Source organism: Drosophila erecta, unplaced genomic scaffold (genome assembly GCF_003286155.1).
Source record: "Drosophila erecta strain 14021-0224.00,06,07 unplaced genomic scaffold, DereRS2 tig00000092-arrow-pilon, whole genome shotgun sequence".
Taxonomy (NCBI): domain Eukaryota; kingdom Metazoa; phylum Arthropoda; class Insecta; order Diptera; family Drosophilidae; genus Drosophila; species Drosophila erecta.
In genome coordinates, this window is record NW_020825207.1 from 8043710 (window position 1) to 8295046 (window position 251337).

The following is a 251337-nucleotide window of genomic DNA, read 5'->3' on the forward strand; positions in this document are numbered from 1 at the left end:
ACTTTTCTACGTGGGTAAAATTTAATAATACTGCAAAGAATCCTAAAAACAGCTTGGTACCACAGCTTTTTCCCCTACCGATAAGATATTTCGGATATATACTGGAAATATAAAGATAGATTTAAATATTTTAAAATGGCATAGAATATCAAATAATGTTATATCCCCAGAATTATTTTGTACACTAAAGCATATTGCAATAAAGACGTATATAAATACAACGAAAGGTGGCATGGACTTTAAACCTAATTATGTAAAAACCATAAAGGAGTAAATCTTTGCTGGGAGTTTGAAATATGTGCGGTGGCTTTGCATTCATAAATCCTAACAAAAACCCAGGCAGCAGCTGCAACCGCAGCTAATCACGTTCCAGAGACGCGGATCGTAGCCGGTCATGACTCGAATTTTGATTAGGTTGGAACTCGGTGTTCTGGGCAGGCGACGACAGCCACTCGTTGTTTTTATGTGATGTGTAAGGAGCATTTAACAGATAGTCTGATTATTTTATGACGACAACGTGCCGGGCGCAGCGAGCGACTGCCAATGGCGACACTAAAGATGACAATTACAACTGCCGATCTTGCGGATCGGAATGGCTCATTTGGAGTGACATTGTGGGATTCGAAATACGAGATTGCTTTTCGGTTAGCCCTGAGCCAAAAACAAAGGAAAGCCATCAAAGCGGTTCAATTAGATGCCATAGGGTAACTCCCAGTTGGTGAAGTGCCTCCAAAAATCTCACATTACACACTTGACATACATTCGGTTGGGCATTCGAGAAGAAATGGAGATAGAGCCCGAGATACAAGTACATTACCAACCGGAAGGAAAGCAGAATGATATTGCTTTATGACTCGATCGAAAGCGAAAGTGTTCACTGGTTTTACTGCTGTCTTTTTTCGCATGAAAGCCTGAATTATGTGGGCGTCGTTTGCCACTCCATCGGCCTCCGATATTTAGGCCAGCAGATCAATTACGGACTGGCATTTTTATGACACCTATTCAACCTGTCGCCGGCGCTCGACATTTTCGAAAGGGTTGGCTGCTCATTAGTTTTACGACTGTCTCTTTGGCGTGCAATAATTTCCGCGCTTCCCTCGAAGGATCTATTTCCATAGCCACTAATGTGCAGTAAGTTCATACCCTGTGCTGCCTGGAAATATTGTTTTCCTGAGCACAAACAAACCCCTCCACCATTTTAAATGTATGTACATTGGTGACGTCATAGGAAGGTGAACACCTGCATTGATTCACGGACGTGTTCAGTTTTTTTACACTTCCTTTTGACATTTATGCCTGCCCAGAAAGTCCAAATAAGGCGCCGCAAGCTCACGTCGCCGATTCGGTAAATATCCCCGGCCACTGGGAAAAACTCGGGGAAAAACTGGGAAAAACTCCAATTATAAGTAATACCTAATGGACAGGAATTTCTAGCATTACAACTAAAATTACACAGTAGTGCTTTACTTTATTTTACGATTATATATATTTTGAGTATTAACCAGCTCTTTTTCTGAGTGCAGTTAGCACCGGCACCGCTGTTGTTGCCGACTTTGTGACTCCGCTGCAACTCTATAATCACAACCCGCTGATAAATGCCTGCCGCTCACAATAGTCACAAACTTCCGCCAAGTGTAACGATAGCTTGGAACTGGTAGTTCTGGCACACGGCTCCATTTCAAGGGCAGCTCCCCCATTTGATGCACATTATAGACCCGGAACAGTTCAATTTGCACCCTGTATCGTGCTGTTGCTGCCGCCACTGGCTGCATCTGGTGACTGGGATGTGCGCCATAAATAGCTGCCCCCGATAGCGGAGGATGGGGGGTCATGAACTTCAATTATGTGCCTGGCCGTGGGGCGTGGCTCCTCCCCCATCTGCAGTTGCTGCCGTTTTGCCGCTGCTGTTGCAGCAATCGCTGTTGCTGCCTTTGCTGCCTTTGCTGCTGGCGTGCAGTAACACATAATTGCTGTCAAATCGCCTGGCGGGCGCTTAATTGCGCATTTCAATAGCTGGCAGGTCGGAAAAACACTTGCTATACGGCGTTGGAAAACCGAATTAGCCGCCCTTTTGAACTTCTTGTGTTTACTCAAGTTTCTGGCAAACACACGATTTTGGATCTTTTAAAGAGAATTTTATTTATGATCGAATTGGGCGCATTCGACGACTTGTGAATTGAGTTTTATGGCGCGTAATCGGCTCTGGTAGTTCCGCTTATCGGGCGAAACGACTTGGCAGACCTCAGACCCCACTTTTGCTTTATTAGTTTTTATTGTTTTACATTGACTTGATAAAAGCCGGGCTGTGCCTGCGTTGAAAATGAAAATCAATTACTGGCCGCACAAGCAGGCAGCGATCTAAGCGCTGCTTTCCCACTTATCAGCTTGAGACGACAGATAGCTGGAGGCACAGTCAACTGCAGTACTCCCCCTGCCGATCTAATTGAACCCCTGAACCATGGAACCACTGAACCACCGAACCACTCAATTTCATGTCACCGGATCGTAAAGTTAATCAATTGTGGTCACCACCACCCAACCTACCCCAACGCGGTGCATATACTTCACTTATTCGAGTGTCCATATTTGCCCTGGGGACCGCTGATAAGCGAGTTGATCGCCGTGCAAACATTCCTCGGCAGCCAAGTTCAATGACAGCACTGCGCTGCTCGATTCGGGTGGCCATTTGCCTGGGAATCGTGATCCGCATCCTTTATGTCCGCCATATGCTCTCCGTTTCCACTGCCACTCATCCACATCCCAAAAGGGATCACTCGCAGAAAAAATGTTAAAATCAATATGTTGATTTTTCAAAATTCATCTTGCAAGTGAGATGACACATCATGAGAAGTATAAGTAGAAATATATGAAATAAAGCAGAGATAATTCCCACACTATGAAGTGCATAAATGCTTGAATCATTTGATTCTCTCAGTGCGCAGATCTCGATAAGCCTTAAACATTGTAAATATTAATTAAAACAAAATCTACGAGATGATGAGGAACAAATAGGCTGGCCTGTTTCCATATGAAGTCGGGGCTTCCTTCAATACGTATTAATAAGAAAATACGGCTCCCAGTTGGAACGCCATGGTGACAGGCGTTCGGTATTTACCGACTTATTTGTACCCTCGCACTTGGGCGTGCACTTGTGTGTGTGCGCGCTTGTGTGTGCGTGTGTGTGCGTGTCTGTGCAGCAGTCGCGTAGGGGAGTGAAATGCAAGAAGCGTTGCGAACAAGGAGAGCCACCACCACAAATGGTCGCAGGCGAGTTGAAGATGCACTGAAAAAACCGTGTGCTAGCTATCCCCAAATTCAAATATAACGTACTAATAAACTAATTCCGGTATTTACATAGTTCTTATAGCAGTATTTCAGATACTTTGATAATTTGCATATATTATTTAAAGTTTTTGCTGCTAGCTTTGTAAAAAACAAATTATAAGGAACTTAACATTTTTTTGAACCCCAATATCGATGAGCACCGAAATCGCAGCTCAACATGTGCACACACAGATACACACCCAACAGCAGGTCGCAACCTCTCTTTCGACAATCATGTGAGGTGGCTACAACGGGCAGCGGATTCGCGGTCGTCCAAGTTGTTGCAGCACTCGAATTCATTTCATTTCGGTTCGGGTCGTCGAAGAGTGTAAACGTCCAGCCCTGATCTGTTGCCCCGTTTATGGACTAGCGTCGCGGAAATAAAACACCACATATTCCATAGGCTGTTGGCTATATGCTATATGCTATACAGTATATGCTGTATGCTATATGCTGTACGCTATATGCTGTATGCTATATGCTATTTGCTAGACAGCAGTGCAGAGATACGGCGATCCAGTAGTGCGATTAGCAACGACTTGTCGCCGGCAAAAGCGAGAAGAGGCAAACAAGTTTGCCTCGATTTCGAACACCTAGATCTCGCGAGAGCAATCCGAAAGCCGGCCGGGCTTAATAAAATTAATATAATTTCGAGTGAGCGTCGCCATGCAACGGCGTTCTCGAGTGTGAGTGCTTCAATTAAATTCAATAAATCATAAATAAGTGAGTGCCAACGGATCCTGTTTTAGTGGTGTGGCTCTCCGGCGCAATTGTGATTTATTGCCCTTCGAGGAGCCGGGTTCCATTCAAGTGAAATTACCAAATTAAGAAATTACCAAATTACGAAATTTCGAAATTGCGACTGCGAATGCGAAAACTTCATGTTGATGACTTCCAATGAATGTTGAATCGACAATGTTCCGCCTCATATTCCTCGCCCTCTTGGCTCTGATCCCTCACACCGAAGCATTCAATTTTATGCCGCGACCCAGTAGGGTGATAAACTCCCCGAAGCATCTGAAGTTCCACATAAACCAGACGCGCAGCTCGTACTTTGGATACACGCTCGTCATCCGCTCGACCAGGTGAGTTATCCATTTCCCAGCTGCAGATCTCTGTAAATATTTGCATACACGTACATATGTACATGTAGCGTGCGTCTGGATGGTAATCCATACCGCTGCCGATAAGCGACATACATGTTTCTTATGGTTGACGCAAAGTTCGAGGCTAACACACCTCTGTCAATATTTTGAAACTTCTGGCACACGGAAATGGAAACTGAAGCTAGCGAAGGGGGATCGACAGAAGTCGCGGCCTGACAAAATTAGTATTGCCTTTGGGTGGTTTATTGGCACTTAACACTCCGTCGCCCTATTTGCCAAGAAATTAAAAAGTCATTTTCGCCCAGTCGTAAATGGGTGCTCAGCATATGAGGATTGCTTGAGATTCGGGACAGAACTCTCACGGCACGTTGAAAAGCCCAGCTTGAAAACCTCTCGAAAACAATACCATTTCAGACCGAATTTTCTAAAAATAACAAGTAAGAAGAAAAACTGGCCACTTCAACTCCAATTGCCACAGATACGAGAGATCGCAACTCCGTCTCGAACAATTGACAAACCCGAACACTTTTCAGTGAGCCGGGCGACCTACATATCATATGATATGTAGACCCGATGGCGGCTACTTTTGCCGGAGTGCGGGCCCCAAAAATGACATCACACACCTCAGTCGGCGCCACAAATCACAGTTAATTGAATAAGAAGAAAGTGCTCAGATCGAAGCGCAGATACGCTTCCCGAGATATGTACTCTTTCAAGGGGAGATGGCAGCTCATGCTTTGTAATTTATGTTAGCGTACTTGAAGTGAAGTATTTGCCAAAATCCAGGCCGCAGCTTAGATACAAGTACTACTTGGCCAGCACAACCTTATCTGGTTTTAATTGAGGCGATCAGTAAACCTGGTTAGAATGCAGTACTCGTACGCGATCATAACGAGCTAGCTCTTGACCATATTTTATTTCCATAAACCTGGATGGGTAATTTGGAACTTCCTCTACAGTTCCCGCCCCTGCCAACCCTGCCGTCCGTTCTTTTTTATTACCAGCACTTTGGAGGCCAAAATACCCATGACTCTTGGCTATTACGAAGTGCGCCTAATTATGTACGGAAATTGCGCGTAAAATCACGACAAGCCGTAATTTATATCGCATCAATTGAAGTTGGCTGAAACAAACAAAAAGTGCAGATCCTATTTACGGTCTCCTTGTGAAATGAGGGCTGCATTCGAAGTGCATCCACTCACTGTTTCCCAACACCACTTGCATTCTGGCGAAATGAGTCACAAATGTTTCCAATCCGATTTGGAGGCGATGGCGTCTGCAGAGCTGCCCCCATCCGCATCCGCATCCCCATCCCCATCCGCGCCCCCGAAGAGTTCGCCTGTTCAGCTGACACCACACACAAATATTTTTAGCCGTCTTACGCTGGGTCATTAAACCGAATTCCTTATAACAAAAACAAAAGACTGAAGACTGAAGACTCCACAACGGAAAACGGTGCAGTATGGTGGCTTTTGTTCTTAACATTTGATGACCGCACGCTGCAGCGTTTCTTTGTTTTTGTTTGGCTGATGGAGATGGCGCTGGAGATTTGTGTGGTCCGCAACTTGGCTTATTGTCCGCACACAAAAATAGATAAACGTTCCTTGTTCGGCATTTAAACAAAGCGCCATCGCCCTATACTGCACTTCGCCAGTCCAAAAGGCACTCTTACAATCGAAACTATAGCTGTTTTGCATATTAAGAAATGTAATTGACTCTAGTTAAGATACGCTGTGTTTAAAAGATATTTATAAAGATAGATAAAAACTCTATATATTTCTAGATTTTTACATTTTGAAAATCTGTCTAGGATCCTTTGATTAAGCTATAATATAAAGGTGACTTTTATTCTGATAAATTGGAGGCGGAGGAGGATATAATATTATATTCAAGATAAAAGTATAATACAATATCTCAATTCAATCAAGTTTCCTACGCTTTTCGTGGCTAACCTCTGCTTCCACCGAAATGAACACCACTGTACTGATTCACAAAGGCCATGGCAAGAAGTTGGGGCTTGGGGGCAGATGCGTGTGCAGACATGGTTTACTCGGTCATGACTCATGTTTTGGGGAAATACGTAAGCGACAACCCGTACTTTGTGTTGCAGCTGAGATACGCCGAACTTTCAGTCCAAAACAAATGTTGGCTGACTGTTTTTTGGGACCCACTCCCCTCCGTTTAACTTTCAGCATAAACAATTTCTGGATCTGGTGGTCAATCGCCTATTCAAATATGTTGACTCTTTTCTTGAGACTGTGGATTTTTTATGCATTCAATTAAACTCAAACTGTTGGAATGGGGATGCAGTGCGGATCGAGTTACGCCAGAAATCAGGCCGGATAAAACCATCCCGGTGACTCATCCGACTGACTAAGCCACTGATTCAGACCGTGGAAAACTTGCATGGATAACACAAGAACCAAGAAGTCAGTCGAGATGAAAATGGGGCTGGAGAATTATGAAATTGAAATGTAGTAGTTGGGATTTATTTACATTAGATGCTTGGTTTTGCCACGCTCTTCTTTATCTTGCCGATAACAGAGGTGTTGATTTAACCAGAAAATCGAATCTAAATAGTAACCTCATATCCTGCGAATGGCGTTTGAAATCTCGTTGGCGTTGAAAAATTAAAAACATCTATGGTCGAAGATTAGATAAAAATGCAACTCCCACAGAACTAATTAAAACAGCTGAATAGAATCAAATAAGTCCATCCATATTCGAACGCACTGCTATAGATTGCAGACTTTTGATAGTGAGATAGCCGCATGCTCGGACTTGAAAAATAAACTCTTTTATGGTGCAGACATACCACCTTATATTTTTGTGACCATATTTTCTCTATGAGTCAGCTGCTCAAGAAAACAAACAGCTCCTTATAATGCAGGGTAGCATATATGTATGAAAAGCCAAAATATGATATTGAAGATGTTACTCAGACACTCCCACGAGAGCGGAGCGCCAACGGTATCGCGAGTACGGCGAGTAAGCCTGGCCAAAAAAGCAGCGCTCTCTCACCTTTGGAAAACAAAAATTCGAGTAACACGAGCGTAACCGTAACCCGTTTTCCCCACCGCGCCCGCTATCAACGCCGAGTGTTGAGGTCTCTGGAAGAGTGGAACTCAGTTAGTAGCCAATAGACCGTCGATCGGAACGGCAGCAATTCAATCCGGCGGCGGATTTCTGCATCGCGGGCGCTAAAGCGAAAGTGATAAAACATCGAAGTGCAGATAGCGGAGGTGACAAGCGCGTGGCGTAGCATTAATCTGTTGAGTAATCGTGGTCTGCAAAGCTGCCGCAATGGTGGGGCAAGGTCGCGACATCTGTGTGCTGCTGGTGATGGGGCTGTGTTGCCTGTCCAGCTATTGCAATGCATTTAACCTATCGCCACTGCCCAACCGGCAGATATTGGATCCCCAGTTCGCCACCAGTCTGCCCAAAGTGCGTGCGTCATACTTCGGATTCACGATGAGCCTGCGACCCAATGGGTAAGACTCCCATATACCAGCTCCCGCATCTTCGTCTTACCCACTCCCTGCGTGGAGTAAACAGGTTGTGCGATGATGATTCACCGGCGGGTGCCAATCGAATGTAGCTGTAAAACTGAATGAACTTTTTTGAAAACGCTCAGTGGAAGAAAACAAAATAAGTGTCATGAAAAGAAATTCCGTACATTAATGCCTTGTGCAAACGATGAAGTCATATTCTTAATATCAATTATCTGCCATGCCGGGGAGGTGTAGTTGAGCATATACGTACATATGTAGCATATGTATGCACACAAAGCACAGAGTATGTGGCTTTACGGAGATATCAAGTTATTCTGTAGTTACTCCGGGCGAAACGTTGTGCAAATATCTGCAACGCTGCACGTCCGAACCTTTGTTGACTCAATAAGTCAGCTTTTCAGGGCGGAGTTCGGCTATATGTCTAAAGCGCTTAGATTCGTCAATGCCAATTTGTTATCAGCCAACGCTGACACCTTCGCATTTACCGATTTTCGATAAGATTGCCGAACTCACAGTGAAATTCCGCTAAGGCTGCCACAACGCTGATGAGCGAACGTCCAATATTAGTTGTATAGAAAATATGCTGCAGAGATTACGACTTCGGTTTGATTCGTTTGTTCACATCTTATCGAACTTACGTCGGCAGTCAACTATATATATGTATATGCAGGTTCTGGGGAAAAGTCGACTAATAACCGACAAAACCAATTGTATTCCATGTCTGACTAATACGATGCAAAGAGAGAAAAACAGTTTTCTTTACAATGTATATATGCTATATATATGTGTAATATCTGGGCTAAAAGTGATTAATGCCAGCGATTGATGACTATGTCCAGCTGACACCTCATATATTGGCCCGAAAATATTAAGTATCAATACATATATAAGACAATATATAAGAAATAGAACGAATCTTTATATAAGCGAGATAAAATCCATTGCTAGTTGATAGAAACGAAAGCAAAATACGACAATTAATTTATTTCTTGCCCTTATTGCAGCATCATTGTGGGAGCCCCTAGAGCTCAGTCCACCTTGGAGTCGCAACGAACCATTAACGAAACGGGGGCGATCTACAGATGCTCCCTGACCAGCGGTGTCTGCAATCCGTATGTCCTGGATCCGCTCGGCAATGTTGATGCGCCCTACAATGAGTACACATTGGATTCAACACGCAAGGACTTTCAGTGGCTGGGCGGATCGATGGACGGCGGCACTAAGGACACGGACAAGCTCCTCGTGTGTGCACCTCGGTTATACGCGCCCAGCCCCCAGGACAACCATCTGCATGGAGTCTGCTACTGGGTGAACAATACGCTGGCCAGCACTCCGCAGCACGTTACCCGCATCTCGCCACTCCGCCTGAAAACAGATCAGGTGAGGACAGACAACAACGACAACACGCAAAGCTTCTTCTACGTGATGGGTGAACTGGGACTGAGCGCCCATGTGGCGGACGATAATTCCAAGTTCCTAATTGGAGCCCCAGGCATCGATACGTGGATGGGATCGGTGATTCTGTACCGGCAAGTGGATCCAGTAGGCCTTCCCCCCGCCAGCAGACGTGACACGAGCAAGGCGCTCCGACGAACCATCCGCGATGTGGACTCCATCGAGTATACGCCGGAACACTATTCACCGGAGGTACCCAACCCTGCGCTTTGGAACCAGGAGGAAGGCTCTTACTTCGGCTATGCCGTGAGCTCTGGCTTCTTCGACAGCTCCAATCCGACCACGCTCCTCTATGTGGCCACCGCTCCCCAAGCCAACAAACAGTCCGGTGAGGCGTACATCTTCGATGTCCGGGGCAAGAGGATACATAAGTACCACGTGTTTCGAGGGGAGCAGTTTGGCGAATACTTCGGGTACTCCGTTCTGGCGGAAGATCTCAATGGAGACGGAAAACCTGACGTCATTGTATCAGCGCCACAGCACACCCTGGAGAATTCCCACGACAACGGCGCGATCTACGTGTTCATCAACAAAGGCTTTGTGAGTCAGGAGGTTTCGGGAACCAAGAAAACATCAGTCATCAATAATGTTTTCTTATCACTACAGTTCAACTTTGAGCGGCAGATTTTGCGTTCGCCAGTGGAGACCAAGGCGCGTTTCGGCACTACTCTATCTCGTCTTGGAGATATTAATCACGATGGCTATAATGGTCAGTATCATTGATGATATGATGATATGATGATAGATTCATTGATGTATTATGAATATCAAATATTACTTTCCCATTTTACAGATGTTGCAGTTGGAGCTCCCTTTGCTGGAAATGGATCGGTGTTCATCTACCTGGGCAGCGAAAATGGATTGCGGGATCAGCCGAGTCAGCGGCTGAACGCTCCCTCCCAGCAAGCCTCCAAGTACGGATCGCACATGTTCGGCCACGGGCTGTCCCGCGGCTCCGACATAGATGGCAACGGATTCAACGACTTCGCCATTGGAGCTCCAAATGCGGAGGCGGTGTACCTGTATCGCGCCTATCCAGTCGTAAAGGTGCACGCCACAGTAAAATCTGAGTCCCGAGAAATCAAACCCGAGCAGGAGAAGGTGAAGATCACCGCCTGCTACATGCTGAGTACAGCTTCCAACGCCAAGGAGGTACAGCAACAGGAACTGGCCATCCGCATCGTCGTAGACAAGCAGCTGAAGCGGGTTAAGTTCACCCAGACGCAGACCAATGAGATGAGCTTCAAGGTGAATGCGGGTCTGGGCGAGCAGTGCCGCGTCTTCGAGACTCAGGTGGGCTACAGCGAGAAGGACATATTCACTCCCATCGATCTGGAGATGCACTACGAGCTGACCAAGAAGGTTCCCGATTCGGAGGGTAAGTGCGATCTACTTCATCTGTTTGATCTATTAGGTCTGTAATGCATTTATTTTGGACAGAATTCTGCGAAACGTGTGCGGTCGTCGATCCAATGGAACCAAAGGTTTCCACACAGAAGATAATCTTTAGCACGGGCTGTGCCACCAATATTTGCACTGCAGATCTGCAGTTGAGGAGCAAGAATGTGAGGTATGTCAATGACCATTTGATAGAGATCTTTAGCACATCTCTGCACGTATTGCATCACAATTATACTCGTAAGCACCCCAATTTACATCATACCTTTGACTTATAAAGCGTTCCATTTTCGTTTCCACAGCCCCACTTACATTTTGGGCAGTGCCGATACACTGCGCCTGAACTACGAGATCACAAACGTCGGCGAGACCGCCTACCTGCCCCAATTCAACGTGACCTGCACTTCACGCCTGGCTTTCGCCCAGGTGCCTGGAAACTGCAAGGTGGCCGATGCGGTCATGGTGTGCGACTTAAACCACGGACGACCCCTGGCCAAAGGTGACACCGACTCCCTGACCATCAGCTTCGACGTGAGCCAACTCAGCGGACAGTCGCTGATCATCCATGCGGAGGTATTTAGTACGGGATACGAGAAGAATCCCACGGACAATAAGCAGACCAACGTGATCGGTCTGAAGGAGTTCACACAAATCGATGCCACCGGGTGAGCAGCAATAAAGCATTGGAAACTAATTTATAACTGACTAAGATCCGCTTGCACTTTTCAGTGGCCAAATGAACAGTCAAATCGATTTGGAGCACTACAGTAATTCCGCGGAAATTGTCAACAACTACGAAATCAAGAGCAATGGGCCCAGTATAATCGAGCAGTTGACGGTGTCCTTTTACATACCCCTTGCCTATAAGGTGGCTGGCTCAACTGCCATTATACCGATCATCAATATGACCAGCCTGAAGATGCAGGCCTCCTACGACTCCCAGCTGTTGGGCATCGATCTGTACGACCAGAACAATACGCTGATCGTTGTGGACCCCGTTGAGGTGGTCACCATGCTGAGTGAAGGCTTGGAGCGGACCGTGGTCACCCAGAACAGACAGAGCTACGACATCCACAGCAGTGGGCATGTGCACCAGACCATGGAGGTACTCGATACCAATATGGTGGCCACAGCTTCCATGTCCCGAAAGCGACGGGATCTCAAGGCTTTGACCGCCAACCGGGAGCAATATGCTCGCATCTCGAATGTCAAGGCACACGATCTGCTGAGCGAAGACTTTAAGGGTAAGCTGCCCGTGAATCGCACCATTGTGTTTAACTGTCGGGATCCCGAAATGACCATCTGTGTCCGAGCCGAGATGCGAGTGCACTTCAGGCCAGAAAAATCCATTTACCTGAACATGCGCTTCAGAGTGGATCTGAATGAAGTGAACGCCATATTAATGGATCCCTGGGAGTACTTTGTTATCCTGACCGACCTGAATATGCAGAAGAAGGGCGATCCCAGCTCTACTTCATTTTCGATCAATCGAAAAATCGAACCGAATATTATATCCAAGCATCTGGAGGCGGGACTACCCATCTGGATCATTATTGTGTCCGTAATCGGTGGCCTGCTGCTGCTCTCTGCGATAAGTTATTTGCTTTACAAGGTTCGTATTTGGCTAATAATACACCCAAGCCATTATGTCTAACCTAAAAATATCTCTCCACTAGATGGGCTTCTTCAATCGAGCCAAGAAGGACGAGCTGGACAGGCTGGTGCAACAGAATCCCGCCGAGCCGGAGGCGGAGAACCTCAACAGCGGCGGAAACAACTAAATTTTGCCCCGCGATTTCCTAGCCGCACACATCACATTCAACATGGATGGATCCAGTTACCAAATCCTATTTCCACAAAGCGAAGACTATCCACTAAATGTGTTCTCATTTAAGAAAGGAACGAAAGCAGCAGGAGATCATTTCGAACTGCAGGACATTCAATGTTCCTCTTGGTTTGAACTATAGTGGCAGCAGAAAAGTGCTTTTAGTTTTTAGATTACCTCTAATTTATATGAGAGTTCCATGTGTGCTGTACCAGCCACATTGCCATTTGTTGTATATATTTATTAAACATTTTTATACCCGTTACTAGGATGTTATGCAATATGTTACTAGAATATTATGCAGCAGATAATAGCAGGCGCTTCCGCTGTTCTTGATCAGGATTACTTCCAGAGTCCAGTCTGTTGGTCCGCAGGAGCAGCGAATTCACGCCCACACTTTTTAATATGTAGAATTTTAAAATGACATCATAGGTATGACGAAGCTAGATAAGGTATCGCTTAACCTGTCGCCATTTATAAATAAATGCACACTTATTTAAAGCATTTTTAGATGAGTAACGGGTATCTGAAAGTCGAGACACTCGATTTTAACAGTCCCCTTGTTAATAAATGATAATTGTAATAAATTTGTAAAGGTAGTTTTACAGGGCGACGTGAAAGACTTTATTAATGTATAAATTGTAAAGTATTCCTGTATTATATTAGAGTATTAAAACGAGGAAGAATAAATAAATAAATAAATAAAAAACTTTCTGAGATTATTTCTGCATGTGTCATTTATGTCTAAACTTAAAACATTTTAAAATAAAATTTTAAAACATTAAAAAATGTTTTCTATTTATTTTCTTAATCTTCTTTTTAAAATTTATTATGACTATTGCATTGTCTTTGTTGCATAAGTAGTGAACTCCAGATTTTGTTTTCAAAAACATTTCGGAATGACAAAAAAATAATCACATCAGCGACTGTTTTTATAAGTTGGAGTCATTTGACTCCATTTCGTTTCATTTAAATTCGAATGCTCAAAGAGCTCGGGCGCAGGACTTTAAATATTTTGTTGCTTTAAATAAATTAATTTATATTGTTCTATATGTCTGTTTACTGAAAAACTTTCCTTCATTTTATTTGAAATGTATTGGCTCCTTGTTATTGTGTTGTTGGCCCTTCATTCCCAAATCAATGCATATAATATTGCGCCGCATCCCAATTTAAGAATTAAACGTGAACTTAAATATGAAGAACAGGAGCGCAGCTCCTATTTCGGATTTTCCTTAGTCATCCGAGGGAAAAGGTGAGTTAAAGATCAAAAGGCGGCCATTGTAATGAATACCTCAAAATTAATACGGGCTATAGAAGCAAAGTTGATCAAAGCTGTTGATTGCATTAAAAGAAGTTACACTTGAATTCAGTTGGAGAAGATTTCAGTGCCACCTCTTATTGATTTTGACCAATATTTTTGATATTATTGATCAAGAAATTCAAAGTATTTCTTTATTCATTATAAATATTCTGTATAAATTGAATTCGGTTTCGAGTTCATTTGATGATTAGTTAAAAACTATATTATTCATATGTTGTATTCATATAATATATATTATTTGACGCAAAGAGATTACAGATTCCCGAATAATGATGTATAATTAATTAGTAATGATGTATAAATTTCACAAACAAATATCTCCGTTTTCACAAAATCACAGTATTATGGTCGCAGCTCCGCGTGCCAATTCCAGTTTAGAGGCTCAGCGAGGCATCTTGGAGCCTGGAGTGATCTTCAGATGCAGCCTTGAAACCAGTAACTGTTCGTCTTATGACATAGATCCCAATGGCAACAAGGACGCCGAGCCCAATGATGGTCTGCTTGAGGCGAAAGGCAAGGATTTCCAGTGGATGGGCGGCGCGATGGACGGTGGCACCAAGGACTCGGATAAGTTTGTCGTGTGCGCCCCGCGTTTTTACAGTCCGAATAAGGGGATGCTCTATATGAATGGGATGTGCTATTTGATGATCCACACACCTGAGACTATCAATTCTACAAACCGTGATAGATTAGTGACAGAAAAATGGCCACTTAGAAATGAAAATAAGCAGATTATAAATGAAGATTCCTATTACTACGGTATGGCTGGACTGGGTCTGAGTGCTCATCTGTCGGATGATAACTCGAAGATGTTGATAGGAGCACCGGGAATCGATAAGTGGAAGGGATCAGTGCATTTAAAGCAGGAAGGGCGCCATTTTAAAATTCCAAATGGAAGACAAAGGCGTGAGATAAACACTAAACTGAAATGTAGCGAGTGTAACCCGGAGCCAAAAATGTGGGGGCAGGAGGAAGACTCATACTTTGGATACGCCGTGAGCTCCGGCTTCTTTGATAGCTCCAACCTGAGCACCCTCCTCTATGTGGCCACCGCTCCTCAAGGAAATAACCATTCTGGCGGCGCCTATATCTTTGATATCGCTCAGGACAGCATTATTAAGCACAAGGAATTCCGAGGGAAACATTTTGGCGAATACTTCGGCTACTCTGTTCTGGCGGAGGATCTTAATGGAGACGGGAAAACGGATCTTATCATATCAGCACCCTTATATGCTCTGCGTAATTCCTACGATGATGGGGCCATTTATGTGTTCATCAACCAGGGCGATGTGCGTAATGAGTAATGTGACTTACTCTTATCCAGCAGTTGACTAATGTCTCCTTATTATTGCAGTTCAATTTTAAGGAAACGATCATTTATTCGCCAGCAGAATGTGGTGGCCGTTTTGGAACTACTCTATCGCGACTAGGCGATATCAATGAAGACGGTTTCAACGGTGGGTTATAAGACATATAATATATGTACATATCTATGCTATATACAAATATAAAAATAATATGCATTTTCCTATACAGATGTGGCCGTGGGGGCTCCCTTTGCTGGAAATGGATCGGTGTTCATCTACCTGGGCAGCGAAAATGGATTGCGGGATCAGCCGAGTCAGCGGCTGAACGCTCCCTCCCAGCAAGCCTCCAAGTACGGATCGCACATGTTCGGCCACGGGCTGTCCCGCGGCTCCGACATAGATGGCAACGGATTCAACGACTTCGCCATTGGAGCCCCAAATGCGGAGGAGGTGTATCTGTATCGCGCCTATCCCGTTGTGAAGATTATTGCGACAATTAAACCCGAATACATTAATCCAGAGCAGGAGAAGGTGAACATCACCGTCTGCTATAGACTGAGTACCAAGTCAAATTCCACAGCAAAAGCGCTACTGGCACAAGAGCTGGACATTTGGATTGACATCGATACCAAATCCAAGATTAGGCGGGCTGTATTTGAAAAAAATAACGGCAGCCAGTTGTTTTTTCAAGCAATGGCATATCCCCAAGAGCAATGCATGGAATGGCAAATTGAAATGGACAAAAGAGCTAAATTTCAAAACATCACCCTGGAGATGCGGTATAAGCTGTCGAAAAATATTCCTAACAATGCAGGTACGTCCTGAGAATTCAGCTGTGAAGAAAATGAACTAACTGAGAGTTCCTTCAATAGATTTCTGCATGGAATGCGCGGTGGTGGATCCGGCGGAACCGAATTTTTTCACGGGGTTCATTACATTCAACTCAGGTTGTGCCACCAAGTTTTGTGCCGCTGACTTGAAGCTAAGCAGCATTAACGAGAGGTGCGAACATTTCCGGGTAACAAGGTCTTGGAATGAATTAATACAAATTTTAAACTCTACAGTCGCTCCACGATGGTCTTGGGTACTGTAGATGTCCTGCGTCTGACCTACAACATCACCAACAATGGAGAGTTCGCCTACCACCCTCAATTCAACGTGACGAGTTCTGCCAACCTGAGTTTTGCCCAGGTGCCTGGCAACTGCAAGGTCACTGACGCCGTCCTGGTCTGCGACCTTAACCATGGACAACGTATGGCCACAGGAGACACCGACTCCCTGACCATCAGCTTCGATGTGAGACAACTCAGCGGACAGTTGCTGGAAATCCAAGCAGAAGTATTCAGTGCTCGAAACGATTCTGGTCCCGAGAACAACATGCTGAAAAACGTGATAGTTCTGAGGGAAAGAGCCGAAATCTATGTCAGCGGGTATGATCATGCTAACTATTAAAACCTTCTTTCATTAACTCCTACGCCACTTTGCAGTGTTCAGATGAACGATCAAATTGCTCTTAAAGGCGCTCCTTACACAGCTGAGGTTCTCAACAACTACGAGATCAAGAGCCACGGTCCCAGTACTTTAGAGAACTTGACTGTGTCCCTCAATATTCCCGTAGCATACTTGCAGTCTGGTTCTTCAAATGTCATACCTATCGTTACATCCAGCCCAAAGATACAGACCAAGTACGAGTATAAGCTTCTGCCTATCGAACTCTACGATCAAAATGGTGCACTGACCACGAACTTTGCCAATTACCTTGAGCAACGTAAGCTGCTCCTTTCCACTGCCCCACAAAATGATAGTGCCGAGTATCTCAGTGGAAACGCGGATCAGAATTCGAGCATATCGCTGTTGAACGAGGATCTGCCAGTCACTAACACCCTTGTGCTAAACTGCAGGGATACCAACGTGACGATATGCGTCCAGGTGGAAATGCGACTGGAAAAAGGGGTACAGCTTAAGCCGGAAGAGCTAATGAACCTGAATGTAAGCTTTACCGTGGATCTCAAGGACGCAGAGGATATCTGGGAGTACTTCGTCATTCAGACCGACATAAAAGTGCTCAAGATAGGCGATCCCACTCTGAGTTCTTTTACAATACAGAAGAAGATCGAGTCGAACGTTATATGCAAATATGCTGAACTGGCCATTTGGAAAATCATTGTGTCCGTGATCGTTGGCATTTTGGTGCTTTTGGCCACCACATATGCCCTTTATAAGGTACGTATCAATTCGGCTCACATTTATTTTAGACCCGTACTGATTTCATTTATTTATTTCATAGCGCGGATTCTTTAAGCGAACCATTAAATACGAACTATCGCAGATAATCCGAGATAGTTTTGAGGACGGTATTATAAGGCCAAGCGCAGACGAGAGTCATAGGGAGGATTGGAATAGGGAATTTGATGAAAATTCAGATACGTATACGAATGCGTCCGGTTATTGAACTGATAGTTTTGAATATGTGCAAGTAGAAAGGCAAGAAAATTATGATTAAATAAAATTGGTAATCCTATCAAATATTTTCGTTAGTATTTTTCTAATTTGTAAGTGTTAATAATTTATTTCAATAAAAATAACTTACAATTCTTAACATAAATAAGTACAATCATAATTATTTTATTAAAATGCATTGTTATTCTTAATCCTTGAAAATATTTAAAAATCTAATTTAAATTACTAGCACACACTGGCCAAACGTGAACAATTTTAGCGATCTTTTAACATACCTATAACATTTAGTCTATTTATGTACAATAATATCTATGCCGCCGAAAAAGGCAGTTGCACACAAAACACACGAATTTCCCCCCTATAAGCAAGTAAAATGTACTATCTAAGACGTTATACACATATGATAACACACATTGCCAAAGAGCCCATATCGTAGTGAACCTCGTAGACTACAAAATGGAACTTCGACAGGGACAGGTATAAGTACATTGGGCTGCGATAGGTTCTAATTGAGCTGAGGTAAGTGCTCATGATAGGCTTGGATAAAGTAGAGTGGTTGCTTTTAGATATGTCTGTGTGAAAGTTGCTTGCAACGTTGCAATATGTATGGCTGACTACACCTAAGAGTTTGTAAAAGTACCGAGTATGTGAATATGTGCATCGCATAACTCAGGCGTTCTAATATGCATATTTTTGGTGGTACCTATTATATTGACATCAAACGAAAACAGATATTCTATGCGTCTGCCTTAATAGTGTACAACAACAATGAGGCCTCTAAATAAATACTTGTACAAAAATACAGAGAATTTGTGAACTATGTATTGTCAAAATCATTAACACGTACTTAACCAGCGACCCCTCGAATAAATATGCATAATCTTTAATATCTGTTTCGTAGATCCCAACGATAGTTCATCGACTTATTTATCACCCCACTCCTATGACTAGTCTCCCCATTGAGCACAGTTTCATTGGCCTAGACCTTCCACATTGCTAACACATGGTCTCGTTGAACGGCGGATCCTTTTCCGATTCGGTGCTGCTCTTGATGTTCGATGATAGTTTGGCGATCTCGTCCTGCACCAGGTGGGTGCTGATCTGGGGTATGGATAGCGCCGGGTTGCTGCTCTTGGCTGACGAACCGACGGACTCATCCGTGCTGGAGCTGCTCTCCTTCAGCACATTCATGCCAAGCTTGCTCGCAAAGGGCTGCGGCTTGAGCGTGGAAATCAGTTTGGCCTGACCAGCCTGGGCCTGGGCCGCCTCCGGTGTCTGAGGCACTGCCTCGGCGGCCGGCTGAGACGGCTTGCCCTGGTCCACGCTAAACTGTTTCTTTAGCAGCATCGGACGCACTGGCGGTGCCGGCGCTGCCTGCATCGTCACTGGCCCCGAGGAGCTGAGATCCAGCGAACTGGAGCTCTCCTCTCGCAAACGCCTGCCATCGGCAGCGCCTACCGAGGCGGTACGGATGGGCTGGTAACGCGCCGTGGCAGTGCCGCCCACAGCGCCAACGCTAATGCTAATTCCTGTCGCCGAGTGCGAGTCGCCGGCGTCCAACGAGGGCTCCGCCGTCAGCGAGGGTGTGTCCACATTATATGAGCCCGTCAGCGAAGTGTTTGTCTCGTTGGAGCTTTGCTTGATGAAGCGATACGGATGTGCCGAGTAGTCAGTTTCCGTGCTGGAGTTTTTCTGCAGGCTCTCACTGGACTTCTTGAACAGCCGGCCCTCGTACGGTGGATTAAGGAAGTCACTGGTGGCCCGCGTGGGCACCAACGGTGAGGGATACGTTTGCTGCTCCATCGAGGAGTTGCGCTGCCAGGGGCGCTCGTTCTTCAGTTGAAAGCCGCTCGAGATGCCGGCCATGGCACCGCAGCTACCGGCCCCGCTGGTATCGCTACTGTCGCCTCCGCCGGCAGCGCCACCTCCGCCACCGCCCATCAAGTCACCATCTACCGAAGGCTTCGAAGGTGACAGCTCTACGGCAGTCTCCCGGCGCAGCGGGTAGCGATGGCTGTAGTCTATGGATCCGCCAATCTGTGGAGTTTAAGTTTTTGAATATTTGATACCATGATATAGATGCCCTTCATTGTTGACAGTACCTCGAATCCCTGGGCGCTGGCATCGATTGAGCCACGGGACTCGATCAGTCCCTCCAGAATCATGTAGTCGTTCTCTTCGCACTCCTTTAGATGCTTCTTCTCCAGCAAAGCCGCAGCCTCAGCCCGCGACATTTCTGTTTTGGGGCGGTCCAAGGAAGCTGTCATTTAAATGGGGTGAAATGGGCGTGAGTAGGGTTGCAAATTCAATAAAAAATCATGTGATGGGATTCATTTCGCTTTGGTGGCGGCGGAAGCAAGGCAATGATACGGGTGTTGCGCATTCACCCGGTTAGTTACACACTTTGCTCACGTATGTTGAAACGCCTCGATGGTAAGCAAAAACGGGTGACTGGGGCTCGTTTGTATTTGTAACCATGTGCTCCTCGCGGCCTCGGGCCTGGCTTACCTTTGTTGCTTGGCAGGGATACCGTGGGCGATGCTATCATGTGGCAGACGTTCTCCAGCTCGTCCGTGATCGAGGTGTACTCGCTGTGCAGTTTCAGCAAGATATTTCTGGAGGGTTTCGCATGCAATACTGATTTACCTAGAGTTCGGAGTTCGTGGTTAGGTTCAAAGAAAAGATGTGTGCGAGAGAACGAACAAAAATAAAAACTTCATTCGGTTATGATCAATGGTTAGGGTTTCAGTGCTAATTTGTTTGGCCAAATCGGTTTGCTGGATTGGTTGGTTTGGATTGGTTTTCTTATTTTTTTTGGATTAGGTGAAATGGAGTGACGGGATTAGTAGCCTGAATTTTGAGCGCAGTTCTGAGGCCGGCACGGTTTTCATCCTTCGATGGTCTCTTACCCGGATGTCCGGAACCCTGGGCCACGGGCGCATCCTTGTCGCTGTCCGGTTCCGATTGCGTGAGGCTCATCTGGCGGCGGGACAACGAGGCCAGCTGGTTGAGGCTGATGTGCGATCGGTTTATGTCCACCCCGGTTAAAGAGTACGTCTCCGAGTTGCGGCGACACAGGGACACTGTGCGCTGCCGCAGTGCTCGATGTCTGGCAGCTGTTTGCGATAAGAAAGATACTTTTATGCCGATTTTATACTTCTTAGACAGTTTGAGAGAACTGCGAACGGAGCACGTTACAGTGAAAGCTGTTCGATTCGAAAATTACCCTCAAAGTTGATGTCTGGCGTCGCATCATCAGAGTTGTCGCCGCCCACGAGCGTCTGGTCGTCATCGTTGTTGCCCATGGGCGTAAGAGTGTCCTTGCTCTCCGTGCTGGCACCCGTATCCTGGCGCACCGTCACGTACGGAGTCCGTTTAACCGTCTCGCAGGTCGATGGACGCTGCGACACCGGAATGTAGATGTCCGAGTCTGCCTCCGACTGCATCGACGCCTTGCGGACCACCTGCTCGTTGAGGGCCTCGCGGGACTTGACCACTTCGTCCGGTTCCTCCGGCAGAGGCACCACCTCAAAGTGCGTGCCCTCGTCGAAGATGTACGCATCAGGACGCACCTCGGTAAGCGAACGGTTAAAGCGGCGCCGGGTTGTGACCTGGATGCATTCAGCACAAGTGTGTAGACAGAAAAAAAAAGGATGTCATCGGTTCAATAATTTATTTCACATAAAACATTTTCTAACATATAATTTGAAAGTATAAATAACGAATAAATAGGGTAAAACAAAATTGAATCATACTAATAATGGCTAGCGGTCACAAAAATTCTTCTAGATTATAAGTTATTTAGAAGAGAGTCAATAAAATATATAATAAATGTGATGTCAAAGAGCCTAGAGGCTAAAGCATATTGGTAGGTATTCGAAGCAAACTATTTATTAGATCGAAGAATATCAAGTTCAGAATGACATTTTCTGTCCCAGTGTGCTTGGTATTGCAGCGATATGTAATTCAAACGCACCTGGAGCGAATTCAAATTCAGACCGGCACCGAGACCAAGTGGAACGATGGCTCCTCCACCACCACCACCACCAGAGCCACCAGCACCGCCACCACCATTTCCGCCGCTGCCGCCGCCGCCCTCCGTGTCCGAAATTGAGATGGTGCGCATGCGCTGCATCTCAGCCGGAATGTTAATCGTCGAGCCGCGGAAGTCATCCGCACCAGCCGTGTGTGTGGACATGAAACGATGTATGACGGCCAAATGCGAAAGTATCTGCTCCGAGGATTCCTCCATCTTTCGCAATCGGAACTCGATGTTCTGCAAAAGTCACGTGAAAAGTGATAAGAAATCGAATTTAATTTCCACAGCATGTATATGCATGCTAGTTGTAGGAAAAGCTGCAACGGCTGCACTAAATGGTCATTCGGACGTGTCCAATATTCAATTCAAATGCAAAGTCGTGCTGTCAGAACCCATGTTACTTCGGATAACACGAATCGCACAGGAAATTTGCATAAAAATGCAAACACAGCATTCAGATGGATGTCACAGTAGTTGGGATGAGGGTACGTAATGTCTACACACCTGAACGGTGGCCGTTTGTATGTTTTCCTTCTGATTGATGTCCTCGATTTTCTGAGACATGGTCTCCACCCGCTCCGTGGTGTTCTTCACCCGCTCGTCCGTCGACTGATTGAGGATGATTTCCTGTTCGTGGAAGAAGCCCTCGACGCACTCCTCCTCGAAGTCGTACAGCCGCTCCAGGTCGTCCTTCTCCAGGAACAGTTTGAGACCATTGTCCCGCTGCACCTCCAATCCTGCGGATTGCCGATCAAGTGGACACATGTTACAAGCGAGTCAGGCAGGGCACAAACGCGAAAACCAAGATTGAACAATAACAACAGCGCCCGGGGCCATGGCAGTGCACAATGGGATCACAAGTGAGGCAAATCGTTTGGCCATAACCCAATTAGGAGGTGTTGTTATTGTTGGCGCCAAGTGGCAAGGTTGATTTGAAATTTCAATACAAAGAGCAGGTGGCGTATACGTAATGCAGTTAGTTACAGAAGCACACACAGTCGAGGCACACAGTTGGGGCAAGCACGCAGGGAGAAAAGTTAGATATTTGTACATTATTGCTGCTCGGCTCACAAAGCCTCAGACACGATTCACTCACAGGGAACAAAGCTAAACTTGCTCATCCCGGGCTCACCTTTCGCCTTCCGCACGCAGTACTTGAGCAGCGAGTAGAAGTGGCACAGGGCGATGAAGGGCGGCGGCAGGACGGGCTTCTGCTGGTACTCCATCACCACGGTGAACCGCTGGAACATCCACACCTGAAGGGCAGAAATTGTACAAAATTATGACTAAATAGGACCTCAAAGATTCGATCACACCCACCTGGTGCGAAACCGAGTTGACCTCGTTGAAGATATTGTTGAACACAGCGATGAGCAGATTTATCAGCAGAATATTGGCAATCAGGAGGTACATGGACATGGTTATCGGCGTTACCCAGTGGCCTGTAATCCAATTAGTTGGTGTGCGTTAAAGGTGCGGCATCAATATGTTTCGAAGCCCGCCATCTGGACTGGGCTCTCCATACTCACCAGTGACGCAGCCCGGCTGGCTGGGATCCTCGCCGCAGGGAGGGTCGATATCGCCGGCGAACACCTCTCCGTACAGCATGAAGTAGGGCTGGAAGGTGACCTGGCGAATGATAAATTAAAATGGCCATTAAGTGCCAACTGATGGAACCGGGGGCTTCGCCATTGAGACATGGAATGGCTGGCCGGGCGTAATTCAATTTGCGCCCGTCGCCCAACATAAATGCAAGTTATACACATTGAAACACAGTTTGGTTATTTTTAGCCATCACCTGACGATATTTGTGTTGGGGTTGGGGTTGGAGTTGGGTTTTCGGGGGTGGGTGTCCGTGTGTTTGGGATGCAACTTATTTGATTTCTAATTTTCCGGCACTTTTCATTCGAATTCGGAAACAGCATGCTAAATATTTACACATCGATGTCTCCCCATCTCATTTGCATGAAACAGCTGGATTAATGGCAAATGCTCCGTAATTAAAACTCTAATATTTGCCTTATAACTATCATCTCTTACTCACTGCTGACCTAGGGCTAATATTTGCATTACACTGCTGCAGGCTGCTTAAATTATTTCGCATGCATAACTGAAAACTGCAATTAAATCAACAAATCAACGTTGAAGATGTCGAGCAGAAAAACACGAAAAGTAAAAAAAAATAGTGAAAATAGTGGGAGGGCTCGTTTTAAATATTCATAAGCGAAAACAGAGTACACACATTTACCTTAAAGAGGCTGGGCTAAATACTAGTTTATACAACATGCAGAACATAGGGATTGAAAATAATGCATTGGACCGAAAACAAAGAGTGGACCTGGCCAAACCATTGCAAATTCAACACGGATTAGGCTTGGCAGTCGTAGGTGGGAGATTCCAAAGGGACTTAACAGTTTCCTTTGCAAGAGTCGAAAAGGGAAAGTTGGGGATGCGAGATTTCGGAGCAGAAGTAGGCTTTAAGGATCAAGAGACAGAGGAGAGAGCAAAAGATATACAGGTATAAATACTTTGGGGACACAGTCGAACTTCCAACGGAGTTAAAAGTAGGAAAAGTGGGGGTCCATATAAAACTCAGGTTGAAATAGAATACTGGGCACACACTGATCTCCATCAAGACACAACATCAACTATAGACCACACCAATATGCAGCAGATATATCTGAGTAATATTATTTCTTTTAATTTATTATTATTATTTTTTTTTTTTTTTTTTTTTTTGGCAGACGCATCTAGGGCATTCTACAGTCGGCTCTCTATATAGCAAACCAAGTTCATCAATCACAAATGGCGTTACATTTGTCAAGTTGCCGCTCGTCAAATTCGAATGCTCATTGGGAGGAGTTGCAGATGTGGCCGCCGGAACTGTGGAGCTGGAACCGGTGGTGATGCTGGCTGCAGTGGTGGTCGCCGGCGGAGCACCCATTGTATGGTAGCCACGATGATAGCTGGAACGGGTATTGTGCCCCAGGGCACCTAGAAATCCGGGCGCCGTTATGGAGCCGGCAATAACCTGGCATTTTGGCAATTTTCAAGAACATTTAACGGGCGATTTATGCGTTTAATATGACAAAGGTGGTTGGTTGGTTAGTGAAGGCGATACAGTGATAGATTTGAGTTCGAAATGTAGGGCACAAATGACAGAATGACAGAATGACAGAAAGAAAGAAAGAAGAGTATATACGAGACAGTCAATTTGAGCGGCATTTGTTCGGTGATTTTGATTAAATTCTAGTTAGTCAGCTACTTAATATAAAGTGGGTTGAATGGAGCACCAATCGACAAAACTACTCGTACGTAAAAATGATTTGCTTGCACCACTACTTGAGGAACGCAGGCCAAAAACTTGCTTTGCTTGCTATTAAGTAAATGTATGTACTCCGCATCGTTAGGTATTATGTATATTTAAAGTTAAAGCTGCAATTGAAATCGACGACAAATCGAGGACACACTCGCTTTCTCTGTGTGTGAGTGTGTCGGTGTGTGTGATGAGGCTGACAAACGCACATACACTCAGATCGGGAGATTAGTTTATTTACAGAAAGTCGACAGGACAGGATCGACAGGACAGCGGTATATATATAGCTTACCTCCTTGATGAGACTCCAGGTGGGCTGTTTGTTGGGGTAGAGAATCGCTTGTCTGCTGACACCGAAGCTCATCAAAACGACCGCCAACAGGACCACAAAGTATATCATGTTTTTCACCATTTTGCCCATCATGGTGACCAGGGGTCCTGAAATATTTCATAATATGAAAGCTTATTTTCCGCGTTATTTATTGCATTGCCTTCTATACAAGGAATATAAATATTCAAACTAAGTACTAAGTAGAGATTTATATACCGCACATGCAAGCTTTATTTATTGTCTTAATTTGGCTCAATTCATTTGGTTTGCGGAAGTAAAGACTTACCCAGATATTTATTCACGCCAAGGATGTTCAGTATGCGCAGGTACCAGTAAATGCTGTCCACACAGTAGATGACTCGTCCAATGTCCATCGTATTCTCCCGGAATCGAAATGCCAAACCGATGACAAAGAGTATAATGGCGGCACCATCGCACGGATTCCACATATTCCACGCCCACACCGAGAACTTATGTCTGCTTGCCGAGTTCGAATTAATGGCGCCCAACGAAGGATTGGTAATTCAAGCGTAAGAGGCACATATTGAAGACATAAAGTAATGGAAATTCGCACAACTGTGAAATTCGCCCAGCTTCATTTGCACTCATCGCCAGATGCAATTAAACACAAATGATTGAGGTGTGCGGGTGTAGGGGTCTACTTACGTAATGGCCACCGGTTCTGAGGATATTATTTCGCGCACCTTTTCGAAGCCCAGCGTTGTGATATATGCTATTGAGTACCACTCCTGCCACCGCGGCATCTGCTCCATCTTCACCAGCACAGTGAAGGAGAACATTATGAGAAAGAACATATAGGCAATCTGCAATGGGAGGAGGAAGGGCTTAGAAACTGAGAAATAGGTCATCAAAATTGGTTGCCATTGAGTCGAATATGAAAATTATAGGCAATAATCTGGGCAAAATCAATTTCAATACATTCACTATTTTTCGCCCAGTGTACTCGCAGCGGAAATGAACCTCAGCAAGCTAGATAGTAATTTCCGCCACTTACCGAATCCGCCCAGAACTTGGTGATGGGTGCCGTGTAGAACTCGTAGAACTTCTTTTTCAGGCGCAGCGGCTGGTGCTGCTTCACCTCATTGTACTCGGAAAGATTGAAGAACTCTCTAAACTGGGCGGGATCCGAGTCGGTGAGGGAGACCTGTGGAGGAATACCGACGGTATTAGTGGGCCAGTAGGGGCGAGAGTGAAGGCTTGATAGTTTTCGGACTTAATTAAATCATCAATGTGCAGTGAGCATTCAAAGAGAGCCACGTGGGGATATATTACATTGGGGCATTGCGTATACGCCCCGTTGAACCGGCGTGTCAAATGTGATTTAGTTTGCTGTCTAATTAATTTGCTGGTGTTTTAGGCCCGATTTGCTATTGCTATTTATACGCGTGTTAGGTTTCCAGACACAACATGCAGAACAAATTAATTAAGTTAAGCAATATGCAAATCAAAATGTTTTAGCCGCGGGGAGTTCGAAATGTGCTGACAAAAAGTAGCATAGCGCAACTGTACTACTGAGGAAAATCGAGGAGGATTTAATAAAAGGTGTATGGTTGAATTCACACATTTTCTACGCATACATTTTCGCAAATGAAGCTACGAAATGCGCATTCCAAAGGGAATAATATGAGGCAAAACTACGAAAGCCAGTTACAGAAATGCCATTGAAATGAAAATATCTTGTGGGAGTAAACTATATCCGGGTTCAACTAACTTTGGAGGGCTGTTCATCCGCTCCAGCAGTGAGATTAACCTGTAAAATTGATACGATACAAGTACTAGGACATTAGAATGGCGTGTGCGGTTTTCAATTGCAAAATATCCATCCCTATGTAGATGGGTGTCTGAGTATAACTGATGTGCTGACTGGGTGATACCATTTTGTATATGTTGGAGTTTTCTGGTGTCTTTGCCTAGGGATCGAACTACAACAACCAAATGGGAAATAAAAATAAACAAGGGGAAACGGCATTTCTTTTTCTGTTCTGTGCTGTCACTTCAAGTTTACAAAATGTTATGGTCGAGCAAAATGGCAGTCTTATCGCATTCTGAGTCGAACATTTCGATGAGAAAATACGAGTAGGTGGTGTATGAAGGGCTGGTTTGTGTTGCTTGGTTTTTGTTTGGTTTGGTTTGGTTTGTTTTGTTTTGTTTTGTGGAGCTACTCACTTTGCCATTTTCGTGTACTTTTGTATCGCGCACTGAGTAAGTATCCGCCAATAGAGCCTGCAACGGTTCACGCACATTTTTCGCATTTATCAGATATGAAATCACTCTTTAGTTTTACTTTCTAATGTGTTTGAGCGGTGATCTTTGGACATAGTACTTTAGGTCAGATGAAGAAGTGTAGAGGTGTGTGTTTTAGGTACAGGTTTCCTAGATGATTTGTAGTGCAGGTAAGTTTTTAAGTTGAAAGTACTGGAAATACTTTATGACACATACGTAGGCATTCCACAGATATGTACAAGGGGCGAACGAACTACTATGAAATACATTTCCTCTTGCACTCAATGGACTTTAATTTGATTTCGTGATTAAGGGATTAACCCCTTCCAATGGAAAAGTGGGTGGCGATGGAGCCAGAGCTTGTGCTGTGAAAACTGAACCGACTAACTGAAAAACAATATTTGCACAAGTGCCTTGCCTCCTCTCCAGTCATTCAGTTAGTAGTTTGACATAGACCTGGTGGCATTTGATGTGGTTTTGTTGGCAACGAGTGCTTGGGGATAATGCTTGGAGTGGGTTTGTGCCGAGATTATTACTTAATTTAACTCTAAGCCAGCTCTCGGCTGTTGCCAATGATTTTCATTACGCTGCTAATGGATATTCGCACTTAATTCGAACCAAAGGGGACTTTAAAATTTTATGGGAAGCATTAGAGGCAAAAGCTACTCGAATGTAACGAGGGCGGGCAATATTCGGTAACTTACATCTGTTGAATTCGAGACACTCTTAAAGGAGGGCGAGCTGTTTTCAGCTGGTATTAGCTTGCACTTTGGGAAAAACACATTCAAATGATGGTTAGTGGTGAAGAAAATTACATTAAGAACTGGGCGAAATGTAATGAATTTTAAATGAGTTCCCAATTTTTAGTAGCTACCTTCAACCTTTGAGTTGAACTAAACTATCGAAGGAGATAAAAAGAGTACGTGTTTGTGCTCCCGATTGCTGATTAGGCTGTTCTATAAATAATATACTAAACCAACATAATCAATAATCAATTATTCGTAAGCCCTTAGAAGGAAATTTGTTTATTTTCAAAATAACTGGAGCAGAAAAAGTGTAGCAACTCTTGTACCGAAACCAAATATTGATTTTTGTTATTTTTTGTTTCCTCAGAGCCATAGAAATTTTTTTCGTATTAAAAGCCCTTTCAATCCCTTTTAGCATAGAGTACGATATAGTGGATATCTTCTTGGCAAAAATTCAAAAGTGATGTACACTTTTAAAACATGGTATTGTGCAAGGCAATTTTATTGTTTATGTGTTCTTCCTGCACTTCGTTTTAAAATTTAAATTGATAAATACATGTATACCAAATTACGATACAGACCAAAGAACAAGTATGTAAAAAGCAATTAGTGTAGACAGACAGTTCGGGTTCGAAAGCAAAGTAAATGAAATATAGTTTTGTGATCTGGCAACCAGAACAGATACAAAGATACAGATATAGAGATAGAGTCAGAAACAGAAACAGAGCAGAGACAGCAAAGAGAACATATACATGTGTGTATGCATATAGATATAGACGACTTGAACACCAAAGAAACGGAAGTCATGTATTTGGCATAGATCTGATTGATTGTTACTACCTTTTCGCGATTATTAGTGCCCGCGCCCATCCTATATCTCAAGGAAATGGATCTTTTGGCTTTTAAAAGGGCGCTCTATAAACAGACAGATTTGGATTTAGGATTGATGAACAGCAGAACGATAATTTGGTCAGTGGTTAATGGTAAACGTTAGACGTAAGGTTAGTAGAAAAAATTGAATAACTAAACGCTGAAAACGTATAAGGCACACATTTAGGAATGGCACATATAGACAACGAAACCAAATTAAATTGAATGTTAGTAAGAAATGAACAAAATAACTTTAGGTTACTGAAAACACAAAGCCAAATACCTCGGCATCCGGCTGCGAACGATCCGAGTCGTCATTGTCCAGATTCTGGTTTTCCAGATGCTCTTCCTCAGTCTGCGGCATCTGCTGCAGCTCCTCCTTCGACTTGAAGTCCAGCTGCCTGATGTAGAATGGCATCGCCAAGCCCAAGATGACCTGGATGCAAAACGCAACACACATTTGTAAGGCAACCACAACATCACTGCATCTCTCTCTTTAAGTCATACCTTGAAGTTTGTATTCTTGCGGGTTCGCAGTCCACCCATCCACAGATCCGCCAGGATCACCTGACTACAGGGATGCGCGAGGAGGGCACGATGGTTGGCCGCCACAGCCAGCGAAAGGCAACTCTGATTTGACCAGGAGTGCAGCTCACAGGTCAGCAGTCTTTGCGCCTTCTCCGCATCCTGTCGGTAACTGAAGTCCAGCAGCTTGTTGCCTAACATGGAAAGCAATAGTTTTCCATTTCAATCAAATCATTTGTCTTGCATTGTCTTACCCTTGCTCTCGAACTCTTTGGCGTAGGAGCGCAGCTCCTCGTAGATTTCCGTGTCCAAGTCATCCTCGGCAGCTTCGTGGGCCATGGCCTTGTACAGTTTGCAGGATACGAGTGACTTGGCCAATGCCTCCTCGCCATGTGTCCACATCAGCAGGGCCATCTGCTGTCGCTTGGTCAGCACGGCCCAAATCTGAAAGGAGCAATCTGTATGTGCAACAGGGCGGATGAGTGATGAGCCGAAAACCGCTTACCAGCAACTCATTGAATGGGAACTCGAAGAGGGCCATTTCCGAGGTGAAGGGCAGCAGGCCAGTGACCAGGCTCAGCGAATTGGCTCCGGCATATCGCTGGTACTGGTAGGTGGACGACTTGCGGCACGCATTTGCATAGCTGTTCATAACCTTGGCGTAGATGGGCCGGAATTTGCGGCGCGTGTAATAGGATCTGTGGGGAGGCAGAGTGCGGAAATCGAGTTGGGATTGGGTTGATGCTCTTGACCGGCGGCGGTAATCTAATGCTTCTTGACGATTTGCCTCAGTAATTTTGCATTGTGTCTACTTTTCTGCAAAAGATACCCACGGACTGATGGACATCCGCTGCTGGAGGAATGCTTGAATAACAATGAAAACGGCTCCATTTCGATGCTATTTTTTCAGCTGTTCGCCATTTGTTTGCGAACAGCTTAAGAGATTTCCATCGCGAAATGTAAATGTAATTTGGTTTGGTCAGGACACTCGAGAAAGAATTTATTTGGCCTGCACAATTCGGAAGCACCTGGCGGCGTTTTACGAGCGCACAATTAAATTCAGCACATCAACACAAAAAGCCTATAAAATATTTATGACAAAATAAAAGGCAAATCAATTGACTTGCCCCCGTGAACCCAAGGCAACCAGCAGCAGACCAGCCGATTCGAATTTTATGTTAATCAAATCCCAAAACTTTAACACATTTAATTACGCCCAAGTTGGCAAATTTCTGAGCCTGCTCTCGACATTGACGACACATTTAAATGTCCGCAGTCTAGACATTGAAAACGTGGAGCAACAGTCACCCGAACCAGGCAAAACCCAGACCAGAGGTAAGCCAGTCGACCGAGAAAAGGCCAAGGACCGAATCTGAAAACCCTAATTTAATATAAACACATCAGTTGCGAGGCCGGCTCATTGCCTAGATAGCCTTTGCCATTTAGATGGGCATTTGTCAGATAACTTTCGGCCAGGCAGATCCTTTGATTAAAGCACAAAGGCCAAAAATCAGGGAAGCCTGGAAGGCTGGCATGTCCGAGAAAAACAAACAGAATGGGGAACTACAAAGACAAGTAGTGCCAAATTTCTTTGTTTATGATTCAAATAAGTGAAGGGTTCCATACGCATGGTAAATAAGGGCGTAGTGCATTTCAAAATGGCTTTATTGAAAATAACAAGCAAACTCACAATGGCAAGGACACGAGCAATTTGAACTGATTGAATATCAAGGAAAATTGACTTTAAATCAGAAACTTTACCTTTTGATAGACTGTTCGATGTGCATAGTTGTATTAAATTCGGATTTTCAGAAATGCTTAGCCTTTGTCCTTCAGTTAAAAATTGTAATCAAATTTTCTCATTCTTAACCAAAGAAAGGCTTGAATGTTTGGCTAGTCTAATCAGCACAAGTCAAGTTGTTAGGGCCACAATTGCTGCACGATTTTTAATTAAATTGAGTGATTCCAGAGGACGGTCAGTTGCCTAACCAACGTGTTTTTTATTGAAGCCACAAACCGCTTCCTGGCCCAAACAGCCGCAACTTGTAAGCGATATTAAACAGCATTGTGGTCGGCGGAGCAGCGGCGTTAACTGAATTTAAGCAGCCACCGCGTTTTCGCCTTGCTGGCAAATATTAATGCTGCATAATTAAGGGGCGCTTTGCCCTGCCCGGCATTCTGTTCCCTTTGACCTGGCGCCCTGCTCCTTTCTGATCCTTTCAGCTCCTTTCTGCAGCACCACCAACATCACCAGCAGCATCAGCATGACAAAGCGGAGCAAAAGTCGCCTGCCAGGCAACGAGGCTCTTGGCAACTTGATGTGCAAACTTATTACACTTTCATGAACAAATTTCTCAAACATTCAGTTTAATCCGCAACACGTTCAGGTTTGACTTTACCCACCGTTCGGTCAGGCAAATTGCGGTAAATGCTTTCCTTTTTTTGGGAAAATGGAAACACAACAGCTTTGTGGCTAACTGGCGAGGTGTTTTTCGTGGTTTATTAATTGCAAATATTTTTTTAACTTAATTAAATGATCCAAAGATGAATGGGCATGGGAAAATAAGCTCGACATACGCTCGAAGTTTTTTACCAATCAATTATTTGAAAATGTATCTTCGCTTATATGGCACTTTTTCATTTTCCTTTAAAAACACAAATTATTATGAATATAGAGAGATCAATTTCCATAAATTTTAAATTATTACAGGAACTCAGCATACGCAGCTTAGCCAAAATAGAAGTAATTACAAATATTTTAAGCTGCTCCCTGAGCCATTTACTTTTGTGGATTAATAAATCCACAGCGCAAATAAAGAGGCTTATCAATACCTCCTCCAACGCAACTTTCCCCCATTTCAGTCAGCTCGTGGAAAAAGAAACAGCTGAAAATGCTATAGCTCTGCACTCACCGATATGCGCCGCCCATTAGTTTATTGATCACCAGGCCGATGTCGTGGAGCGTGTAAATGTAGCCCTTGGGTATGTGCGGTCGGACATCGCGCAGGATGTAGCTGCGGGCGGAGTGGGAGAAGGACACGAGGACAATGTTGAAATTTACATAGGCCGAAAGGAAAATATTTGGGGCAACGGCGGCACAGGGGATGTGGTCAGCACGATGGGCCGTCCACTCACTCAACTCACCCCAGCGTGTTGGCCGGACCGTGTTTGGTATTGTAGAGCTCCTCGAGGCGCGGTATTGTCAAAAATTTCTTCATCGAAACGCCATTCTCCAGGAGTAATTTGACAAAATCGATTCTATCGTGCTCCAGCGCCTGCATCATGGCCTCGTCCAGTGCGCCTGCAAAGACATTGTAAGTTTTGAACTAGCGCCAATGGTGGGAGGCATCCGCCGCCGGATGCCAGCAAGTCAAGACCCACCATTTGGCCATTCCTGCCCGTAGACGAATATCTCGCTGCGCGCTATGTCCACCCGATTCCACGTCAGGGCGAGGCTCAATTGCTCCGGCGGACTCAGATGCTGTGACTTGAAGAGGGCTGTTAGGATGGTCTGATCCAGTTCCTGCGCCTCGCCCTCGGGCTTTTCCTGTATGCGAAAGACGGTAATCTAGCGCAGAAATTGAAAGGAAATATATATACATTATATACGTAAAAACGCCAAGTATCTATTAATGTAGCTACTGTCGAACATAATTTGTTTGGTTAGGCCTGGCCCCCGGGGCAAGGACATACTAGAGCCACTGCCACTGCTGCCGTCAAAAACTCAAGCTCGTTCAAAAACCAATTAAATTCGTAATAACATCTGCGGCGGAATTGACGAAATGCCGGCTTTTTTGGCACACAAAAATACGGGCACTCGCAGGAAGCTGACTGCTCCTGCTGGCGGTGATTTAAAATTCATTGCACGTTCTATTGAATTTTTGTAGCCTAATTATTTCAACGGGTCTACGGGCATTAATTAAAAATTTAAATCGCTGCGCGTAAAAGTCTCAAGAGATTGAAAAGTTAGCCTCACACCAAGGTTCATTAGAAGCTTCAATCATCTCTGGGCAACTTAATTGGGCAAAGCCCCTTTGGGTTATGCGATTTTAATTGATGGGCTCATACCTATAAATAATACCATGGAAAAATCAACTGGGGCGACTTTCTTCACCTGCTGCAGGTGCAGCTACACTGGGACTGGGATATGTTTAAATATTTACTAAATTATTATTCCACTTCGCGGGAAAGTTAAACAGTTTAATAATTCTCGTATATGTTCCACCTGTAGCATACTTTAAATAAACTTTTCAGGGGTCTATTAAACTCATTAAAACAACTCATTTAATTCCTCTTCACCGGAACTTTAATGCAATTAAAACGTTGCAAAAAAGGCAGACAAAGAAAAGCCATTAGCTTATTGTTAATTACCTAATCATTTAATGACATCGCTTTCCCATACAACTTTTCAACTCTGAGGGGACGTGGTATGACTTTACTAACATACTCCCGAAGTAATAGGTGCTCACCAGATTCTTGTTCCGCGTGCACTGCAGCAGCTCCTGGTAGAGTTTCTCGGATTGGTCCAGGCCCACCTCGAAGGTCTTCTGTATGGTCCCGATGAGATAGTCCCGCATGGACTCCAGTACCGTCTGCTCCTCGCCATCCGAAGCATATCTGCATATAAATGTTGTCAGATACGGCATTGTCGCAGCACGAGAGTGTGCCCAATTATTCAGACTAATTAAACAACAAAATTAAATGTGGCAGACGAAAAGGTTCGCCGGAGGATTGGGTGGCCCCCAGTTCCTTTTTGTGCGTGTGTGTGTGTGTGTGGTGAAGGTGGTGGCGTTGGGTAAATTTAAATAATTTGCCAAATGTCGCGTGCCAACAGGCGTTCGTTGGGTGAGAGGACACGGCGACATGTTCTTAATTAAGTTTACACAAACTGCGGTTTCTCATTAAGTTGCCCGGCACTGGCTTTAACTCCAGAGCCTCCAGTGCCGCACATGCATGTACATACTAGTATCTTAAAGCTGAGCACCTCGAATATCTGCATTCACATCTACTCACTTGTGGACGAAGGCCAGCAGGTCGGCGGCACGCCCGGATCCGTCACATACGACCACCGGAACCGGCGGCGAATCCGTCACGTACTCGAGCACCGCACGTATCGTGTTGGTGCCGCCCTCGATCACCAGGCAGACGACGGGCGTACTGGAATGTGTGACTACGGGAAAATGGCACAAGAGGTTAAGATTTGAGTCGGGCTATCCATGGGGGCATGCAACGGGGATTAGTCTGATTCACAGGGTGCAGCCGCTACTGAGGATTCAACAGGTCGATTGAGACTCGTCACCACCTGGTGTCAGTACACTCAACGGAAATGTATGTTTAAACAAAATTGAAATATTGTATGTCCAAATACGAATACGTATCAAATGATATCTGTTTACTTGTAGAGAGGAAAATTACAAATTATCCTTCGACTAAACGAAAAATATATAGTATAACTGTATAGTTGAAAATAATTGAATCAAATTAGGATGACTAGTTTTCCTTGAAGTAAATTCGTTCGAAAGATGATGGAAATCTTTAGGCGAGCAAAATAAGCAAAAGGAAACAAATTTCTGTATACCGTTTGTCTTTAGCCAGTGATTCTTTGCTAGAAGTATAAGTAAATTTTAAAAAAGTCTTAGGAAACTGGTTTCATCATGGTTTATGCCAATATAATAGACAAGCATTTTGTTTCTTGTATTTAATAAATAACATCTATTCAACTTGCAGGACAAGCAACCAAACTATTGGCCCATCGAACTGAAAACATTGACTCAACTGTCTATTTTAATGTACTTGTATAGTTAAAAAATCGATATATTCAAAATACGCAGAAAAGCAAATCTTTTGTATTTTCCCGAGTGCAATAGTAACTGCCAACAACAGCTCGCCACATCAGATTGAAATCCCGGCCATTCGGAGCTTAGCCCGCGGCATTGGCCATGAAAAGAAATGGCTCTCAATAGCCACCGATGACAAGGAGCTTCAATCTGCGGCCTGATTGGCCTTTTGTGCTGTCGAGCTGTCATATTGTGGCTTTTGTCCTCGACTTACATGGGTGAAGCTTCAGGTTGGATATGAACTTCTCCAGTTTGCGCCGCAGGATCAGTTCGGCCCCATACTTGGCCTGGGTGCCATTGTCCACCAGCAGGAAGTACGCATGCCGATTGTTTAGCACGGCCAACTTGGATCTGAAAGGAACGAACAGGTGATTGCAGTGATTTCAGTGATTGCAACAGGTCACTCGACTTAATTGCAGTGGGAATGGCAACAGCTAATACTCATGCATTTGTAAGCCACGGACCAGGCCCATTTAACTTGTTGCCCTGATTGGGCCCATAAAATATGCATTAGCGCCATCGTACCATACACTCACCTGGGCGAACTAATGCTGTGGCAGGGCACTTCGCGATTGTGGCCGAGCAGCTCGTGATTGCGCTCCACGATGCCCCAGGGAGCGATGCCGATGCTGACCACTCGTCCTGTCCGCTGCTGACCTTCCAGGAGCAGGGCATCGCCCACTTGCTTGGTGACGCCTGTTTGCCGAGAAGCAGAGGAAGTACAACAATGGCCACGTTGAGCAAGTGCGTAAACAAGTTTGTCTCCATGGAGGATTGCGATAGTGTCCCGCCCGCCCACGCGACCTTCCCAGTTTCAGTATATCTTAGTTGAGGGGCGTGTATAAAATTTAATAACAGCTCGAGCACAAAATCCGGACGACAAAAAAAAAGGACGAAGAGCATTCGAATGAAAAATGTAATAAAGTATACAGCATCTCGAGGCGACTATAGCACGCGCTTCAATCCAAACAAAGTAATAAGCATCGCCTTTCATTTTTTGTATTGTTGTATCAAAAAAGAACACTTTTTTGCATGCCAAATGAAGCAAATAAAACAAAAAATTCTTTCAATGAAACCTGGGCAGATGGTTAACTTTGTAAAAGTGTCACCGTTTTTCTCAAACGTCATGCAACTCAACGTGATGACTTGCACTGACTTAATTACATTTTTATCGAACAATTTCATTACTTTTCATAGGGCACTTTTTCAGGAATCGAATCAAGGCCAAATCCATAAAAAGCAAGCCAGCGCACTACATATTAGGGCAATTTTCTGGCTACCCCAATGTACTTATGTCCACCCTTGCTGACTTGATAATCCAATTTATTTGGGCCACCAGATGCACCCACACGCACACCCACTTTTCGCAGCAATCCCAATATACCCCGAGCATAGGGCCACTGGGTAGCGCAATATGTTGACTGGCAAGCAGTTGAAGTGTGTACAATCACTGGCTGCGTGATTTCCGTTTGGGATTTTATTTATTTAATTTTCGACTGGGGTCGCTCATCCGCACTCGGCTCGCCTCATTTTCCTCTTTAAGTTTTTCCGGCCGCCGTTCGGTTGGTTGTTTGTTTGTTTGTTTGTTTTGTTTCCTTGCTCATTTTTCTTTGTGCTTATTTAAGTTGGCCCGCCCGTAATCGTTGGCCATAAAACCGGGTAGTGTCCTTTCATAAAACTTAAATGAAACGGAATGCTCACCGGTGTTTGTGCCGCCGGTGAATATCCAGGCTCCAGTGGTCTTGGCCGCCTTCAGCAGTCCTTTGCGTATCTCCTGCGAATCGAATAGAAATCAGTTTCCAGTTTCGTTTTCAGGAGGCCACGGCCATTCAATTAGCGTGTGACACACGACCCTTCTTTCACTTTTGGCGATGGGTTCTTTTTGGGACCAAAAGTTTTCACCAACACCCGCCATTCGCCAGTCGCCAGTCGCAATTTTCCTCACCTTCTTCAGCTTGGCCTGCAAATCAAAGTTGGCCTTGCCGCCCTGCACGGTGATCAAAAGTTTTGGCAATTCCAGATTCCATTCCTTGGTGAATAGCTGCACCAGTAGTTCCGGCCGCGTGTCGAACGACAGGCGAACGTACTGGAAAAAGCGGCCAAAAGTTATTAAGGTGCGCACTAAAACAGATTGCCTCGAATGGGATGGTCCTACCTGAGCCTTTGTGGGATGGGCGCCGCCCTGGAACTCGATGGTTCCATAGGCATCTGTGGGCTGCGGGCGGGTGTGCTTCGTGGGCAGCCAGAGGTCTCCGGGCGACCCACTCTCGATGCCAGGTATCGTCTGGTGCGTGATCTGGGCCTGGCCACAGCAGCACCTGCGAATAGAGAATTCACCCCAATGAATATCGCTTTATTAATAAATAGCACCTAAGCTTCGAAGGTTGAATGGAACATACACGTACATCTTGCAACTCTACTTCGCCAAAATTGCCAATTTAACAAAAATGTTTGCCACCACTTCCCATGACCTTAAGTAAGGAACTTTGATTTTTGCTTAATATACTGAAGTTAATACTTAAGGAGATACGTAAGTTCAAATTTTTAGGATAATTATACCCGTTACTCGTATAGTAAAAGGGTAAACTAAATCGGATTTTAAAGTGGCATACCTCTAAATGTTTCCGGCGCAATTCTCTACAAATCTGCATTCAAATTAAGAAATATATATTTTTTTAAATTTTTTTGTCATTTTTCTGATGTATGATGTTGTAGAAATTCAAAAAGTTACAAAATGTCCCAAGGCTGAGGTTCTATACTCCATAACTCAACTTATCTTAATCGGATTTTGAAGTGGCATACCTTTAAATGTTTCTGGCGCAATTCTCTAAAAATCTGCATTCAAATTTAGAAATTTATTTTTTTTTAATTTTTTTGTCATTTTTCTGATGTATGATGTTGTACAAATTCAAAAATTCTAAGAAGTGTCACAAGGCTGAAGTTCTAAACTCCATAACTCAACTTATCTTGATCGGATTTTGAAGTGGCATACCTTTAAATGTTTCTGGCGCAATTCTCTAAAAAACTGCATTTAAATTTAGAAATTTATTTTTTTTTAATTTTTTTGTCATTTTTCTGATGTATGATGTTGTACAAAATCAAAAAAACTAAGAAATGTCACAAGGCAGAAGTTCTAAACTCCATAACTCAACTTATCTTAATCGGATTTTGAAGTGGCATACCTCTAAATGTTTCTGGCGCAAAAAAACTGCATTTAAATTTAGAAATTAATTTTTTTTAAATTTTTTTGTCATTTTTCTGATGTATGATGTTGTACAAATTCAAAAAACTAAGAAGTGTCACAAGGCTGAAGTTCTAAACTCCATAACTCAACTTATCTTGATCGGATTTTGAAGTGGCATACCTTTAAATGTTTCTGGCGCAATTCTCTTAAAAACTGCATTTAAATTTAGAAATTTATTTTTTTTAAATTTTTTTGTCATTTTTCTGATGTATGATGTTGTACAAATTCAAAAAACTAAGAAGTGTCACAAGGCTGAAGTTCTAAACTCCATAACTCAACTTATCTTGATCGGATTTTGAAGTGGCATACCTTTAAATGTTTCTGGCGCAATTCTCTAAAAAACTGCATTTAAATTTAGAAATTTTTTTTTTTTAATTTTTTTGTCATTTTTCTGATGTTGTACAAATTAAAAAAAAACTAAGAAGTGTCACAAGGCTGAAGTTCTAAACTCCATAACTCAACTTATCTTGATCGGATTTTGAAGTGGCATACCTTTAAACGTTTCTGGCGCAATTCTCTAAAAAACTGCATTTAAATTTAGACATTTCTTTTTTTTAAATTTTTTTGTCATTTTTCTGATGTATGATGTTGTACAAATTCAAAAAAACTAAGAAGTGTCACAAGGCTGAAGTTCTAAACTCCATAACTCAACTTATCTTGATCGGATTTTGAAGTGGCATACCTTTAAATGTTTCTGGCGCAATTCTCTAAAAAACTGCACTTAAATTTAAAATTTTTTTTTTTTTTAATTTTTTTTGTCATTTTTCTGATGTTAAGATGTTGTAGAAATTCAAGAATTCAAGAATTTTACTGGTGTATGATGTAGAAATTCAAGAAAATTAAGAATTGTCCCAAGGCTGAAGTATTAAACTCCACTTAAAACTCCGCTTAAAAATGATATGTATCGCAGATATCATATAGTTCATTTTAATATATGCGGCATACACTGCGTTCCTGGTTCCGCCTTAAGTTGCAAGAAATCCATCTGCAGGTGACTCCTGGCCCAGATATTCCTGGCCATCGAGGGTGTTGACTGACCGTCAGGATATGTGGGTGTAAACGATATTCGGCAAACAACAGCCAGAGTGCCACGCCCCCAGAGAATAATACACGCATCTGCCTTAACCTGTCACTTTGTTTGCGATGCCCACGTGGGGCACAAAGCGTTATTTACGCCCCCGTGTGCGTGAGTGTTGACTTCGTAGCCCCAAAAAATATATGTGTGGCAGCCACAACCGGAGAGGCAATAACCTGTCTGACCCGATCCGATCCGACCCACCTACTGACTGTCTGTCTGTTTGCTGTTTGCCAGCCGATGTTCTTGTCAGGTGCTTAAAGTTGTTTGCTAAATAATGCATTTCAATTAGATCCCCGCGCACAGCCTGCCGCAGTTTGAGTAGGTTTGAATGGAATTAAATAACCAAATTAATCGACACGTGTCTGTGGCTCATTCCACATGATATGTGGTAGACATGCCAGACAAGGATATCTTTTTTCAACAGAGAAACAGTGTAATGCCTACGCAATTTTGAATTAAAAGTCTTGCGACTTTGCTAATGTACTCGAATGCCAAAGGAACGTTTTATTTATTGCTGGTTTTTAAATACAGTTCGCCGAATATAAATATGAGTTTTTAATTACTTGTAAAGTCGTACCTTTCCTGCTTAAGTTTCAGCGCCAGTTCCTATTCATAAATACAATTTCACCTTGTGAAAGTTCAAAGCCTGATAAACAATAATCTTGACAATTCGTTTTAATTAGCCAAGTTTGAGTTACAAACTACGTCAGGAATTCTACTGGCCGGCTATAACTACTAGTGGAAATACTTTCGGCACTGGCAGCTACCGGTTGCCGTGAAAACGCGGGGGGAAAAGTGTAGAACGGCGAGCAAATATTTGGCAAGCCAGGTGCTGATAACAGGGCTCCAGTCATGTAAAGTCACGGGGGCCATAAACCCATCGCTTGTCCCGCCGGTGCAGTGTTGTCCGTGCGGAAAACTTTCACCAGAACGTCTATCCGAATCCGAACCAGAATCAGCCACTGGGTCTGTAGCTGTATCTGTATCTGTATCTGTATCTGTATCTGAATCGGTTGGGCCGCGGCCGGGTTTATGGCACATTTATCTCAATTGCTGGTTCTTGGGACAGCCGCTGTCATAATAAACAATAAATGCTAACGCCCAAAACGAAACTAAATACACAGCGATCTAGGAACTGGGCCAGTAGCGATTCACTGCATCTCGGCGAGCATTTTGATATGCGAAACTGGGTCAACAGCTTTCGTCTTGGACTTGGACCCCGACTCCCTTCGTTTTCACCCCCCCTTTTCCGAACCCACTGCTGCCAGTCAGAGGATGAATTTAAATGCAAATAAATTAAATTAGGTGCCACTTACTTTGCATCGTCCTTTGGGCATGGTATGAATTTGATGCACTCGCGCTTCTGGAAATTTGTCTCGATCCAACTACGCGGCTGGTGCTAGATTGAACAAAAGCGAAATCAGTTAAAATATTATTTTTACAGTTTGAAAATCGCCGCATTTAATGCTCATAGTTACACTTTATACATTGATCATACGGCTAGAGGAGCAAATGGAAAATAACTTGAAGGGAACAAAAGGTTCGATAAGTATACAGATCAGCGAAAGAGTCACAAAGAATGACTGATATCGAGGACTTATAGTGCAAAATATATGCAATATACATTTAAAGATTAATAGTATCCAAAGTTCGGTTTACTTCTGGTTGAAATTAAAGAAGGTTTCAATAGTTACAGTTAAATCAATTAAAGTAAATAATTAAAATCAATAGAATTAGAAATTTGTTTGATAGATATCTATTATTATTCGGGATAAACGACGTCGACACAATACAATCACTATTTAAACAGTACAAATTTGAAAACAAATATAGGTAAATAAATTGGTTAATTGGCAACAAACAAATGTAACAAATTAAGATACGCATTTACAGAATTAAATATTTACAATGTGAATGGGGCGGTTGTCGTAGGTTTTTGCATTGGTAATTCATATATTTACATTTGCAACTGTTGAATTAGCCCACTTTTACTATTTAATTAGGCAACCAAACAAATTCCCCTAAATATAGTTGGTACTTTAACGTAACTTTTACGTATTTGTTCAGTACCTAAAAAAAATAATGATGTTTACGACTGATCCGTTAGTTTTACACAAATTTTGTTGCATTATTTACCTAATAGTGTAATAATACTGGAATAATACTTATTCCGATAACGCTATCTTTTACTAACAGTGTCGTGCCAGGTCTAAATATTTTTCTTTTATTTGACTATCAAAACCTATTTTCAACCATAAAGCCCTATAAATATGATTGGCAGTGCTCATGCACTTTGATCGGCTTATGTTATGTGAGCCAAATCCAGTCACGTTTTCATGCCGGCTTGAATCCTCTGGCATTCGCACAATTGATTCCGATTCCGATTCCGATTCGGAATCAAAACTTTGGCCAACTGCAACTTTGCTGTTATCGTAGCAAACAAAGCCAAAGTGGCAAACTTTCAGGCAACACCCAGAGTCGACCCAGAGCCATGAATCCACAGAGGGAGCAAACAGCTCCTGGGATTCCCGGTGGTTAGCGGGTATGGATGGTATGGTTACCTCCATTTAGCAGAGGTTACCACTTAATGCGGCGAGTGGCCTACCTCCTTGAGGGGTTCACTGCCGGCGTGCGCCTTCAGCAAATCGCGCACATTGAGTATGAGGACCTTCGATAGCGTCGAGGAGACGGAGGAGCGCTTCCGCATCCGCTGGTGCCGACGAATGCCCCGCGGCGTGGAAATCGGAGTCCTGAAAGTCGGGGAGCTACAAGTGGGCAAGTGGGCTGCGGATTCGGCCGCAATGAAGGCGGATGTGGAGGCACGAACCGAACCGACGACGACAGCCGGCGTATTGCTGTATCTGCGAACTGTGGAAAAGTCCTTGGAAATTCGACGCACATATTTGTGGGGGGCGAGCGGGGAGTCGGTAACCACCATGCTATTGCCGGTTTATACGCTATTTTCCGCTAATGTGCTCTAATTAATTGAATTCGCTGCGTTTCGCGAGCGGCAGCAGCTGCAAAACTATTTGCATCCCCAACCGAATCCGGCGACAGGTGAATCTCGACTGACACGCACCTGCAGCTCGCGATTTGGTTCAACCGAGCTGGGTATGAAAGGCCAATCTGCGAAAGGCATCTCCGTTCGGAGTGGATGTGGGCAGTAAGTGGCAGTGGGCGGCAGTGGCTGGCAGATCGCTCTTAAATAAGATAAGCCCATCTAGAGGTAATCCACCTAGTTTCATTTGCAGGTCTAAAAGCTTTTTCATTGCATTTCGCCCTGGCACCCAAAAGTATGGAGCGAATACGAGTTTACTAACTAAAAACGTTAAGTTGATTTCCCTTAGAAACCAGCATACCACTGCCAAAAGCCCTTTTGCGGCCTGCCAAATTGTCATTTGGCCAAGACCTGATTGGTGTCACTGGCACTTTCGCCCGACTGAAATTTTAGTGCTTTAGCTAATCGATTTCCTAAATAAATGATGGTCCAAATCAAATGCCATTTAATTAGCAAAATTGCCAGTGCAATGCATCGACCATCGAGTGTCTATTCTGTAAGCTGAATCTAGTAAGTGGATTTCCTGAAATACGAGTGGTACACTTAATTAATTACCTTTGACAGCTGAATGAAACGAAGCGGCTAATTAAAGCTCAGGATCTAGCTAATTTCAAATTCATTTTCTTAGATTATGGGTTAGGTGCACATTAGTAGGCTATTACGAATGCAACAAATACGTCTATACATTTTCAAAACATAATCAACAACAGCAATTGTGGGCGAACGTACAACGTAAACGATTAAATGATATAGAAATTAAAGTGGATTGTAGATTGCTTACCCTGGGCACGGTTATATTTATCAGACCCCAACAGATTTTTTTCAGTCCCCATGGTATCTTTAAGGGTTTCGTATAGTTTGGTTTCAGTATTGTTTCGGTTTCAATTTGGTTTTGTGAGTGCACGTGGGCATTGACATTTACATTTTACAATAGTCATGTTGTTTTAGCGTTTACATGTCACAAGCACATTGCAGATTTGTTTATTGTCGTCGTTTGAAGGTCGTGGTAATCGTTGTTTTCGATGATTCAATATTCGCATTTGAATTTTTGTTTTATTTGTGCAATTTCAACCATAAATTTGAGCACGCACGCACACACACAGGGACACAAAATGGTGTATTGAATATTTCAACAACAATTCGTGGTTTTCGAGTTATTCATTGTTGTATTTAAAATGGATTTGTTTTTGTTTTGGGTGTTGTTTTTTGTGTGGTGTGGTGGGTGGGAGAATAGAGTGTGAAAACACAAAAAAAGATTAATTAACAGATCGCAGCACAATAATTAAAATGTATAACAAGGATTGTTCATTGTGTCGCAGAACGAAATCAAATCCAAATCAAGGTAGGAAACACATTTGGAAAAGGGTCACGTTTTCGTTGGTGTTTTGAGTTACGAAAAGATTGGCGTGTCAGTGTGTGGGGTTTGTGTTGTGCAAAGCAAAGTTGAAAGTAGAAGAAAAATATTATGTTTAAAAATTAGTTATGACTTAAAACGAATCGCTCTTCGCCGTTGCAATGGGCATTTCAATTTTGTGGGGGCGCACTACGTTGACTTACTACCAGACCGCTTTGATTAAAACTATGGCTTTAATGTTAGAACTGCAATTTAATGTTAATAACTAGCATAAATCTAGCATAAATATTAAGTATTAATGTGGAGGGTTACAGCTACTCATCCTGAAAGTATGCACGCTGCTGGCTGACTGTAGTGAACTGCCCTATAAGCAACTATTCAAAAGCACCTGACTATTCTTGCCAGCATTTAACATGTCAAAACCGCAGCTTAAGGTGAAACACAGACTCTGTCTGGGAACTTTGTCTAGTGCCACGGCCATAGTGCGGCAGTTGCAACTGCCTGCTGCACCGAACAGGCAGTTGAACCACCATCCAGATCTGCATTCGCAAGTGGCAACTGCAGGTGGTGGCCACAGGTGGCACTATAAGCTCAGACACCCACACTCACCGCAATCACCGCCGCACGGAATTCATGATATTTGCCACAAAACCGAAATGGAGGAGACCGGACTAAGCCCCAAAATGGCCACAAAGCACGTTCGCAATTTCAACACAAACTTGTTGAATAGTTAATCACAAAAATTCAGGGTTAATGAATTAGTTTATGCATTTAAAATTGGTCAGCACTAGATTTTTCTCGTAAAATGACCCAAGTGCAATGTCATAAATCGTGATTACTCACTGATTCATTTTAAAGAAATTGAATAAAAAAGATCAGCAGGATATTACTTTTATTTGTAATTTGATTTAAGCTTTGGTGGCAACCGACCATTATGCATTTAAATAGTTGAATAAGTTGAATTATATTCCGTAATAAATGGTTTAAAATGTGTGCTGCTGACTGCCTTTTGACACTTTGGCACAAGCGGAATAAAAATGGAAGGGAAAACTTTAACAACTCATAACTACGAGTTACCACGGATGCGCCCGAACATTTTCTCTGGGCGAGAGGAAAACCAATTAAACTTTTAGCCCCCAATAGGGCCGAGGGACGTAAAGCCGCAAAAAGTGGGGCGAAACATTAAGAATGTTATGCTTATCTACAGCCGAACGAAGCCTTTGGGCATATAACGCATAACCATATAGTATGATAGTACATACATACATGTGGGTTCGTATTTTATATGCGAATGCATGTTGGAATCTCTTTGGGACCGTTTCATGCAGCGTCTATTAAAATAAAAGCTTTTCCTCCAGCGCAGGCGAGGAGCCACAAAACTTTTGTGTGGGCATAAAACACAGTTCGGTTGATGTGGAGCGAAATGTGGCATATTTCAAATTAATTAAACGGTCAGGGTAGAACAAAACGACTGAGCCATGGCTAATAGCCGTGCACGACCGAAAGAATGGAATATAAAAAATAAATATCAGTCCTGCAGCGGCAGCTTAATTAATTAAATTTGTTTAACACTTCAGTGTGGTGCAGTAATGATTTTCCATAACCCCATAACCCCTTCCAGTGGGCGAAGGGGAATAGATTTTAACCACTTTGGTTAACGTGGTTAACTGAACGGAAATTGCTAAACTAATTTGCCAATATGCAGTTCGAAACTCCCAGTGGAAATCGCAGAAACAATGCAGTTGTGGAACTGAAAGCCTGAACATGCGGTTATCCAATTAAGTTCGCCATCCGGAATCGAGCATAAAAATTGATGCACCCGCAGTTAGGGGATTAAACCACAGCTCGATAATGTTCAGCCGCAGGATGCAATTTGACGGGCCACCTGTCTTATCGCAACCGATAAAAGTTGTGCAACATAAACAGCACTTAATACCCACATCAAGCGTCGTCATCCCATCCGCTCGTGCATAATGCAAGCTGGCGAATAACAAAAAGGGGTGATGGGTGTTGGGTGTTGGGTGATGGGTGGTAGTCCTTCAGTGTTTCACCTGCTCTTGACTTGCGGGTTTCCAAAGTGGAAAATTGATGGTGAAGCTGCCGCTGAGACGCCGGCAGCTTATGCTGATGCTGCAGCTGCTGTTGGTGTTGCTGTTGCACCGGCTGTTGCCACGGTTGATGAAGTGCCACATTCGTTCTCGACAAAAAGGGCCACAAGACGTCGCCGTGACGATGAATCTGAGGCGTGAAGTGAAGGAGGAGTGCCATCGGGGGCATTCAGCGAATTTCCCAAAGCCCGCTTTTGCATGGCTGGGTCTCAAAAGAAGTGCGAAATTGACTTTTTTGGATTTCCACTCAAAAGTTTGCGCACTGGCTCAGCACCAGATATGCCCGCAATCCATTCAAGGGTTCAAACATAAAACAAGCTACCAATTGTTGCTTGTATATTAAATAATTGCTAGTGCTTACTCCCCTGACATGGATACGCTTTTAGTTCTGACAATGTACGTATGTTTTTTGTCCGCACAAAACCATTGTTGATTATTGTGGCAACTGCATTGTGAAGCATTTCTGTGGCATAAAAAACTGCGAAAAGGAGTGACAACAGTTTTTTTTTTTTTTTTTTTTTTTTATTGTAGTTTATTAAGATATACAGGATAGCTATGAACCCTTTTATTACCTTATTTTCTATTGTTTCTGCCAATTGGCGCTCCGGCTATAGGGAATATTTAATATAGCTTTTTCTAGTTTGGTCTAATACTCTCATGTTGTTTTATAATTAATGTTTAGCTATTAAGCTATTGTTATCTTAGCACTAAGTCTCTTGGTTGACGTCTTTTGATCCTCTGCCTCGGTCGAGTAATGGTGAGATCATTAGCGAGACGATTCCTGTGGTTCATCAGTCTTGAGTTGTACCGACTGGAGTGGAAGTTGATTTGTTGTAGTACCGTAACTAGTTTTAGGTCCCTATGTAGCACGCTATTTCGAATGTACCACTCACAGCCTGTAATTTGTCTCGCTATTTTGTTCTGGGCCACCTGAATTTTTTTGATTTGGCTATCTCTTGCTATCCCCCAGATTTGGCAACCATATTGCCAGATGGGAGCAATGACCTGCTTGTATAGGGTGAGCTTATTTCGGGTGGAGAGTTTACTGTTGCTTCTTAGGAGCCACCAGTGCTTTGTCACAGCTGCTCTCACCCTTGTTTTGATGGCTGCTATGTGGGGAGCAAATGTGAGCCGGCGATCTAATGTTATGCCAAGATATTTGGCCGTACTACACTGCTGTACCATCTCCTCACCTAGTTGAACAGCAGGTGGTGTTTTCCTCCTTAGTGAGAAGCACACGTTAGCTGACTTTTGACCATTTATGCCAATATTCCATCTTCTTGCCCATTTCTCGTACCTGTCAGCGTACTCTTGTAGGCCGTCTGCTGCTTCATATTCGCAGGATGATCTGTAAGTAACACAGACGTCATCGGCGAAAGTGGCTAGAGTCATCCTGTCAGGGTTGGCGTCCATACTAGCATTTGGCTGCGGCATATCGTTGGTATACAGACAGTACAATAATGGACCCAGTACACTTCCTTGAGGCACTCCTGCACTGACCTCATGTATCCCTGAGGTTGCGGAGTGGAAACGTACTGCGAACTGCCTATTCGCCAAGTAGGACCGCATTAGCAAGTAATACGGTGCTGGTAGTGTCATTTTTATTTTGGCCAATAGGCCAATATGCCAGACTCGGTCGAATGCTTCCTTAATGTCCAAAAAGAGCGCATTGCAGTATTCTTTCTCATCGTAGGCTTGCAATATTTGGTCAACGATGCGGTGCAGTTGTTCTATTGAACTGTGACCTGCACGAAATCCAAATTGGTGATCAGGGATGGCTCTTCTGGATGACATTATCCCAGCAATTCGGGCAGAGATAAGTCTCTCAAAGATCTTCGAGATTGATGGGAGGAGACTGATTGGCCGGTAGGATGCTGGGTCACTCTCTGGCTTTCCGGGCTTGTGGATCATACTCACTAAGCCAAATTTCCACTGGGCAGGGAAGTAATGCAACCTCAACATAGCGTTGAAGATCAACGTTATGTAAGAGATCGCGTGAGTAGGCAGCGCCTTCAGAGTAGCGTTGCAGATGATGTCGTGGCCTGGTGCTCTTTTAGAGGATTGGCGGTTTATGATCGCTGATATCTCACATTGGTCGAACGGGAGAATCGGTGCATCCATTTGCAGCGCTTGCTCGAGGACTTCCTGCGTTTCTTGTTTTTCCTGTTGGCTGGCAAGGTTAAAGGGCTTGAACCGTTCAGCTAAGTGCCTAGCAAACACTTCCGCTTGTTCCTTGTCAGAACGACACCATGTTCCGTTCTCATTAGCTAGTGGTGCCTTCCTGGGGCACCTCCTTTTTATACTACGCGTCGCTTTCCATAGAGAATGCCTCGCTTCGCTTCCAGTACCAGTGTTGGTAAGCCTCTCGTCGAACCATGCAGCTTTATGGTCCACCAGTTTCTTACGGAGAATATGTTGAGCTCTGTTCCACTCTAATTTGTCTAGAGGGTGGCGGGACCTCATCCATCTTGTCCGAAGTCGTCTCTTTTCAGCAATTAAAATAAGAATTTCCCGTGTGAGGGGTATACCTGCTGCTACGGGTCTCTGTGTCAACGTTCGTGTAGCTGTTATGGCTGCCGATTTCACCTTTACAGCAAATAGGTTGATTGCGTCCTCAATATCTTCTTCTGAGTTGATTTCTATATCAAGATACAGAGATTGCTCTAGAAGACCGCAGAACATTTCTAAGTTGGTGTGTCTGGTTATCAATCGATCTGCTGTAGGATATGTCAATGCTGTGACATCCAGCGTTATGATAAGAGGCAGGTGATCAGAGCTGAGATCAGGAGCCGATGTTATGGAAGCATGAATATCGAGAACGCCTTTCGTTACTGCAAAATCAATGCAGCTTGGAGTTCCTCTCCTACCGTACGGATACCGAGTAGGACTGCCTGTAGCCAGCGTGTTGACTTCCGTACTAAGAATAAGATCCGCGAGAGCGCGACCTCTTTGATTGCATCTTCCTGAGCCCCAGAGCCAGTGAGATGCATTCCAGTCTCCTGCAATTATAAATTTTCGATGATTTAGCGGTAGTATGTCAGCAAATTCATTTGTTGTCCATGTGAAACGAGGAGGACAGTAAATCGCACCAAAGTCGATCACACCAAGCGCTGTGTTTATTCCTGCAGACGCTATTTGTACTTTTTCGCTGGTAACAGGGCTCAGAGGATAATGCACCAAGCTAGATTTTATAAAGATCGCAGCTCCTCCTCTAGCATTGCCAACACTTGGATCATTAGCTGGATATGCATCAAAACCATATATTTTTGGCACAAAGTTTCCTCGGCAGTGAGTCTCACTAATTAGTATGACATCGATCTTATTTTGTCGCGCAAAGCACTCAAGCTCTGGCAGCTTCGTGGAAACGCCATCGGCGTTCCACATTAGAATGCGCAGCGGCATCATATTGTTGATCGTTGCGCTTGGAGGGCAGCAAGCAAATTAAGAATTTGCCCCTGCTGCTGTGTCTGCTGTTGCTGCTGTTTGAGCATCATCATCATCATCTCCGTCTGTTTATCCTGTAACGAGCGGAGTGAATCGATATTTCCATTGAGGGTTCGCATCATGTTTTCAATGTTATTTTCAAGAGATGAGTGATATGCCGTATTTCGGGATCTCGATGCTGAACGGTTGCGGTTGTTGTCTCGTTGAGCTGCAACTCGAGATCTCGATGTCGAGCGGTTGCGGCTGTTGGTTCGTTGGTTTATGTTTGGGTTGTTCTGCTGTTCATGTTGAGAGACATGCACGCCTCCCCTAGCTGCATCTGCATAGGAGACACCTTGACGAGTGGCTACTCTTGGTCTGCTCCTAGTTTGATCATTTGTCTCGGTTTGGCTATTCACAGTAGGCCGAGCTCCAACTCCACGCTTGGGCCGAGATCGTTGCAGTGACAACAGTGTTGAAAATAACTTTATAAATACCCTGTTAGCGAAACGTGGTTAAGGTTTTTTCTTTCGATTGAATATACTCGCAGTAATAACGATAATTCGCTTTTTTTTTCCAGCCAAGCCAGCGCTATATTGCCATCACTGAAGCGAGTGTATTTCGATTGAGAACTCGCTCTCCGCTTGACAGTCAACAGCTGCTGATTAATACAAAACGACAACAAAACGGCGGAGACATAACAACAGCAACAGAAACAGCAAACACAGATATGTCAAGCGAATCACCAGACCGGTTAGACCCCGAAAACCCAAAAAAATGAAGTTCTCCGCCCTACTAGAGCCAATTAACTACAATTACCCGTGCAGGGCTGGTCTACTCACAAACACCCATTTGGTCTCGAAGTACATGGTCAGCTCCAGATGCACTTGCTCTGCAGTTTGGGGGTATCCACATGCTCCGCTACTTACTCACGCGACTATCTAATCTCTCGACGAACTACGCTTACTGTGCGTACACGGTGGGAAACGTTTTCGAATCGGTATTTAGCACTCGCAAAAAGAATGTCTATATTTTTTAAGCGCACTCACAAAATTTATTTCATAAGCTGAACTTGAAAATATTTAAGGATCGGGAATTAAATTAAAATTTTATTTCCCATCCCTAAGCTGCATTTCATGCTTACGAATTAAAACCAATAAAATATTTGTCATATATTAAATAAATATATAAATATCAAATATATATATGTCAAATTCAGCTTTTTCACACATTAAATTTTTGTTTAAACTCCACATTTAGCTTTTGTCTGCGAAGCTTACAGCTTTCAAAACATTTGAATTACGAACTCTTAAATAATGTTTGTTCAACACATACGCCGTATGAGGTCAACAGTTCCCTTCGAGCTTGTATGTGGCTTTTCTCGCAGTGTAGGCGATTTCGGAGCGAGCGAATCCCGCTTGGCTCGCATGGAGCTGCGTCGAGCACTGAGCCATCGCCGCGGAGAGCTCCGCCACTCGGCCAAGGCGAGTGGTGTCAATTAGCGGCGCAAATATAGCGGCAATATTATCGACAATGGCAAAATAGAATCGAGAGCGATAAGCCCCGGTGGAGAGTGTATGAATGCATAGAATTCTCAGCGATCTCGGCGGCGGGTTGCGTTTCAGTATACAAACTCCGGGAAACTTGAAGGAAAACTTTTGCAGTTGAAAAGCCTTTAATGCCCATCGTAAACGGAAAAAATTTCAAATCATAATTATGTTGATTTTCCAAGTTTTTCGCATTTTTTCTCATTGAAGTGATGGTCACAACTCAAACAATTAAAGTTTCGCCCGCGAGTAAGTCAAACAGCTGGCCCCCAACTCTGGCCCACCGATAAGCAGCTGGTAGTCAAACGGTAGTTAGTTGATAACAAGACCATGAATCCACGCGAACCGAAGCTCAAACAGATACTTCTGAAACTAGAGTCAATCATCCAAAGTTGTTGCATACTTTCAGGCGGTTACTGAAACTTTTCTACACTTATAAGGCCTGTTTCTGATCTTCACTTTAGGCTTTCCAATTAGTTATGAAGTTATTTCTCTAGAGTTTTCCATAATTACCACCAAAACTTTGTATACCATCAAAACGTAAAAGTTAAAGATTTTAAGCTAAAGAGATACTCAGTTAAATGGTTAGTTTTGTATTATAGCTTTCAAGTATTGCCAAGCCAGAATAACCTGTTAGATATTTGCAACTGTTTGAAATAAATAAATATATGCCTCACTTTGAATTAAGCAATTTTCTAAATAAAAACGTAACACAAGCAACTTATGAAGAACATAGCTACGTACAAACTTTAACAATAGTTTATATATACTCTAGCAGTTCACTACATAATATTAAATAAAATGTACTTATAATCAGCATTCCGATAACTTTTGTCATAGTTACTTAATAGCCGAAACTATAGTACCTCTAATAGACAATCGAAAGCAAAGTAGTGAATCCTAATACAGTTCACTTTTGCAAAATGTTGGCAAAAGTGAAAACAGGAACAGACCTAATTAAGTAAGCCAATGTCTAGATCTAGGTGAAAAAGCAATCTATTTAAAATACATTTCCAATATGCTTAAAATGGCCAAAAAGTTGGGCCAACTAATGACTACAAAAAAGTTCAATAAGAAAACTACGAACAAGAATTCGAAATAGTTTGGCTACAAACTACACTAGACAGTTTCCAACAAGGCCATTTGAAAGGTGGGGGGAAAACTGAAGAGATAATTATAGAGCGAGATAGTTCAGTTTTCCACAACAAAGCAGTTTGGCAGTCAGTCAAATAGCAATTATAGAGCAAAGAGCAGAGGAACGTATCGTATTGGATGGGTGAAATATATATAGAACAAATTAAAAGCACCTGAAGAGATAGGCGTTTAGGAGGGAGAAGATATATATTCTCGATCTGGGCCAACTCGACGCTTTTGCTTACCGGTTTCGCTTTGGGTTTCTGCTTCGCCAAACGCTTCTGTTTCAACATCGTCCACAGTGGACGCACGCACACGCACACATAAACAACTGAAAAGGGGAGTGGGTGGTTGGTGGGTGGTGGGTGGTGGGTGGTTTGTGGTGGACGGCGGACTATGGACGACGGTGGGTGGTATCCGCTTCAATTGATTTCCGCCTGCGAGTGAGGCTTCTTGGCCTGCAGGGGTTAAGAAAAACAATTATGAAATATCAATTATTTATGGTTTCGCTAGTCTCGCTTTGTCTTTGGCGTGCAGGCATGCAGAAGGATATTTGTGCTGTGCGTCGGTTCTGCGGGGGATTTGTCACGTGTCATGCTGAATGTATCCAGAGTGAGGCGCTCACACTCGGAAAAAAACGAAAAATTGCAATAAAAATAAGCCCGCTTTTGTGCGCAGGCAATGGGTAAACAAAACGGCGCAAACAAATGAAAAACGCAAGCCAGGACACACAAAATTCAAAAACAAAATAAATACAAGGGAATTTTGCCCATTCACCATTCAACATTCACCTTGCACCCAATTATGAACCTCTTCAAGGAATGCCAATGAAAGGGTTTTCAGTTAATGCATGCTAATTGTGTTTGCTTACGGCAACAGGACGAAAAAACGAAAAAAATAACGAAGATCCGTGTTCCGAGTTCCTCGGCTGTTTCACTCACCTTGACGGGCTTCTTTACGGGCACAGGTCGCGAGTACTGGTGGTAGACCTGGACATGGTTCGATGTGAATTTACCCAACATGTGTGGCTCGAGGTGACGAAGGCGGCGGAGCGGGGCGGAATAGTTGATGTAGATGATGGTCTGGAAAGAGTTGAATTCATTATTACTGAATCAAGTTCCAACTTCATATGCAACTTTTAAAAGCATGGGGCTCTTCTGCCACGGAGCTAAAGTGTTGGCAACTTTTAATTATAAGTGGTGGCTTTTTTAATTACACCTTTGACATGTAATTACTCTACGACACAGTGGTTACAATGCTCAGAAGACAAACGCGTTACTTTCGTGAGTCACACAACCAAAGTCTATGCCAGGAAAATAAAATTAGAAATGGAAAACGAGACATTTTTATAAAAATAAAATAATAATTGTAACTTTGCACAGTATTCTTTTCCTTTCAGCTGGAAGGGTTGGCCTTTTTGTTTGAATGAGATAATCCACATGACCTTTCTATGCGTGGGTGGCGACACATGGCTCACCAGACTCCGACTGCGAATCCGTCTGCGTATCCGTATGCCGTCTCAAGTGACAGGACGACAAGCTTTGAGCCCTGCTTCATTACAGTAATGCGAGCTGGCCAGAACGGCAGCCAAAGTTCTGGACAGGACGTGAGTGGGCCGGCCGGAAAGTGAAATAAAATAAGCGCTGGAAACAGCAAAAGTTATGCCAAGTATTCCCGGCTAAGCATGAATCAAGTGGCATAACACGAGCACCCCGACAGACCGAGAAAAGCGGGAAATGCGAGAAAAGCGAGAAAGGCGGCGAAAGCTGAAGCGAAAGTAAAGCCGAAGAAAAAGTCCTGGGCCGCGTGCTCTTAATTTGCGGAATTCAAGACATTCGCTTTCATTCGAGATTATACTGGAGCATTATAATCCGCTCCAGCGTTGGTTGGGCGGAATTCAGAGTGCCGTATGCGGTGAGCAATCCGCAGAAAAAAAACGTTAGTTGACGACAAAATCAATATCTAAATACGATTTCCGCCCACATGTGATTAACTTTTGTGCAGTCAGTTAGGCACACAGTTCAGATAACGCGCCATTAAATTTATGCACGAACAGAAGACATTTTAGCCAAGTACCAAGGACACGTTGGTCCTGCAGTCTTTCCCCCAAATGATTGCTCAAACTTATAATTGGACTTTAATAAGCAATTGCCTGGCAGGCAATGTGTGCGTGTTTGTTTCGAATTATTCGGGATGCTTTAACTTTTCGCGCGCAGAGTGGCAGCAAACTCTATGGCAATGTGATTAACCAGCGGGACTGAGTCCATATCAATCGCGTAGTAAGGACCGCAACTACTTGCAACAAACTTGAGCGAACTGGCAAGTTTCCAGCGGTTTTCATTCGTAATGTGGTGCGAGGGCCCACCACTTGAGGACTCTACTTGAGTGCCACAATCAGTCTGCCAAGTCCGACGAGGAGGTGCTGGGTGTGAAATTTATACGCCAGCCCGCATTTGCGTCACTGTTTAAAGATTTTCCCCCACTGACGCGCAAATGATTGCGACGGAATGGAGACAAGGATGAAAGGACCTGCCTCCGGGTGAACCAGAACAGGAACCGGAGTCATGTGTTGAGCCATGTGCCGAGCCATGTGCACGGTGCCCCCACCCCGGATCCACATCACATTCTGTTGTTCTCGTCAGTTCTTTTATAATCTAAGCCTCTTAACTTGCTTTCCCATTTTTATTTTAGAAGGGAAAACGCATATGAATTTCCGCCAAAATGACTTTTAGGCGGACCAACTGAAAGGCATTGTAATTAAAAAGGTTTTTTCCTGAATCACGTTTGATACTACCTAGGCAAATTGATGGCTTTAATGCTATTACGATTATTACAATTTTTCATACGTGGGTTATTTGACAAATTTTGTTTAATACCAAACTCCTAATTACACTGATGTATAATAATAGCATATGGTAACATTGTTTGTTTTGTTTATTTAGTCTTGGCATACTCTCGTCAAAGTGTAACCCTATACTGGTCGTAAGTGTTAATTTTAGGGCTATCAGTCATGGCCAACTGGGGTTTGAGGCACCTCTGCGGACATTGTCGACAAGTGGCAGGAGTGCCTGAATGAATGGCTCCCTAATTGAGATAAGAGTGACGCAGGCTGCTGCCTCCGGCGATGAGAAATGAACCCAGGATGTGCCAGCTCAAACAGAAAGAAATAACACTTTCGCTGCTCGGCAAGTGTGGCACTTATTCGAGCGATGTCCGAGCCAAACAAATTAGCGGGGCCAAGAGCAGCTAGCCAGCAGTTTAAGTGTGGGTGTGTATGTGTGTGTGTATATGGCAAGCCCTGATTATTGGAGAAAGGATAATGGCAAGGGTAAGCTGACCCACAAACACGATTAAGAAGACCAAGGACAGAGCCCCGTGTTGGGTTAAATCTTTGTGTGTTTGCTGCTGTTGTCTCTGCAATCATTCAAGCGCAGACAAATGCCCTGGTGTTTGTTTATGTCAACATTGTGTCCTCTGCCACTTTGACCCACCAGCACCAACACACGCTCTCACATGCCTTTCATGTTCCACGCTTTTTCCCCATTTCCCAGAGATTTTCTTTTTTTTTTTCATTGCCAGGACATCACCTACATAATGGATCTCATCAGCCGCAAACTGAAATCCGAGAGCAAACAGCTAACTAACGAGTAGTTCCGACTGCGACAACCCGGAGGATTGAATAGTCGTTTAAACTGTCATCGTTCGCCGTGTGCCATCAATGATTTGCGAGGTCCCAACCAAAACATTTTCCAAATGCTGGCCACTGCAAAAGGCCAGAGATTTATTTCTTTTTGACCGCATTAGCCAGAGCTTCTTTGGGACCATTCATCTTAATTAAATCTCTATCTGTCGGTGGACAAAAGGACTTTGATGCCCTTTGCATTCGCAACAGCTGCTTAAGTGCATATATTTAAACTGGTTTTCAGAACTAATGCCATTTATCGTTTCAATTTTACAACTGGCTAATATCATTACGTAAAAATTAATATGTGAACACAAGTCTTTTAGGCCTTAAGCTGTGGTTAAGTGGCACAATTTTTTAATACATTTTACTAAGACCCAAAAGGACCAAATTATGAGCTATTATTATTTTCCTATTATTATTTAGTTTCGGTTAGCTAAGCCATTCCAAGATATTAAGAATTTATTTCAATTAACCTAAAATCGACAAATAAATACAAATTTCCAGAGTTAAGACATCTTCAAGATCCCTTGGCATACTTCAATAGGCGTTCCTCGATCTGCCGACTAAACATTCGCACCAAACTCTCGGCCACGGCGACTTGGCTATAAGCCAGTGCGCAAATGGGCTTGCTGTTCCTCATCTTGTCCGCAATGACCAGCGTCCAATCGATCTCGTGAGGATGGGTCTGACCCTTAACGAAGCGGGCGAACATCTCCGGCAGCCATATGGCACCATCCCGACAATAGGTGCACTGTTTGCAAGTGTGCTTCTCGAAGAACTGAATTGACCGCAACATTACTGCCAGCGGATCACAGTCCTTGGATATCACAATGACCGCTCCACACCCGAAACCACTGCCTGCATCCGCCAAACTATCGAAATCCATGAGAACCTTTCCGGCTGTGGATGGATCCAGCAGTGGTGTGGACAAACCACCTGGGAATACTGCCGCGAGTTTGTCCCAGCCACCTTTTACTCCACCAGCATGTCTTTCTATCAGATCCTTCAGGGGAATAGACATTTCTTCCTCCACAGTGCAGGGGTTATTCACCTGGCCGCTGATACAATAGAGTTTGGTTCCCGTGTTGTAACTGCGACCTAATCCTGCCCACCACTGGGAACCCCTACGCAGAATGGTGGGCACCACGGCAATGGACTCAGCATTGACCACCAAACACGGATGCTCGAAGTAGCCCTTTTCTGTAAGAAAGGGCGGACGCCGTCGTGGTCTTCCCAGTTTACCCATAAGGCAGTTGATCAAAGCGGTTTCCTCGCCACATAAATACCGATCTCCGCGCTGGACCATCACATCGAACTTGATGTCCGTGCCACAGGCACTGTCGCCCAACAAACCATGATGATAGGCCTCCGCCAAGGCAAAGTGCAGGTTGCAGGCCTCGTTGTAGAAGCGATTCCGAATGTAGACAATGGCTCTACCGCATCCCATGGCCACACCCACCAGGAGGATGCCCTCAATCAGTTTGTGCGGTTCATGCCGCAGGATATCGCGGTCCTTGCAGGTTCCCGGTTCTCCTTCTGCACAGTTCACGATGAGCATTTTGGGCACCTTCTCGGACTTGGTCTGCCGAAGGAATTCCCACTTCAGTCCGGCATAGAAGCCGGCTCCTCCACGTCCGCGCAGCCCACACTTGCTTATCTCCTTCATCATCCATTCCGGTCCCTGCTCCAGCAGATCAGCGGTGCGATGCCAATCCCCACGTTGACAGGCTCCCTGCAACCGCCAGTCGTGGCGTCCATAGAGATTCTGGAACACGCGATCGCAATCATTGAGTGGACCAAATTTGGTCTTACAATTGGGCTCATATCCCTTGGGCGCTTTGGAAACAGGAGGCCTATCGGGACCCAGCTTTTTGCTACCGCCCGCTTTCTTGGCAGTTTGGACAAGACGCAATTGCTGTTCCCAAACAGACGGCAAATAGTTTTTAAGCATCTGGCGCAACATTTTGGGCGTCTTGAAAAAAAGACTTTCTGTGTATTCCTGCTTTTTGAAAACCACTATCTGGCAGTGTTGTCAAGGAATGTTAAATAATTGAAGTTGTAAAATCTTTGAACTCCGTTCTATTAGATGCCCAATCGATTTATTATCAATATGTGTGGGTCTGCTGTCCAATATGTCAGTCAGTCTGTGTGAAAAATGTAGGCTGCGGGTTCATTTTATTGAAATTTGGGCTCAACTTAGAAATTGAAGGCCAGAGCTAAACAGCATTTAGGCCAAAATCCCTTTTAAACGAGTTTCCTGTCCCAAAAATCATAGGCAAAGGCGGGCAGTAACGTAAACATGTATGTATATCGGGTCAAAGTTGTTCGACGACAAATTGGAAGACTGAGAGTAGCGCAACAAATGCTGCCATAACGACAATGGGAGCACCAACAGCAGCAATAAATTTAGGAGTATACCGGCAGCATACACCCACATCTACAGTCGCCTCCACATCCACACGCCAGATGTGAGGCAGTTTTCCCAGTGCGAGGATGTGTGCGAATGCGTATACGTAATTTTCTATGAATCGAGCATCAGCGGCAGCAGCAGCAGCAGCAGCAGAAGCTGTGGCATAGACAGCCCCTTTCAATTTATGCAACCATCCGACAGCGATTCGCTTTTAATGGCAGCCAACAATGGGCATCCCGAAACCAGATGAACTGAAGATGAGATTCTGGTACCCTAGCAACCTGAGAGGGATTCAATTAGCGGGCTTTGTGTGCCGGAATAAAATGGTACTCGCATCCAAATGAGTTGCCTGCGACATTAGCGACAAAGTGGAGTTTGCCTCGCGGCGAACTCATTAGCATACACTAATCGGCGCCTTGTGGCATCCTGTGGGGCATCCCAAGATGCAACCCAGCTGCATTAAGATGTTTCGAGCACGGTGCCCAACAATCCACAAATCACGTACTTAATTAAGGGGACTGTTGACTTAGGACTGCGAAAGGAATGCCAAACGGGTTGGCTGAGCCAAGAGACAAATTTGGCCAAGAGTTTGTGTCTTGTTCAAGGGACATTACACTCGCCAAGAATATATTTCGAGTCATTCGCACTTTACGTTTTTATTTGGTCTCTATTTCAGTAGCAGCAAAGATTGTTTTAAGTGTTTGCCCTCTCGACACTGATGCCAAAAGGTAAACTGCAATCCCCAACGAATAGTCGAGTTGTCACTCTTCTCGTGGGAGGTGTTTGTGTTTGTTTTATGAGCTGAGTTTGCTCAGCTTTGGTTGATTTCGTTATTATTATTGCTTGGTAATGTTTTACTGTTTTACGGCCATTTTGTGGCTGTTTTCACACCAGTCAGCCAAACACCGCAGAACCACCGACCAAAAACAATCAGAACAGCCGTCGTTCACTTCTCTGTGCACGAAAAGTAAACATGCGGCGTACACCGGAGATTAGCTCTAATGGAGTAGCCATTCCAGTTTAAGTTTCAGGCCACAAATAACTGAACAGATCCTATCGCGGAATTCATTCCCTTGTTTGCATTAGCAAATGCATTGTGTACTGTATTTGGGGACTTTTGTATAACGCATTAATGATAGAATATATCAGGTACATTACGTATACGTCATGTGTATTGATATTCGTTTAACGAAAATTCAACTATGAACACGGTTTTGAATATCAGTCGACAATACATAGGGCTATGCAAAATTATGGTTACATTACAGTTCATGATTGCTTTAGTAAGTTTAATAGTACTATCAGTAATCTAGCTTTTTATACCTTTCTTTACACTTAAGCAGAAGCAAAGTAAGCCTTTAATAATGAACACAAGCCAATCCATTTCAATGGTCGTTATTCAGTCCTTGGACTATTTCAGGTTCCATATAGAGTATTTAATGGTTGCAGCAGACCACATTCCTTTCGAGAATTTATAGTCGCACATGACTCTGTGCTTTTTTGTCCTTGCCCATTATTCAACCATTTAACGACTTGTACAATGAACATGAACAAACCCCAGGACAATTAAATCGGAAATAATAAACCTATACAACTTATCAAAGATCAAACTGATTGACTAATGGTGTTCCATTTTTTGTATGTTAATTACCATTGGATGGAGATGTACAATCCCCTTCTTTGATGGCACTAGCGAACTCCTAACTAACTGAATTTAGCACACATTTGACACTTGCCACATGTGCCAACGAGTCGATATTGGCACACTAAACTAAACAGCAATCAATAGACCCCCCAAGGACACTGCCGCTGCCATCGACTTTAAATAAGCTAATTTACATGCACACATGGAGCTCCTGGTGGCAATTTGTAAGCGTCGTCGACAATGCCAGCAAATTTACAGCCCACGGTGTGGCAGTTGCAAGTGGCGCAGCTGCACATTAATGGCCTGGTTGGCCCCCAGTTCCAGACCAAAGAATCTCTTCGTCCTCAGACAATTGTGGTTTGTCTTTAGCCAGCTTTGCAGATGCCTGGCTGCTTGTTTTTGCTATCAAACGTCAACTCATTATCGAGCACGGAATTGCACAGTTCATCCAACTGTTGAATTGGTATTGGTATTTCGGTTTTAGACAGACTGATGAATTAATTATACGAGGCTCGCACTGGGACACAGATTTTGGGGCTTTAGGATACGAAATTAGCAATTCAAATATTTATATTAAGAATGCTATTCCAGCTTAAATGAGGAGCGTATCTTATGTTAATCAAGAGATCAAATTACATAAATATATTATAAAAATATCGCGATCAAACGATACAGCGTAACAGTTTTGGTTGTTAAATTGCCGAGTATTTCTTTATCTAAATTTAATTTAATTTAATTTAATAAACTAACAATTTGCAGCAAATATTGTTGTAAGCTATGTAAAACAAAGCCCATAAAAGTCAAATTAAAACTTTTCCACTCGCTTCACAATTGCTTAGAGGCATTGCACTTTTCGTAGCATACTTTTTTGAGCAGCATACTGAACTTTAGGAGTCAGAATGTGTAAGCAATCTCAGTTATGGGCAACAACAGGTACCTGGTAGCCGAATGAAAAGACGCAGGTGAAAACCGTAAAATTCACATTTAAAGGCGCCACACACACATTGGGGGGGCAATGTGTCCGAGAGCCGGAACGCCATAAACAAAACTGAAAGTATTTATAACATGCAAACACGCGGTGGACCATGGTCATTTGCATGCTGACCCCACACAAAAACACACATACAAACATTTATGTATGTGTGGCGTGGAGTGAAATAAGGGGTGAAGGGTCAGCGTGTGCAAGTTAATCACGTGCCATGAAAAGTCACGCATACGGCGCAACTGGCGACCCCAGCTGAAAGCTTTGAACATGGGCAGACAATTTCAAAAGTCGTGGAATCAGGGCAACTGAAAACATGCAAGTAAATGTGTAATAATGCACAGAAAAACGCCAAAAAAAGAATTGAGGTTGCACAACTTTTCGAGGTCAGAAACCAAAACTTCGAGAACAACAAAGGCAAAAACCAACCAACTTTGAAAATGCTATCCGAAAAAAAACACAAAGTGTATGTCCTGTTTTGAATTTATCGCGAATTTAAAGCGGTTAGCTGGTCAGTCATGGGAGTCCAGTACGCTCCAATAGTTCATTTCATTCGACCATGTTATTGTTATAGCTTCAGCTATAAAAATTTCCAACTCCGACAATGCGTGTATACTACCGAATTCTACTTGCGACCAGTTTACGACCGGTTCCTTTCATCGCAAGACCATGAAAAAGCGAACTTTCGAACTACCAACAGTGACTCGGAAAGTGGGCTTTAATGAGCGGTGTTTGAATATTGAAGGCGGTGGAAAACAATTTTCAGAATAATAACTTTATTATTATGCACTATAAGGTGTACATTTGCTGTCATTTATCGCTGACCATTCGGACCCTACTTAAATGGCCTTTAAAACTACCTGCGAGTTTGGTATTATGTATTGTACAAGCAAAAATCAATGAAGTCACTTGGGCTTATAGGAACTATTTTAGTGTTGAAGATAGTAGGAAAGAAAATAAACTTTCGTTGGATTGGTATTATTGTGGCCAAATGAGTTTTAAGTTCTTTTTTGTAAAGTCCTCTTAGGCTACTTGCAAGTTTGTTATTATGCACTAGACCAACCCAATGAAAATGTACAAAAACGTCCACTTTTTACCACTTTTTCCGAAGGTCAGGCCGGTTGCCTTGCCATTATGTTTTAGCCTCGTTTGAATATCGCCATTCAGTTTTCGGATCGTCCTTTTCACTGGGTCACGTGCATAAATAAATTTAAAAAGCTGTCCCATTCGTTGCAATGGCACGTCAACACTTTTCGCCGGCCAGCCCAGACGTGTGGTGGAAATAAGTTTTCCCCTTTCTTATGCACGTAACTCTGGGTGAAAGTTCCGGGTTTTCACTGCATGCCATCCGTGTGACATGACCAGTGTCTAATGGGTAAGTACTCCTCCTTTGGATAACTTTGAAATCGTGGCCAAAGATGGGTAGCCATGCTCCGGATTTCAGTCCATTAAGAAGGCTTATGTCCGCATCGAAGGTGTGTTTGTCGACTTAATTCGAAAAGCATGTTCCAACTTTAAACCGATTTTCATATTTGCAGAATCGGCCAAACGTAACCGGAACAATGGCACCCAAAGCGACCAACTGATCCCAAAACCCAAATCGCCAATATGCCGCCAGTGAATGTGAATGTGAATGTGAATAAACGGTGGGCCGCGGGTGGCCTATGGGTGGGTGCAGGGCAGCAATTCACGGGATTTGCATTTAAGAGGGTCCACAAATGCCGACTGCCAGAAGGAGCTCCATGTTTGCTAATACTCGTACATATTCACCGCCAGCCCGGGCACTCAAAACGCTTTCTGAACACAATGAATTGCGAATTGTGTGCGGGCGAGTGGAGCCGAAGGTGCAGGAAACAGTAAAGGGAGCGGAATATAAAACCTATTACAAAATATGTTTGTGTTTCATTAAAAATTTAAGACCATCCGCCAACGAAAGAGGAATAAAGGAAGAAAATCGCCCTGTTTATGACATGCGACAAATTCATTTTGCCCAGGGCATTTGTATTAAAAATTCTTCACCGATAAAGTTATAAAAATGAACATGTTATGCCGCCGTGTGACAAAGTGCGATAAAGCGACTATTTTAAATTATGCAGCAGCATTAAAAATAAAATCAAAAAATCTGTCTGATCCAAAATCAATATATAATACATGCAGCGCGTTAATGGTGTTGTTAGCTTTATACAAACGCGCATCTCAAATTGATAATAAAAATATAAAAGTCCTATTGATTTACACATCTGACTTTCAATAAATACGAAGATATGCACACATTTTTGGCAATATTTCGGAGAATTTCGAAAACTCGGTTAACCAATTTGACCGACAATTCCAGGACATTTATTAATCTGCAGTATGACAGAGCGTGCGATGTTGACCGTGCGTCATTGACATTAGTTTTATAGGGTTGGTCATCAATATTTGGATTACGCTTGCATATTTCACATTTTTGGTCGTTTGGCAAAAAGCAATCTATATTCTATATTGCAATAGTCAGCTGGGGCAGCTACTTGTTAGGCCAAAAATAAGCCCCGACCCATCTGTTGAATATTTCAAGATGTTAAAGGCACGTGCGCTCAACTGATATGCTTTATTTTATCATCCGCAATAAACTTTTACTATTGCATAATACTTTCAGCAATACTCTCTGCAATGAAGTGCATTTTGTTTGGCCATTCTGGCGAAAATATTTTTGTTTTGCTTTTCCAGATCGTATATCAGTCTGGACATTTTTATACGATTCTCTTGGTTAGTGAAGAAAACTTTCGCTCCTGTTTTACTGCTCAATTGAATTAAGCAAACTGATAAACAGATTATTCGGGTTTTTATCGCATACGTAAGGTCTTATCTACGGCGGTGACGGCCTCAGATTACGAATAATGATAAAATACATTTTAATTGCCAACGCGAGTCAAAAACCTTTTGGATAAAAACAGTTTCAAGTGGAGGCAGCCCGCTGTCAATAAAGCAGATTATTGCAAATAAACTGATTTACTCTTAAGCCATAATAAATGATATGTTTCAATTAAAGTTGCAAGTATGAAGCACTTTATTTTATTAAACGAATTTAATGGTAAACAGCAAGAGGCATATTTGTTTACTCTTAGTGTATTATTTTATTTTTATTCACGTGCCTGCGCTATAAATATTCGAAGAGCGGTAGTTAAATAAGAGAAGATCCTACAGCTCTATGACGCAATTCACTAAAAGAGAAGTGTGTGCGCTCAGTTTTCAGTGTATTTATCGTAATCAGAAAACTCATCTGAGGAACCTTGACTTTTCTGTTTGCCCCGTCGCTCCAGACGTCCCTTCTAAGTCTATCTCCGTACATCTGCACAAACGTGTGGAAACGTATCTTGTATCTGTAGCTTTGTATCTTTGTATGCCTTGCCTTCTCTGTCTGGCAATGAGTTTTGTTTGCTTGTCTTTTATTGCGACTTGTTGACGTTCTTATTGCCGCTCTGGCCGTTGTTGTCGGACTCTCAAGTTTACCAACTTGCATAGCAATGAAGCGGTATGAATATGCGAGTCTGGATTGCTCGAGATCCACTTTCCAGCGAGGAGATGATTTTGCCACTTGTTGTCTTGCCACTTTTTGCGGCGCATGCATTTTGCGCCTCGCTCACGAGGACATTGTTGCCAGCCGTCTGTCATAATTTTCAATTTTATACCTCCTGAGCTTTATGCTCACCTACCCGGGAGTCCGGACTATGGACTCCGGAGTTTATGCCGCACACACGCACACAACACACACACACAAATCTTTGTACATACGCGCACTCGTAAGCCGCAAATGTTTGCTCGACGTGTCTTTCTGACGTTCACCAAACCCGGAGACTAATGCATTAAGTCGATTTCGCGCTCCAATGGATTTAGTTGCCAATGCCACAAGTTTTGGCATCCTTCCTACTACGTACATATATACAAGGCAGTATATGTATCGCCTTGGATCAGCCACTTTTACACGCTCAATCGAATGGCTCCTCCACTTTCGACTGACTGGCTGACTGACTGACATTTTTGCCACATTTAGTCTCGAGAGTCAATGGCACGTTAATAAAATGTCGCCAAACGAGCAGGGATTTTCGCATTTTCCGATAGTTACCCATATAGATGCGTAGGTAGCTGACTCAGCCCGTAATCAGGATTCAATTAAGCATTTTAAAGAAATTTAATCAAACTTCGCTGACCTTTTCCGCCCCCGGAAAAGCCAATTAACAGTGGCAACAATGACTGCTGGGTTGAAAAGGGGGTAGTTCTGGCAGGAGTTTTCATAGCCCGGGCTTAATTAATATATCAATCTTTTTGTTGTATCCTCTCTACGGAATGTCAAGCCCTTCATGGGGCAATTAAGGGGCTATTGAATTGTTGACACTGGCCGCAACAGGACACTTTTCGGGGTTAAAGTTTGAACGGGAAAAGTTCAAGCGTGCCTTTGTGTTTTGCTAAAGAAGTTTCCATCATCAGTCGTGTTAACAAGTCGCACGCTCATTATTTCTAATTTATGTGCATAATTCAAAATGCGTGTCCTTGAGGAGAAAAAAAAAGAAAACAGAAACGAAACGGTTGTCTAGAAAGTTGGTCTGTCCCAGTAAATCACATTCATACGACTTGCGAATGAGTAATGTGGGGCCCGTCATTCAGTCGTCAGTTTCTTGCCCACCGAAAAGCTCCCCAGAAAGCCCCCCAAAAACACCCAGAAACCCCACGAATTGTACTTTACCACTAGCCTGCTTCTTATTAATGTTAATTACTGCCGCTGCTCTACGCAAAGCTCTTTATCCCTTTAAGCCACAACACATTTGCGAGCTTGCCAACGAACTTCAGGCCTAATTTTTGTTAATTTTTTTTGCCTTTCGCCCTGCCACTGACACACTCACAGCCAGAGGCGTCGCTCGAAGGGATGGGGTTTTTGGGCAACAATTTATGCCGAAAGTTTTCGCAAATTGCTCATTTCAAGCACCGTTTGGTATGCAACACCTTCGCGATATTAGAAAATTCCTGCAGGTGAGAGATTTATGCCAACCATCGTCCTGCCAATTACACACACTCGTACAGCCCAACAATATTTGCACTCCTCTTGGAAATCTTAAAGATAAAAATTTTGCTCCTATTGAGGAACTTAAAGCGTTTACATATAACTTAAGAATGAATATTTCAAACTTAAGATACATGCAACGCTGTTTACCTATTAAATAAAGGCCTATTCTTGTAGTTAAATATTAAACAAATTTTTCCTTTAATCTGTACATTATTAGATCTAATTCAACATTAGGTATTATATTTCATTAAAATTGAACTTGCTCTAATTAATGCATCGTAAAACTCATTTATTTATGTAATGTCCAACTTCCTATCAATTTTATTACACATATTAACATTTTCTGCAAATTAATTCGGTGTGAATGGGATCTCCGATTGCACAAACGCTCACTAAAGTCCTGCAAAGTAATTTGCATTTATCTGGGCGGTCTTACCTGGGAAAACACTTAGAAGAGTCGGAAAACGCGGCCAGATGGAAAACGCTGGCGCAGAATTACAGAAATACTTGTCTCTGCGTATAGTTGATGCTGAATGAGGGAAAATGCGGATGCTGCTGTTGTTGGTGCTGTTGCTTTTGGGGCTTTTCTCGTAGACACTATTAAGACTTGGATGCCTGAATATTGGATCAAGCATGCTTAAATTTGTTGTTCAAGTTCATCCGTTTTGTATTGCTCATTTCAATATTGTTGTTTATAATTGTTGTAATTGCTTTAATGGTTATTATGTCGGTCTCCGCAAACTGTTGTTGGCTGGATATTGCGTAAACAATCTAAGGGTATACGCGATGAATTTCAGGTGTTTAGCAATTAAAAATTTTCACATAATATAATATCCGAGTGCTTGTTTAGTTTCATTTGATTGCAATTTGGTTTAACTACTGCCAGATATTCGGTTCTTATTTGGGGGCACAAAGCCAAATGGAAATTGAAGAGCCCTCAAAAAGCCGAGGTACTCTTCCCCAGAATGGAAAATGGACTTTTGCCATTGGCATTGCGCTCAGGCAATGACCCGGAAGTTTTGGCATTTCACTTATCTCATTTCTGTGCTTTTCGGGCCGCCTCTCTTGGTTTATTTTACAATAATAAACATTTAGCATTTTCATTTGGGCTCTTATGCATTTGTTTGGTTTACGATTTTAAAGATTTACGACATTTGTTTCCACCCAAGCACTGAAGTAAATGGGATCTGCTTGGCCTTGGGCTCATACAGTTGAACTTCTACATAGGGGTTATTAAAGCATTTCTACTGGCTGGATTGTTGTGATAAAAACTAACGAAAACAAAATCAAATGGGTCAAATTTAAAATTTGCATATTTAATATGTAAACAAATCTGTATGAATCCGGCTTAAGACTTCACCAAAATTCGGCAGTTCTACGGAAAACATAATTGCAACTAGTATTTATTTGCCATGACTACGGGGTCGTTTGACTTTGGAATAGTGTACATTCGCAGCATTCCAGGGAATCGTTGAGATAATAAAAATATTCTATTCCGCCTTTTCTGGTTTCTTTCGTCCCACCCCCGCCTCACTTGACTGGTTATAGCATTGTGTTGTCTAAATAATAGAATAAAATCGAATGGGGTTAGTGGGAGAGAAATGCCGTGTAAGGTCCAGTGGCGGTACGATATTGGGGAAGGGACCTTTTTTAAAATGAACTACTCATATATGAACATAACTAACTTTGGATTTTCTTTGTTACTGAAATTGTTCATATAAAATCAAGTACACGATGTAATATCCAAAAAGCAAAAGAAAGAATCTACTGTGCAATTTTATTTTCAATAAGTATTTCTTTGATAATACATTCTTAAGTAATCAAGAAAATGGAAAATCACTATGGAAAATCACTGTCTCATTCACTAATCGCACTACAATAAGTCACACTATCCCCCAAGATTCACAATTTTGATCCGCCGCTGGTAGACCCCCAACAACAACGCAAGTTCATGAGGGGGCCCTGATCGAAGGGGAGCGAGGTGGGGGTTGGAAAAATCGTGGAGGGGGAGGCTGGCAATGTCGATCAATGAGCGAGAGGGCACTACATAAAAAGAGAGACAAAGAGAGACAGCGGAGCAGAGAGAACCGAATTATATGTACATTGTTCAATGCAAAACTAAACAAATCACCAAAATAAATGCTACGAAAATAAACCATAAAGCCCACTGAACATCTGAGCGCATATTAAACAATATTGTCTTGTATTGTCTGGTCTTGCAGAGTTCGTGGGAGTAAATGTATTACGGCGATGACTTTGTAAGCGTTATGTTATCAAACACGGTGTAATCACATGCTCGCCTTAGTTAGTTTAATTATTCAAAAATAATTGCAATTCTTGCCAGCTCTGCGTAATTTGCAACTGCGCGTTTTTTGGGTTTCACCGGGTAACGGGACACGGCACACACGAATCACAAAAAAACACTGGCACACACACGATAACGGTTAAGCATCAAGACGTCGGCACAATTGTTAATTATTTTAAAAATTATTTAAATGCGCCCAGCGAACCGCACACGTTGGAGAACCAACAACAAATTGGAGCGACGCTCCGCCGCAAAAACGCTCTCACACACACTACACATACGCACGCAGCCCAATCAGCTGTTCGTGTTGATCGGCCGCCAGGGATGCCACCGTCCCGAAATTCGGAATTCAATCATTTGAATCTAAAAATTACTTTGCCGTCGAGCAACGGTTTTCCAGACGCTTTGTTGCTTCACTGTTTTAGCTGTTTACCTAAGTGAATCGCCCGCTGCCGGTGACCTTGTGGGCGCACTCCCACTTTTTCACTTTTAATTGCCGAGCGTGCGAGTAGAACTTTAAAACACGCACTGCTTACTTAGTTTTATTGCACTCCGCGGCCGCTGTTTGCTAACGGTACAAAACGGTGAGAAACGACCTAACCGTACAGCAGTCCGAACACGACTGAGCGCAGGAATTCGGAGATGTTCCTTATATACTGTTGTGATGCGAGGGCCAACGAACCGCAGCACGCAGGCGCAAAGCGGAAACCGTGTCAACTGGCGGCCTCAGGGTCAGGATGTCAGGGAGAGAGCCGCGGAGCTGGAGAGAGAGCACATGCAACAGCATTAGCCGAACTCCAAACTCCCACTCCTCCTATCCAACTATCCGCATCCTAAGTCCCATAGACAACTAGGTTGGCGCTAGGTGGCGCTGAATTAGATTGGGCCACCTGAAGGTCGCCGCATCGAGATCGACGGAGTGTTAAGTCATATTTACAAACCATTTAAAAAAAACCGACTTTGAATCAAAGTTTTTCTAAAGATTTGCTTTCTTCTTTAAAACTTAAAATGAGTTTTATCAATATTTAGTAATTTACTATGTAATTTTAAAAGCCTTATTACCGTTGAACATTTTTGAAGCCTTTTTTTTTTGGGTAACTTTTAAATAGCTAATGTTTCCATTTCAATAAGAAATTTATAAAACTATACTTGTTTAAAAAAAATTATATAATTTTCTTTATATAAATTTAATATAATAGTTAATTCAATTTACTGTTTTGCTTTTAAAAATAACATCTTAGGCTAACTCTCTCAATAATTTACAATCAAATTCTTTATAGCTTTCTCAGTAAGCCATCTCTAACTTAGTGCCCTGCGGAGGTACCGCTCTCGCTTCCATTCGCGCACCTTTTCCCTCTGCATATCGCTTCGCGTTCTTCTCGGCTGATATATGGGATCCCTTCTCCTAACAGCGTTTAAATCAAAGGCTCCAAAGTGGGAGACCCTGGCTGGCTGCTGCTCGATTCCCAGTCCAGTACGTTGCTTGCGAAGAACAGTTTTGACAGGGTACAATCGTCCACTTTGACTGGGTCCCAATCCGTGCTCCTGGTCCCAGCCCTGTTTCACCATCAACTGGAGTCCCCGATTCTTGGCAGATATATTAAACTTGTGTAGCTTATGAGCGGGCAGAGCCTTTAGATTAAACTGATGCACTGTGGAGGTTTGATGAATTGTCCAGGGGGTTTCCTTGTAGTCCCTCTTGCAGATTTCACAGTAAAAGGGGTTGTTGCTCTCAATTGGCTCATCCTCATCGCTAGTTACTTCTAGTATAGGCAGGGTTTCCAAAAGATGAACTACCTCAGAGTGGCCTTTACGTTGGGCCAGTTTCAGAGCTGTATTTCCGGATTTGTCTGAGGTCTCTATTTGGACCCCTTTCTGCAGGAGCCAACTCACTACCTCCGTGGCTCCTTCACAGGCAGCCATCATCAAGGCAGTCCAGCCAAAGGAATCGCAAGAATTCAGATTCTCTTCCGAGACCTCCATTTGGGACAGCTCCTCCACTTTGTTGCAGGTGGCCAAAAGGAAGAACTTGCTTTTGTCAAAAGGAACTAGGGTCCTTTCGAGCACTCTTCTTATTTCTCCAGTTTTATGGAAGGATGGAAGCTTAACTTGGCAGGTTGTAGGCGCATCCAACACCTCCTTGTAGAACTCACGAGCCTCTGCTCCGTTTAACCCATCGATTTGGTGTTTTACTGCTTTCGAGGATTCGGGGATAAGATCCGGGTCTCCAGCACGGACAAATCGCTTCAGTTGCAATGGCAATGTTGTTAGAGCCAGCCAATTTGGATGCAATTCATTTTGAGAATTCATTTTTGCCAATAATAATGTTAACTTGTTTTGTAAATAAACATTTTGCAGATATGACCCAGGGCTGCCGAGGGCCCAAAAATATCGTACGGAGACTAATCGATAGTACAAATAATAATCGAATATAGAAATGGTGGTTGGAGTAAGCTTAAAAAAATAATGAGCACTGTAGGACTACTTAGGTTCAAAAATAGTCTGTGTACCGTAGGAGATGAATTTAATTTGATTTTTACGTGTAAATATAAATAATTGTTTTATAATACAACCAGTTCTTCAAAATAGCATTTCGTTTGGGAGTCACTCAAAACGAAGTACTTAAATAATAAAATAAAAAATATGGCTACGTTTAAATGTATCGATACGTCGATAGTATCGATACCATCGTGGGTGATCAGCGCATCTCTACTCTTCTCGGCCTCTGCTTTTTGTCTGTTTTCTACCAAGCGCGAAAATGTGAATTTCGCAATTCATTTAAATTGCTCAAAACCGAGATCAGGCAGGATCAATCTTGCCCTCAACATCCATAATCAAATATTTTCAGCAAGAGAACAAACTAAGAATACTCTTGTATAACGCGTGCCCTGAATAACTGCGCAGTAAAAATCAATAACTAAGTAGCACGCATCGATACATAAATGTAAAACGCCCCAGATAAAAAGGAAGATGTCTGACGAGGAGGAGGATTCCGTGTCCGAGGGCTTCTCAGCCAGCGAGGATGAGTGGAAGCCGAGCAAGGACGCCAAGGGAGGCGAGTCTTCCGACGACGATGACAGTGAATTCGACGAGCTGCAAGCGGAGGGAGGAGCAGCGGGCTCCAGTGGACGATCATCCGCTGTAGCGGGAAAAAGAGGGTGAGACCGGATATGGGCACCATTGGTCGGATAGATTTTTGAATTGTGATTCCATCTCTTCCCCAGCAGCGATCACAAGCCGCCAAGTGGCATCAAGGGCTCTTCAGTGAAGAAACGCAAGCCCACTGGCCAATCACTTCGCTCCAAGCTGTACAACAAGTACCGACCGCCTCCAAAGACCTTTCCCACTTCTCCTTCTCAACAGCAGGAGAACACTCCCCGGGCTTCGGGTTCAAAAAACGCCAAAACGCCCAATGAAAGCGGTGCACGGAATCAGCACGATCCTGCTGATTCCAGCAGCGAATCCAGCGTGGAAGACTACCTAGTAAATCCAGCCGATCTTGATCTGCACTCAACCTTCTTTGCCGGCGGCCAAAAGGAGAAGTCACCGGCGCCCCAATTCGACTGCAATGCGGGCATCACGAATCTTTCAGACTCCGGATCAGAGGATAACAACGAGAGCAGCTTCGAGGATAAAGCAGGCAATGCCTTCGACTTTCGCGGTCTCCTGGAGAACGCAAATAGTTTGGAGCGCACTAGGGATGCTTTAAGCAAACGAAATGTCACGGCCACTCCACCAAGGAGCCAGGCTGCCACAATGGATGTCAATGCGCTGCTTGCATTGGGCGAGAACCAAAACTACCAGAGTGTGGAGGTGGAGGAACGTGAAGGAAATCAACGTAAGAAGGCGGCAAGAGGAGCATCAGCAGCGCCGCCGACCATGGATGAACCGTCGCGCCTCAGCAAGACAAAGTCGACGCGGATAAAGCGACACACCAAGACCCGGCCCGTCTCTACTGTGGTCGCCAATGCTGGTGATACTGATGACTCCGATTTTGAGGAAGTGGCAGGTAGGCGAAAATGCAAGTAGTTTGACAGCCAGACTCCCGGAAGAGATGGCGTTGGCAGAAGGCAGTCGAGCATGCTTATCCAAGTTGGTTGTGGCGCTGGCATTTCTGGTATCTGATGAACAAAAATAGCTTCCAAATTGCTCTGTATGAGACTGTGTAGTTTTGTTGGTACTAAGTTTATTTGTCGATGTGAAAAGGTAGAAATTACTAACTTACCTGTGCAGCTGCGGTTCAAATAAGAGCATGATTTTATATAGTGTTGGGATGTATACAACTTCATTAAAGTGTTTACCATGTATTATTTTGTAAATTAATTTGTATTGCATATTCCGTTTAGATTTATCATATTCGAATGTTTTATCATATGTTCACACTAACAATTTCTCCATTTTTTATCAAACAATTATACAAATCATAGAAGTTAAAAGAAAATGCTTTTATTTTTGCCGCAACTGTATGCTAGAATGTACATTTGGAACAGCCGCGTCAAAATAATGGCCATGAATCTACAATATACCTATTTACTGTAACATATTGTTAGTCGATTAGACTGAGAAACTAGCGTATGAGATGCTGCAGACGCTTATCTAGAAACTTGGCTTAATAACCTATTTATACCCAATAACCAGGCCATGAGTCTCTTGTATTTGGCAAACGTTTCAATGCAAAATTTGTATGTTTAGCCCGAATTCGGGAGATGCCAAGCCAAAATCAAGATTCCTGCGGCATTTGCTACTCAGTTCTTCGCGAAAAGAATAATTAAAGTCTATACAAAGATTAAATGGAAAATCTATCATAAAAGCTTGTTAAAATCTTTTTTAATGTCAAAGAAATCAAATCAAATGAACATTTTTGCACTAGCTTAAGCTCAATCTGCGTGTTAAACGAATGAAAAATCAAAAGCATAAACTCAATGTCTACCGAATTGTGAACGTGGTTTAAATGTTTGCACACACAACGGATACTAATATGTTAAACAGCGACGATATTTTACTCAGAAAATGCATTTACTTTTATTTATGTGAGTTTTTTATATTTTGTTTGCCACACAAAAAACACGTTTAAGTCCAAGAGAATCCAGTTAACCGAATTAAAATGAGATACAAAAGGATTTTAATCGCAACCCAGTAAAAGAAAAAATAATTTGTAAGTGCTAGTCAAATGTCCTAGTCAACTATTTGTGTAATTACTTTATGGCAATGGCAAGTGTTTCAAAGAAATCAACAAGTAGCTAACGAATTAGAACTGATGTTTAACGAATTTACTTTAGCGAAATTGTATTCACTTAATATAAACATCTGCATGCAGAGTTTTAAATCTAATTTATTAAAGATATAATCCAATAATGGATGCAATAAATCAAATGAAACTCGTAATTTTAGCGCAATTTAGTGAATGTTGATTGTAATTAACTTGATAATTGAAACTTCAAATGCACTTTAAATGATATAAATAAATAAATGCAAATGTTGAAAGGAATCCATGCTCTCTGTCTGGGTATTTTATGACTGCCTTCCCTGCTCAATCCTCCCACATAATCATTGATGCTACACTTGCTAGTGTTAACATTTTTACTACCGTTTTTTTAAGTCATTAGAGGAAACGTATTTTAATTTGATAATGTGGATATGTGGATATATCCAAAGATCATGTTGTGAATCGTAATTCTAAAAACAATTTGAATTCTATACATTTTAGTTAAATAACCTCATGTGATAAATTTCGAGTATCAGATATTTCACCTATGTTTTGTTGCTTATATTTATATAAATCCCTCCACTTAAAAAAAACGGTGTCCAACACAGTTAATCATTCAGTTCAGTGTCACATCATCACCCCGATTTAAATTTGCAGATGCAGATCTATCCAGTGATCAGGACGATGACGGGACGCCAAACATTTCAGGGGATCTGGAGATCCACGTGGGACTGGAAGGGCTCCGTCCTACGAAGGAGCAAAAGACTCAACACGAACTGGAGATGGCCCTAAAGCGACGCCTCAACAGGGACATCAAGGACCGTCAGCTTTTGCTGCACAAAGTCAGCCTGATGTGCCAAATAGCTCGCAGCTTAAAGTACAATCGCCTGCTGGGCGAGTCAGATGCCCTGATGCAGGCTGCCCTTAAACTCCTGCCAAGCCGAAACGCCTATCCTACGGAACGAGGCACCGAACTTAACTATCTGCAGTCGTTTGTCACCTGGTTTAAAACGTCAATCAAGCTGCTGAGTCCTAATTTATATTCCGCGCAGTCGACTGCTACCAAGAAGGCCATATTAGAGGCTTTACTGGAGCAAATCAAGCGCAAGGAAGCCCGCTGCAAGCAGGATATGATCTTCATATTCGTTGCCCTTGCACGGGGAATGGGCATGCACTGTCGGCTAATCGTGAACCTCCAGCCAATGCCACTGCGTCCGGCAGCCAGTGATCTGATTCCCATTAAACTTAGGCCAGATGAAAAAAACAAAAGCCAGACCGTGGAAACCGAAGGGGAAAGTGAGGATGAGAAGCCTAAAAAAGATAAAAAGACAGGGAAGACCGCAGACTTAAAGCAGGAAAAAGTAAACAGTAAGTCAACTATTTCAAAAGAGGCTGAAAAAGAAATCAATAAGCACACTGCCAAAAAGAATGAGACTAAACCAGTCAGTAAGTCAACAACAAAGGGTTCAGAAAACACGAAATCCAGTACAGTTCAGAAGGATAAAAAAGAGCCAAGTCTCTCCTCGAAATTGGTTAAAAAATCTAAACAGCAAAAAACCCATACTGCCAGCAAATCCGACACTTCTTTTGAGGATAAACCAAGTACTTCATCCAACTCTACGCGTCTTAAAGAAAAACATTCAGAATTAAAACCGAGTCTGTCCTCAAAACTGGTTGCAAAATCAAAACCTCAAAGTTCAGTTAGTTCCAGTAAGTCTGATACTTCTTTTGAGGAGAAACCAAGTACCTCATCTAGCTCCAAAACTATAAAAGAAGAGGCAGCTATAATAAGTTCATCCAAAATCAATGACAAAAAGGGGTCAAACCCGATTGTGTCATCCCAGTTAGCTGGCACATCCAAGCATAAAATACCCTTATGTTCGATCAAAACGGATACCTCTTTCGAGGAAAAGCCGAAGAAAACTACAGAAACCAAAACTAAAGCACAATCGTCCCTCCTAAAAAGGGTAACCACTCAAAGCATTTCTGAAGCTAGCAAGAAATCGAAAACGGCTCCTGTGGAAACTTTCTCCCCAGTGGCAGGTCGCACACGTAGAGTCACGGGGAAACCCAATACTGAAGAGAAACCGCAGTTGGTTGGATCACCAGTGATACCTAAACTAATGCTGTCCAAAGTGAAACAGCTAAATGCCAAGCATAGTGATACGGAAAACGCTAATCCTGCGGAGAAACATTTGCAGCAGCAGCACAGCACACGGGAAACTCGATCGAGAAGCAAGTCTCCGAAAGTTCTTATATCTCCTAGTTTCCTTAGAAAGAAATCCGACGGAGCCGATTCAATTTCAGCACCACAAAAGCTTCCGAAGGGCCCAGAAACTAAGGCGCGAATTTCCCCAAACTTTCTCTCCGAAGCTTTGCCAAGTCGACAGCTACGAAGCCGAGGTCAAAAAGCCAGTACTCTAGCCATTCCGCAACTTGATGGCGGTGACGATGTGCCGCTACCGAAAAAGCGCCCAAGGCTGGATAAGTTGAAAAATTCGCAAGATTCAGATGAGGTGTTTGAACCTGCCAAGCCGGTGAAAAAGGCCCCTGTACTGCCCAAGTCAGTACAAAATCTGCGAAAAGATCGACGAGTGATGTCCACAGATGATGAGGGCGGTTCCAGGCTCAAGCGGCGAGCGGACGCCTCTGACATGTGGGTGGAAGTGTGGTCAGAGGTGGAGGAGCAGTGGATCTGTATAGATTTGTTCAAAGGAAAGCTACATTGCGTGGACACAATAAGGGTGCGTATTTATTTTGTTAGATTTATTGTCTTCCATACAGTAATTGTTTTTAATCTATGTAGAAAAATGCGACACCGGGATTAGCCTACGTCTTCGCCTTTCAGGACGATCAGAGTCTGAAGGACGTGACCGCCAGGTACTGCGCCAATTGGAGCACCACGGTGCGCAAGGCGCGTGTGGAAAAAGTGTGGCTAGATGAAACTATTACCCCATATCTCGGACGTCGCACGAAGCGTGATATAACAGAGGATGATCAGCTGCGTCGCATTCACGCCGATAAACCCTTGCCAAAGTCCATTTCCGAGTTCAAGGACCATCCGCTGTACGTGCTAAAGCGGCACTTGCTAAAATTTCAGGGTCTCTATCCGCCAGATGCGCCCACCCTGGGCTTCATTCGTGGTGAAGCGGTGTACTCCAGAGATTGTGTGCACCTCTTGCACTCTCGGGATATCTGGCTCAAAAGTGCCCGTGTGGTGAAGCTTGGCGAACAACCTTACAAGGTCGTTAAGGCACGTCCAAAGTGGGATAAGGTATGTTGTGCCCTACTTTGAAATACATACGTGTTTTACTTTACTGTGTTGTACCTTTCAGCTCACGCGCACTGTTATTAAGGACCAGCCCCTGGAAATCTTCGGCTATTGGCAGACTCAGGACTACGAGCCGCCTACTGCAGAGAACGGAATTGTGCCGCGAAATGCCTACGGCAATGTTGAGCTCTTTAAGGCCTGCATGCTGCCAAAGAAGACAGTGCACTTGAGATGTAAGAATTTCGTTTTAGCGATTCATTACGGGTGTAACAACCTCTACATTCAATTATAGTGCCTGGTTTGCTACGCATCTGTAAGAAGCTGAACATTGATTGTGCCAATGCAGTGATAGGCTTCGATTTCCATCAAGGCGCTTGTCATCCCATGTACGATGGCTTCATTGTTTGCGAGGAATTCCGTGAAGTGGTTACTGCTGCCTGGGAAGAGGATCAACAGGAGCAAGCACGCAAAGAGCAGGAGAAGTACGAAACACGCGTATATGGAAACTGGAAGAAATTGATTAAGGGTGTCCTCATTCGCGAGCGACTTAAAAAAAAATATAACTTTTGAATTTTTCGTGCTTTGATTTATATTTGTATAATTGTTCCGTTTAAAAAAATTGATATTTTTGTATTTAAAACTTAATTTGATTCCAATAAAGTGTACACGTGCAGTTGTTTAGAATTCGTTTATTAATCAATTGTTTAAAAGTTGTTTTTCGTAAATTTACATAGCATATTCGTTAACTTTACTTCGAATTTTTGGATTCAATTTTAATTTACAAAATTATTTTGTTTTCAGAGTACGTTGAGAGATTTTTAAGATACAGAACGTTTGAGATAATAATATTATGTTTATTTGTGTTATAGATCCTTGAATTTATTTGCATAAATTAGTATTTAGGCGCGATTTAAAATCTAAAATATAATTTTTACAACAGCATGGAATGCAAGCAGACTAGAGAAATAAAGCAATAAAGCCAAACAGCTCGCATTTGATCGTTTGGCATAGGTGCAGATAAATAAATAAATAAATCCTTAATACAAAATAAGAAAGTACAAAATCCGTATAAGTACAAAAAGAAAGACTTTGGTTATACATTCTGCCGTCCATCTTTAGCAAGATAAATCTGAGCAATCGACTTTGAGTTTTTGGTTACATCAAGTGCTGCACTTTCTTTAAATGTTGAAATTTAAAGGATGAAGTGGGTGCATCGAGGGCAAAGGGTTACATTGGAGCCAACGTTTCTTTTAATGACAAGATGATAAAATTGGTTTGGTTGAAATGGAAAAGAAATTCTGCATAAAATATTAGTGACATTTCAGTAACGAAATAGTAATCAAAAGGTTTGCATACTTAAACAGTGAGAACACTATGGCTTCATGGAAGCGGGGCAGGATTACATGCCCCCTAAGCCGGCATTGATGCAGTCAGGCCAGCACCCGTGGAACCAGTGGCAACAGGACCGCTGGGCGATCTCTGGCGCTGTGGGCTGCTTTGTGCCTTGAGGTAATCCACGAACATTCGCCTGGCCTGATTGAGGACCCGAGTGACGTCGTGTTTCCTCACCATTTTATCAAAGTGCATGGCAATCTCGTTGTAGTCCATGCCTGCCTTCATGATCGTGTTTCGGTGCTGTAGTAGAAGTGTGAGACAGAGAAACATGAGGAATGCATTACCTCCGCCGAATTCTGTAGGTGGAGGCAATGCAGCCGCTGTGGTGTTCAGTCCAGTGACTCCATTAAGATGGGTTGAACGCTGGGGGGATCGCGCATAGGCGCTCTCGTCATCTGCATTCGTAGCGATCTCCACCAAAGGCGAAACCTCCACTAGACTAGGCTCAGTGGAAATAGGCAGAATGACCTCGGGCAAACTGTTGCTGTTGCGCATTCCCAGTGGACTGTGCCCATCCAAAAGTTGGTTTTCGTCGATGAATGGATTAAAGGTATGTGACTCGTTTTGCTGAACGCTGTTACTCTTAGCGGCCAGTCGCTGTCGACGTCGCATATGTAGCTCACTGACATCGGGACAGGTAATGATCTCGTTCTCCTTGAGATCCTCCACTAAATCCAAGGCGTCCTTGTCAAGCTTCTCGTACTCTATGTCATCCCGTTTCTCGCTCTCCGTAAAAGGCAGACCAAAAACTTGTCGATCTAGATTCTCGGCCTCTAGGCGCAGCTCACGCGTAATGGCCGTCGTCATGGGGTAGTACTCCTGGTCGGGGTCCTGATCTTGATCCGGTGTGTTTGAATCGTCCGGTTCGCATGGGTGATTGCTTTCCAAATCTAGCTGTAGGTTGTAGCTGCTCAGTTCCTGTGCCTGCTGAATGGCCGTCGCCGCCGTGGATGCACTCCAACTGGTTTCCGGAAGTGAGGAAGAATCAGACTCATCCAGGGAACTGCCCATCCCACTCTTAGTTAGCTGTACCAAGGGCTTAGTAACCGATGTTGGACCTGATGTCTGTTGCGGCTGAGTGGCAAACCGATCGGATATACGATTCTTATTAATAGTTGCAAAGTTTAGGAATTCATTGAAGTTTTTTACAAGCTTTGGCGGCATCTTCCGGTCTCCATCATCTTCCCCTTCACCATCAAAAGAGATACCGATACGACTGCTTGCCGCCAGTTTTTCCTTGAGATCCTTAAAATGGCCACCGCTAGAGGTGCTTACTCGCTTCATACTTTCACTCACTTGACTAGCGTTAGTAGCAAGTTGTTTGGCGATGATATTGCTCACGGTCAAAATGTTTTTGTGCTGCAGCTTAGCCTTCCTGTCACTGGGGAACTCGTCCAGATTCGAGGAAGACGAACTACATAGAAAGGCTCGTCCTGGTGAAACAGGAGGTGTGGTTTCTCTCTCTGGTGCTCTCTGAGCATCATCCTTAAACGGATTTGTCTCCAAAAAGCTTGGTGACTCCTTTCTATCAAATACATCATCATCTTCGGTTTCCTCGCCGGCGGACAAGTCCTGCTCCAACTGGACATTCTTATTATCCAAGGCGCCCTCGATCAGCGCCAGCATTTTTGACTCGTCCAGACTTTGATGAACCTTGGCCGAAGCGCGTCTGTGTCGGCGAGCAGCCGCTGTCGCATGACGCGACATATTGTCGTCCAGGCTGTGATTCAGCCGTTTAGTATTGTCCAATGCGTGACTGGTTCCCACCGAAGAACTCAGTGAGCTCAAAGAGGCTGAAGAGCTCTGACGGCGCAAAGCGCATACCTTTGTGTAGGGACTCTCACGCGGTTTGGTCAGCAGATAGGAAGGACTGGTCGGCGTAGCGCTGTAAGAGCTGGAAAACGTGCTGGCGCTATTAGGCACGGAAGCATCAGGAATGGGTACGAATTCCTGTGGGAAAACATTGCGATTAGAAATTAATCAAATCCCTTTGCGTTTCGCACTAACCTTTTCAAAGAGCGGCAACTCCTTCTCCCCATCACATCGATAGCGAAGTGAACTCCACTGCACCTCTAGCATGCGAAGTGCATCCTCAAAGGGAAACTCCCGCTTTAACTCCAGCAGCAGCCAACGGTAACAGAAAAGTAGGTCGTCCGCCTGCTGCGACTTGAGGTACTCCCAGAACTCCGGATCGTAAAAACTTAGCGCCTCCGTTAGGTGAGCAAATTTCTGAGTCATTGCAATTCCATCCAGCATGAAGTTTCCACGCATTCTTGCCATTATGGCACAAAAGCAGATGTAGGCCTGTGCTTCGTCGTTCATGGTAACCAGTAGCGGGGAAGCAATGTCCGACATGCCTTGACAATACGAGACCGACGGATGGTTCAGTGCATATGTGGTGAGGATATTGAAAAGCGCAGCGATGTTCTGATTGTCGTCGCTGCCTGCATAAAATGGATGCAGGCGGTCGGTGCGCAGAACATCCTTCTTCACCATGCTGGTTACATAAGCCAGTTCGCCAGCCACACTGCCTCGCTTCACGGCGGCTTTCCATGTGTCTCTCAGTCGACAGTACTGCTCAGACTTGCGACGCATGAACTCCATGCGCTGGTGTCCATCAAGGGCCAGTCCGTTAGCACCACCAGGATAAACGTTGAGCAGATGTTTCCACACAACGCGCCGCAGACTTGGGTCAATGCCTCCTAGGAAGATGACCCTATGCAACTCGTCCTTGCGTTGAATCTGACCCAGTGCGTCCAGAAAGAGTCGGAACTCGCTGTCGCACATGGGCGGACGAGGCGGTAGGTTGGCCATATGCTCCTCGGACAAGTTAAACGCTTTCTGCACTATGGAGAAGGTTTTCTCCATCTGATTCAGAATGGAGCTGCCCAATTTGGTCTGCATGTGCTGCACATATTTCTGGGAGACTCCTAAGGACTGCAATGGGGACATCAGCTCGCGGGCGGGTACAAAAGGAGCAGGTGTTGCGGGAGTAGGCGCTCCCGAGTTGGACCTTCCCGGGGAGGCCTCAGTCTCACACTCCCTGACCACCGTAAACGGCTTCACATCGATTTGCAGGGTGAGGCAAGGCTCTGAGGCCGTCTGAATAGAAATGTTGTGAATCCGCAGGAAGGCGGCATCCAGGTCCCAGTCGGAGCGCACGGCCAAGTAGATTTCGTTGCCCGCCGGATCAAAGGCCTTGTACTTAATGGAGAAGTCCGACTTCACGTCGAAGGCCTTGGCCAGCAGGGAGTACAGAACCTCCAGCGTGGTGATCTGCGGGTCCACTGAAAACTTCCGCCACTCCGGTCTTGCAGTGGGCTCGCATTTCTATGGGCGATTTGAAAACTTTAGATTGAGGAACACAAACTAAGCAGCCCCTTTGTTGTCTCGCCTTCTGGACACCTTTCACTTGCCTTCACTTTCACCCGAACCGCCTCCCGGGGACAAATGCCAGCCATGTTTTCCGAGTCTGATCTGGGCGACGACTAACTCAGTTCCATCATACCTCTGGGCGACGTCAGTATCGTAAGTATTGCCCAAAAATAAAACAATACAAAAGAAGCAAACTGAAATCAATCGACTTGATTTCAATCATCGGTTTCAGTGTGACCGTCCTGGGGCATTATAAATTTACCAGGGCTACATTAATATACCAAATTATGAAATACACAAAACAAAAATATTTACAATTATTAGGATTAGATTAGTATTATTATTATTAGTATTAGTATTAGTATTATTACAATTATTCATTAGAAGTATTAGTTGTAAAAGAACTATTTTCATATTTTTTAAATCCACGCCTGCTGCTAAATATATTACCATCTAAAAATCACTTCACTCCACTTTGAAAAATGAAAAATTAGTATTCAGTATTTTTGGTATTTATCCTACGCGTTATGTGCATTTTTTAGCGTATGTTCTGGAATTCCCGAAGATCTTGTTCCGCTCTGCGCCAACGGGCACATTGCTTCGTGTATGTGTATATAAATACAAGAAGATTAGTGCAAAATTGTTGTTGTTAGTTATAGGTTTTTGGCCGCCGTGTGCAAGCAAATGCATTTTATGCCCCGGCCCGCACACTTTGGCACTACATGTTAACGGATTTCAGGCCGGCGTGGAACGAATTGGGCTGGAAAGCGGTGCGTAACGGCGGTCGTCAGGAGACTTGGGTGTGTATACATGTGTATGTGTGTTACGGGCGTGTTTGTGACGTAGGCAAGCAGTAGCGAGAGAGCGAGCGAGATTCCGTAAATTTCGAAAACCATCCGATATCGTTGCTCCCAAGCCGGCTTTGCTGGGTCGGCGGGGGAGGGGCTGGCGGATCTACCCGCCCATTCAGTGGAGCCAGCGATAAGCCTGCAATTGAGATAACTCTGCCCCAATTTGCGAGACACTATAGTGTGTTTATCTGTCCAATTGTACTTCCTATCTGTAAGCATGTGTGTGTCTGTGTGTGTGCGACTGTGTGCTGCAAGCTCTTCACTGATAAATTCTGCCTCTCCACTTTTTTTCTCGCTTTTTAGCAACGAACTGATGACAATGTAAGTGAAATTATTATGCAAAATAATGCTCTTAGCTTCCGCCGTCGCTCGAGCTCTATATGGCCACCAAATTGCCTGTGCCCGTGCCATCCGTATACATATGTACATATGTTGCTACATATGTATTTTCGTATATTAATGTATCACTTACGCGCCTTAGCGCGACGGCGTTCTTATATCATAAATTGATATGTTAACTGCAAACTGTATTACAATGGCCCTATTATCTGGAAATTCACTGACCCTGTCCTGAATCTCGCCCAGCTATTCTTACCGATATGCTTATTTGAAAGAAGTCGTCAACTCTACTTGAACTGTTTTTCAGATTGGCTAAGGTTTAATGGATGACACATCAGCACCATGGGAAAGTTACTATCGAAAATTTTCGGAAACAAGGAAATGCGAATTCTCATGCTCGGACTGGACGCGGCTGGAAAAACAAGTGAGCATATCAGAAGGACTCTTGAATTCGATTTTGGACCTGATTAGTGCGCATAACATAGACATAGCTTCAGACATAGTACATACAATTATTCCCTAAGCGGAAACCAAACTTTTTATATCAGTTCAGTGACATTGAATAATGTAAACGAGTTTTTCCGAGGCGGGGCATTTAGTATTTTGTTTTTTATTCTTATTTTACTTCAACAAAATGTAAACAAAATCCTAACTTCACTTCAATTTCGAAAATACCTTTTGCTAGTTTAGTTGAGGCAGTACTATCAGTAATCGAATTTGAGCGAATAATTTTGTTTATAAATCCTAGGCGTTTCTAAACTTATCTTGTTTTTGCCAACCCACAGCGATTCTGTACAAACTGAAACTCGGCCAATCTGTTACAACGATACCCACTGTGGGCTTTAACGTGGAAACCGTCACTTATAAGAATGTCAAGTTCAATGTGTGGGACGTCGGTGGGCAGGATAAGATTCGACCGCTATGGCGACACTATTACACGGGTACACAGGGTCTGATCTTCGTCGTGGATTGTGCGGATCGGGATCGGATAGACGAGGCACGCACGGAGCTGCATAGGATAATTAACGATAGGGAGATGCGCGACGCCATCATACTGATATTTGCTAACAAGCAGGATCTGCCTGATGGTTAGTATAGTGCTTATCCAATTGTTTCTATTTGCTTAATATTATGTTCTTATTTTAGCAATGAAACCCCATGAAATCCAGGAAAAACTAGGTTTAACTAGAATAAGAGATCGCAATTGGTATGTACAACCATCATGTGCCACATCCGGCGATGGCCTGTCCGAGGGCCTCATTTGGTTAACGTCGAACCATAAGTTATGAGAATCGTAATCGAGCATTTTCTTCTATGTATGTATATGGCATGTATTATTCGAAGCGAAGCAAAAGCGAAAAATATTCTATTTTATTTATACAAAGAAAACCAACCGCAAGCGCATAGTAAAAGCCCAATTCGTAAAAACGAACGTACATAAATTACAAATGTTAAAAATGGTATATAGAAGTCAGATATATATAGTAATTATATATACTCTCAATTAACCAACCAATATTCTCACTAGTAAAAATACACAACCTACAACATAAAAGAAGCATCAACATAAGCAGCCGGTAAATATCCGTAAAGTAAATTATGCGTGAAGCACAGAGACATAAAGTAAAACTTCAACGGAGATTAGCCTTAAGTAAGTTTTTCTTGTAAATTATATTGATGAGACACGTAAGCAATAAGTTGAAAGCTTGTTTATTGCAACTGTTACTATATTTGACTTGAGCAAGGGTGTAACGAGTCTTAAATAAATTGTAAATAAATATTCAAAATAAAGCCCATATACAACATCAAACGAAATAAATGAAAACACCGAACAAACAATTGAACAAACCTATAGATTGCTATTTAGATTAAAACTGAGTCTTCAAAATATAATGAAATAGTAACTGTGCCTTCCTCAATGTGTGTCTATGATCCCTTATTATTTTCCCATTCCAACAGCTAATTTTCTCAATGTGATATTCTGCGAGACGATGAAAGGTCCCTGGATTTGCGAGCATGCCAATCTGACTTTAGTGTCAAACGCATTTGGTTTGTATTGTGCGCTCAATTTGAAAAGTAAACATGCCACATTCAGTGCCATAATTTGGAGGGTACATGAACCTGGCTATACCTGAGTCTGAGATTGATTTGTTCAACAGAGCGTTCAAAAATTAACCTTTGTTCGCAATCATCCCCGAGTTGGCGAAGATATTTTTTGATATTGTCCCAAAAACTTCTCGTTACATGATTATATAAATAAAAAAATAAGTGAAATTACAATAATTATTTTTAAAACAATTTTACGGCTTAAAGGTGTTTGTGTATTCCTTTTTGAATATAATTATAATATTTATTTTTTTCGCTCAATAACTTATAGAAATACGAAATAAAGTCTGTTTAATGGAAACAAGAGAGAACGGTGCAGTAGAGTTCATCGACTATCGGATACCCGTTCTTCAGCTAAAGAGGGTGTGATGGAGATGCCGAGTTCGCAAACGAGCGCCATCTAGCGGCAGTGTCTTCTACACTAGAGCGGCTAAAAATTTGAAATTATTAATACCTTTTTATATAATGGAGTGGTTCGGGCTGTTTTTGTGTTTCGTCTTCCCCCGATGCAGGGTATATCCTGGAGATCTCATCAACGAAAACAACAGGTATTCAAATAAATGGCAAAAAATAATTATTTTATTATTTCACTCATGAATAATTTAAGACGGGTAATTTATTGGGGAATTAGTAGCGCACACGATGTCCTCCAACGTGTCCGTGAAGTTCGCCATGTCCTCCGAACCCTCCGTGTCCTCCGAACCCTCCGTGTCCTCCGAACCCTCCGTGTCCTCCGAACCCTCCGTGTCCGCCGCCATGTCCTCCCGGTCCACCAAAACCAGCTTCTCCACCAAATCTAGGACCTCCACCGTATCCTGCCTGTCCACCAATGCCGCCGTTTGGGCCAACAAATCCTTCATGGCCACCGCCGCCATGTCCTGCCTGAACGCCAAAGCCGCCGTTATATTGAGGTCTGGCCAAAACAGCGGCCACCAAGGCAAGAAAAACAATCTAAAGGATAGACAAATGTAAGATCCTGCTATTCTTTCTTTTACACAGCTATCTTACCAGTAATTTCATGTTGATTTCAATTTTGAACTAAATCCCGCTCTGAAAACGGCCTCTTTTTATACCCAATCGGTAAGCGTGTTCCTAACCAAGTTTCGACATTCAGATACCTAGGAAGCGTACTCATTAATGGATTGACAATTATAAAATATCATTTACTGATACAGCTTGTTACGATTATAAGTATTTCACTTTTATATATGGGGCTATAGCTTTTTAAACAGTTTTTCATTTTAAGTATAAAGAATTTAAATAAAAAAATATGCCAAATCTAAAGCTGTAAAATTATACTCTTTTTAATATAAGATTACCCTGTAAAAAATCGAAGTATTGATAACATAACCAAGAGGTCAATGCTTAAATGAAAACAAAACAAACGAATTGTTAATCACAGACAGCGGAAGCACCAATTAGGCAGAAATATTTGTTTTTTTTTCGGAAATATTGTCTATTTGATTTATTTTTTGTGCTCGTGTGCGAACTTTTTATTTAAAAGGCTATAATCATCATAAATAATATGAAAAAAGAGTAATTTAATAGTCAAATTAACGGTTTAATACACTAATAGAAGAATCCTATAAAAATGTTTATTTTATTATTTACTTTAATATGTATAATTCGGTATATCTTATCTAACACGATTTGACTTTTTGATACCCAGTTAAAATTCTCAAAGAAAAATTCATCACATCCAATCTATTACAAACTGTATTGACGTATAAAAAATGGACGAAAGCATCGTTTTCAACTTTAAAAGCTTATAAAGCAGTTTCCTTACCATATTCCAAATTTGTTTACAAAATTAACTCAGTGTTTTAGGTTTCCATAGATGTAGTATTTTGGTGATAAAGTTTATAGATAGGAGTGCGCTATGAAAAAAATATACGAAAAAAATCGTCTACTTCGTTAATACGTAAAACAAAATGTTAATCTCAGACAAGAAATATACTCATATACACAAATATAAATATATAACAATATATAAATATTTCGATTTGGGAAGGAGTGTATATGTATGTAAGTAGTATAATTTAAGTATTGGTCAAATATGACCAAGCATTGAATCCTTAAGTATCCTTAAGTATTGTCATTTTTAAAAACACAGTCTTAGGAACTCGATAAGGTTGGATAAACTATTTAAAGTAATTTTAGGGACTGAGATTTGGGAAATTGAAGATAGATAATTATTACGTTAGTTCAAAAATGCTTAGGTATTTGAGCATAATAGTGCGAACCAATCAAAATATATAATAAACAATGTGGTAGAATACAACAGCTAATAATTTAATTCATAATTGAGTGTGAATAAATAACAGCAATAAATGAAAACATTTTTCAGTTCAAAAGATTTATTAATTTTAGTATTCTTAATTTATTTTGTTCATAGATAAGGCTACTGTTTTAGTAACGTCCACTATGTCCGTGGTGATTGTGATGCTCGTGCTTACAGTTTCCATGACCAAATCCTCCCTGGCCAAATTGGGGTCCAGTTTCGAGCTCTTCTGCGGCATATCCCTGGCCCAATTGGGGAGCTGGTCGTCCGTAGCCTCCCTGACCGCCGCCATATACTAACTTTCCACTCTGGGGAGCGGGTTCGCCGTATCCTCCCAAACGGCCTTGGGCTGCGTATTCACCTGCGAATTCATTTTGGGGAACGGATGCACCATATCCCTTCTGTGCGCTGCCGTAACCACCCAGACTGCCGCCGTATCCCACCTGTCCACTCAGTGGAACAGATTGACCATATCCACCCTGCCCGCCACCGTATCCTCCCCTCAGGGAAGCCGATCCGCCGTATCCGTTTTGCGGACTGCCGTACCCTCCTTGGCCGATCTGTGGAACGGATCCTGGACCAAACTGGGCGGTTGCTGCCCCATCGTATCCCGGTCTGGCCAAGGCAGTGCCCATCAGGGCAAACAGAACAACCTAGAAGAGTAAAAAAAATTTAGGATTACGTCAACTTTACTGACCATTAGCTTAATCACCATTAATTTCATTTTGATATTTATTTTCGAACTGTAGTCAATGCCAAAAAGTGCCTTCTTTTATACCTCAGCTAGTCGGCATTGCGTTTCGACATTGAGTTACCTATTATAGGATATTATTTGATTTAAATTTAAATCTGGCTTTCGAAAGGAAATATTGTAAGGGCTAACTTTTCGGGACCTAATCGTTTACCTATTTCAGAATTTAAATTTAAGGTTCAATGAATAATACATCTACTTTGGCACAGATTCCCCATTCAAGTAAGATTACCCTGTGGAAAATCCCAAGTTTTGATGGCGCAAAAGGTCAATGATTAGCTGGCAAAAAAAACAAAATTTTAGACATGGACAGAGAATGCTGCGATTAAGCAAGTGTATTGGCCTTAAAAATAAGTTGATCAACTAGGTCAAACAAGGTCAAATTTTTGAACAACCTATCAATTTCTTGAATCCCTGTTACTGGTCTCGATTTAAAACTCATAAAAATAGTGATACATTTTCAAATACGTTTTACTACTAGACGTACATATATTTAGTTTAAAACTGTTTATAGATAATCAGAAACAATTTAGTCGGCAATTTGTAATCTCAAAACGTTTGGGTTGATGAAACAAATTTAAAACACTTCAGATTATATTTTGGCCGATAAGCGGCACATGCACCTCACACTTTACACATTTTATTTAATGTGTCATTAAGTTGACGAAGAATGTTATATAAACGTGTGGCCTTTAAATTACAATAGTAAACTGCATAACTGGGCTTACAGTTCCTTGTAATCCCACTTTACCGGAACGTAAATCAAAGATACAAAGTGTCTGAATGTTGAATAAAGGAGGCAGTCCATGAATTTTGATTGATTAAATAAAGTGCACTGCACTTGATAGGGCTGCCCACCCCCCGCCCACTCCAGTGGGTGGCATTCGCCTCGGTGTGGGTGTGGGAGTGGGTGTACGAGTATTCGTGTATGTATCCTGGCGATGCGAAATGTCGCCGTTCAAATGTCAAGAACCAACCCCGTCGACTCTGCTCGTCCTGCTCGCACGAGGTCGTTGCTCTCGCTCGCACCGACGGGCAACCTAGGTGCACGGCTGTTACAGGATAACGCCGTTCTCTCTCTCTCCCTGTCGCTGTCTTTCTATCTCGCTTTCGCTCGCTCCTCCCCTGGCGTGGTGGGCGTGGCCAGGCTGGCAAAGCGCTTTGACTTTTGCATTTGTTCACTTTTGTCCCGAGCATAAACTTCTGCCAGCCGCAGCTGCTCTCTGGCTTTCTCCCCCGCAAAGAGAGCCAGATTGCAGAAAGGAGCGGCGAAAGGAGCGATGGAGGGAGCGCGGCGAGGGGCTGTGGCTTGCCAGGATCCTGACTGTTGTATTCCGACATCTCATTTGTTACAAAGTTAATGTCGGCGCATTAAGCATGGCAAAAGCCCCACAACAAAATCGGGGAGCACAACGGAGCCAACTCCCCTCCCCCATGCCCCCCCTTTTGGTCCTGCGAGCATTTTATCGATTATTGGATTAGTGGACCTGGGACCACTTTTAGCTCTCTCTCTCTTTTCACACAGAAAGCCTTGATTTGCTTGAAATAAAATGAGTAATGAGTAATGAGTAAATAAAAATGTGTATGCATAAATAAGACTGCGCACGCCATCAGATACAACATCTCAAATATTTTATGATTATTTTTTTCGAAGTTCTATAAACCTTTGCAGGAGCTTTACCTTACACCTTTCACAGGAGCAATTGGTAATAATATGAAACATGCCATTTTATTTCACTGTTTTGTCTAAATAAATTAGACTTCATATAAACTTTGGCTTGTCCATTCGCCATTTTCACTATAAAAAGTAGAATAAAAACGGTGAGCAAATATTAGTGAAATCTTTTAACACAAGAAGCATATTACCATTTGTTTAAACTGCCTTTGTTTTCACTTCATTTTCCATGTAAAAATTATAATGCGAATCTTCAGATATACATATTAAATGGTTGTGATATTACAGTTAAATCTAGTCTCGCATTTAATTGAAAAAGTATTAACATAGAATGTAAAAACTATGTTATAAGCATTTAATTTTTAAAACTCCTTCGGTTATACACGAATGTATGTACGCTTACATATACTTGATGTAGACCCAAGTACACCCACAGGACAGCAGCAAAAACATTTTCTCCTTCAATTCAATTACAGTTTACTGGGTGGCGGCAATTTCTGGGTGGCAGTTGGGGCTTTTGGGGGCGGTTAGAATGGGAGGCCAAGAGTGACGTCGTTGGCAGAGGGTTAAGAAGGGGGGCAGAATCGTTGGCGAGAGGATCGAGGGACAGGACGAGGCAAGCTCGAAAGCGCCGACATCACAAAGGGTATTATAAAACAAAAACAAAATGTCAAAACCCAAGACGATTATACGAGCGCCAGCCGCGCAGCTGCGTCATCCGTTACATGGCTGTATTGGTGGGGCGCCACCATTGCTCTGCTCCACTTCCTCTCGCCCGCCCACTTCCGTTTCCGCTCGCCGGCGCTCAGCTTTTTTGAGTCATGATGGCTACCGAACGTTCTCTGCTCTTTCGAGTGCCTGTGTGTGTGTGCGCTTGTGTGTGTGCGCAGAGAGCGCAGAGCCGGGTGTTTATTGGAGATTGCGATTGTGGCTTGGCTTACCCACACTCGCAGGCCCGCACACCGACACACTAACAGCGAGGACGAGCTCCTGCCGCAGCATCAAGAAGGAACGAATCAAAGCAAGCCAACAAGCAAATGCGCCACCAGAGTTGCCACTAAAAGTCTCCGTTGGTGGGTGGGTGGTGTGCGGTTATCCTTCGCTCGCTGCTCCTTGCTCGCTGCTCGATGCTCGATGCTCTCTGCTCTTGCTGCTCGTCTGTGTGTATGCAGTGTGTGTGTGTATGCAGTGTGTGTGTGCTGGGTGCTGGGTGCCGTGCTTTTTGTCCTCACACACACATACGCGGACAAGGACTTCTCTGCCCACTCAGCGACCGCGGATTATATCCTGCGATATGGTTTTTTTTACCCTAGTCCGGGGTTGGCCCGTTGGCTGGTTGGCCGACTGCTGGAGTGGACACGTCGGTGTTTAGCTCCTGTCACGCTTTTATGATAAATCTGAAATCCGGAATCTGAAATCGTACATCGAGACGTTAACATCATCAACGCGGCACACTCGCAGCGCCGTCGGATCGGATTGGTTCGGTTTCATCAGCGGGCATCACAGGACTCTCCACTTGCCGTCGCCACTCTACGGTCGCAATTTAATATGGAGCCTAATGCGATGCCCCCAAAAAGTGCGATTTAAAGTGGACTTTCATAAATACTCAGAAATAGAATAGTGCTGATTGGCAACGAACCTTTCAGCCAGGTGTGATCTACCATCGCAGTTCGCTTGAGCCCAGCAAAATGAATAAAGAAGAAAATTCCTCCGAAACGCGACCATCTTCTCAAGGTAAATTGATGTGTTAATAAAAACAAAAGCATGGTGATGAAATATATTTATTAAGCTGTGAAATGTCTGGATCACAAAGAAATTGATTCCTTACTAAAAAGTGAGATATATTTTGAAAAAGCGGATGTGCTAAGGCCGGTTAAAAATCCCTTTAGCAACAAATTTAAAAAAGGACAATATCACGTTGGTGGGGAAATTGTGTGTGAAATATAATTACGCTTATTACACCCACGATTAATTAGGACGCATAAGATAGAAAAAATTAAAAAGGGTTCCTTTTAAGGGAAAAAAAGGAGCGGTTGCAAAGCCAAAGATTCAAATACCAAAAAACGACTGACTTGACATACTAATAACCCGACGGCAACCTATTCTTTATTATGTATTATTAATTATTTAGCGGTTTCTAAAAACGTGAGCCGCAGAACAAAATATAAAAAAAAACTTAAACTAAAATTCGCTGGGCCTTTGCATATTACATAAATAATAAAGAATATATTTTAATATAAATAATACAAGGAATATGTCTAATAAAGAAAATATCATTCCGAGAATAGTCAGTGCCGAATTATTAATGTTATATCGTCAACGAATCAACTTCTAAATATTTATGTATTTGCAGAAAAAGTTATGCATCTTATTATTCTCTTTTTAAGGGCAAGAAATTCATACATTTGAATAGAAAATATGTTTTGGAGCTGGACCGGATCAAGTGTAAAATGTCTTGATTAAAACATGAAAAGAAACAATCAGATTCTGATCGCAGATTGGCAATTTAATTACCAATTTGCAGCAACGAGTTGTCTGCGGAGACACTCAAATTAAATCGATGCCCAACTTCATGATGGCATGCACGAATGGCCAGGCAAATTCAATTTGCGATAATCAGCAAATTGAATTAGACTCCGAGTCAGGCCGCCAAAAATGTCAGAAATTCATAACACAGCCATCCGGCGCCCTTAACACTTTTGTGTGTGCCAAAGTGAATTTCAACGAGCCCATAAAATTAACAAAGACGGTGCCCGGAAAATGCAAGCATATGACGCTAATCCTCCGGCTTTGGACCGCACTCCTGCCAGTTGGTCCCGGCTGAAAGGCCTCCTGACTATGTCTTTCCATTCCAAACCAATCCCAAGCAAAACCCAAACCCAAAACCAGAACCAGAACCACGAACCCAAATGGTCGAGCGCACAGCCAAGTGGCGAGTGTAACAAATGTGTCCTCGTCCTTGGAACGTCGAGGGTTAAGTGCATCAAAAAATCAGTGAGGGAAGTACAATCAAATTAGGGTGTGATGGCAAAACAATCGTCCCCCGAGGCAAATTTTGAGCACAGATTGCTCGGCACGCTCTGGTCGAGAGCCGTTTGGCTTAATGGCACCCTAATTGAATGTGTAAATATATTTGCGGATTACAGGGCGTCAATGTCGCCACGCAGGGATAAGATCGGCAGGTCCTTGGCTTCCGCAATCCGGTACAACTGACAAATTGGGATTTAATTTATATGAACTACATAAGTGATTTTTTATTGCACCACCCATTACGCCGCTGTAACTGGTCTAAAATCTGGTCGCAAATTTCAAAAGCCTCTGATTCAACGAGATCAATCATTTAATTCCTATTATATCTCCCAATTCTCTCTGGTAAGCCCAATGGAAATGTCGATTAAAGGGAATTATACTTTTAATATGCACAGGAAGATACAATTTATTTTATGTGTACAATACAATGAATTAGCAAAGGTCAATCTTTACTTGTTAGGTGTAGTGTGGAAATTGTATTCAATTATACATTACATATTTACATTCTTATATAAGCTATTAGCCTATTTAGACATGATAATTATTTATTTATTTAGATAAAAATTAATTTGCAATATTTAAGCTTTCAAAACTCGGGATCTATATAAGAGCTACGATTTATAACCCATATAGTCCTCTGTCCTATGACCTTAAAAGGCCGTAGTTACTTCCCAGATAAAAATAAGATACAATTCCGATACCATTTACTAATCGCTTTCAAAACTTCAGAGCTCCACAGTCCGCAGCGGCATTGCTACACTCCGCCGCCGGTGCCGATGCACGGACAGGCGCCTCCACCGACATCGGGGGGCGTGGCACCGCCCACACAGCAAGCGCCCTCGCATCCCGCCGCCCCAAACGTGCCCGCCGGTCGGCTGCTGAGCTGGAACCACGGTGCCGCTGCAGCGGCTGCGGCGGCAGCGGCCCAAGCGGCAGCCAACTCCATGAACCACTCGTCGGCGGCGGAGGGTTCATCGATGACCCGGATTAAGGGTCAGAACCTGGGCCTCATCTGCGTGGTGTGCGGCGACACCAGCTCGGGAAAGCACTACGGAATCCTGGCCTGCAATGGCTGCTCCGGATTCTTCAAGCGCAGCGTGCGGCGCAAGCTCATTTATCGGTGAGTGCACACAGAGAGAAATTTGGGTATTGCAAATTGGAAAATACTCGTATACTTCATATAGAGGGTGAAGTAATAATGTCCTATAGGCTGGAAGTGGTAATCTCAGCCTTGTAAGTATTACTATACTTTAGGTATGAAGCTAGCAACCAAGTAATGAGAAATAAAACAGTTTAGACGCGTGCCAAAAGGATGATGCCAGTTTTGTTTCAGTGTAGCCCTAACTATGCTCCCAAATCCAGTCATTACCATTTCATTTCCATTAAATGCTGCAACATTTGCCCAAAAGTGGGTGGCGCCGGAATGGGTGTGGGCCACTGTGCCCGGAGGCCCGTCTGGCGGATTACGGAGCTCTGGCAAATTCATTACAATTATTCAAATCTTTGGGATTTGAGCGTCAACTTTTGAATGCGCATATTTGCCCTCGCGTTGACTTTGTGCCCAGAATGGCATCATGTGCGAATGCCACTTTACTTTCGCTCCCCTCGCCGGATTGCAGCTTAAAATGTAATTGAATTTAAAGTGAATTCGTTTAAAACTTTTCTTCTGACGTGGGAATTTTCCAAATGTAAAAATGTAAGACGAGAGAGGAGAGGCAAACACACGAATCAAAGTTTTCAATTATCATTAAATCTGGTAAAAATGTACCATAATCCCAGCGACGGAATCAATGCCAGCAAAAACATAAAGTTATGATACAGTAATGCATGTTTTGCTCTGCGGCTTTCCAGCGGGCGCGGTAAATCACAAACGTCGAAATCTCTATATCCGTGTCCTGGTCCCAGGAGATTGATATGGAGGGCTTAGGCGCAAAACACTTGGCCAAATGTGACCCAGCACCCGCCTCCGTCCGCCCGCCCGACATCTTCGTCCATCGACTAAGCCGAATCGCAACAAAGTCAAAAAATGGGGGCGGTTCTGTGCGGCTCTGCGGGATGAAATAGAGCAGCATCCTCCCCTGCACGGGAATGACTGGGCGAGGGATAGACTGCAGACATGGAGAAGGGATAACAGGTCTAGTGTATATTTTCACCGACGTGACTTGCTTCCCGATGGACGACAGAGTCTATCTGGCCCTTGGTCCTTTTTATATCCTTGTCTCCGGTGGCCCCATTAAGCCGTTTTCAATTATAATCAATTGCTTCCAATCAGAACTTTCGAATGTGGCCAGAGGAATGTTCCAAGGACGGGCTAGAAATATATTCGATTTTTTATGGCTGGTGGAATAGGCTATGTAATTTATGGATTTTATTTATTTATTGTTCACCGGCTGAGGAAGAATGCGCTTAATACTTGTTTAACTTAAAGTATATCGTTTCTCAATTTTCCCTTTACTTAAAAAATAAATTCTATTCTATGTGCATATGATCGGATGACGCCGCCAGTTTTGTTCAATTTAAAAGTACACATCATTTGTAGAGCATATGAAGCCGAAATCTGTCCTTTATTTCCCAGTTTTAGTATACACAAATGCGTTCATAGTCTATTCCTGGATGTTTGATGGTTGGGGCAATGGCAGTATTATGCGATTACTTTATAGACACACAAAACTTTGAATGCCAAAGGAATGAGCTGCCCATTCACACATATCCAATCTACTTGATTTGTTTACGAAAATCTAGCATTTGCATACACAAAATACCTCAATTATATACGTACCTAGACAAGGGCTGTATCTCAAGGATACAATTCGCTAAGTGATTTCCAGCAGAGGCGCCACGAAGAACATAAAATGGGAAAAACAAGGCTGGCTGGAGATTTCTAGGAGCGTTGGCCATCTTTGAATTTTGGCGCAGGCTTAGTGTGCAAAAGGGCAGGCGATGGCTGGGCTAAAAATGGTTGCATGGATTTCGATGGATGTCGAGTGGGAGGAATGCCACTCAGCCCTGATTTGATTAAAGTTCCACTAGGGCAGAACAAAGGACGAGAGGTCGGTGAGACGGAAGAGAGGAGCAGGTTCTGTATCTAGCAGATACAGAAGTGCTTTTGTGGCTGGATTCTGGATTTCCGCTCGGTTGGCCTGAGTGAGGATTTGCGGCTTTGTGGCCTTGTGTTCGCCATCGAAATCGACAAATGTTGCAATTTTTGACACTAGAAATCTCGTTAGCTGCGCAGGATAACCTGATTATGTCCTGGCACTATTTTAATCGATTCTGCTTACCATTTCAGCTGCCAGGCGGGAACGGGTCGCTGTGTGGTGGACAAGGCCCATCGGAATCAATGCCAGGCCTGCAGGCTCAAGAAGTGCCTTCAAATGGGAATGAACAAGGACGGTGGGTATTAACCATTTTGCCAACTGCATTATCATATCGCATCACATCACAACTCCAGCGCGCTCTAATGAACTGAAGCACGTTTAATTGGTCTTTAACAGGACCTCAAAAGCCCGGGGAACACGTGACCCCGATCAGTGCGCCCTTTCACCCTTTCCCACGTCGAAAACCCATCGCAGGAGCGTCCTCATTTTAGGGTGGCTCACTTCGGGTTGCGGGTGCTCCTTATTTACATATTGCTCACCCAATTGATTTGCTACCTGCTGCTCCTGTTGTCTTTGACAGATTTTATGCAGCTTTGCCGCTGCCACTCCACTGAACCCCAATTGTTCATTTTGACTGAAAGTTGTCTTCATTGTTTCGATGTCTGCACACACTCTGCGAACAGTGGTTCGATTCCTTGAATAGCAAATAGACAAACAGCAGCCGTCAGTCAGATTCAGGCTTATAAAATCAATATAAACCAATTGTACTTACCTGTTTGTACTTAACGAGTCAGGGGGCAAAATAAGTTATACTCGTCGAAAAGCTGAGTTGTACTTTTAATTTTATTCTGCTCGAACTATTAGCTGCTACTTAACTGCCACCATTTTTATTTATAGGTCATTAATGTACAAATTAGGTTTAAGTAAACCAAATCGGCCGGCATCTTCACACCTTTCGCTTTGCATTCTGGTCTCGTGGCCATCAAATAAATACACAATATACTCTTGCTCCCAAGGCACGGTTCACACACTTTCCCGACTCTATTGTGGATCCTTTAATTTAGCCGTAAATTATGCGAGCCGTATGGAAAATAGCCACAGTTTGCGGATACGCCATTAGCGGCGAAGTAGCTTTTGTGGCCCGGCCTCATTGTGCGGTGAAATTGCATAAACAAATGGCGAAACAATTTGTGGGCGTGAGCGGCACGTGACCACAAAACCAATTTGCCATCAATGGATGGATGGCCCTGTTTCCCAGCTCCTCCCACTCAGCCGGAGCTTCCATTCCATTCCGTATGCTGATGAGCAGAGGCCAGGCACACGCGGCTGGTTTTTAGGTCCTGTCATCCTGCGATACCTGTGCTAACACCAGTGCTCGGAGCGATTTTGCCAGTGTGACATTTCCTCATTACGGACACGTCCCAGTCCCAGTCCCACTCCCAGTCCCCTCTAAACAACTAGATTCCGAGTGCTCATGGTAGTTGCATTTGTTTTCCAATTACAGCCGTGCAAAATGAGCGACAGCCCCGCAACACGGCCACTATACGGCCGGAGACTCTGCGGGAGATGGAACACGGACGGGCGCTGCGAGAGGCCGCCGTGGCCGTTGGGGTTTTCGGGTAAGTGTATCTCTGCCGCTGCACTCGAAGAAAATATACAAAGAACCAAAACCGGAAGGGAATTACTGCTAACGCTAGATTCCTTAATCCTTGCTACATAGCAGCTTATGCTGTGTTCTTTAAGACTCCTAAATGTAGTCCGACTTTTTTCCGAGTGCAGTTGCTGTGCTTGGCCTGTCATTTGCATAAGTCTAACTAACCGCCCGAAATCTGCGGGCAACTCCAATTTGCAGACCACCCGTGCTACTGTCTCCGCCCTGCTACGGCTCCGGACTCCTGCCCCCGCCCTGTGAGTAGAAGTAGTTGCTGGGGGGGTTGCCCCCCAGCTGATAGTTTGGAACGTATGTCACTTATGGCCTACCTTGATTTCTGTTTGATCCCTAAACAGCATTGGGCAGTTTGCCGACGGGGCGCCTGCTGCATCACAACCACCTCACCTCCTCCATGCAACTGGCTGCGAACCACATGGGCGCCGGCAGCTTTCCCATGTTCAATGCCGCCGGAGTGCACCACTCGCCCAAGGAGAAGGCCTACGGCATGGAGATGGCCAGCAGTGGCAATGTCTCCCACTCGACCAACTCGAGCAGCAACCACTCCATCGACCCGAGCTCTCCGGCGCCGGAAAACGCCAAGGAGAAGAACAACGCTGGCGGCAGCGTCTCCTCCATCAGCTCATCCAGTCCCACAATGGAAAATGACAATGATGGTGGGTACTGGTGCAATGAAATAAATATGAACATAAATATGTTCATATATTTATATATATTAATATATGAATATATATGTTCATTTAATATATGAACATAAATATTCATATAAATATGAATAAATATGAACAAGATAGAATGCTATAGTCGAGTTCCCCGACTATCAGATACCAGTTACTTAGCTGGTGGAAGTGCAAACGAGAAATTTCAACATTTTCTGGAATATCGGTAGAAATTGGGGAAAAAATAATAAAGTCTGTTCGTGAAAAAAGTTTTTTGCAAATCTATAGAAATTTACAAGATATATTCAAATATATCACATTTTTTAAAAGTGATTTTTAAGGAATGGGACGTTTTATAATTTTTTTGAATTTCTTCAACATCATAACATCAAAAAATTACAAAAAATTGAAAAAAAAATAAATTTATAAATTTGAATGCAGTTTTTTAGAGAATTGCACCACAAACATTTAGAGGTATGTCACTTCAAAATCCGATTAAGATAACTTGAGTTATGGGGTTTAGAACTTCAGACTTGGGACATTTCTTCATTTTTTTGAATTTCTTCAACATCATAACATCAAAAAATTAAAAAAAATTGAAAAAAAAATAAATTTCTATATTTGAATGCAGTTGTTTAGAGAATTGCACCACAAATATTTAGAGGTATGCCACTTCAAAATCCGATTAAGATAACTTGAGTTATGGGGTTTAGAACTTCAGACTTGGGACATTTCTTCATTTTTTTGAATTTCTTCAACATCATAACATCAAAAAATGACAAAAAATTAAAAAAAAAATAAATTTCTATATTTGAATGCAGTTGTTTAGAGAATTGCACCACAAATATTTAGAGGTATGCCACTTCAAAATCCGATTAAGATAACTTGAGTTATGGGGTTTAGAACTTCAGACTTGGGACATTTCTTCATTTTTTTGAATTTCTTCAACATCATAACATCAAAAAATTACAAAAAATTGAAAAAAAAATAAATTTATAAATTTGAATGCAGTTGTTTAGAGAATTGCACCACAAATATTTAGAGGTATGCCACTTCAAAATCCGATTAAGATAACTTGAGTTATGGGGTTTAGAACTTCAGACTTGGGACATTTCTTCATTTTTTTGAATTTCTTCAACATCATAACATCAAAAAATTACAAAAAATTGAAAAAAAAATAAATTTATAAATTTGAATGCAGTTTTTTAGAGAATTGCGGCAGAAACATTTAGAGGTGTGTCACTTCAAAATCCGATTAAAATAAGCTGAGTTATGGAGTTTAGAACTTCAAAATATGGCAGTGGCATTTACTCTACGAGTAATGATTATAAAAATATCATATAATTTATAAACTCTTAGTAAATTGCTTACTGTAGTTATCATATTTTAACATCATATTTATCCCACTTTTGACAGACGACTCCATAGATGTAACCAATGACAACGAGGAGCCGCATGCGGTGAGCAGATCGGACTCCAGCTTCATCATGCCGCAGTTCATGTCGCCCAATCTGTACACCCATCAACATGAAACAGTTTACGAGACGAGTGCCCGGCTGCTCTTCATGGCCGTCAAGTGGGCCAAGAACCTGCCCAGCTTTGCGAGGCTCTCCTTTCGGGATCAGGTGGGTTAACACTAAATACCGATTAACAGCAGAAAGAGTCAGTTAATGGGATACGAATTCACTCAACTCATAACGAAATATCCTCTGTTTGCAGGTAATTTTGCTGGAGGAGTCCTGGTCGGAGCTTTTCCTGCTAAACGCCATCCAATGGTGCATCCCCCTGGATCCCACCGGCTGCGCCCTCTTCTCGGTGGCGGAGCACTGCAACAATCTGGAGAACAACGCCAATGGCGACACTTGCATAACTAGGGAGGAGGTAAGTCTTTACCGGACTACATCTTACATTGAATGACCAACAATTTGTGCTGCCAGCTGGCGGCGGATGTGCGAACGCTCCACGAGATCTTTTGCAAATACAAGGCGGTGCTGGTTGATCCTGCTGAGTTCGCATGCCTCAAGGCGATAGTTCTGTTCCGGCCGGAAACGCGCGGACTTAAAGATCCGGCGCAGATTGAGAATCTTCAGGATCAGGCGCACGTAAGTATGCTATAGTTTTCAAAACTGATGAAAGCTTCATTGGGATTATACTAAACAAACAGGTGATGTTGTCGCAGCACACAAAGACGCAGTTCACCGCCCAGATAGCCAGATTCGGACGACTCCTGCTCATGCTGCCGCTGCTGCGCATGATCAGCTCCCACAAGATCGAGTCCATCTATTTTCAGCGCACAATTGGGAACACGCCCATGGAAAAGGTGCTATGCGACATGTATAAGAACTAGTTAACTCGAGCTTTAAGTTACAACAAATTTAAATAAATATGTTTTTGTGTCTTGAATGTTAAATGGCGTGACTTTTGATTGTTCCTATTTTGCGCCAGGAACACAAGTATTTCCTGCATTCATGATTATGTAATATTAAAGTATTATAAAAAGGTATGCAAAAACTATAAGTCTAGGGATTTCTTGATATAGATAACCTTTCTGATACCCAGCTGGTTTCGCTATTATGAAAAAAGAAATCGGAAAAGTTTTCCCAACACAAAGCAAACACAAACTTCTATCTGTACAAAAAATATGACGTCATAAACATAAAATCCACATGAAATTATTAAATGGTTTCGAAATAGGAACATTTCACGTTTTTTGGGGCTTAGCGCTCAAATTTTGAATTTTAGTGTTCAATTACGAAGAAGTTGCTGTGTTGCAAAATGTATGCTTCCTAACGTAGCTGGTTTCTACTACCTCCCGATAGAAGTCGCTAGTTATGTGATTACTTTTGGATACTTAACGCTAGGTGTCGCGCCAAACTTTTATTTGGATCTGGCAGCACGTTTAGAGTTCCTCTTTTTGACGCTAGGCTATGTAAAATAAAAGAACGGTGTAGAAATTAGAAAAAATCTGAGATGTAAAATTAAGATGTAAGTTATTGGCCACACTGGCCGCATTCAAAAATTGGCGCCATTAATAAGCGTGTATTGCTTTTTTTAAGTTTTCAAACTAATGTAATGGAGGAATTGTAATTTCTTTCGCAAATTCTGTTAAATTTGTACACACATTACGTTTGGTACATTTAACTACAACTATATAGGAGAAATTTGATGAAAACATTAAAGCGAAATATTTTTCAAAATGAAGTTTAAAGTTTCAAGATGGGAAAAAGAGAACAGAGGAGAACATGGCTGTTCAGAGGCAGAGTAAAGTTCATCAGAATAAAAATGTAAAATCCTATTTTTCTTACAAAATTCTGATTGTTTTGATTCTGATTCTGATTGAATTGTTGTTAAAAGCTCTAGCGCATAAACTAATAATATTGGTTGTAATATAAAAATGTTCATAAACACTCCCACATATTCGAGTAATTGCATGTGCAATAATACAGGATGTGCTTTCTTATCTGCGCGTGATGCCGCCAAAGGATTCAAAGTAGCTCCCGGAAAACCTTCAACCCTGATTGGAGCCCTTGGGGCCAGCTGGTCACACTGGGCAACGGGAGTAATCTGCGGGAGCACAGGCTCCAATTTTGATGCCAAAGGAATGTGCTCGGCGAAAAACAAAAAGGCAAACAAAAATCGCAGATTCGTCGGGAAAACTGCAGTCAATGTCTGGGCCATAAAATGTGCAATTAAACCGCAATAGATGGTAAAGTTCAAGTGAAATAAAGAAGGAATTACGTGGAAAAAACGGCAATCAAAGCCAACAAAAATCTTCTGGCTTAAATGGCATGTGTGTGTGTGCGTGTGTGTGTGTGTGTGAGTGCGTAGTGAAATTGGTGGTGTTGTGGGTGTGCGCGCACAACAAAATATAAATAAAACGCCAATGTCACCGAGTCGAGTTGATAAAAAGCAGCGCTAAAGGCCTTTTAATTGCCGCTGCAGTCGATAAATCATCAAACGGGAATATGAAAGCATCTCAGGAATCCAGTGCGTAAAATTAGAATGCAACAACAACAGTAGCAGCAACAACAACAACACGCGGGCGGAGGCAGGAAAGATACAAAATAGCCAAGGAGCCAATATACATACACATACATGTACATATCCCTCCACGTCGTAAAGTGCGTTTCTCTCTCTCGCACTCTCTCTCTCTCTCTCTCTCTTTTGGAGCTCCATCCCCCCTCCACCACTCCCCCCAGCCACATACTTCCTGCACATATGCTGCGAGCAACAACAACTCAACGTGCTCCTCTTGGGGATGCTGTGTGCGAGTGAGAAGGAGAGCGGCCGAGAGAGAGCCGCAGAGTAACTTCGAATCAAAGAGCGCAACTACACTGTGACAAATTACAGCAGCCCCTTCAGATGCTATTACTTCGTAATAGAGTTACATTGGGAATTATTTAAAAACAAATTGAAGCTCTTTCAAATTTCCTTACATTTTAGTTGCAAGCAACTATAAAGTGATATAAGAAGGCTTGGGGTTATTATTTTTACAATAATCTTGTTTATTTATATTGTTTTTATTGAACTTAAATGTGTTCACAATAACCTTTTTTATTTATATTGGAATAATTATTATTATTACTTTAACCAACATTTTAACTGAATTTCCACCCAAAATCATTTACCTCTTTAGGGCGGCTTTTTCTCTGAGTGCAGGGCTCACTCATCGCAGCCTTTTCGCCATGGCCACGAACACACGTCTCATTTGAACGCGAACCGCCGAGGCAAACGGACGCAGTCGTCCGTCGCAGTGGTTGTTGAATTCGATTGTTGAGTTTCGTACATTCGAGCGCGCGTACTGACAACCAAGTGCGCGATCGTGCGAACAGCGATATATTGTGCACAGTGCATGCGGGATAGAGATACCTAACCTAGTGCCACACGATTGTTGAAATAATAATACCAGCAGGATATCTACTAAGTTGGCAGTGAAAAGCGTGGCGAAGTGGCGTCCAAAATGAGTGTGTGAGCGGCGAGAAGCAAACTGAAAGCGATAAGGTTACAGATGTCCTAAGCACACAGGCGCAGGCACAGGCAGAGGCCCAACACACACAAGGACTCCCGGGGTCCTGGTGACATGTAACTGGATCCGGATCTGGATACATGTTGGCTCCTAAGACAACAGCCCGTTCCCTTGCCTTTCGTCAGGCCGCACTGCAGAAACGGGAGCAACAAAAGCGAGACACCGGGTAAGTAGCGATGCTTAACTATAATAAGAAACCTGTCCCCTCGGACAGGATAAAAACAAGCCGCACACACACTAGCACACACACACACACTAGCACACGCGGACAAAGGGGCGCACTGCAGTGGTCGTCCGTTGCTTCCTGCGCCGCTAAGTATGCCACTGCAATGCTATTTTAAGGTGCAAAGTGCATTGAGTAGGAGGCGAAGTGCCAACCAGCTAGCCCTAACCCACACACACACTTGGGCAGCGGACTACGGCGACAACACACAAAACGTATTCAAGTGTAACTAAAGACGACCAATTCACAAACAAACAAGCGCGCCAGGAGCAGATGCGGATGTGGGGGAGGAGGAGGAGGAGTGGGGGAAACGGAACCGACTGGAGCGGAGCGGAGCGGACGACCCTCGAACCGTGTGACCGCGGAACAGGCGGGGGGCGGGGGCGGGGCAGGGCGACAGGGGCCGTTCGCTAATGTTTATTATGAAAAGCGTGCCCTTTTGAACGCCATCGTGTATTTTTATTTTTATTTGTATTTTATGATTGCGCTTAGCCATGTGTATTTGCTGTGAGTGGAACTGTGTGCGCTAGTGCACAGCAAGAAAATATATAGATTTGGCTTTAATTGAGGTTTAAGCACAGAGATATCCTATTTCAAAGCCAAGCAATGTAATTTCTTCGTAGGTTTTGGTTGCGAGAAGTCTCGTTTTCTGAAATCTGAACTCTGCACTACGGAGTAATGAAGTTCTAATGGGGCTTGGCTAACGATCAATTAAAATGGCATAGATTATACGTCACAGTGTTTCGTCACGTGATAAGACAGTTTTTGTAACGATGAGTAGTGATTCCACTTTAATTTCCCTTCGAATGAGCATCTTTTCGATGGGAATACGACTATCAAAGCCATCTGAGGGCCTGAGAATAATCAGCCTCGAGCACTTTCGAACCATTCTCGATCGATTTGAGTACTACATTTTCTCTCAGTATGTTTATTTATGTTTTTCTTGTCACGGAGCAGGATGAGCGGGGTGAAGGGCGGCTGTCGAGAGGCCCTCATGTGAGTGCAGCACTCAATTCATTGATAAAAGATGCAGCTACAATTATAATAATAATAATAAGAACTCCGGCCAGCGGGATGCCGCGATCAACATGCCGCAATTACAGTTATAATTTGGGCCCGTAAGCGTTGTTCAAATGTAAATTCAAATGTGGATTGCAATTACCAACCCTCCGCGGCGACAAACGTTGGCTGCATCGCCGGGTGGGGGTAACAAACAATCGCCAATTGGCATATAATGATCCCCTTTGGACGTCGAAACGTCCTAACTGACTGACTGACGTCCCAACTGACTGACTGACAGTACATACATACATACGTACGTATGTATGTATGCATATGAGGTGGGCATGGTAAAAAGTGGCTGGCACTCAGACAACCAGCAGCGACATTCGGAACAATTCTCAGGCCTTGACAAATGCACGTAATGATTGGACTCACACTTTGGTTTCTGCTTTTTAACAATTTACGCGCGGCTCTTACTCTTACCCCTTCACCATTGAGTTCTCACACTCGGCCTCTCGGCCTAGTCATAATTTTAGGGGTTGTGCAACCCGGCACATCGCACAGTAATCGAAACTCAAACCCAAAAACTCGTAGATACAGATACAGCTGTTCCCCTTGATGGGCAAACAAGGGCTTGGAGGTAGCCCTGTGCCCTGTGCCCTGCGACTTTCGATTTTCGGGACATGGGAACGGAGTGGAACGTTGCATGAACATCTTTGACTCCTGCGGTGATTAATTGTCATTCCAGGGCCTCTACAGCATATGCAGAGGCCATTCGGGCTGCTATGTAGGATCCAGGGTTCAGGGACTCAACACTGGATTAGATGTCGATCGAAGTGAAAGAATAGGCTCTTTTCAGTTTCTTTCGGCAACTGGCTTTGTTCCAAAGGTAGGTAGCTGATGGCGGTAAGGGCTTAGCGTCGTAAATCGTTGGATTGAACCATGCCGATCGATGGAGGCATTAACATGACTAGGTAGTAGAACTTTCTATACGCCAGGGTCTTATCACTGCATCTTCGACATGCGTAGGCAACTGGTCTGTTTCCAATACCAATACCAATACCATTTCCATTCCCATTCCCATTCCCATTTCCTCCGGCTATCATCAGCTGGCATCATGTGGCAGCAGTTTTGGCAACATAAATTAGGCCACGGGCATCATTTGTTACAAGCGGACACATTAGAACTTTGCTAATACGATACAGATGATAAGGGCCTCTCATCAGCGGTTCAGTTTGTGCTACTTATGCCGCTGATGGAATCATAAATAATTTGTTTATTGCATGCAGAGGGGGTCACAAGTATGCTGGCTACGATTGTATCTGGTGTATGTTGTGTATCTTGTAGTAACATGAGCCTGTGCAGCTCTGTAGCCCATAACTCATGCTTGAAACTTTTGTTTCTACTTCTAATTCCTCGACAATTACGCTTAATTAATTTAAAGATGTTTGTTGTCGTTGTCGTGCGACGCATCCCCCGTCGAGTTGTTCGATCAATTTTGAGCAGTTATGACGGCGGCTCGGCCATGGGGGAGGATTTTTTAAATAGATTAATTAAAATCATCTTTAATTGTTTGATTACAAGGCAAGCGTGGCCCGCAAAAAGAAATAAATAAAAACCAAACCAAACCAAAAATGCGAAGCGAACCCAGATAGCTCACAATAGCTGCTTTCATACGTTCTCAAGTTGCGGAGTGTGTGGGCAAAATGCGCAACATGTGAAATACAGATGCCTCAGAGTTACCAGCACGGTCCCTTGGGCATTAAAGATTTCATTTGTGCTACAGATGTTCCGGCGATTGTACAACATAACTACAAGGAGGAGTCTCACGCAATTGAGGCAGTGGCAGCGGCAGCGGCATCTGCCACAACCGCACCAACACTCATAGCACATCCACATCCACGTCCACATCCATGGCTCCATGGTTCCACTTCAGGGCAGTCACCAAGCGACTGGCGCAGCGTTTCGAGTGGCATTTGATTTTAGTGCTCGAGAGTGTGTGTGCGAGTGCTTCAGAAGTATAAAAATTATTGCTGCCAAGCAACTGAGTCAGTCAGTCATCAATTATTTTATAGAATGCTCACTTGTTTTGTGTGTTCTGGCATTGTTCCCCAACCAACCCAATCTCCATCTCCCCGCCCCATTCGGCGGCATCCTCCTGCCCCGAAATGCCAACCGAATCTGTGCTCTTGGAGTTCACTTGGAAGTTCTCATTCGGCACAGGAAGGGCTTCTCCGCCCTCCGCACTTCACTCGCTGGGACTCCGGCAATAGTTGTGAAATTAAATTGAATACGACGCCGATTATCCCACGCAGTCTTCCATTCGCATTTCCCATTCATTCGGGCTTCCACGGGCTGCCTAGGAAGCAAGTGCTGGCGACACAACCTCATCCCCCTCCTCCTCCACGTCCACGTCCACGTCCTCATCCTCATACTCCTCCGCGGATTCCGAGAGCTTGGGAAATCATCAAAGTTCAGCGGGACTTCGGTGGCGTCTCCTGCTCACAATATAAGATGATTACATGCACACGCAACTCGCCGTATCTTGCCATAAATCTCATAGAGTGCACTGCGAATAAAGGATCTTAATATCTAACAACGCTAAAATGGTTCACGATGAAGAGAGCTTTAATATTTTGATTTCCAGGTATATTCTGTATTTAAATTTCAGAAGTATCTTTATCCATACATAGCTCCTTTTCAAGCCTTTTTCGCTCAGTGCATGTGCGTGTGTGTCCCACAGTTTGTCATCCAGTCATTCATTCAGAGGATGAGGAAGTGGAAGTGGATGGGGTTTTCGCCGGATGCTTGCGTGCCAAAATCAATGCAGGTTTTTTATTTGCCAACGACAAGTTTGCATTCAATAAATAAAACCCATTCGATTATAAAGTGCTGCCGCAGACAATGAAATGTCGCTGATAAGCGCCTCTTACAATCCATTTGGCCTACTTCAGTTCATTAAAAATCTATTAAAATGTAATGTACAATACCCCCCACCACCCCGATGCATAAAGCTCTCGGTCCGATAAGGCAGGCATCCCATACATCCCATCCATCCAATCGATCGAATCGGGGCTATTTAATGTGCGAGACTTTGATTAATCTCGCCATCAGTTCGGTTGTTCCCTTGTCATGTGGAATACGACGAGTATATGCACATGTACGAGCATGTCTGCAATTCAGCATTATTCTTGAGAGGGGCTGCAGTAATAAATAAGTCATGTGTATAGGAGCCGAATCAGTTCGATTTTCGCTGATGGCGATATCGATTTGCTTAGCCGAAATGTAATTTGGCTAAGCAGCCCGGCAAACAATGTGGCCCAATCTCGGCCTCGTCAAACAAAGGTCTAGACAAATCGAAAACAAAACGAGCTTCAATATCCCATCTATAATTGAATGCACACACAAAACAAAGCGGATACAGTTGGAAGACTATTATAATCTGGTCAGTTACATGAGCACCGCCCTCCTGCCCACACACTCCATATCCACAAACACAGCAGATAGTAGATAGCATATAGCATATACCATATAGCATATATATGGCATTTACCATTACTATTACCCCAACCCATCCACACACGAAGGAGAATATTGACAGACACTCAAGTGTCCACAAGCACCCTGTAAATCCAATTGAATTACGCATAAAGGCGCTTAAGCCGAACGAAACGAGTCTCTCGATGGTGACGACCCATCAAATGTATTATTTCCCTTTAACTTCTGATTACCCGATATTTTATTACGTTTCGTGGTCACGCCGGCTACTGGGCAACTCCGATTTGGTGGAGCTGCGGCGCATGGATCCCCCAATAATAATCACTTATCGCATATCAGCGTTTCCGCAAAATTTACATATCGACTTTTACTTGATGCGCCTTTTAATAGCCCACGTCGACGGCCATAAAACACTGAGTCTCAGCGGGCGGGGGGCCTTTGAGTTTAAACTTATGCATGATTAATACATAATTACAAAGACAAACGCATAAACTCCAGCTCCGACTCCAACTCAAACTCCAAGTGAGGCCCGAGACGGGGGCCGGACTTATCGCGGTATTCGTGCAGGCATGCCTCCTCCATGTACCCATTGCCACTCCAGCGGCCACCACTTAATAACTCTGAAAGACAAAAGGCGCTTTCCCACAGCCCGTGGAGGAGACCACGTCCTGAACAGCACCGAGCCGAACCGAACCCAGCTGCCTAGGTGCCCGGAGAACTGCAGTGTGGCGGAGCATACTTATACCTGTTATTAATATTTCGATTAGGTACCAACGATTCGTAGAACCTGACGCATGACTTGCATGGCTAATGGGAAATTTTGTAACTTGTGGCCACGCTGCCCTACACTTTGTGGGTCGTCGGTCGGGGCGTATTGGTGCCCTGATTGATGGAGACAACTCATCGATAGTGCGGCGAGGACAGGAAGTGTCCCTAAGTGCCAGCCGATACATCCTCATTTTGCCATTGATCCTGACAGTAGATTGGAATCTGGGCCTACCTGCGGCAGGAAATGATATCTAAACTCAAGTCTACAGTTCGAGATAGTTTCATTTGCGAAAGGAGCACATCTTTTGACCTTTTGGAAGGGGTTGTTGCGTGATCATTTCGTTTTCTCTTCCCAGCCGCCACACCCTTAAAACATTGGTGATTCTGGGAAATGTGATTGTAAGCAGACACCTTTTCTTCTTTGCTTGTAAAGGGGACTTGCGTCATAAAAGAGCAGGTGTCCATCTGAGGGTTCCATTAAATGTTTGGATAACACTGTAATAAGATATGCAGCCAAAACAAACTTAACCTTCGATTCGGATACAACGAAATAGCAAAAGTTGCCTACTTCAGATTCAATAATGAATGAATGTTCCAAGCTCCCCAGATTTCCTAGGCAGTAGAGGGTGTGCAAGTCGACTCACATGGTAAAATCCAAATGCAAGACCATAAGTTTGCTAATGCTTAGCGTGTGCGTCAAAGATATGAACAGTTTAGTCAAACCGTGGACACTTTCGTGGCTTGACAGACCGCTTTGTAAATAATCGCCTTATGGCCAAGTGCGCAAATTGCCTGGTCGAAGGAGTAGAAGTAAAGGTAGCTAACTGGCGTTTCTTATCTGCCTTTCCAGATCGTATTCACCACGTGAACAAAGCGAGTGTGCGGCTAATTCTAATGCCAGCTCCTTCAGCTAGCTCGCCACATCGCCAGCAGCAGCAACAACAACAGGTGCATCAGTTGCATCAGTTGCACAGGAAGCGCCGGACAAAGGGACACCTCCACCACGACACGACAGCTCACCCGACAGCGAAGCATGGCGGTGATTAATAAAGCCGGAAATGTGATTGCCCTCCTGCTGGCTGAGCTCCAGCTAATCCTGCTGTTCGCGCTGTCAGTTTCCGGAGAGTTGCCGCAGCTGGACTACGGCAGTTTGTCCGCCTCCCTGGAGGAGGATGCAATTGACCCACTCACGGCGATGGCTCCCTTCGCCAACTCCCTGGTCACCGAAGACACGGCGCCGCACAAGAACAACGCGGAGCTGCTCGGCACCAGCGGTGAGGATGAGAGTGCGAGATCGCCGCAAGGTTCCTCATCCACGGGACTGGGATCATCGGGAGCGGCAGGTGGATCGGGCATACTGCTCGAGGAGTTCAACAGCGGCAAACTGAGTCCCGGAGAGGCCAGTAATACGCTGCCCATATTCCTCATCGAGCCGGAGAGCGTGTTCGTGGTCAAGAACCGGCCGGCGGTGCTCAAGTGCAAGGCCTCCCACTCGCTGCAGGTGATCTTCAAGTGCAGCGGCAGCTCGCAACCACCACCGTCCACACACGAAACCCACGTGGATCCGCACACAGGGGTCAACATGGAGGAGGTCACCGCCACCATCCACCGCGACCTGGTCGACGAGTTCTTCGGGGACGGACCCTTCAAGTGCGAGTGCCATGCGTGGTCGTCGCGTGGCGTGGTCAAGAGTCAGGCGGCCACCGTGCACATTGCTTGTGAGTACACTGCTCAAAAAGTTCTAGGTTACAAATGAAAAGCTAAGTGGAACAATTGTTTTGCTTAAATTTACTTTAAAAACTGAAATTCTCAAAGGCATCATTTTAAAGTAACTAATGTTGTATTTTGTATTACATTATTACCATTTTGATATTTTTTAACATTTCCCTTTCTTTTTTATTACGAGTGTAGGCTTTCTGTGGCTGAAAAAACACTAAATTAAATATGTGGCCGTCCACTTAAATATTTACTCCACAATTGTTATTTACCCTTACGAATTTTTGTTTCAGCACATTGCCGTGCAGCTTAAATTGTAATTTTGTAGTTAGCTTTGCACCTTTGTCCAGGGGTGGCTTCCTGTCAACAACTGACCCTCGCTTAGCTTACCCCTAGCTGTATCTGTATCTGAATCTACATCTGCATCTGTCCGTTTAACCCCCACAGATATTCGCAAGTCCTTCAACCAGTCGCCCACCTCGCTGCGCCTGGAGCTGGGCAGTCGGGCGGAACTGCGCTGCGACCCACCCGGCGGTTTCCCCGAACCGAAGCTCACCTGGCACAAGAACAACGCGCTCATCACGGCGGACAACGAGCCGGGGATCACCGTTTCGGCCGGCACACTCATCTTCCGCCAGGTGGCCCTGCAGCACATGGCCAACTATAGCTGCAGTGCGGAGAATATCGCCGGCAGACGCGTCTCCGATTCCGCGGTGCTCATCGTTTATGGTCAGTATACTGAAGGGCTCTGGGGCTAATTAAGCATTTATAAGTTCCGTGCTGTACTCCGCGAAAGCCCACCATTTTCCATGAATTACAACTTTAGGAAGTGGTATTTTTAAAGACGTTTAATTCAATTTTTTGAGAATGGAACTGTATTTTTCTCTACTATGCTCGTACTCCTAAATTACAGGACCGAAAATCGCACAGCCCCTTAAATTGAGTAGCGGGCAATCTTTTGGTCGTTTCGCAGATCGATAAAGCTCTTAATTGGTTTATTTTCCGATTTCATTTTCCGACAGTCAACGGAGGCTGGAGCACCTGGAGTCCATGGCGCGAGTGCAAGTGTGCGGGCAAGCCCAGCCAGGGAAGGAAGCGTTCGCGCACCTGCAACAATCCGATGCCGTTGAATGGGGGCGCCCAGTGTCCGGGCCCCCAGATGCAGAAGTCCGCCGACTGCGCCGCATGTCCAGGTACGTTCCTGCGGTCAGCCGCAAAATTGTGGCCGCATCGAATTGCGGCCAACACGCCCATTATACGGGCCCTATGTGTTGGGTTTGGGGTTCTGGAGACAGGGGACAGGGGAAACTGGGTGGGAATGCTTAAAGGCAGCTGTTAAGCAGAAGCCAAAATTGTCAATTTAAATGGTATTTTGCGGCCGGGATTCCAGCTTGGGCGCCACCTGCACATCCCCATCTGGTCGCCCCTTCGCTGCTCCTGTCGATACATCTCCCGGAGCGTCGAGAACAACGCGTATTTTTCACACCAGGGCGTACAGGAGGCTACCGGGATGGGGTGGAGTGGCAAGGACTGCCCAAAATACAAAGCACTGCACAACGCAAAAGTTCGGGGGGCGTTTCACAAAAAAAAAAACACAAAATGAATAAAAGACAAGATAAGCTTAAGGGTCAATGCGCACTAGGCATACTCTAAGGACCTCAGTGATTATCATAATCCGAAAGAAGGGGATTTACATGAATGACGCGAGTGGCATTGGGTTCCATTTTGAAAGTACAACGGGTGAGCGAAATATTTTAATATTCAATTAATTTAAGACTAATCCACATGGTTGCCAGCCAAGGCGCAGATTCTTATAGCCAAGTAAAGTTAGATCTTCCCTAGCTAGAATATTTCCATAGTCAGTAGTTATGGTCAAAGGTTACTACTATTTATTTTTCCTTAATCTAATATGAATGTTTCAACACACCTTAATTCCAACAATTAAGGATTACTATTACTTACTATAATGAGTGCATCGAAAATCCCCATTTGAAGATTAATAACTTAATACCCACGGGAACTAAATATAGACCAACCCCAGTACATAGTCACCATGCCCAGAGCGAACAATGGTATAATACACTTTTGAGTGAGTGCTGAGTATTTCATTTTAAACACGCATTCGGTTCCTCGGACCGACGACAGATATCTCCACATGCGAGATGCGTATATAGATGGATAGATTGGGCCGTCGCCTTTGGCAGTGGGGAACGCCTGCCGCCGGCGTGCCACCGACTAAATGGTGACAAAGGAATGAGTCCGGGGGAAGGGAGTCCAGAGACTTGGGACTCGGCACTGAGGTTGAAATCTGGAGTGGAGTGGAGTGGAATGGGGCGAACGGTGGTAGCTGGGGCGCTCTTTTTGACAGACGCACGGGCGGCATGTGTTTGAGACTCTTCACTTTTATTCATGTAAATTTATTGTATTGCATTGTATTGTATTGTAGTGCTCGCACAGATACTCACCCACACAGAGATCTCGTAGGATACTTGGCCAGGCGCACAGCGGGCACAGCAATGAGCAATTGTTGACAGACAAGCGGGGCAAATGGGAGATGGTAGATGGGAATTGGGTGGGTGGAGTGTATACCATACTCCAGAATGGGGCATTTTGGTCGTCAAGAGGGGGACGCCATTGTGGGCTCGGGTATTTCTTTTCTATGAAAAGTGTGTCATAAAATTAATTTTAAATTTCGCTTGGCTTTCGTTTTTTCTTCTTTTGCCGGACGACTTTTCATCCCCATGGAACCGTGTCAACCTTATGCTCCTGCCGCTGCCACGCCCACCGACGCCCCGTGATTACGCTGTCGCTCCGACGTCCCGTCGTCCTGACTTCCTGACGTCCTGACGTCCCGTCGCCAACATCGCCATCGTCGCCATCGCCGCCTGCCAACAACAGAGGACACTCAAATCGTGAGCCCTGATGGATTTGACATTTCGTCGAGTAAGCGCAGTAAGTTGAACCGAAAGCCCGACAATATGCATTTCCCTCAAAGGCTTCCCCAGCCATTCCAGGATCCATTGGGGGCTGGGGCTACGCGGATGGTTGGGCGTTCCAAAGGATTCAATACGACATTGTGTTCGAGCAGTTAAACTTGAATGTTTAACGAGCCGGCGACAGTTAAATTTTTTAGTTGGGGTCGCCTCGCCTATCCACTGGGGCCTTAACAATCCAATAAACAATCGTGTTAACCCGAACCGGAGGCATCAGCATCCAACCAACCGTGGCGTCATTCGTTTCGGGACTTCCCCCAAAAAAAATCCCTCGCACTTTAACTGACTTTAACTGAAGTGACTTACTTTGCGACGGGGTTGTAGGTGACGTCACTGCGGCAGATAGCAACTTAAAAATCACTTACCACGACTCACGCTCTCTGATTCATGCAACAGTCTGGGTCTGGTTCTGGTTCTGGGTCTCGGTTTTGGCCGGGGTCGAAAAGGATACGTCCTGGGGATGGGTATTGACAGGCGGTTGGGGATCAGGATGCGCACGGCGCGGCGAGGAAGCGGCGGGGAAAACTAAATGCCTGGCAATGTGATGATGGCTGGCGACAAGTCCGGAATTCTGTGCGCCCTTTCTGGGGGTGGTTTTATGTTTCCAAAACAGGAAGTGCCGAATGCCGATGTATTTATACCAGGATGTGTGCACACTTAGCGAAAAACCAGTCCAGGAACTGGCAATGGAATATTCACCTAAATACCTGACTAAAGGTAACCTTCAAATGCTGGTTTCAAATAACAATTTCAGTTGGAATTGAAAGCTTCAATAATATAGCAAAAGAAGTAACTTGTTACGAATTTGATTAACTCAAACTATAAAGTAAATTAATAAATTTACTCATTTAAAAAAAAACTTTGAATAGATTCGAGCTACTTCCTTTCTCTCAGTGCATAGCTGTCGAACATATATTTCAGCTGCCATTGGCATGCATCACACCATGGACATTTTAGGCTTTTTGTTTAGCTTTCGGACTTTCCGCTTTCTCCCCCTCATTTAGTGGAAATTGAAATAGCAAAGAAAATGCGAAAATAGAAAAGCATTAAAATGACAATCACTTTTACTCACCCACCCACGCAGAAAGCAAACCAAACCCCAAAAATCAACAGAGGCGTCGTCAACGGAGTTTTGGGGGTAAAGAAAAAGAAACTGGGAATCAGGACAGGAGTGGAGGAAGACCCACTAATTTTATGGTGGGAACAAACTTTCGATTTCTCCCCATGGACCATCTATTAGAGTGTAATTGTGCAGCAGGAGAGGCAGACAAGAGGGGGTTGGAATGCCACGTCCATGATTGTGGCCCCGATGGTCTTGATATATGACCCGGGGAGTGCCGCTGTCGGGAATGTGTGCTAAATCATGTTAATATGACTTTTGATTTCTAAACTGCCTGTGCTTTTCGCTTCTGCTCTTCCATTTACAGTGGCCCGCTGGTCCGCGTGGAGTGACTGGAGCATCTGCTCCGCGGAGTGCATTCAAGTGCGTCGCCGGAAGTGCCTGACTCAGGGCCAGACTCAGATTTCCTCCGAGGCGGAGGAAGCCGGTGATCTGCTCCTAGGAGCACCCGGGGTGGGCATGGCCGCCCTCATCGCCGCAGCAGGAGCGGGAGCAGTGGGAAGCCCCAGCGAGGCGACTGGCTCCAGTTCCGACATTATCCCGGGATATGGCAAATCATTGTGCGCCGGAAAAGACATACAAACGGCCGAATGCCGCGGCGAACAGTGCCAGATTGGCAAGGATGGTGAGTCCGTGCTTATGACTAGGATGAATGGCTGGGCAGGAGCAACAAAGTAGACAGTTAGACAACAATAACAGCAGAGCCGGAGTGCAGCATCCACAAAACGAGAAACCCTGAATCCCTCGCACAAAAGATGAGCACTCAACACTGATTGTCACAATGGGAAATTAACCAAGTGCATTTGTTTGTGCACGACCACGGGCTTATTTATATATAGAAGTATGGAAGGTATAGAAAGCATGGAAAGCATGGCCAGGACATTTCACTTTTCACCCCAAAGGACCCCCAGCTCTAAGCTCTCAAGTTGCGACTTCCAATCGCCCCCAAATGAAACCCGGACCCAATCGAAGAAGGGTCGCAAATCAATCGCAGCAGCAGCACTTGGAATTGAGATTTAAGTGGGGGTCCCACACAAGTCTTCTGCGGGTTTATGTGCTTTGCCAGATAATTAGGCGTGCGGCAAAGACAGCAGCATCAGCATCCGCATCCACATCCAATCCCACACAACCATTTGCCACCCCAATCAGGGGCTTTTCCCGTGTCATTGTTGCTGTTTGCGATTCGATTTTCATCGGCGGGCGGCTGGTGGGGAAAATTGTGCGATTGACCCAACTCAAACATAGTTTTGTGCGGTCCATGGGGATCAATTAGATGGCTGTCACAGTGTGTAATTGAAAGGATCAGGATACACAAGGAGTACCAAGAGTTGCTGGGGTTTTTTCCTTTTTTTTTTTGGCGGGTTTGTCCTTTATTTGATTGCCTGTTGAAAAGTTTGCGAAGAGCTGTGACACTCGGCAGCTTATTTTCGATTTTATTACGATTCGCTAAAGCTCGAGCAATCCGGGCAAATCCCTGGGGCCACCGATACCTGCGGCTTCATCATGTCCCATTGTCAGCATCTCGTACTCAGCCATCTGATATTAAAAGCGTATTTGTCAGACCAAGGAGACGAATCCCCTTTTGATGTCCCTTGCAGGAGGCAAAAAAAATAAAGAAACACAATATATATATGGGTGTGGATGTGGATGTAAAAAAGCCAGCATGCAAAATGCACAAAAGCAAAGGGAAAACGAAAGCTGCAAGATCCTTGGAGTATCCCAGTTGGGGATGCTGCTAGGGTCTTCAACTTCTACTTCCACTTCTATCGCTGTTTCCGATGCTGCCGCTGATTTACAGCGAATATAATTGCTCATTTCATACATTGTATAATGCGTCCGTCCGCCCACCCACTTCTAGCCCTGTACTATATACGGCATAATAATCATAATATATACAGAGTAATTCCTTGCGCTGCAGCGATTCCTTTTTGGCCAACAACCAGTCACCGCCAGCGCCGGCAACAATGACGACAACAATCACAGCAACGGAAACAGGCAGCGCAACAATGGGCGTCCAATGGATGGGTGGTAGTGGGTGTGGGCATGGAGATGGGCATGGAGATGGGCACCATAGATGGGGTTTGGGTGGCGGAATCTGGGATGTCGGGCAACTGACTGCTGGCGACGGGGGGCCGCCGGCGAATTATAATGCGAAATAGACGAAGCTGGACTGGGGATGAGCATACAAACATAAAACATTAAATACAGACATACACTGCTCCGCTCCGCCAGATACGGATACGCATGGCTGCTCGGGATTGATGACAATGGGTGAGAGGATGCCTGTTTGGTTATGGAAAAGTTCAGTTCAGTTCGGTTCAGTTCGGTTTGGTTTCGGTTTCGGTTTCGGGTTGACTCAACGTCCATGAATGTGTGGATTTTGCTTGGCAGGCATCCTGAAAAGCATGAGGGTGGCGGATTTACGCAGAAATCTCTTGGTTTCCTACATTTTTTTTAATGCCCAAGCACACAAAGATTGGCAATTGGATGGGGACGGGGTGGTGGCATCTTGGTTCGCATGCTGGCTTTATTGCCAGTTCAGTTCTCTAGAAGGTGAACTGATTTGTAAGACTCTACGTTCGAGATTACGTTTGGAGTATTCTCTGTACTCTCTGTTCATTGGAAGGAAAGATCAATTGGTATTTTCTATAATTTATGAAGTTTTTAAATACATTATAAAAGTAATTTCGTTACTTCAAATTTATACAAGTATTCTGTGACACCATAAAGCAGTTAACGAAGTGGGTGCCAATAAACTTTCCCTGAATAAAATTACGGGGTACAATCAGCCGATTCAGCAGTTTAATATGAGTGCGCATCGCTTCACCATTGCAGATTTCGATTGGACCCTCTATCTGGGATTGGCCTTCATAACGGCGGTGTGCTTCGCCTTTGGGACCGCACTGATCTGCTGCGCTCGCCGTGGCATCCGCACCAATCCCCATTACAACATGGCCCGTTCAGGTGAGTTCAAAGGACTCCAGTATCCTGCGTCAGGCGTCCTGCGTCCGTGTAGCGTCGGATTTGGCCGCCAGCAATTGACCGTGTGTATTTCAACTCCGTTTGCAGTAATGGACGCGGATTATATGCCCGGCGTTGTGGAGAAGAAGGAGATGCGCATGCACATCGAGGCCAGCAACATGGGATACGATTACGTCAATCCCGGACATCGTTATTTGCCCGGCGAGCACATCATGGGCATGGGCATCGGTTGTGGAGGCGTCACCGAGCACCACTACGACGTGCCCAATCTGTCCGCCAAGTAAGTGTACAAATACGCCATCAATGTTATTAGTTTGCCCTTTTATATGTCCCTTTATCCTTTGGGATATTGGTACTCTTGAGTCTTGATTTGGTTACAATATGGTATAAATACTATAGCCATAAACTTTACAGCTTGCAAATAAGCCATGGAACATTTTAATATCGAGGGATTATCTTGGATGCCTTCGGAGTTCTTTGGAGTTCAGAAATACCAAGCAAATGCATTCCAAGGATTTCGACTTCATTCTTTAATATATTTTCGTTGACGTTCACAATTTAATTACAAATATTAATCTTTGAATTATTTAAGAAACACTGTGACAAAGCGAACATATTAAATTTAATGGATTTTCTAACAAGCGCTCATATGTTATACAACTTTATGTTGTGACTCTACACAGTTTATATTTTGAGTGTGTCTGGATTCATAAATTCTAAGACTTGTTCATGACAGGGGCTTACATTTTAAAATGACTCATAAGACATTAAAATTCGCTAAAGAACGAGAATACTTATGCGTTTTTTATTATTCTTGGCACGAAAATGCGCTGCTCACAGAGAACTACTTCCTCCATAACTTCCCTTCCAGTGTTTTAACAATGTGTAGACATAAACATTTTAATATTCCCTCAACTTGAAGTACTTATTTTTAAAGTCCTTTTCCCAATAGTAGATGATTCTAATCACAGAAATTGCTCTTACTTTCAGCTACACCAATCCAATAGATCATCTGAGCGTGGACTATCTGTCCGAGACCGGGGAATCCTCCACTGCTGATACCTGTAAGAAACCAAGTTAAGCTTCATTTGAATCGATTTAAATATGCCCACCACCCAACAGCCAACTCAACCTTCGATATGAACGGCAAGCTGTCCATACTCAACGCCTCGAAGAGCAGCACATACGAGCTGCTGGGCAGCGCAGGAGGACAGCTCCGCCTCTATGGCGGCGAGCTGCTGCTCTTTGTCCCGGAGCACGCCATCGGAAAGCATCTCAAGAAGCACGTGTCCCTGCTCCTGCTGAGCGACGAGTGCAGTCGCGTGTCCTGCGCCACCGAGAGCTCCATTCTGTGCAGCAGTGTGGTACATAGTGCGCCGCGGAACTACAGCTTCGTGAAACCGGTGATCCTGAAGATACCCCACTGCCTGGTGGCTCCGGAGCAGTGGCATGTGCACATCTACCACGCGGACAGCGAACACGACGAGCTGAGTGTCAACTGGCGGCGGGCAGTTTCCGTCGGCGAGGAAACCATCAACACACCCATGTTCGTACAGCTGGAGGCGACGCATGTGTTCATTATGACGGAGCAACTGGGTCACTTCACCGTGGTGGCGGAGCCGAGGATTCAACAACCCTCGATCAAGATGAAGCTGCTGGCCTTCAGTCAACATACGCCACCCAGCAACGCAAACTGCAGTTTGCGGATTTACGTGGTCAAGGACTTCCCCAATAGCCGGGATATCTGCGCCAATGTGGAGGCCAAACTGGGTGGCAGTTTTCTTGGCGAGAGCCAGGTCTTCGCGTTCACACTGAATAGCCGAAACCTGAACATTCGGGTGAGAAGCGCGGATGTCGAGGCAGCAGCTCCCTACGAACATGCCATTCCCTACCAGCACATCCTCAGCAACAACTCCATACTGCACTGTGAGTTTAGCTTGCGGAGGCAGGACCAGAACACCTTGTGCGTGGACTTTGGCCAGGGCAGCGAGGACGACTTCTACACCTTCAACATTCCAGCGCACTCTATGAGCGGATCGGCAGAGGAACTGGCCTCCACCACGAACACCACCATCTCTATAGACCGCCAGGGCAACTATGTAAACGAGAGCTGTGTGATGGACTTTGTTCAGCTGCCCCATGCCACAAAGCGTTTGATCTGCGGCGCCCTGGATCCTCCACGGGCCGACGAGCGGGACTGGCGATTGCTGGCCAAGAAGCTGAATACCGACCGGTATATTGCCTACTTTGCCACCAAAGCCTCGCCCACCGAACAGATCCTGAATCTGTGGGAGTGCCGAGCGAATAGCAGTCCTGGTAGTAGTTCCAGCTCAGTTTCACATACGATAATGGCACTCCTGCTGACGCTCAAGGAGATGGGACGTCAGGATGTGCTGGACATCATAGTCGAAACCATAGGCCCTTTGTGGATTTAAGGCACGTTCCCTTTCATACGCTATATTACAATGAAATTTAACGGAAGTAAAACATGACTTTAATATTTCTGAAACTAACAGAAACAGCTTTAAGGGTCAACATTAAGAAATTCCATTCCGCAAAATCGGAAACGAAAAAGGTGTGTTGAAATCCTATCAGACTAAGCGTTGAATGTATCCGTTGAACGTATTCGTTTTGTAAGTTTTCCCAGTTTCACCTATCTTCACCCTGTTTCCAGTGACAAATCACTATTTGTTTCCAAAGATAACTTATCCAACAAACAAGTAACACCTAAGAACTGAACCACCTGCAAAGTTTGTTAAAGTGAGATGGGGAAATCAGCGTGAGGCTCATGGTCCCTTGTTGTTAAAAACAAAAAATGTTCATGAGTTGCCTTTTATTTACAAAATGTATGAACGACGCGAACGAAAAACGAAACGAAATGTGGAAAACTGGAATCGAAATGAAAAGAATATTGAATCAAAGTCTAGCTGTAGTCATAGTCACTAAGTTACTGTAGTGTTGTGTTCTAAGGTAACTTGCTCAACGAACTTTGTTCCCTATGGGTGCCATGCATTTTATACACTAAACAGGATGAATGTAGCGTTTAATTATACTTGTGGCTTAGCAAACTTATAGTTTTAAACACATAACTCTAGCATTACGATGGAAAAACTGTTTGTGTACGATACGACAGCTGTAAGATACGAGTTCACATGGGGCAGTAGGCCAAAATACGTAGTGTAAGTGATGGCCAACTATGAAAAACAACCGTCAAACATTTAAATTCAAATGCGGGAGTTGAAAACTGTTTGCCAAATCGTTGAATTTCTCAGCCGACTCTAGGTACGAATAGTCACTAAAGAAGGGGAGCATTGAGTAATCAAAACTAAGCCATAGCACACATATACCCTAAAGTATGTAGCCTCTCGAATTATATATAAAGCGTACCCATATATGTATATTTAGTGTAACATCTAGTAATAGTTATAAAACAAAACAACAAAACGAGTAGTTTGTTAGACATACTCAAGTGATAACCTTTGTATTTGTCTTTAGTTGTAAGTCTGATCCTGTCGTTTAATCGTTAATCAAGTAAGCATTTACAGAACAATGACGTATACTTAGTGGCTCAAACAAAAAGTTAAATAAAATAAAAACTGCAACAATAATTAACCATCCGATATCTTACATATATGCATAAAACCGGAACCTATTCTGCCTTCTGTTAAGCAGGAGGCTCTTTCTCCTCGTTTTCGTCATTGTCCATTAGCATTGTGATGTTTATGAGGTGTCGCATGGTGGGACGTCCATGCGGACAGTTCTGGAAAACTTAGGATATACAGTTTTAACTCCAAATTTAAATTTTACATTTACTTACCCATGGCTGTTCTATTTCCCCCATCTGTGTGATTAGTCTTCTCATCGTTGTGTTCCTGTTAAGAGCTGTGCCAATCATTACTGATTTTCGGCAGGCACGTGAGGCAAACATGGCTCGCACCCTAGACGGGCGACAGATGGTGCCTTCGGGCGCATCTTGCAGCATAAAGATGAGTTCATCAATGTCTTCCTTGCCGAATTCCCATCGCTTGCTGTGCGGCTTGCCCAACAGACGCACCTTTTTCGTGGCAGGAGCTGAAATAGCAATAGCTTATAAGTAAAGAAACAAAACGTCAGTTTAGATCCAACCTTCGTGGTCTACTTCAAACTTGAAGCCATTCTTCTCAAACACATCAATGTGGTTCAATAGAACCATCTCGTTAACCGCAGTTAGTTCGAGACTTTGCGGCACTGTCAAGCGCTGATACTCCAATTGAGTTGTGCGCTGCAGCGTCTCAAAATTGTACTTTTCATCAGTGGCATGCTGATCTACAATGAATAGATCATCCTCTAGCTTGACTATGATAAAGCCCAGATTAAACTGTCCTATTATTTCCATGCGGGCGAAGTCTTCCTTATCGATCTCACGCTGCAGTTCTGCTTCTGCACTGTTGTTCTGGTTTGGATTAATTTCTGTCTTGAAGCGCAGACGCTGAAGCTTGGCTCGAGCTCTTCGATCGCGCTGATGTTGCTCGTGGGCCTTTAAAGAAGATGCGATCTCCTCCAGAGAAGAAATTATTTCCCCGCTTGAAAAGTTTGATGGCAGCCCCTCCTCCACCTCTTCATCAAACTCAATCTTTGCGGGCAGCGCAATGTGGTCATCTTCGTCGCTAGCAATATCAGTTTCTTCCGACAGCTGAGTGGAATTCTGTTTGTCCAATGACTTAGCATCGGTTATAAGCTCGGCAATACTACGACGACTTTTAATTGGAGTCAGGACCTTGCAATCAATGCGAGGTACTTTATGTGGTTTCGTCAAAAGATCATAAGCTGCAACCAATTCGCATCAATTATTCTTTAGTAACGATGATGTAATAGTTAAGCATACTTACCTTCGGACTCCTTAGCCAGCTCTTTCAGGTTCAGGAAACTATTATCGAGGGAGACCTGCGTCTTGTCCTCTTTTGCCATGTCAACATCACTCGCTGCGTCAGATTCTGCCTCGCATTTGGTACTCTGCTCCTTGGGTGACTCTTGGCTGAGAAAAGTATGAATCTTTTGCATTTTCAACGTTCGAGTAGTCAATTCTTCGGTTTCACTGCATCGGCGCTTAACAGGAACTGATGGTGCCGTACCTTTTGTATCGCCAGTGCGTCGCCACTGGGTGAGCACGTCCATGAACCTCTGCGTTGAGGTAGTGGGTACATCTTCTTCGGATGCTTCTTCGTTTTTGTTCTCCTTACTTAATTCTTCTTGGAATTTCGTTTTATCCGGATTTGTCTTCGGTTCTAGCATGCTCACAATGGTGGTGTTCTGCATTTGAAATGTAGCTGGAGTTTGGCCAAAGGTGTCCAGCAGGGATTTTTTCAGTGCCAGCAGAAGAATTCGCTCGTTGTTAATCAGCAATTGGCGTTTGTCGGGCGTGAGATTCACATCCACATCAGAACGGGCCGTGACAATATTGAGATAAATAAAGGGCTGCTGTTGGACGTTATAGCGATGGTAAACCTCGTTCATAACCTTGGCTATCTGCAATATAAGTCATATAATTGACTTAAGCTTTTTAAAAGGTATTGACTCACATTCTTGGGATCACAGGGCCTTGAGTTGACAAAAAAGAACTGACGATCTCTGCTAGAACGTCCAGCGCCATGACGGCAACTGGAAATGAATCCCTCGAGTTTGATGTCCGCTTGATTAAGACGCTCTACATCCTCGGCGCTGAATTGTGGACAATTGGTATCGGCTACATCAGCACAAGATTCGAGATCGGACCGCAATTCTGCCTCGCTCAGCTGGCGGTCCCCGAAAGGCGACTTTAAAGGTACCAGATCCGCGGCCTGGCGTGTTCCAAATATCGCTGATATATTGGCCATGACCTCATGGTCGCCATGCGTTTGTAGCACCACAGTTTTTGCCCCTTTGGGAGTGTGATTGCTGCATAGGATGCGGACACCTTTGGTCACTAAACAATAGGCCTGTAGAATCTGGCACATCTTGGTGAATTCCTTTTTGATGTTGCGGGTGAAGTCACGTCGACGAACTGGCAGAGTGGTAAAAAGATTTGCCAGGACGACGGTGGTGCCAACTCCACGGGCACAAGGAGAACGCTTCTTGATTCTGCCCTCGTGGTCTAGTTCCACCTTAACGCCTACAAATCGGAGGTGGTTTTAAGAAGATAAAGGTAGAGAGAACTCTATGTCCATAACTCACCCACATCGCTAGACTTGTGCCGGGTTTGGATGACCATATCCGACAAGGCACACAGTGAACTCAGAGCTTCTCCACGGAATCCAAAGGTTTCCACGCCCAGCAGGTCCACGAATTCCCGGATCTTTGAGGTATGGTACTTGGCAGCTGTGGGCAGCGGGATTAGCTATTGTTCCGAACCATTGTAGATCTAGCGGTACTCACTCATCCCCTCCAGATTCATTTCCTCCACGCCACTGCCATTATCGCTGACCTCCACGCCCTGCAGTCCCTGATCCTTGAGCTTGATCTCCACCAGCGTGGCGCCCGCATCTATGGAGTTCTCCACCAGCTCCTTGACAGCCACGGCCAAACTGAGAACCACCTGAAATTAATTGAGTCCAGGTCTAACCGAGTTTAAGCGAAATTATAATAGCTTTGTATCTCACTTGTCCCGAGCATATTTTGTGCACTGTATCCTTGGCAATCGCCTTTATCTGACCCGATAACGCAGTGGTTGGTGGTGGAATATCCGGTTCTTCCTCCGTGCTAGCATTGTGATCGGTTTCCAACATTTTTTATTAAGTTATTTATAATTGTGACTTAAGTAAAACGAGTGCGTTAATTCACAAAATTGTGGCGCTCTTTCGGCCGGCCGCAGTGTGACCAGATTATATGGTCAAGTAATCGATATGGAATGCAACAAGTTTTTACTTCGCCAGTCGAAATACATGTCGAAAAGCGCTAGGGGGCGCTATCGCGCGTATAAGTAAGTAATTTCGCGAAATCAAATCCAAATGTTATGTGTTATTGTGTTATGTGTTATGACTATTAACATTTTCCTACAATGGGACTGCAGACTCGACTGCGTTGATTTTAATAAATAAAAGAAAATTCACAGGTAAAAGGTATTTCACTTTTTAATTAGACATCAAGAATATCTTCATTTTAACTTTATAAGCTAAATAGTAGCTCCCCGATTCATCGGATTACCATGGTCTACAGGACGACAAGCTGCATTTAACCGTGTTGCCATATGCACTTGAGTAGTACGGACTGCTATAAACAACAGCGAATAGTACCAAAAGGACAACCTAAGGGATATGGATTTCAGCGTAAGATACTTTGTCACTGACTAGCTTACTCACCAGCAATTTCACGAAGAGCTGCATTTTGGAACTGAAAATGATTTGCATTTATATAGCAGTTAGCTTTATATAGCAGTTAGATTAGAGCCGCACTTGGTAGATAAGAGATGGCCTTAAACCCGAGACAATAAATTTGAATTCGTGAGTAAGCTACTCACCAGCATCTTCACGAAGAGCTGCATTTTGGAACTGAAAATGAATTGCAATCATATAGCAGGTTGATGAGGGCCGCTCTTGGTAGATAAGAGATGGCATTAAACCCGAGACAATTTGAGTTCCCCTGAATATACAATTGAACGTGTATGTTTATTACTTCCAGGAAAAATATTTATTTATTCAACATGGTACAACATGAAATGGTCTTATAACTAATAAATATGAATGTATAAACGTTTGGTCCAAAAATTACACTTATAATCATTGCTTGGTAAATGTGATGAATCAAATCCTGGTTGTCAAGGTGCTTGTTCAGTGTGGAAATGTCAGAAAGGTTAGAACACAGAGAGCTTAGCCTAATCCGGTTGTTGAATCAAGTAATGGCTAGCTAGTTAGACAAGTACTTAAAGATATATCTGGATATAGCCACAGGGTCATTGCTCGACGGAGTCCCGCGTCCTGGTTGCGTTCCGTGTTTCCGGTTTAATTGCTCTTGGCGTTAGCCACGCTCTCCAGCTTCTCGATGATCTTGTTCATGTCCATGTCCTTGGCCACCTTGAGGTACATGGTCTTGCGCACTTCATGAAAGGATGCCCAGCTGGGCAGTTCCTTGGCAAGCAGCTTCAGATGCGCCTCGATTTCCTGCGGCGTGAGGTTAGCCCGGAAGCTGTTCTGGATCTTCTTGATGATTACTTCCAGGGTGAGCACTCCTTTACGCTCGGTAACGAAGACATTGCGCAGGTGTCTGGCCAATTCAGGCAAACGTGAGTACTTTGTGGCCTCCTGGTCCTGCGAAGGACGTCGAGTCATCGCCTCCAAAGCCTTTGCTGCCTGTTTGGCTCGAATTTTCTCGATCAGTGATTTTGGCAGACCCTTCAAAAGACTCGAGCTGGCATCTGGAGCTGGGCACTCCTTCACCGTAGGCTTGGCGGTTTCCGTTAGGTTGGTTGGTTCAGGGACAGTTGGCTTTCCCGGAGATCCTGATGTTCCAGGCACCTCGTGACTTGTCTGAATCGCCGTTCTAGTCTTGGTGTCTACTTCTGCCTGCTGTTCCTTCGGCTTTCTATTGCTTTCAGCTGCTTTCTGTTTGTCCGCCTCCAACTTGGCCTCATAGCGATCCATAGCTCTCTCCATGGGCGTGGCGCAATTGAAGAGATTTCGAGCGGTAGACAGAATATCCTTGGCTGACGAGTATTTTTCGACATTGGGCGGCTGGGGCAAAGGGGCCAGCTCCACCTCCGGACAGTTCTCCAAATCAAACTGCGGATGCCAGCGAGTCAGCGCCTTTTCAATAATGATCGGCGGATCCTGGGAGCGAAGGAACTGGTCGTGTGCCCGCATTACCCGATCGAGCAAAAGGCTCTGAAAACGCTGCATGCGCGCCGTCATAACGTGTGGATTCATGGACGTCGACTGGGCCGACGCGAGCACATCGTCTTCGTTGATCTTGCCCAACTGTTGTGCCTTCTCCGTATGCTGCTGCTCAGGCAGTGGCTCCACATTGGGAGCGATGATCAGCTGGAAGTAGTCCGCCTTGGAGACAGATCCGAAATTGCGGGTCTTCATCTGGCTGAAGATAAAGGCTTCTGGATATATGTGCTTAATCTGGGCCAAATGGGTTTCAGTAAAGTTCTTTCGGAGCATGCGCTGCACTGCCGGCTTAAGCTTCTTGAATGTGATGGTCTCCTTGCGGTTGTGAAACATGGCCACCACGGAATCAAGACCCTTGAACACGTCCAACAGGTGTCGGTACTTATACGGCAATGGAAGTTGGCCGGCGCGGCTGCTCTCCACCAAACTGGCGTAGCGCTTATAGGCCGGCACCTCCACCAACTTGACAGGAGATCCATTCTTGGCCGGACTGAAGAGCAGGCGCTTGGAGACGTCCGTGTGCCGCGGCGACATAAGCTCATGTTTGTCCGGGGTGGGTGGCGGTAGTTTTGTGGGAGTCTTAAAGGTCTTCAAAGGGCTGATAGTGGGAAAAAACGAATATTTAACATTTTAAAATTCGGTGTCTAAATATTTATAATACTAGCTAATTTTGTGCAAAACAATTATTCCATGCCGGTTTTTATTTGCCCAAAAACAAATTGCTTTTTATGATATGAGCACGAAAACGCATTTCCCATTGAAAAAGGCATTTCCCATTCGAAAATGTATCCTATTTGCTGCTTGGGACCTTCCCTCAAGACGGCCGTTACAAAAAAAAAAGGTTGCTACCTGAGCGTCAGACCCAAAATACAGACATACACATTCCCATGCAGCACAGCAGTTAAGATCCTTGTTTTCAGAGAGCCGTAGGGAAAGCAACCCCCGAATGCGGGCGGAGAATAAGCATTTTCAAAGGGAAGGTCGGGCCGGGCTAGATTGTAACGTCTGCGAAGGGTAAACATGCAGCGCATAGCGATACACACACAGCGTCGCGCGGGGAGGGTCAGTCAGTCAGCCAGTTGGGTACTTATGCATGTTGTACAGACGTCACGAATCAGCAGCAATTGCTCGCACAAAAATAGCCATACAGCCGAACCAAAGCCAAGCCATCGGTGACTACTACCACCGCTGGTGGCCGGAAAATATGCAACTTCAGCGCAACGTCGAGCGCTTGAATAACCCGGAGACCCGGAGAGCGACCTCGATTGCAGCAGAACTGCATGGCAGCAACTGCTGGCCTTTCGCTAAATGATGTTACCCGGTTTTTTCATAGACCACACTCCACAGTCCGTGGTTTGTTTATGCCGATTCTAGGCCACCAGCCAGCTAAATCAAAATTGTTGCGGCAGGCACATATCTTGCGCTTCTCACATTGCTGATTTTGTTGGACAGTTATGATTACTCGCTTTGAGCAGGATGCGTTAAAAGACACGAAAGTCGTTTTCTTTATGAGAGGATAATGGAATTGTTTTCAATTTTAGGAGCTAGGATACTGAATTTATATCGGACATCTTGTCGTCGTATAATACCCCTAGGATGCATCTTTCGAATAATAACAGCTTGAATGATTTCAGAGGACTTGGAACATCTTGTCCTATTCCCCCTTCATTAAGAATATGAAGCAGAATTCAGTTCATACCCCATGTAACCTCTAAATAAACAATCAGCTCACCTTGTAAGCACCTCCAGTTCGATTGTGTCGAATTCCTTGAGCTGCACGCTCATCTTGGACTTCGAGGGGGAGGGGCCAGCCTCGCGGAGTTTCCTGTTGCGCTCCTCCTGCTCCTTGCGCTTCTGCTCGAGGGCCGCCTTCCTGGCCAGCACTGCCTTCAGTTCCTGCAGCTTGGCACTCCGGGATACCTTCGTTTTCACCTCGTCGAAGGTGAGCTGGCGGCGGAGATCCGCCTTGATCGGCGAGGCATCCTTGAGGATCTGCTTGGTGGGCGTGCGCAGGCCACGCTGCACATTGTCGGCATTCTGCTGGCTTGTGATGGTGAAGTTAATCTTGGGCGTGAGCTCGCTAATGGCCGACGACTGCTGCAGCTCCTCCTCGTCCAGCTTACTGGACTGGGCCTGTTTCCTGGGCGACAGAGTGCCCTTTTTGATAAATTGCACCAGCTTGGGCTGCTTGATGTGTGGTTCCATCTTGGCGGCAGCCAGTGTCTTCTTTTTGCTCTCTTGGGCGGCGGTGACAATCAGACGGGCAGTGCGTCCGGATCGGGTTCGCATGCCGGTGGCCGCCGCCTTCAGGGTGTCCAGATCCGCATCATGGTCGCCGGCAGGCAACTGGGAGGGGGCGGCGGCGGTGGCGGTTTCAGCGGGTTCCGCCAAACGCTGCAAAACAAAGTCATTTTTAAGATGCCATTTTTAAGATGTACTGGCAGAACGCACTTGCAGATACTTTTGTATCTGGAGTCACGTTTCTGGGACAAATGTCTTACCCTGTTCTTGATACTGATAGCATCATCCAAGGCGGCGCGTTTGCGGTTTGTGAAAAATGCTGCTACCGATGGCTGGGCCATAGTAAGTATGTAAAATATTTATTTCTAAGAGTAATTGCTGTTTGATAAACGATTGTAGAGATACCACTTGGCTAAATTCACAGATGGTCACGTCCGGTTAATTATCACTAGTCTGTATATGTAATTCTCTTAGTTTTTCTTTTTTACCACCACGTCGTGCCAGCGCACTGCTCGAATTACAACTGGCCACGATTTTTCTCTAGATGCAGTTTCCCTCCAAAACCTAAAATTGCGCCAAAACGCCTATAGTGTTGCAAGTTACCGTATTTGATTGTCTGTCAACACTAAGCGCTCAGCTGTTCAACACCGACGATTTGCAACACTATTTGATGGCAGAGTTGATTTTTCCGTAGCAGTTTTTTCCACTTGCGGATTTTCCGTTGTGCGCGTGTTTTTTGCTCGTTTCAGCTGCATTTGCGGCTGCTGCGCAACGCCAGCGAATCGAGATGATATTGGCCTAGTCCGCGCTCACTTGCGAAGCCAGGTAAGTCAGTGGTGTCTGCATTTTCGGGAGCCTTTGGCAAAGCAAACGCTGAGCAAAATGTCCAAGCGGGTCGAGTACTAGTGGGTGCAAGTGAGGCCGCACTAGGGGAAGAGCGTGCGAGGGAGATAGGGAAACCTAAAGTGGTGCGTTTTACGTTAAGCAGTTGTTGGTGCTCTGGACGGTTTGAGTCCATGCTATCGCAAGTGCTGCTGCTTTTGGCTACTTTTCAGCTATTTGTAGCTTCTAATAAAAGTTGAAGTGACTAAAAAACTTGTAATGTTTTCTGATAGTATGTGTTGATGTTTTGTTTATATTTCATTTAAAAATAAATTACAATTTTTTTTGGAAGAATATCTGTATCTGTACAGCCTTACCTCATTAAGGTAGGCTGTTCTCTACAAACCACATTAAGATAGGCAAGTACAAATAGGCGAGCTTAAATAAACGTGTTATACACCTGGTGTTATTATATTCCCATCTGTGGCTTAAATAATTTATTGATATTAACATGATATTGCAATCACTAATTTCATCTTTCCGCGAAGTCTTTTCCAGAGCTCGATGGTATTTTGTGACGTTAGCGCTGCGGTCCCACTGAAATCGAGTTTTTCGGATTTGGCGTTTGGCGAAGATTTTTTGTGCTAATTTTGTGCAGAAATCGACACAGTAGCCGTTATAATTGGGAACAAGTGGGAGCCCCAGGCAAGTGGACCTGATTACCTGATGTTTGTAGATGTTTCAGCCGCTCAGTAGCACTACAACAGTGCTAATAACAGACCAGAAAAGTGAACATCAAAAAACAGGGCAGAGAAGACAACAAAAGCAAGAAAAACAGCGAGAGAAGCGTGAACCGAACCTCGAACATTGCCTTATTGAGATTTGTGCACGTTGTCAGTTCTCTACTTCTCCGCCGCGTTACTTCGTTTTTTATCAACCCTTCCCTAACCACTCGTCTTCTCTCCTCTTCTCTTCTCTTCCGATTCGCCACATACAACAGCTGTTACACCTGGCGGAAATAAAGGGTAACATAGTAAAATAGAAGCGACCAGCAGCACCGAAATGAACAAGGCTGACGTCAACCGTCGCGTTTTGGCAATTCAGGCGAAGAAGAAGCGCCATAAGAACAGGAAGCGGGGCAAGCAGAACGGCACTAACCCACAGGAGCAGTCGAATTCCAGCCAGAACCAGAATCCCAACCCAAGTTCCAATCCGGAACCGAATCGGAGCAGCGCTAACTTGCAAGCACCGGATAATGCTAATAATAGCCATTTGAATGCGCCCGTTTCGGCCGCATTTAGCAAGGTTACTGCAACTGCTACGGCCTCCACATCCAGCGGAGGATCAGCAAGCACTCCCGATCAATATCATCCATCCAAAACGCAGGCCAAGTCGAAGTCCGACACCAAGAAGGAGCAGCAGCCGCCGCGGAGCAGCTCCAATGAGTCCTATGAATCCGAGGTGTACAGCGATAACGATGACCAGGAGCTTAAGGAGGACTACTGCAAGGGTGGCTATCACCCCGTGAACATCGGTGACCTGTTTCAGGGTAAGGCACCTGTTAGCACCCCCATATATTGGCATTTTCCGACCCAAAAAACCACCAGACCCTCCGCAGAAGCAGCAACAACAACAGGTTGCCAAAGGCAAGCACAGCACAGATAAATCGAACGCACAGCGGGTGGTTTTTCAGACCTCTATCCTTGTTTGGGCAAGGGTTGTTTTTTCGGCGAGAAAGGGGGCACCTCGTGTTGTGGCGACGACAACAATAGCAACAGTAACCCGTTTGGGGGCGGCTGTCTCCTCCTAACGTTGTCGCCAACATAAGCCCGTAACTCTACCCCCTGCATGCATGTCGTCTCCACCCATTTTACAACGCCAGCTGTCAGATTGCCACTTCCCCAATCCATTCGCAGGCTCTGCAGCTTTTGGCGAAAGAAATCTGAGCAATCGCTTCGCAGCGATAAGAGAATGAGGACCTGATAACGGCCAACCAGGCTCTTCTAAGTTAGCAGATTGTGCTATGACATCTGTCATCTTTGCAATTGGATTGCGGATTTATAACAAAGAAGATTATTAACATATTCTTACTAGGCTTATAAATTTGCAAGGAAGTAAAGAGTATATTTGATAGGAGCTGCTAGAGCTAACAAAATATAATTAGGGTTCATATATATAATATTTTGTAACCAAAATATGACTTAGTATTGATTAGTATACATTTTGAGCTTCCTAAGATGAAACATAATATATAATCGCTTCCCTTCAACGAACTCTTAGGAAGCACAAGTATGTAAGTCAGCTACGGATACTTGGCCGAGTAGCATAAGAACTCTAGCACTAGATCCGTCATTCCATCCCTTTCAGGCCTTTTGGCTGTAATATTGAAGTAACCTCGCGAAAACGCACTCAACTGCATTCGCTGCCGGATTTTAATTGAATTTAAGCGGCGGAGAGCAGCTCTCGCGTTCGGCTAGTTGCTGGGTCAGTCGTGATGTGACAGTGATGCGATTAAAATGGATTTATTGCCATCCGAAGCGAACATTTGTGATTTCATTTTCCTAAGTGGTTCTGTGTCGCTCTCCCCAAACCGTTGAACTTTGTCCCTTGTCGAGAAGAGCACCAGATTAATGCAATTTTTGTTCTGCAGCTCGCTACCACGTCATCCGAAAATTGGGCTGGGGACACTTCTCTACTGTTTGGCTGTGCTGGGATCTGCAGGAAAAGAGCTATGTGGCAATTAAAATTGTCAAGTCGGCACCGCACTTTGCAGAAACGGCAAAGGACGAGATACAGATACTCAGGACGGTGCGCGAGACCGATCCGTCGAATCCACGCCGACACAAGACCGTCCAGATGCTGGACGACTTTAAGATCAGCGGCGTTAATGGCACCCATATTTGCATGGTGTTCGAGGTGCTCGGTGACAATCTACTAAAACTCATCCGCAAGTCCAACTACCGCGGAATCCCACTGGCCAACGTCAAAACGATTACCCGCCAGGTGCTGGAGGGTCTTGACTATCTTCACACGTGCTGCCAGATCATCCACACGGACATTAAGCCCGAGAATGTCCTCCTGTGCGTGGACGAGCCTCATGTGCGCTCACTGGCTACTGAAGCCACCCAGTTGTATTGCATGAACTCAAATATGTATCCATCATTGGTGAGCCAGGCGCCCAAGGAGTATCGCGAGCCACCTATCACTGGCAAAATGAGCAAGAACCGAAAGAAGAAGCTTAAGAAGAAGGCCAAGAAACGCATGGAGCTATTCAAAAAGCAGAGAGACTACTTGGAGCAGGCTGGTAGTCAAGGGACCATCAATCCTAAAGAGGTGCAAAACGGCGACTTTGCAATCTCCGATGTTGATGAGTACTTCGATGCGAACTCTACGGAGGACAACGTGCACATGGCCGCTGGGCAGCCACCACGTAAGCAGAGGGAGGAGCGTAAGGCGCCTCTGGAGCAAAGTGAAAAGCCACAGGAGCAGACACCGCTGACTGAGGGCGCTGATAAAGCCAAAAAGAAGAAGAAAAGGAAGAACAAAAGTAAGTAAAGACTAAACGAGACTGGTCCAATCGACAAATTTTTTAAGGTGAAAGTATTGCCTATATTTATTAATTGATATGTTTAGTTCTTGCTGCACTTTTTCTATAATTTGTCCGTTTCCTCTCTAAAAGATTGCTTATATGACTTTCATAATGCAAATTAAAACATTTCTTTGTTAGACAAATCTAACCAATCACAAGCGCAACAGCCGCCACAACTGGAAAACTCTACGAGCAGTGGCGAGAGCAGCAGTGCCCTTAAGAGTCACCAGACAAATGGCAGTAGTAACGTTACCAACAGTAACTCCCTCACCAATTCAAGCGGCACTTTGAAAGGACAATCAAACGGCAAAAAAATGCCATTGCGACCCAAGCAGGAGAAACAGTTGGAAAAGCAGCAGCAGTCAACAAATCAGCAGCTAAACAACAACAACTCTAACTCTAAGCCTAACTCGAACAGCGATTCGAAAGTCTCAAGCGGCTCCGTGGATAACTCATCCTCGGCTACGAATGGACCGTACTCGAAGCCCACGCTGCCAACACCTCCTCCGCCACCGCAAGCAAAGCACAAGGCTAAACGGGACCCGGCGTTGGAGGAGTGCAGTGTCTCCGTAAAGATCGCCGATCTGGGCAACGCTTGTTGGGTGGATCGCCACTTCACCGAAGACATTCAAACGCGCCAATATCGGTCACTAGAAGTGATTCTCGGTGCGGGCTACGGCACCTCGGCGGATATCTGGAGCACTGCATGCATGGTGTTCGAACTGGCCACCGGTGACTATCTGTTCGAGCCACACTCCGGCGAAACTTACTCCCGCGACGAGGACCATCTGGCCCACATCATCGAGCTGCTGGGTCCCATACCGCGCCAGATTGTGTTCAGCGGCACTTATGCGCCGAAGTCGTTTACCCGTGGAGGCGATCTACGAAATATCTCGGGCCTCAAGCCCTGGGACCTAATGGACGTTCTTCTGGAGAAGTACGAGTGGTCGCAAAGTGAGGCGGCGTCATTCGCTTCGTTCCTTAAGCCCATGCTCGAGTTCGATCCGAAGAAGCGAGCCACCGCCGCGGAGTGTCTGCAGCACCCTTGGCTTAGATAAGATACGATGCAACCTGGTTGTTGGCTGCGTGCCACCCAGCCAGCAATAGCAGATGGAGGGGGAGCAGGAGCAGGAGCAGGAACCGCAGCAGGAAAAGAAACAAGAGCAAGAGCAACAGCACTAAAAGGTGGATCACCAGCAGTAACAGCAGATGGAGAAGTTGGCAGGGGCTATATAGAATCTTCGGCGTCGGTGGCTACTTTGGCTTCCATCTCATCAATAGCTTCCACATCGGCGGCAGCAATGGCGGCACTGAAAGCCCGTCCTTATTTGGTTGCACCCTTTGTAACCACATCCTCAGCACCACCCACTCCTCAGCCCCACGCATCCAATTCGACGAGCACGGCCCGCACAGCGCCAGCCACACCTACACGTCATCGCATTGCTCCCGAAAAGGACTTGCACTTGGTTGAGGACTTTGATGTGGCGCTTGCTCAAATAGAGGAGCCGCAGACACACACCAAGAACAAATCGCAGCGCTTTTTCTGGCGCAAGGCACTCCGGCGTGTCTTCCAACGCCGCAAGTGACGGCGTCGCCGGCAGGACTTGCCCCGCTGGCATCGTCCCGCCCGTCGCTGTCGTCGTCGCAACCTGGCCGAGCGGGTAAGGCGCATCTGCGCCTGCTGTGCCTACGGCCAGATCCTGCTTCGTGCAGCCCGCGTGGCCCTGCTCAGCTGCATCCGCTGGCGAACCCGTGGCAACATACGCAACAACAACTTTTACTTCAGCAACCACTAAAGCATCAGCAGCCAGCCAACCAACCAGCAGTCGCTAATCTCCGTTCTCCAGCTAACTCGAATTACGTTTAAAGTTTATGAATTACCATTTGATTTAGTTTTACACACGCCAGAGCTTAATTTATTTCCTGTGTTTTAAATCGACAATTAGTCTATTTTTGTTGCTACATATGAAATTATAATATTGTATTACCGCCTACGCGAACACGTCCCCACGAATCCTGTACATAGGGTCGATAGTGCTCGATCCCATTAATCATTTTAATTCAAGCGACGCATACGAGAGCGATAGTAAAGCATGAGCATGTTAATGTACATTTACCTAAGAGGCGAATCGGCAAATACACATTTATAGCGTACATAGTTAAATGAAGTGGAGTCGATGCATCGATGGGTGTCTCACGCGCGCCATCGTCGATTCGATAGACTTGTGAGGCAGCGCATCTGGTTTTTTATAAGCATATGTATATGTACATGGATGCAGAAACTTGAGCTGAACATAACAATAATGAGAACGTAGTTAATTAGTTTATCCTCGGCTTAGTGATTGACATGAACAATTTGAAATGGCATTAGTAACTATTAAAAACGTAACCTGAAATAGGACTGCGAATGCACTACTAAGAACCACAAGTGAAACCAATCCTTACCCTTAATCGGAACTAATAAGCGTATAAATACAATTAAAGTAGCCGCCACAAACAAATCGTATTGTTCAACATTAAATAGTAGCGCAAGCGCAAAATAATTGCTGCTTTATCAAATAGATAAATGTTCAAGACACAGACACACCAAATTTGGCACTTTATCAATACTAGAGCCACACAAAATTTATGGAATTCTTCTTGACCACTCTTAACACAAGCATAAACACCCAGAGGCCACTTTAGTTAGGGCTAGAAGTTAGAGTTTGAATAGAAAAGATTCGACCCGGAGAGTTAGCTCAGCAAGAGCAAAAGTGAGGGATTATCAGAAACGCGATAAGTGGTGGGCCGGGCAGGGGATGTGTGCATAACTGACTAATGACTATTACGAGTACGTACACACACACATATATGGATAAGTGGCCTTATTAATTCGGTTCTCCGCACCACACAACGCACCACAGCGCACCACAATCACCACACGCACCCAACAAGCTAACTACAAACCACAAAATGATTCGAAACCCAGTACCCCGGCCGATCTGAGAAAGCTATTGCAAACACAATTTACGCTGCGCGGACTAAGAAGTTAAAGAATTAGGTATGAATATTATGGTAACTCGAGCTGACATTGTAACTAGACAGCCTAGACAGCTAGCATGCATATATCAATCTTAAAGTAAAATAATGTGTCCAGGATCAAGGAGAATTGAAGAATGAGGCGGTTCTAAGTAGTAGCCCAAAAGCGATCTTCGACGTTGTCATCATCAAGTTAATCATAGCATTAAAGAAAATTCAATCATCTTCGGCTGGCCGATGTTTCGAAAATACTTACGCATATACTCTTTGAAAATCGCCCAGACTTCCGAACGAAGCTATGTACTAAACTTGGTATCACAGATCCTGGTGGAAAATCCAGGTAAATCCAGTACAGCGTGGATGACCACTTTTGAATGAATCATAACCAGAATCAGGAACCCAGCTGCCGAATTGCAATTCCAGTATGTTCTCACGCTTTCAAAGAGTATAATTATGAATTATACGATACGATACATAATTTATTGATGTAGTTATAAACAAAATAAACAACAAATTACACAAATTGGAAAACAATCGACACTTTTTGTTTTTTATGGTCTTGGTCCGTGTGTGTCCAACCAGCAGGAGTATCTATGTATCTATTATCTTGGCCATTAATTTCCGCCAGGACGAGCAAAGGATTGGGACAGAGAACACGACTATCCTGGCGATTTATGACCACATAAAATACACAAAAGCTTTGAAGTCCTCAATGAATGGTTTCAGAGGAAGGCTGACCTTCGATGGGCTCGCATTAATTCCATGTTATATCCCCAGTCCCCAGGTACGAGTATTCATCACGTTTGTTTGTCAATGGCTCGAAATTGAATTTTACCCACACGTGCACCCGAATGAATGTCCGATGGCCACTTGGTAAATGCTATGCACATATTTGGGTCTCTGGGACTCAGTTGCCTCGTGTGACTATTTCACCTGCCTCATTTCATCTTCAGTCCGTGAAGTCTCAATGGCATCCGGCGAAAGTTAAATCCGCGCTGTTTGCATTGCCTTTGCCAACTCTCGTCCAAGAATACTCGAGCTCCCGGGAATTGATCTAAGACAAATTCGAAGAGCCCAGAGCCCAGAGCACATAGTCTCTGGTATTTGGTTTATTGTTTGTTGGCCAAAGTTTTGGCTAAGTGAAAAGAGCTTTGCGTTTAAGCTGGGGATCAAAGTTGAAAGCGCAGGGAGTTGCGATGCAACTTGGCCCGCTGTGCGAATAAAAATGGGGTTTATATGCAGGCCAAGCATTAAAATAAGCTACATAAATGCACAACATCATCAGTATTTGACATTTGTCATTAAACTTAGGAGAAATATAGTGATTCCATTGGGCTGGACTTAATCAGCAATTTAATGGCATTCAAAGTTGTCGAATTTCGTTGGCTATTTATTCTAGGTAATCATTAATAGTTATTAGTTTAACTATGGCGGTATATCTAGTGCTTTGTGTAAAGCCTTAGACAATCAAGTCCATGAATTCCAACCATCCTTGAGTGGAGTCCAATAACGCTCGAGCAATTCCCAAATGAATTAAATGCTCTACTGCTACTGCTCAGCTGACAAATAAAGCAAATTTTTAAAGCTCTCACAGTTGAGTTGAACTCCTTGGGATGGCATTCAATTTCATTTGGTCGAGAGCCCAGCAAGGAAACCCAACCCGCCTTCAATGTACATACGTATGCTAACGAGACCCGCAGTCCATGGTCCAGGAGCAGGTCCTTTTCCACACCCAAACATTTAAGCCCGCACCCGTACCCGAATCTGGATTTGCTTATAAATGTCCAACAAATGACAAACTTGACAAAAGAGGGACGGCAAAAGTTTTTGCCATGGAAAAGGAAACTCGCCGAAGGAAAACTCTTCAGACAACTTGGTCAGAAGTTTTGCGGAGCATTAGAATAAACCCAAACAATTGTGTGTCCTAGTCGTCCATCAGCTGGCCTTGATGATCGATATTTGTCACAACCAAGCACAATGAGGGGCAAAATGGAACTTTTAAGAGGTCCTTTTTGTAGATGCGGCGAGGCGCAAACGATTATTCAATTTGCACTCGGCGAATCTGAGCTCAATGGAAAGCGTTTAGCGTCGTCGACCTCTGATTCCCTCCTGCCCATGATATCCCATCTCCCATCCTCCACCGCCATTCCCCTCCAGAATCGTTGTGCACTTCCAAATGTCCTTGTTGAAAATGCCAGCGAGTGGCAAACTGATGACATTAAGTAGCTGTCGGGTTGGTCAGGATTAGATGGCAAAAGTGCCTGATGTTAGTTTAAAGTAGATAAACAAAAGCGGATTCACCCCGCACCGGCTTAACCCCTCCACACCCCTCACTCAGCTCCACGTTTCTGTCTGTCAGGCTGCCCATTGTTGTAGTTGCGGTGTCTACGGTGCTGTGTGGGCACACAGAGCAAAATTATCATTGACAAGTCTGCTAATTTATATAAAAGCGAAATCTCCTATTTGACCGACTTGTAGAATCTTTTTGAATTACGGAACGTAAATGGTAATACAATATTGCTACGTAATCCTGTGAAAAAATTACATGCTTATTACTAATGCAATTTAAAAAAAATCATATAACGTTTTTATAATTTCGCAACCTTAGTACAATATCGTATGGCACACCTATAATCGATGTAATGGGGTGGTGGCTATGGGTTCACATCTATATGTTCAAATTACAGATAATCAATTTAAGGTTTTTTAACTATGCATTTCATATTACTCTGAAACCACCATTTATTTAATTAAAGTAATTTTAATCTTTTTTCCCAGTGTACTCCTTGAGGCAATGGTTTCATGTGGGTTAGTTTGTCAACCGCGTACCCTTCTATTCAGAGAGATTAACCTTTTGGTTTTCCTTAAATTCGCCTTTTATCTAAAACTGATTATAAAATGGAAAATACAATTTTTTAAAATCCATCGTAGTTTCTGTATCTTATTTTATTTAATTGAACTTCAGTCTTTTTAAAATGTGTTTTTGTTGTTTTGGGGCCCACACTAAAATATCCCTGAGTTTCCGTGTTTTAAGTAGGCAACCACTTGTGGGCACGCGAATAATTTCTATTTGTTTCGGACTGACTCCGAAACTTTTCATGCAAAGAGATTGCACACTTTCTCTTTGATGTGGACTCTCTTAACTTGGGAAAACACTTTTCATTTCGACCTTAATCTTTTGTGTGGTACTTTATTTTTCATTCTTTAAACGTGAAGTAACTGGCCCCTTTTCCGCCAGAAAGGAAATGCTTTGCGCTACTTGCCACTTGAACTTTCATTTTTGGGGGGCGGGAGTTTAGTTTTTGGGCAAGAACTCCCAGCTTAGAGCAAAGTTTTAATGCTTAACACCATCTCTGTAAATATTAAATTGGGGAAAGTGGACTTAATTAAAATCTATGTGCAAGGCGGTAAACAGCGTACCCACAAACACTGGGAGACCCCAAAGGTTCCTGAGCCAACAGAAAATACCACAGAAATTCCAGGCTGAAATGGCAAAATGAGATATAAAATGAGATACCCGTGCTATGGGGAGAAACGATGATATATGAAATATTTGCCATACAACAAACAACAAACGGTCGGAATCGTATTTATTTCACATGCCCGTCAATCCCTTGAGGAAATGGTCATCTGTTGGCATCATAAATTTATGAAATGCATTTACAAAGCGTGTAGTAATTGTGCGGCATTGGGTCTGGGGAGCGGAGATAATAAAATCGAATGTCAATTGAATTTGTCGAAATCAAAAGGGAAATAAACGATGGCCACTTGATTAAATTTATATTTCTGCTGTCCGGAAAAATACACACACATGACCCTGAGCTTGGAGTGCTGAAAAGGAAACCCATCACAATCAGATGCCACTTCGATGCTGCACAGTCCAGTGTTCTACTGCCCCATCACGAGCCATTCGAAGCTCAATATTTACTTTGCCCCACAAAGAGGCGGAAAAGCCAAATACGTCTTCGTGGTCCTAAACTAACAGACTGTCAACAGTTTTAAGTTCTCGTTGGGGCGAACCATCATCGTTATCTCCACGAAATTGACTTTAATTTGCGGAGCAAAGCAGATCTAATTCTGCTCACATAATTGCTTGGATAAATTATGCTAATCGCTGCGTTTAATTATCCCAGTCTTCAGTCCTTGATTTCTTCGTATAATACTGTAGTAATCTATATTTTAAGTATGCACATTTAATAATAATAACATGTTTTTAGAAATTTGTATATTTTACATTTTTGGCAGAATGTTTGAAATAGGTTTTTTATATTTTTATATAACAGAAACAGCTTTATCATTCATTAATCTGTACCCAATTTACCACTTGGGTGATATGAAATTTGATGGGTTATTTCTTAATTTAGATAAAAGAACTTTGCCTGGGGAAGTTTGGTACGAGTTGGCTACGTTTTGACATAATTAACTTTTATTTTCTGTTTTTGTTACATACCTGTGTGCTTGGTAATCGGCAGCAGTGTGTGGGCCAACGGCAAAATTGCCTTTTAATTGCATAATGTTTTTCCTTTTTCAAATACAATATTTGCACTTGAAATTGCCGAGCAGCCACCAGCACACATGACCGTGTGTTAGTTAACTCCATCACCCCCCATACACACACACACACACTCACATTTGAACCATGGCCACTGTCCAATGTCACGAACCCCGCCCCCAAATGCCGGAGTGTGACCTTGAAACTGTTATATCAGCACACACACACACACAGGCACACTCGTGACGACTTGGATCTGTGCGTCTAGGGGTGGCTCCAAGTAGTCAACCCATTTTTGGTGGGTGGCTGGTTGCTTGCCTGGGTGTTGTGTGTGCGGTCTGACAGTTAAACTGTCTGACCGCTTCAGTTCCACTGTTTGCATTTGACATTTTCAATTTGCATGACAGCTGCCCAGCATCCTCGCATCCTCGCAGCCTGGCATCCCGGCATCGTAGCGTCACGGCATCCTGGCACTTTGGCAGCTGCCCAGCCTCGACCGTTCAATTTGTCACGTAAAAGTCCCAGCGGCATGAGCGGTTTTTGGCACGGGGGCTTTGGCTCCACGGATTTGGCTAACACTTCACGTACGACGGCTATATTTACCCAAGATCTGTTATACGCAGGCAACAAGCTGCCAGCCTAATTACCCTATTCACTCCCCCCGCTTTTGTGCCCAAGATTTTCGACTGATAAAGTGAAATGTCTTTATAAACATCTGAGGAACCCGTGCGGCACGCCAAAAGCGCCAAATTTCCTGTCCTTTGAGGGGGTGCCTAACCAACTTTCTGCCAGCTAATTGATGAGTTTGAGACCTTCAACAAATTCCTTTCGATTTCATTTACTCTCGTCTTGTTTTGTGTCCGAAAATTAATTTAATCACCTCCACGGGCTTGTGTGCCCTCCAAGTGGGTATGACAAATATTCCAGGGTTTAAGTAATATATTACATGGATACACCTGCATTTGTTCGCGGTCTTATACTTCTTATATATATTGCTTTCCTAGTAAATACATACAGGTTATCATAGGAATAATCAAATATTGTGCTTGCTGCACATCTATTAGCGTATTTAATGATGCGGTGCTGAAATGCATAACATTTTAATCTCTTGAAAGGTCAAGGAAATCGAATTCTTTCATCTCTTTAAAGGCCAACAAGTTTTGGAGCAGGCTTCATGTACCGAAGTTTAAGCTTTTAATGGAAGAAGCTTGTTCACTTTGGTTTTGGCTTTGGTTTGGTTTTTTGGTAAAATGATGCTTCTGGTTTAATGGTATTTATAAGCCGGCCACTGCATTCCCATCATCATTTGCTTTCAGTTCTCCGCATTTTATGGCCGAAAGTATGCCGCATTTGTCGGCTATTTTTTTGCGCAACCGGAAATTGCCGGAACTTGGCGCTGGCACCTGACAATTATACGTATAACGGTGAGCGTCTACGTACATGTGCACGTGGCCTTTGTGTCTGTGTGGGTGGGCAATTATTTACCGCCGCCATTATGACACACATGCCCCTGACTTTTATAAGGACCGCTAATGGCTATGGCAGATATAAATCAATTTAAGCCGTTCCAAATACGAATACACTCAAATCGAATGAAAAGGGCTGTTTTCCTGAAGCGGATAAATGCCAATTGAAAAACATGGTCCCAATTCGATGTAAAAACTAAAAACGGTTGTACACACACAATCACACAATATTAAAAGAAAACGTAATATTTCAGGAATGGTATTGCATAGGAGTTATTTGACTTTTCCGCAAGCCGATTGATATCTTTTCATCTGGAAAGTCAGCCAACATTCTTCTGCGGACATGAACTTATGGATTGTACGTACTTATTTCTGACCATGGACTCAGTGGGGCTTAAAATTCGAAAGGGCTGCCAGCTCAGCACGAATGTGTCAAAGTTTGACAAATTTGCGAGAATTTCTCCTTTGATTCTTGGGCTTTTGTTTGCCTTCGCCATTCATGTTATTTTTTCCTTCAGTTTTTCCCTTTTCCCTTTTCCGTTTCCCGTGTGCGCATACATTTTTTATTTGTGTGTGACATTTATTTGTGTGTGGGTCGTTGCTGCAGTTGGCCGTATGTCAATGCACCATTAAGAATTCCCTTTTGGCCCCGATGGCAATCGATTTCCATTGTGACTCCTTTCCGAGGCCTTTGTTGTGTGTGTTGATTTACATATTTTGCAGGCTTAAGTGGATTTATGGAATTCTTGGCTCTTGCTTTTCTGGCCTGCATTTCCATTGAAAAGCCCTTATAAACAATTCCTGCTACGATTGCAATTCGTTTACCTTATACATATTCCGCTCTACCCACTTGTTGCAGCCCGTTTCTAGTATTTTGTATTTACTGTGGAAATGGCAAGCAATTTCCGTTCGCTGTAGCTTGTCTGTGGCCAAAACTAATTGAGATGGCGAAAAACGCTGGCGGAAATGTCACTCTAGTTTTGGGGCCTCTAAAAGTGGGAAAAGCATGGTGGAAGGAACGCAAACACGCCGCCGCCGAAGAAGCCATCAAAAATGTAAATATATAATGGCCAGAGAGCAGGACTTAAGCAAGTTCGTGTGGTTCCCTCCCAGAATAGACAACGATATGGACGAGACAAGGAGTCGGTTAGCCGGGGCCTAAGGAAAAAGGTTCTCGGGTTGTTGAAGTGGAGCGCCAAATGAATTAAATATAACCCAGCCAAGTCACTCTAAAGTGTATGCGCTACAAGCTCTTCGGTTGATTGCCATTCCTTCAGCCCCGATTCCCGAAGTCCCGGTGTCCTGGTGTGCTGGTGTCCTCCCACTCGTCCTGTCCCTGTGTCCTTGCCGAATGAAACTTCGATTTACATTTCAACTGCAGCCACTGGCGGTCTGACGTGAGAGTCTGACGTAACTGGCTTACGTACAGAAGTTCGACTTATAAAGTGGCTCCTCGATATGTGGAACTACTAATTTGGATGTTTTTAAATTTAACAAGCAGGTTTGTAGTTAAAGTATTTCTAGATTTTCAATTACTTTTTAAACATAGAATGGAGTATTTATTGTAGAAAGTCATATGATAAATACCTAAAAGCATAATACAAATTAGCTGGCACATCTTTTCCATATGCTTAACGTTAGATTTGATACAGAAATATTTTTCGGGGATAGAATCTAAGTTCCTTACTTACTTCCCGTCTGTCATCATTAAGGTTTGTCTCAGAACGTTGAACTGACAATTAGCCATGTTAGTTAAAAATGTATCCGCTATACAGCGCGAGAAACCTATTTAGATGTGTTCTTGCTAGCCAAGTTTTTCTGTATCGAACACAAGGGAGGTAAGTAGGAAATCCGAGTTTTTTGGGGGCGGCCTTAATATTTCACACCTACGTAACATGGCAAATTCCAGTTTGACTTGCATTTATTTCCTTGTTGCTTTACACCCTTTACGCCTTGATCGAACTTCAAGATTGAAAAAATGCTTGTATTTGACACAATTGTGACTATGAAATATGACTTCAAGTGGCAGTTTAATACCTTTTATGTGGCACTTTTTGGGAACCTGAAAACTAAAATGTGGTTCGATCCGATTTAGCGTAATTTTCAGTTTCGATTTGAATTCGAAAATTTGGATTTAGCAGAACTGTGTTCATTAATTTATGATTTATGCCTGACCCGCAGCTATTGATTTTGGCTGCACATGGAAATGACCCTCCGCTTGGACTGCCCATGAATACAGATGGCAGGTTATAGATTGTGGCCCGATTACATCACAAATGCCACTTAATACCTGCTGGGGCAGTGGGGCCATTTGTTAATTGTCAAAATGTTTAGACGTGAGCGACAAGTGTGCGCTAAACATTACCTATTTCGATATGCATAGTGCTTATATGGGGGCGGGTTGGCATGGTTGGACTTAACCGCCTAGTTTTATCCATCCCCAAGCTATTCCCTATTCAATTCCATTGCCCAGTATGTCCTGCATATTAAAAGAGTCGCGTAAATAAATAAGCATATTCAATTTTGTGTGGAACGTGAATGGTATCGAAATGTTTAACAAAATACGTAATACGTGACCGTGCAGAAATAGCCAGTGGAACAGAAACAGAGGCACAAACAGCGAATGCCACATTGATACTGGACTCGCAAGTTTGCGTTGCGGTTACACGGCGAGAAAACTGGAGTAAGAACATGCAGTGATTGCTTAGTGTAAGTTCTTATAGAATTCTTTGTTTTTATTCCCAATAAAAATAATTTAAGTTTTCTTATGTAAGTCTCTTTTTTATATATTTACACTTTTATTGACTTATTTCAAGTGCATCTTAGAAGTGTTCATACTTAGGCACAAAGAGCTTGACTCGCAAGGAGCTGCAATGCAGCACCGACAATTGCCAGGACATTATGATTTACTAGGCCGTCCTGCAGGGATACCCAGTCTGAATTATTTACTTAATTGGCCCCGAAAGATGTACGAGGGCATATCAAATGTCAGAGTGGAAGTAAACATCGTCCTTAGCCGCGTTACACAACTGTCACAACCGCAGGGATGCGGTTGGCTGTTTGACTGGTTGGCTGGTTGGCTGGTTGGCACACAGATTTCGGGGAATTGCAGCGGGATGGCATTGAAATGCGACACAAGTTGATGCGAAACTTCATTTGAATTGCAATTCACTTTCGTATTTGTAAGCTGTGCATTGTTGATTGCAATGTATAAGTATCCAATGAGCCAGCGGATGTTTTGATTTGATTTGATTTGATTTGAGGTTGGGATTATGCGGCAGCCATTGCTTTTGACAGCAATTTGCATGATTCTAATTAAAATGCGAATTTCGGGGCTTCTCATTCCCGTGCCCCTGTGGACAATATTTTTTTGTGGAACTTCTCTAATGTAGCTAACTTTTACCTAACAGCACCTTACTTATTCGAAATCCCTATTATTGGTGGTTGTGTAATTTTAAACTTTTCCATTTAACTCCTGCAGCATTTGAATTCAATTTAAAGTTGAGCTCTTTGAGGATTAAACTTGAATTTGCAGTTGCCGCACATGCTACCATTTCTAATTCTATTTTCAGTTCATTAAGCGGGATTTTCAGCACGTTATTTACGCTGCACAGTTCCAAGTAACTCGGGAAAAGCAGTTGGCACAATTCCCGACTATAAGTGCTTCACGACGTGCTGACATCACAATTTCCCATTTCCCCATTTCCGCGGCTCCCATCTTCCTGCCCTTTTCCCCGCTTCCCCCTTTCCAGAGATTCATCTCATTTAACTTTGCCAAGTGGCATTTGCCGGGGAAACGACTCTGTGTTGCTCCATGTGTTGCAATTAGTTTGTCTTCTTGCAGCTCAGTGGCAAGTTTTAAAGTCTTAAGTTTATTAAGTTCTTGCCCGGCACCACCTACACACTCGTGAGTCATTCGATTGCAAGCAAAGTGTACTCCCACATCTTGCAAGGACTTTCTAATATACCAGCCAGTCGAAGTTGCTGAGCCAATTGAAATCAGCTAGAATAATACGACTTAGATTTACTTAAACCCCTTAAACTTTATTAAGTCATTAAGTGCAGATAAGCCACAACGCTCGGTTTTGAGTGGTTTGTCTCCAAATTTTATTTAGTTTGTATAAATTTGCTTTTATCATAATATGCTTATTAAATACAATCTAATTAGTTACTTTGTTGTCGGTATCGAACCCGCTACTATAGGTACGGTAAATATACCTTAGCCAAACCCAAACTGTCGAAGCAAAACACAATATGTAAATTAGTGCGTCGAACAGCAACAACATTGTAATTGCCTTTGTGCTGGCCTGGCAACTTAATGAAATTTTAACAAAGGCAAATGTATCTGAAAGCTTATCTTTTGGTTAATCGAAAACTCCTGAGCCCCGGGCAGCGGGCAAACTACACGGCGACACGCAGGGCGGTGGGTGTGGCAGGCGGACATGGCCCAAACACATTTGTCAAACAACAAACAGTAAGCCAACAAACACACACACCATGGCATTCGTTTCGTGCTCAATTGTTTGTGCTGACAGCCAAATGGAGGAGGCTCTGCCAAATTGATGCCCTGTGTCGTGTGCACGGGGAAAAACTCAGCTCTTACTCCTTCAGCCATTATTGGGTCAAAAGCTGATCAGAACAAAGAGTCATGTAATATATAATTTCTATAGATTACGTGGATAAACACGAATGAATGAAGGTATTATTGCATATTTTGGTCAGAGGAAGGGTTTTTAAAAGCTGTTTCTTAAAGTTAACATTCTCAAATGGAAGTCAAATACTTAGTGCCAGTAAAACTATAAGCTGATTATTTAGTGGCTGTTGAAATGTTTTTCCCAGCGTACACCTTCGTGCTTTTTTGAAATTTCTGGCTTCTGCCCACCGCACAACATTAGCATGGAAATTGTTAAATTGAAATTGTCATCCACATTTCCGATGCTTGAGTTGGCTTTTTGCGCTTGGCTTTCTGATCGGACAAATCACGGATCGATGATGGTTGGCACGTCAACGGTCCTGATTTACCTTCGTCACTTAACGTGCTTCTGATTTGGCTTAAATCCGGGTATACCACCACCATGAATGACCATAATTAGTGTGTGGGCTAGCTGGGCGGGCAACTAAAATCGATATGATTTGAGCAAAATGGTAGACCAAAAATAAACACTAATTACTGAGACTTTGATTGAAGGCTAACTGGACGATGGGGATTGCCACGTGATAGATGGGCAGATAGATAGACAGACAGGAAAACCACTGGGATTATAATTGCTTCAGCAAAATAAGCATTTAATTGAGCTGCTTAATAATTCTAATTATTGCACCGGTGGCGGTGGCAACGCTAATTGGATTTCCAATCAAGCATACCGCCGAAAATCGCGCGGCGTCAGGGAAACTAAAGTTTCCAGGCCTGCAACTCGACCAATTACCGTTAACGTGTCGCTAATGGAGCTGCATTCCCCGGGCTCCAATACGTGCCACTTGAGAGGTGCATCGCAGTGGCATAACAATGACAGCGCCCACTGACCGTGGGCCCGTAATTAAAACTCAATTATGTGGCTACGAAGTTGACAAAGTGGCCACATCAAAGTAGATAAATTTCATTTACCGCCTGAAAGTGCAATCATTACACTTCGTAAAACTTCGCACTGCCGTTCCGTTCCGTTACGTTCACACTTGATGGGTCAAAGGGCAGATTGCAAGGACTGCGGTGGCAATCTACCAAAGTTTCCAATCACAAGTTGTCGCAATAATTGAGGACATCGAGCAGTTACGGCACCAAGGACCAAGGTGTTGCACGTATGCACGTGTGAGGGAATCCTGCGGCAAATGATATCCGCATTCTCAATGAGGCATCCTTAAAACGTGTCCTGCCAGCAACAAGTTCGCCATTACTGCGTAACGCATCGATAAAAATCTAATAGCGGATATCTACTGCTCACATTAGGTTACGCTTTCACCACAGGTAAAAAGAGTCTTTATAAGTTTCAGGTACCTGAAATGAAACTGGCTCAGCAATAAAATGGACTTTAAGTGATCTTTCCTCATATTTAAATTGTGCCTTCTATTTATTATATAACTAAAATATTATTAATTTATTTAACTATTTATGAAAAATAAGTTTGAGAAGAATATTCGAAAGCATTCCAGCTGATCAGCCTTTTGTCTTATCAGCCATGACTTTTCCCTTTCCTGAGAGTATCGAAGGACCGCAATTTACTGATGGAATTTTCAGCCAAGTTATTTATTTTGTTGCTGTTGCTGGCCGCTTGTGGACGACTTCATTTACTTGACGAATGTGTCCGTGCAGGACGAAGGTCCCACGCTTCTGGCTTCATTAATATTTATAAGTTGGACTCTCTAGCAGGAGCTTAGCTAAAGCCGCAATAATTCCCCCAACCACGCAATCAAGAGCAACCCACTTGGAAATTCCGTTGGCTGGAGACAGCCACTTGGTCTGCTTAACATTTTCAATTTCAATCTAATCTAAATTACATGATATGCGCACAATTTGAACGCTAATGAGCAAGGAATTTGCGGTAAGATGGTGGCGGCGCAACGCTGCGTATGCGCAACATATTGCGTGTGAATTTTAATTAAAAACTTTTCTCACTTTCCAACCGAGATAATCTCTGTCCCACCGCCTTTTCCTCTAAATATCCCACTCCGAATCGGATGTCCTTGCTGTTCTTGCTTCGATTGCATCGATTTTCTGCTTACTTTGAACGGTATTTGAAAGGAGCTTAAGCTTGTTTCTTTTATTTGCGCTACCTTCGCGCCAAGCCCGATTCCATGGCCAACAAACAGGACCAGGTTGGCTAACAAATTCTGGATGCTATTCGGCGGTTAGCGGTTGGGGTAAACAACTTCTTATAATCACTATAATGCGATCAGGGATGAAGAAGGCTCCGGCTGACCGTTTACATGGGTAGACGGGTAATCCTATATTTAACCATGTTTATTGAAGGAAAACAGCTGCTTTTATTTATGAAATTCAATGCAAGCCTAATATTTGGGATAACTGTACGAAATTAGTTGGTTTGTTATTATGTCATTGATGGTATGTTTGCTTTCCCAATATTTTTATCCCCTTTGCACTTCCCTTAGCTCAGTAATGCGTATCTGATAGTCGAGGAACTCGCTTTTAGCGCTCGCCCTGATTTTTGTAAAGCTGTAGTAAGCTGATGCGCTTAATTTAATCAAATATGTTGGTATAGGATTTCACTGCGGAATTTCGTTTCAATAAAATTCCTTTTAGAACATTCACCATTCGTTGCACGCCATTCGCCCTCTGACCTGCTAAGTTGGTTTTAATTTACACTTAATTACGTGCATTGCCGTGGCAAAAGTGCAACAGATTGCTTCGTGGGTGTTCCATTAATTCTTATCTGTTGTGGCACCTACCATCCTGCCGCATAGCCGCATATCCCTCTAATAACATAAGCTGCTGGTCGTGCTATTTGATGGTTCCACATGTGTGGGGAGAACGGTACTGAAATTAACCTTTGACCCGTGAGGGTAATGTAGCGCGTCACTTGGCTGTTCAAACAAATGGCTTCACGTCAAAAAGTTTCCCTAATCGATTATGAGTCGGTCGAATAATACATTAGTAATGCAATTAATTAGTACATAAAGAATTCCGAATTCACACCGCCATCGGCGCCAAATGATTAACTTCCATGGCAATTGTTTTGCTTTGGACCCAACCACTTGCTTGATTCCCTTCCCTTGGCTGCTCATTTCTGGCCAAGAGAACGTGGCTGCTCTTTGGAATCCGCATTTGCTTTCTCTTTTCTGGCCCACGCAGCCGCATCACGTTATTCCGAAAATAAAGCAGCCGACTTGTGGACGTTGCGTATACGCAGTGTTGTCGCCGCCGTTCGTTTAGAACCACTGTTCAGTCGCTAGCTGGACGTGGTGTTGGCCGGAAGAGCAGCACGGCAAACAAGTGAAGACTTAGCCAAAACAGCTGAACAGGAGCTGAGCTGAACTGAACTCCAGGCCGTAACAAGTGTGGCAGTAGTGAGGTGTTCGTGCCGCTGAAACAAACAACAAGTATCCAGCACAGTACTTTCTCTTTCGGTTAGTCGGTCGGTCGGTTGGTCGGTTGGTCGCTTGGTCGCTTGGTCGGTTTGGCCGAGTGTGTGCGTGTTGGCCAACTAAATCCGGGTGCGTGCGTGTGTGTGTGTGCGCGCGCTCGCTGTGTTTTTGGATGCAAATCAAAGCGCAGCTCACCTGAAAAGTATGCTTTAAATTTTTACTATCGCCGCTCCGCCTGTACTCCTGTGTACTTGTAACTCTGGAAAGTTTCTGTTTCTGTGTTTATTTGACTGCCGCGGCGCATTTACATAAGTGAACTTTGGCATGCGCGCGGCCTGCTGGCGCTGATGTAGCTGTAACGTAGTCGACGTTGGCACTGAATAATTAATGCAATCAAGCAATTTGAACCCGTTACGCCGTGGAGTGTGCCTGGGCCAGTGCCACAACGGTTTCAACGTGACCATAATGAGAGCTCCCCGAGCCATAAGTCACTGAGTGTGCCCGAGAAGCCCGAAAAGCCCAAAATACAAAGAGATAACCTGACCAAAATTCGCTTAAAAATACAACACACGAAGCCTGAGGAACAAGGAGGGAATACACTATATTTTTCGACCGAACTATAGCTATACTATACCATATTTAACAAGAGAGAGTCTACTATATGTATATGTACTTACTTAGTGCTAACTGACCACGCATATTCCAATCATAAATTATCGTGATAAAAATTCTTAGGCGCTGAAAGCCCATTTCAATTTTCACCCAAAAACGATAGAAGAAGAAAAGCCCCTGAAAGAGAAGAGAAAGAGAGGGATATACGCTGTCTGCAGACCAACAAATTACTAATAATAATTTTCAGATTTAAACGACAACAAAAGCGAGACTAACAAACATCTGCTGGCCACGCAAGAAACATATACAAATAAATGCGGGTATATAGCAAAATGTAGACAGCTTGGCAAATATATTTCGATTAAAATATAAACCAAATTGAACTGGACAGAGCTTTGACACGAAAACCAAATCGTTTGCCAAGTGAATTTTATGAAATTTGCCTGATTATTGTGGCAACAATAGAGATAAGATTGGCAATCAGGGGAAAAGCGTTTAAGTGCATGGGGAAAAGCAGCCAACAGGTTGTCGACGGCAGATAAGGCCAACATTTTCTCGAAACTGGTAAGTGGAAATCTGAGCCAAGTGTGGAACGAATGAAAAATAATGAATCTGGCACATCATTTCTACCAATTGGAAGGAAAGTCTGTTTCAGAAGTTTATTAAATGCTTTACCAAGTTTTGACAATGATTTTATTTTGCTAAAAGCTTTGGCCTCAACTAGTAATGGAGATTAGGTTTTGAAGACTTGATTGACACTGAATTTGTATTTCTGTTGACGCTTAAGTTTTAATAAACTGAAAGACTTCCTAAAGAAACTACATCAAGTTTAAAATTGCTGAATATATTAATAAATATTTTCTAAAGCAAAGTAAAGTTTGACAGAAACGAATTATAGCATAGTGAAATGAAATTTAAAGCAATTTCCTAATTGTATATATTTGACAGACTGCATTTAAAATTCTCTTTAGATTTACTCGCCTCACAATTCCGAAACCTTTAGCCATTAATTAAGTGCAGCTACTTGCAGCTGATAAATGTGATTAAACAGAGCTCTGCAGTTAAGAAATTAAAGTGACCCAGGTGACTTTTTTCACTCCTTCAACTTCGTCGCATTTTGCGAAGGTTCTGCGCACTGCTGCCCAAATCCTCCATCCATTATCCACGTAATCCCACTCGTCACGAGATCCCATCCGTCAAATCCCATTCCCGCCCAGCAGCAACATGTAAATGCTCCTGTAGTTCCGGAACATATGTGTGCGAAATGAAAAGATCCCAAGGAGTAAACTGTAAACTGTAAAAATACTGACCATGTCGCAAAGTGCCATAAACAATTTTACAACATTTTTGCTGTCATAAGATTAAATGTGCATACGTTGGAGGGGGGCAAGGACAAGAAGGGCGCAGTGCTCTGCAGCAGGATGAAACAAAAAAAAAAAGAAATGGAAAGTGATATAAAAAGGGGGAGAAAGCTGTAGGAAAAGCTGGGCAATAGAGCACTACGATGGGCGAAAGCGAAACAAAAGCAATAACTATAAAACAAACACGACAATTCGCTTCAACTTTGGGGCTACAAAAAATGGCTGAACAGCCACAGACAGGACAAACCGACTTTATGTGAAGAAAGAAAACAACACTGAAGAACAACTGAGACTCACAGATACGAATGCACTGGGGGAAAACTCAATGATTTAAATTACGCAATAAATGTATTGATTTAAGAGTGCTCTGCTCTGCTACACTGCAAGATGTGCTCGGAAAATGTCCAATTCAAGATTTGGATTTGGACTGGCTTAAGGGTACAAGGAGAAAATTGCTGAACAAATGTTATGCTTTTCCTCTGCAGCCTGTCTTGCCTCACCAGCACAATTCAGATTTTCTGACTTTAAGGATCCCATAACTTTTGTGCGCTGTGCACACACACACATGCCCATATGCATTCATTGTGAGCTCCTTTTTTATGGCCCCAGGCGGTGGGTGTTCGTTGGTATGGTTTTGTTGAGGGTCGACTGGGCTATAAAGGTATGCAGCAGGCAGTCGGCAGCAGACGACAGCATCCAATTACAAAGTGAATATTTCGAGACTTGTTGGTTTGACTCCCGCTTATACGCTCGTGCAGCATATCTCGCTTTCCTCCCATGTTGACCTTAACATTTATTTCATCCGCTTTCTTCACGGCTTTGTGTGGCAGCCTTAAAGTGACTTTCAAGTTTTTGGTACTGCCATTGCTGTCGCAGTGGCTGTCGCTGACCTGATTCAGATTTCCTCTTTAGTTGCACGAAAACGAGACCACCGAAAACACGGCGACCATTCCAAAATGAAAACATTTCCCGGGGAAGCCCCCACGGGGAGTGGGGCTACTCGGGGCTCCTTGGGGGAATAATGAGGCACGCGACCGTGCCCACTTGAGCACGTTCTACATGAACTGCCGCCCCAGCCGGCGAGGGCGATGATGGCATGCTAATAACGTCCAACGACCACCTTGCTGAATGGCCAAAAAACAAAAACTGAAAACAAAAAATGAAAACTGAAAACAAGAACACTAAAAAGCTGGGAGAACGACCAACATGTTTCGCCACGCTTTAGCATTTATGCATGGCCTGTCATTTTAACATTATTCGCGCGAAAATCCCTCGATGGCTATCGATGTGGTCCTGCTGTTATTTGACTTCGGGACTTTCCCCGAAAATTCGGTGGGCCAACAAGTGTCCGCCTCAATGTTTGGGCAGCTGTGTGAAATTTAATTAGATTTACGACGCCTTTGTCCATCAAACACTGCCCGCTCACCCGTGGCGTATACGCAATGCCGCCGTGCTGAAAGGTGGAGCACACACAGGAAGCAATCACCTGCTGACCAACAAAGAGCACATTGTTCCCGCCTTTTGTGCCATGATTTTTGTGTCCACTTTGTATGCCACCCGACATGTGTCAGGTGGGTTTAGTTGCAGCTTGGCTTTCGGGAAGGAGAATGGAGAATGGAAAAAGGAAAAAGGAAGCTCTGAAATGGCAGCACGTCCTTTGAGTCGTGTGACGTGTGGCAATCACAAGGCAGCTCAATAAAGGACGAATCGAATTTGTAGGCTGAGGCTGCCGTCGAGCTTCGACTATCAAAAGCACCATTTTTGAGTGGTATGCTTGGCGGAGCCTTCAGTTTTATTGTCTACTCAATGTTCGCCTGTTTCCCATCCACTTTTGATTAACTGCCAGGATTGCTAAGGAAAAATTATGAGTTTCGCTCATGCCGAGAAAATAAACAAAAATATTTTCACAGTTGAGTATCTATTGACTAAGAAGGCGGCATACGAGTATGTGTTCCCCCACAGCATGAAAATCCTTGTTACATTTGGGCATTGGATCTAAAACTTGATTCGATTATCAGCTAATATGAAACTCGTGAGATTTTATTTAAATGGAATAGATTGTACTCATAGCTTGTTATATCCAAAGTCTGAGAAAATATTACAAATATTTTAGGTGCATGCCTAACCAGCAGAAGACATACACCCGAAATGTTATGATTATGGAACTCATGGAGAAACAAAAGCACTTGGCCAAGTGGCGGACAGAAAAAGGCCGTTAAGGAAATTGCATAGTTAATAAAAGAGTAGTCGTTGTGGCTTTGCGGTTGGCATTTAGCTTTAAACGCGTCATTAACTGCTTAAATATCAACATGTGCGCCGCTGAGTGAGGCGGTGAGTGTATTCATTATCACCTGTCCGTCCGGGACGCACACAGACAAAGCGAATGTGATACCCGGGAGGGATGTGCAGGAGCTCCTCCTTCCCCTTCCCCTTCCCCTCCCACTCCCCGCAGGATGCTGACATCGCACAACGTTGTTCTAAGTGCTTCATCTTGTCTGAATAACATTTGGGGCAGGACCGAAGTAGGGACAGAAGCATTTACCTCATTTCCATTCCTCCAGCCCTCAGTTCCCAGCCACCAGCTTTCGGCTCCCAGCTCCCAGCTCCATTTCCCATTTCCCATTTTCCCCCTCCCAAGAAATGAGCTGGCGCATTTATGGCAGCCATTTTCGGGACGAACAACTGGCATTTAGTGCCCCGCCAGAATTCCTGCCTTCATGTGTATTTAATGAACTTTGTATTCTCGTTTCAAGCTCACCTAAATAGCTCCTGCTCGCTTCGGCTTCGGCTTCGGTTACCTGGCCCATCTGCCATCCCCCGAGCTTATTTATGATTGCCTCTGCAAGGGGAAAATGCATATTTACGAGGCTGCCTATTTCGGGCGGGTTGCCTTTGCATTTCAGAGCGTTTTCTGGCACTTTATTGATCCAAGTCCCTGAGTTATGGATGTAAGCCAGACTCTGTGAACCTGCCAACAATAAACTTAATAAGTCATTTTGCATGCTAAAGGTATATATTACTTATTCTCCTGCCCTTTGTTTTTGTCTGTCTAATATTTTATATACTCCGTTTCAAAACACAAAAATGTTGCACAAATTCGTTGCCAAGGTGAAGTAAAAAGTTATGCTGTTAACTGGTTGCCAAATGGTCGGAAAATATATGTATTTGCTAGTCTGTGAATATTCACTACCAAATGGAATAAGAACAAACGGTATTGCATGCTTAAACAACCAGCTACTTCCAAAATCCATTAAGCTGTCTATGCACAATTAGAATAAATCCCCATTATACTTCCTAGAACGGGCTTGTACACACAAAATACACAGATTCATACCCAACCCAAAAGTGGCTTATTGAAATTTATTGCGAAACAATTATTCAAAGCACACACGCTTGAGTAGTGCGAAAATAACCAGGGTATATTGACTGATAAAAGTTTGTCCATCAACTGTCGGCACAATCGTATCGCCGCTAGAGACTCATTTGAAATTTGAAATAATGAAACCAAGCTGATTCCTGATGAATTTGCAAAACATTTGCGTTCGCGAGCTGCCACTCATAATTAGAATATATTTTTTAATGATTTCTCAGCTGTCATTTGGGGCGTCAAGGTCGTATCGATTTGGCAGTCCCCAGAAGTCGTCGGGTGTTTTACCTTCGAGCTAGTATCCGTTTCCTAGGAACGGTGCGAAAACATTTTTCGCCACTCTGCAGGTTGACAACTTTTCATGTTTTCAATTGAATTGCCTCCATAACGCGGCTCTTATCGGCTCGAATTCAAGTTTTCGTAGTCGTGAGATTTTTCCAAAAATTTTAACTTTGCCTTTTGCGGGTGTGCTAGGTTTATGTACATACTCGTATATGGTACGTATATATTATTTTTTTCATAGCTGTCAGCCGTTACTCTTGTTACGGTCGTTAGCCCCGGGGGCGGGCCTCTGGGCTGGGGGCGTGGCACTTGAGCTTAGCCTACTCAACAACGATTTGCAAGAAACATTTCAAAATGTCAGCCGCACAGCTACGAAATGAATGCCAGGCAAGATGGCAAAATGGCAAAAGCAAACGTTAAACTTTTTGCACCAGTTAAGCTCAAATTTCTTAGCCCAGTTCTGGGCCAAAAAGTCGACTTTTCTGCCATTAGCCATTGGCTGTGATTGATTGACTAATGCCGCAATTTGCCTGTCTCCCACCGATGTTTACATTCAGAATCTATTCTGCTGTTTACTCGCCAGCCAAACATTTATTTTTTACTGCGCCAACCATGGAAATGGATTAATTTTATTTGGAATTCCGTTTGATTTATTTGATTTATTGCTGCCGAAGAGAACATAAAAGCCATTTTCGTAAACCGATTTTGAAGGCTGAGGTCAATTCAAATCGATTTGATAAACAATAACACTTTTTATGTTTGTCTTGCTGTGTCTGTGCGTAGTTTGCTGTAGCGGAAACTGCGTCAATCTATGCACCTTACCCCGTTTCCTTCACAACAACCAGCGCAAATGAAGCGTTTTCAACGCCTAATGAGCCGTGACTATAAACTCTTTTTTGCCCCTAAAAAGTAAGCACACAAACAATAAAATGCAAGTGCAAAATTACTCAAAATGTCAAAATGTCGAGTCATTTAAAGGGCAGCAGCACATTCAACCCCTTCTGCAGCCCCATTCTGCTGCGAGAAAACTAACAAAGTGCTCTAATCGAGCCAAGGGGCAATTGCTGTTGCTGCAGCTGCAACGTGCCCCCAAAAACACTGAAAATAATTGCCATCTTTTACCTGAAATTGTTTAAAATTTGAAATGTGCAAGGAAACATATTACAAATTTCATCTATTACGAATTATCTGTTCTGTCACTCGCTGCTCAGATACTAAAAACACTTGCAGTTGCTGACGTTTCCGTACAAAATATTATTTCATTTTTATGGAAAGGGGTTTTCCGCATTAATTGCTTAATTCTTGTTGCTTTATTGCGTGTATATGGCCCCATATAAAACAGATATAAATCATTTGTGACTTGTGTGCATATCGTAAATGTTAGTAGCAAATGACAAAAATGGGGAAAAACGCTTAATCAGCTTCGAGAAAGGCGATTTTGAACTGCTTAATACTGAACTTTGCAGTATGAATATTCTAGTATTAGTTTTCTTTCTGTGTACGGCCTAGAAGGCAGATGCTGGGAGGGGCGTAGGGCAGTGGGCGTGGCTCCGTGTTGACGCATGTTGACTATGCCTTTGAATGGCAGCCGTGGCTGTCGGTGGGTAATTTGCAATGCAGAAAAACCAACAGGGCGCTAAAACAGAAGAGTGTTTTCGGGGGACGCGGAGCGATGGCAAGCTCACTGGGGGCAACATAAATATTCAGCGAGAAACGTCATATTTACATTTAGTCTAGGCTGATAATCCGGTACCGTGGGATGCCCCTTTTGGGTGTAGATGGCCGGATTCCCCTGGCCACAATCGGTTATCTGCCCCCGACTGACATTTGGCCGTCATTCATTCGACTGCTTATCGCAGCAGCTCAAATAAAAAGTCCCCAATCTGCGACTCGTTTGTCTGGGACTGGGCTATAAAAGCCTCGCCATCTCAACGCTCCAAGCATCAATCATTTCCCTTCACCGAGCGAAGATGCAACTTAATCTTGGAGCGATTTTTCTGGCACTGCTGTGTGTGATGGCCATGGCTACATCGGTCCTGCCACAACCTCATCGTCAGCGGGGACCCATTTTCGATACGAGGCCGTCGCCCTTCAATCCAAACCAACCAAGACCGGGTCGCATTTATTGAGTTGTCCGTGGGAAATTCACACTGCTGATGTCGTTAACACATTGAGAAAATTAATACAATTAAACCAAAACTGAACATCAAAGCTTGTCATTGGGTAATTAAATTAAGGGCACAGGTGACTGGTGGATGGTGGATGGTAACTGGTGAACGGTGACTGGAGGCCAATCAGGAATGCCCCCTTCACTGAACCAGAACTATGAGGAAGCTGCAGTTTAAATTATACCTCGCTTCCTCGCTGGTATTCAATCCATAATGGCAACTGTGATTGAGCCAACATTGGAATGCAGAGCACTCGAATGCCATTTAATTTGCATTTTGCATCTGCTTGGCTCGCGGGGCGTATGAGTAATCACGGTTGCCATCGATTGCCATTCTCTGTAGTATACTACACTTGCGCGTGTATATTTAGATGCGAATAAAAATTGAGTACGCGCAAACATTTCAATGAGCTTCACACACAACAACGACAATTTCTTCCTCACACTCTCCGCTGTTTCTGTCTATTTTCAGCTGCGATCCAAGAAAAGCGCTAAGAAAAACACTTGCAAAAATTAGCAGCAGCAGCAGCAGCTGATGGACGAATGGGCGGTTGGCGGCGTTCGGTGCGGGAGGCCGTTTCATCTATAAATAGTGTTTGAACACTTTTCGCGCGTGACAGCTGTGACAGCGGCCATGACGTCATTGGCTGGATGAGCCACGTCACGGATGCGGTATAAACTGGTCTGGCTGAGTCCGCTGAAAGCATATCGCGCATACGCCCCATTGACCCGCGGCAAACAAAAGCGCTCGACTGTTTCCCCATTGAAGCGCTCGACAAACGGCAGCGCCATGGCAGCGATATGATATTGTTATCAACGGCGCCAATATGCGTACAGCCAGCAGCGGCAGCAATTCAAGAAGCAATTCAAACAGCAACAGGAGCAACATCCGCAGCAGCGGCAACAGCAGCAACAGCAACAGCAACAGCAACAGCAGCAACATCAGTAGAGCAGCCATGAGAATCGCGAGAAAGCACAGCAAAAAGAAAGAGCGGCGGAACACAAACAAGAATTGTCAAAATATTTAAATGCTTACAGCTGCTCGAGTCTCAGTCTAAATTCGTCGTCGATCGGTCGTAGTTCCTGTTGTTGTTATTATTATTTATGTTGTGTGTGTTGTTGTGTGCCAGCGACACATGAATAAAAATTGCAAAAATAATGGAAGTGCAACTGAAACGACTCGAAACGAGCCGCAAAGTCTAGTAGCGTACCGAATCGAAACTTAACCAAAAACCAAACAGAAAACCGAAAACCGAAAGTCAACCCAACGCACCACATTCATGTGCCACATATGTATGTAAACCCAGTGAATCGAACAAACAACAGTGCGTGTGTTGTGTAAACAAACAAATATTTGTGTTACATTCAAATTTAAAGGGAATGTAGAAATGTCAACCCAACGAACCGATTCCGATACGAACACAACTTAGCTGCAGATTCTCCGAACGGTGAGTTGGATTCCCTGTCAATGGGGCACATTTAATACCAATTCATGTTGAGCTCTTTGTTTCTGCGAAGCCTTGCAGCAAATGGGATTTGGTTTTGATTTCAGTAATTTCGAGCTATTTTCTGCACATTGAATGTACAGATAGTTGGTGCATCGAGTTTGATTTTTGCAAAACACTAAGTGTATTGCATTTCTATCTTATGTTTTGAGTGTTCGTAGTTTTGAGATTGAATATTGAAATTGATATTTGAATTTGTGGTTGTTAATTAGTAGTTGACCATAAGTGGACCACATTGATACCACATTGATAAGATTTAAGAGCTAGTTTTAATAGCGCCAACATAGCTGTAGGTACTTATTACACCTGCGGCATGAACAGAACCAATTTAATTACCCTAATGTAGACTCCATCCCCGAAACTTGTTCATGTCCCGAAAATGACGGCCTGCTCTGCCGTCAGACAGTGCATGTCAGTCTGAATTTCAATTCGTGTGGGGCCGGGAACATGGGTATGGATCCATGGGAGCCCCAACCTTCTGCGCCTGATTTTGCTGCCTGGGTGACTCCGCATGGGCCCACGTTGCGAATACGCAATTTGCGTTGAAGCTGCTCTGAATTTCGCAGGCTCTTCCAACGCTTTTCTCATAAATTGAGTTTACTCTTTTCGACAGCTTTGTTTGCCTTGCTTTCGCTGCGCAGCCCCTCCTTTTCATCTAATTTCCTTTTGCGTAAGTATCACATGTCTATGCAACCTGTATCATTGTATCTTTGTATATTTTTTGCGCCTGCCTTTGATGGTTATGCCCATTTGGATTTGTACGGAATTATGGCGAATTATGGCCCACACAAATCAGCACAAAACTTTATTGTACGTCATGTTTTCTCAGCTGGAGTGCAAAATTCCTGGGCGCAATGAGATTGATTGAGCCATTACATGAATGACCTTCCTTTTGATTGGCAGTGAAGTTAAGGGCAGCTTGCTAATTGGCCAAATGGCGAATACCAAATATGTGTCTATCCGAATTATTGTTGCTACCTCGCTTAAGAAACACAAGGCATGCTGTGTAGTTATCATCTTAAAGCAAACTGAATAACTTTTGGGATTTGCTAAGCCATTTAAATGTGTATGCATGTGAACTTTGTTTTATTCATTTTGAAAATCATATTAGCATGCCAAAATTTTCTTCAGCATCAAATTATTCAGTAGATTTTCCTTGACCTTTGAATTAGATTTCTTGTATTCTGCTTCTGTGGAACGTCTTTAGTAATTTTTGTTAAGTGCATTCTGCTAAGTTTTTGTGTGTTTCTTTCGAAAAATTACCATTTATTATTTTTTTTACTAGAAATTAAAAAGAAAAGGGAATGCAAGCTCAGAAAGCATTAAAGTGATGATAAAATTATTATTTTTCGGAATTCAAAAGGAGAACAGAGATTATTATTGTTAAAATGGTTCGTTCTCAAGAATTATGGATATTTCTACTGATTGATAATATAGACTGTATATAAAGACTTCCTGTTACATACTTTTCATCAAATGCAGAATACCCTCTAATCTCCTCGATGATGTAAAACGATGTAAATTTCCAAGCTCAAAAGCCCTCTACCGAGCTCCTCACTCATCCCAGTAACCTTTTCAGAGAATATATTCTTGGCGAGCCAAATATTTATTTATATGCGTTTGGATTTAATTAAGAAAAATAAAATAAAAGCGAAGAGCGTTTTTCAAGCCCCACAACTTGAGGTGGAATTCAAAAGCAGGGTCAAAGGCACCCAAGCAAGCTGCCTTGATCTTAGCATGTTCTCGTATTTTCATAGCAAGTTGCAAGGAATTCGGTTAATTTGTATTCTCATAGCAGACGGCGAATACCTCGGCGTGCAGACCGACAATAATACATTTGTTTGTATGTTTATACGCTTTGCAATATATAAATACATACGGGTATGTGCCCGTCTTCTGGGCTCACTGCCATGTAATTATGTATGTCGCTGGCCGAGAGCAAGTGCATCGCATGGGCGCCTTCACATTGCTCCTCCTCGATTCCTCGATGCTTTCCTTTTTTCTCTTGGCCGTTTCGGTTTCTGTTTCTGTTTTCGTGTAGCGCCTTGACAATGCACTTGAGTCAAGTTTGCTTCCTCTAGTTGGCCGGCTTTTCCTGGGCATTCTCAGCATATTAGCATCTCGGCATCTTGCATCTTGCATCTTGGCACTTCTTGCCAATGTGCAGCTGCTAGCCAAAACGAGGGGTTTGTCTGCTAGATTATTTATAACAATTCTTCGCTGCTGGCTTCCTCGTTGTGATAAGCGAACTGCCATCGCTCTTCAGGCTTCATTGTTTTCTGTAGTTAATTAATTTCAATTGAAGTAGTTGCCATTCGTCCTTTAGCATTTTTGCAAAATTACTTTCGGTTGGCTTTTGCTGCTCGTCGTTGGAAAGGCTTTTAAAATGCCAGTAGTTGCCGGAGGGGAAAAAGAGGAAATTCCCGGTTCCCTTGGCTTTTATAACTTTCAGCTGGGGATGGGGCAACTTTCTCTTGCCCGCCCACTTTCACTTACTCCCCCCCTCTTACCCGGTTTGATTGATCAATGTTGACAGATTTAACGAGCTGGTAAAGTGCAGCAAAACAATTCAATTATGTGTGTGTGTGGGTGTGTGTGCTCTGTGGGGGTGGGGGTGGGGGTGAGTGCTGGGGATGGAAAGGAAATATTTGCGTACCCCGCCGGATAGTGTCATCAGCAGTGACTGCTCCTCCTTTTTGTGCCAGCCGCCTCCTGCTCCGCCCAGTGCTCCACCGCCTTGGCAACCTTCGTGGCCCCACCGTCACGGCATTAAATATGGGGAATTATTCATGCGACCGCCCCTATCTGGCAGCTAATAAATAATTCACATTGAATTAAATTGCGTGATTTCTTTTCGGCTCGCCTTGCCACAAGCTGTGTAGCCCCCCATTTATGAAATGCAATTTCTGTCTTGACTTTGGCTTTTCCTCATACTTGTTCGTGCCTCCCCCCCTTTCCGCCTCGCTGCCCCTCCCTGCCGGCCATCGCATCGCATTCTTGTTGTAAGTTTTCTTTTCGGGTTTTCCTCATTTTCACATACGCACACGCAAGGCCGCCGTGCGCGATATATGAATTTAATCTCCCCCGATTTCCCGTGCCGTTGTGCGCGTAATGCGATTTTAATGCCGGCCAAGGATCCGCCCTCTCTGATTTCGTGGGTGAATATTATTGGGTCAGTATCCATTATATATCAATTATGCAAATCGTTCATTTTAAAACATGAGCTTTAGTCAGACGAGTTGCCTAAGACAGGAATTAAAATTAAAATGGTATCACTCTTGCAAAAGCTACTTAAGCCACATAGCGTTGCAAAATGTGTTTCAACTGTTTACTTAACTTACCAAAAAGATATCCAATTAGAAATATAGGTATGATTAACTTCAATTTTGAATAACCATTATTTATTGTTGGTACTTCTGCAACCATAAAGATGCTTTTCACATAAATAAATTTTAGTTTGTTGTGTTGTATACCCATGTGGAGATAATTTTACTTTGTACTTAAAGTCTTGAAAAGCACTTCTATAGTTTCCCATATTGTCAGAAATCCGTGACATATTCCACACTTGGAATACCCATAAACTTTGCCCGGGAGGACAAGACAATGGCACGCTATAATCACTCATCCAGTTAATTCTGATCCGATAATTAAAGCGGCGTGTAACCATCGGTTATCATGAATATTTAATGCAAATTTAATTGATATGGGCCCATCGATTGGCCAATAAAATGGCATAATAATAAGCCTTGCATGTGGCGAGCCAGTAATTCGCCCACCAACCCCACACCCATCCACACCCCCATCCACACCCACAAGTGGCTTAGACACGCACAAACTAAGAGGGTGGTGGTTGGTGGTTCGACCAACTAACTTTCAGCTGTCATTGCCAATTCCTGTTAATTTGTGTTTGAGCAGCCATCCTGTGAACAGTGAGCGATTGTTTACTTCAACTAAAGTAAAATGATTATATCGAAAAGAATTACGGCTTTTAGTTCTATTGCTTCTAATTCAAGACTTAAAGAAATAGATATAATATAATCTGTGTAGTTCTTATAATTTAACAAAGAAAGGTGGTTAATCAGAGCATATACATATTTAGCTATAAATTTGTCCTATATTATTGGTCAAAAGCATGGGTGCGACTTTTTTTTGCAGTTTTCTTATAGCTATTGTACAGTTGGCACCCTGACAAGTTGCCACCTGGCCCCGAGTTCTTTTGGCACTTGGCCTTGGCCGTGTAAACCTGGCCAGAAATTTGCCCCCGGTCAAACTTTGTTTACCAACTTAGAGAGCAGGAGAGCCCCAAGTTTGACCCAAATCCTGGCCCTCGAGTGGTAACTTCTGCTCTTCCAGGGAAACGGAACAATTTAATGAGCAAAAAGACTCGCATGAATGGGCGACCAGCAGAAACGAATATTTTTAATGAGGCACAAGCTGAGCTCTGTTTGGTCTTGCGGCCAAAGTTTTCGTTTTGTGTTCTAAAATGTGGTATTCAGTGATTACGACTAATTAATCATTGATTTGTTTTCTTTTTTATTCTCGTTTTAGCATCGTCTTTAAGTATCGACAACATGCAGCGATCCAAATGACAGCACGTCCCCGAGAAATTAGCTAAACTTGAACTCACTTTGTGATATACCCGACTAGCAGAAAGTACGTTAAGCCCTAGTTGTAAACGAACCTAGATACTCTTTCTATATTGTTTCGGTAACTTAAAGCACTTTAGTTAGACAACCCACAAAAGACAGACAGCTGACAGCACTGCTAACTGAGAACCCTAAAAAGACAGGAACTCGAATAAGACCCAACTAGACCGAACCCACCGAACCCACCGAATCCACCGAACCTGATTAGAGTAACCCCAAAAGAGTACCCCAGAAACCAAGAGACAATCAAGCCAACAGCTGAGATCCACTTAGCGCTGTGCCACCATGCCACATGGGGACCGTGAGGAATGTACGTAATATATCCCGCCGATGAGCTCATCTTGATGACCTATGGTTTCTTTGCGCCACGTGTGAAACCGCGACCCTCACTCGACTGCCTGCCCGAGCCGCTCGTGCCCATCGAGTATCCAGCCAGAGCCACCAACACCACCACCCCCAGTAGCCTCGCCGGCCACAGCACCACCAAAGTCCCAACCAACGCCGCCGTCCACTTCGAGGCCAACACTCCGCCCATTGCCATCCAGCCAGCAACCGCTCCGGCAGCACTAGCCTCGTTCTACCCAGGATCTCCGCCCGCCTCACCGCCGTACACCTACCCGGGATCACCTGTTGCCTCGAACTTCTTTAACTTCGAGGAGGCAGCGGCGACACCGGCTTTTCAGTGCCAGTCGCAGAGCCTGCCGCCCACGCCCACCCGCCGCACATCGCGCGCCTCGCTGACCCACTCCAATAACTCGAATCTTTCGCACCAGGGCTCCACGAAGAGGAGCAGCCTACGGAGGAACCCCCAGCGGCCGCCTGCTGCGTCCATGTATAATGATTATAATGATGCCAGCCAGATGCAGGGGAGCAGTGCTACTGGACAGGGACGAGCACCATTCCAGCGCAGCAGCGCAGCCATCGATCAGGATTCGGCAGCAGGAGGAGCACTAGAGCACTATGGGGATCTCCGCTCACGCAGCCCCAGTATCTTTCTGGAGCCACCCACGCCGGATCCCACGCACGCCCACTTCGGACCAGGATGGGGTCGACCCATGTCGCCCATGGATTTGCCGCCGGAAAGATCGTCGGCCAGCGCATCCGGCAGCAAATCGCCCACCGGAAAGTCACGTCTGCGGCCCAAGCTCCACCTTCCGCTGGGGCGATTGGGCCGCTCCAGCTCCTCGGACACGAGGGAGAGCAACAGACTGCGCGAGGATGTGCATGTGCACGTCGAGAATCCCGTCTTCAGCAGCGAGAATCTGCGCCAGAACAACTTCGATGCATTCTTCGAGGCCCGCGAGCCGGTCATCAAGCTTCAGCCGAGAACCCCTCACACGGCGCCAGCGGATGGCAGTGGGAGGGGCTACTCGCCGCCTCTGGAGAACTATGCGGGTGTCTACGATTCACCAAGGACGAGGAGTCCGGCGGGCAAGGGCGGCGGCAGCGGTGGCGGCCTATTTGCGCGATCGCCGCGCGAGGACCGGGAGAGGATGGCCGGCGCCAGGTCACGGAGTGCGGATCAGTGCGACGGAGCGGTGGGCGGACAAGCCAGTGGAGCGGCGGCCAGGGGTTCTAACTCGACGGGCGGCGGCGGTGGCGGGGGCGGGGCCAGTTCGGGCGGAACGCCTTCCAAAGGTGACAGGTGCCTTCCAAGTCTTCTTTGCACCTGCTAATCGAATCGTTTACAGTTGTTTGCCGCGCGTCTCGTAGAAACAACCTCGAGTTGACCGCCATAACATGCAGCATACTGGGGGTTCTGGAATTCACTTTTAAGGAATCTGATGGGATTCAATTTGAGTTGGGAACCTCTGCACAATATCATCTCTCAACTTTCCAAGCAAATGGAATTCCATCAAGATTTGTGAATGTGAAAATTCTGGCACTCCTTTTTAGTTTAAAGCAACTATTCATTCGCTGCAAGTTGGAGTTCTGAGTTCTGTTTAGTTTGAGAATGCCTTGAAGCACTTCATTTGTACAGAGTATCCTTGGATTGTCAGCGAAATAGATATGCATATCTATATTTTGGATTATTAGTGAAACATAATCATGTGTCCGATTATATTTAATACAGCGTGCCTTTTCTATTAGAAACCTAGAAGGTTGTGTAACTATTAACATACGTGTATATTCAGAATTCCAGTAAGCGAAATACTCAAAGGGGGAGGTGTTCATAAGCCCGTGTCTGCCCTTGAACCTTTCAATTAGCCGCATTACGAACTCGTTCAATTTCTGCACAATAAGACCAGAATCCTCACAATGGACTCTCAGATTTCTAGCTCGCAGTTTTTCCAAGGATACTCAGCCTTTGGCGCTGCCAATGCTCGCAAACCCATCCCTGTGCCGTCCTCGCTTAGTTAAGCTCGGTTAACTTTTGGTACTAAACACACACAAAGGCGAAAGGCGAACTTAAAGTGCTTAGGATGCTTGACTTTCCGCCCGCCCATTTCCCATTTCCCATCTGCATATCCATCGTGCCTCCTTATCGCTTGAGTGGGGTCCACAGCTGCTCCTCGCATGCATAATTGGATTACCTGGGCCCGTGGATGCAACTGCGGGTGCAACTGCGGGTGCAACTGCAGCTACAACTGAGTCTGAGTTGCGTGCCTGGAGCGCATTCTCCGAATGCAAGCACGCACATAATTCCTTCGGAAAACTGAAGGAGCTGGAGGAGCAGGAGGAGCAGGAGCAGGGGCAGCACATCCAGCTGAGACTGGCGTTCCAAAATGAATGTCAGCTTAGCAGCGCGTGAAGTGTAATCAACAACAGCGATAACGACATCCTTGCAGCTGGCACGTGAGCTCGAACCGCCCGAGATCCTGCCACACCACCAGCACTAGCACCAGCACTAGCACCACCACTAGCACCACCAGCAGTACAACCACCCACTGGAATTCATTTCAAAGTTCACAGCGCGGCAAATTTGATGACCAGCGGCAAAGTAAATCAAGTGCTACGTGATCGCTGCAAATCTCGGACACGCCCTGTTTATTCCGGCAATGTAACTTCAAATTGGACGGGGCCAAAAGGATGCGACAGCCGAGTCCTTTAATAATTTCTAAAGCACACTTTCGTGGGCGATCCGCTGCAGCTCCTACATATTTCATTGGGCCAGCCAGTCGGACAGTAATTGAGCCTCGTGTGAGCGTGTCCAAACAAACACGACAGACACTTTGGACAGTGGGCCTGGACTTGGTTAGGAGGGTCGAGTGGTGGAGCGCTGAGTCCGGGTGAAACAATCACCAGACATACCAAACAAACGGACCCCCGAGTCTTTTTAGCTGCGAATGTGTTCTAACGAAATCTCGACTCTCGCCGCGGCAATGAAATTACGCTTCATTTATTGATTGAATTTTAAATGAGGGGCTCCCATCTGCCCCGACTTTGACTTGGGCGCCCAACATCAGACCAAAGGAGCCAAAGAGCAGCAAGACGGAGGAACCTACATACAGTGGAGCTTAAATGTGTAGGACTGAGCATTTCATCGCTTTCACATCTCAATTTTATTGGGTTGAAATCGGGGTGGAACAATTGTTTTCTATTCCCCCGCCTGTTTCATTGTCTTTAAAACCATCAAACCATGAACTAAGAATAATTCTTTCATTTAAAATTATTCGTGTTAAACCTTTCAACATTTTGGCAAACATTTAAACGTGGCCACTCAAGAAGCATAGCTATTGATCGTTAAATACAAGTTAGAAGTTTTATGATTAAATAAGCGAAAAACTTGAATTACAGACGCTCATAAGTTATTAGTGGTCAGTATTTAGGGTTGAACCACCAATTTGACCGCTGTTGTTTAGGACCTTTTGTTGACTTTGGTAATGGGGCTCGGGTTTAAGGAGCTGTCCTGGACTGGAATACTCGAATTTCCGACTTGGCGCAAAGCGAGAATAGGAGCGATAGAAAAAGTGAAAGACCGTGGGGGGCAAATGGGGAGCTGCCTCCGCCTCCACTCATTATTTATGCATAAATACAAAAGGCAGCGATCTGTTTGATTGGCCAGGGGGTGGCGGGAATGGAGCACTGACTTGTGTATTTGCCATGGCGTGGCCAAAATAATTCCTGACATTGCCTGACGGATACTTTACTCCAACCACCCGAAATCAAATCACATTTCGTTTGGAAATACTCATTTGTTTGCTTTCAATTCGGTTCGTTTTGTTTGGAATTTACGCTGCGTTCTGTTTGTTCTCTTTATTTAATTGTTTGGTTTTACGAGTTGATTAATTTTTGGTTTTGATTAAAAAATGGCTTACTTTTGCTGTAAGTCCAGTGAGTGATAACGCTGTTGTCGTCGGCAGGTTCTTCGGTAAAATCTTCAAGTGGTCGAAGAAGTCGTAGGAGGAGGATCTTCGGGTGGAGGGGACCACGAGGTGGTTCCCTTAGCCCCCAGGGCGGCAGCATGGCGTCCTACAACGGCGTGCTCAAGGATTACAGTCACAGCAGTTTGAACGAGGCTTTCAAATCCCAGAACAATGTCAACTTTAAGTTAATTAAAACAGGTGAGTTTAACCAGAAGCCAATATATTTCCAGCTCCTATCCCATCCGCCACATGGGATTACACGTGTCGTGTGCCAGACTTTCACACCTGACACGCTCGCCAGGTGGCACACAAAGTGACAAACAGCGGGCTCGGGTTTCGCCCAGAAACGGGACAACAAAAAGCAATTTATGTGGCAGCATTTGATTTGATAAGTTTCTGTACTCGCTTTTATGGCTTATTGATTTCGATTGCCGATTGTCTTTGTCGGGTCGTCAGATTGAGGCATAAATCAGTTAGGCCAGCAAAGCCTCGTAAATTCCCTATCCCAACTATGAGTATGTTTACCCAACGAACAACATCCTCTGACACAGCTGCAACTTTTCGACATAACTTTGACTTTGAATTACGGCGCTGTCAGAGAAAGTTGTCCCAGCGGATGGCACCTTTGGCACTGGCGAACAGCAGAGTTTCCAGTAGTTTTGTGTAGCCTGTAAAGTTTTTAATAACATTTTTGCTGTGAACTGCATGTGAAATCAGAGAAGTTGAAGTACAAAATTATTGATTAAATTAAAGTTGCCTAGCACAGCAACAGAAACTTTTCAGTTTCAACACGTTTGACAACCTGTTGCACAGACGCTATAATCGCGTATCTGGCGGCTCATAAAACGATTGGACCATAAAATGGCAGCTTAAGTGGCCAGAAGCCAAACATCCATATTCATATATGCCTGAGTAATCGTAAATGTGATGGATTATCCAACAGGCAGTCATTTTTTTTTTAAAGAGGCTGACTTTTTGTGCTTAACAGCACATAAACTGGCACTTTTGTGCCAGGGAAAACAAAGTAAGGGAAATATGAAAGGTTCACACTCGGAAAAAAGTTGTTAAATACATTATTTAAACGTAAATAAATAAGTTTTATTGTCTAAGGTATTTCTTGGTCACTTTTGAGCGCAGCCTTGGGATTTTGAGATGTGGAGAGAAACACAAAGACTTCAGCCGGAAGTGCCCGCCTCTCCCCTGTGGGCATATCCGTTTCCGGTGCTTTCATTGTGTCTAATGCACTTTGTGGCCCGTCATAAAGCGTGACTGCCTCTTAGTTTTATTTGACCTTAACGCTCACTCAACTTAATTCAATTACAGTATCCGATTTCTCCGAAACACTATCCCGTCTGTACGAGGAACACGCAACTGCCCTCCAAGTTGCGGTTTCCAATTATCGCAAGAAGAATGCCGAATTACGCAAAGAAAGGTAAGTGGCCCAAACGATTTTTCCAGCCAAATTCAGTTGCCAAAACCCCAACCGAGTGGCGTGCAGACCCGCCTGCCACTTGGCCATCTTTCAGGCATGGGAAACATTCCTGCAGGAGGTCGAAACCGATTCACAGGCCTGCAACGATGTGGCCAGCGTCCTTTCCCGCCAGGTGAGAATCCCTTAAATTACGGTTTTCGTCGGAAAAGTTGCCGAAACCGAAATGGGTTAATGGCAATATCGTGTCGCGTTAAATATTCAGTTGCCTTCACTGAAAATAGAACTATACGCCACTTGTCGTGCACTTGCCCTAAAGGATTTTTAATTAACTTAATGCAGGCATGCAGGGATTTATTTTCGCTTTTGAAACAATACCCAGATTTATACTAATAATAATGTATGATACGTTTATTTGTACCAGTTACCACATCGATCGGATGGGCAGCCACATGTGTGTTTGTGGCCTTGAGGCAGCACAAAAAAAAAATAAATTCCCAATTTGCATTATAAAAGGCAGACTCTAATTACGGTTAATTAGTGGGGGCGTGGCGCTGCGGGCCCTGGGAAATGACATGTGTTTTTCGAGTGCCGAATAATGTTGTTTTGCCGCGGCGTTCGCTTTGTTTTATTTGGCTTGTACATTTAAATTTCGTTTTTCACGATGATTTGCCCTTTTTTCATTCCGCACAACTGGTAGGGGACTAAAATATATGCCATACATAATTTATTTACGCACTTCTTTAGGTGTCGCGACCAATGCTGGATAAATCCTTTCATCGCAAAGTTCAAAGCCGTAAAATATTTACACACAGGGAGTCTTTTGAGACTATTATCGCAAAGACTGAAGAGAAGCTGTCGAAGGTGAGTTTAATTAACTAAAAGCGTTGATTAACACATGCCCTGAAGGTCTTAAAGTCACAAAAGCAAACTTACCGAACAGCACTTTAAGATGCCTTAAAATTCTGTTCGAGCAGAAAATATCGCATACGCAGTGTGGGCCGGTCCAATTGCCCATCAAATGCTCTGTCCATTGTGCGTGTGCCAATTTAACCTTTTCTGTGATTACCCATAAATTGACCACCCAACCCTTGTGACCCTTTACCCTCTCCCTTTGTTGGTTACCATTGCCATTGCCATTGGCATTGCCCATCCCTCCTTCCACAGTGCCGTGTGGACTACAAGCAGTGCCACCTGGCCCACCGACAGAATCCCAGCCAGCACTCGCTCACCGAATACATCGACGCCCATAATGCGTACGTGCAGCAGCTGCATGCCACAAATGGAATGCTGGAGGCCTACCACACGGACACCCTGCCCCAGCAGATGCAGGAGCTGGAGGAGATCCACAACGACCTGGTCGCCATTGTGTCCGACTCGCTGATGCAGGGCGCAGAAGTAATTGCCGGCAAGGTGAGTGCCCCGCCGACCAGTGATTTATCACTGCAGCAGGTGGTTGTCGCACCCCATAAACACAGCATAGTGTAGTATAGTGTGGCAATGGGCCACTGGCACCTCGAATGCGAGTTAATTTCTGCAGCACCTTTTGTTTCCTGGACAGTAATTTGTACACGATTATTATAATTGCGCGGGGTAGCAATTTGCTCTGGTAATTTGCCTAATGCGTGGGCGGCTCTTGCGTGATGATTGCGACAGTTCTTAGCGGGATTGGGTATGGGGAAAAGGGAAAATATATATATTGGTAAATTGGTAGCTCGAGCAAAAATGGTTATAATGAAAAAGAAAGGAGAAAGAATTAAGTACTAGATAAAGATAGCATTATCAGAATACCTCCTGTAAAATGAGTCCAAGTCATAATTATTTGTATACCTCCACAGGGCAATGACCAAGCCAAGCGGTACAACAGCCTGACCAACCAGTGCGCTGCTGTCTCACCTCAACAGGATCTGGTGAACTTCGTCCGTCTTCTGGCCCAACCATCGCAGGCCCAGAAGATTCCCAGACGACTCTTTGCATCGCCGCAGGCGGAGGGCGGCGAGGAGGCGGGCGACCACAACGTGAGTAGTAGTGCACATAACACCTGTCCGGCGGACTAAAGTGATTGTTTTTGTGGCACGTGTCCGCCGCAGGAGATGACGCCCTGCCTGCGGAACGAGTTGGTCTTCGACCGGCACTCCACACTGTCACAACGCTCCGCGTTGGAGTCGCTGAAGCGGGAGGCCATCGAATTGGAATTGCAAATACGTCAGCTGCAGGTGAGCTGAATAATCCAAAATAATCCATAAAATAATAAAAGCTCACAGTACGATATCGCAGCCATGTCGGTACTTCAAAAAAATGGTTTGTTATGTTTCCAAAGATTTTATTTGAATGGGTGTCCAACAAAATAATAGTTATACCCGTTAATCGTAGCGTAAAAGGGTATACTGGATTCGTTGAAAAGTATGTAGCCGACAGAATGAAACGTTTCCGTCTGTCCGTCCGTCTAATGTGATGATGTTGTAGTAATTCACAAAAATTCAAAAATGACCTAGGGCCGATGTTCTAAAATCCATAACTCAACTTATCCTAATCGGATTTTGAAGTGGCATATCTCTAAATGTTTCTGGCGCAATTCTCTAACAATCTGAATTCAAATTTAGAAATATATATTTTTTTAATTTTTTTGTCATTTTTTTGATGTTATGATGTTGTAGAAATTCAAAATATAAAAAATGCCCCAAACCTGAAGTTCTAACCTCCATAACTCAACTTATCTTAATCGGATTTTGAAGTGGCATATCTCAAAATGTTTCTGGCGCAATTCTCTAAAAAACTGCATTTAAATTTAAAAATTTATTTTTTTAAATTTTTTTTGTCATTTTTCTGATGTTATGATGTAGAAATTCAAAAAATTAAAAAATGCCCCAAAGCTGAAGTTCTAACCTCCATAACTCAACTTATCTTAATCGGATTTTGAAGTGGCATACCTCTAAATGTTTCTGGCGCAATTCTCTAAGAATCTGCATTCAAATTTAGAAATTTATTTTTTTTTAATTTTTTTGTCATTTTTTTGATGTTAAGATGTTGTAGAAATTCAAAAAATTAAAAAATGCCCCAAAGCTGAAGTTCTAACCTCCATAACTCAACTTATCTTAATCGGATTTTGAAGTGGCATACCTCTAAATGTTTCTGGCGCAATTCTCTAATAATCTGCATTCAAATTTAGAAATGTATTTTTTTTTATTTTTTTTTGTAATTTTTTTTGATGTGGTGTTGTTGTAGAAATTCAAAAACTTAAGAAATGTCCTAAGCCGAAGTTCTAAACTCCATAACTCAACTTATCTTAATCGGATTTTGAAGTGGCATACCTCTAAATGTTTCTGGCGCAATTCTCTAAGAATCTGCATTCAAATTTAGAAATTTATTTTTTTTTAATTTTTTTGTCATTTTTTTGATGTTAAGATGTTGTAGAAATTCAAAAAATTAAAAAATGCCCCAAAGCTGAAGTTCTAACCTCCATAACTCAACTTATCTTAATCGGATTTTGAAGTGGCATACCTCTAAATGTTTCTGGCGCAATTCTCTAAGAATCTGCATTCAAATTTAGAAATTTATTTTTTTTTTAATTTTTTTGTCATTTTTTTGATGTTAAGATGTTGTAGAAATTCAAAAAATTAAAAAATGCCCCAAAGCTGAAGTTCTAACCTCCATAACTCAACTTATCTTAATCGGATTTTGAAGTGGCATACCTCTAAATGTTTCTGGCGCAATTCTCTAATAATCTGCATTCAAATTTAGAAATGTATTTTTTTTAATTTTTTTTGTAATTTTTTTGATGTGATGTTGTAGAAATTCAAAAAATTAAGAAATGTCCTAAGGCCGAAGTTCTAAACTCCATAACTCAACTATTTTAATCAACTTAATCTATATTGTTTTTTCTATAACCATTTAAATTTCATAAAATATGATGTGAAGTCGTATAAAGAAATAGCAAAAATCTGCTTATATTTGTTCGGTATTCTCAAAAGAAGAATGCAGCTTTTTGCTGTCTGAGGAGTTCATTTCGGTGCATGAGCTACAATCATCTCGTTTCTCGTGTAGTTTACAAATCAAAGATGCAACTACCAATGCAAAATAGCCCTCCAGAGCTGTAAGAGGTTATATTGTACATACTTTTGCCAAGAATTTATAAATGTTTTGCCACTTACTCAATGAGGGAAATGTTATGAAAGCTTGCGTAAAATGAAAGTTCCGTAGGGTATTGTTAATATTCGATATGAGAGTAGTGAATAGCGTGATGTAAATCCAAAGAAAGAGGCAAACCTGGTGACCCTTCGTGGAAAAAAAGATTATTAGCCTTTATATTTGAATACCATTTCTTGACTCTCACCCATTTACTTCCAATTAGCAGCAGTAGCGAATTGAGTAGAGTAACCAATCCGAGTCCCATGCAAAAGTACTGACTAGTATGATAAAGTAACTTCCTCTTGATTATTCCTTCCCTATCAATTTTTGTGATCCAAAAGGGATCAGGTAGCATTTGACTTGGCCCTGATTGATTGGCTAAATAATATATACCCAATATCTGTATCAAGCTCACCAAAGCCTCGAAACCTGCTATTATCCTGCATCCTTTTTCCAAATCGAAAAAGTAAAAGAAGCTCTTGAATCTGGGAATGGCTTTGAATCTGCCCTCAATGGTCTTCCGACGTGAATTTTCCAAAAAGCCCTGACCTTCTTGACAAATCTCATTAGATGACATTTCCGGTAAATTTCTCTATGATTGTTGAAGATTTGGTATCTGGGGTGTTGCCTATGAAAGTTTTTGAACAGCCTACTTTTAAAACTTATAGATTTTCGTAGAACTATTTACTATTTGAAATATATTTGACTTTTAAAAACTAAAATAGTTTACAGGATCTATTATTTTCACAAAAAAAGTGGTTTTACGACCTCTAAAACTATTTTATATTACAGTATCATCACCCATGGTGATTTTTATTTTAATAATCTGGTTACTTTTCCTCCCGCAGGACTCCATTGAGGCCCTGAATCGAACGCAGACCCGTGGAATCGAGGGTCAGCTGTACAACAAGGTCAACGAGCTGCAGGAGGATTTGTCCATGAAGAAGTTCGACCTGCGGGCCAAGCAGATCCATTTGGCGGCCATAAGGGCTCAGGTGAGTTTCGATTTGGTCGGGGTGAAAAGCTCCAAAGCTTAGCGGGAAAATGAACCCTGGAAAAGCGGGAAAACTTGGAAAAGCTGACAAAGCGACGAAAATAACCAATCGAACTTAAGAAAAGCACTCCCTTAGCTTTTCACAGACCTGTTGCTGGCAGCTTTTTGGGGGAACTTTTCATGGCCGAGATCTAATGAGTTCCATTAGGCGGGGTCGGAACCCCACACGCCCCCATTTGCACGCTTGAAAGTACAGATGAACTGGCGCTCGTATGTAGGTCAAACAGCTGATTGCCGACTGCGCATGTGACCCAAGCGTTTCGCCATCCCTCTCGCTCATTGGACCATTGAAAGCCGCCAGCAGGAGCCAACTGTGGGTTAGGTTCGTCCTTCGCCTTTCGCTTAGTCCTGCGGTAGATTAGCTTGTGCGTGGTCAGTGCGGCAGTATGGCTTGATTTTGTCCTGCACTTTCCAGTTTCCTGTTTTTTTGCGGTTCCCAAAAGAGGGTTACTCAGCCAAAACTACTCCGTGTGCTGTGCGACTTTCTGTGTTTTCTGTTGTGGCGAACTATTACGGTGTGGGAGTTTGGGAAAACCAGCAGCCTTTTGAGTGTAACCTCAACCTCTGGGCCTGCAAGTGAATCAGCTGTTGCCGAACAGGGCTCGGAAAAGTTAGTTGAGAGAGCGAGAGAGTGAGCGAGTGAGAGAGCGCGGAAAATTGCATGCGAAGCGTTGCCAGACATTCGAGCATTTTCCCGATGTCGCTGTTTATAAAAGCAGCGTGCAACGTTCGCTCCGAGTCAGTCACGTGCTTGCACTTCGACGTATACGTAACGCGGCTCGCCAGCTCCGCTCTTGGGTGATCCGTTCGACAAATTAGCCGTAGCCGTAGTGCCGTAGCCGTAGCCGTAGCCGTACTTCCGCAGCCGTATCCGTATCCGTAAGCGCGCCGTCGTCGTCGTCGTTCTTCGTCGCGACTGAGGTGCGATTGGCTGCCAATCGCGCAACTGGAGGGGCTAGCTAAGAAACCAAAAGCAAACGAAACACAAACCTTAGATCCAAATAAAGTCGAAAAAATAAAAAAATTTATATATATATATATATATAAATATATCCCGAAAACAGACACCATTCATATATATATCCACCTAATATATATGCATAATTTTAGAGCGCAGTTCAGGGCAGGCTTTTCTAGGCGAGTTGTTCTCTATTTTGATAGCCACACACAAGATAAATTGAATTGAGTGCAGCGCGTAAGTAACTAAACGATGATCAAAATAGTAATGCAACCAACTAGTCGACAGTCCATGTAAAATAACTTAGCTTTATAAACCAATCACGCATACGCACCGTGCGCCCAACGAATTCGAATCATAAAACAAATAGAAAAGAATATAAATATAAATAAACAAAAAACGAATCTATGTAGCACTGCCAGAATTACTTCAAATCTTTTGCCTGCCTTCTACAATAAATTTCTAGCCAAGTAGTCGAAATTCGTGGCCAAGTGCTTAACTTCACCAATCAGAAGCTAGTGCAAAACTAATGCCAATAAAACACAACTCAATCAATCTAGCTAGCTCGTATGTACTGTAAATAACCAATACTCTTTGCTAATCTAGATGTAGTTTACTCTATTCTTACTCAGTAATTGCAACATCAACTATGTAAAAATCTATCTAGAGCTAGAGGCTCGGCTCGCTTTGCATTTTGTAATTTCGTGACCTTTGTGCCTGCACCGCACCACCCGACTGTGGGTGCAGTCGCAATAGCACCCGTACACGTACTTGTAACCACCAAATACTACCAACCACCCACAACACACTTCGCATCCGTATCCGCATCTGAATTCGCATCCGAATCTGAATCCGAATCCGAAAGCTATATCTGAATCCGCCTCCGATGTCGCGAGGAGTGAAAACCCGTTTGTGAACGGCCATCACTTGAGAAAATCTATAGAGAGACTAGCGACCCCGGCGACACCTCGAAATTGTTGTTTGTTAAAAACACATTGCGTAAATAAAAGTACCAGTAGCCGAGAGCCACACGCACACGTACACCCCCTCCTCACATAATATATACATAAATATATATACGAGTATATATCTGCCCCATCATGCGCGTTATCGTTCTCAAAAAGAATCGGCCCAACAAACGCGGCACGCCCACGGCAGCAGCGGCCACCTCCTCGCGAGAACCGGCCAAAAAATCGCCGTACGCAAAAGTAAGAATTTGAATTTAAACTCGATACTCTCAATATTTGGTTTCAATTTTCGACGATGAAATTCTCGTTATCGCGATAACGAGCATTTCAGCCTTTTGTTTCCTGTCCAATTTGCCAGTGCAATCAATTTTTGAGTGTCCTACACCCCGATATGTTATATTTTCAGTGTGCACATTTCCCGGATTTTCCGATGCAAATGTGCAAGTTTTCGCGCCGCTCGTGTATGTTTCATGATTTTGAATGCAAATGCAATTACTTAGCCACAATAAGCGCATGTTTAAGTAGCAATCTGTGCATATGTAGCTCAAAAATTGGTTGTAGTGGCCAGGCATGCTCTAAACTTAACTACCAATGAAATATTTGTTTTGTGTTTGAATTACCATATGCTTTACCATTTAACTGAGCTAAAAACGCTTTGAGTCTTGTTTTAGACACCAAAATGATCAAATATTTCAGTGTATTGTGTATTTTCTCTGAATTTATATGAGTACATGCTTTTTCTATTTAGTAATGCAACAACCCAAGTTAAAATTAAATAATTGTAAGTAGGAGCTTGCAAATTTTAAAGTATAATTAATTTATCTTGCACTAATTAAACTTCCTCGTTGCGCGTGTAAAGGACTTCCGATTCTTCCACGTTACGACGAAGTTTTTTCTGCAATTTCAAAACCAAGGAGGCAACCACTGCGCAGAAATAGATTTCAAGAACTGAAATTTGAGCAAGTTAAAATAAAAAGTATATACATACACTTCTTTACTCACAAATTGAAATAGTGGAAATGAAGAGAGTCGGCAGGTCGCCGTATTGCATGATATCAATACAAGTGCTAATTAACAAGGTTATAACCGCAATGCAAATCCAAAGGACGAGACAGGATAGGTGACTCTGGGAAAAGTAGGGTACTAGGTATTATTCGAACTTATACGAAAGGTGCGAGTACTTACACATTCAGCACCTATAATAAGCAGCAAGGATCTGAAGACAGTCAACGAGCACAGTGCTCTTTGGAAGTAGAGGTTGCTTTCAAACATCGGCATCATGGTATTGGGTCCTAGCATATCTCCGTCCGGTTCCCTGGTGACCAGCAGGGAATCCGGTGACTCCGTAGTTGTGGTCTTGATCTCCAGCTCCGTCATGTGAAGGGTGAACATTTGCAACACACTTACCACGGCTTCGAAGACGGCTATCATTTTGCAGCCCGTTTTCAAGCTGAAGAAATAAAAGCAGCTAGTCAGTCCCTTTATTTCATTGATATTCTCATTAAGTCGCGTCCAGCCAATTGGGGAATTCAGAAAATTTCGAATATACGCCATTCTCGAGCGATTTCAGTAGATTACTGGAATAAATGCCGCTAAACAATTCGTTGCCAGCCTACTAATGAACTTTTCATCGATAGCCTCTGATTGAGTTTTGGGTTTACTTCCGATTCGGCCACTCGGAGTTAAGTGCACAAGAAAATCCAATTTGATTTATACGCTGCGGCAAGCGGAGCCCCAAAATGGACGAAAATCTAAAACAATTCAATTTTCCAAGTGTGGCAGCCAGAAACAGAAAAACAAAAAGCAAAAAAAAGACAACAAAAAATCGTTTCCTTCCTGTTCCGCCAAACCCTCCGGTACTTGTTCAACTTGTTCCGCCCGATTCGATGGCACAATCAGTTGCCCATAAGCGAAATTCCCTTACTGATTTCCTTTTAAAAGCATTTTTCGAATTGTCTTGACTGCGAGGCAGCCACTTGAGTCTGTCCGCCCGACCTTCGCCCCCTGTTACCTCATTTCAGTTTCATTTTGGCCCTGTTTCCAAAAAGCCCGGGGCCAAGTCGTGTTTCCCATTTATTTATTATTGTACGGCGTGCTGCTGCTGCTGCTGCTGCTGCTTCTACTGCAATGACAATTTGCTGCGAATATGCCTTATCGGTTGCCATCCAAGCCAATATGCTTGAATTATTTCATTTGGCTCGAGAGCTGAGACTCATTCAATTAATTAATCGCATTGTGACTGGCATTATTTCTACCGATTTAAAATGCACAAGTGGACCACCTGCAAAAGGGGATTAATTTCGCAGAGCTCGAGAAGAGGCGCTCGGTCCCTAGGATTTATGGTTAAGCATGTCGCCGCGCGTCGACTGAAGGTCAAAAGCTGTGCTCCTTTATAAAGGGTTAATTTTAAATTTATGGCCTTCCCCACACTAACTTATTCGAGTCGAATCCTTGTCCAGGGACCTACGACAAATCCGTAGGCCAATCGTGGGGGAGCCCACAAATTTGCACGTTAACCGCAACCAAAGCAACAATGGCTTCCTCAATTTGTTTAAGTGTGTGCGTGGGAGTGTCTTTTTCTGCGTGTGTGTGTGTGTGATGTGTGTGTGTGCGATGTGTGCGTGTGGGGGTGAAGGCTAATGTGTGTGGGTGACACGGTGATATTTCTCTGGGTCCTGACACGTTATCTGGGCGACGCCCGTGTTGGTTCCTACTTTATTTTATTGCTTTAATAAATATGAAATGGGCTTACTTTTTTCCGGACATTCGGCATAGTTTTGCTTTTTTCGCGCCACTCACCATTCACCCCATTCACCATTCACCACTCGCCCCTCGAGTGCCACCAATTATGTTGCCCAAATTGGGTTCTTCTTTATGACAATCCTCTTAATCTTAATCACGCGACTTGATGGCCACAAGGAATTGATGCCCGCGCGCTGAATAGGAATATTTATACGCATGCGGGTCTATACGTCCATAGGTCCACGGGTCTTTGTGTTTGGAAGCATAATTTGCTCGGGCATAAATTTTAATTAATCATAAAAACGCTGGCATAAAAATGCCAACAGGTCCTGGCAGCGCTTTCTTTCTTGTGCCTGGGCCAGTTCTCGCGTCCCAATCCGCTGCAGCCTTCGCCTAGCGCATTCCATCCAGGAATTCATATTCATGTTTAATAATAAATCACAAGATGCCGCCGCTGTTCGCCAGGAGCTGGGGCTGCCCGGGGGCAGCTGCGGTTGCATCCTTGGAATCCGCACAGAAAAACACTGGGAAAGCGTCAGCCGAAGGCGAAGTCAAATGCCAAAGGAAGCCCCAGTAGAATGGCGGCGGCATAAAAGGATTTGCGGCTAAAGGCAAATTTAATTAAAGACATCAGCACCGCCTCACACACAATGGCGCTGAATCAGGAGCAAATCCCTTGGCCTCAGCCGTTTTAATTGCCCACTACCTGTTCCTGTTCAGCAGCCAAGCGGCCAAAAAGGACGAACCGAACAATGAACAATGGGTATTCATTTGCGAATTTTGGTATCAATTAACCGACCGCCCATTCATCATCAGAGTCGTATCTAACGGATGTATGCTTCAACTAATTCAGTGAATGAACACGAGGCGAAAATGTTTTGCAGTTCTGCATTTCACACTGAAGGCTTTCGCTGTTGCCTGATAAATAATTAAGTGGCAGGGTCGCAGCCACCAATGCAAATTAAAAAGCGTGGTGCACTCGATAGAGTCGACTAGGAGGCACCCTGTATAAGTTCATGTGACAAGTAGTCAAGTATCTCAATTAGGCGAAATACAAATATTTAGAAAAAACAAAAATAAATAGATACAGAGGTAATATGATCCTTGCAAGTCCTTGAATACATTTCACATTTCTTATTCAACAAATAGTAAAATAGGAAAAGTTTAAGGTTTTTTTTAAATTGCCAAGTACCTTACATTATGCCCCAAATGCTCGGGTCTCAAAAATTGAAGATGTACATTGCTACTTCTACTGGGGGCCAAGTGGGAGTACCGCATTGGGGTCGTTCGGCTGAATCTGATGGACACTTGAACAGACAGATTTTTGGCCGCTTGGCGCTCTGGAGATTTCACATTTCGTTGACGCACGAATGGCACGAAAAACAGTTTCAGCTTTCAGTTTCAGCTTCAGTTTCTGTTTCGATTCCTGGCACTCGTCATGGGTATCTGGCTGGTATCTGGTATCTGGTATCTAGTATGTGGCATATCTGCATGTGGGTGTGTTTGCATTCATTAAAATTTCATTCGAAAATCAGCAGATATGCTGCTCTAGCCTCTCCTAGTCATTTGTTTTGCCAGCCACGAGAACTTGCCATTGTATTCCCGTATTCCCCTCGGATCGCTGCTCCTTGGAAGGGAAATATTCGCCTGTCAGCAGGAGCCAAGTTGATGGAAATCTGTGAAATTGGTAGAAAAAGTGCAAGGACAGGCAAATCGTAAGTTGATATGCTTGTGTCTTGAATATTTTATTGCTGGATGGATAAATGGGGTCCACAACTGAATACATGTGCGAATGTTTAGCACTAAGCACAAACTAAGTTTCACTCGCCTTACGTGTAAATGAAATATCAGGATGCATGTGAAATAGAGTCATAACAAGGAGCATCATTGTAGCACCAGGAATATTGGAAATCTTAAGTGTTTCTTTATATTCAATGTGATTAAAATGTGGACAAATCAAAGGAAAACTTCACAGTTAGTAAAGCTTGGATTTCACCTCGTTTAGTACACTTTACTTACTTTAAAGCGAACTTTATTGATACTGAACTAGACAACCGTTTGGGTTGCCATTATTAATTTTACTAGAAAATGGTTTGTTTCCCGCGCTGTCGTTGCAAATCGAATAACATTTTTATTCTTCCCCTGGCGATTTCAGTGGAATTTACGATTGCGTCAAAAAGTATGCCATGCTGGCCAAGCCAATAAAGTTCGCTCTTTATGGAAGGGAAGGATTTGGTTGAAAAGCAGAAAGGACCTAATGGTTTTAAAATTCGCTCACCCACTAATGCGAACCCTTCAGATCCTTCAGCTTTTGCTGGTCCTGCGAAGCTGGCGGCTGTTTATCTGACATTCATAGTTTATGCTCCGTGTTCTGTTCACCTTACTCAACAAGATAAACGCAGTCGAATTTCCCTGGGTAAAATGGGATAAAGGAAGATGGGCAAAAATATGGCCGAGATATAGGGAAAACCACGATGGCGGAGATGGAGCTGGGGCGATGAGCCAGAGGAGCAATGATAAAACTAGTAAAGCATACAACATTGTTTGACTTTGTGGATTTGGCGAGGCATGGAGCAATTCCACTCAGTTTTGCTCGTACTGCTACCCACTTTCTACTTTCCACCCAAAGGTGGCCTTTTCCAAAGGGCGCCTCAAAGCATTTTTGGCAGTTAACCCGTAAAGATGATAAATGCGAATGTCTTTGCCGTTTGAGTGTGAGTTGTTGCAGTGCCTACTCAAGGAATTTATGGCCACCCGAAAAGCGACCATTGCAAACAAAGCGACAAGGAAAACAATCAGAGAAAATGGAAAAACGCGAGGCCGAGCTGCTTGAGTTTTCTTCTCCTTTCGGTGAGATTGACAGGGCAGCTGGCCGAGAGCCATCTCCACTGCATCCTCCTTCTCGCTTCTGCTTCTCGTGGCACTGCTGATCCTGGCCAAACAGAAAGTCACATTAATCAACACTTAAACGTTTAATTGCCGTACATTAATCTTGAGGTTAAGCCGCCTCCATTTGGCCCCCAACTGTCAATTTCGGCCGGCTTGTGTGGGTGTGTTCTTGTGGCCTCTTTCCGACTGCCGCTGTTCCGGCATTAATTGTGTCATTTGGCAATTAACTTTCCGCCCCCCCGGAAAACGTTGGTGTGACAAATTCGGGGCTCGCCGCTTGTAAATATTGATGAGCCGCGGCTGCCACGAGGTGGCGTTGTGGCAAGGAGGTGAATCTGGTCCAAGCCGAGCGGGCCAAAACCGTTGATGGACCGTTGCCAAAATTATGTTCGAGCTTATGCCGCTGGCTTGCAGCTGTCGCAGTTTTGATTGAAATATGAGCCTGGAACTGCCAGCGATGTGACCTCAACTGCGCTGGAATGGTGGAGATGCGAGTGGCGAGTTGAGAGTGGAAAGTGGTGGCGGGTCATTGGGTAGTCCTGGCTTTTGCGAAGAGTTAATTAATTTCCACGTTGACATTTCACTCCGCTGTATATTTAATGAGCGGGCTTTGGTTACGGCTGCGGTTTCACTCACTCTCGGCCTTTCCTCAATTTATCTGAATTAGCGAATATTTTCCAGGCTGGCAAATAAATAAGCATTATGGCTAAAGTTGATACTAGGATCATGTGTATTTATTTTATTTTTTTAAGTGTGTGTATTTATTTTATTTATGAATTTAAGCGAATAAATTTACTGATTTTTTTCATTAATTTTCGATGTTTCCGAAGTTGTGAATCACAAATGAAGTCAAGCCAAAAATTGTTAAGCAAAGCTCATTAAACACAGATTTTGTTTTCGCCTTAGTAAGTTAATCTTTATATGCAAATAAATTTTCACCGAGGCACATTTACCAAAAACTATTTAACACCCAATTTATTATCTGAAATGCTTTAAAGTTAGCTTCCTGGTTCAAGCACCTCACAAAATGAGTGAGTAATTTATGCTTATAGTTTTGCAGCCCTGCTTCATCAACATATATTTTCTGATCTGGCAAAAAGGGCTACAGAAATAGTTGCGGCAAAAGTTGGGCCCAAGAGCCAAATAGATGTCTAAATAAATTCCATAATTTCATTTGGCCGGTGCATATTCAATAAGCGAAACTTTGGCCGTCAGGGAAATAGAATAATAACGTTTACCAGCCGCATAATCTATATCCATCTCTCTTTCCGCTCCCGATTACGACTCTGTCCGTCTCTTTCTGCGGTGCAAGTGCAAGTACATGAGTGTATTTGCCTTTGCGAGCTGCATTTCGCCTTCAAAAGGAAAAGTTTGCACTATTTGCTTGGCACTTGTCTTTTATTTTGCCCCACACTCACACCCACTCTTACCCCCTTACCCCCACTGGCTGCCATTTTGCAGCACTTTCTTCGCTTTTTATTTTCCGCTTTTTCAATTTTTATTTATGCAAATAAGTTTCGCCTGCCATTGTTGCCCGCCGCTGCTTGTTATCGCATAAGGATGTTGTTACAAGTTTACTACTCACTCCGCCTTCATCTGGGCCGCCTTTGTCGTTGTCTATATAGTATGTGCTCATCTTGGTCTATTTTTGTACTTTTCCTTTTTTTTTTTGGTTTTTCTCTGTATTTTCTTTTTGGCCAGGCCAGCATGTAGATGTTGGCCACGGCTGGCCGCCCACGACAAGTGTTACGAGTGTCAGTAAAATAGTTGAATAATGGCAAATGGCAATGGCTGAGGCAATGGCAAAGGCAGAAGTGATACTGTCTGCTCTTCGTTGTCCAAAGTTTAATTATCACTGTGTTTTCCCCCTGTGCGCCATGTGAGCTTTAGTTTGCTGTTTGAATTTTAAACTTTTCCCTGCCAATATTTTTTCCGACTGGCATTTCTGTGGTCTCAACTGCGAACTTTGTGCATTTGACCTTTTTTTACCCTGCCGTCTGGCATTTTTTGTTGTTGGTTTTATTGCTTTGATAGCAGCAGTAGCTCTTGCAGGCGGGTGGGCGTTTCATTTCTGTGGTCAATGGCCATTGCATACTTTTAGGCAAATTCGAAGAAATCACGCATACGCCATGTGCTCGGCAATTAACTCGAGCGCCTGAGCATTTTGTAATGCCCCAGTGTCAGCCAAGCAGTCATGCCAAAAAAATTTCCATATTCATGGGCCGCACACACACTCACGCATTTTATCGCAGTTGCAATTTTTTGCCTGCCCACAGCCTCATGCATTTTTATTACTGCTGTCGTTAGTGCTTTGCATATATTATTAGGAGGCGCCTGTGCAGCTGCAAAATGTGTCCTGTGCCCGTGATGGTGCCTCTGATTGTGCCGCCCACACATTCGCCACTTCCCATTCCCCCACCCCTTCACCGACCCCTTTCCCCGCCAGGAGCAGCGTGTGCCGCACTCATTTGCAGCGTTTGAAATATGCCAAGGAGCTGCCACAAATTTGTGTGCCGAGAAATCAATGAAATAGCTGCACAAGAAGAAAAGGTTCGGAGTTTGGGAAATTAAGCTGGTTCTCAAGTATTCCTTAACATAAGTAGCACATATATGTATTATAGAAATGTGTTTGTTTTAATTCTTTTGACTAGACAATAGCGCAAAGCTTTGTCACATTTAAAGTTACCATTTCCATTGCAACAAGAGCCTCAGGCTTACAGCGCTTTTCTTCGAGTGGAGGGAATTCATTTTCCCCTAACGAAGTACTTTCATCACTGCTGGTACTACCATTTCACTTCCTTTCGGTTCGAAGTACCTTATGGAGCAGGCACTTCATTACACAATCCCTAGCATTTCTCAGTACGGAGCCACTTCGTCTCCTTCAGGTGAATGGTGGATGGTAAACGATGCCACGTGATGTGCATAGACAAACGGATTTGCATTGATCGCGCGGGCAAATGAAAAACGCGAGGGCCAATTGAGTGACACCATCAATTTGCGATAAATCAATGGGCCACGGCACGGCCAAAATGGCTGAGCTGCAAGTATGCATGCCATTTAATCTCTGCTTTCGCTGACGTCGTGACAACTTGATTGCAAATCTCACTCGGATCGTTCGCTGCAATTTGATTCGGTTGGGTTCGCAGTGGCAGTATTCCGCTCCACTCCGCTCCACTCTGCTCCACTCAGCTCCATTCCTAGCTGCTCCAATCGCTAGCCAAAAACTCGCTGCACGTTTCGGGGCTGCAATTAAAGGCTCGTTTGGGGGAAACTTTACGGTGGCCAAGTGCACGGCACTAGTCTCATTTGAAATCCCATTTCGCAGCTCCTATCGCACATGAAAATATGCTGGAAATACAATAAATGAGGCGGAGGTACGAGTAAGTGCAACTGGTACAAGGCCGAATGTTTTTCCACAAAGCGCAGAACGTGGCGCTTTCTTTTATACATTTGGTTTCAGGTACATACATACAAGTATATATGGAATCGTTTGGTCTAGTACCATACTACCACTTTCAATGGCCGTTCGGAAATGTGCGAGTGCTACTAGCACACTCATGTAGCTCTGTGTGTGCGTGCGTGTATGTGTGAGCTGCTTTTTGTGTGGGCGTGTCGCATTTAAGCCGCAGAAATCGCCCTGAGGTCTACCATCTTATGTGGCTTTAATAGAAAACGAGCGGAAAATCGCTTATTATGCCGAAAGGAAATAGTGGCGCTTCCCATTCTCCATGCTTAGCTTTCTTTTACTTTCTTTCACTTTTCCCTGAAATGTGCCAGCGACAGCGGCCGTAATTTGACTTTATATATTTCTTGGTCTTAGCCATGAACCTATTTTATGCAAGATTTGGCTTTTCAGCAAATGTAGGCCAAAGCAAGTGGGGTTTTCCCAAAGCGAAACTGCTTAATTGCATGGGGAATCGCAGATCTCCGAGTGGCTCAAACTTATAGTTTCCAGTGGCTTTAATTGGATTCAAATCGTCATCGATGTATATAGATCAGCAGAGGAAAAGTTTACGTGTCTAGCATAGTTATCGTTTCATTTTCCTTTCATTTCGCTGCTCATTTGCCTGTGAACGCAAACAGCACACTGGAAAAAAGTCCATGACGCTTGCTGATGTTGTACACTACATTATTGTGTAGTTTCGTCGTCGTAGGTAAACCATTTATTTCGTGCTATACAATGGAACCTCGATAAAATGATTAAAAATCAATTTGATTATCATAAATATCAATTTATCTGGATATACGCACTTTGGCGTAGCAATTGGGTGGCAATTGTGGGTGGAAAATGCAGCTGGCTGGTGTTAGCGAAAATATTTTCAAAGAAAACATTGTTCGTGCTTTCCCCTCCCTCAGCACTGCTCAATTTATAAACGATTCGTGCGGCAAATGCATTGGCTTGGAATTTTAATTGGATGATTTCTGGCCGGGGCCACGTGTTGGCAAAAGGAAACCTATGTGCCATAAACATATGTAGTCGCAAATGAGAGAGACGACGGACTGCTAGTGAGTTTAAGCAGCTTTGCCTGCCGACAAATATTTCAATGTTGTTCCAGACGCTGTGCTGCCAAAGATAATCCCCTGGCTCAACACATATTTTATGGGGCGTGGTCGTGGGCGTTTTGGGTCCAAGCACGAACAACTTCCATTTCCACATTGGCAGGCCATAAACGAGCTTTGGACGTGGAGAGTGTCCGCCACACACTCTTACGAATGTGTGTATAATGATGTGGTCCTGCCAAGCGTGAAATGTATGACAAAAGGAGCAAAACAAAGCTGGCGAGTGTTAAGCTAAAAATACATGCACATATCGCACACGCAGCCGAACAATGGCCAAAGCCAGCAAAATCAACACCCAAGAAGAGAACCCAGGACCCGGGAGCCAGGAGCCAGTAACCAGTAACCAGGACCCGAGGAGCAGCTGCTCAAATCCAATAACAAATTACATGCACTAGACAATTGGTCCTTTATTGCGACAGCGGCAAAGGCAAACCAAAGGCAACGGCAATGGCAGCGACAACGAGGACGAGGACGACAACGGCGACTCTTATGCGAAAAGTGCAAAATGATTTACGATTATGTTGATAAAATGGCTTAAATAGTATTTTCATTTCTTGATGCTCGAGTGCACTTTGTGGCATCATCTCTGCTACACTAACACACGCCCGGACACACACACAGACGCACAAGCCGTATCCCACACACCCACACACCCACACACCCACACACTTTCAATTGTCTGCTGCGGCAAAAGTGCCGTATGATTTGTTTGCGCTTAAGCAGCGACGACAGCGAGGCAGCTTTTTCTGCTGCATACTTTTCAGCGCCAAGATTACACACATGTGTGGGTGGGTGTGGGTGAGCGCGCTCCACTCATGTGTGCGAGTGTGTATGCCTATATGTGTGTGTGTGCTTTGTACAGCTTGAAATATTCATGGACTTGACGCTCCTTGGCCTGTCCTTTTCCTATTTATTCTGCTTTTTACTCGGCCAAGCTTCACTTTAAGTTCGCCTGCCAAATGTCTTGACTTTAAAAAGTTTTCCCCTTTTGCATATGAAATCTTTTCTGGGATGCGAGCCCGGATCACTAGCCATATGCAGCCAGCATTGGGTTCGTTTATGCCAGCTCGGGCTGAATAATGAATGCCCAGGACGGAGGAAAACTCGATTTTTCGTGTTGGCTTTTATCCGCAACTTTTCACTGCACTGCCCAAATTGTAAGATAATAAATATAATTCGTTTCGGAAAAAAGCACTAGAAAGCTGGTAGCAAGAGTATGAAGGATTACGTGTGTTAAGACTATCAGACTACTTGAGATTTTAAAATTATATGGTTTTCTATTTCCATTATTTGTTATTTTATAGTTGACCTAGATATTTGTTTTAAGGTATAGAAGCTTACCATAAGACTATTTTTCCCGTGTACACCATTGATAGCCTCATGCGTGTGCAGCTGCATCAGTTCTTATTGATTAAGCCACTCCAAAGGAGGAGGAGAGCAAAATGCTCGGGAATCTGGATGCAGAAGCGATGAATAAAATATAAATGCAGTCGCTTGGCATAATTGAATGAAACCGCAAACATGTCGCCGAAGAGTTCATTTCATTTGGCTGCTGTGCGTTGAGGCTAAGACGCGTGGAAATCAACTGATATATTTGACACAATTCTTGAGCTAATCTAAGTGCGGTCTTAGGTCTCTGGCTGAAGGCAAAACCCGTATATAAGTTAATCCAATTACTTTACACACACCCTAAGCCTAACGCGCAATTGAGTTTATATGGCTGGCTAAAAGGCAAATTGCCCGTGAAATTATGGCAAACACTCCAACTTTCAAGGTCGAGAAGGCGCCTGCCCAACGCATAAATCACATGTGCCCAAGGCCTCGCAATCAAATTGTTGCTTATTTACTATTATTTATTATTACGATTACATCTGTGTGCTGCCTAGGTGGGGGCTAATATTGGAAAGCAGGGACGATAAATTGTACATAAACCCTTAGACCACTTCGCATGTGAATTGCTGATGAGCTTATGAGGTGCAATCGGACTTGAAATCGGTCTATAGCCCCAACAACTGACCTGTCAACTGGCTGAGTGAATGAGTGAATGACTAAATAACGAAATGACTGACTGACTGACTGACTGACTGATGGACTGGCTATAATTGGATTTTCGATTTTCTACTTGTTTCACGCACGCGAGCCGCCCTGTTGACGTTGTTTTTGCTCTTGCCGTCGCTGATGGCGATTAACTTAATTAATGTCACACACTAATGACAACTCAATGCGATTATGCTGACATCTGCATTGGCCGTTGTAGCGCCCAAGTGGCGGACTAAATTAAATTGAGAAATTAACAATGAAGCGGCGAACGACGCGAATAAATTCCAATTTCAATCGAGCAATCGAGCTCGAGTGGCGAATGCGATTAATAAATGAATAGCAAATGAGTGTTTCGCCCGCATTCCGCCCCACTCCGCCCCCACTCCACCCCCACTCCGCCCCATAATCGCACCAATGTTGTCGAAAGGATTGACTTTTAAAGCCCCTAATTAGTCCGTTATGAACTGCTGTGCCAATAGTCGAGCAGCCACACAGAACGCCCATCGAACGCTAAAACAAACCAATTGAGATTGGGCTTGGCAAGTGGATGGCTGGGCCAAATGACTCGCCTCTAATGTTGGCAGGGCTCCTGATCAGGTCCTTTGTCAGTCGCACTTGATCCATTTTCCGCATTCCACTTTCCGCCATCAGCAGCAGGAGCAGCAGGAGCACGACGAACAGGACGAACAGGAGCAGCGGCTGCAGCAGAAAATACAAACATGCCGTCGACTCTTCAGTAGTCCAATTGAGAATGCAAATCTGTGCCCCAGTTGCACTTAGAGAAAACGATTTCCTCAATTGAAAAATATCACCAGCTTAAAGCACGCGTAATCCTTCCCTTTAATTGCGCCAACGAAATCATGTCACACAAATTAAAATTTGTAATATGAAGGGTCTTGTTACAAAGGCAAAGCCAAAGTCTCAGGCATGCTCGTACATCAGGGAACCAATTTTTTCGTTAATTCCACCAACGATGGCAGTGACTGGGACTTGCCTCCTGCTGCTGTTGCTCAATCATCGGCCAGGCGGGTGGAGGCTCGTCATCGCCAGCTACACTAACAGCCTATAATCGCAACTTAACATGCTAACAGCGGAGGCCCACAAGTAGAAGGCACCAAGGACCAAGGACCAAGGAGCAGGGAGCGGGAGCGGGAGCGGGATGGGGAAGGGGCTGAAGCATCAGTGCCAACATCCTTCACATGCCGGATATCGCACAATCTCGAAAAAAACAAAAAATAGTGAAACCAGCTTGACAGGCTGCCATCCAGCTGCTAGTCCTGCCAACCTCAACCTCATCGCTTCCGAGTGCCCCATGTTGCACTAAATGACTCACCCAAAGCCACACCCACACACTCTCACACACTCACACCGCCATGCGACATTTGGGAGGCAGGGAAAGGATGTGTCGAGTGCGTTGCACTGAATTTTACAGCTTTTGTTTCGCTGCTCGAGCTGCTCTTTCTTTCTCTCCCGGCTCAGCTTGTGTTTTATATGCGTTTATCTCCCAGGCTGCCGCCTTTTCGTATTGTTTCCCCTTGTTGCACTGCATCTGGTGCCGAGCCTCCTTCTCCTTATCCTCAGCCTGCTCCCCACCTCCTCCTACGTTTGCTTACTGCTCATCCCGCTTTGCTTATTGGCAGAGAGGTCCTTGGTCCTTGTGCCTTATGCCTTGTGCCTTGTGCCTGAGCAACGTTTACAAACATCCAGTTGAGTGGCTCTGAGTGTCATTGTTCTTGAACATTTGAACATGTGTTGTCAGTGCGAGACCTGCACAGCTGAATGCGCCCATGGAAGATAACCATCTATCGTCCTGTACACCGTAAAAAATAATGTGCCATTCAGCGCAAGGCATCCATAACTCTAAGCGATACAACTTTCGCATATTGTCTGCAATCTGGTTTCATTAGCATAACTTTTACCATCCCCACAAAAGTTTACGCGGAGGCAACTTTTTAACCTTTTACAGCTTCTGAGCATTGCCTTTTTATTAATGTTACCAATGTGTCATAATAAAGGGCACTTAATATTTCAGTTCTTGCACTTGACAGCTTGCCAAAATCATAATTAACATCTTACATGATTGAACTCTTGGTGCCGACTTAGCTTTTGTCATTGATTATTGATTGACTATATAATTGATTTAATATTGCTTTTTAATTAATTGATGGGCTGTCTTGTGCTTGCGGATTTAGGAATAGAATAAAAATGGAAATTACTTGGCAAAGGAATTAATTTTGATTTTCAAAAGCCGAGCGCATTTTATTCGTGTGTAACTATTTCCCCTCATCCAGTGCTTCAGCAATCAACTCGTCAAGCTTGAGCGCCTTATTGCCTCTAGCCAAAAAGCGATTTGATTATGACAGCGGTTTTGGCCATGTTTTAATTCGATGTTTCGCGGCTGCACTTCCGGCGGAAACCACGCCGGTCGCCAAGCGGAAAACTTTGGCCCGTTGTCACCTTGTCGCCTGGCTGCTCACTTTGCCAATATCTGGCCGAATCCAATATAGTGGCTGCAACTGCAGCCAAAAGTGGGTTGGGTGGGTTCGAAGTGGGCCGAGGAAGAAGTGCAACTACAACCATTAGCATTTGACAGAAGAATGGAATAGAAGTCAACAGAAGTGAGGGCCAAGTGAGCCTCTTGGAGAGAAAAAAGGCGAAATGGGAAAAAATATTTGCGCTACCAGAAATTGACAACTGTTTGCTTAGTAGAGAGTGTTTGCACCCCCTGGCCAAAGGAGCCAAAGGAGCCAAAAGGGCCAGAAACCGAAAACCCCACCGAACAAACCCCTCCGAGCAGCCGATGCAGCTGGCGCTGAAAGCGGAAATTTGACACTCTCGTTCCCACTTTCACTTTCGCTTTCACCCGCAGGGCCATAAACAGGGGAATTGATGGCAATAGTGCTGGACGGCGGGGACGCGGAGGGGCAAGTCCTGGGGAAAGTGCGAGTGTTGCAAGTGTGGCAGTGAGGAAGATGAAAACATTCCATTTGCTAGAATGTTGCGCGTTATATCAGCTTACGTTTTAATGGCAATGCCGCTGGCTCTTCTTGGCAGTCAATGATATAGTTTCGTTAGCCATTCGCCGGAGCAGAATGTGCCATTAGATGGCAGCTGAAACAAAGGGAGCAGGCGGACGAGGTGCGGGAGGAGGATGAAGTGCCGCGATGGAGACATCCATGGTCAAACTATTTGATTACCAATTGCTTCTGCTGGAGCACAAGCAGAGCAGTGCCAGGGATATCTGATGATGGCTTTTAATTGCCGCCTCCATTTCAAAGCGCTAATGCTGCAGTTGCTCGGTGGAATAAAAGGAAAATGGCGAAACGAATGGAGAAGCGTTGAAAGCTCACAGAAAAGGGTTTCGATGGAACAATGTGTATGTCAGGGGATACTTAAACTTAAAGTACTAAAGTATACTAAAGGCTTTTCTCAACCATTTGTATAAGTGCTAACACTTAACATTTAAACATGAAAGATGACGCCTAAATCAAATGAGCAGTGCAATTATTAGCATAGATATTACGTATCACATTTATTTAAAAAAAAAATAGCTGTCTTCAGTCAGGCAAACAATCCAAGGGCTCAGACTAAGACTGCATTACGCTCGACCTCGTCGAAATGTAATCAATCAACTTAAGTTGCAGGACTCCATTTCCAAATTGCTTTCTGAGCCACGAAATCGATTAAGACTCGACCGCGAAAGTTTTGCGGGCACTATCACTTCAAATCTGACTCGTCCAAGTCCAAAAAGTCTATTTTGCTGTCCATAAATTTGTAATTCGTATTTCCCACTACAAGCCAGGGGAACTTTTTGGGGAAAACAAACTTGCCATTGGCAGGCGCTTTTCCGGCAGCGAATCGATAAAAAGAAATGACTAGCAGAAAGTGTAAAAAGAACTATTTGGCCCTGGACAACATCATAAATATGTCACACTGAGACCAAAAACAATTTGTCAGCAAGGGACGGGACTGAGTTAACATATAATATTATTATGTCGTGCCCGGAACCCAACTTTAATCAATAAATTGTACTATTATTAAACCCACGCCCACAATCGCCTGCAGTCGGTTGTGTTTGCTGCATCTTGTGTGTGGTATGTGTTTGTGTGTGCTGAATGGCGACCCACAAATATTTGTGAGCTGCTTGTGGCACACTCGTAACGATGCCCCAAAATATGAGTCCGACAAGGACGTATTTGCCGGGCCCACAGGCGGAGATACCCGTGGAAGCCGTAGTCGTGCACATGCGGGTGCTCCGGCCACGTCCACGTCCACATCTTGCCCGGAATGTGTGTTCCGGGCCCAGTCTCCTTTTGGCTTCGTTAGGCTAACAAGCTGCAGCTGCAGCCCGAAAACACTTGGCGAACAAGCCCTGAAATTTAGAAACTTCTTTCAATTTACCAACGCACTTAAGCAGTTTCTTTAATGCGCTGCAGTGGCGGAAAAGAGAATTTTCTTCCGCTGGCTGAAACTCACATTATTTTCGGAACATAATGCGCTTTTAACCAACGCTTTTAACGGCTAGTCTTTTTTATTTTTAGTTAACTATATTATGGCTACTTTCCAGGAGCCAGTTGTATTAAAGGTTCTTTCAGTAATAATTTAAGTAGGTTGAAATTTTGATTTGATTTACTGGACTGTCAGCACAGATTTTGCTTAGTGTATGGACCCTCTGATCCTTTTCCGCACATTCTACTCCCTCGTCTGATGGCAAAAGCCGAGCACAATGTATGAAGGATGCCAGCCAGTCCTTGCGAGCAATTTGTGGAGCCGGGGTGGTAATGCCGGAGCCTGTGTGTCCTGGCCTCTTGCTTAATTTTACATCAAATTTATAACTGACTTATTGGCACTTGGCACTGGGATTATGCCTTCCAGGCGAGCACTTCCCAGCCGAACAACTGAGGAGGAGCAGCTCGTTCGCAAGCCATTACGTATACGCAGTGTGTGAGTGTGGCTGACAGGAAATAGGGAAAGTTTTAGCTCCGCCGGCGGGAACCGAACCGAACCCAAGTTGGGCAAAACGAGGAGAGATCAGGTAGATGGAAATTCAAATAGTGCGGCTAGGGAGTCGAGAGCTGGAGCTGGGGCTGGGGCTCTGCCCAGAAATACTTCATTTATGCAATTTGCAATATTGGCAACTCAGCAACACAAGTGGGCGCATCGCATCGTATCGCATCGCACATCGCATCCCTCGTCCTTTTTCGCCCTCGAATCCTTGATACTCGCTACACCGCTGGCAGCTGTCGTCAGTTTCGTTCTCGCTTTTTTATCAAAAGCAATTTTGCACTTTCTTTGGCTTGGCCTTTTAATAAATTCCACCAAGCTTTGCATTTTCAGCAGTTTTCCGGGCAGCATTTCTCCGCCCGGCTATTCTACAGCCACCTCGGCTGCTGTTTCGTTTTTTCTTTTTGTTCTGCTACTTTTTGCGCTTTGTGCTGATTTTAACACTTTTCGAAATTTCCGAGTAGGCCACGAAATTGGCAGAGGGCACGGGATCTGGCTCAGGCTCCGGCTCCGGCTCCGGCTGAGGCTCAGCCAGATACCAGTAACCAAAAACCAGAGAACAGGCAGCGAACCGAATCCGGGTTGAGTTTTGGCAGCAGCCTCACCTTCGTTTTTTGCTGGAATTTTAATGAAAATTTAAATAATTGAAAACCATGTTGCAAGTGCGACAGGCGGAGCACGCTCGCTGATAGTGTTGCATATTAATGAGAGCAGCTTCCGTTCCGTTCGCCAAAACGCTTTAAGGGCTCTCGGTTAAAGCGATTTGGCAGGTGACCAAAAGGCGACAAGAGGTGTTTTCCCGCCAACTCCTTGGCTGCAGCTTGCACAGCATTTGACAATGACAAATGATTACTTTTATGGCCGCGACCCCGCCGGCTGAGCGGGCACAGCACTAAAAGTTTCTTCTCGGACGAACTGAATCCCCAGGCGGGTGTTCAGAGGCACGGAAGAAAACGAACCGGAGGTTTTTGAAGAATCAAATTAAATACTTTTCTGATTATTTTAAGCGAGTTTTTGTGCAGTCCCAATAATGTTTGCTGCATTTCGTGAGCCAATCGCAAATGCCGCTAGCACAGCATAATCTCAACCACTTTTCTCGAACGGAAATTAATTGCCCGTCTAAGTAAGCTTTCTGTCTAAAAATGTATAAATTATTATCACAATTTAACGCGCTATTAAATGTCATTCGTATATCCAAAATGGCACACCATTTTCGTAGGGAAAACAGCTCAATGCTGGATAAAAGATACTCCTGCATGAAATAGCGTAGCATGAAATGGCGATAAGCGTCTGATTTTTTTCCGTGCAATCGGAACAGGCAACGCGGCGGGAGGAATCAGGAGGCTTCCGTTGTGCTAAGCAAGGTGCGACATCCCGTGAATAAGGGTGTGTGTGTGTGTGAGCCGGGGTGTTGGTGTTGGTGGGGCTTTGGCTTACCTTTGGCTGACAGGAAGTGGTCTCGGCTACTTACCACGCAGTCGGGTCCAACACTTGCCTCTATTTATACAGACAGAAACCTGGCCGTCCGGCGGCTTTTACTCGTACCTATCCGGCAGTACTTCTTCCATCCGGCCGTGTCCTGTTTACCAAACGAATTAAATTGTTCGCCTCGAGTGTATTCAGTGTTTTGACGCACAAACATGCGGCAGCAACTGTGATTGTTGTTTGTTGTTTGGCGCCAGCAGCCCAGGGCCTCCGAATTTGTTAATCTGTGCCACTCAATCAGCGGAGCCGGTTGCCAGCCACTTTTGCTCCCTGCCAACACACTAATTATGCACGTGTCAGGCAGGATTCAGTGGGGGATAAGCGGCGAGTAAGTGGAGCACACATCTCACCTAGAAGTGGGCTGCGAATGGCGAACTATGGTAAACACGCTTGCGAAATAGGAGGGAACTTGATTTATTGGCACACAGAATGATATTTCATGCTTAAGTAGTGGCTGGCACAAGCCAACTCAAGCCATTAAGAATTTTATCAAAATTATGATTCCATTTTCCTTCTGCTTTCAATAAATACAAATATAAGTTGTACAAGATTTTGTTATACATTTATTTAGTTGTCAGCTTATCACTTTCCAAGCATCAGAAGCACTTTATTTATCCGTGCATATTTGTTCAGCTTTCAATAAATTTGTCGCATAAAGTGAAGAATCCATTAGGTGGCACTTAAGCTAAGAATGCGACTGTACATCTGAGTTCTAGGAACACAAACATCACTTTTCACGAATCTATCTATCTGTGCCATGAACTATGCTTATTAAGTTTCGCTGTCGATTGCCATTCAGGTGGGCCACCCACCTGGGCCTATATGATTAACGACTGCACTCGCACACACACACGCTCCAAGTGAGACAAATGTGACGAGCATTTGACATCAATTATCGCACCGGGCCTTAGGCAAAGCCATAGCCGTAGCTATGGGTGGATCCCCGGAACCATTTGGCCACCTCCTCCTCCTCCACAGTGTGGTACGTGAGCCGGGCCATCGATTTCCATCCATGAAGTTGGCTTAGCCTGTCATTGAGTAACGCGGCTCGTGTGCAGGCAGGCAGGAAGCTCGGAACACAAGCCAAGGCCAAGTTAATTGATTTTTTATTAGCAACCAGCTCGGGGTAACAAAGCACTGGGTATACACACACACACACACACACACACACACACACACAAACACAACTCACCTGGAGGCCAACACAGTTGAACTTCTGTAACCCAAACTTTCATAAATCGAAGCCCATGTCATGCAAGCTCAAAGGATGGCATATAATGAAATTTCGTTAGGAATCACATCCACAAAGGACCTGTTCACAGAAAGCTAGGCACGTTCAAATTGTATTGTAAGGTACTTATGGGAAAATGTTAAATAAACGATGAGCCAGCTGGGGAAAATTCCTAGTAACAACATTTTCAGTAATTCCGAATTAAAATTTCAAAACGGAATTAAACACAAAAGTGGGCTTCTTCTATGAATTTTATAGTAATTCGCAAAATGTCATTTATTTAAATCTATAGGAATTCTTCTTTGACTAGAAACTTATAAGACTTTTGCAGGGCATTTAAAACATGTTCATAGGCGATTGTGTTAGCAGATAGTCGTTTCAGTTATTGAATTTCCACTGCGCTTGGTGTGGGAAACTGACAGGGTTTTTCGCTGTGATGAAAACCGCAACGAGATAAAAAATGGACAATTTTCAATTTGAGTTGCGGAAATATTTTGATTTCCTTTCTGGTGGCGCACAAAAAACGTGGGAAATTCACATGGGCACATATGCTGGTCAGGAGCATAGATGCGGGGGGAGGAGGGGCGTGAGGCGGTGAGGGGGTGAGGGGGTGAGCTGCTGTGTGCACTGGCTTGTCCCGCTTGTCGCAAATATTTTCCGCTCCATTTCCCGCAAAGAATGGAGGAGAATGTGGCGGAGGAATGCTCGTCCTGTGGAGAGAAGCCACAGCGGGCGGCACTTTGTCAGCGCAATAAAAGTTTGCGTGTGAATTGTGCTGCCCAGAAGACAGAAAACCGAGAGCTTCAAGCTGCCGGCGGCTTAATCAGCTGGGAAAGGAGTCAGGGGGTGGGGAGGCTGGGGGCTGGGGGCTGGAGGAGCTTGGGGAGGGGGAATGGACGGTGCGGAGCCTTGGGAAAAGCATGCACTTTAAATTATGCATATAATTCACCCGCTCGCCCCACCAAGTAATTAAGTAGATAGCAGCCAATGTGGGGCCCTCAGTGCGTATACGTGATACGTACATTATATACCCGCACACATTTGCATGCACACATGTACGGGTATGCATGCATACATGTGTGGCATGATACATGTGGGTGTGATTCAGCCTCAAATGAGTATTTACGAGTGTGGGTCTACGGGGAGTACGTGGTCCTGGCGAGGCTTGCCGGCGTTTTAATTAGAAATTCATGCGCCTAGTTGAGCAGCCTCAGTAAACTTCTGTAAGCCCCGCTTGACTGACTCACTTGACTTGACTTGCGCCCACTCGAAAGGCGCCTTGGAAATGGAAAAGAGTGCTCCCGCATTCTGCGCACCCAGGCTGCTCGTATTTTCCTTTTTGCATATTGATTGATAGGCAGCCAGAACGGCAGGAAAATAAACTCAGAAATTAGAAGAGGGCCGTTGATAAATCGCTTTTGGGCTGACACGTCCTGGCCATTTATCAGCAGGCCAATAAAAACAGATTCGATAGATTGGCAAGGTCAGAGTGGTGATTCATTTTGCACATTCCGCATGCAAATTGAATTAAAGCAATCTTAATTACATCGAAGTGAATTAAGCTGTGCTCAGGAAACCGAAAACTTTTCTCAACCGCAAAGCAGTCAGCCTCTGACACGACGAAAAGGACGAACAGGACGAAAAGGACCAACAGGACGCACAGGACGCACAGGACGAACGGTACGAACACGTATCCGGAACTTCTGGGGGCTCGGAGTAAACCGAGTATGTCATTTTATTGAATCAAAAACCACTCAGCTATTGAAAATCAATTTGTGCTGCAACAGCTGCGGAAGTCAGTCAGATTCGCAGTCACAGAAAATATCCGACATTGAGGTCCCGCCCACATGGCAAATTTCCGCCCTAACACTTGCAATAATAATAAAAGTACATGAAAAGCGAAACTCAGCACTCGCATTCGGCAGCAACCAGCACTTTGAGGTGTGCGATCAGCAGTCGTCGCACATAACGCCTTTTAAACCATTTCAAAATCGAGTTAAGGGGACAAGGACGACTGGACCCAAGCCCACTGGCATTCACCTGTTTGTATGCAAAATGATGTGGCAGTGCCACTGAAAATTGATGGCAGTCACGTAGGTGAGGCAGCACGCGCCAAAGGAAAGCCCCAGCACAGGGGGCAAGCTCAATGGGAATTTCCCTCGTTTTCCGTTTTGTTTTCAGCAATAAAAGTAAAAAGAAAAAAGTAAAAAGTAAAATGCGAGGCGAGGCGAGGCGAGTGGGACAGAGATGCAAATTACATTCGGAGGTGGAAAAGATGTAAGGATGCAAGTGTCATTACAGGAAGAATCAGAGGACATTTCACGCAGCTTAACCGACGCCCTTGGGGATTTTGCTCACCCACCTCGGCTTAATGAAAGTCCTTTGGTCCTCCTTTATTTTGGTAAGACCAGCTTAGGAAGGTGGTCATAAAACAAAATGGGGCGTGGCCCACGCACTTCCCAACTTCCCAACGTCCCAAAATGAGAACAAAATGGAGCCTGGCTGGCAAATGGCTTAGGATTTCAGAGTGTGACCTCCGAATTCCGAAAACGAGGTTCAGCCTGAGCCGATTAAACTTATCGGTCGGCCCAGCTCGAGTTGCACAGCGTGTGGCCAAAGCAAACAGCACTCTGCAATTTTAATTGCGGCCAATAAATTTCACATCCGCCCGGAGGCACGAATGCGCCTTCACACATTTATTAAGTGCTGGGAAACTACGGCACGAATGGCACAAATGGCACGAGCTGCGGTTAACCAGGCCAGAGAAAATCCAACCGAAGCCGGACAGGTTTGACTTGTATCTGTCATCCGTCGGCATTCAATCTCTGCTCTCTCAATCGCAGTGGCATTTGTTATGGTTTCGGTGCGGCTGTTGTTGATTGTCAAACACAAACTGTGGCGCCTCAGAATCTATCTCTCTCTTCACATCCAGCACATGCAGCTGGAACGCTTTTGGGCATATAGTTTTTTTTGCGGACCCATAGGTTGGTAACTAAACCAGACGAATAACAACTACTCTACGTCGTTTTATGTATCTGAATAAATCATGTACCTATCGCTTAGTAATGGCGTGCTATTTTCCCACTATTAAAGTTACGTAAAAATTTGTTAGAAAAAATGAATTTGTGTCAGCTGGCCCTAAAGTATGCAACGAATTTATCTGCTGCCCTTAAAGTGCCGGGTATCCTTTCGTCGCTCAAAGGATTTGGCTGCTGTAAGTGTCAGTTGCAGTTGCAGATGACACAAGCAATTTGCTGTCGCAGTTAATGAAAATTGAAAAGTGTTCGTTCGCATTACGCATACGCCAAGGGGTCCGTGTGTGTGTGGGTGTGTATGTGCTGCATCCTGAATTGGATCGATGATGCATTGTGAGAGTGATGTGGTTGCATAATCGCTGTTCCACATTGCGCGCTGCACTGATCACACAGATACACATGGGAAACTCGCACACACGTACACAATGACACAGCAGGAGCAGCAACAAGCAAACCCATTAGAAGTTGCAACAGTTTTACAGCGCCCCTCACCACCCCGCATGCGTCCTGTTTTTGTGTAGAGTCATTTTTGCGCTCAGAAGCACTCACTAAAACAAATAAACACTTTGCGCATTGTTTCGTTTTGACAAATGCGTGTAATTTACGGAAATGTTGTGTTTGTCCATTCCGCTCTCCTCCCCCCTTGTCCGCCCTATATATAGCAACGTATCTGACTGTACACAGGTATATATCGCCGCGCCTCTTGTTGGCTAAATTGTCTTAGCCATGTTTGCCAAGCTCTTGGACTCCTTAGCCAGACTCTACTCTACGGCAATTAGTTGGAGCTGGGGAAATGCCATGCAGTGGGCGGCCACTACCACATTTACACTTACTATAGATTACAAAGGCAGCAGCGGGCTAGAAAAATATAGGTTAAAACTGAATGTACGCTGGTTTTTGTTTTTTTTTTTTTATCCCAGCGAATCCACTCCGCATAAAAGCAGCGGCAGCAGCAGCAGGGCAGCTCATCAAAGTGGCAATAAAATATGCTTTCATATTGCCAGGGCTCGAATGGGCCATCGTGGACCAATTGAAATGCTTATTACAGGGTGGATGGGGGGCGTATCTGTGTATCTGGCGTATCTGGCATATCGGCGGACTGTGGTTAAGCAGATCAGGCATGGAATCACAAAGGATGCGGCTCCTTTTGTTGGCCAGCGCGCTTTGTTGCGGCCTTAATGAGGAAATTTCCATTGGCCAGCTTGCGCTCGAGCTGGCAATTTACGATACCTTTGTGGTTTCAATCTAGCAATGGGCAACATAATTAAAAATTGTGACAGCCATAAATTTCGTTTTGGGTTTTCTCCGCCGAGACGGCGGATAGCAGATAATTAAAGTGGACGAAAACGACAACAAAAAAAAAATCTGCGAAGAGAAATGAACAAGCTGGCAACTTGTACTTTCCACTGCGGAAAGTAGCTTAAAAAGCCAAGTGAAATCAATTAGGTCGCAATTTATGTCAAACTGAGAAAGGGCGATGTGGGTTTTTGGCTTGGCAGCACTTTAAGCCTTTTTTAGTCCCGGCGAAGGCAGCATTTGATTTCAGTCTGCCAGTGCAGCGGTAGCAGCAGCTGCTGCTGATTGCGCTGCACAGGGCCCACATCACCGACGGCCACGCCCCCATCTACGCCCCTGTCCATTTAGCAGCTGGCTGCGGGCTTTGACGTCCCCTTTTTGGATGGGACTTGGCCTGTTGTAAAGTGTCAAAACGTGTACTTGTCGCTGGCAGGATGTGCTGATGCTGATGGTGATGCCGCTGCTGCTGTTGCAGCTCCTTTAATTTGAATTTTATGCACTGCATGCATAAATTTATGGCCAGTGGACCCGCCTTCAAATGGCGACGACAATGACAAAGGCAACATGACAGGCACATGTCCATTATGGCCAGACTTGGCCCGGCTTGTCCTGCCTTGGCGTCGCCATCCTGGCCATCCGGCTCCCGACATTTAAATGTGCTGGTTGTCGTTCGTCCGGCTGCCACAGACAGCGAAAGTCAAAGGCCACTGAAAAGCGCACTGCCGCCTTCCCAAGAATGGCCGCTCATCTTGGCCATAGTCGGGGTTTGATGCCTATTATATTTTCAATTCCATTTCCGGCATGTGGCCGAGTAAATTGCGTACAAATTAATTACTCATCAAATATGAGCGCTTTGTGCTGTGTGAAAAAATTAATTTTTAATTGCAATCGCTGCGAGTGAATTAATTTGTAGCGGCGAATTCTTCGCAATCACTAAATGGCATTCCAGTGAGTTTCATCCTTTGTTGTCAGACGCGCCAATACATTGATTTTGATATCGCGCTGCGCCATATGGCAGCCTTAATATCCTGCCTGTCAGCTAGTCGCCCAACCACCCACCTTTCGTATGAGTGACCTCGCCCCCTCTTCTGTCGGGCTGTCAAAGTGCTAAAAATAACATGGCGAAAAAAAGGGGTTGGTGGGGCAAAAACAAGCTGGAAAACCTGCCGAAATCAGAAACCGAAAATCGCTCCAAGCGAAGCGAACTGCATCGAGCGCGTTCTGCTGCATTATAAATAGCGCAATTGCATTGAGTGCAATGATTTTTAACTTGTTTTGACATTCTGACATCATAAAATCACGCATCACTTCTGTCTCTCGGAAATTCCGTGCGAAAGCGAAAATGAATTCGAGATATGGCGAGCACCAAGGATTTAATGCCATTGACTGACGTCAGTAAATTTTTGAGGCAGACGCGAAAATAATCAACATTTTCGTGTAATTAAGGCTTATTGAAATTTCAAATTTCATTTTACCCGTTGGCTAACACTTTAAATTATTAACCATGGCCAACGGCCACCTATTGGAAATAACTTTAAATTACTAATAATTTTAAGATACCACTGGTAATAAATAATTTTAAATAAATATTTATTGTGATGCTGCATTGGTTGTATGACTGGCTTTCACAACTAACACAACTGCCATAACATTGGTGTCATGATGAACAGTTTTCTGATTTTTACTCAAAACTACCTGCTAATGATCCCAAACTCACTTTGTGTGGTAAAACGCAAATTAAATGCCTTGCAAAGCTCATCTAATTATGCAACGCTCATGACAGATGGCAACCAAACTGAACTGCCAACAACGCACGATAACAACAAGGATGCAAGGACCACTAGGCTTACTAAACTGTGACCTCATGTCACACGTGGTTTTAATTATTGTTACAGGATGTGTGGATTCATGTGTGGATGTATGTGTGCATGCCTGTGTGTGTGTGCGTGTGCGTGTGTGTGTGTAAGTGCGAGCATTTGAGCCTGTGTGCGTTTGTCCTGGGTGTAATTACATTTTGCGGCATTCGGCAAAGTGTTGATTATTAATTAAAATGGCTTTATTCAACGCCTGGCAGCAGACCCAAATGCGTTGCCCATCAAAGTATCAGTTAAATATTTGGGCATTGCTTCGCCTAAATACTGTGCCCGTAATCATGGCTCCATTACGACATAACGAGGGACTAGCAATGTACACCGAACGATTTTGGGCCACCAAATATGCTTAAGGGATTGGAAATATGTACTGGTTACGGGGTTAGCATTTTAGATTTATTAAATTCAATAGACATTTGCTTGCTGATTGCCATAAATGGGAATCTGATATTTCTGTGTACCTAAGGTTTTCGCTATTCAGCTACCATATCTCTTTTCTCAGTGCATGTAATATGTGTGCATGTGGACAAAACTGAAATCAGAATGTTGGCAAATAGCCGCAGACAAAGTTGCAAACGGAATGCAACGAGTTGCGAGTGTTAATGGCCTGTAATTAAACGGCAACGTGAGACGTTTAAGTGGAAATTGCATTTTGGCTAATGCACTTTCTCCCCCTTTCTCCTTTCATATTTTGCAGAAGGATCTGTTCGTGAGCAAAGTTGAGCCGACGTCGCCGCGAAACGAACGCAAATTCTCCGCTGCCACAGCGCCATCGATGAAAACAAAGTGGCTGAAAGCATTTAAGAGCCTAAAGCCTGCTGGTTCTGGTTCAGCACAACAAGCAGATAGGTGAGTACGGCGCATTTCCCACTACACTCCACCACCCACCGTTTTCCGACTGCCCACCCACCTCCACCTTTTCCCGCTGTTACGCAACTATCGGGCATAGAGCAAGGCCCATTAAGTCGAATACAAACCGCGCCAGAGTGTATCTAGTATCTGCGGCGTGGGTGGGGGCCAAGAAGCCCCCCAGATACAAAATGAAATAGTGCGGCGAATTGCAGAATTGCAGTAGAGGGCGGATAAATCGGGAGCGGGGCCGCCCGCACATTAATATGACTAAAAGCTTGCGGAAAACGCGAAAAATTATTCAGGCATCCAAGGGTAGTGCAGCCGCCCATCCACCCAACCACCCAACCAACCAAACAACCTCCATTCCCATTCGCAATAAAATACATATAGTATTCGGAACGAGTTCCTAATATTTGCACAATCCGGATTATGCAATGCAGTGCAGCAATCGCGCTCGCAATTTACAAGATAATTCCACTCAGGTGCATAAGCCGGGCACTTCACTCTAGTTTAAGTTAAGCTAAGTTATATCTGCCATAATAATGATCTCTCCACTTCTTCTCTATATAAATTTACGTATATACCATCTCCATTCGAACACTAAATGCATTCAATACAATGCTTTGCCCAACCAAAAACCAAATGTCTCGATATACTCGTATATTCGCGAACTATCAGCCAACCACCCCGACAAAATCAAATGTACCACGCCGTATCAACCGTATTGACTTTGAGGTAACCGAAATTCACCAAAGAACCACCACGAAAACGCAATCACCCAGCATAAAGCATAAAGCATAAAGCATTTAGCATTTAGATATAGTCCCATAGAACCCATACACCCTGTACAGACACATATATGCTAAATGCCTACGTATAACCGATCCAAAATCCAAAAGTTCGCTGTAATGTTGCACGCAAATGTAGAATTAGCTGCTTGGATGCCGGCTAATTGGTTTCAAATAACGCATCAACTGCTGCACACGACACAGTATAATTTGGCTATGTTTTGCTGTAAATCGATTTAAATTTCAATTTAGCACATATTCCGAACACACATTTAATTTGTCTTCGGGCGCCGTAAATGCCACCTGCGCCCACTGAAAGTGTCATCAATCACGTGATGGGGCGGCAATCAAGAGGCTGCATGTTGCAGGGGCACAATTGAAATCCATAGCTGTTAGTTTAACTGGCGCAAAGACAATGCACGATCTGGATTTGGTCCAAGTCTGGCAGCAAAAGTTTTGCCCCATTCGATAGCTACGGATAAATGTGTCGCTGTGTCCGTCTGTTCCATATGTTCCGGCCAAGTTTCCGGCTGCGCCCAGTAAATTCCAATCGGCGCCATTCGAGCGTTGAAAAATATGCGAAAAATTGCAAAACTATAAATTCTGCAGCCATTCCGCCTACATGAGTCGGCAACCTACACATGGCGAACTGCAAGCTGCAAACTGCAAACTGAAACTGCGAACGTTGCAACATCCAGTGGCAATAATACTCAGTTCGGTGCCGTGCAGCTTGGCCTGCCAATATGATGATAAATCGGAAAATCTTCTCGGCTTAGTGAATGGGCAAAGGGGTGCTTAAGTGGGCTCTATCTCTTCAAACTTCATTTCGAAATGTTCGCCACTCGCTGGGCATTCACTGGGTGGGCATAAATACCCAGCATAAACAGCAGTCGTACATATACTCGTATATATTTATATATACATTTGCAAACGTGACAAGAAAATCGCAGTTAAAAGTTTGGCTATGTTATATTGCAAAAGTTTTGCCTGAAATTACTGAAAGCCCGAAACTAAGCCACAACCGCCCCACTTTTCCCGCCCCCTGCAAAAAGCGAGCCAGTTACTCATTACGCCATGGTCCTGCCTTTTATGACTTGCCTTCGGTACTTGTTTTTGTATTTGAGCGCATTTATTTGGCCGGCAAATGAAAGTTTTAAGTTGCATACAAACCAACTAATGAATATGTTATGGAAATTATTATAATTAAACCATTACTCATGCTGCCCCTTATGACTAACGTATTTCCGTTTTGTTTTAGCATTTTGCCATAGCTGCACCCAAAATAAAACTACACAAACATATCCAAACGAACAGTATAATCAATTGAAATTAGCCCCAATTAAACTCCAACTATAGATACCCTTAAGTCTACCAATTAATCGTAATTACCCCAGTATAAACCTGTATATTACTGTATTGTACATACCTGTAAATTGTACATGACCGAGATAATCTCACCTCGGGTATTATTTGTTGGCTAAGTCTATCAGTTAGTTAGATCAATATTTAGCCTAAGAACTTACGAATATATTCAATGTCATCGTGTCAGTGTTCATTCGTAGCTGCCAATCGCACAAAGTTGCACTTTCCACCACCACCACCACCACCAGTGCCCAACCAACCAACCGCCTTCCCAATCCGACGTTTTTGTATACTTTACGCATTTGCAACAAACAACTTTATAAATATTGTGGCAATGTGCTCAGCACAATTTATTTGCCAGCCGTCTGTGTGTTCATCTGTGTGCATAAGCCACTTACAAACAATCAACGTCGAGTCCTAGGCCTCTGAGCCTGTATTCTGCCCAGTTCTCAGCAATTGCCCCATTGTGAGTCCTTCTGCTCCTGCCTGCTCTCCACTTCGCCATTTGGGGCTTCGGTTTTTTCCCTGGTAAATAAAACAAAAGTGCCAGAGGGTCAGAGGGACCAGAGCGGCAGAGCAGCAGGAAGTCCTTGCAAATTGGCTGTATCTGTATCTCTCTCGCGCTGTATAAATATGAAACGAATTTGCTGAAATGAATTCGATGTGTATGCACAGTATAAATAACACAATAATTTGCATAAGCACCATGGATTGAGAGATCGGGCCAAGGCACGTGATCACGAGATTGTAAAATACTCGGGGCAGTGATTAATCGACCAATTTCCTGTGAATCCAATTAGGTTGAGTACTGCAAAATCATGTGACTATGTGTGTGTTAATTTTAAATACAATACTTTTTAATGTGTTTCTTGTCCAAACATCCTCACACACACGCAACATCGGTCTGATTAATGTGCATTGTCCATTGTCCGTTGTCCGTTGTCCGTTGTCCATTGTCCAGACTCCATTGTTTATTCGCCATTGTTTGCAGTTGTCACTGTGCACATAGCGTATAGATATACAAAAACATAAAACAGCATAAGAGCAGCCTTCAAATGCAATGTATGTTCATGCGATTTATGAACATATGTTTAGCCATTTGGGCGCTTTTGGCCAACTGCGCAACGGGTTGGCTCCTGGGGAAAGTGCAACATTTGCGACTCCATTAACGGGTACACTCACTAACGCCCCCCGCTTGCATCTCCCTCACAGGCGCAATGGAGCCTCCAGCACAGCCTCCGAGCCGCTGCGTCCCAATCTGGATGGCAGCCACCATCTGCAGGAGTACACCTACAAGAAGATAACGGCCTGCGACGTCTGCTCCCAGATTCTCAGAGGTGGGTATGCGGAAAAGTAGTTAATCCATTTGGTTCACTGGCTAGAAGGTATAAGCAAACAATTGTAACCCTTTTCGCTTGCAGGGCACACACGCCAGGGATTGCGCTGCCGCATCTGCAAGCTGAACGCCCATGGAGATTGCGCCCCCAATCTGCCGCGCTGCCAGCCGAAGCAGAAGCTGCTGCGGCGACAGAAGAGCACCTCGGAGCTGGAGAATCGCGTTGATATCGAGGAAGAAAGTGAGTATCTGGCACGCACCAGCATCACAGCCATGGCCCCAGAAAACAGAAAACAGAAATACATGAACAGCAGCACAGAAGTGCAGAAGTGCAGAGCACAGAAATACACAGAAAAACTCGTACACAGAATCTAGAAAACAAAAACAGGCTAAACCCACATACCTCACATACTAACAAACCGCTTGAGGCCAGCTAACGACTTGCATGGGAAATGCGATGTGCTGGCAAGCGAAATTCCCCAACAATTTGTTCGACTGGCCCTGCCCGAACTGTGTATGCATCGTGGCATTAGCATGTCCTGCTCCAGGATTCCACCTTGAAAATGGGAGTCCAAGCGAATGCGATTCGTTCCCTACTCTGCTCCACTCCACTTACCTTTATCCTTTGGGCCAGACCGCATCAGCAACATTTTGTTTGTCGCTGGGCAAAAGCACTTATTGATTCGAGCTGGCCAAAAGAGAATGCCGAGTGGGAGTGGCTGGTGTATCAGTTGATTTCACAATGGATTTATGGCACTCGTGGGGCAGCCAGATTGTGGCACTTGTGATTTGTGTCGCAATTCTCCAGACCTCAGCGTGCAAGAACTTTAGCAATTTCCCCGGCTCCTTTGGCCACCAACACTCGGCCAACACACCCTCTCACATGCACAGCAACACACCCAAACGCATTGTAAAGTGTCCTTTGAGTTTCATAGACGTCGACTGACGACGACGACGACGACGACGATGATGATGATGATGATGATGAGGATGATTTCCTGCCCATTGAACTGTAAACAATTGTGAGGAGGAAACTAAAATCTGTTGCATACCTTGCGGGTGCGACGCTGCCATTCACGTAGTTTATCTATCTCAAGCACACAAATTCCAAATTTGCCGACTCTAGACGTTAATGTGATTAAATCAATATGAAATCCTCTTCCCTTCCCCCAAAACAAAAACCACACCAAAACTAAACCATGCGAAACACAAATAGCCTCGCCACAGGAGTCGCTTGTTGCAGCTGCAGCAGATCAGGCGGATGATCCGAGTCCCAATCTGAATATGAATATGAATACGAATACGAATACGAATACGATTACCAATCCGAGCGCAAATCAGTTGAATGTGCCAAATGCGAAGTTCCGTCAAAAGACGCCCTTCATGCATCGCATTGCGCAGCTAGGTATCCAATTGAAAAGTATTATTCGAATTAGTATGTGCCATATACGTACATCCAGCATCAATATCAATATATTAATACTCGTATAGTATGCGCCAGATACTCGATTGAAATGCGCTTGACCTTATGATTTTGTTTCGTACTTTGTGTTTGACTGTTGCGCTTTGACCCACCTAATTAGCGAGATATTCAGCGAATGACAACCAGCTCAAAGTAAATCGAACACACACCCACACACACACGCAGTCAGCACACACACTGATATGCTGAGACCACAAGGGACACACGGTATCCGGAAAATCGCGGACCCTGTTGAACAAAATATAAGAGCTGGGGGACCACTCAACGAAATCAGTTCAAGTAGTGGAGCATGTTATAGCCGCAATACTCAGTAATCAGTTATCAGTAATCAGTAATCAGTATTCAGTAAATATCAAACAGTTCACTAGAAATTGCCCTCACTCCTCATACCGCATACGTGTTGTTGGCTACTTGACTTTGGATCGGTTTTGGGTACCACATCGTAGACATCTGGCTCATCGAGGACATGCCCACCAAGCGGGCCTAGCGTAAAGTAACATCAAGCCTAGCTGATCGTTATTATATGTAAACATACCCACCTATCTCTCCCACACACTCTATATGAATTCAAAAAAGTACCCACAAGATCCCCACATCAAGCTCATCCCCAACTATCGAATTGCCCCTGAAACCACTTGCAATTTGTACTAATGCACTTCAACAATGCATCAACAACATCAACATCATTCCAATCCGACAATTTGAAAACGATATCGAATCGAACCAATCCGAATGACCAAAAAAAAATCTGGCCCTTCATCAACCGTACCAACTTGTCAATGTCAACTCTCCTACTTCGGCACCAAAAAAAAATATAATAATAATAATAAAACCAAATCAATAAAGAAATAACCGAAATCGATCAAATTTACCGCGTGCTGAAACAAGCCGGCGAACTCAAATCCGGGCATCTTGCAGCAGGCGCCGACAAATCCGTCCAGGGCAAGCAAATGGATGGCAGCGTCGCGGGAGGGTCGGCGCTTCCGGTTCCGGTTCTGTCGGAGCGGGAGCTGGGCAGAGCTCCGCCGCCGGAAATACCGATTGTCAGTGTCTCGGAGCTGGCCCTGCAGGAGCAGCAGCAGCAGCAACAGCAGCAGCAGCAGCAGCAACAGCAGCAGCAGCAGCATCAGCTACAGCTACAGCAGCAACATCAGCAGCAGCAGCGCAGTCTGGCATCGGTGGCGCAGGCGGCGGCGGTACGCGCGGGACGAGGTGTACGTCCGCCGCCGGTGGCCATGCCCATTCTGGGCGTCCAGCTGCAGCAACAGGAGCTGCAGCAGCAGCGCGGCGGACTGCCGGTGCCCAGCCAAGACATATCTAGTAGCTCAGGTCCGACAAGTGGCCAAGTTGCCGACCAAGTAGTTTGTGTTGTTCTCTACCTACAATCTCTATCTCTCTATCTGCATTCTTTCGCTCATTTAACATTTTCGCAATTATTTTGAGCATCCTTGGTTGTAGTTTCGGTTTTGGTTTTGGTTTCGGTTTCGGTTACCCACCTCTCCTTTTTGTATGTCTCGCGTCCCGGATCCCGTCTCAGTGCCTCAGCTTAACCATCATCAAGCATACCAAAATCAGCATACCAAAGTAAAAGAATGCCATCGTATTGTCCAAGAACCGAAAGTCACCAGTCATATACAAGTAATGTCGGGCTACCGTTCTCCCATTTTCTGCACCCGAATTGTAGAGCAGATAGTTGTAGTTCATATCTATCCACATTAGTCACACACAATTGCATTCCCTTTGCGAGCATATTTAGATTTGGCCAAACAATTTCAATTTCACTCACATTGCGCTAACCAAATAATTGCTCATACGCCCCATTGCTTCGCCATGAAGTTGCTGGATTTTTTGGCCAGCTTTTAAACACAAACACGCCACACACAGAAACGTAATAGCTAATAACTCACATATAATATACTTATATATGCATTTTGTATATAATTTATTCTAGAGTTGAAATTTGAATTTGAATTTGAATTTGAATCGCTATTGACTGAAGCAGTTGCCGAAATACAGTGTTTTGTAGCTAGCCAACATCAATTATAGCTTACGCAAACACATGTAGCATCTACGTATCATATTTAGTTGAACGTAATTAATTTGTGTATGCTAAACACTTTGTTTTCCTTTAAACATCCTAATTTCCCTAGCCTTCTCTATGCAAATATACAAATACATGCTGAATCGAGCTCAGCCAGCACACAATCAACAACCAGCAGTGTGTGAATGGAGGGGCAAGTGTGTTTGTCTACGCGAATGAGCTTCAATTAAAATACATGGTCTACTTGTTTCCCTTCGTCTCGTCTCGCCACGTCCCGTCTCCATTCGTCTGTTTGCCCCAAGAGCAATCACACGGCAACATGCAACATGACATTGCCTTTTTGTCGCCTACTTAGGGCCACAATTCAGACCGTTCCGCTTTGGCCGCAAAGTGCCCTAAATCTTGGCAAGTGCGCACATAATTAGCGCCACAACTCTTACACTGGCAACTGGGAGCCTGCATCCTGCAACCTGCAACCTGCAACCAGCAAACTGCAATCTGCAGCGTGGAAAGGGCAACTAGCAGCAGGGCAAGTACAGCTGCAACATTCCCTGCGGTGTGTAGTCGCATTATTCCAATTAGGAGTGTGTGAATACAGCACCGAACTGATTGATTGCAGGATGTCTGTTGCGGTTGTTGTTGCTGTTGCACGAGTCCTTGTGGCACTCATCTTGCCTTGACCCTGATTAGATTTAAGTAAATTTCCACTCGAATTCCAAGTGCCTGATTCCAGACTGCGAACACATAAGTCACATATTAGATAAACATACTGATTTACTACGCTTAAAATAAAAACACATATATATCTATATATTCTTTCGTGTTCATATCTTTTTTGCCAATTTTTCGTTCGCTTGCCAAACTCAAATTTACCAACCAATAACCCAACCAACCAACCAACCACATCAAACAAACACACCAAGAACCGCGATACGGCCAGTTCTTTGCCCCCGTATCGAACATGTCCAGCTCGGCGTACATCAGCAATGGCATCGGCATCAACTACTACACGGGCAACAGCCAGCAGGTGGCGTACATGCAACAGGTACCTGCCACGTCCTCCTCCATCTCGGCAGGAGCCTCGCCGGCGCACCAGCAACAGCAGCAGCAGCAGCCGCAACAGCCACAACAATGCGGGAGCAGCACCAGTGGCAGCAGCATCAACTACTCGACCACCGATCCGGGACTCCGGCGGCGTCTGTTCGCCGGAATCCGGCCATTGTCCGTCTTCGGGCGGCTGAGGCAGCAGCGATCATCGCAGCACCGCTCGATCTCATTGCCAGAAAGTAATTACGACACACTGGAGCACATCCGAGGCAGTGGGGACAGCAACAAGCACCACAGATCCGTCCACAATGACACTACCAAGAACCATGGCATGCCGATGATGAAATCTTTCCATCTCCCAGCCAGCACTAGCAGCACCACAACAACAATAACAACAACAACAACAACAATAGCCACACCATCAACATCAACATCAATATCAAGATCATATTTCGGGGTTGCCTCTAATGGCATTATAGACCCCATCATAGCCATGAGTTCTCGTTGGAACAGTACTGCATTTGATTCCCACTCGACATCGATGTTTAGATTGTGTTACCGTGTTCTGTGTATCTTTTTCAATTTATTTCCCGTGTAGTGGGCCACAGAAGTTGTATCTGTCTGTCTGTTCGTCGTTCGTATGTGTGTGTACAAGTGCGTGTTTGTTTTGGCCACCGCCAAAGGATATAGACAGAAGATGGCAAGATGCGTTTTAGTTATTCCAAGTGGCAAGCTCAGTTCCGCCCATTAAAACAATGGTCGGATTAAATGCCAATTAGTCTTAACCCAGTTTACACTTCTGGCAAATGGCTCATTTCCGTTGCAACAGCACCGAAAGCAATTGCAACGCCATCATTTGTATACATGGCCGAGTTCCTTTCGCGCTGAAAGCAGCTCCATCAGCCTTCAGCTCGGCTGGAGTCGAATGGAAACTTGCTCCATGGGATGGGATGGGATGGGTGATGGGATTTTTATCCTCGTGCACTCGTAGAAAGACAGTAATCTGCGGGGAACGTATATAGGTTTTGCAATGTTTTGTTCTTTAATAGTGCCACATAAGTAACTCTGTTCGAATCTTGTAACATCTTATAACATACATAAAAATCTACTTAAAAATAGTTCCAAAAACTATTGTAACTTGTTTAAGTGTAATGCGGCACATCTTAAAAAAAGTAGGTGAATAAAATATATTAAGCAAAAGTTTCCAACATAAATTAAAAGTTGCCAACTTTGTTCAGTAAGTTCCAAGCTGATTTGATCTTAAATAGCCCGTAGTCAAATTTCGCTCTCGCTTATATTTCAGTTATGGGTCCGAGTTTGAGGCTTTGTCATTGCAGTTACAATACGCTTATTGAAGAACAAAACATTTGAGCATTAGAGCTGCCGGTTGCTCTATTTTATTTTCACTGTATCCCGCTCCCGGGACTTTGCACACTGCCACTGTTTGTGCCGCAGCTCCAGTCCAGGACTACTGTTGCCGTGTAAATTACAAGCCATTGTCAACTTTTGTGCAAAAATTCAGCCGCACAACTTGAAGTGGGGTTGGGCGGGAGCAGCAGGGAGCAGGAAGCTGGAAGCTGGAAGTGGAAGCTGCTGCATACAAATGTTGCAGACGGGCCACAAACTTTTTCGCCGAGGCGCGAGTTCATTTGTGCTTAATGTTTGCTGCATTTTTAATGCCACTCGCACAGAGAAAGCGACGCAAGTTTAAAGTCGCGATGCCAACTTTTTTTTGTCTTAGGCCAGAGCTGACTTCTTGTCGATGGGCGGATAGGGCGGATGGGGCGGTTTAGGCGGTTGGGGCGGATGGGAAGGTTGGCTGGGGACCGAGTTTGGGCCCAAGCCGAACATAATTATGCTAAAAATTGTTATGACACACAATCTTTTTGCGCTTCTTATTTTTCTTTCCGTTTTGGGTCTGCCTTTCGTTTGGCCTTCCCCGGATCCCCACAATCCCCATCCTGGATGCCCAGAGCAGTCTCAGAACCAGCCCCAGCCCCATCCCATCCCTGCATGCCTGCCATCTCGTAGTTGCCGGTCCCGACTTCCTTGTGGCAGAAGTTCTAGCGGAGCACTCTGCACTTATTTTGCGAGGATTACGTTTCTGCTCTATTACTTGGGCCAGGGATGCTGGTTATGGTCTTCCTCCGCTCTGTCGGTCTTCTTTTGGGCGTCCTCCGGCTTGTTTTGCTTTGCTTTATGCATGAACGCTGTCTTAATGTTTAATATTTTCTTTCGGGCTTCTTGTCTTCATTTAACTTAATTAGTTTTAATTCACATTTCTCGGCGATTCAGTCAAAGAGCGTTTGCCTTCTCCAGCGAGGCAGTTAATCGATCGAAAAGCTACTAACCCCACCATCAGTAACGAATAACCAGGACTCTAACTACAAGCGAAATATATGGTATACTCGTATACTTGATACAGCTTCAGCGAATCCCAAGTCCGAAACAACGCGACCCTTTGGCGAACCACTGATGCTCCTCAAGAGCACGGACTCCAATCCGGAAGAGTCCAAGGGCAATCGACGAGTGCGCTGAGGACACAGATGAATGTGGATACTGATATACTGATGAGAAGGAGGATGAGGGTGGCGGAGAATTTAACAATTTAATTTAGTACAGTTCTAGCACGATTTATGGTTTAAGTTATTGATTTTATTATACCCTAGACACCTAGCCCAATTGATGTTCTAATTGCAGCACAGTAATTATTATAGAATACTCCACACATAGTTTAATTTACCCCATACCTATATCTATCTATCGTGTATCTTAGTTAATTTCGGTCCTGCGAATGTGCGTGAGCCAGAGAGCAATGTTAAATGTATATTACGATTAAAGTATTAAGTCTTTTCTGATTACACCACAATTATATTCTAAATGTTGTACGAATGTTGTAAATACTGCACCAAGCCCACACGTCAACCACAAACGAATGACTATAATAACACGAATAAAAAGCAAAACGATATCTGGCTTTCCTTCACTACGAGGATAAACACAATCACCCTCATCTGGCACAGGGCGATGGAAACGAGTTTTCTTTGATTTTCTATATATGTACATATATTTGTATAGTCAAAAACCGAATTGGCCAACACGACACGACACACACACTCACACAAGCAGCAGTATCCTTTCGTTGGCTTTTGATTTTTGCGGCAACTGAAACGGGATGACTAGAATGAATACACTGAATCATACCCAAACACTCGCTGTCTCTTCCTGAACGTGCCGAATGTTGCTCTGTTGCAAACTTACAATCTAAATACGAAACAAAATTTCTGAATTGCATTGATTAAGCTGCAAGTGTTCTATCGATGTCCTTGCCAAAGGCCACTAAGTGTTCAACGTCTTTTCAGTTCAGTTTCTAAGTTATTTTGGGTTTTTGTTTAGATTCGTAGACGCCTAGTTTCCAATATGGAGTTACCAAAAGCTTAACAAACGAAATTAAAATCAACAAATTTTTATTCCACATCTTATTGCCATTTTTTTTGCCAACTGTGTATCGTCTGACACACGACAACCAATTTGACCATGTACCAAAACAAAAAATCCAAATCAAAAATCCAAAATCCAAAAAACAACTACAACAACAACAGCACCGCACTCACCGCGCCGCCAAAAGTTGAACTTACGCATGAAATCCCTGAGCCTGGACTCACCAGAATCGTCGGAGCTGCACGGCCAGTTCAGGCGTAGGGCCCAACTGCCGGGCACGGGCGCTTCCACATCAGCCGGCTCCGGGTACTACCATGGTGGGTCCGGAGGCCACCTGGAGCACAGCACTCCGCCGTCGAACAACAGCCGTCTGCACTGTAAGTAGCAACCCAGTAAACGATTCCGGTCCTGTTTGCCGGTCTCGGTTCCGCCGATCCCCGGTTCCCGGTTCCTGGTTCCTGGTTCCCGGTCCCCAAACCGATACCAATACCGATAACGAACCTGATTCCGGACACCGACGTACGCCGCACCACCTACCAATCCAACTTGTCCAGCACCACCACTTACCCATCCACAGCAGGCACCCCAGACGAGTCTCAGTTTTTCCTAAACTAGTCGTATGTATGACACCCACAACTACTACCCATCTTAACAGCTTAACTATACTTGCAACTATACTTACTAAAATTACTTTACCTACAACTATACTTACTAAAATTACTATACTTACTAAAATTACTATGTAAATACGTTGCCGGAGTACAAGTCGAGTAAAGTAAACATTTGTTGAGTAGTTCGATTTCGTTCACCTTTTATCTAGTAGTTAAACGCAGCTTTTAGATACATGCTAACCGTAGACTAAGTAACTTCATCTGCCGACACACATCTTCAATTTCCTAGTTCCCACGCTCCCATCGATCTACCCCCACTTAAACGTATATGTGTATAATTTATCTGTACAATATCTATCTACAATATCTTCTTTTCCATGGGTATTCTTCTGATTTTTCGTTCATCCACTTGCATTCGATTAACCAAACCAAACCAAACCGTAACCATTGAGCCTGTCCTGGAGCAGGGACTAACGCATCCAAAACCATTACAGCACCATCGAGCCCCTCGCATCCGGGCCGCAAGTTGCTGTACGCCACCCGTGGGATGCGTGGTGGCAGCGTCGATCTGCCGGACGAGATGGAGAAGTCGCAGTCCTCGGCCAGCACCTCGCCGTGCCTCTCACCCGTAAGACATCCCCAGGTAGACCCCACTCCACTCCACTCCTCATACCTCATACCACCAAGCCATTGTTCTTGCGTTCATTTCGCCTGATCCGCTCGATTGATTGATTGCACCTTAGCCATGGTATTAACCCAGTCCCAAAACACGCTTCACCTATTTCAAGAAAACCCATCGTCTGTTGCCCACGAATCTGTACGTCATCATCTACAACTTCAAGGCGCGACATGCCGATGAACTGGACCTGAAGGCTGGCTACAAGGTGAGCTAATCATCTCCCAAACGCCATTTACTCCACACACCCACTTCACCAATGAATGGGCGTATGAATAATAAACAAGACGCTTTGTTTAATCCGCTAAGCGGTGTACTTAGCTTGCACAATGGCTGCCAGGGAAAATGGTTAACTAAATCAGACACATACATTCGTGCTAGTATGTTTGTCCAGCGCTCTTTATTCAATATGAAAACGAATAGCGAATAACGAATAACGAACAATGCCGGCGAAAAACTTGTTTATTTGTCATACAATCGAGCATATGGAGGAAGCTCGTTTTCCACTGCGTAAACATGGCGAAACAAACAGTGAATAAGAAGAAATAATAATAGTTACCCACTTTTTGTGTACATTCACTGATTGCGAGTGCCTGCCCGCCGCCGGCAAAGTGTTCAATATTTACAGATTAGCTTTTGTTTGGGCGGCGTCCTTGTTCGCGAGCTGGTTTTTGCATTCCAGCAGGATGGAGTCAAACTTTTGCTTGGTTCCCAGGCCGCCCTGAATTCAATAGGCGGATCGATGGGAGATTTTTCCAGCCGCACTTGTACTTAATAACCGAACGCAAAATATGATGGCTCGAGAATATCTTTATCTTTATAGCTTTCCCGAAACTTAGCACTCGCACTTTCAGATACTTTTTAAGTAGTATCTATTAATGGTATTCTAGTTTGTGAAAGGATACTTATCTTTTCCGGCCGACAACAGCTTTGTTATTGCTGAGACTGTTATACGGCTTATTTGTTTGTTAACTAAGACACTTCTATATTAATAATAAAGGCGGCTTAGTCATCTGCGAAAACGAAATATTAATGCATATGCCATAATGAGCACCAGCTAATATAATTACCTAATTTATTAGCTTCTGGAAGAGCATGCCATATGAAAATATTTTTCGGTAACGTTTTAATCTATTCAAACTTCGTACTTCTGAAAATCAGGTGACTGTCATTGACAATTCAGATCCGGACTGGTGGAAGGGAAAAGTTCTTGGACGAGTTGGCTACTTCCCATCCAAGTACTGCGTGCGTCTCAATGCCAACGAGAAGCCACTGCAGGTGACCCACAACCTCCAGGTGTCGGACAGTGAACGCGGCGAGAATCTCACCCTGCTGAGGGACCAGATTGTCATACAGGTATGACCGATAATCCTAGCTCTTCCTTCCTCCCCTAAATGTAAATGTCATCCATTTACCAAACAAGACCGGCGACGAGGTGAACGGCATGGTGATGATCCGTGCCGCCGAGCACGGGCAGGGCTACTGCCCCATCAAGTATCTGCAGGAGGTGTGACAGCCAGAAGAGGACGAGCCGCCCTCCGACGAGCGGGACAGACCGCACAAGTCGTCCATGCAGACGTCATCGTCGCGAACCGCGGACAAGACCAAGCGTAGGATTAGAATTGTAGTGTCCGAAAACCACAACGTAGCTGCTAGTAGTGTTGCACCTGCACCACCCACAACCGCCTTCAACAACACCACCCATCACCAAATTCCGAGGGAATCCGACATTGAGACGAAGCGGCTGAACATCGACTACGGCGATGAGGGCAGCGCCGATTGGGACAAGGACCGCGAGGTGCTCATCCTGTCTGGGAGACGGAATAAGAACGATAAGAACTGGGAGAACTGGGAGCGCATTCGGGAGCAGAAGCTGGAGAAGATGAAGGGCATTTGCTTTGAGAGCTATCGCCAGTCGAAGCGGGACAAGTTACTTCAAGCTAAGCCGCGACCCAAACAACTGGATTCCACCTGGTACACGGATAACATCTACTCGAACCGCTCCGATGACATGGACGAGGACTACGTGCCGGATTGCTTGAAGTACGGACCTTTTCGCACACTGCGGGACATTCACGAGCTGGACGAGAAGAGTGGGGGTACGGAAGAGCGTCGGGTTGAGGGTGAGGGATCACCCGGCTATGGACTGCATCGTTCCAAGAGCTGCAAAGAGTTCCAGTATCCCAAATCACAGAGCTGGTGCTTCGAGGGCAAAGTTTTTGAATCTGGCGGCGGTGTGGCCAGCGGAAGTGGTAGTTCCAGCGGTGCTCCCCCGCCAACCACCTCCATCCTAAAGAACCGAGCAGGTGTTCCCAAGTCATACTCATTCAGTGCCACCACCAAGACCATGCCGTTTGATATCATCGACTACGAGCTGCCCCCCGTCTCGAATACGCGGCGGGAGAAGAAGGAGGCCCTAAGGCGGAACATGAATGCCCTGTGCAGCAGCAGCCTGGATCGATGTTGCGCCCGGGATCAGTGCACCAGCGCCCGCTGCCTGTTGGAGGACATCTATCCGGGTTCGCGGATGCGGCCAAGGACGGCCGGGGCGGGCAGCAATCGCAATCTGAGTGCGGCGGACTGGCTCTTCGAGGAGCGGGCTGGAAGGCAGAGAACGCCCGCCGCTCCAACGGTGATTTGTTGTTGCTCGGCGGCTGAGGAGTGCTGTTGCCACCGCCAGCGCCAGCAGCAACCACCCCTTCCCGCTCGCCCGAGGTCACGACCCCTCTGTCCCGGCCATCATCCCGCCGCCGAGGAGGAGGAGCACATGCACTGCCGCTATGACACCGACCTGGAGCACTTCATACGCGCCGAGCGCGAGCGCCTCATGCTGCAGGATAAGTTCCTGGACGACGATGAGCGGTATCTGGCCGCTGCTCCGGCTCCGCGCAGTCCTGGCAGACGGTATCCGGCGGGAAACTATCACCGACCGCCGCGCAGCAAGTCCCTGCTGGAGATGCAGCCGCCAACCATTCTGTACGACGAGGATACCTGCTCGGACACCACAGAGATCGATTTGGAGGACTTTAACATTGACCTCGAGAAGTACTGGGAGCAGCTGGACAAGCCACCCAGTCCCATCAACATGGACATGCGGCGCAATATGCACAGCAGTCTCAAGGTGAAGAACGTGAATGTCCGGTGCTACAACAATGGCCAGCCCATCGATCTGCATGACCGCGAGCATGAGCGGCTGATGATCAAGAAGTCGCTGCTCGAGGGGATGCCCTCGCCGCCGCAGCTGGACTCCAGCGAGTCCTCGACCAATGCGGGCGGCTATCCTTTTTTTGACACTGCTCCCGCCATTGCGCCTGCCCCCGCCTTCCACCACCATCCGACCTACGGACAGCCGCAGGGCTATGGCCACAAGGTGTATCCCACGGTGGATACGCTGCCCTCGTACCAGTACAACAACTTTTATCCCGAGCACTGCCATCCGACAGTGGGGAGTGTGCTGACCCAGCAGCCAACGGCTGGCATCCATCATCCATCCGCCGGCGGTCACTCGGCGCTCAGCCTGATCAATAACATATTTTCAATCTACAAGCCCAACAAGTACTCGCCGGAGAACTGCCAGATGAACTACGAAAGCAAGCCGGAACCGTGCAAGAAGATGAATGTGCCCAGTACCCACAGGCCCCTGGGAGCAGCCACGCATCCGTATCCTGCCCACGACTACATGCACTCGTCGATGAAGAGACCGCTGCTGGTGAGCGCCGATCAGCCGCACTTTAAGATCATTCCGGAGAAGACTGGCCTGAAGATCTCGCCTCTGCTGAGCTACGAGGATTACGGCGGAGGTGGAGGTGGAGGTGGCGAGAAGGCCCACCACAGACTGAGTAGCACGGCACGGCCTCTGATGCTTCCGCACTGATGGTGCTGGACCTTTCCGTGGTATGGCAATGGCAATGGCAATGGCAACTATTGTTAGTTGGGCTCCCACCCACCCAACTATTCCCAAAAAAGACTCGCGAGCAGCGAACAGCAACCCAAACGCACAAAAACTGGGTCCAGCCAAGGAAGAAGAACGTACGTTAACAGAAATCCATCGGAGGAGCATCGGGATCAGGAGGTGGCTAGCTAACCAGAATCCTACCCGACACCCTTCACCTTCCACTCCACCAACTCGCCGTCTTCGTCGTCGTCGTCGTCGTCCATCCGCACAATTTGCTTTTGGTTTGGCAGGTCAGGTCAGGTCAGGTGTTCCATCGAAGCATCCTTGACACTCCAGCAACAGAAAACCACTCGAACAACAACAGCAACTACAGCCATACCATTGGAAATCAACAGCACTACAGACAAAGACCACATCAACAGATCTACCAACAGCCACACGCCAGATGGAGGTCAAAGTGCAAGTACTAGTAACGATTTGATCAGCGGATCGATTAGGATAAGCCCACACGGTCCTCACCCTAGACACAGGACACAGGACACAGGCCACAGGCCACAGACAAACACATATGTATACAATCAACGTGCTTTTAATTCGCTTAGAATCGCTATAGAAATCGCGTTGCAGTTCGATTAACCACTAAACAACAGATTCACTAATTTTCGAGCAACTTTTAAGCAATCAAGAGCGTATTCAATAGAACAAAGAATAGATCTAAGAGGGAAGAGTTAAGTATTAAGCTGTTCATATTGCGCGTTTCATATTTCAGTATGCGCATATTGTATACCCTTACTCTCTGTAGAAAGCTAAACGGATTTTATTAGTACTGAAGATTTGGGATAATACATAACATACCTAGACTCGTGAGTGTCAGCGAGACTTATTTTGGCCTCAATACAAGTATATTGCGATAATTTTGAGATGCAAATGAAAACTAAGGCGAACCGTTTTTATTGTCATCAAATTTTTTCTATTTTTTATACCAAATAACTTTGAATCAACTAAACGGGAGGAGTTATTGAAATTGCTATGCTCGATAAGGCTAGAAGCTTTTCCCATAAGTTGCGGCTACTAGGAGCGATTATACGAGGGCATGCCTATGCTATTTATATATATGATTAGGTGCGGTACGGATAGGTGTGCGTTGAGAACTCGATAGAAGCGCTTTTTATAAACTAACTAGATTTGTATCGAAATGTGAAACATTGAATATGATAAACATGAATTGTACTTTTATGATGTATGCGTATCCACTGGCCTTATTTATTGAGAAGTAACCAAACAATGAGCTGAACCCCAACACACACAACCAAACACAAGCAAACACACTCAAACTCGAGAACACAGCGAGCGACAAAGAGATCCCAGAAAAACAACTTGAGAATTACAATTGAATTTTCACTAAGATTCAAGCTTAGGGCTTTGCGTCACTTTTGTTAATTGTTTTTTGGCGTCCAATTTTACATGATAGCTACTGTAGGACTCTAGACAAACAAACCGAAACTATCGAGAGTAGATTAACTATCGAGTATTTTGTAGTGAGTAAGCTAACTAAAACATAAACCAAACCAAATGGAGATAACTTTTTAGCGCGAGACTCCTTGTGCGTGAAGATTTTGAATTTGAATTTATTTTTAACGACTTTTGAATACAAAACGAAACAATGAAGATGACATTTTATCAGAGATCGTTTTTTACCTATTTAACATTTCCTCGAACCACATACAACAACTATTTGCTAAGTGTACCCTATGGCCTATGAGTTAGTTATAAGAAAGTGTTTTCCAAGCCCCGCTTAGACCACAACACTAAATAGAATGGAATAGAGAAGACAGGAGAACAAGGGGGAATTCTGCACAAAACCCAATCTAAGAAATATCCACACACTGCACCCAATTAAGTGTACGATATGCATACGTATCGAGTATTTACGATCACGTCTAGGAATTAAGGAAGAATTGTATTGTATTGTAAAATGAATGGAATCGACGAACACGAAAAACGCCCAAATCTTATGAGTATGTAAGCAAAGCCGAAAACTTGAATTCAAACAGGATAACCGCTCCCGGCGGTCATCTAAACTGCTGAAATTGGCACTTAAGTATTTAGGTATACACACCGCATATGTATGTACAACTTAGTAGAATTTTCGACTAAACTAAACTGAACTTGCAAACGTAGCGCGACATTTGTGCAAGTCAAAGGTCCCCGAGAGCCCATCGATGGGTTCGCTTTTCGAGGGGCCAACTTCACAAGACGACAGCTTCTGGTTTTTAGCGTAAGTTTTGTTTCACATATGTATGTACGATTAGGTGACCAGCATGACGATGCACCTGGCGCACCTGCAGGTAGCTAGCGAATAACATGCATGCATGTAAGCAGCAGTAACTAGAAAATGGAACAATATAATATCAGTGCAACGTAATATATCAGTTAAAATAACAGAGGCAAACAGAACTCCACTCATTTAGCACTACTACCTGCAATTTGAATGTGAAAACAACACAATCCCCTCATCCCCGCCCGCTTCTCCGACGCGACCCCATTAATTTACCTGAATTGCAAATAAAAAGATGTTCAATTCGATGTGAAAAAACAACAACTGTGTTCTGTATTTTTGTGTGGATTGGACTATTTATTCACGCCGCCCCAAAAGTAGGCAGCCAGCTTTACTCTACTCCCTCAGTGCACCGAGGAAAAAGGGGGATGCTTTTGTCCAGCACTTGAGGTCTTCAATAAAAACCATGCATCTGTACCGCAATTTTCTTGATAAATGGTAAATAGCGATTTGAATTTCCAGTTTCTGCTTCAAGTACTGGGAATACATAATAATTTTACTATTCTCATAGTTATATTCAATGTATCCCCACATTTCACGAAGTACATGCTTCACAGCCGCTACTTACACACATTTCTGTTTATTCAGTTTTAAATTTATATCACATTAAAGTTTAAATTAACAGAATTACAAAAGTTAGTCGATTCGTCAGTTAATGCTGCTGCAGCTGCAGTGTTTCCTTTACAATCATCATCATTATTATTATATTTTCAATTATCGGAAGCTAATTGGTTCTGCCGTCTGGCAAAGGCGTCAGCGGCGTTGACAGGACGGCTGGGGATGGTATCTCGTTAATCGTTAGCGTACACATACATAGTCAAACATTTAACATAGAGTCACACTTAAAGCTATCACTAAATTGGTTAAAAGCTAATTGCATCAGAGTCAGTCAGAGAGATGTTGGGACCTTAAGATCTACGTTTTCCAGGTGCTACACCTTCTTGTCAGGCTTACGGGCTAGTTCGTTGGCTGTTCCTGTTGCTGATGTGGCTGATGTTGCTGCGCGGAAGCGCTGGGAGTTGCTCCTGCCAGAGCTGTTGCTGCTGCGGCTGTTGCTGCTGCGGCCGCCGCTGCTGCGGCAGCTGCTGTTGTGCTGGCCGCCGTCGCATCCAGGTTCAGTGTGGTGCTACTGGCTGCCTTTTGGTTGGGAAAGAGCACCGAGTAGGCCGGCGGCGGATCCAGCTCCTCATAGTTGGGCGGCGAGGTGGCTCCCAGGTGGTCCCCGCCACCATTTCCTCCTCCATTGGCAGCGGCCAGCGCCGCCTCCCGCTCGTTGTTGACCGCATGCTGAGATGCAGAGGCTGCAAGGGAACGGATGGATTCAATGTGAGAGCTCAAGCGACAACACAGAACTGGGGATTGGGTTTGGTTTTAGTTGGAATTAGTTGGGTTCGGATTTCGGAAGTGTTAGACACAGTCAGAGCACAGCATGTGAGTCGTAGGTTCGGTTTATGATGTGCGGGGAAGAGAACAATGGGGAAACTCGCATAAATACATCGCCAATTGACAGTGGCTTACTTGGACTAGACTATGGTGCAATTTAACGTACCCCAGAGGCCGCAGATGAGCAGTGCCCCGCCGCACAGGAGCATGCCGAGCATCAGGTAGCCCCACGGGCCGTACTTCGATAGGTCCGAGTGCAGGCCGGAGCGCGTCGAGTTCCTGCGGGTGAAGCCGCTGCCAGCTCCGGTGCCGCCTCCCATTTCAGCCGTATCGTTTTCCGACCTCTGCAGATCCCCCTCCGTGACCAGGCTGGGCCCAATGGAGTTCGGTGAGCCATCGCCTCCGGGCTTCTTCATATCTTTGGTGTGCACTTTGCGCAGCGTGGTCGTCGAGGTGGCCGTCGAGTTGTCCAAACCTCCGGCTCCGTCGCTCCCATTGCGCGGCAGATCCTCCGGTGCCGTTGGAGCATCGTTGGCGAACAGGTTGCGGAACACTTCCAGGGCAAACTGCTCGAAGAGATCCGACTCTAGGCCGGCGGCCAGTTTGCCGGCTCCCGGGCGACGCTGCTTCGAGCACAGCTCGTAGTCCTCATCGCTGTCATACTCGTTGCTGTACGGACAGTGGCGGATCCCGTCGCAGGCCAGCTCCTTGGAGATGCACAAAATGGGCTCATCCCTGGAATCAAATAATAATAAAGAATAATAAATAATAACAAATAATACTTAATACTTAGTTCTGCATAGAAATTCTTTTGCTTTTCTGGTTAACTTTAGTTCAACTGCCTACTTTCAGGCTGCGCATTAAATGCTTCTTAATGTCGTAACTTACAACAATTGAGATACCTTCAAATGTAGGCTGATATCATTTGTTTAATTAAAATAAATTCCAAAGCAGCTTAATCAGTGGAACAGTAACATTTAGCTGCCCGGAACGAACGTAAAGTCTAGTTAGGAATAGACATGTGTAATCCGACTCACCCGATCTTCAAGCACTGGTGCTTGCTGCCATCCTTGCACTGCTCGCCCTTGCCCAGCACAGTGACCATCAGCTTGGAGCGCAGGGCGTGCTGACCATGTTCCCAGACGATCTTGACGCGGCCGTGGAAGAGTCGCACGGGATCCTCCATCTCGGAGGCGGTGTCCTCCAGCTGGCAGGGATCCACTCGCCACTGGGCCGTGTGCGGATCCAGCGAGCTAAACTGTTGCGGGTGAAGGCAAATAGAACCTTTTAATTATGGTGAGCTGGCTAAAAGCGTGGCCTAAGTGCGTATTGAATATTTGCCGCGAAACGTGCGAGCAAACAGTTTACACGATCGAAATGCTAATCGCTTAAATTCTAGCCCCCGGCCACGCCCACGACTCGTTGACGTGACTTGAATGGCCAAGTTCAACAGAACGATCAAAAATCAACGATCAAAACTGCGAATGCAAACACACATAATGCAAAATTAAATATTTACGCTGAAAAAATACGAAGCACAAAAAGCTGCGAAAGCCACGCCAGAAACGATAACTACGCTTCGCCAGAGAATCGAGGTGCTTATAAAAATAAATCCATTAATATCGGCGCCATTTCACGTGCAGAGCGTTGATATTCCATCTACATATGCCTATATGTATAAATACAGATAGTATAGTAAATGGATACGGGTTCAGGCTGCTTTGTACTCTCAGGTTCAACAACTGCGACGACTTTTGTTGGTTGGCAGTGCCCATTGCAAGTGCACTCGTAGTAAACAACAATTAGCCAGGGGAGTGTCCGCATCGAGAACGGTTAAACCAGTTTTCCAATGGATAAACACTAGATTACTCGCTTTTCCAGTCAGCTCATTAGGAAGACGATTCTGCTGTAATCATGCGCCCCATCCATTGGCACATCTCACCTATTCTGCGCTGACGGAACAAAGAAACGCTCTATTCTGGACATGCAAATGTGGACATGCGTCCACTCCCTCGAGTCCCCAACCCATATCCATTGGTTTTCAGTAGCATAGTTTGTTTTTATGGCGACGCCAACTGTCAGTCATTCAGTCAGTCAGTCCAAGTGGACGGATTTATGGCGACGCAACGCATCAGTAACCGAAAGTGTTGCTCTGGGACTGTGGTTTCAATTTCTGTTGCTGTTGCCATTGCTGCTATTGCTGCTGCTGCTGCTGCTGCTGCTTTCCTGGCCAAAAGCTGCAAACGTGTTTCAAATACCTAAAACACCAAACAACCGAAAATAGAGCTACAAAAAAGGCCCAGCAAAATGGTAGAAATTGGCGCGCTTATGCAAATAGCGAAACTTTTCTGGCTTCGAGTGGGAGTTTTGGCGCCGCAGAAAGTGAAACATTCCAACCAGCTGGAGTTCAATGTCAATGAACAATGCCTTAATGGAAAGTTTCCTATTTAATCGAGCGCAGAACACCTTGACAAAGTCAACGATCAGCTGACGAATTACGCTGGGCTTCGCATGAGACCTGCTGGTAATTGGAGACAATTTCAGATGTCAAACTGTCTCATCGGAAAGCCACAAAAAAGTAACAATGTCAATCTAGAACTAAACGTATACGCTCGATAAGTCCGCTTATGAGAACCACTTGTAATGCAGTCTGCCAAACTTAATCTATTTGACAATGGGAATTGGCAGCAATTTAAAAAAAAGTCGTGATATATTCTATGTTTTGTGGAATAAATTTCAGCAAATATAGAAGTGACATAAAGTAATTACCGATGAAGTCATATTAGTTCTGATTTCATTTCTTACACTCTAGGTGTATGAGAATCCTGAGCTGCGGAAAACAACTATATCTACTTGTTCTTGAACCCAGCTATTTGAACTTCTTGATCCGATTCTCACACTTGAGCGCTGCGCATGCGCACCCAAGTGGTATATTTTTAAAGCAGATGAATGCGATCAAAGAAACTGGCAAATAATTCGTGCGGAAGGTGCAGAAAATGGCAAGCTGACACTAATCAGCAGAAAATGCGAAAAAGATTACACTTGGGAAAATAAATTTAGGAGAGAATTACAATCAAAACAGCTACAACAGCGAAACTACCCAGAATATATGCTACGCCGCCAACTATTTTTTCAAGTGTGCCTGATCAGAGGCAACCTTGCCACCACAAATGGGCACTAAGGTGAGTTTACTTACTATGTTCAGAGGGCAGGTGCGTCCCAGAACTCGCGAAGGCGCCGATGAGACGATGACCCTCGTCGAGTTGAGCGGCTCTGAGGACTCCGACATTCCGCCGGACTTGGCAGTGCGCCGGAGCTTGGACGAGTTGTTGCCTCCGGCTGCGGCAGCCATGATGTTCGTGGGCGTACTTCTGGTGGTGGCCGCATCCAGCGGCTGGCCGTGCGGCAATTTGGGCAGGATGAGGCGCACTATGAAGCCATAGTTGGGCGGGGCGCTCAGGATGCGGGAACAGGAGGCGTGCTCCGCGCCATAGAGGCCCGGCTTCAGTTCGATGATGAGACTAGATTCTTTGCCATCGCTCTCGATGAAATGCTCGTGCTGAGCGCTGCATAGTGGCTTGAAAGTTGGATGGGACAGCAGGTCGCCTGTGAAGGGAGAGTTTTGGATGGGATCAGTATATGGAGTAGATGCCTTGGGCTTAAATTGACACGGGTCTGTTAATTTCTACATCAAATGGGCCTGTCTGATGGATGGTCTGCGTTTTGCGGTCGTTTGTAGTCGGAATCCATCATTCCGACTAAGCGCACTGCATGCAGACGAGGTTCGCGAGTTGTCAATCAATAAATAACTCACAGCTTGACAAAAAAATAGCTAATTAAAACAAAAAGAAACCCACAACTGCGGTGTGACAACTCTAAAAATAAAAATGCTGTGTGAATTGGCAGAGAAATGGAGGGGTCTCCAAATTCGGGTGATGAAACCAAACCAAACCAAACACAGTTTGAAAATTCAATTAACAATTGAATGACTAAGTTTACCTAACAACACAGCGAGAGAGCCCCTCTGTTCAATTATTTTGCACTCGATCTCGAACTTTGCGGCGCAAAGGTTAAAGATTCATACAAGCACTATTAAGTACTTCAATTAATAAAATACAAATACACAAGCGTCGGTTGTGGAACCACTGGCGTGTAGGAAAACTACTTTTGCATTGTGCTGGGAGGTAGCCACACACATCCATATTCTGGGTCACTGACTGCACCACATACGCGTGTGTATACGAGTATACCATTATTATTATATTATTACCGGAGCCGTTGCTGCAACCGACTTATTGTTTGTTGTTTTGCAGCCGCCCTCGCTCTTTTTTCACTGGGCAATTGCCACACAGCTTTTGCTTTTGCGAACTATTAAACATTTTATTAAACAATTTGCATTTGCTCCATGCACCCAAGTCTGAGTATGATTACTCGTGTGAGTCTGTGCAAGTGCAATTTAGCGGCTAATTTCCATTTCGAACTTGACATTAATAGCCAAGCGGTTCGCGCTGTCCACACGTGCTGGAGTTTCAATCATCATTTCGGCAAATACACCCATTAGAACTGGGCTAATGACAGGCTTTCGTCAGTTTTATGGGCCAATTATGATTGATTTGGGTAATCGATTCAGATATTGTTCTTCGGAAAGTCGAACGAACAAGTAATACTTATTCAGCTCTCCCACACAATATCTTCAATTAGGCGCAATTGTAATAGAATGAAAAGCCATTAGCACCGTAATACAATGAATTCCATACAGTTAAGTAATGATTCAGGCCCACTTGATGGCCAACCGAGTGATCTAAAGCTAATTGGGTTAAAAGTGCACAAGCACTCCCAGCCAAATAAGCAAATGAATCCACAAGTTATGTTCGGATTATTTGGGGTTAATGCGGGCAGTTCATAGAGAAATGGGTTTACGATCCGGGCAACCAGCCAAGCGGGCAAAGAAAGAAAGGGCCAACAGTTCCACCCAATTTTTTCACTAAATATGCCGTTAATAATTTGTCTACGTTTTCAGAGCAGAACCGAGCGTTACAGATTTTTTTTGGGAAAGCAGATAGCTTTCCCGGGGAAAGTCAAACTCAGGTAAGAAAGGGGGTTGGATAGCCCCCGTAAGTCCGTTAAGCTTGTACCTACTGCCCAAATGGCTACAACATTTTCGTTTTGGGCAAGGTCAGGTTAGGAGACTCGATTACACAGATAAACATCAAGACAAACAGCTAACAAACCAGCCAGCAAACTCACAGACAAACATGGAAAACACTTAGCAGTCAACTGTTGAGCACTGAGGAAAATAGTTAGCTTACTAAACTCTCGATCAAGAAAATAAAACTGCTGCTGAGTAGTGAAATCATAAACTTTTGGAATGCTGCTCTTGAAATAACTAAATTTGTGCTTGGAGGCTTTATGCTTTAGATATATTTTATGGCCCCTAAGAGAATATTGTTTGTAGTATTTAAAGCTACTATTTCAGTAGCCACATTTTCAATGTACTTCTATATATCGGCCAATATCTCGCGATGTGTATCTTTGGCTCTCAGTGTGCGTGTGTATCCGTGTGTAGGTCAAGCAGCAGCAGACACTTGAATTTGAAAAGGGCACATTAAAATGCGTTGTCAATGCCGATCCACAAGCTATAGTGCTATATACAGTCCCCTATGTCGAGTGGGCCAGTTTCGAGTTGTTGTTGCCGTTTCTTGGACTTAGATTCAGATTCAGATTTAGACAAAAACGGAACTTGGCCAAGAGCAAACTGCAACTGCTCGTGCAGAGATTGTCAAGCGGTTAGAGGGTTTCATGTTATTTTTTTCTGCTTCCTTTTTTTTGAGTTTTTGAGTTCTGTTTCTCGAGTGGCGACTGGGCATAATAAATTCTGTGGCTGCCACGCGATGCGGACGCGTGTTGCATGCTGGATGGATGGATGGATGGATGCTGGATCCTGTGTTCTGGGGGCTCTGCTCACTCGTCATAATTACGCCCGGCTGCCTGCGGAAGGGGGCGGGCCGGGGGCGAAACAGTAAAAGCGCACGAGGGGAGACACTCGAAAAAAAGTTGTTGTTAAAAATTACACAACACTCGGGCACACAAACGGCAGGCACCCATACATACATATGTAAACACATACACACACGCGGAGTGAGCGCCACTCGACGCACAAACAGAAACAAACAAAAACAGTCTGCAAGTGCAGTTTGTTACACTCTTCTCCACGGGGGGCTGCCATAAACCCACAAGCCCTTCATCGAACTTGTTAAGTTTCACAATCGAATTACGGAATCGATAAGTTATCTGCAGGCAAGTGGAATGATTTATACTATAGTCCTTTCAGGGTTTCCCAAGTCATGCATGCATCGGAAAGTCCTTGTTTTGGAATGAATGTTAGATAGTTGAGAAAATACTATTGTGATATTTACTTATCAATTTCTGTTAACCACATATGATGCAGAAAAGTATTGCAAAGTGTTTTAATTTGCCTCCCATCAATTGTCAACGTCAAATCTGCTATAATAGCGCTTTAAAACACTACTACCCTACCCATTTCCTTATAAGTAATATTAACAGTTTATCGACGGACCATTTCCACGTTTTATAGAGCATTAGGTTCTCTACTATTGTCGGCCATCATTCCGATTTCTTTATTTTTTTTTGTGAAACAGCTGAAATTGGGTCAACTATCAAAGTCAGAATGGCAAGGGTTAAGTGCTTGTCCCTCCTCTATCTCTGTCTCTTTCGCTGTCTCTGACGCTATCTCTTTTAATGTCTGTGGCTCTCTATCTGGCCTTGCAGCTTTCCCGCTCTCCAGCTTTCTTCTCCCGCTTTTCACGCCAACCCCTCCCCCTCCCACTCCGCCACCCCCACTTCCCATCCCCAACAAAATGCGGCCGACTTTGGACAGCGCGCTACATTTCCCGTTGGCCAATTTTCCTAATAGGTCAAGCGAATGTGTCATCATGTTGCTGTTGTTGCTGTTGCTGTTGCTGCTACTACTGCTGCTGTTGGCCACTGTCGTTGTTGTCGTTGTAATTTGTCTGTTTGCACAGCTAAAGAACGACAAAATAAATAAATTGTACAATAAACAAGAACTCAGGCAACTCGAATGGCCAAGGAACTGGTCATTTGTTGCTGCAGCTGCTGCATGTTGCTGCTGCTTCTGCTTCTACTTCTGCTGCTGCTGCTTCTGCTGCTGCTGTTGCGTGCAACACATTGGCAGACCTAACGGCAACTGTTGCTGCTTAACTGGCCAAGCAGTCAGCGGAATGGCGGCGGGTCGAGGCGGAAGCCAGTTGAACATGACTTCTAATGGCCACCATACATAAATCAAAGCCCCATTTTCAGTACTTGGCAGAAAAAAAACAGTATTGAAAATGTTGAGAGAAAAAATGCACAAACGCCCAAAATTGCAATTGCTACTCAAGCAGAATGCCAGCTATTTTCCTATCGCTTTTTTTATTTTTTATGAACAATTTGCATTTTAATTAAGCGATGGCAGATGCTTTATCGCTGTCGCTCTGGCAAAAAGTTTGAATTGGAATTGTAAAATGGGTGGGTGGGCGTGGCACAATGCCACCCAATTGAACCCAGATGACTTTTCTAGTCGCGCAGCAGGCAGCTTCTATCCACAGCAGCCATATAAGCCCAGACTTGGGATAACTTCTCCAATCCAATCCACAGATGGCTGCTGGCAACATATGTTAATTCAACTTGATATTCACAACAGCAACGGCAAAACAGAACTGGAAACCAGTTTGCAAACATGTACATGGCTAAATATACATATGAATGTTTATGACTGGATAAATAACGCTCTTCGACTCGGCGGCTTGTTGTGCTAGCCAAAAAAAGTTCGAATAGAGTAAACACTATTCCAGATCAAGATTCGGTGTTAGATTTCGATTTAGATTCGGGGGAGAAACTCGTGTCTGCGCACTGCACAAAATTTTGACGATTCTCATGAATTGATAAGTAATTTAAACTTTTGTCTAACGACTTTATATTCACGCCGCATTTAAGCTAAATTATGTAGGGAAGGAATTAAGAAATTTGATTGCCTACGATATGGAAATACTCTTCCTAATTTTTGGTTTCGATCTCTCTCTTCTGATTATATTGTTATTATAATGAATGATGAATCTTTGATCCTATTTCCCATTTCAGTTGATCCAGTTTTGCATAGATGCAAACTTTCCATTTGAAGAGGTCAATGGAACACTGGCCCTGGCTGGGATCTCTGTGAGAATCATCAACCATTAACATTTAAGTTAACCCCTTGTTGCAACGGCGGCGATCCAGACTTGTAGTTTGCCAATCTGCCTCTTTGTTTGAGCCTTAACTGTATTTCAATGACAATGAGGTCGTCTGGCGGTTGGTTGGGTTGCGTTTTCTTATTTTCCGTTCTCCGCTTTGTGTTTTTTCAGTTTTCTGTTTCTGTTTCAAGTTTCACTAAAAAATAAAGAGTATTTTCTTTTATTTGCATTACATTGTTTTTTAACCTTTAATTTCATGCCGTAAAACTTCCGCCTGATATATTTACGCCGTCTAGCCCCGCTTTTTTTTTCTACAGAAACCCGTGCCGAAAATGATTCACGAAACTTCACGCTTATCAGTACGCTTTGGTGACTAGCAATCGAAATTGGCCTTTTGGCTTAAATTAAAGCCAAATCATTTTCGAAGCCATGTGCACGGCGGGATCGGTCAAATGCGGTTAAGATCGAGTGAGTGGGGGAATTGACAACCGGTTTCCCAAACAGAAACAGCGCAAATAATCGGTGATAAAATTAAAAGCACACACAACAAATGACAGTGGTTCACAACGCGGTGATTCTATAGCCACGGATCTGGGATGGGTGACTAAAAAGTGGCCATAATAGCAAAGATTAGAAAGGCAGTGGTTAAGTACAGTCAGTACTCGAGAACGCGAACTACGGTTTGTGGCTGTGAGCTTTTTGGCTTGGGTGACTTCCAAAACTCAAGAGCAACGTTAACTCTCAGCGTTTTGTGTTGCTAGCCAAATTTCAGGTTTTGAACAACTTAAAAAGTTGTTATTTTTCAAGTTCGATTCTTGTAACTACAGTAGATATATGGAATATGCGCTCTCTAGCTGTAAATTGAAATAAGAAATAATTTGGAGATAGAACAAAAGTAATTAAAGAATATATCACCTTAAATTCAAAAGGTAGAATTAAGGTAATAATCTTCCAATTTCATGCTATGATTATTCATTGCTAAGAAATTCGATAACTTCCATGTACTTCCTATGAATAGAATACCTATTACCTGTTAACTTTCTCGAAAATACCGTTAATTTGAGTAAAGTCCCCACTTTAGATGATCGACTGTAAAGCGAGAAGTGAAATCCAAGTCTTGAAGTCTTGTGAGCGTGGGGGAGTACCACTTTTGGTCAGATCTAGTGACCCGATACTTTGCACCGATTCCTCGCATCCGGTAATTATTGAAGCACTTGGGTTGCTTGCCTCAAGTACTCGGTTTCCCCCATCCTCCAATCCTGCCATTATGGAGCCCATACCACCATCTTCAATCCTCCCACCCTTTCACCATTTCCACTTCTTTTCTTCACACCGTTTGCACACAATGCAGCGCAGTGGCGCCTGATTAAGTCCCCCCACCACTTCAATTTTCCCAGGCACATTTTTATCCATTTTTTTTTAGCCACTAACCGAATACCGCTGCACTTTGGACCATGGCGGCACTGGCGGCCAACAGAGTGATCAACGCCCACGCGCAGTAAATGTGCAGAATCCGCGGGCTGTTGCGTCGCTGTTGCTGCTGCGCATGCGCCTCATGTTGCTGTTGTTGCTTCTGTTGTTGTTGTTGGGCGCAGCGGACGCAGGCGGCGGTCGCCATGTTGCTCTGTTGTCTGTGTTGTTTATAGCTGTTTATCAGTATATTTTTTTGTAATTGTGTTTTAAAACGGCTTCTCCGAGCCGCCGATCGTCGTTTGGCTTTGCGTTTTGCCTTTACTATCCAATTTCACTCGGCGTCGGGCACTTAAACAGTTGCTTTTTGAATATTGTCGATTGAAAATGCGCAATCTAAAACTAGTTCGCCAGGAATAAAGATCCGTTAATCGCGGAATCTCACTCGCGTGCCCTTTTTTTTGGGGTGTTTCTTTGAAAAACAAGGAGCCAAGTTTTCTGCGCCGCCCTCGGCGTCAGCGACTGGGGGCCGAAGACTTGGAACGCTGCTCTTTTTTCTCGCTTTGCGCCGCTGCTCGAACTCGCGAACCTGCTGCGACGACCGATCGAATTGAACTGAGCGCAGCTTTGGGCTATAACGGCGACGTCGACGCCGCTGCCGCCGCAGAAAGCGCAGCGATCTCTTACAGTCTCAGAGAGCCGAAGCCCAAACATACTCTCTTTGCGGAGAGCTCAGCTCGAAATAGTGACAACCCCACTTAAAAAAATTATGTATTTAAGGTAGAATTCTTATATATTTATATTTTTAATAAAGCCCCAAAACCTAATATCTCGAATAAATAATTTTTCAATAAAATTGTGGAAATCAATGAGTCTCATCATCAATCAATGAGTGACTAATACGCAATAGGGAAATATATAATATTTAAATAAAAGAATTGAAATTAATATAAGTTTATGAATGCGTGTTTAAAAATCCTTTCACTTCCATATCTATTGCTACATTGAAGGGTCTTAGAAAGTATTTTTCATAATTCGTATTGTATCAGTTACTATTATTTTGTTTAAATGTTATAAACTTTTTGATCGTAGATCATTGCAGTGGCAATATCTACTAGACTGCGGACAATCCTTGACACAACCACTTTTTCTGCCTGTGCACAGCTCGTAAACAACTGTAACTCTGCAATTTAACTAACAAAGCGAACAGAAAGACACGAGCCAAGGAAGGAGCCAAAAGAGAAATCGTGAAGGAGGAGAAGGAGGAAGAGCAGGTGATAGAGGAGGGGGTGGAGGGGAAGAGGTTCTCCTTCATCTGCCACCTACAACAACAATTGCAACAGCAACATCAGGCATGAGCAATCAGTGCAACAGTGCAGCTGCTCTGCTCTGACACATGGGAGCTTATGGCGTCAAACGGATTTTTGCATTTGCATGTTTTTGCCTTAGTCTGCGTTGTTGTGGCCGTGTGCTATATTTTTTGCGGCCCCTTGTTGTTTTCCTGCGTTTTTTCTCCTTTTTCGGGAGCGGGGGTCTGTAACCCAATTTTGAAACGAGTCAAGTCGATATGCGAAGAGAACAAAGTGTGCAAAAAACAAAAAAAAAAAAGACAAAAAATCGCAAAAATCGGTAAGACGCATTGGATGTGGGAGACAGAATGCGAAAATTACAGCAAAAGACGTTCGTTCGAGTGGGGGGCAACACAAAAATCGAAAGCAGTTCAAACAACATGTGTCGAGAGGGATGAGCACGGAATACATCTCCAACCAACGAGATGAATGCACGCCGCATGGTCCCCGCGGGTGTGTGCATCTGTGTTTGGGCCAAATTGGAGTTTACCTTAAGCCCGCCCAGATGGCAGGACGCCTCGCCTGCCAAGGCCAACCGACTCGGAAATTGGGTTAAAGCCCCGTTGATCCCCGTGAATCTTTAAGGGCATCGCAGCGAGATACAAGTTTTGTGTCACGGGGATTTTCGGGAAAGAAGACCCGATCTCTTGGCCTTGTCGTGGAAAAGCTATATACATTTTTATTTGGTTATTTTTAGTTATATCTGACACAATAATAATAGCTCTTGAATACAAACCATATAATCAAATCAATCAATCGATCAAATTCGATCGAATCATACAAATAAAACAATATGGTGAATATGTCGTTCATTTCGAGTTGATGTAAAAACACATTTTGATAAAACAATAGGTTAACGACTAGATACAGTTCTTAAGTGGTTAATCCCAAACTATACTTCAAAGCTCAATTAAATCTTTTGTGGTATTTTACCATAACAACGTACTTTTCATAATACAATGTGTTAGTGACTTATGAAAGAATTCTTATCACTGTCAATACCCAAAATATTGCTTCTGTAGGCAATAATCTCTCGAAGATTTTACAAGTTTCGCGACGTCTACAAACTCGTGAGCATTATATGTCTCACAACGAACGTATTTTGAAAAAAAGCTGGCCCATTGCATAAGTCAAGTAAACATCCAAAACTGATTGCCCGACCCGTCGTACCGCCCCATGTCAGAAATATCGCACTCTTGGCAACAGCAGCCAACTTGGCCGGCACTACATGTGCATATGGCCAACGTGAAAAACCAGGCTTCGTTTTACTAGACTGTGTACTCGAACTGCAGTTTTTGTGTGTGCTGTTATCGCTGCATTTGGCCGTTTGCCAATCGCGAGCTGCGAGCAGCTAGTTGCTGCTTTTGGTCGCTTGTTGCTAGTTGCAAGTTGCTGCCGGGACAGCTGTTGTTGTTGCTGGCGTGCGTAGTTGCGAAGCTAAAAATAAACTGCATGTAATTATAGTCGCGGCGACTTGTTGCACCTACCAAGTGGTTACGGCCATGCCCAAAACAAAAAAACCCGTCAAATCAAGCAGCCATGTCAGCCAAGCCGAGAGAGAGCGGCCTAAGTCCTAAGCCTAAGAGAAGCCCCCGGTTTGGCCAACTCTCTTCGGCAGCTTCTAGTCACGTCTACCGCCGTGGACCAGATCCGATATGGGTGGGTACATATAAAAGCGTACAGCTGGGTCAAATCACGTATGCGTGTGATTTGTGGGAGCTCCGAAATCTTGTCCTGCTATCGAGACACGTTTAACTTCTTGCTGGCCAGCATCGCGAAGTCTGCGGTGGCCACCGGCTAACCTTGGCCCCAATGAGGGGCTCGGTCCAGTCGCTGATACCCTCGAAAAGTTACCTGATCTAAACAAACTGATCTGAACGAAACAACTTGAACTAGCTTGATTTGATCTAGAATTTAATGATTCAGCTTAACTTATCAAGAATATTCTTTATCATTCTTTAATACGATTTCGCTAGTCTTAAGCCAAATCCAAATATGTTTATATTACTTTACATTGACTTTACATACGCATTACATGCACACTGGCGCACTCAGTACATACGGCTGATTTTGCTACTACCATGCGTAACTTACATTTACTGTCGTTCTACATTACATAATTTTATCAATCGAATTAAAAAAAAAAAAAAAAAATAATAATTTATACAAATATGAGTAAAAGGCAAATTCCAATAATCAATCAAAAAATCAATTTCAATAAAAGTTATCTTTTTGATTCGTAAGTTTTTACATGTAGAATTTACGTAAGCAAATAAGACCGTCAAACTATATAATATGGTTTTCAAAACCACATTTTTTAAACATTCTAAGGCAGTTAAGTGAAAGATCCTGATAGTTCTTAACTCAGTTCGAACAACCTTTACCGTAGTAATGTTTTCTTTGCTCAAATTTCACTTTTTAAATTATTACTACTGCATACTTTTAAACGCAATAAATCCATCCATCGCAATAAAACGTAAAGAATGTTATATCAAACAATTAATAGCAAGCAAATGTCCATTGTGCAAAAATTAAATACACGTCTTTTAAGATTTCTTGTTTATTTTAATATTTTTACGTAAATTAACTTAAATTACGATAATTGTAACATCAGCATAGAATATTTACAAAATGGAAATACTACGAGAGGGTTGAATGCAATGCCGTGATCAATGAAACGATATCTTTTTCAGTGGAAAATGTGCAACCTGAGGACAGTCTAGGAAAAAAGAAGAAAAAACTAAGGAAGAAGTTAAGGTCAAGAGGGTCTTTCAGGGGCACACGATGATCATGTCTAGTTGAGTAGCTAAATGGCATTTTGTTTGGACTGCGGCGACTCGACTCGATCGCGATGTCTATCTGCGGCGCAGATGCATCATGGACTCCAGCGAACTGTGGTCCAAGGTGGCGGCGTGCTCCAGATCCTCGCTGCTGGCGTTCTCCTCGGCCACGTTTACAAACGTGCTAGATAGCTCCCCGTTCAGGCGGTTTATGCTGCCCGTTCCAATGTCGTACATGAAGATCTCCTGTTCCGCGGTTGCATCTGTGGACCTAGAAGCAGAAAAGGAGTATCAGTATGATTTGCACCTTGGGTTAGAAACTTCATATATTATTTGAACTCTTAGTGAGCTTTAAGGTAATCGACTTACTTTGCCACCAGCAGCACGACGGACTGCAGTTCCAAATCCGTGCGCGCCTCCTTCTCCAGCCAGCGCTTGAAGTTCTCCTTAGTGGGTTTCTTCACCAGCGTCTTGATGAGCTCACCGCCCAGGAACTTGACCTCTTTGCCATCGGCACTCCTTGCCTCAACGGCAGCCTGTCCAGGATTCTGAGCCTCCACGGGAGCCAGGACTACCACGCTGACGATTCGCTTGCCTAGCAGCTCCTCGCTGTCGGGAATCGGGAACTGTGCTCCGTTGATCTTCAGAGGTAGGTAGCGGTTGTACTGTTGGCGTTCGGCCAAATCCACCGGGGTCACCACGGTGGCATCGGTGCGCACATACTTGTCGCTCACACTTTGACCCTGAGCGGCATCATAGCGCACCACCTTCACATCGAGATCCTGCTTCTGGGGCAGAGAGTTGGTCTGCTTCACGCGATTCAGTTGCTTCTCGCTGAGGGCTACCTTGTCGCCATTGGGCTTGACCACGGTCAAAACCTTCTTGGTCTCGGCAATCTGGGCACCACCACCGGCTCCATAGAAATGCTGCAGATGCTCGGCGGGCAGGTTCTCCAGCGCAATATCTCCCTGCTTGTCGTAGTCCAAAATGGAGATATCGGCATTGTTCAGGATACCAGAGGAGAAAAGTTGCTGGCGGAGATCATCGGGCACTTCGTCGGGCAATTGGAGTAAGGTCTGCGAGGCCTTGCCATTTGGGGCAGTGGCAGGAGTGGAAGTTGGAGCGGGAACAGAAGCAGGAACCGGTGCTGCAGCAATTTTTTGAGCCTGATGTTGCACCTGCTGTGGCACCTTCTTATCCTTCTGGTTGCGCTGCTCCAGCTCCTTGAACACGTCCGAGTGGTAGGTGGAAACACTGAAGGGCGAATTATCCGTGGATGGAGCACTGATCAGCGAGGAGGAGGGCTGCCTGGGCTGCTGTGCGAAGTTGGTGCTGGCCTGAGCCTGCAGAGCCGCAGACTGGGCATTAATATGGACCACTGGCTCATTAGCGGTCTGAGAGTACTGGTTATAGGTCACATAGTTGGAGGATGGGGGCACTGGGGTCACCACCATCACTTTCTGCCCAAGAGTGGACTCTGCGTAGACGGGCGGCTGCGTTGGACCTGCGCTGGGAAAGCTGCCGAATTGCTGCGATTGCTGGACACCAGATCCTGCCGTTATATAGTGCCCGGAGATGTGCTGCTGAGCCGTGGGTCCCAAGTTGGGAGCAGGTACATCGTGGATCACCTCATTCCTGTTGTAAGCAAACTGCTGCTGCTGCTGCTGCTGCTGCTGTTGTTGCTGTTGTTGCTGCACCTGCTGCTGAAGATATTGCTGCTGTGGCTGCTGCGCGGCAGCAATGGGATTCTGTACGGTCTCTGTGATGTGCTGCTCAAACTTGGGAATGGACTTGAGCAGCTCCGTCTCCTTAGATGGCTTGATGTCGAAATAGTTGAGAGCGCTCTGATGATGATGATGCTGCTGTGTCTGCTGCTTTTGCTGGGAGTAGTACTCTGGGGGTGGAGTGGGTGAACGCACCACAAACTGTGGCTGCTGCACAAACTGAGGCTGACGAACGAACTGATAAGATTGCTGTTGATGCGGCAATTTCTGTTGCTGCTGCGGCTGATAGTGTTGCTGCTGCTGCTGTTGGTAGTTCGCATTATCCAGTTTGACGGGCAGGGGTTTCGCTTGGACTACAGCTGCTGGCGTGGGACGGAACTTGACGGGCTGATAGGGAGCAGGAGTCACAGTTTTGGGTGGAATGGTCGGAAAGAATGGCACCTGGACCTGCTTATGCGGTGGTTTCTGATACTGTTGTTGCTGCGGCGCCTGCTGCTGTTGCTGCTGCGTTGCCTGTTGATGCTGATGCTGCTGCGTTGCAGGCTGATGCTGGTGCTGATGCTGATGCTGCTGCTGCTGCTGATACTGATGCTGGTGCTGCTGTTGATGCTGCTGCTGGTGATGTTGCTGCTGTGGGTACTGCTGATTGTGGTTGATATAGAACTGCGACTGTTGCACCAGCTTGTTGAAGATGGACTGCGAGGAAGTGGAGGGCAGTTGCTGCTGGGTGACGCTGGGACGATGTGGCTGCTGCACTTGTTGCTGGGTTGCTGGTTTCGGATAGTTGGAGTGAGAACCCACCAGAGCCGCCGGCGGCCTGAAGTAGTTGTTGCCGTGCTGCGTGGGCAGCTGCTGTTGTTGCTGCTGGTAGTTGATACCCGACTGTTGGTAGTTGCTGCCGAAGAGCGTATTGGAAATAGGTCCTGGCCGGGATCCAAAGTTGTTCTCTCGTCCGTAATCCGCTCGGGTATTGCTCACGTAGCTGCCCTCCGATTTGGAGGACACCGGAGGCGGCAGTGCCACCACTTGGCTCTGAATGCTCTCGGCATCGTGCTCCTCCAGAATGTGACCGGTCTGGTGCTTGTTTTCCGCTCCGAACGACACGTGAATACCGGAGTTACTGTGGAATTTCTCCGAGTCCGGGTGGATAATAGTACGCAGGGTGGTGGACCTTACCGGAGGCAGGGGCGTTGCCTGATACTGGATGACCTCTTCCTCCTCCTCCTCTTCCTCCTCGTTGTCGTCGTTGTTCAGCGAGGCAATCGGCGACTCCAGGTGCAACTTGTTGTTCTGATCCTTCTTGTAGTTCACATAGAAGACGTGCACCTTCTCCTTCTTCTTCTTCTTCTTGGTCACAATCGGCTGGGCGGGCTCCTCGGCTAATGTTTCATTGGCATCCTTGATGATGATCTCGATGATGGGCTCTGGAGCCTCCAAGTACTGAGGGTACTGAGCATAGGCGGGTCCAAAGCTTCCGGGATATTGAGCTGAAATTAGGAAAAGTTATAGCTTAGTTTTGTAGTTAACCATTTATTGAAGTGCTGGAGTTTTCACTTTCATCAACCATTATCATTATTTTGAATTAAGTACCACCAAATCATTGGATAATTTCTGCAAAAATTAATATTGGTATTTTCCCAAATCGAATGCCAATTAAGGACTGAAAACGAAAACCAGATCTGTCCAGTTAACTTACCAATTGCACTCTGACCACTGTAGTAACCAGTTTGGGGATAATAGCTCGCCGCGTTGTCCACATAACCAACCCTTCGGGATGCCACTCCCGGATACAGATAGCCGGCATTCCCAAAGTCGTAGAGCGTTCTCTTGCCACGATTCTCGCCCGGCTTCAAGGCTTTCGATTGCCGAGTGGTGGAGATATTTGTGGCCTTGGAAGATGGGGATGGAGATGCGGATGGTGATGGCGATGGCGATGGCTGCTTGGTGGGCTTCTCTGACTCAGGCTTTGGATTATCGGTTTTTGGCTTCACCGATGTAGACGTGCTGGTGGTGGACGATGATGAGGCAACTCCAAAGGCCAAGAGCGCCAGCGCCAACTGCAAAGTGAATAGAAAGTGTTGGATTAGTATAGGTGGCAAAATATTTTAATTATAACTTCGTGGAACTCGAATTTGGCTGGATTAGGCCATAGCCGAAGATACTAATCAGCCTTGGAAGCGAAATATATTCGGGTGAAATTGTTGGCAGGCAAAACATCTGAAAGGCAACCATAAATCTTCCAGATAAATCTTACGGCATGTAAACACATGGCTCCTGGAAACAAATATTTTAATTGATATATGGTGGACAAGGTCGAGACCCCAACAAAGGCCCAAAACCGAAATGAAACTTTTACCGGCCGAAATATTAGATGGCAAAACAAATTGGTGCGCCCCAAAAAAGGCGAATTAAAAGCGCAATAAACTCGAACATCTCCAGTTAGCAAAACCACAACAAATTAGCCTCAGCAGAAATGTGGACGTGTTTGACTATTTTTCACTTTTTTGCATTGGGTCAATGTCAAGTTGGGGCTGCGAGTTGAAGATGGATATGAAATGGAGAGGCTGAGATTGAGTTGTTGACCACAAAACTGACGCAGCGCCAACTTGATAACTTGATGGGTTAAAGGCAAGGCAAGGCAAGGCAATCCCCAAGCATTTCATTTCGGCCCGGTTTCGCCTTTTAATTTGGCATATCGCGATGCGGTCAATCGGCGAGCTGGGGGCCATTGAGTCATCATCAGTCATCGACTGGCGGAGAAGGCGGAAGAGGCAGCCGGGCAGCCTTTCAGGCTTAGCCGTGAAAGTTGCCATGAAGCGCGGCGACGAATTTCAATTGACCGCGGGAGCCGCTTTCTGGCCACGCCCACGCAAAAATGCCAAACGACACAAAAGAAAAGCTCAATTCTGTGTTGAATTTTTCACCAAACTTTCCAAACTGCACTTGGACTGCAAATGTCAGTCGAGTCAAACCGGTGTGCTTGTGACTTTGTGTGTGGGCGCTTGACATTTGATTTGTATCTAAATAATAAAGTACGAGTGCGAGTATAACACATTTTGATGGCTGAGCAGAAAGTGAAGTGAAAATAATACACACTCGACGGACAATACGGACAATGATCGTTACCCACTGCCATAAAGATCGGGGGCTTGGCCCAGTTGAGGCTCTGTCGATCCGCGGCGTATACACAATCACACGGTAGTCTTGCCTGATTATGGCATCTCTGGGCCGCATTGTTTTTGCAGGGAGGCGGCTGTAGTGTCATGTCAAAACGGAAGCTGTGAGACCGTGTTTTGACAGCCCTGCCAACAGCCTGTTCCTTTGTTTTCACAATTTTAACGCAGACATTTTGACAGCTTAATGATTGCAGCTCTTTTAATTGCAATTACTGACTGGAGCAGTGATGTCACTGCTCCACTCTTACAGTTTTTAGCGCGTCTTATTGGATGGGGGTTATGCCACAACCTTTGGGATGCCACATATGCTAATCATTGAAGCCCACACAAACAAACCGATTATCCAACAGCCACTTCCCAAAAGAAACTGTCACATTGCCATACACGACCATCTAACTGACCTATGGCCAAGTCCATTTGGCCGCTGCGAAGTCCAGCTGCTGCTCACACACTCCGCTGACCGCATACAATGGGCAAATGTCAAAGATTTGCCAAAACAAAGCCAAACAAAATGTGAAGCACATAAAGACACAAAAAGAGAGAAATAATCAAATCAACATCACCATCGACAGACAGAGACTGCGAACAGCCAAAAGCAGTTCATGAAAAGAAAGATGCTAACAATGGGAGAAAGTTCCACACCATGGCACTCAGTCAAAAGCCATCAAAATTCATCTCAAGCCAGAGTCCCAAAATACTCAACAGCTGAACTCGCACATTAACATAAAGAAAATGTTTACAAGCCAATAAATCTGGTGTCAGCCAGAGTTTTCCTTCAGTTGGGCAAAAACGCCAGAATTACGCAACCGGGACAAGACAAAAACTTATTAATGAAAAAGCAGAAGAAACCCGAAAATCTTTGGCAAGCATTTAGTGGGGTAGTGTAAATCAACGGCAGTAACTTCTCTGACTGCTGCTGTTGTGCAATGGTTTAAATGGGATGAATATTGTGGTTGGGATGGAGGTGGGGGTGGGGATAACCAGTTGACCGCAGGACTAACAACTTGTGGCATGTGGCTAACTGCGCCAAGTGGCAGCTACAACTGATGGTCGGCACGTTTCTGCGGTTGGTTTTTTGCTTGCTGTGGTGTTTACGTTGGTGTACCAGACGATTGGCCAAGTGAAATCTGCCCGACAACTTGTCTAAATTTGCAACTGACAAATAGCCAGGGAAGTTCTCATGTAAACAGTGTTTATATTCGGCTGCTTTGTTGTCTGCATGGATAAATCATAAGACACAAGGCAGAAAAGAAGATAAAAACCGCCTGCACTTGATGATGCACTGTTATGATATGTGCCCGTTGATCTGCCATTGTTAGGCTGCATGTCATGTGAATAAATTGCAGATTGCAGATTGCAGGCACACACACTGTGCAGAAAATCAGCCTGTGACGCGGCACAATTATTCTGGCCCACAACTTGAAAGTCATCTTCGTGAGAACCACCGCATTAGCAGTTAGCCCAGAATCGCAACTTGTCTGCAGACCAATTACTCGAGTGGGTAGGAACGTCAGTCATCGCAAAGTGATGCAAAAGTTGCCAAAGCCTAATGTCTGAGAACATTATAGTCGTATGCCAGATGGCAATTAATGTAAGTGACATCATTTCCCATTGCCAAAAAATAAATCATCGCGAAATGAAACCGAGGCGGATGTAAATAATGCGTCACTTTCGCGTTTGTTTTCGCTCGAAATTGCCAACAATCAGGCAAATCCTTATAATTAAATCGCAGACCCTGGTTGCATAAGACGGCAGCTGTCCAAGTGGAATAACTGTAGCGCGACCAACAGGAATGAAGAAAGGAAGTGAGTGCTCAAATTGAGGTGTAGAAAATGTGAGACTTGCGAAAACAAACGAAAGACTGCAGCGACAAACTTGGCATGCGAGCTCTGCGCACAGATCACAGACCCCCTGTTTCGCAGAGCCGAACTGAGTGGTATAAAACCCGTGTACGAAAATAAAACATTTATCGTTTTTATGCCGTCATTGTGTCTTAGAAGTGCCACACGATCACCGAAAACGGAAGTAAGCGACACGCCAGGCGGGAAAATGTGGACCAGGCCATAAACCATTTCGCTGGGGGGCGGCCCTTCAGATAACGCCAAAACGACGATGGTGCGGAGAAACAAAAGGTGAAAAATATGATGAATTATTAAATGAAATGAAAAATGAAAGTGCTTTTATGCTTCTTCTGCTGCGGATGCTTCTCCGCCTGGTAAAGGGCACACAGAGAAAAAATTTCAGACGCAAGCTCTTTAAATTTTGTAATTTATGCTAAATCACTGCCATAAAAATAATTATGTGCTTTGGAAAGTCGATGTATTAGTTGCCTTAATAGAAATTCAATTAGAGATTACCTTTAAAATCACAGCCGGTTATTTAACTTAAAAACGCCAACGATTGAAAGTAGATAACTAAAATTATTGTATCCCATTTGTTTACTTTCATGTTTGCTTTCCTATGGCTTGTTAACCATTGCAGTGTTTGTCCACTTGTCAATAGATTTGTAAATTTAATGAGCGCTAGGAGGCATATGTATATAAATAGCGAAACGACATATAAATAAACTATCTCTTAGGCATTCCGAGAATACTGTGTAATTCGATGATAAATTTAGCTTTTTAATGAGCTGATGATACGGCTAAGACTGGAACTGTTGTGGTGTGAATAATTACTAATTTGGGTGCTATTTTTGCCGTGTACATCCCAGCGTGACATGGATTGGCCCGAGAAAGCTGGCCAGCAGAAGAAGATCCACCTGTGCCGGCAAGTGGCAACATTTCGTGTGCGTGCCCGATGAAAACCGAGCTCCACCAGCGGGTGTGGGAAGATCGGACCTGTGCGTGAGCCCCGCCAGCGGAGCTGAGCTGATCTGCATAATGGGCACTACTGTCGAACGATGGCTGAGATGGCTGCACGTCTTTGGAATCCGGTGCACGCCAAAACAAATGTAAAAGTTGTGCCACCACTCTCCAAGGGATCTCGACCACAAATGGGAGAGACTTCATTGCAGACTTTTCCTTCAGAGTCCAGAGATCTCGATTGTAATTTGACCAATGCAATTCACCTCATATTTCTGTCATTTGTGCAATTTTTGCAATGTGTCAATTGCAAATTACCGGGTAATGAGTAAATTGAAAAGCAATCGAACAAATATTGCGTATTGTCACTGACAACAGCGTTATGCAAACGGTGACAAATCAAGCAAATTATCTGCTAAGACACGGGTGACCAGGCACTGTTGGTGTGTCCAACACCTAGAGTGTGCCCACCAGTGGACACAAACAATTGGCCACTGCAAATATAGCAACCGAAAGGGGACGAATACAAAAGACTTAGGCAACGAACTCGAGGCTCGTCTTGCGGTCGAGTGGAAATGAAAGGTAAATCCTAATTTAGCAGCCAATCAAATGATACAATCCTAATTAACTAACCAATTCCAAAACCCATTTCAGTTGAGGGCGGTCAGTGGCAGACGCTTGGCTGCTTCTTATGTATTGCCTTTAATTACTTAACTGCGATGACGAGCTAAGCGATGAGCAAGGTCGTTGCATAAAATAAATAAAAATCAAATAAACAATCAGTAACCCTCGAAGAAAAAGCTCGCATAAATTAAGCAAACCTGGTCGCCAGGTCGCTGATAGCCAGCCGGAACCGCGATGAACTCTGGCCGCCTAGCCGCATTCACGACCGCATTACGTAATGCTCTCTTTCGCCCTCTCATCGTCGGAGAAAATACAAATAATTAAGAGGCCCCCAAATATGTTAACGCCGCAAATTAGTAGGCAGCCTAATCGTCAGCCGAGCAATATCGGTTCACCATTAATATTCATGGGTAATGCGTGCAGTCTGCATTCCAAGATGCTGGTCGCTTGAGCAACACATTTAATTAAATAAATATAAGCCCGCGAGATGACCACCGAACTGCGGATACTTGTACCGAGTGTAATTGCGCGCCAAACAGAAAATTGTCTGCGGTCGAAAACCACATTCCGAAATATGAATTCGTGTGTCGCCGCAACAACATCGCCATGCCCATCGCCAAGGCACTTCGGTACATCAGTGCATTCACATCTGGCCGGTCCGAGAGCCGAAAAACTGGCCACTGGCAACTCGTCTTCAATTGCAAAAGTTTCCTTTTATTTGGTGAGCATCTTTCGACGCCAGCAAGGAAATAATTGAACGAGAAGTGAAAGGTGCATTCCTTGCGTCCAAAAAAATATCGCAGGGCTGCACTTGCCGAAACTTTCGGTAGCCATTCCATAAGCATTATAATAATTGAATCAACATAAAAATCAAAATCGAAATCCAAATCCAAATCCCAGTTCGAAGACGGAGACGAATAAATCCAATCAACTTTCTACACTACAATCAACAAATGGGCAGTTTGCATGCGTGCAGCATATTAAAATATGCTCAGCCTCGGCCTATTTGGGGAACTACTAGTTTTGGCCCAGAGGAGGAAACACAACAGGTGCTGAAGTCAATGGGTGTCGTGAATAGCCGCTAGCCAAAAAGCCCCAAGCTGAAAGCCAGCAAGCCCATTCTTCTTGTCTTAACAAACATGCGCAATGACAATCAGCATTTTCTTTTTCATTCGTCTGAAAATTAGCCATGAAACGCTCGTAGTTTTCATTACAAGCCAAATAATTACTTTCGGGCCAGTTCCACTTTGGCATTTATTTGAAATTGCATTCAATGTGTGGAGCAGAAAAGAAGTTCAATAAACGAAGCCACTTACACGTCTTTTGTAAAGGTTACACACATCATGATCCAAATAGCAATAGCAGCCACTAATGATCATCACGGGGATTTTTGGCTGCAAAAGTTTAGAGTCATCTCTGGTGGCTTTTGCAAAAGCCACATCTGATGGCCATTTGGCGCCTCGATTTTGAAAGGCAGACGAACACAAAGATACAGACAGGCACACAGCAATCGAAAGGAGGACAGTTTGGATATGCTCTGAGATCTCGTGTTGATTTTACTGATGATGCAGATGAAGACGTTTAATGAGCGTTCTGCAGCAGGTGGCTGATTGCATTTGCTTCCATGTTGCAAAAGGAGTTGATTGTGTAAGTAATGAGAAGCACGGAAAGAAATCATTTGTAAGCTTTCTACTAAAAATCTTTTTAATCTTACAATTCCAGTTAGCAGTCACATTTCGTATTCAACGGAAAATGTATCATAGTTTAATACGCGTAATTTGCGATGCCACAGATTGATTAATATGTTTTTGCAGAATGTTAAGAAAAACGATTCCGATTCCACTCAAATCAATCATTGAGCGTAAATCAATTTGATTTATGAATATTTAACGTAATTCTTGCATAAGCTTCAATTCTCAATGTCAACAACTGAATTGGATATTAAAGAATGGAAGACCTTTTGACTTAATCAAGCCAAACAAAAATAGGGACTTAATAAAACCATCAATACTAATTTCCATATCTCTGTATGGCATGCTCATTTGTCAGATGTCATATATATGTAAGGAAAAGACTACATCAATAGTCAACAAATTCCATGAAAAAATCTGTGGGTAGAAAATCCCCGTAATCATATTAGAGGCCAAGAAATAGGTAAAAAGAAAAAACAAATATAGTAATTCAGGGAAAATTGCAAATCAGGCAATGGCGTTGCTAACAAGAGTCGTGGAAACAATGAGACAATTTGTTGGCCAAATCCACACATGCGCAAATCGGATGCATAAAGAGATCCATGAGATAGGCCGACATTTCTTCGCGTAACAAGTGCCAAGTTGAAGTCTTGGAGTCGCGGCAGCCGGAAGGCAATTTACACTTGGCTTACTTCGCTTGCTTTTTTAGTGCCCTGTAATGGAATGACACGATTTGTCAATGTCAAGAAGAAGGGGAAGATGGGGTCGCAGATCGCAGGTCAAGCTGGCGTTGACACCTCTGGAGTTTAATGAGCCTTAGATGGTTACATAAGTAGCCACTTAGCATTAAAAATAGTTGCCTACAAACTTCTACAAACTTACCAAAAATGGCAGAGTTCTCATCGCGACAGGATGCAATTTAATCCCGGGTCCGTGGCAAAATACAGCTGCTGAAAATCAAAACTATATTTAATAAGCACTCGCGTTCAGTTGGCTTTAAAAATAAATATAGTCGAACTTGCACTGCACCCACTTTTCTGGCGATTATCCTTTGACGCGGATCAGGACACACACTCGCAAATGGGGGACACGCGCGGAGCAATTGTGGGAATCGCAACCAGGCCGAGTCGCTGCCGTATTGTAACTGAAACTTGAAGTCGAATGTAGCCAACCACTTGGCCAAAACGAAGACGAAGCCAGCGAAAGAGAGAAACGCAGTCGAGAGAGAGTTGCAATCTCTTCTTCGTCGAATGGTTAAAGATGGACCCTCCTCTCACCTCGTGGTGGGTTTTGTGGTTCAACTTGAAGATTCCGATACCAGATTCAAGTATTCTCAATCAAGGCATCGAAAGTGAATCTGGATGCCAGCAGCGAAAAACAAAAAACAGCCCGGCCGATTTTACTTTCAATGGCAAACGCTTCAGACGAGGAAATGAAAGAGAGTAGTAGAGTAGTAATGAAACCGAAGTTGAAATTGTGCCGCCAGCTGTCTGGTCAATGTGTGTTAAAATCGCCGGCAAAATGTCGGACAAGCAAACCCAAAAGTGGGCACATTAAGAGAGCCACGCCAAAAATACAATGCCTGGCCAACAACAACCCATATAAATGGCCCAAAACAATAACACAATCGGGCGCCTAATGAACGGCTTGTGCAGATTTCGGTGGCTCTGGGATCTTTTTTATGGCTCCTTGGATTACCAGCGATTTGACAAGCCATACAAAAGAGTAGGGAGTGAAAGGAAGTGCAACCAGTTTACAAAAATTATCATAATAAGCCGTTCTTATGCGATTAACGTATTTTGCGGCAGTAGGGCAAACTAAATGGGCTACGAATTTGTGCGGCCGCTTTCTAGGTGATATTATTTTTCGTGATATATTTAGCACAAGCCAACAGTTAAATAAAAACATTAGCTTAAGATTTACAGCTAGCTTACAAATCTGCAGACATTTAAACAGAAAATATGTTAAAATACTTGTAGTTAGAGCTCTTTATTGTGATCAACTTTAGCATGTTTAACATTTTGTTGATTACATCATACAAATGTTATTGGAAAAACTTGTATTTATATATTCTTGTTAAAGAACAAGTAAGAATACAAAACATATTTTAATTACAAAACGTTTTGAAGATAATGAGCTTCTTCCTTTAATAGATTTCTATTTATTTTTAAATAAGTAAGTAATTCGTAAAAAAGAGGGTAACTTGTAATTTTGAAAACTCCCATTAATGTATATGCCAAAAACATACCTAAAGCATATTAGATAAAACAACAACAAAAAAACTTTCAATTGCCTCATTAAAGGCCGTGTAATTAGCAATAATTATTTTGGAACCATGGCGAATCAATAAATTTCTAAGAAATATACTGCATTAAATAACACTCAATAGGTGATCAAACGAAGTCATCTTCGGTTTCCTTTGAAGTCTGTTTATTAACAAAACATTTTCGTTGAAAGATATTGAACAATGTTCGACTGGCACTGCAACTGGTTAGCAATGTAAACACTCACCGGCCATAAACATCGAAATTCGCCACACACTTGCACGCACAAGAGCCATTACGGCAAAACAAGCATACGCAGTGTGGATCGAGCCAAGTGACAACAAAGCATTTTCGCTTGCTATTGGCGAGTGGCTTCAGTTGGCGTTCCCGTTGTCGTTGCAGTTGCAGTTGCAGTTTGCAGCGGAGATGAGTTGTGCTCCACAGCTGGTCATGGCCAGACAATTTGCAGTAACCAAAAATCAATGACCGACCGGTTTTGCATAGGCTTTCGGTGCTGGTTGTCGATGGTAACGTAACAACTTTCGCTAAAACGTCATTCACGGCAGAGAGCAAAATGGCAAAAGGCAGGCCGAAGAGATAAAGCCGCGATATCATCAGCCAGCCAAATGATGATGATGAAGCAGAAGAAATTCAGTTTCAGTGTCGCCTTTGCCACAAATCGGCTTCTCCTCCAAAAATCCCTCGTACCTTGTTTGTTGGCCAAAAATGCATGGAGTTCGGACCAGTTTGTGGCGGCTCGGAAGTGCAGCGCCTCATTTGAATAATTGAAATCCACTTGCACTGCAATTAAGAGCATAAAACGAAATGTTTGCGTTTCTACACTTTCCATGCGGGACCCAGTGCGAGTCACAAAATCGAATGCAATGAGCTTGGCTTGGCTCAAATTGCCGGA

At 44.2% G+C, this 251337-nt stretch overlaps 21 protein-coding genes across 35 annotated transcripts; 10 read left to right on the forward strand and 11 right to left on the reverse strand.

Annotated features, from left to right (window-relative positions):
- The first annotated feature begins 3631 nt into the window (after positions 1 to 3631).
- Positions 3632 to 13342, forward strand: LOC6548932 (integrin alpha-PS3). Of its 2 annotated transcripts, none has more exons than XM_001975496.3 (8): positions 3632 to 4409; positions 8947 to 9937; positions 10004 to 10106; positions 10191 to 10775; positions 10838 to 10967; positions 11098 to 11460; positions 11525 to 12407; positions 12472 to 13342. In XM_001975496.3, the coding sequence occupies exons 1-8, from the start codon at positions 4222 to 4224 to the stop codon at positions 12574 to 12576; spliced, it is 3348 nt and encodes a 1115-aa protein (XP_001975532.1). In that variant the 5' UTR covers positions 3632 to 4221; the 3' UTR covers positions 12577 to 13342. The 2 variants fall into 2 exon arrangements, with proteins under 2 accessions (XP_001975532.1, XP_015011689.1); XM_015156203.2 differs by lacking the exon at positions 3632 to 4409 and adding an exon at positions 7559 to 7921.
- Positions 13343 to 13711: 369 nt separating this feature from the next.
- Positions 13712 to 17700, forward strand: LOC6548931 (integrin alpha-PS4). Its single transcript, XM_001975495.1, has 8 exons — positions 13712 to 13872; positions 14282 to 15230; positions 15296 to 15398; positions 15478 to 16062; positions 16121 to 16250; positions 16313 to 16678; positions 16736 to 17471; positions 17536 to 17700. Exons 1-8 carry the CDS (start codon positions 13712 to 13714, stop codon positions 17698 to 17700), a joined length of 3195 nt encoding a protein of 1064 aa, XP_001975531.1.
- A 209-nt stretch (positions 17701 to 17909) lies between these two features.
- Positions 17910 to 52883, reverse strand: LOC6546772 (transient receptor potential cation channel trpm). Of its 4 annotated transcripts, XM_026980012.1 has the most exons (33): positions 52808 to 52883; positions 43778 to 43834; positions 41255 to 41337; positions 37772 to 37934; positions 37562 to 37702; positions 37318 to 37390; positions 36153 to 36312; positions 35831 to 35967; positions 34793 to 34949; positions 34249 to 34396; positions 33161 to 33347; positions 32924 to 33080; positions 32692 to 32793; positions 30285 to 30477; positions 30034 to 30223; positions 29762 to 29973; positions 29538 to 29690; positions 28343 to 28405; positions 27582 to 27638; positions 26410 to 26559; positions 26061 to 26218; positions 25681 to 25871; positions 25356 to 25501; positions 23277 to 23376; positions 23068 to 23189; positions 22880 to 23003; positions 22252 to 22484; positions 21685 to 21984; positions 20935 to 21319; positions 20618 to 20824; positions 20217 to 20354; positions 19811 to 19968; positions 17910 to 19745 (listed from the first exon to the last, which is right to left on the reverse strand). In XM_026980012.1, the coding sequence occupies exons 1-33, from the start codon at positions 52853 to 52855 to the stop codon at positions 18705 to 18707; spliced, it is 5934 nt and encodes a 1977-aa protein (XP_026835813.1). In that variant the 5' UTR covers positions 52856 to 52883; the 3' UTR covers positions 17910 to 18704. The 4 variants fall into 4 exon arrangements, with proteins under 4 accessions (XP_026835813.1, XP_026835811.1, XP_026835812.1 ...); XM_026980010.1 differs by lacking the exons at positions 28343 to 28405; positions 43778 to 43834 and adding an exon at positions 29225 to 29299; XM_026980011.1 differs by lacking the exons at positions 28343 to 28405; positions 43778 to 43834; positions 52808 to 52883 and adding exons at positions 29225 to 29299; positions 50724 to 51038.
- Positions 52884 to 56696: 3813 nt separating this feature from the next.
- LOC6546770 (NADH dehydrogenase [ubiquinone] flavoprotein 1, mitochondrial) lies at positions 56697 to 58259 on the reverse strand. The gene has a single exon (XM_001975491.3). It carries the CDS (start codon positions 58208 to 58210, stop codon positions 56765 to 56767), a length of 1446 nt encoding a protein of 481 aa, XP_001975527.1. The 5' UTR covers positions 58211 to 58259; the 3' UTR covers positions 56697 to 56764.
- Positions 58260 to 69836: 11577 nt separating this feature from the next.
- Positions 69837 to 71063, reverse strand: LOC26526648 (G patch domain and ankyrin repeat-containing protein 1 homolog). The gene has a single exon (XM_026980336.1). It carries the CDS (start codon positions 70938 to 70940, stop codon positions 69930 to 69932), a length of 1011 nt encoding a protein of 336 aa, XP_026836137.1. The 5' UTR covers positions 70941 to 71063; the 3' UTR covers positions 69837 to 69929.
- Positions 71064 to 71277: 214 nt separating this feature from the next.
- LOC6546768 (DNA repair protein complementing XP-C cells homolog) lies at positions 71278 to 77788 on the forward strand. 2 transcript variants are annotated; one of them, XM_015156204.2, is made up of 6 exons: positions 71278 to 71788; positions 71855 to 72639; positions 74494 to 76580; positions 76643 to 77110; positions 77172 to 77340; positions 77400 to 77788. In XM_015156204.2, the coding sequence occupies exons 1-6, from the start codon at positions 71601 to 71603 to the stop codon at positions 77675 to 77677; spliced, it is 3975 nt and encodes a 1324-aa protein (XP_015011690.1). In that variant the 5' UTR covers positions 71278 to 71600; the 3' UTR covers positions 77678 to 77788. The 2 variants fall into 2 exon arrangements, with proteins under 2 accessions (XP_015011690.1, XP_001975525.2); XM_001975489.3 differs by having other exon boundaries at positions 71858 to 72639.
- Positions 77784 to 82137, reverse strand: LOC6546767. Of its 2 annotated transcripts, XR_003407835.1 has the most exons (4): positions 81919 to 82137; positions 80510 to 81832; positions 78464 to 80452; positions 77867 to 78405 (listed from the first exon to the last, which is right to left on the reverse strand). XR_003407835.1 is itself a non-coding variant. In XM_001975488.3 (3 exons), exons 1-3 carry the CDS (start codon positions 81961 to 81963, stop codon positions 78518 to 78520), a joined length of 3303 nt encoding a protein of 1100 aa, XP_001975524.1. In that variant the 5' UTR covers positions 81964 to 82137; the 3' UTR covers positions 77784 to 78517. The 2 variants fall into 2 exon arrangements, 1 of the variants encoding a protein (XP_001975524.1); XM_001975488.3 differs by having other exon boundaries at positions 77784 to 80452.
- A 273-nt stretch (positions 82138 to 82410) lies between these two features.
- On the forward strand, positions 82411 to 84986 carry LOC6546766 (ADP-ribosylation factor 6). 5 transcript variants are annotated; one of them, XM_015156206.2, is made up of 5 exons: positions 82411 to 82647; positions 83032 to 83049; positions 83375 to 83491; positions 83853 to 84155; positions 84214 to 84986. In XM_015156206.2, the coding sequence occupies exons 3-5, from the start codon at positions 83410 to 83412 to the stop codon at positions 84354 to 84356; spliced, it is 528 nt and encodes a 175-aa protein (XP_015011692.1). In that variant the 5' UTR covers positions 82411 to 82647; positions 83032 to 83049; positions 83375 to 83409; the 3' UTR covers positions 84357 to 84986. The 5 variants fall into 5 exon arrangements, with proteins under 5 accessions (XP_015011692.1, XP_015011691.1, XP_026836456.1 ...); XM_015156205.2 differs by having other exon boundaries at positions 82411 to 82677; positions 84214 to 84971; XM_026980657.1 differs by lacking the exon at positions 82411 to 82647 and adding an exon at positions 82688 to 82939 and having other exon boundaries at positions 84214 to 84971.
- Positions 84987 to 87512: 2526 nt separating this feature from the next.
- LOC6548349 (spidroin-1) lies at positions 87513 to 88192 on the reverse strand. The gene is made up of 2 exons (XM_001975484.3): positions 88167 to 88192; positions 87513 to 88107 (listed from the first exon to the last, which is right to left on the reverse strand). Exons 1-2 carry the CDS (start codon positions 88176 to 88178, stop codon positions 87583 to 87585), a joined length of 537 nt encoding a protein of 178 aa, XP_001975520.2. The 5' UTR covers positions 88179 to 88192; the 3' UTR covers positions 87513 to 87582.
- A 3000-nt stretch (positions 88193 to 91192) lies between these two features.
- LOC6548348 (photoreceptor-specific nuclear receptor) lies at positions 91193 to 100747 on the forward strand. Its single transcript, XM_001975483.3, has 10 exons — positions 91193 to 91614; positions 93640 to 94030; positions 96200 to 96303; positions 97513 to 97627; positions 97861 to 97916; positions 98016 to 98333; positions 99753 to 99961; positions 100056 to 100217; positions 100274 to 100438; positions 100501 to 100747. The coding sequence occupies exons 1-10, from the start codon at positions 91569 to 91571 to the stop codon at positions 100681 to 100683; spliced, it is 1749 nt and encodes a 582-aa protein (XP_001975519.2). The 5' UTR covers positions 91193 to 91568; the 3' UTR covers positions 100684 to 100747.
- A 1121-nt stretch (positions 100748 to 101868) lies between these two features.
- On the forward strand, positions 101869 to 120414 carry LOC6548347 (netrin receptor unc-5). The gene is made up of 11 exons (XM_001975482.3): positions 101869 to 102042; positions 102973 to 103528; positions 109704 to 110571; positions 111017 to 111298; positions 111592 to 111762; positions 113468 to 113521; positions 114990 to 115307; positions 117518 to 117646; positions 117752 to 117944; positions 118655 to 118728; positions 118787 to 120414. Exons 3-11 carry the CDS (start codon positions 109887 to 109889, stop codon positions 120097 to 120099), a joined length of 3219 nt encoding a protein of 1072 aa, XP_001975518.1. The 5' UTR covers positions 101869 to 102042; positions 102973 to 103528; positions 109704 to 109886; the 3' UTR covers positions 120100 to 120414.
- A 698-nt stretch (positions 120415 to 121112) lies between these two features.
- LOC6548346 (mismatch repair endonuclease PMS2) lies at positions 121113 to 124524 on the reverse strand. 3 transcript variants are annotated; one of them, XM_001975481.3, is made up of 8 exons: positions 124279 to 124404; positions 124055 to 124214; positions 123854 to 123997; positions 123223 to 123791; positions 122533 to 123169; positions 121790 to 122470; positions 121482 to 121735; positions 121113 to 121424 (listed from the first exon to the last, which is right to left on the reverse strand). In XM_001975481.3, exons 1-8 carry the CDS (start codon positions 124402 to 124404, stop codon positions 121329 to 121331), a joined length of 2667 nt encoding a protein of 888 aa, XP_001975517.1. In that variant the 3' UTR covers positions 121113 to 121328. The 3 variants fall into 3 exon arrangements, with proteins under 3 accessions (XP_001975517.1, XP_026835726.1, XP_026835727.1); XM_026979926.1 differs by lacking the exons at positions 121113 to 121424; positions 121482 to 121735 and having other exon boundaries at positions 122387 to 122470; positions 122533 to 122678; positions 122776 to 123169; positions 124279 to 124524; XM_026979925.1 differs by lacking the exons at positions 123854 to 123997; positions 124055 to 124214; positions 124279 to 124404 and having other exon boundaries at positions 122533 to 123165; positions 123223 to 123243.
- A 773-nt stretch (positions 124525 to 125297) lies between these two features.
- On the reverse strand, positions 125298 to 129676 carry LOC6548345 (DNA replication factor Cdt1). Its single transcript, XM_001975480.3, has 3 exons — positions 129006 to 129676; positions 128237 to 128898; positions 125298 to 127102 (listed from the first exon to the last, which is right to left on the reverse strand). Exons 1-3 carry the CDS (start codon positions 129084 to 129086, stop codon positions 125617 to 125619), a joined length of 2229 nt encoding a protein of 742 aa, XP_001975516.1. The 5' UTR covers positions 129087 to 129676; the 3' UTR covers positions 125298 to 125616.
- Positions 129490 to 135699, forward strand: LOC6548344 (SRSF protein kinase 1). Its single transcript, XM_026981273.1, has 5 exons — positions 129490 to 129570; positions 130116 to 130272; positions 130568 to 131116; positions 132218 to 133114; positions 133295 to 135699. Exons 3-5 carry the CDS (start codon positions 130630 to 130632, stop codon positions 134212 to 134214), a joined length of 2304 nt encoding a protein of 767 aa, XP_026837074.1. The 5' UTR covers positions 129490 to 129570; positions 130116 to 130272; positions 130568 to 130629; the 3' UTR covers positions 134215 to 135699.
- Positions 134212 to 135699, forward strand: LOC113564353 (translation initiation factor IF-2-like). The gene has a single exon (XM_026981274.1). It carries the CDS (start codon positions 134221 to 134223, stop codon positions 134740 to 134742), a length of 522 nt encoding a protein of 173 aa, XP_026837075.1. The 5' UTR covers positions 134212 to 134220; the 3' UTR covers positions 134743 to 135699.
- Positions 135700 to 157735: 22036 nt separating this feature from the next.
- Positions 157736 to 157998, forward strand: LOC6548342 (metchnikowin). Its single transcript, XM_001975477.3, has one exon. The coding sequence runs from the start codon at positions 157762 to 157764 to the stop codon at positions 157918 to 157920; it is 159 nt and encodes a 52-aa protein (XP_001975513.1). The 5' UTR covers positions 157736 to 157761; the 3' UTR covers positions 157921 to 157998.
- A 7030-nt stretch (positions 157999 to 165028) lies between these two features.
- On the forward strand, positions 165029 to 223219 carry LOC6547078. Its single transcript, XM_026980844.1, is given in 19 exon segments — positions 165029 to 165754; positions 168414 to 168614; positions 169740 to 169848; positions 169915 to 170020; positions 170593 to 170709; positions 171013 to 171258; positions 171684 to 171863; positions 171936 to 172061; positions 174822 to 174968; positions 203804 to 203955; positions 204637 to 204693; positions 207321 to 207445; positions 207530 to 207685; positions 209846 to 210256; positions 215618 to 215833; positions 216562 to 216695; positions 216856 to 216951; positions 217905 to 218099; positions 218167 to 223219. Coding segments are annotated over 19 exon segments (5910 nt in total). The 5' UTR covers positions 165029 to 165069; the 3' UTR covers positions 220618 to 223219.
- LOC6547079 lies at positions 173767 to 174604 on the reverse strand. Its single transcript, XM_026980845.1, has 3 exons — positions 174179 to 174604; positions 173997 to 174120; positions 173767 to 173936 (listed from the first exon to the last, which is right to left on the reverse strand). Exons 1-3 carry the CDS (start codon positions 174548 to 174550, stop codon positions 173791 to 173793), a joined length of 642 nt encoding a protein of 213 aa, XP_026836646.1. The 5' UTR covers positions 174551 to 174604; the 3' UTR covers positions 173767 to 173790.
- Positions 177647 to 178557, reverse strand: LOC6547077. Its single transcript, XM_015156864.2, has 3 exons — positions 178139 to 178557; positions 177956 to 178079; positions 177647 to 177901 (listed from the first exon to the last, which is right to left on the reverse strand). Exons 1-3 carry the CDS (start codon positions 178505 to 178507, stop codon positions 177786 to 177788), a joined length of 609 nt encoding a protein of 202 aa, XP_015012350.1. The 5' UTR covers positions 178508 to 178557; the 3' UTR covers positions 177647 to 177785.
- A 318-nt stretch (positions 223220 to 223537) lies between the features above and the next one.
- Positions 223538 to 234637, reverse strand: LOC6547073. Its single transcript, XM_001975469.3, has 5 exons — positions 234037 to 234637; positions 227556 to 227965; positions 225397 to 225617; positions 224526 to 225094; positions 223538 to 224277 (listed from the first exon to the last, which is right to left on the reverse strand). Exons 1-5 carry the CDS (start codon positions 234221 to 234223, stop codon positions 223934 to 223936), a joined length of 1731 nt encoding a protein of 576 aa, XP_001975505.1. The 5' UTR covers positions 234224 to 234637; the 3' UTR covers positions 223538 to 223933.
- Positions 234638 to 237922: 3285 nt separating this feature from the next.
- On the reverse strand, positions 237923 to 249342 carry LOC6548992 (putative uncharacterized protein DDB_G0271606). Of its 3 annotated transcripts, none has more exons than XM_026980747.1 (5): positions 249194 to 249342; positions 249043 to 249107; positions 241565 to 241925; positions 238514 to 241355; positions 237923 to 238415 (listed from the first exon to the last, which is right to left on the reverse strand). In XM_026980747.1, exons 2-5 carry the CDS (start codon positions 249061 to 249063, stop codon positions 238220 to 238222), a joined length of 3420 nt encoding a protein of 1139 aa, XP_026836548.1. In that variant the 5' UTR covers positions 249064 to 249107; positions 249194 to 249342; the 3' UTR covers positions 237923 to 238219. The 3 variants fall into 3 exon arrangements, with proteins under 3 accessions (XP_026836548.1, XP_026836546.1, XP_001975504.2); XM_026980745.1 differs by having other exon boundaries at positions 249043 to 249110; XM_001975468.3 differs by having other exon boundaries at positions 249043 to 249342.
- Positions 249343 to 251337: the final 1995 nt, after the last annotated feature.

Coding starts and splice junctions, on each gene's coding strand:
- LOC6548932 (XM_001975496.3), top strand. CDS start 4,222: ATGAATGTTGAATCGACAATGTTCCGCCTCATATTCCTCGCCCTCTTG. Junction 10,776..10,837: donor GAAGGTTCCCGATTCGGAGG/GTAAGTGCGATC, acceptor TATTTTGGACAG/AATTCTGCGAAACGTGTGCG. Junction 10,968..11,097: donor TTGAGGAGCAAGAATGTGAG/GTATGTCAATGA, acceptor TCGTTTCCACAG/CCCCACTTACATTTTGGGCA.
- LOC6548931 (XM_001975495.1), top strand. CDS start 13,712: ATGTATTGGCTCCTTGTTATTGTGTTGTTGGCCCTTCATTCCCAAATC. Junction 16,251..16,312: donor CTAAGCAGCATTAACGAGAG/GTGCGAACATTT, acceptor TAAACTCTACAG/TCGCTCCACGATGGTCTTGG. Junction 16,679..16,735: donor GCCGAAATCTATGTCAGCGG/GTATGATCATGC, acceptor GCCACTTTGCAG/TGTTCAGATGAACGATCAAA.
- LOC6546772 (XM_026980009.1), bottom strand. CDS start 42,876: ATGGTGGTTACCGACTCCCCGCTCGCCCCCCACAAATATGTGCGTCGA. Junction 33,348..34,248: donor GCACGCGGAACAAGAATCTG/GTGAGCACCTAT, acceptor TTTCTGCGCTAG/ATTACCGTCTTTCGCATACA. Junction 25,502..25,680: donor TGGCGTGAATAAATATCTGG/GTAAGTCTTTAC, acceptor GAAATATTTCAG/GACCCCTGGTCACCATGATG.
- LOC6546770 (XM_001975491.3), bottom strand. CDS start 58,210: ATGTTGCGCCAGATGCTTAAAAACTATTTGCCGTCTGTTTGGGAACAG.
- LOC26526648 (XM_026980336.1), bottom strand. CDS start 70,940: ATGAATTCTCAAAATGAATTGCATCCAAATTGGCTGGCTCTAACAACA.
- LOC6546768 (XM_015156204.2), top strand. CDS start 71,601: ATGTCTGACGAGGAGGAGGATTCCGTGTCCGAGGGCTTCTCAGCCAGC. Junction 72,640..74,493: donor CGATTTTGAGGAAGTGGCAG/GTAGGCGAAAAT, acceptor TTAAATTTGCAG/ATGCAGATCTATCCAGTGAT. Junction 77,111..77,171: donor CACGTCCAAAGTGGGATAAG/GTATGTTGTGCC, acceptor TGTACCTTTCAG/CTCACGCGCACTGTTATTAA.
- LOC6546767 (XM_001975488.3), bottom strand. CDS start 81,963: ATGGCTGGCATTTGTCCCCGGGAGGCGGTTCGGGTGAAAGTGAAG. Junction 81,833..81,918: donor CGGTTCGGGTGAAAGTGAAG/GCAAGTGAAAGG, acceptor AATCGCCCATAG/AAATGCGAGCCCACTGCAAG. Junction 80,453..80,509: donor AGTTGCCGCTCTTTGAAAAG/GTTAGTGCGAAA, acceptor GTTTTCCCACAG/GAATTCGTACCCATTCCTGA.
- LOC6546766 (XM_015156206.2), top strand. CDS start 83,410: ATGGGAAAGTTACTATCGAAAATTTTCGGAAACAAGGAAATGCGAATT. Junction 83,492..83,852: donor GGACGCGGCTGGAAAAACAA/GTGAGCATATCA, acceptor GCCAACCCACAG/CGATTCTGTACAAACTGAAA. Junction 84,156..84,213: donor CAAGCAGGATCTGCCTGATG/GTTAGTATAGTG, acceptor TTCTTATTTTAG/CAATGAAACCCCATGAAATC.
- LOC6548348 (XM_001975483.3), top strand. CDS start 91,569: ATGAATAAAGAAGAAAATTCCTCCGAAACGCGACCATCTTCTCAAG. Junction 97,628..97,860: donor GTGGCCGTTGGGGTTTTCGG/GTAAGTGTATCT, acceptor TCCAATTTGCAG/ACCACCCGTGCTACTGTCTC. Junction 97,917..98,015: donor CGGACTCCTGCCCCCGCCCT/GTGAGTAGAAGT, acceptor ATCCCTAAACAG/CATTGGGCAGTTTGCCGACG.
- LOC6548347 (XM_001975482.3), top strand. CDS start 109,887: ATGGCGGTGATTAATAAAGCCGGAAATGTGATTGCCCTCCTGCTGGCT. Junction 113,522..114,989: donor CATTTCGTCGAGTAAGCGCA/GTAAGTTGAACC, acceptor TTCCATTTACAG/TGGCCCGCTGGTCCGCGTGG. Junction 115,308..117,517: donor GTGCCAGATTGGCAAGGATG/GTGAGTCCGTGC, acceptor TCACCATTGCAG/ATTTCGATTGGACCCTCTAT.
- LOC6548346 (XM_001975481.3), bottom strand. CDS start 124,404: ATGTTGGAAACCGATCACAATGCTAGCACGGAGGAAGAACCGGATATT. Junction 123,170..123,222: donor GGCCCTGTGATCCCAAGAAT/GTGAGTCAATAC, acceptor CTTATATTGCAG/ATAGCCAAGGTTATGAACGA. Junction 121,736..121,789: donor GTTTGAAGTAGACCACGAAG/GTTGGATCTAAA, acceptor TTGCTATTTCAG/CTCCTGCCACGAAAAAGGTG.
- LOC6548345 (XM_001975480.3), bottom strand. CDS start 129,086: ATGGCCCAGCCATCGGTAGCAGCATTTTTCACAAACCGCAAACGCGCC. Junction 128,899..129,005: donor CTATCAGTATCAAGAACAGG/GTAAGACATTTG, acceptor TTTGTTTTGCAG/CGTTTGGCGGAACCCGCTGA. Junction 127,103..128,236: donor GAACTGGAGGTGCTTACAAG/GTGAGCTGATTG, acceptor TCCCACTATCAG/CCCTTTGAAGACCTTTAAGA.
- LOC6548344 (XM_026981273.1), top strand. CDS start 130,630: ATGAACAAGGCTGACGTCAACCGTCGCGTTTTGGCAATTCAGGCGAAG. Junction 131,117..132,217: donor CATCGGTGACCTGTTTCAGG/GTAAGGCACCTG, acceptor TTTGTTCTGCAG/CTCGCTACCACGTCATCCGA. Junction 133,115..133,294: donor GAAGAAAAGGAAGAACAAAA/GTAAGTAAAGAC, acceptor TTTCTTTGTTAG/ACAAATCTAACCAATCACAA.
- LOC113564353 (XM_026981274.1), top strand. CDS start 134,221: ATGCAACCTGGTTGTTGGCTGCGTGCCACCCAGCCAGCAATAGCAGAT.
- LOC6548342 (XM_001975477.3), top strand. CDS start 157,762: ATGCAACTTAATCTTGGAGCGATTTTTCTGGCACTGCTGTGTGTGATG.
- LOC6547079 (XM_026980845.1), bottom strand. CDS start 174,550: ATGTCATCTAATGAGATTTGTCAAGAAGGTCAGGGCTTTTTGGAAAAT. Junction 174,121..174,178: donor TGCTAATTGGAAGTAAATGG/GTGAGAGTCAAG, acceptor TTTTCCACGAAG/GGTCACCAGGTTTGCCTCTT. Junction 173,937..173,996: donor CATAACATTTCCCTCATTGA/GTAAGTGGCAAA, acceptor AACCTCTTACAG/CTCTGGAGGGCTATTTTGCA.
- LOC6547077 (XM_015156864.2), bottom strand. CDS start 178,507: ATGGCGTATATTCGAAATTTTCTGAATTCCCCAATTGGCTGGACGCGA. Junction 178,080..178,138: donor TTATTATAGGTGCTGAATGT/GTAAGTACTCGC, acceptor TACTTTTCCCAG/AGTCACCTATCCTGTCTCGT. Junction 177,902..177,955: donor CATTTCCACTATTTCAATTT/GTGAGTAAAGAA, acceptor CTCAAATTTCAG/TTCTTGAAATCTATTTCTGC.
- LOC6547073 (XM_001975469.3), bottom strand. CDS start 234,223: ATGGCGACCGCCGCCTGCGTCCGCTGCGCCCAACAACAACAACAGAAG. Junction 225,095..225,396: donor CACCAGTGCTTGAAGATCGG/GTGAGTCGGATT, acceptor ATTTGATTCCAG/GGATGAGCCCATTTTGTGCA. Junction 224,278..224,525: donor GCTCATCTGCGGCCTCTGGG/GTACGTTAAATT, acceptor GTTCCCTTGCAG/CCTCTGCATCTCAGCATGCG.
- LOC6548992 (XM_026980747.1), bottom strand. CDS start 249,063: ATGAGAACTCTGCCATTTTTG. Junction 241,926..249,042: donor TGAGAACTCTGCCATTTTTG/GTAAGTTTGTAG, acceptor TTCACTTTGCAG/TTGGCGCTGGCGCTCTTGGC. Junction 238,416..238,513: donor GTCGTGCTGCTGGTGGCAAA/GTAAGTCGATTA, acceptor TTCTGCTTCTAG/GTCCACAGATGCAACCGCGG.